We start from the raw sequence: 220,000 nt of genomic DNA, 5'->3' as shown, positions 1-220,000 counted from the left end.
GGGCACCATCAGTCGGTATCAGGCGGGCCGGCCGCGGCACCAGCCAGCATCAGGCAGCTCACCTGTCAGATCCGGCAGACCTGACCGGGTGGGCGCGGTATCGGACGGTGCCGCGGCCGGCCCGCCTGATGCCGACTGATGGTGCCGCGGCATGTGCGGGTCAATACGGTAGTCTAGAAAACTGGAGATTTTTTTTTTTTTTTTCTCGTGCGCCCCCAAGTAGATTGCACCCTGGGCAGTTGCACTGCCCATAGCAGAAACCGTCCCTGCTGCCGAGTCTGCCAGCACAGCGGGATACTGCTGCAACTCTCTCTCACTTGTTTGCGTTGCGCTCGCACAGCTGGTTGTCTGTCTGTCACTGAAAGTTTAGCCTCCAAATCCAATCCAGTCTCTCACTCTCTCCACCAGTCACATAAAAATGAAACGTCATAATCAATAACAGAACACATAATTCTATTTTTTTATTTAAAAAAAAAAAAAAAATCCCGCACAGAACCCGAAGCCCGACCCGACCCGCCCAATTCACGTAAATTTTAGGCCCAACCCGACCCGAAAATGTCGGGTCGGGTTGGGTTCGGGCAGAATATGAGAACTCTAGTCTAAAATAATTCAAATTCAGTGCTAAATACGGTAGACGTGAAACAGCCATAGGTCCGTCCATAAATAACAAATGAATGGCTCAGTGAAAAGTCCTCAGATGCCTTCAGTCTACCATCTTCTCAGAGTAAAACTGCAGAACAAGAGCTTCTGCATCACATGACACCAGCACCCAGTCTCTTGACCAATCAGGGCCAAAGTTATTAGCATTTCAAAAGACTAACCAGACAACAGTATTTTCCAGTGTCGGTCTAAAAATACTCTTTATGTAACAAAGAAATGGGAGAAGGAGGCTAATTTTCAAATTTGGGCCGAGAGTTGGCAGAGAATATGTGAAGTGCAGTGGGACTCAACCAGTTGGACTGCATGGCCAGAGCTCTGCTGCAAAAATATTGCACCATTTTTTAGGACTCCCTTGCAAAAAAGGCCTTTTGGAGATAGTGGGAGTTGCTGGAGATAAATGACGCCAATCACTTCCATATCTTCTGGAACTGCCAGGTTCCTGTCCCTTATTGTCAAGAAATACATAAGCATCTAAATAATGTATTTGGAAGTACCATTCCTTTTAGATGTGATGCTATCTACATGGGTGACATCCCATTTGAAAGATGGAGCAAAAAGGACAAGAAACTGGCTCAAATACTTTTGGCGGCAAGTAAAAAGGCGGTCACAAGGAGATGGCTAAAACCAGACCCACCAGTCACTGATGAATGGATAGAAATAGTACATGAAATATAGATTATGGAACGGCTGCCCTTTTCCCTCAGGATCCAAAAAGAAAAATTCTAGCTGATATGGACCAAGTGGACTGAATACATTAAACAAATAAGATCAGATTTTAATTGATTCCACAGTGTGTTTGTACGGACAAATGAATGTTGGATGTATATTTGTGTATCTATGTACAGGTGTATACATGTACTGTATGTATGTATGTATGTATGTATGTAGGTGTATATATGTGTATTGATGTGTTTTGGTTTTCCCATCCATCCATCCATCCATCTATCCATCTTCTGCCGCTTATCCAGAGCCGGGTCGCGGGGGCAGCAGTCTAAGCAGAGACACCCAGACTTCCCTCTCCCCAGACACTTCCGCCAGCTCCTCAGGAGGAACACCAAGGCGTCCCCAGGCCAGCCAAGAGACATAGTCCCAATCACCCCACTCCAGGTGTCGCTGTCGCTGCCCACGTGGGCGTTGAATTCCCCCAGTAGAACAATGAAGTCCCCAGTCAGAGCACTATCCAGTACCCTTCCCAGGGACTCCAAGAAAGCCGGGTACTCTACACTGCTATTTGGCCCGTAGGCACAAACAACAGAGAGAGCCCTCTCCCTAACCCGAAGGCGTTGGGCGGAACCTGAGCTTGTGCAGGAGGTTGAGAGGTACTGGCTAGAAATAGTCGGGCTCACCTCCACGCACAGCTTGGACTCTGGAACCCAGCTCCTCGAGAGGGGCTGGACCCTCCACTACTCTGGAGTTTTGGTTTTCCCTTTTTTATTTATTTATGTAGTTATTGATTTATTTTTCTGTCCCCTACAACTCTCTTCAAACTAGGAGTGGAAAGCTTCCAGGTTCAAATGTAAATAGTTTGTTGGGCCATAAAAGGAAATGTCTGGAAAAGCAAGACTTGAAAAGTTACGACTTGAAAAATTCTGAGCTGATGTTGTGTGAGCCGAATATTAGAGTGCTTAATACCAGGTGAGACAATGTATAAGGAATGCTTTTCCACAATAAAAATAACATTTCAAATATAAATGAATAAATAAAAAGACTGACCAGGTGATGGCAGTAGAGGTGGGCCCATCAATATATTGATATAATTATGGATACTGTGATATGAGATCAGATATCATGTGGATTTGGGATATGGTTATATCTTATGGCATCAGTGTTCTCTCCTGCTTTTAAAGGCTGCATTACAGTGAAGGGATGAAGTTTTCTCAACTTATTAGACGCTCCTCTCTGCTCTGTTATTGGCCTCAGCCTGCTCGCTCATCATATCCATATTACTGATGACTGTTTAGCACTAATTTACACTTTCATGAAAGCACCAACCAGTCATCCTGTCAATATCCTCACAATATGGATATCATGGTATTCAGTCAAACACATGGTGACAGTCGACTGTGTTCATATGGCTCAGTCTGAGGGACTATACACAGAAAATATCCTGAAATATACAAAATGTGGTGGTCGTCTGTCAGCCTGCAGAGTTTAAACAAAGTTTTGCATAGGAAGTAGGTGAGCTGTGGAAAAGTGTGTGAAGATGATCAAAATAATAATCAATGAAAAACAAGAGGTCCTAAAGGTTTAGTTGAGGTTCAGAACAGTTACAAGACAACAGTTACCATGAGGGAATGTGATCAGGATTGTAAAAGTTGGACATATCAACTCCATCCCATCATGCCTAATCTGTGAAAGATACCAGAATGCACTGATATGCCCACATGGGATTTTTGTCCCTGATGATTCATCGAAGAAAATGTTGGAATCCTTTGTGAATCCATAGTTGAACCAAGACGTCGATGGTGGTGTCAAACTCCTGTTCAACTAACAGAATATTACATGTTCACACATCATTAAAAAGTGCAGTCTGACCTGAGAGTCTTCAGTCTGCAGTTTGGACTCTCCAGTCCTGCAGACAGCAGCTCCACTCCTGAATCCTGCAGCTTGTGGTTCTCACTCAGGTCCAGCTCTGTCAGATGGGGGTTGGACTTCAGAGCCGAGGCCAGAGAAGCACAGCAGCTCCCTAACAACCAGCAGCTCCTCAATCTAAATGAAGAATAAAATATGGAGCTATAATTTCCAGTGTTTTGGATATTTATCAGACAGATTTTTCAAAATATTAAAAAAGGCAGGACAAACCAACGAAATATTTATTATAACAATTATATTAATAATAAGACTGATAATACTAATTCATATTTATTTTACACCTTTATAGCAAAGTTCCAAAGTGCTTTACAAAACCATCAGAGTAAATGAAAAGATAAAGATAACACCTGAAATGAAAAGACATCAAAATATTAAAAACACAAATAAACAGACAATGAAACTGTAATGAAGACAACGGGGTTACTGGTGACTGACGGCTTAGCCTTGTACATATCGCACAACGTGGTTTGTATAAATTGCACTCTAAACAGACAGCTTAACTATGCACTTTAATCATGGCACTTTGCACTTTAGTTGTGATATTTGCACTTCATTGTTTGCATAGAATATTTGCACATTGCATATCTGCACATTATACAGACTGTTTATTGTGTCTATTTATTAAATAGTTCATAGCATGTGTATTTAACAGTGTGAAGCCGTGAGCCATGTGTGTCTTCGGGCTGGGCTTGTAGTCAGCGCTTGGCTCCACCTGAGAGAAGTGAGACTGAATCAGTCGCTGACGTCACACTTGTGGGGGACGTTTGGTTCATAATTTGTTCATAAGTAAGTTAGCAAGTAAGATCACAAAAGAAATGTGCAGGTGCATTACTGAGCAAAAACATTGTGTTAGTTGTCTGTTACCTGTCCTAACCTGTCCTGTTCTGTGTCTGCTCCAGGGTGTTCAGCCACAAGGATCCCGGGTGGTACAAGCACCCAAATAAATGTTTTGGGAGGGACCAAGTAGCAGGATAGGAAAGGGGGGAGTCGGTAGTTGGTGTGCTAAATATTTGTTGTAATTATGTTTCAGTTATTTTCTGGAAGGTAACTGTAGTATGTAAATAGTTGTAACTAATAGCTGTAAAATTATATTCTATATTATTTATCTATGAGACCTTATTACATAATAATTTTATTTTTTAATAAAGTATACCCGTTTGTGGAAGCATCCAGGTGAGTCTACCAGGGACACAGTATATAAGGTGCCAGTGTTCATGTGTCTGTGCTGCTGCGAGGTCTCACTGCCTGTGCTGCTGCCATGTTTGTGTTGTATTGCTTTTGTTTGTTTTGGTGAATAAACGCCATTGGTTTTGGTGCACCGCACCAAACGCTTCAGCATCTTTTACTGCATCATCCAGACACCTCTGGTCATTCTAACAGAAACCAAGAAATGATAAAAGGTCCAAAATAATTAAAATACAGCAGACGTGCTAAATACGGTAGACGTGAAAACAGCCATAGGTACTTCCATAAATAATAAATGAATGGCTCAGTGAAAAGTCCTCAGATGCCTTCAGTCTACCATCTTCTCAGATTAAAACTGCAGAACAAGAGCTTCTGCATCACATGACACCAGCACCTAGTCTCTTGACCAATCAGGGCCAAAGTTATGAGCATTTCAAAAGATTGACCAGGTGGTGGCAGCAGAGGTGGGCCCATGAATATATTGATATAATCTGGATACTGTGATATGAGATCAGACATCATGTGGGATTTGGGATATGGTAATATGTTATGGCATCATTGTTGTCCTCTCCTGCTTTTAAAGGCTACATTACAGTAAAGGGATGCTGTTTTCTCAACTTATTAGACGCTCCTCGCTGCTCTGTTATTGGCCTCAGCCTGCTCGCTCATCATATCCATAGTACTAATGACTGTTTATCAGGTCGGTTGGTTATCAGTCACAGGTGTGTTAACTGAAGACAGGAGCTCACACAGGTGTATTAAGTCTCCTGAGCTCCTTCACTCCCGGCTCTTCAGGTGAGGAGGATCTCTTTGTTCTTTGTTCCTGAGTGCGTCTGAGTGAGTAGTTCATTCCAGAATATTTGTTACAAGTCGTGCTGATTTTTCCATTGTTGCCTGAGCAGTAACATCATTGTTCACTAGATCAGACTGGTAGTCAGACTACCATTACATTTCTCCGGAAATGTAATGTCAGGAAACGGGAAAAAATGCTTTGCACCTCTATTCTAATATTTACGGTAACGACATGCATTTTGCGAGCAGCAGCTGCTCAGTACTGTAGTTACGGTAATACAGGCTCACTGATACGATACAAGTCTAGCACCTAACCTGCCAGAGGATGCCAGCGCCAGCAGCTCGCTTTGTTTGGGAATATTTTTGCAGAGTGGACAATGAAACTGCTGAGTGCAGGTTGTGTGAGAGGGTGATGAGGCGTTCAGGGGGATCAACCAGTGGTTTGAGGAGACATTTAGAGTCTCAGCACCCCGCGAGGATGTCCAAGCGTCCAAGGACAGCAAAATTAGTAGAGACTATATTTGGGTGTGAGCTTCCAGTTTCAGAAACACTGAACTAGAGGGTGCTGAACACTTGAAGCAGTGTGAGAAAGTCCAGCCCCTGGCACTGTGCCAGCTCTGTCTCATCAGCATGGTGATGAGACAGCGCTGCTGAGGAGACTCAGCACTGATGAGGGACATTGTTAGCTTGCTCACATTACAGCCACAGGAAGGAAGCTAGCTTCTTAGCAAGAGAAATGTCTGTTCTACAACAATAATAATAAATGTGAATCTTGAGTGATAATTTGCGTTTCCTGACGCACACAGTCACACAGCCTCGGCCTATTGAATGGTCTCTAGAAATGGTCTGATGATGAATTTCGTTAGTTTATTATATAATCAGGCTATATAAAATATTTGTTGTGTAAAAGTTTCTAATGTGTAGAAGCTGCTTCCCTAGAAGAGTCACATAGCCTCAATAATTCACGTGCCACTTGTCTAGCGGTTCCGACAGCCTTCACGGCACGCAGATGCATGTAACAGCCAGCTTTAATGTCTGGAATGGATGTCATAATTCTTTTATTTTAACGATCATAAAAATAATATAGCCTACTATATTTCGCCTACAAAAAGGTTAGACTGGCATATGTAAACAGATATTTGCCTAGATTAATGTCTGACAATGACCTGGGCTTGGCTTCATGGTTGGCTATAGGCCTTATTGATAATTGATATAGCAATAAAAAAATAAAAAAAAAAAAAAAAAAAAAAAAACCCACAAATTTACAGGAAATCCCGGGAATTTTTTTCCTCTTTTCCTGGGATTTTAAATAACTCATTTTCGGGAAAAATGTTAAACCCTAGTAGAAACGTGATGCTCAAGTTCAATTACACAGCAAAAAGTTGCTTCTGATTTTGAAGTATTGTAGGGGTGAGCTGCTGTGGGCATCACCATCATGTTGCCTCCTTTTACCCTGGACTGCCTGAAGTCTAGTTTTTCCTCACAGAATCAATCCTTTATCCTGAATATTTAGAGAACTACATATCTTTATCGTATTTCTGATGGTGTCAGGTATGGAAGCAGCTCTACCGTGTTTGTATAATGTTGATTTGACATCAGGACTAACCGAGCCTTCCTGCAGTTCCTCACAGCTGGGACCAGTCTCCGTTGTCCCTCCTGTGATGTGTTGTACGCCTTCAGGTCCAACACATCCAGAACCTCCTCTGACATCTGCAGCATGTAGGCCAGAGCTGAGCAGTGGATCTCAGAGAGTTCCTTCTCTGATTTGTTCTCTGACTTGAGGAACTCTTGGATGTCCTGATGTACTGAGAGGTCGTTCATCTCCATCAAACAGTGGAAGATGTTGATGCTTCTGTCAGGTGAGACAGTGAAGGTGTTCATCTCCTTCAGGTTGTTGATGACTCTCTGGATGTCTTCTGGTCTACTCTCTGTCTGACCCAGCAGGCCTCCTAAGAGCCACTGGTTGGACTCCAGTGAGAGGCCATGAAGGAAACGGACAAAGAGGTCCAGGTGGCCATTTTTGCTCTCCAGGGCTTCAGACATGACTGTCTTCAGGAAGATATCCAGCGATGGCTCATTGCCACCAAACTGATTCTTGCGTGTTCTCATGACTCTGTCCAGTACCTCTGTGTTCCTGTTGGTGTAGCAGTGGAAGATGTAGACTGCAGCCAGAAACTCCTGAATGCTCAGATGAACAAAGCAGTAGACTTTTCTCTGGAACAGCACACACTCTGTTTTGAAGATCTCTGTGCACACTCCTGAGTACACCGAGGCCTCTCTGACATCAAGACCACACTCCTCCAGGTCTTCTTGGTAGAACATCAGGTTGCCTTTCTCCAGATGTTCAAACGCCAGCCTGCCCAGCTTCAGAAGAACTTCCCTGTCAGTCTCCATCAGCTCCTGCTGACTCCTGTCATGTCTCTCATCGTACTTGTGCTTCTTCCTCTGTGTCTGAACCAGCAGGAGGTGTGAGTACATGTCAGTCAGGCTCTTGGGCACCTCTCCTCTCTGGTCTGTAGTCAACATGTGCTCCAGAACTGTAGCAGTGATCCAGCAGAAGACTGGGATGTGGCACATGATGTGGAGGCTCCTGGACGCCTTGATGTGTGAGATGATTCTCCTGCACAGCTCCTCATCACTGGATCTCCTCCTGAAGTACTCCTCCTTCTGGAGGTCAGTGAACCCTCGCACTTCTGTTACCCTGTCGACACATGTAGGAGGGATCTGATTGGCTGCCGCAGGTCTGGAAGTTATCCAGAGGAGAGCCAAGGGAAGCAGATTCCCCTTGATGAGGTTTGTCAACAGCATCTCTACTGATGATGTCTGTGTGACATCAGACACGACCTCATTGTTCTGGAAATCCAATAAAAACCTGCTTTCATCCAGGCCATCAAAGATGAACACGACTTTACAGACAGCGAGCTTCTCTGCTGTGACCGTCTGTAATGTTGGATGGAAAACACGGAGCAGCTGGAGAAGACTGTAGCGCTCATCTTTGATCAAGTTCAGCTCCCGGAACGAAAGCAGAACCACAAGACTGACATGTTGGTTTTCCAAGCCCTCTGCCCAGTCCAGAGTGAACTTCTGCACTGAGAAGGTTTTTCCAATCCCAGCAACGCCCTGCGTCATAACTACTCTGATGTGTGTGTCTTGGCCAGGTAAGGGTTTAAAGATGTCCTGGCACTTAATTGGAGTGTCATGGAAGGTCGCCATCTTGGATGTTGTCTCCAGCTGCCACACCTCATGTTGGGTATTAACCCCTTCCCTCCGTCCCTGTGTGATGTAGAGCTCAGTGTAGATCCTGTTGAGGGGGGTTCCACTTCTTGCTGCAGCAGTTCCTTCTGTCACAAATTCACATCTCCTCCTCAGACTGATCTTATGCTCGTCTAAAACCTCCTGCAGACCGCCGTCCACTGGGCTGGTTTGACTGGGTGTCTGCAGTCCAGGTCTTGTTCTGGATCTTTCTCCACACTGGGGACAGGCAGGATCTCCTGACGGATCAGACTGGTCCCAGTATGAGGTGATGCACTGTCTGCAGAACCAGTGTCCACAGCTGGTGGAGACTGGATCCCTCAGGAGCTCCTGACACAAAGCACAGCAGGACAGCTGCTCCTCCACATCACCTCGAGTCCTCTTCCTGTCCCTGTGGAGATGAAAGCACTTTGTTTATGTTTAGACAACATTATGTTTTAAATGAAATCTTTAAAGAAAAATGTCATAAGCGTTCTCCTATGTCACTTTCAATGACTACATTTACATGGATTGCAATATTCTAATATTAATGCAATTAAGATATTATTTAAAAGAAGAAATGTCCATGTAAACAGCATGACATCCACTTTGAGTTTCTGCAGCAGATTATGACAAATACAGCAATCCAAGAGCTTGACAGCTCATGTTTTTTAATGTGATTTTTTATTGTCTATTCGTAAAAGAAAAGTTGACCAACAACAAAAGCAAAAAATCTCCACAATACAGGGTGAGGAGGAAACTCGCTGCAACAAGCTTTCAACAAGCTAAAGAGGACGACATCCCCTTGACTTAACCCTGAGATTAGTCACCATGGTTACGACTCCAGTGAAGACCCCATAACAAATGTCTGAATCCCCTCCACATCCAGGTGGGTCTTCATGCTGGGTTCCAGTGCTCCTGTCTGGTTCCAGGACCAGAAGTCAGGTATTACAACACTCAGGCTGGGACAATATGCTTATCTCCTGATCGATACTATCATGACACCTGGGAGCCGATCAATACATATTGTGATTCTTAAGTATCCTCTTATCCTCGTTGTGTTAATGTGTCAGAAACTGGCCCTCACTGTCAGTCCAGCTGGAGAAGCAGAGCTCCTCTGAACGGCCTCGCTCTCTAGTTTGTGTGTGTAAAGTCTGATGAGGCTGTGATTCTCCTAGAGGTCACTAGAGGTCATTTTCTCCAGCGACGTCCAGTGTGACAAAAGTCTCTGCCTGCAGTGAAATGGCTGCTATGGGGACCAACATCATCACACAGGAATCAAATGTGGCTCATTGAATCCACAAGAGTCTCAGCTTTCCAGTCAAAGCAACTGATGCAGCTCCAAGACTGTTTAGGCCCCAGTCTGCACACACACACCATTTTACAACAGGCCACAAGAACACATGTGGACTGCAGGCTTTGGGGCCCAAACTGCATGGGATTAGCAGAAGGTGGGCGTGTCTGCAAAAGGGAGAGAACCCATTTTCATTCACACAGCTGGAGGTCAGAGGTTAAAAAAAAAAAAAGTTAACATTTAGCCCATGTTAGAAACAATATTTTTTTCAGAGTTCTCAAGTTCTGTAAATGCATTGTGAAAATAATACAGCAATGTGTTGAACCTTGTGTTTTTTTTACCTTGAACCTTGATGTTGAAATGAAAATATACTTTTGAATAATTAAGTATTTTTAAAAGAGATTACTTTAACTCAAGTAAAACATTTGACTGAGCAGCTTCCACTGGCAGTGCAGTAAAATTTGACCAGGAGGATCTACACTTTAGCTCAAATCATGGGCATCACTGCTCACGGTGAAGCACTTCCATGCTGACGTGTGTGTGTGTGTGTGTGTGTGTGATGTGAGCCATTGTGCATCACATACACCATTGTCTGAGCAGCACAGGATCAGATTTATCTGTCAGTCAGTGTGAATCTAAACTTCAGACTCAGGTGTGTGAAGAACTTGTGAGTGCAGGTGGACGTGGAAATGTTCTCAGGTGTTTTGGTGCAAAACATCAAACAGCATCACAGTTTGTGGAAAACAGCACAGACCCAGATGTGTTTTGGTTGAACAGCTGGATTGCAGAGCAGGGAGCAGTCATTTCTCTCTTTGCAGTCTCTTTTCTTGATCTCCTCACTACTTGCTCTGCTCTATAATCTCATGACATCATATTCCATCAGGCTCACAGTCTGACAGCTGTCTTACTTTGTGTCTGAAGCTCCAGGTTCATCACTGAAGTTTGGAGTTCGTCCTTTAGACCAGTCACTCTTCATGGACAGACAGCTGGACACTGCAGACTCTGCTCTGTGGCAGGAACCTCTGGAAACATAAATGTTTGAAACATGTTGTTAGTTCTTGTAAATCAGGGCTCCAGACTAACTTTTCCACTGGCAGCACTGGTGCTCCCAGCTTTCCCAGTTGCTCCCAGCAGCTCATGATTTGGTCACAGCCTTTTTTTGTGAGGGGGGGTCCAGCTAAAAGAGTGGATGCGGCTCATGATCTGAAGCATCAGTTTCAGTGTCACGTCTACTTTCTCCATGCGCCACAAACAGATTTCACAAGAAAACAGTGAACACACACTGCTCTCTAACAGCTGTCTTACTTTGTGTCTGAAGGTCCAGGTTCACCACTGAAGTCTGGAGTTCGTCCTTTAGACCAGTCGCTCTTCATGGACAGACAGCTGGACACTGTAGACTCTGCTCTGCCCTCCTCTTCCACCACACAGTCACTCATCTTCTGATTTAAGTCAGTCTAAGAGGTGCAAACACACACACACACACACACACACACACACCAAAGGGATGATATATGGGTTGATGTTCTACTTTCATAATGGACAACAGGCATTAACTGTATTAAATGGAGTCAGTGCAGCTGCACATGAATAATGTGTGTTTCAACATATTTTTTGTGGAAAAGTCAGTTATTTTGTTGCTATTTTATATTAAATCTATATTTATAATATTTTTTTTGTTGTTTTTTCTTCTTCAATTCTAACAATGTTACTTTGCAAATGTATGATTTATTTTTTAAAATTTTATTATTATTACTTACTTACTAATTATTTGTTGTATTTTTTCCGCTGATTTGCTCATGATTTTGTTTCCCATGTCTCAGAAAATAATAAAGTGAATTTACACAGGTGACAGAGGGTTAATAATAGACACACTGAAACACACACACACACACACAGTTGTCCCTGTCTTCATAGATCACATGTTGCTCTTCACTCCTCTTTACTCACTTAGCTGACTTGTGAATGTCGTCTTTTTTACTGAATATATTTTACATTCACAGAAAAATACAGACATCAAAAAATTATCTAAAATGTCAGTGTCAGAATATTTTCCCAGAGCAACAGCAGTCATCCCTACATTAAACATATTGAGGTATTTGGTCAAAATATTTCATGATATTTGATTTAGTCTCTATCACCTTACAGTGAAATTTGACATTTTAATTTGAATTCGTCATGGCGACCAGTTTCATGCATGCAGCGTTTGGTCTTTGTAAAGGAGCCGGGAGCCGCTGATGATCTGCACAAATAAATGCAGATTCACAAATAATTTGTGAAGCACAGATTCCCTTTAGGAATGCCCAAATGACAGAGTGTGAATGCAGCAAAGCTCATGGACATGTTTCCCTGTTTCTGTCCAATCCAGAGGCTGCGTTCCAGACGCTGCGCTCACCAGCAAATCCTGGTGACGTCATGAAACCTGCAAATCTTTCTTTCAGTAGTTTTGGTGGCGCACCGTGTTCCCTTCATGTCTTTTTCTTGTTGTTGTTCTCAGAGAACAGAGCCTCTGCAGAAAAACACAAACTCCTTTCCATCAAATCCTCAAAGCAGATGATGCTTTCTTGTTAAGGAGCCACAGGTTTGGCCCTTATTCTCTTTTCTGTGTTGAGGGACCAGAGGCCTGTTCTCACCCTGACAAACAGGAAACACTTTGCTTTCTGTTCAGGCTGGAAAAAGAAAAGGCCACAGGCCTGTTCAGGGCCCTGGGAGCACAGGGAGCCCTGACCAGTTTTTTTTTTTTTTTTTAATGAATTAAGTTATTCATTTGTTCATTTTCCAATGGCGAGTTTCATACACACAGATCAGTCTGTATTTCCTGTGGAATAAACGGAATTAAACGGCTTTAAAAACGTGATGTCTGACGTATAGAACTGGCTAACATTTGTTTTTACAGCCTTGTCAGATTTTTTTTTTCATTACCATAAATCATCACTGATTTACTTTTTAAATTTATTTCTACCAAATGAACTCAACAGTGAAAAATGCAGCTTGAAAATGACGTCAGACAAAAGTAGAGACTCACGGCAGAAGCAGAGGTTGGTCTCATGATGACCAGTTTCCCTCCTTCTTTATTCCTTTGTTTCTTTCTTCTTGGACTTGAAGTCAAAGATGAAACAGAAATCCTCTCCTGACGTCTGAACGTGTGCAGCTCTTCTACATCATGACAGTGAGACAGTCCAACATTAATGATGACGATGAGCCTGCTGGTCGCGACTCGTCCAAACCTTCAACCAAACTTTCACTTTCACTTGTGCTGCGTTCACGTCCTCATCGGGCTCATGGGATAATTCAGCAGCTCCCACCTGCATCCCTGCGCTTTGGGACTCTGGACGTCATGAGATTATAATCTGATGCCGTGAAGGCTTTGGCCAGTCAGCTCACACTGCTCACTGTTTCATTTAACCCCCCACAGAGGAAAACAAAGCATCTGCGGACAAAATCTCCTCAGACGTGACTTTTACTTTGAAATGTTCTGCTGTGGCCCACTGAGGTTTTAACAGAGCAGATTTGTTTTCGTTCACAGAAAACTCTGTGCCGTGAGATGACATTTTGAAACGTCACTTCGGGTTAAATCCCGACTTTGTTGGACAATTTGGCGAGGCGTTCACGTGCACTTCCTGCCGGGAAGCTGAACTGTCTGATAATCCCGACACCACCCGAAGGCGGCACGACTCATCTGACGTCACATGCTCACCTCTGACTCTGTGTGTGTGTGTGTGTGTGTGTGTGTGTGTGTGTGTGTGTGTGTGTGTGTGTGTGTGTGTGTTCAGATGTTTGTTTGTTTGTCTGTTTGTTTGTTTGTTTGTTTGTTTTCCTCTCCGTCCTCATAAACACACAGTGAGGTGATTCTCAGTTGGTTCTTGTTTTGCTGAAAAGGCTCTGAGCCGCTCCTCTGTCATCAGTGGTGCTTTGTCTCCATCCAGTGGTGAGAACACGGAACGACACATTGACTCCCTCCTGCTTGTGGCGCTCTCTCTCTCTCTCTCTCTCTCTCTCTCTCTCTCTCTCTCTCTCTCTCTCTCTCTCTCTCTCTGTGTGTGTGTGTGTGTGTGTGTGTAGAACTGTTTTTGGGACTTGTTTCTGTTGCCCCAAATAATAAAAAGCACTAGAGACAAAATGGAAACTCAGACATGTTTTCTCTTCAGGCGTCAGGAGGAAATAGATCACACACAAAGTTTGAGCTGATTTGGTTCAGTTTGCTAATGAAATTAAAACTAAAATAAAACAAAACATATATAAAAAAAAAAAAAAAAAAAACAAATAAATCAAATTCCATTTATGTTCCAGAGGGCTGACTAACAGCCTTGGACTTTGGTACTTTATGATACGATTCTATTTTTTCTTGTTTTTCACCTGGTATTAACACCCGTCCAGAGAAATCCGAACAGCAGTGGACAGCTGTCAGTCCATCCTTACACACCTGGCATTAACGTGTGTCTCCAGCTGCTTCTAACCTGTCCACGTGTTCAGATCTCACCTTCCCGCTCTACATATATGCAAATTAACATTTAACTCACCACTAGATGTCTCCATCTAGTGGTTAGAACACGCCCGGTTAGAACACGGGCTCGTTACTTTTCTTTTTACCCATTTTTTTTTCCTACGCACAAATTTTATGTTTTGTTTTGTCATAGAGAGACTTCCACCCCCAGACCCAGCTCAGCTTCCTTTAGGCAAAATGTGTTACTCCACTTATAGAGGCTCCAGCTCTAAAATTATATCTCTGTTTCAAGCCAACCTGTTGTTGGCAGTGCAAATTATGTAACCAAACTTTTCATAATACTGGGCAAATTCTTCTACAATCTGGGCCTTATCTGTAATTATTTCAGATTGGTCTTATATTAATTTTGTTATGTATGATTTCTTAATTTGTTTCTTGAGTTTTTAGGCTAATATTCTGAAAGACTTTGGCCCTCCATCATAATCCTCTTCTTGTGTGAACCGCAGTAGTTTTTCAATCTCAACTGTACGTACCTTTTCCAATCTTGTCCGTTTCTCCTTCAGTTCTGATTTATCTGTATCATTATTTAATTTACTATGTCTATCTCTCTCTCTCCACATGATCTATTCGTTCTTTTTTAATCTTTTCTACAAAGTTTGTATCCTGTAAAAATGAATTATTTAGTTTCCATAGGGATTTGCTCTTGTTAGCGTGCAGAGGTATTATCGGGGATATCGCTGCATGATCATTTTAACTGAGTTAATTTTACATCTTTTCACCAAAGTTACATCATTCTTCTACATGAAGAAGTAATCCAGTCTGTTATAAATTGAGTGCCTTCCAGAGTAGCAGGTATATTCTTTTTTGTGAGGGTGGAGCTCTCTCCACACATCTACAAGTCCTATTTCTGAACAGGCTTTCCTCAGTAAGCTGGCATTTGTCTCTGCTCTGTGTAGCTTGCTGCTTGAAGAATCTAATTTTGAGTTCATTAGCAAGTTGAGATCCCCTGCCATTATTAGAACCCCCTTAGCCTTTGTAGCCACTACATTCATCATTGTAACTATTGATTCAGCACCCATGTCAGGTAGATAGGAAATATTAAGCAACTTCCATTCCTCCTATTTTGCCTACTACTAGAACATACTGTCCTGTGAAAAAATCTGTGAAACAATTTTCTAAATCAAAATTCACGTTTCATTAGGATTGCTGCTCCTCTTCGTTTCGAATTGTATGAGCTGTAATACACCTGTCTGTTTGTTACGTTCTTTAACTTCTCGTGTTCCTGCTTTTCCAAATGTGTCTCTTGCAGGTAAATTATATCTGCTTTGTCTTTTTCCATCTCTAACAAGATCCTTTTCCTCTTCATGACATTATCTAGACCATTCACATTGAGTGATATTATCTTGAAGTCACCTATGAAACAACTGAGAGGTTTGGATACTGACTATAAATGAGTAGTGAGAGTCTGAGCATGTACATTGCTTTAATCCTGCAAAGTGTAGATAGATTTTGCTCTGAGTGCATGTTTGTGTGTAAGTGGGTATGTGTGTGTGTAGGAGCATGAGTGGAGTATGTGTCAGTGTGATAGCCTCAGAGCCATTTTGGACATAATAATAATAAAGGGGACATTGAAACAAAACATACAAAGGACCATATACAGAAAAGGCCTGGGTTCCATCTGTACCACCTCCATATTAGGTGGTATCTCGTGGTGACTGATGCTGTAAATATCTGTATGATCCGGGATTCAGCCCACAATGTAAGCATGTGCATACCCTATTGTGTCAGCGCGTTTTATATACCCTTCCCCCCTTCAAATGTATGCGTCTTTTAACTTGATACATAATTACTGCCCAAAAAACAACAACAATAACAACAAAAACATTCTATTCAGGGCTTAGTTCCTCTTTATTCTTTTTCATTAACTATGAAAGAAATTAAAGTACATATATCCGCTAGTGACAAACCAAAAGAGAAAAAAGGTCATAAACATCCAATTCTTTGCACAGATTTCCAAAGCATATTCCCCACTAACTTAGAGTTTTCCTTGTTCTTTCCCGCTAATTCTTTTCTATTTTCTCTCCTTTTAAGTAGGAATGGATAAGTGTTTACATCAACAGCAATCAATTATTTGTTTAGACAATAGCAATCACATATATTTCTACATATACATATACATACATATAAACATTTTTTGCCCCGCCCTCCCTTCCCCATCCCCTCATGAGAGATAAAGAGAGAGAGAGAGGTCATAATTGAGAAAAATCCGCTCGCCTTGAAAAGTCATTTCTTTCATCTCTTTCTCTTTTTAAAACATCTTTCTTACTCCAAGCAGCTTGCAAAACTCTCTTTTTAGTGTCAAAATTGAGAAAGGCAGCAATGACGGGTCATGAGTTTTGTCTCTCTGTTGCAGCTCGGTGAGCGCACACGATATTGAGATCTTCTGTCACTCCGAGAGCGTCTCTAATCAGCTGTTTGAGAAAGCATCAATATCAGGATCAATACTGAAGCGAGAGGTGACATGATGTTCTCTACGTCTGAGGATGATGCCAGATAATCTGTAAATAGGGCTCGAGCTCCACAAAGAGCAAACTTGTCAATCAGTGGAGGAGGAGGTTTAAATGACACTTCTGCACAACATTAAGATTTGAATATGCCGAAATTATACTGACTCATTATTTTTACAAACCTGTCCAATCAATAAATTAACAATTATCCACCAAGATGCCTGATACAATAAAAAAAACAAAAAAAAAAACATCAACTTTAAACCACAGATCAGCCAAACATGTTCTAAACACTTTCAGGTCAGAGTTTGTTTCTAAGAAACTGGCAGCTCAACCTCACTAGAAGAATGAGAATGCCACAAAGCAAACCCAGGGAGAAGAGGCTCAGTGAAAGTGGAGCTGAAGGTGTGCAGGAGTCTCAGTCTGTCAGAAGAGACTCTGTAGAAGGACAGAGTCCCAGCAGAGCAGTCCAGATACACTGCTACTCTGTCAGATCCACTGGGACGGACAGAGATGCTGGTGTCCTCACTGTTGTGTCTGACACTGTAGCTGTGATCAGAGCACTCCAGACTCCAGGACTGTTTATTGTCTCCAAGCCGAGAGTCATAACCACTTCTTGTGATTCCTCTGTAAGTCACTGCTATATGAACCCGTCCACTCCACTGGACCTCCCAGTAACATCGCCCAGTCAGACCTTCTCTACACAGAACCTGAGGCCTTGGGTCAAATCTGTCTGGGTGATCAGGATACAGCAGCTCCTCGCTCACCATCGTCACCTTCCTGTTGTCCCAGGACAGACTGAGGTTTCTGTTCGCTGTGTTTGGATCCAGTGTGAGATCACAGGCATCTGATGGGGAGAAGACACACAACACACCTCAGAAAGCATCATTCACTCACACTCTCTTGGCTCTTAGAAGGTTATTATAGTTTGGCATTTTTCATTGGTTTTTATTTTTAATGTCATTTTACACTTTGTGTTTTCAGTTTGAGTTTGGTTTTAATTCATTTTTAAAGAGGATTTGCTTGTTTAGTTTATTGTTTTTAATGCTCATTTTTTGTTGAGTTTGTAACGCAGATTTCATATCCACCTGAAATACCAGAGAAAAAAAAATACATATCGACAATTAAACAAATGAGACCTTTTTTCCTCCTTTTTCTCCTCCAGTTTTTTTCCTCTTATATCTCCCTCTTTTTCTCTACCCCTCTCTGTCCTTGCCTGCCCCCTACCCTCATCATACACCCACCCTTACACACACACACACACACACACACCAAAAGTAAACTACAGTTGATTTGCTTTCTTAATTCTTTTTTTGTTTTTCTTCTTCGTATTTTCTGTTGTTTTGTTTTGTTTGTTTCCTGTCTGCTTCTTTCTTTCTCTCCACATCTGTTCAGTCCTGTCTTCTCCTTTTCTAATATGTTTTCTAATGTTATCACTATCTGCACTCAACTTGTTCACCTTTCTTTCACTAATAAAGGAAAAAAAATATCAGGCTTATGTATGAGATAAATCAATACAGAAGAAAACTTATTTTTCTCTGTAATTTTAAAGTTGTTATTTTTTTGTCCTTGTAGCTTTGATTGGACTCAGCAGAAAGAGACAGGAAAGGCCGGGGAGAGAGAGGGGCCGCCCTGCAGCAAAGGACCTGAGGTGGGATTCAAACCCACGACTCAGCCTGGACAAGCTGGAGCTCTGCAGCACGTGAGCTCCCAGGACACCCAGCTTTCTCTGTCATGTCAGCTGATTTTAGCTGCTTTTGTAAATACACACACATTTAGTTTCAGCTCGCTTACATTCTCTGTAAAGCTTCGTGTGTGTGTGTGTGTGTGTGTGTGTGTGTGTGTGTGTGTGTGTGTGTGTGTGTGTATGCTTGCTCATACTGTCTCAGTACTCACATCCTTTAAGGCTGCCAGCTGGAATCCAGTCTTTTACATATTCCAGCCTGTAGGGATGAACACAAAACCATCATCCTCTTCATCATCAACATCATCATCATCATCATCACCTGCAGGTCACATGACCCCAACACACTGTGGCTGCTCTAATTGGCTGATCTCTCTCTTTCTGTCTGTCCAGTCCTGAGGCCACTGAGCACTTTGGACATTTCCCAGGAAATGCTGCCTGCACTGACTGTGTCCAGCACAAGAACCAAGCAACCAAGCTGCTCCGCCTGGACTGACTCCACCCCTCTAGGACTGACTCCACCCCTCTACTGACCTGAGAGGACTGACTCCACCCCTCTACTGACCTCACAGGACTGACTCCACCCCTCTAGGACTGACTCCACCCCTCTACTGACCTCAGAGGACTGACTCCACCCCTCTGCTGACCTGACAGGACTGACTCCACCCCTCTACTGACCTCAGAGGACTCCACCCCTCTACTGACCTCAGAGGACTGACTCCACCCCTCCACTGACCTGAGAGGACTGACTCCACCCCTCTACTGACCTGAGAGGACTGACTCCACCCCTCTACTGACCTCAGAGGACTGACTCCACCCATCTACTGACCTGAGAGTCTTCAGGCTGCAGTTTGGACTCTCCACCAGAGCAGACAGCAGCTCCACTCCTGAATCCTCCAGACAGTTCTCACTCAGGTCCAGCTCTGTCAGATGGGGGTTGGACTTCAGAGCCGAGGCCAGAGAAGCACAGCAGCTCCTTGACAAGCTGCAGCCACTCAATCTGAATGAAGAATAAAAAATACAACTATAAGACCAGAAGAGTGCAGATCTGTGGCAGGCCTCACTCTCAGAGCTGCGTCTGATTGGCTGCTGGTCTCTGAAGAGCAGCAGCCTGACAGGTGAAGCTCAAACCACTTCCTGTCTTTTAGGAATGGAATGAGTCTTGTGCTGTATCTTCATGCAAGCATGGGCTCAACATTTTCCTCCAATCAGGGCGCTGCATAACAGAGTCAACACCGGTTAAAGGGCATTCAAACGTCCTGTCAGTCATTCCATTTCCATAATTCCAGATTTGAAGCGTCACTCCTCAGTGAACTGGCTCCTTGTGCTCTGAGAGCTTTTTCTACTTCAGTATCTAGTTATTATTATGGATTTGCCATGTTTTCTAGCAGCCTGCTCACACTGATACAGGTATTCATTTTGTAAGAAAGTGAAAATATTAAACAGTAATAGGCTAATTATTCCTAAATAAATGAATATGTTGTTATTGTAAAGTCTGGTCCTCACAGTGTCTGCCTAAAAAAATTCTGGTCTTTGGACAAATGGAGTTGATGAGCCCTGATGTGTTTGATTTTCTTCCACACATCACAGCAGAGATCTGGAACCAACGGCTCACCAGCTCTTTTTGATAGAAGTCAAGTCCTGTCTGTCTGTCTGTCTGTCTGTCTCTCTCTCTCCTGACACATGAGACGGTTGTTAGTTACTTGTCAAACCCCACAAAGCACGCATGATCCATGATACAGAACCTGACCAACCATCCTCACAAAAACTAAAATAACCAGCAGCCCCGACTTTAAAAAAGCACAACATATACTTCACAGCAATATCAGCCTTACAGACATTTAGTGCTACTATATGATTCAAACAACATCCATATATTTATGTCATCATTAAAAAGTGCAGTCTGACCTGAGAGTCTCCAGTCTGCAGTTTGGACTCTCCAGTCCAGCAGACAGCAGCTTCACTCCTGAATCCTGCAGCTGGTTCTCACTCAGGTCCAGCTCTGTCAGATGGGGGTTGGACTTCAGAGCCGAGGCCAGAGAAGCACAGCTGCTCTCTGTCAACCTGCAGTCATTCAATCTGAAGAAAGAATAAATTATGTAGCTATAATTTACAGTGTTTTGGATATTTATCAGTCAGAGATTTTTCAAAATACAAATGAGTTGGATGTATATTTGTGTATCTATGTACAGGTGTACACATGTCATGTATGTATGTATGTAGGTGTGTATATGTGTACTGATATACACATGTTTTGTTTTTCTCTTTTTTATTCATTCATGTAGTTACTGATTTGTTTTTCTGTCCTCTACAACTCTCTTCAAACTAGGAGTGGAAAGCTTCCAGGTTCAAATGTAAATAGTTTGTTGGGCCATAAAAGGAAATGTCTGGAAAAGCAAGACTTGAAAAGTTACAACTTGAAAAATTCTGAGCTGATGTTGTGTGAGCCGAATATTAGAGTGTTTAATACCAGGTGAGACAATGTATAAGGAGTGCTTTTCCACAATAAAAATAACATGTAAAAAGTAAATGAATAAATAAAGACTGACCAGGTGATGGCAGTAGAGGTGGGCCCATCAATATATTGATATATTATGGATACTGTGATAGGAGATCAGATATCATGTGGGATTTGGGATATGGTAATATCTTATGGCATCAGTGTTGTCCTCTCCTGCTTTTAAAGGCTGCATTACAGTCAAGGGATGCAGTTTTCTCAACTTATTAGACGCTCCTCTCTGCTCTGTTATTGGCCTCAGCCTGCTTGCTCATCATATCCATATTACTAATGAGTCAATATCAATATAGGGTACCATTTGGTGTCCCGGGCAGAAATCACTCACTTTTCATGAAAAATTTGCAAAATAACAAAATTCTGAGGGTTTATTATAAATGGCCAAACATTTAAACACACATTGGTACAGAGATACATCTTTAAAAGGGTGTTTTTCATATTTTAAAAAAATGTTCTATGATTAGATGCATGTAGTTTTGCCATGTCCCAAACTCCTCTCTACTAACTTCACTGAGTGTAATAAGTAGATAAATGATATACAATGTACAAACCTTTTAACTGCTCTTGTTGCTCTCATCAAGTACTTGAATAAAATGAGTCAATTGGATCATTTATGGTCTAATTTCATAATAATAATAAACGTTTTGCATGTGTCCCTGGATTTTATGTCCACCCCGTCATTAGGTGGTTACTGCCACTATAAGAAAGCACCTGCTGTAATCAGTGACATCACTACCACTGCTTTGTCTTTTACAAATGAAGTGAAGAATAGCTCCTGCAGAGAGAGTACATATCAATATTTATATTTTGACATTTTCATCATTTTATGATTGAACTTGATTGTGTTCAATCTTAATGTGTCCACCCTGTCATTGCAAAATATGAATCTATATAAATGCTGTTCAGAAATTCAAAATATGTTTGTTAAAGTATACACAGTCACCTTCCTAACTGACACATGTTGCTAGCTAATGGCCCAACATGTGCTCATTAAATGCTAACTTCAGCCAGAAACGTCCTCCCTGTCATTGTCCACCCCGTCATCAAGTCTAGTTTTATAACAGTTTTATAAGTTTTTCAGTGTTCCAGAAGTCAAGGGGAGGACAAAACATATGCAGAGAAAGAAACCATTTGAAAGGATACCTATGTTAATACTTTTTGTGGTAGGCCTACATTTAGGGACCAACATGTTTTTGTTTTGTTTATATCAATCTTGTTTGTTCCTCTAGTTGAAGGTTTTATTTATTTATTTTTGCTGTTGTTGAGTGTCATTTCCAAATGTAGCCTACCTGTGCACAATTCAAAATACAGTGGGTGAAAAAAGTCATGTTTTGACAAAAAACATTTGTTGACAAAACCATAACATTGTTTCCTTTAAATATATATGAGGCACTTCACTATTGTCCACCCTGTCATGCCAAGGTCCACCCCGTCATGTCATTGTCCACCCCGTCATGTTCATGTTTTATGTGAATAAATAATTATTTTCACAAGTTATCAAAACCTTTTGTGTGATTTTGCTCTGAAGAGATTAGGGCCAAACAGTATTATTTCAAAGTTTGACCAGATACCTTTATTTATAGAGTTTATTCAGAAAAGAAAGTACAACTTTCACAGATTTTACATATACAAACATATTTTTCCATAATTTCTGTATTTTTGAGAGATGTTTCCCAGAAACTAAAATATATTCCTGAACGAGGGACCAAATACCTTTCTGAAAATGTACATTTTGTAATCAATATATGATTAGAATATATTTACTCTATTTAGAAACTGTCCCATGACAGGGTGGACACATTTTGCAATTCGCTTGTACTTTCTATGCTGCAGTCAATTTATAAAAGGTGCAGGAGCTTGACCAACATGCATTTCTAACAGCTTAAGGTCTACTTTATACAATGGATATGGAGTTCAGTGGAAAATCTCATCTTTTTTTGTGTGACATTGGGAAGTCTCAATGGCACTCTATACTGATATTGACTCTAATGACTGTTTAGCACTAATTTACACTTTCATGAAAGCACCAACCAGTCATCCTAACAATATCCTCACAATATGGATATCACGGTATTCAGTCAAAAACATGGTGACAGTCGACTGTGTTCATTAATTACCACAATAAATATCAGACTCCCACAGACGGAGGCCATTTGGACCCCTGCATGTTGAAATAATGTAGAGTATCATCACTGAAGTTCACAGTTTTTCACTTCAACACACAAGGATTGTGTCAAAACACAGTTTGACAACAATTTGAGATGGAAGCCTGTAAAACTACTGTTCAACTAACAGAATATTACATGTTCACACATCATTAAAAAGTGCAGTCTGACCTGAGAGTCTCCAGTCTGCAGTTTGGACTCTCCAGTCCAGCAGACAGCAGCTCCACTCCTGAATCCTGCAGCTGGTTCTCACTCAGGTCCAGCTCTGTCAGATGGGGGTTGGACTTCAGAGCCGAGGCCAGAGAAGCACAGCAGCTCTCTGTCAAGCTGCAGTCACTCAGTCTGAATAAAGAATAAAATATCTAGCTATAATTTCCAGTGTTTTGGATATTTATCAGTCAAAGATTTTTCAAAATATTCAAAAAGGAAGGACAAACTAATGAAATAATTATTAGAACAATTAAATGAATAATATTACTAATAATACTAATTTATATGTTACATCTTTAAAGGAAAGTTCCAAAGTGCTTTGCAAAACCATCAGAGTAAATGAAAAGATAAAGATAACACCTGAAATGAAAAGACATCAAAATATTAAAAACACAAATAAACAGACGATGAAACTTTAAGGAAGACAATGTCGTTACTAGTGACTGACGGTAGTGATGTGCGGATCGATACTGAAATATCGATATCTCCGATACCAAATCTTTATGCTCTAAAATCGATTCTCAAGTCAAAATATCGATACTTTTGATACTTCAGTCATTTGAGTTAATGTATATCATTAACAGGAACACAGTGGAAAGTAACTAAACTTCTGAGATCTTGTCTAAATGACATGCAGTTGGTGGGAGCTACTTTTCCTTCCGCCTGGGTAAGTGCGTAATGCGTAAGCGCTGCCCAGTCAGTCAGTCACTCTCTCAGTCTGTGAAGGAGGAGTCACGTGTGGAGCTATTTCAGCTCCACAAACAGCCAAGACGCGGTTTGTGATGTTTGTGGAAAAACAGTAGGGAGTTGTGGCAACACAACAAACCTTGTGAAACACCTCAGGTTAAACCACAACACAGAATACAAGGCATTTATGATGAGGCGGACAGAAGAGGAGAGCACAGTGTCAGGTGCTGCTGCCAGGGCGAGACAGACTAAGCACTTTTGCTGTTGGAGTTGTTCAAATTAATAAATATGGTTATGAAATAAGTAATGAAATAAATACATGCTTCAACAAACAGCTGCATGAGTTCAGCTTGGAGTAATAATGTGTCACATAGGCAAAAAATCCTAGATTTATTCAGGTAAGGTTTCCAAAAGAACTGATCATTTAAAGTGGATTACATATACTAGGTGTCATTAAATTATACAGAGCAATTGCGATAAAACAGCCATGTTGAACTTACATATAAAAATATATACTAGAAAAGATGGATAAAAAATAACATTTTATCTATAAAATATATCTATTATATTTACAGTATATTTACAGGAGAGACTGGGGACAGTTGCAACAGGGGACGGTTGCAACAAGCCTTATTTCTCCAATCAGAAACATGCTAGAGTGATGACACTCACACTGCACATGCTCAGTTAGACCCTCTGCCCACCAAGAAGAGAGAGGCCATATTGAGCATCTGCTCCTGCTTCTATCAAGACAAGTTGTTTTGGAGGTATGGAAGTAGCTTTTTTCAGGAGCTGTATTTTTGTCATACCGTCCTGGTCTTTTGTATGAATTAATCCAAACCTACCTAGTTTGAATCACTGTTCTGTTGACTATTCAGTGACACTGTTTACATGTGTCAGTGTCATTGTGGCTAGTTAGCACATGGTGTTTTGTCATGACTGATACCACAGGGACAGTTGCAACAGTTGCAACTGTCCCCGTGCTAATATCAAAACAGACCACACAACAGTATTTTTGAAGATTTTTAGCTCAAAATAGGCACAATTAATATATTTCATTGCTCATGATGAAAAGCACAGAGAGAAAACTAATGCTAATGATAAACAAAATAATTCCCCAAATAACTTGTTGAGCAAAAATGAGCAATTAGTTATTGCTGTATATTGTTGTATGTGTTGTGCTATGGGACAAACTAAATTTTCCTGTGAAAACAATCATATAAACTTGTCATATAGTGAATAAATAAATAAATTAATTAATAAATAAATTTAGAATTTGCAACAAATGCAGATTTGTTGGGGAGAGGCGAGTGTTGCTCTCTTATTTTTTTAAACATTTGTGTGCCTTTAACAAAACTTAAAAATCAAAGTTTATATTCACTGGTTTTAAAACAATGTGAATTTTGTTCAATAAAACTGTTCACTGTTTGTTCACATGTTTAATAAATGTTTTTTGTACTGCAAATTATTCCATTCTTTTTGTCCCAAACTGAAATATTGAGTTTTTATAGCTTTGGTAACATCTGCACATTGACTCAAGTTAGGCCTATGTTTTATACAAAACAAAATTTATTAAATACTTTGATATTGTATACTGTGCTTATTTAGACAAAAAGCAGAAGATAATTGGTGAAATTTAATGATTTTTTAATATGTTGCAACCGTCCCTGATCCGTGTTGCAACTGTCCCCAGGTTTGGGGTCAGTTGCAACGTCTGAATTCCTTTATTCAAATAAATATTGTGATTGATATGTTATATGTAGCCATCTTTAAATGGTATGGGTATATAGCAGACAGATGTAGGCTGAATATGTAAAGACTTGGTGTGCCTAGTCCAAATAGTCTCTGAGTAACTGAGAGTAATGTAAAAAGTGTTGCAACTGTCCCCAGTCTCCCCTATTTTAAAATGTAGGTATTGACAAACTTGTGCAATTACTGTGGCATTTATTTATTTAATTAAATATTTTACTGGCAATTTCAATTTGAGTCACCCAGTATTGTAAGTGGCAATGAGTTTAAAATAAATAAATAAATTATAGCTGCTGCGCAGCGATGGGTCGGGTCCGGGCATTTTTAGGCAACAAGCAGAGGAATATGAACTTAAATACAAACTGAACTGATTGACACACCTGGTAAGAAAGGGGCAGGACACAGGCCTGGAGGGGACAGATGATTGGCCGAAACACAACAAAGACATGCAACATGGGGGCGGGGCTAATGAGGCAATGCAGGGCAGGTGTGTGGACAAACAAGCTGACAAGACAATGGATGAACAATTGGGACAAAGTGAACACAGCAGACTAAAATACAATAAACATTATAGCTGCTGCGCAGCAATGGTCAGGGCCAGGCAAGTTTAGGCAATTCTGAGCAACAAGTGGAGAACAGGAAGATGAAAAGAAAGGTGGCATTCTAATGTGCATTTTGCATCAGTTGAGGCTTGAGCTCACAGTTTCTGGCATGAAGGACAGTGCTCTATCTCACTGAGATAATTGGCAAGTGTCATTTCATGTGAGGCTTCACAAATTGACTAAGCCAGTCACATGACAGCAGCTGCCTATGCATGGAAAGGCAGATTTCAAACCACTGTAAAAAAAAAAAAAAAAGAAAAAAAGAAAAAAAAAAAAGAAAAATCAGTCATCAAGACAAAAATCTGACAATGATGATCTGGCATGGGACTGGACCTTTGTGCAAAGTTTGGTGAGTTTTCGCACGTAGGAATGTTGCACAAGATGAGGCTTGAACTCGCAATCTTTGACACCGAGGCCTGGCCTCTATCTCACTGAGCTAAAACTTCACATGCAGCTTCACAAACTGACTGAGCCAATCACTGACATGCAGGACAGCAGCCAGCCATGCATGGAAAGGCAGATTTTAAACAGCCGTCAAAAATTCAGTTACTAAGACAAAAATCTGAAAATACACATATTGCATCTAGACAGCATGGAGATGTTGATGATTTGTTTTTAACAATGATTGATTTACTCCAGAAGTGAAAAAATGATGTTTAAAAATGCCATTCTTGCATTGACTCCAACTGTTCACATGAGAGCAAAATTCAAAATGCTGTCAAAAATTCAGTTTTTGAGATACACATTTGAAATTCGCCACACATCATCTACCATGACTCTAGAATTTTGTCCATTTTTTTTCATGAACATTGAAGATTTATTTAGCAAGAATTTGCAGGTATATGTTTACAGTACCATTTACAGTCAAACATTTTGATGCTTAGTAGGCTCAATTTTTGATAAATTAAAAATCTGAGAAACAACCTTTGTGTAGGACAGTCTGAAGATTCTCTGTAGCAAGTTTGGTGTCAATTGAGCAAAAATTGTGCGAGGAGATAGGTTTAAGTTTCACAGTTTTTGAAAAAAAAACAGAGTGATGGACTTCAGAATTTGCAATAGGTTTAAATGTACAAAGGTTTCTTCAGTATTGGGGCTACAGTTTGATGAAAGTTGTGAAGTTGTAGCACATATGGTTGATTTGTTATGAATTTTCAAAGTTTTGAACTTTAGAGGCTTGCTATAGCGCCACCATCAGGACTATTGGCTTGAGTTTGCAGCTGAGGTAATCTGGCATGGGACTGGACCTTTGTGCAAAGTTTGGTGAGTTTTCACCCATGGGAAGTATGATTTCCTTGGAAGAAGAAAGAAAGAAAGAAAGAAAGAAAGAGAAAGAAAGAAAGAAAGAACACCTGGGAATACAATAGTGTCCTGGCAGCATAGGCTGCCCGGACCCTAATTACTCTGATGTCTTATATTCTTTATGAAGCTATGATTTGAAATATGCTAATTTTTTCTAGATTTACCAGCACATTAAGTGTATTTGCACAAAGTATCGGTATCGGATAGGTATCGCCGATACCAGCCTGAATTTTACTCCGTATCGGATCGGAAAGGAAATCGGTGGTATCGAACATCATTAACTGACGGCTTAGCCTTGTACATATCACACAACTTGGTTTGTATAAATTGCAGTGTAAACAAACAACTTAACTATGCACTTTAATGATGGCACTTTGCACTTTAGTTGTGATATTTGAACTTTACTGTTTGCACAGAATATTTGCACATTGCATATTTGCACGTTATATAGACTGTTTATTGTGTCTATTTATTAAATAATTCATAGCATGTGTATTTAACAGTGTGAAGTCGTGAGTGATGTGTGTCTTCTGGCTGGGCTTGTAGTCAGGAAACACCCTGGACAGGTTGCCAGTCCATCGCAGGGCAGGTGTGCTAAATATTTGTTGTAATTATGTTTCATTTGGTTATTTTGTGGCAGGAAACTGTAGCATGTAAATAGTTGTAAATAATAGCTATAAAATTATATTCAGCCTACCAGGAACACAGTATATAAGGCGCCAGTGCACATGTGTCTGTGTCCTCTCCTGCTTTTAAAGGGTGCATTACAGTAAAGAAATGCAGTTTTCTCAACTTATTAGACGGTCCTCACTGCTCTGTTATTGGCCTCAGGTCGGTTGTTTCTCAGTCACAGGTGTGTTAATTGAAGACAGGAGCTCACACAGGTCTATTAAGTCTCCAGAGCTCCTTCACTCTCTGCTCTTCAGGTGCGGAGGATCTCTTTGTTCTTTGTTCCTGAGTGCGTCTGAGTGAGCAGTTCATTCCAGATTATTTGTTACAAGTCATGTTTATTTTTCCATTGTTGCCTGAGCAGTGATTGGATGATGATTGGATTTATGATAACAGGATTTCTGCTGTTTGGTGCTGGCGGATTCCTGATTTATCGCAAAGTTCAGGAGAGGGGTCTAGCTGCAGACCTCCAGCGTGAGGCGTCTTCCGGTGCAGGCTCCCGTCTCAGGCCAACCTCCAGCATGAGACTACAAATAACCGGAAATAACAAACTTTTTTCACACCTGCTGAGGGACTCCGGCATTTTGGCCAACCACCGAGATGAAGAAGATTTTCAACACCGTGCACGACCGACAGTTGTGACAGTAAGTGAAAGTCCAAAAAATGACGATAGTCGAGTTATGTTTGCAGTTGTACTAGCGGTCATCTGCACTCAAACTACCCAATACATTACATATAGTTTATTGCATGTTTACAATTAAATATGTTAACTGTGTTAACTTAGGGTCGGAAGTTGGGCGGTAGCGACAATTTGTTTGAAATAATTTATTTGAGACATAGCCTAACGTTGATCAAAACACGACTTTTATTGACTTGAAGGCTAAATTGCATTTAGCATCTACAAGTCCCGGGTCAGTTCTCTGCTGTTTTGCGGACCCCCCTCCTGGTCGTACATTATATCTAGCCATTGATAAATCAAATAGTGGGTCGATGGATTATCCTGTAAGTGTTACGATGTTTGTATTTGTGTAGTGTTATCTGTCCAAACGAGGTAATGGCCTATGTTTTACGAGGCGTGTTTGTGCTGCGGTGTTACTGAGACTACACTTTTCGCCCTCCAAAGTTAACATCACATGCAGTATCTAACATCACAATCAGTCCAAAAGCTGTTTAACCCTCTGTCGTGTTCACCTCTTGCCCCTTACTTTAGTGTTCCCGGTCAAATTCAACCGGTCCGTTAAACTGCTCTTAAAATTAACACAAAAACCATTAATCACCCCCCAAGTTTTTATTTAACACTTTTTTTCTCTGTCTTTTTCATAGGACGAAGTGGGGGCCAGGGTACTTCATCACTGCAAAAAGGCCGCAGAGTGGGTCGAAACAAACCAACACTTGTTTTCAGCCAAGGTGGAGTTTCCCTGTGTCCTCACTGTGGGAGAGGAAGAACTGGAAGAGGCTGTGAGGCAGTACAGAAGGCTTTGGGATGAAAAAGAACGTTGCCATCTCGATGACCAGGAGACAGAAGCAATCCTTGACCATTTCAAATTTAAATTCGAAAAAAGTGAAGATATGGGTCTTTTGTGAGGAGATTGCTGACAACATGACCTACACTGAATGTGAAATGAAGGAGTAGGCTAATAAGGATGGGTTGTGATATTGGATTTAAGGCTAACAATGTTTAATAAAAGGCTGAATAGAAGCGAGTGATTTGGTGTCCTTTTATCCTGTTTTCCGTATTGCTTAATTGTATTATATTTTCATTTTGTATATAGAAATATGTAGTTATGAGATATTAATTTATTTACTTAAATTATACCATGAAGGTCACAGGTGACTTAGTGCATTTCAAGAAAATGACTGCAATTTTATCTTTCCCTCTCCCTAAATGCTGACAATTTTATATTTAAGCATAATTGAAAATCTGATTGGCGCCAATATTCTTAAGATCTTCAGGTGTACAGTGTATCATTGAAGACATTTAATACAATAGAAATTTGAAAAATAAGGCGCTTAAATAAATGTTACACATGAGCTGTTAAGTCTCTGAACAAATGTGCATAGATTGATGTTTTCATGTAACTAGTCTTCAGAGGGACTCCAGGTTGACAGTATGTGGTATCTATTATGCCTTTATCCTATGGCATCTGATTACATGTCTTTCTTAGATTAAAGGTTAGGTTTTTCTTAGGATAAAGGCATTTAGAGTCTCAGCACCCCGTGAAGATGTCCAAGTGTCCAAGGACAGCAAAAATTAGTAGAGACTATATGTGGGTGTCAGCTTCCAGTTTTGGAAACACTGTACTAGTGGGTGCTAAACACTTCAAGCAGTGTGAGAAAGTCCAGCCCCTGGCACTGTGCCAGCTCTGTCTCATCAGCATGGTGATGAGACAGAGCTGCTGAGGAGACTCAGCACTGATGAAGGACATTGTTAGCTTACTCACATTACAGCCACAGGAAGGAAGCTTCTTAACAAGAGAAATGTCTGTTCTACAACAATAATAATAAAAAAAATGTGAATCTCGAGTGATCATCCGCGTTTCCTGCCTATAGCCAAGGCCTATAGGCCTATTGAATGGTCTCTATATATGGTCTAATGATGAATTTTGTTAGTTTATTATACAATCAAGCTTTATAAAATACTGGCTGTGTAAAAGTTGCTTCCATAGAAAAGTCACATAGCCTCAATAATTCACGTGCCACTTGTCTAGTGGTTCTGACAGCCTGCACGGCACACAGATGCATGTAACGGCCAGCTTTAATGTCTGGAATGGATGTCATAATTCTTTTATTCTAACGATCATAAAAAATAATATAGCCTACTATATTTAGCCTACAAAAAGGTCAGGCTGGCATATGTAAACAGATATTTGCCTAGATTAATGTCTGACAATGACCTGGACTTGGCTTCATGGTCAGCTATAGGCCTTATCGATAAAAGATATGATGAAAAAAAAAAAAACCCACTTATTTCCCCGGCATCCCGGGAAATTTTTCTTCTTTTCCCGGGATTTAAAATAACTAATTTTCTGGAAAAATGTTAAACCCTAGTAGAAACCTGATGCTCAAGTTCAGTTACACAGCAAAAAGTTGCTTCTGATTTTGAAGTATTGTAGGGGTGAGCTGCTGTGGGCATGACCATCATGTTGCCTCCTTTTTACCCTGGACTGTTATGTATAATTTTTCTCTCAGAATCAATCCTTTATCCTGAATATTTAGGGAACTACATATCTTTATCGTATTTCTGACGGTGTCGGGTATGGAAGCAGCTCTACACTGTTTGTATAATGTTGATTTCACATAAGAACTCACCGAGCCTTCCTGCAGTTCCTCACAGCTGGGATCAGTCTCCGTCGTCCCTCATCTGATGTGTTGTACGCCTTCAGGTTCAATACATCCAGAACCTCCTCTGACATCTGCAGCATGTAGGCCAGAGCTGAGCAATGGATCTCAGAGAGTTTCTTCTCTGATCTGTTCTTTGACTTGAGGAACTTTTGGATATCCTGATTTACTGAGTGGTCGTTCATCTCCATCAAACAGTGGAAGATGTTGATGCTTCTGTCAGGTGAGACAGTGTAGGTGTGCATCTCCTTCAGGTTTCTGATAGCTGTCTGGATGTCTTCTGGTCTGCTCTTTGTCCGACCCAGCAGGCCTCCTAAGAGCCTCTGGTTGGACTTCAGTGAGAGGCCATGAAGGAAACGGACAAAGAGGTCCAGGTGACCATTTTTGCTCCGCAGGGCTTCAGACATGACTGTCTTCAGGAAGATAAGCAGCGATGGCTTTTTGTCATCACATTCTCTCCTCATGACTCTGGCCAGTACCTCTGTGTTGCTGTTGGTGAAGCAGTGGAAGATGTAGACTGCAGCGAGAAACTCCTGAATGCTCAGATGAACAAAGCAGTAGACTTTTCTCTTGAAGAGCACACACTCTGTTTTGAAGATCTCTGTGCACACTCCTGAGTACACCGAGGCCTCTCTGACATCAAGACCACACTCCTCCAGGTCTTCTTGGTAGAACATCAGGTTGCCTTTCACCAGATGTTCAAACGCCAGCCTGCCCAGCTTCAGAAGAACTTCCCTGTCAGTCTCCCTCAGCTCCTGCTGACTCCTGTCACGACTCTTACCGTACTTGTGCTTCTTCCTCTGTGTCTGAACCAGCAGGAAGTGTGAGTACATGTCAGTCAGGCTCTTGGGCAGCTCTCCTCTCTGGTCTGTAGTCAACATGTGCTCCAGAACTGTAGCAGTGATCCAGCAGAAGACTGGGATGTGGCACATGATGTGGAGGCTCCTGGACGCCTTGATGTGTGAGATGATTCTGCTGCACAGCTCCTCATCACTGGATCTCCTCCTGAAGTACTCCTCCTTCTGGAGGTCAGTGAACCCTCGGACCTCTGTTACCCTGTCGACACATGTAGGAGGGATCTGATTGGCCGCCGCAGGTCTGGAAGTTATCCAGAGGAGAGCCAAGGGAAGCAGATTCCCCTTGATGAGGTTTGTCAACAGCACGTCTACTGAAGATGTCTGTGTGACATCAGACACGACCTTATTGTTCTGGAAATCCAATAAAAACCTGCTTTCATCCAGGCCGTCAAAGATGAACACGACTTTACAGACGGCGAGCTTCTCTGCTGTGACCGTCTGTAATGTTGGATGGAAAACACGGAGCAGCTGGAGAAGACTGTAGCGCTCATCTTTGATCAAGTTCAGCTCCCGGAACGAAAGCAGAACCACAAGACTGACATGTTGGTTTTCCAAGCCCTCTGCCCAGTCCAGAGTGAACTTCTGCACTGAGAAGGTTTTTCCAATGCCAGCAACGCCCTGCGTCACAACTACTCTGATGTGTGTGTCTTGGCCAGGTAAGGGTTTAAAGATGTCGTGGCACTTGATTGGAGTGTCACTGAGGGTCTCCATCTTGGATGTTGTCTCCAGCTGCCACACCTCATGTTGGGTATTAACCTCTTCCCTCCGTCCCTGTGTGATGTAGAGCTCAGTGTAGATCCTGTTGAGGGGGGTTCCACTTCCTGCTGCAGCTGTTCCTTCTGTCACAAATTCACATCTCCTCCTCAGACTGATCTTATGCTCGTCTAAAACCTCCTGCAGACCGCCGTCCACTGTGCTGGTTTGACTGGGTGTCTGCAGTCCAGGTCTTATTCTGGATCTTTTTCCACATTGGGGACAGGCAGAGTCTCCTGATGGATCAGACTGGTCCCAGTATGAGGTGATGCACCATCTGCAGAACCAGTGTCCACAGCTGGTGGAGACTGGATCCCTCAGGACCTCTTGACACAAAGCACAGCAGGACAGCTGCTCCTTCACATCACCTCGACTCCTCTTCCTGTCCCTGTGGAGATGAAAGCAGTTTGTTTATGTTTAGACAACATTACGTTTTAACAGAAAACTTAAAAAAAAAGTCATAAGCAGTCTCTTGTGTCACTTTCAGCGACTACATTTACATGGATTGCAATATTGTAATTGTTGGGTGTTGACCCTGAATAATGGCTGGAGAAATCATTGGCCGCAGCAGGGCTCCTATCAGAGAGCAATGAGTCATCAGAAGCTGAGTTTGACTGTTTTAATGAGTTTGACTGTTTTGGAATACTACAGGCGGTTACAATGGTGACTGAGGTAGAAGTTTCTGAAATAAAACACAAAGGAGGTATAACATGAATATAACAGCTCTTAAAATACCACATAATTAATAAATCAACTATTAATCACAAATAATTCAATAAATGAATTACTGAAATTAAATGCAATCTAAATGTACATTATAAATGTCCCACACTGTGTAAACATAAGCACTCTCTCCAGCTTAATTAGCAGATGTTCCCACAATAACACTACACACAGTAGTCATCAACAGCAGTCAACACAAACAGCATGACAGCAGCTTAGCATATAGCTAACATTAGCCTAGCTGGCTATACAGAACAGCAACAATATCCATCTATGCCAAATTAACACAGGTGACACAGTAAAACATACAGCTCTTATCTTTACAGACACACAACCACTGAAGACATTCATAAGAGACTTCAATAACAACTTAAAACACAGAGTCGAAACTTACATCGTCTCTGACTTCTGCACAGGCAACTGCCGTAATAAACTAAATTACATAATAAACCAACCCAGTCTCACTGTGCCGTCTCCCGGAGGTCTTACGTAACTGGAGTAAATGATGTACGTTATCTACGTAGCTTAACTATACACAGAGCAAACTGCTCAGTCTCTGCATGAACGTGAGGAATTCACAACACTAATATTAATGCAATTAAGATAGTATTTAGAAGAAGAAATGTCCATGTTAACAGCATGACATCCACTTTGAGTTTTTGCAGCAGATTATGACAAATACAGCAATCAAAGAGCTTGACAGCTCATGTTTTTCTTTGTTGTGATTTTTATTGTGAATCCGTAAAAGAAAAGTTGACCAACAACAAAAGCAAAAAATCTCCACAATATAGGGTGAGGAGGAAACTCACTGCAACAAGCTTTCAACAAGCAAAAGAGGATGACACCCCCTTGACTTAACCCTGAGATTAGTCACCATGGTTACGACTCCAGTGAAGACCCCATAACAAATGTCTGAATCCCCTCCACATCCAAGTGGGTTTTCATGCTGGGCTCCAGTGCTCCTGTCTGGTTCCAGGACCAGAAGTCAGGGATTACAACACTCAGGCCGGGACAATATGCTGATCTCCTGATCGATACTATCATGACACCTGGGAGCCGATCAATACATATTGTGATTCTTAAGTATCCTCTTATCCTCGTTGTGGAAATGTGTCAGAAACTGGCCCTCACTGTCAGTCCAGCAGGAGAAGCAGAGCTCCTCTGAACGGCCTCGCTCTCTAGTTTGTGTCTGTAAAGTCTGATGAGGCTGTGATTCTCCTAGAGGTCACTAGAGATCATTTTCTCCAGCGACGTCCAGTTTGACAAAAGTCTCTGCCTGCAGTGAAATGGCTGCTATGGGGGCCAACATCATCACACAGGAATCAAATGTGGCTCATTGAATCCACAAGAGTCTCAGCTTTCCAGTCAAAGCCATCTGATGCAGCTCCAAGACTGTTTAGGCCCCAGTCTGCACACACACACCATTTTACAACAGGCCACAAGAACACATGTGGACTGCAGGCTTTGGGGCCCAAACTGGCCCAAAGGGGAGAGCCGTGGCTGCCCAGAGAACCCATTTTCATTCACACAGCTGGAGGTCAGAGGTGAAAAATTAAAAAAAGCTAAAATTTAGTCCACGTTAGAAACAGTATTTTTTCAGAGAGCTCTCAGGTTCTGTAAATGCATTGTGAAAATAATACAGCAATGTGTTGAACCTTGAACCTTGATGTTGAAATGAAAATGTACTTTTGAATAATGAAGTATTTTTTAAAGGAGATTACTTTAACTCAAGTAAAACATTTGACTGAGCAGCTTCCACTGGCAGTGCAGTAATATCTGACCAGGAGGATCTACACTTTAACTCAAGTCATGGGCTTGTGGACTTTGGCCACCACTGATCATGGTGAAGCACTTCCATGCTGACGTGCGTGTGTGTGTGTGTGTGTGTGTGTGCGTGCGTGCGTGCGTGCGTGTGTGTCTGTTGCTGCTGTGTGTGTGTGACGTGAGCCATGGTGCATCACATACACATCAGTCTGAGCAGCACAGGATCAGATTTATCTGTCAGTCAATGTGAATCTAAACTTCAGACACAGGTGTGTGAAGAACTTGTGAGTGCAGGTGCACGTGGAAATGTTCTCAGGTGTTTTGGTGCAAAAGATCAAACAGCATCACAGTTTGTGGAAAACAGCACAGAGCCAGATGTGTTCTGGTTGAACAGCTGGATTGCAGAGCAGGGAGCAGTCATTTCTCTCTTTGCAGTCTCTTCTCTTCTCCTCACTACTTGCTCTGCTATATAATCTCATGTCATCATATTCCATCAGGCTCATAGTCTAACAGCTGTCTTACTTTGTGTCTGAAGCTCCAGGTTCAGCACTGAACTGTTCAGGTAGATCTTTAGACCAGTCACTCTTCATGGACAGACAGCTGGACACTGCAGACTCTGCTCTGTGGCAGGAACCTCTGGAAACACAAATGTTTGAAACATGTTATTAGTTCTTGTAAATCGGGGCTCCAGACTAACTTTTCCACTGGCAGCACTGGTGCTCCCAGCTTTCCCAGTCGCTCCCAGCAGCTCATGATTTGGTCGCACCCTTTTTTTGTATATGAGACCTTGGCTTTTAAAACATAGCCTGCGTGACTGCTCATGTGACACCATGTATGTTTTATGTACCTATGTGTCATTTGTTTGTATGTGACACCTTGTATGTTTTATGTTCTTATGTGGTATTTGTTCGTTTTGTGTTATTTGTTTGTTTGGTTTTTTGTCTTTTAACTTGTACAGCACTTTGGTTCAACTTTGTTGTTTTTAAACGTGCTATATAAATAAAGTGGTATGGTATGGTATGGTATGGTGCAGTTTGGAGCCCTGAGTGACGAACTGCATTCTCACAGTCTGACAGCTGTCTTACTTTGTGTCTGAAGCTCCAGGTCCATCACTGAACTCTGGAGGGTTATCTTTAGACCAGTCACTCTTCATAGACAGACAGCTGGACACTGCAGACTCTGCTCTGTGGTAGGAACCTCTGGAAACACAAATGTTTGAAACATGTTATTAGTTCTTGTAAATCAGGGTTCCAGACTAACGTTTCCATTGGCATCACAGCCATAGACGTTGGAACTAGAGGTGCGGAGGGTGCGGCCGCACCCCCTCCCATCCGCCCCCTATCCCCCTCTCCCCCTGCATGCCGTGCCAACAAAACCATGGCGCCCCTGTGGCAATGCGTCCCTGTGTGGTTGCCTCATCATCCTCATGTGCGCACATTCCCTTGCAGGACCCAAGGAGAGGAAAACAATGGAGAGGTCACTGAATCACTGAATTGGGCTTTGGCGCCAGTTGTATTGGAGTCAATAGAGGGCGTATGAAGAAACTCATTACAATTCAACACATCTCAGTCGTCTGACACCGGATGAATAAATGCCTCCATAAAATAAAACAACACACTTCAGTGAGTTATAAATAACTCCAAACTGGAGGCATGTCTTCATCTGATGTCAAACGATAGAGATATGTTGAGTTTTAGTGATTTTTCTCCATGTGTCCTTATCCTTAACCTGGCGGTGCCCAACCCCCGGTCTGCGGCCCGGTAAAGAAAACAGTGAACACACACTGCACTCTAACAGCAGTCTTACTTTGTGTCTGAAGGTCCAGGTTCAGCACTGAAGTCTGGAGGATAATCTTTAGACCAGTCACTCTTCATGGACAGAGAGCTGGACACTGCAGACTCTGCTCTGCCCTCCTCTTCCTCCACACAGTCACTCATCTTCTGCTTTAAGTCAGTCTGAGAGGTGCGCACACACACACACACACACACACACACACACCAAAGGGATGATATATGGGTTAATGTTCTAGTTTCCCATTGGACAACAGGCATTAACTGTATTAAATGGAGTCATAAATAATGTGTGTTTCAACATATTTTTGTGAAAACATCACAGTTTTTTCGCTATTTTATATTAAGTGTATATTTATAATAAGTTTTTTGGTGTTTTTTTCTTCTTCAATTCCAACAATGTTATTTTGCAAATGTATGATTTTTTTTTTCTTGATACTGATCTCATTTATGTGAGTGTAATTTTTTTTTTAATTAAAGTCTTGCTAATTATTTGTTGTTATTTTTTCCCCATGTCTCAGAAAGTAATAAAGTGAATTTACGCAGGTGATAAAGGGTTAATAATACACACACTGAAATACATACACACACACACACACTCTCTGAAACACACACACACACACACACACACACACACACACACACACACACACATGTTGTCATGAAACCTGCAAATCTTTCTTTCAGTAGTTTTGGAGGCGCACCATGTTCCCTTCATGACTTTTTCTTGTTGTTGTTCTCAGAGAACAGAGCCTCAGCACAAAAACACAAACTCCTTTCCATCAAATCTTCAAAGCAGATGATGCTTTCTTGTTAAGGAGCCACAGGTTTGGCCCTTATTCTCTTTTCTGTGTTGAGGGACCACAGGCCTGTTCTCACCCTGACAAACAGGAAACACTTTGCTTTCTGTTCAGGCGGGAAAAAGAAAAAGCCACAGGCCTGTTCAGGGCCCTGGGAACACAGGAGCCCTGCTCACTTTGCAAACTATTTAGAGATTTGCATTTTTATCAATTAATTTATTAATTTCTTCATTTTCCAGTGGCGGGTTTCATACACACAGATCAGTCTGTATTTCCTGTTAAATAAACGGAATTAAACGGCTTTAAAAAAAACGTGCTGTCTGACGTATAGAACTGCGTAACATTTGTTTTTACCGCCTGATGATTTTTTTTTTCATCACCACAAAGAAAATGATCACTGCTTTACTTTTTAAATTTATTTCTAACAGATGAACTCAACAGTGAGAAAATACAGCTTTAAAATGGCGTCAGACAAAAGTAGCGACTCACAGCAGAAGCGGAAATTTCTCTCTCTCTCTCTCTTTCTTTCTTTCTTTCTTTCTTTCTTTCTTCTTGGACTTGAAGTCAAAGATAAACAGAAACCTTCTCCTGCCGTCCGAACGTGTGCAGCTCTTCTACATCATGACAGTGAAACAGTCCAACATTAATGATGATGATGAGCCTCCTGGTCGCGGCTCGTCCAAACCGTCAACCAAAGTTTCGCTTTCACTTGTGCTGCGTTCACGTCATCATCGGACTCATGGGATAATTCAGCAGCTCCCACCTGCATCCCTGTGCTTTGGGACTCTGGACGTCACGAGATTATAATCTGATGCCGTGAAGGCTTTGGCCAGTAAACTCACACTGCTCCCTGTTTCATTTAAACCCCCGCAGAGGAAAACAAAGCATCTGGGGACAAAATCTCCTCAGACGTGACTTTTACTTTGAAATGTTCCGCTGTGGCCCGCTGAGGTTTTAACAGAGCAGATTGGTTTTCATTCACAGAAATCTCCGTGCCGTGAGCTGACACTTTGAAACGTCACTTCGGGTTAAATCCCGACTTTGCTGGACAATTTGGCAAGGCGTTCACGTGCACTTCCTGCCGGGAAGCTGAACTGTCTGATAATCCCGACACCACCCGAAGGCGGCACGACTCATCTGACGTCACATGCTCACCTCTGACTGTGTGTGTGTGTGTGTGTGTGTGTGTGTGTGTGTGTGTGTGTGTGTGTGTGTGTGTGTGTGTTCAGATGTTTGTTTGTTTGTCTGTTTGTTTGTTTGTTTGTTTGTTTGTTTGTTTGTTTGTTTTCCTCTCCGTCCTCATAAACACACAGTGAGGTGATTCTCAGTTGGTTCTTGTTTTGGTTCTTGCTCTGAGCCGCTCCTCTGTCATCAGTGGCGCTTTGTCTGCATCTAGTGGTGAGAACACGGAACGACACGTTGACTCCCTCCTGCTTGTGGCGCTCTCTCTCTCTCTCTCTCTCTCTCTCTCTCTCTCTCTCTCTCTCTCTCTCTCTCTCTGTGTGTGTGTGTGTGTGTGTGTGTGTGTGTGTGTGTGTGTAGAACTGTTTTTGGGACTTGTTTCTGTTGCCCCAAATAATAAAAAGCACTAGAGACAAAATGGAAACTCATACATGTTTTCTCTTCAGGCGTCAGGAGGAAATAGATCACACACACTGGCGCGAGTTGGACGTGTCGCAGGAAAACAACAACAACAACAAGGTATTTGTTTCAAGTCAGTGTTCTGAAATTTCTGAATGTCTTCATTTAGCTACATAGCCTAAATCAGGGGCACATATTGTTAAGACAATGTATTTTATTTTATTTTATTCTATTTATGATTTTTAAGTTGTCCGGTGGGGCAAGTAAATTTCTCTTCCACTTGTCTTTCCAAAAAAATATAAGTGTCCTGGACAAGCGGACAATCGTTAATGTCGAGCCCTGACTGTCACCATTCCAGAGCGCAGGCGACAAAGTAGACTGTGTCATATTAACATGCTGAGGCCGTACCTGGAGAGGGCCGCTTGTTTACCCTCTACTGTCAGAGCAGAGGTCAAGGCTGCCGGGGCGCTGTCCAGTGCTGAAACCACTGATCAGGGCCGCTCCGTCGGGGCGCTGTCCAGTGCTGAAACTACTGATCAGGGCGGCTCCGTCGGGGCGCTGTCCAGTGCTGAAACCACTGATCAGGGTGGCTCCGTCGGGGCGCTGTCCAGTGCTGAAACCACTGATCAGGACGGCTCCGTCATGGCGCTGTCCAGTGCTGAAACCACGGATCAGGGCGGCTCCGTCAGGGCGCTGTCCAGTGCTGAAACCACTGATCAGGGCTGCGCGGTCGTGGCGCTGTCCAGTCCTGAAACCACTGATAAGGGCGGCGCGGTTGCGGCTCTGTCCAGTGCTGATTCTTGTAAGCCACCGGTTGCGGTAGCGTTTTGTGGGTTTGCGGAAGATGTTGTTGCTCCATCCAGTGCTGTTGTATACAGACTCTAAAATGCTCTTGGAGTTCACCGTGCCTTTAAGCTAATAAATCTGATGGCTCAGACCACTTTTGCACAGATTTTAGGAAAGTGAATGGGGCCACCAAACCAGATTGTTATCCTCTTCCTTGCGTGGAGGATTTTGTTGATAATGTTGGCAGTGCAAATTATGTAACCAAACTTTTCATAATACTGGGCAAATTCTTCTACAATCTGGGCCTTATCAGTAATTATTTCAGATTGGTCTGATATTAATTTTGTTATGTACGATTTCTTAATTTGTTTATTGAGTTTTTAGGCTAATATTTTGAAAGACTTTGGCCCTCCGTCATAATCTTCTTGTTTGAACTGCAGTAGTTTTTCAATCTCAACTGTACATATCTTTTCCAATCTTGTACGTTTCTCCTTCAGTTCTGATTTATCTGTATCATTATTTGATTTACTATGTCTATCTCTCTCTTTCCACATGATCTATTAGTTCTTTTTTAATCTTTTCTACAAAGTTTGTATCCTTTAAAGGTGAATTATTTAGTTTCCATAGGGATTTGCTCTTGTTAGCGTGCAGTTAAGTTATTATCAGGGATATTGCTGCATGATCTGACATGTTAACTGAGTTAATTTTACATCTTTTCACCAAAGCTACATGATTCTTATACATGAAGAAGTAACCCAGTCTGCTATAAATTGAGTACATTCCAGAGTAGCAGGTATATTCTTTTTTGTCAGGGTGGAGCTCTCTCCACACATCTACAAGTCCTATTTCTGAACAGGCTTTCCTCACTAACCTGGCATTTGTCTCTGCTCTGTGTAGCTTGCTGCTTGAAGAATCTAATTTTGAGTTCATTAGGAAGTTGAGATCCCCTGCCATAATTAGAACTCCCTTAGGCTGTGTAGCCACTATATCTATCATTGTGACCATCGATTCAGGAGCCATGTCAGATGGATAGTAAACATTAAGCAAAGAAAGTTCCATTCCTCCTGTTTATTATTATTTTTTTTTATTATTTTATTGCATGAGCTGTATACCTGACTGTTTGTTACATTCTTTAACTTTTTGTGTTCCTGCTTTTCCAAATGTGTCTCTTACAGGTGTATAATATCTGCTTTGTCTTTTTCCATCTCTAACAAGATCTTTTTCCTCTTCATGACATTATTTAGACCATTTACATTGAGTGATATTATCTTCAAGTCACATACAAAAAAAAAAAAAAAAAAAACACCAAAAACATTCTATTCAGGGCTTAGTTCCTCTTTATTCTTTTTCATTAACTATGAAAGAAATTAAAGTACATACAGTTGTGTTCAAAATAATAGCAGTCCTACATCACTAGCAAGATAAATCACAGTTTTTGTTAGAATTTCAACTTCTACACTGCAAGTAAGTTTCTAGAAGGTTTAGTAAAGGTATAGAAAACCTACAGACCCAACAGGCATGACATGCATGCTGCTGATTCTGTGAAACTGAGTCATTAACTGAAAGGGACGTGTTCAAAAAAATAGCAGTGCTCAGTTCAATTAGTGAGGTCATTGATTATGTGAAAAAACTAGGTGGCCCTTATTTAAGGATCAAGGCAATTGACACTGCATGTGCTGGCTGTGCATTTGTCCTTGAAAAACAGAGTAAAATGGGTCGTTCAAGACATTGTTCAGAAGAAGAGCATTCTTTGATTAAGAAGTTAGTAAAAGAGGGGAAAACCTATAAAGAAGTGCAGAAAATGATAGGCTGTTCAGCTAAAATGATATCAAATGCTTTAAAATGGCAGCCAAAACCAGAAAGACGAGGAAGAAAAAGAAAAACAACTGTTCGAATGGATCGGAGAATAACCAAAATGGCAAAGGCTCAGCCAATGATCAGCTCCAGGAGGATCAAAGAAGATCTAAGGTTGCCTGTGAGTACTGTAACAATCAGACGACGTCTATGTGAAGCCAAGCTACCAGCAAGAAGCCCCCGCAAAGTCCCATTGTTAAAAAAAAAAGACATGTGCTGAAGCGGTTACAATTTGCCAAAGAACACATTGACTGGCCTAAAAAGAAATGGCGCAATAATTTGTGGACTGATGAGAGTAAGATTGTTCTTTTTGGGTCTAAGGGCCACAGACAGTTTGTCAGACGACCTGCAAACACTGAATTCAAGCCACAGTACACAGTGAAGATGGTGAAGCATGGTGGTGCAAGCATCATGATATGGGGATGTTTCTCGTATTATGGTGTTGGTCCTATTTATTGCATACCAGGGATCATGGATCAGTTTGAGTACATCAGGATACTGGAAGAAGTCATGTTGCCGTATGCTGAGGAGAAAATGCCCTTGAAATGGATGTTTCAACAAGACAATGACCCCAAACACACCAGCAAGCGAGCAAAATCATGGTTCCAGACAAACAAAATTTAAGTAATGGAGTGGCCAGCACAATCCCCAGACCTTAATCCCATAGAAAACTTGTGGGCTGACATAAAAAATGCTGTTCATGAGGCAAAACCAAGAAATGCTGAGGAATTGTGGAACGTAGTACAATTGTCCTGGGCTGCAATACCTGTTGACCGGTGCCAGAAGTTGGTAGACTCCATGCAGCACAGATGTGCTGCGCTGAAATTAATTTGAAGAATTTTGAGGTTTACTCACCTTTTTAAACACACTGCTATTATTATTAACATAACTGTATATCCGCTAGTGACAAACCAAAAGAAAAGGTCATAAACATCCAATTCTTCGCACAGATTTCCAAAACATATTCCCCCCTTAACTTAGAGCCCCCCCCCCCATCCCCTCATGAGAGAGGGAGAGCGAGAAGTCATAATTGAGAAAAATCCGCTCGCCTTGAAACGTCATCTCTTTCATCTCTTTCTCTTTTTAAAACATCTTTCTTACTCCAAGCAGCTTGCAAAACTCTCTTTCTAGTATCAAAATTGAGAAAGGCAGCAATGACGGGCCGTGAGTTTTGTCTCTGTTGCAGCTCGGTGAGCCCGCACAATATTGAGATCTTCTGTCACTCCGAGAGAGTCTCTAATCAGCTGTTTAAGAAAGCATCAATATCACGATCAATACTGAAGCGAGAGGTGACATGATGTTCTCTACGTCTGAGGATGATGCCAGATAATCTTTAAATAGGGCTCGAGCTCCAGAAAGGGCAAACTTGTCCTGCCATTCAACATCGATTCACACAAAGCAACCATCCAGCTGCTGTGTTCAAATCAGATTTCTTCCCTCTTCAAGTCATCTTCAGTTTTAGGAAACCTGTGGAACACCTGGCCAGGGGCTGCAGGTGAGAAAAACCTTTGACACATTTCCAGTCATGTGTTTATTAATGTGCACTGTCCAAAATGAAATACAAATGTGTTGACAGTAAAACATCAGATATAGAGCGTTAAACATGTTAATGTGACTTGGAGATCAACAGGTGAAGGGAGGGGCCCAAAAGGGGAGGGGCTCCAGTCACAGCTCTCCAGCGTGCAATGTGCTGTCATTCTCACATCTGTGTTCAGTGACGAGAGATACAAAAAAAAAAAAAAAAAAAAAATCTGTGGAGGAGGAGGTTTAAATGACATGTTTGAACAACATTAAGATTTGAATATACAAACATTATAATAACTCATTATTTTTACAAGAGTGCCCAATCAATCAATTAACAATTATCCACCAAGATGCCTAATACAATAAAAAAAAAAAATAAATAAATAAATCAACTATAAACCACAAATCAGCTGAACATGTTCTAAACACTTTCAGGTCAGTGTTTGTTTCTGACAAACTGGCAGCTCAACCACAGTAGAAGAACCAGATGACCACAAAGTAAATGCAGGGTGGAGCGGCTCAGTGAAGGTGGAGCTGAAGGTGTGCAGGAGTCTCAGTCTGTCAGAAGAGACTCTGTAGAAGGACAGAGTTCCAGAAGAGCAGTCCAGATACACTGCTACTCTGTGAGATCCACGGGGACGGAGAGAAATGCTGGTGGACTTCCTGTTGTGTCTGGCAGTGTAGCTGTTCTCATCATCAGAGCACCACAGACTCCACGACTGTTCATTGTTTCCAAGCCCAGAGTCAAAACCTCTTCTGATTCCTCTGTAAGTCACTGCTATATAAACGTGTCCTCTCCACTTGACCTCCCAGTAACATCGCCCAGTCAGACCTTCTCTACACAGAACCTGAGACTGTTTAAATCTGTCTGGGTGACGAGGATACGACTGCTGCTCGCTCTCCCTCGTCACCTTCCTGTTGTCCTCAGACAGACGGAGGTCTCTGCTCGCTGTGTTTGGATCCAGTGTGAGATCACAGGCATCTGATGGGGAGAAGACACACAACACACTTCAGAAAGCATCATTCACACACTCTCTTGGCTCTTATGAGGTTATTATAGTTTGGCATTTTTCATTAGTTTTTATTTTTAAGGTCATTTTACACTTTGTGTTTTCAATTTGAGTTTGGTTTTAATTCATTTCTAAAGAGGATTTGCTCGTTTAGTTTATTGTTTTTAATGCTTATTTTTTGTTTAGTTTGTAAGGCAGATTTCATATCCACCCAGAATACCAGAGAAAAACAAATACATATCAACAATTACACAAATGAGACTCTTTTTTCTCCTCCCCCACTCCCCCACCCCTCCCACCCCTTACACACACAGACACACACAGACACACACACACCAAAAGTAAACTACAACTGATTTGCTTTTTTATATTTTTTCTTCTTATTTTCTGTGTTGTTTTGTTTGAGTTCCTTTCTGGTTCTTTCTTTCTCTCCACATCTGTTCAGTCCTGTCTTCTCCTTTTCTAATATGTTTTCTAATGTTGTCACTCTCTGCACTCCACTTGTTCACCTTTCTTTCACTAATAAAGAAAAAAAATACCAGGCTTATGTATGAGATAAATCGACAGAGGAAAACTCATTTTTCTCTGTAATTTTAAAGTAGTTTTTGTCCTTGTAGCTTTGACTGGACTCAGCAGAGAGAGACAGGAAAGGCCGGGGAGAGAGAGGGGCCGCCCTGCAGCAAAGGGCCTGAGGTGGGATTCAAACCCACGACTCAGCCTGGACAAGCTGGAGCTCTGCAGCACGTGAGCTCCCAGGATGCCCAGCTTTCTCTGTCCTGTCAGCTGATTTGAGCTGCTTTTGGAAACACACACACATTTAGTTTCAGCTCGCTCACATTCTCTGTAAAGCATTGTTTGGATTTGTACTTAGTGTGTGTGTGTGTGTGTGTGTGTGTGTGTGTGTGTGTGTGTGTAATTTTACTATAAACATAATTTTATGAAATATATATTTTCTAAATTCCTTTTCTAAATCCCCTTTCTGTGTGTGTGTGTGTGTGTGTGTGTGTGTGTGTGTGTGTGTGCCTGTGTGTATGTGTGTGTGTTAACACTGTTTAGTCAGTTGTTTTCTTTTTCTGTTGTTTACATTCTGTTCTTATTGCACTCATTATTATTTACACTGGTTATTCAGTTGTTTACGCTGCTCAGTCCGTTGTTTACATTCTGTTTTTATCTAGTTATTCTCAATTGCACTCATTATTATTTATACTGGTTATTCAGTTGTTTACACTGTTTAGTCTGTTGTTGTACATTCTGTTTTATCTAGCTATTCTAAATTGCACTCATTACTATTTAGCTCCTGTTTTTTAGCACTAGTTATATAGACCATATCATACCAGTTATATAGACTATATTTATGTATAATATTTATATTTATATATACCTAAACGGTCCCACAATTCCATCTCTGCTGTAATCCGGAAGCCAAGCAACGACATTTCGTTGCCAAAATCTCACTGCTGTGTTTTTTTGTGCAATGACAATAAAAGAAGTCTAAGTCTAAGTCTAAGTCTAAGTGTGCTCATACTGTCTCAGTACTCACATCCTCTCAGGCTGTCAGCTGGAATCCAGTCATCCACATGTTCCAGCCTGTAGGGATGAACACAAAACCATCATCCTCTTCATCATCATCATCATCATCATCATCACCTGCAGGTCACATGACCCCAACACACTGTGGCTGCTCTGATTGGCTGATCTCTCTCTGTCTGTCTGTCCAGTCCTGAGGCCACTGAGCATTTTGGACATTTCCCAGGAAATGCTGCCTGCACTGACTGTGTCCAGCACAAGAACCAAGCAACCAAGCTGCTCCACCTGGACTGACTCCACCCCTCTCGGGCTGACTCCACCCCTCTAGGACTGACTCCACCCCTCTACTGACCTCAGAGGACTGACTCCACCCCTCTACTGACTCCACCCGTCTGCTGACCTCAGAGGACTGACTCCACCCCTCTACTGACCTAAGAGGACTGACTCCACCCCTCTACTGACCTGAGAGGACTGACTCCACCCCTCTGCTGACCTGAGAGGACTGACTCCACCCCTCTACTGACCTGAGAGTCTTCAGGCTGCAGTTTGGACTCTCCACCAGAGCAGACAGCAGCTCCACTCCTGAATCCTGCAGCTGGTTCCCACTCAGGTCCAGCTCTGTCAGATGGGGGTTGGACGTCAGAGCCAAAGCCAGAGAACCACAACTGCTCCTTGTCAAGCTGCAGCCACTCAGTCTGAATGAAGAATAAAAAATAAACTATAAGACCAGGAAGAGTGCAGATCTCTGTCAGGCCTCACTCTCAGAGCTGCATCTGATTGGCTGCTTGTCTCTGAAGAGCAGCAGCCTGACAGGTGAAGCTCAAACCACTTCCTGTCTTTTAGGAATGGAATGAGTCTTGTGCTGCTCAACATTTTCCTCCAATCAGGGCGCTGCATAACAGAGTCAACACCAGTTAAAGGGGATTCAAACGTCCTGTCAGTCATTCCATTTCCATAATTCCAGATTTGAAGCATCACTCCTCAGTGAACTGGCTCCTTGTGCTCTGAGAGCTTTTTCTACTTCAGTATCTAGTTATTATTATGGATTTGCCATATTTTCTAGCAGCCTGCTCACACTGATACAGGTATTCATTTTATAAGACAGAGAAAATACTAAACAATAATAGGCTAATTATTCCTAAATCAATGAATATGTTGTTATTTGAAAGTCTGGTCCCCACAGTGTCTGCCTAAAAACATTCTGGCCTTTGGCCAAATGGAGGTGATGAGCCCTCTCTCTCTCTCTCTCTCTCTCTCTCTCTCTCTCTCTCTCTCTCTCTCTCTCTCTCTCTCTCTCTCTCTCTCTCTCTCTCTCCTGACACATGAGACGGTTGTTAGTTACTTGTCAAACCTCACAAAGCACGCATGCATCAATGATATAGAACATGACCAACAATCCTCACAAAAACTAAAATAACCAGCAGCCCCGACTTTAAAAAAGCACAACATATACTTCACAGCAACATCAGCCTTATAGACATTTAGTGCTACTATATGATTCAAACAATATCCATATATTTATATCATCATTAAAAAGTGCAGTCTGACCTGAGAGTCTTCAGTCTGCAGTTTGGACTCTCCAGTCCAGCAGACAGCAGCTCCACTCCTGAATCCTGCAGGTGGTTCTTACTCAGGTCCAGCTCTGTCAGATGGGGGTTGGACTTCAGAGCCGAGGCCAGAGAAGCACAGCTGCTCTCTGTCAACCTGCAGTGACTCAGTCTGAATAAGGAATAAAATATGTAGCTATAATTTCCAGTGTTTTTGATATTTATCAGTCAGAGATTTTTCAAAATATTCAAAACGGCAGGACAAACCAATGAAATAATTACTATGCAATTAGATACTAATTTATATTTATATTACATCTTTAAATAAAAAGTTCCAAAGTGCTTTACAAAACCATCAGAGTAAATGAAAAGATAAAGATAAGGCCTGAAATGAAAATACATCAAAATATTAAAAACACAAATAAACAGACAATGAAAGCAAAAAATGATAAAAGGTCCAAAATAATTCAAATTCAGTGCTAAATACGGTATGTCAGCCATAGGTCCGTCCATAAATAACAAATGAATGGCTCAGTGAAAAGTCCTCAGATGCCTTCAGTCTACCATCTTCTCAGAGTAAAACTGGAGAACAAGAGCTTCTGCATCACAGGACACCAGCACCCAGTCTCTGGACCAATCAGGGCCAAAGTTATTAGCATTTCAAAAGACTGACCAGGTGATGGCAGTAGAGGTGGGCCCATCAATATATTGATATGATATGGATACTGTGATATGAGATCAGATATCATGTGGGATTTGGGATATGGTAATATCTTATGGCATCAGTGTTGTCCTCTCCTGCTTTTAAAGGCTGCATTACAGTAAAGGGATGCAGTTTTCTCAACTTATTAGACGCTCCTCTCTGCTCTGTTATTGGCCTCAGCCTGCTCGCTCATCATATCCATATCACTAATGACTGTTTAGCACTAATTTACACTTTCATGAAAGCACCAACCAGTCATCCTAACAATATCCTCACAATATGGATATCACAGTATTCAGTCAAAAACATGGTGACAGTCGACTGTGTTCATATGGCTCAGGGACTAGAGACAGAAAATATCCTGAAATATACAAAATGTTCATTTGGCGTGGTCGTCTGTCAGCCTGCAGAGTTTAAACAAAGTTTTGCATGGGAAGTAGGTGAGCTGTGAAAAAGTGTGTGAAGATGATCAAAATAATAATCAATGAAAAACAAGAGGTCCTAAAGGTTCAGTTGAGGTTCAGAACAGTTACAAGACAACAGTTACCATGAGGGAATGTGATCAGGATGGGAAAAGTTGGACATATCAACTCCATCCCATCATGCCTAATCTGTAAAAGATACCAGAATGCACTGATATGCCCACATGGGATTTTTGTCACTGATGATTCATCAAAGAAAATATTGGAATCCTTTGTGAATCCATAGTTGGACCAAGACCTCCATGATAGTGTCCTCTATACGTTCTGTGGAATCACCACAATAAATATCAGATTCCCACAGATGGAGGCCATTTGGACCCCTGCATGTTGAAATAATGTACAATATCATCACTCAAGTTCATTTCAACTAAACACACAAGGATTGTGTGAAAATACAGTTTAACAACAATTTGAGATGTAAGCCTGTAAAACTCCTGTTCAGCTAACAGAATATTACATGTTCACACATCATTAAAAGTGCAGTCTGACCTGAGAGTCTTCAGTCTGCAGTTTGGACTCTCCAGTCCAGCAGACAGCAGCTCCACTCCTGAATCCTGCAGCTGGTTCTCACTCAGGTCCAGCTCTGTCAGATGGGGGCTGGACTTCAGAGCCGAGGCCAGAGAAGCACAGCTGCTCTCTGACAACCTGCAGTCCCTCAATCTGAATGAAGAATAAAAAATACAACTATAAGACAAGAAGAGTGCAGATCTCTGTCAGGCCTCACTCTCAGAGCTGCGTCTGATTGGCTGCTTGTCTCTGAAGAGCAGCAGCCTGACAGGTGAAGCTCAAACCACTTCCTGTCTTTTAGGAATGGAATGAGTCTTGTGCTGCTCAACATTTTCCTCCAATCAGGGCGCTGCATAACAGAGTCAACACCAGTTAAAGGGGATTCAAACGTCCTGTCAGTCATTCCATTTCCATAATTCCAGATTTGAAGTGTCCCTCCTCAGTGAACTGGCTTCTCTCTCTCTCTCTCTCTCTCTCTCTCTGAGTGAATGGCGGAGTGAGTGGAGTGTGGAGTGGTAGCGTGGCTTCAGCGTGAGTGAGTTTTCGCTCTTTTTGCTGTTCTATACGTGTATTTTCTTTATTTCTCTGTATTTGGGTTACTGACAGGTGTGTGTAGGTGCAGGTGTAGTTTGGTTTGGTAGCGGGGCTGCCGGCTCAGTTGGGCAGTATGCCCGTGGTGGAGGCCGGTGCGGAGTTTGAGAGGCTGACTCGCCGTCATGCCGTCAAACTGGTGCCGGCAGTGAACTGCTCGGTGGAGGAGGCCGGCCTGGCGGTGGGAGAGGTGGTGGGTTACGGCAGCGTGAAGTCTGCCTCCCGCATGAACGGGCCATTGTCATTTTTTTGGACAGTACGGACAAAGTCAGTGATGTGGTTGAATCAGGTGTTGTCATTCAGGACACTTTCACTCCTGTTCTCCCGCTTGTTAATCCGGCCCGTAAAGTAACAATCTCTAATGCTCCCCCGTTCCTTAAAAATGAAGTGCTGGCCAAAGAACTGTCCCGGTTCGGACAGCTCGTCTCCCCGATAAAAATGGTTTCTCTGGGCTGCAAATCCCCTTTGCTCAAACATGTGTTGTGTCACTGCAGGCAGGTTTTCATGGTCCTGAAAGACAGCATGGACGAACTCAATCTGTCATTTAACTTTAAAATTGGGTTTAATTACATGGTTTTTGCTTAGTCAGACACAATGAAATATTTTGGATGTGGTGTGGAGGGGCACTTGATTCGCTCCTGTCTGGAGAGAAGGGGGGAGCAGCGGCCGGAGGCCACTCCGGGGGACGGGGTGCCGGCCCCGGCGCCGGGCTCGGCTCCCGGTGAGGAGCTGCAGCGGGTGGTGTGGCCGCTGACAGCAGTGCTCCCACGGGCAGCGCTCTCCTGGAGAATGATAGTAGAGCAATCCCAGAGAAAGGCAAGGATCAGAGACAGAAAACAGACAACAAACGAACTGATGAAGCAAATGAGAAAGAGTCAAAAAACAACAACGTCGAACAGAATAAACCTGCAGGAAGCATAACTACTGTGACTGAAACTCATGAAAAGGTAGAAACAAATGATCATTTGTCAGGGGGTGAGGATTTTTTGGAAGACGAAGATATGTCTGATGATGATTGGTTTACAATGTCACAGAAGAGGAAAAGTTCAGAGCCGGTGCAAAGCGGTGCAAAGGCCTTTAAAGTCACTAAAGTGACAAAAGCAGGAGAGGTGCAGGCAGAGTGTGAGAATGATCTGTCTCTGAGCCAGGAAGACCAGCAGAACCTGTACCCTCCTGCTGAAATCAAGAGGTTTCTGCAGGGAACTAAGGGAGCCAGGCTTGTGAAGGTAGAGGATTACTTCTCTGATTTAAAAAGGTTTGTTGATTCAGCAAGGTGCCTGACAAAAAGTTCAGTTAACTCTGGGGATGATGTCCTGACAGATAAAGAAATTTATCGTCTGAAGAAACTGATACCAAAAGTAAAAGCAGAAATAAGAGCTGATGGTGATGATGATGATAATGTGGAAAATCAAGTAGCTTGGGTTCCTTTTTCTTTCTGTTTCTTTGTTCTTGTCTTGCTGTCCTCTTGTTCTTGAGCTTCTCTCTCTCCATGCGTGACTTTAAAACAGGCACTTTGAACTTAAATGGGGCCAGAGATGAAAACAAAAGAGCTGCTTGTTTTTAAATGATGGAGCTGAAAAAAACTGATGCAATGTTGATACAGGAAACACACAGTAATGCAGAAAATGAAAGTGACTGGAGGAAGGGATTTAATGGTGATGTGATTTTGAGCCATAAGTCCAGTTGTAGTGGTGGAGTGGGCATTATACAACACGTAGATCCGACCGAGCAAACTAATTGGTCAATCAGACATTTAGAATGTGCTCAAATGAGCAATTGAGCACGGCTAGCCGTGCTCAATTTGTTAGCCTGCATAATGGACCATTTTGTTGCCAATTTTGATTTATTTGGTGACCTAAGTTTGGATAAATGGCTGAACGAGGAAGACAAGACAGAAGAGAAAAAGGAGAGATACAAGAGAGTGACGAGTGAAGAGCTGGATCAGCTGGAGAGTCAGGAAATGAAGCCGGTACGGCCCGGTCAACGTCTTGGGCCGTCAAATGTCTACAAGACTACCTGACAAACACCGGGCAAACAGCTGATTTCTCACTTGTAAGGAAAGAAGAGCTAAACAAGATCCTCCGTGAATTTTATGGAGCTTTAATTTCTACAATAGAGAATGAAATGCAGAGTCAGCACCACGGGCAGTAGCTGTAAGATTTTCCACGGAGATGTGCGGCTGTAGCTTTTTTCTTGTTATTAATGTGTTAATGTTATCAGTTATTAATTAGCCTATTAATCGTTATTAATTTGTTTAGTCTTTATGAGTTGCCTAGGCCATTGATTGAATTAATTTGTCACTTTGTTTGCATCTGTACATTGAAATGAACATTTAATAAATCAACACATCTGTGAAAACTGTGGTCTTTATTTCAGAGGTAAATTGATAACAGCCTGAAAAGGTGATTCTATAACTCTGTTCAGCCTTAATGTGACTGCTTACTGTTACTTTTGCTGCTTAGCCACATTAATCGGAGCTGACGTTAAATTGGAGTGACTCACCCCCAGCTGAAATGAAACATCTGCCGGTGAGTTTATGAAAAGACAGATGTTTGTTCTGGTGCTGACACTGGAAAGCAGTAGCCTGTATTTAAATATAGCCTAACTGTTCATATTAGATGGTTGTAGATAGACTAAAGATCAGCTATGCTGCTGAGTCGCTGTCACGGCACCTGTTAGATTAAAAATGACTGAGAAGTCGGCAGAAGTATAACTATCAGTCCATGAAAAAAATATTTTTTTCCAGCGGATATTCTAGTAACAACATGATTGAGCTATCAGAGCAGTTTTGTTGCTATCGATCTGTGGTATTTATTCAGTTTTGGGAAATCACGATGTCTAGAAAACATGGTAAGTCCAAGTTGGCTGGCTGACAGGGACTAGTTACCATCAGATCTCTCAGATTTCCACTGAAACCGAGAGAATAGGCCTACTAGCAAACAAAAACTTTTACATTTTGGCGGCGAAATGCCCACAGTATGAATACATTTTGATTATGCATTTTATTTTGTTGGTAATAGTTGTATAATCGCATTATTACACTCGAGGGTGTGCTTGACCGTTATTATTGTCATGACAGTGATGCGGCCAGGAACGAGGCGCTTGCATGTAATTGTGTTCTCCAGGAGTTTCTTGCCTGTTTCCTATGAGGTAGAGGAAACAATTAAAGGCTGTTTATTGAAGGTTAGAGCTAAGTATGAAAATGTTAATGTAGTTTTTCTTAATGTTTATGCTCCCACCAATGGGGTGGTTAGAATGCTAGTGCTAAATGTTTTATGTGACACCATCAGGAACTGCAGCAGTATTTGTTGTTAGGAGGTGATTTTAACTGTACTGAAAACCCACTGTTGGACAGAAACCACCAAGAGCCTCATCCTGCTTCATCACACAGGTTCAGACAGTTGACTGAAGCACATGAGCTGGTAGATGTATGGAGAAGTCTACACACACATCACAAACAATACACCTGGAGTCACTGTAAAGACAATATGTTATCTTTGGCTAGGCTGGACCGTATGTACACCTTTAAACATTATGTGAACATTTTTAAGAGCTGTCACATTACTCCAGTGGGCTTTTCTGATCATTGTCTTGTTTCTTGTTCTGTTTTTATTAGAAATGTCCGTTTACAGAGTGCATATTGGCATTTTAACACTGCTCTGCTCTCAGACAAAAATGTTTGAATGAATGAATGTTTTTGGCTGGCCCATAGACAGTATAAACCTAATTTTGCCTGTATCCAACAGTGGTGGGATTTTGGTAAATCGCAAACAAAACAATTGTGTCAGCAGTTCACTTGCAATGTCACTAGAGACATAACTCGATCTATGAGGGACCTAGAGATTCGGGTGGTAGAGCTGCAGGGTTTAGCAGAATCTACAGGAGATCGAGGGCTTTTAGACTCCCTCAAAGCTAAAAAGTCGGCTTTAGCCAACCTGCTGGGCGTTACAGCACAGGGAGCTCTGGTCAGGTCTCGTTTTATTGACATCACGCAGATGGATGCCCCTTCTCAGTTCTTCTTTGGTCTGGAGAGGAAAAATGGTCAGAGGAAAATTGTTCACTATCTGCAGTCTACCAGCGGCTCGACAATCTCAGATTCCTCTGAGATTAGGAAACTTGCAGTGTGTTTCTACAGTGAACTGTTTAAAAATGAGTGGACAGAAATCCCAGATGTGAGCAGCAGCTTTCTCACTGGTCTTCCTCAGGTGGATGCTGAGGCCAATGCACAGCTGGAGGCTCAGTTATCCCTCAATGAACTGCACACCGCTCTGATGAGCTTACAGAGCGTAAGAGCTCCTGGCATAGATGGTCTGCATGTTGACTTTTATAAGTCCTTCTGGTCTGTGTTGGGTGGGGACCTGTTGGAGGTCATCTCAGACAGCTTGGATACAGGTCGGCTTCCTCTGAGCTGCAGGAGGGCCGTCATCACTCTGCTGCCCAAGAAAGGAGACCTGCAGGAACTGAAGAACTGGAGGCCAGTTTCTCTGCTCTGCACGGACTATAAGATCCTGTCCAAGGTCCTGGCCACCAGACTCAGAGAGGTGATGGAGTCTGTCATCCACACTGACCAGACTTACTGTGTGCCCAGCAGGCTGATAAGTGACAATGTCACTCTGATTTGGGATGTTTTGGAAGTCTCTAGCTCATTGGCTGTTTACACTGGTCTGATTTCTATAGACCAGGAAAAGGCTTTCGACCGGGTCTGAGTGCTCCTTTCAGTGTTCAGAGGGGTGTCAGACAGGGCTGCCCCCTCTCCGGCATGCTCTACTCTCTGGCCATCAAGCCTCTACTCCATAAATTAAGAACTGATCTGAGTGGTGTTTGTTTTCCTGGCAGTGATGTCCATTTTAAACTGTCGGCGTATGCTGATAATGTCATTGTCCTTGTAAATACACAGAGAGATATTGATGTTCTAGTAAAAACTGTAAATTTGTTTGGTTGTATATCCTCTGCAAGAGTGAACTGGGGGAAGAGTGAGGCTGTAATGGTGGGAGACAGACTGGAAGATCAGCTCAAATTACCTGGAGGTTTGGTCGAGAAAAAAAAAAAAAAAATAAAAAATAAATATTTGGGAGTTTTTCTTGGAAATGAAATGTTTGTTCAGAAAAACTGGGATGGCATATTGGATAAAGTTAAAGGTAGGCTAATGAAGTGGAAATGGCTTTTACCTAAAATGTCTTACAGAAGCCGTGTCCTTGGTATTAATAATTTGGTGTCATCTGCTCTGTGGCACCGGTTGGCCTGTGTTGATCCCCCAACTTCTCTTCTGTCTCAGATCCAAAGGGTTTTAATTGATTTCTTTTGGGACAGGTTGCATTGGGTTCCGTTGTTTCTTCCAAAGGAGGAGGGCGGACAGGGTCTGGTCCATCTGGCCAGTAGGGGCGCCACGTTCCGCCTTCAGTTTGTGCAGAGACTGCTCTCTGGGCCCAGAGACCTTGTGTGGAGAACTTTATCTTGCAGCATCCTGCAGCGGCTTGGTGGTCTGGGACTGGACATGTCTTTGTTTTTAATGGACTCTAAGAAGTTGAGCACCTCATCTCTGCCAGAGTTTTACAGGAGTGTGTTTTCTGTGTGGACTTTGCTGAGGAAGCAGAGGCAGGAGCAGACTGACTCTCTGCACTGGCTCCTCCAGGAGCCCGTGCTCTTTGGAGGCCGTTTGGACTGGCCCAGCTGGGCTGGATCAAGTCTGTCTGGACGATTTCACACTGCAGGAGTATCTACTCTCGGCCAGGTGGTAGAGCTGGCTGGAGCTGGCTGGACCTCGGCTGGATGATCCTGTCAAACTGGCTGCTCGGTTGGGAGTAAGATCCACCCGAGTCATAAACCAGCTGCTCAAACACTGGAGACACAAGCTGTCAGGACATGAATGTTCACTTTTAATTGACTATTGTGATGGTGCACTGCTGCCAGTCTGTTCGGACCTGTGTCCGACCATCAGCCTGTTTCCTGATTTTAAAAACTGTTGTGGTCCTTTGTTGCAGCCTGCCAGCCCTGCAGGTGTTTCTCTGGAGGGAGCCTCAGGGAAAACCCTGTACAAACTAATGGTAAAGACTCTGAATCAGAGCAAACTGAACAGATGCAGTGACACCCCATGGAGGACATATCTGAACTGGAACACTGATGTCAAACCAGCGTGGAGGTCTTTGTACAAACCTCCTTTAACAAAGAAACATGCAGACCTGCAGTGGAGAATCCTGCATGGTATTGTAGCTGTGAACTCTTTTGTTTCTGTTATTAACTCTGCTGTGGAGGATAAATGTCCCTTTTGTGGACAGAGAGAGACTGTATTTCACTGTTTTTCAGAGCGCACCTGTCTCACTGCTCTATTTGTTGTATTGAAAATTATTTTCAGCAAATGTGGACAGGTTTTTTCCAAAGAGGTTTTTATTTGTGGCTTTAAATACACTCGCCAGCAGAGGCACAAATGCCAGTTGCTAAACTTTGTTTTTGGTCAGGCAAAGATGGCAGTGTATGTGAGCAGGAGGAGAAAGGTGGAGGAGGAAGTGAACGTTGATGTGGTTCCTGTTTTTGTGAAAATGGTGAAGTCCAGACTGCTGGTGGAGTTCAGCTTCTACAGAGCTGCTGGTGATGTGGGCAGCTTCCAGCAGATGTGGGGTTATGGGGAGGCGCTCTGTTCTGTTCTGTAGCACAGGGGCAGTTAAGCCCAACACACACCGCCCCCATTATTTTCTATGTGTGTCCGCACACCGGCGGCAGCTAGACGCGCATTGACGCGCCGCGCCGCTACCTTTTGTGCCACTGTCCTATTTCCAACGTCGACGCGCCTGAAAAAGCGTATTTTTTTCCCTTGCGGATGTCCATCCCAGCTTCCGTAGCTGTTCTTCTTCTCTACTTCTTCTCTACTTCTTTCCTGTATTTTAATAAAACTGTCAGTCAAACAGATGTAGTTAACATTACAAATAAGCGCTCTGCTGGTTTGAAGGATATATTGCGGTAAACATGTCCGTTATATGCACCATATTTTCCTGGTTTTCCAATTTTAAACATAACTGAAACTACCGCACTACTTGATCAATAAGCTACTGCCCATCACTGGATATTACGTTATGGTAGCCTGCTGGTTGATCTGGTTGATTTGTCTTTTTTCCGTGGTATGTAGTTTTTTTCCCAGTTAACGCCGATTGACGTTCTACAGCGCGACGCTTCCAGTTTGTGTTGGGCGCGTCACGTGACGCGCGTCACCTAACGCACCGCGACGCTACGCTGCCGGTGTGTGTTGGGCTTTAGTCTTTGCACATGTGCTGATGTAATGTTTGGAAATTGTTTTGTGCATGTAAACATATTGTGAAAAATGTCTCTCTCTCCCTCTCTCTCTCCGTCTCTCTCTCTCTAAGTTCACAGTTTTTCATTTCAACTAAACACACAAGGATTGTGTGAAAATACAGTTTGACAACAATTTGAGATGTAAGCCTGTAAAACTCCTGTTCAGCTAACAGAATATTACATGCTCACACATCATTAAAAAGTGCAGTCTGACCTGAGAGTCTTCAGTCTGCAGTTTGGACTCTCCAGTCCAGCAGACAGCAGCTCCACTCCTGAATCCTGCAGCTGGTTCTCACTCAGGTCCAGCTCTGTCAGATGGGGGTTGGACTTCAGAGCCGAGGCCAGAGAAGCACAGCAGCTCCTTGTCAACCTGCAGTCCCTCAATCTGAATGAAGAATAAAAAATAAACTATAAGACAAGAAGAGTGCAGATCTGTGTCAGGCCTCACTCTCAGAGCTGCATCTGATTGGCTGCTTGTCTCTGAAGAGCAGCAGCCTGACAGGTGAAGCTCAAACCACTTCCTGTCTTTTAGGAATGGAATGAGTCTTGTGCTGTATCTTCATGCAAGCATGGGCTCAACATTTTCCTCCAATCAGGGCGCTGCATAACAGAGTCAACACCAGTTAAAGGGGATTCAAACGTCCTGTCAGTCATTCCATTTCCATAATTCCAGATTTGAAGCTTCACTCCTCAGTGAACTGGCTTCTCTCTCTCTCTCTCTCTCTCTCTCTCTCTCTCTTTCTACGAGACGGTTGTTAGTTACTTTTCAAACCTCACAAAGTGCAGTCTGACCTGAGAGTCTTCAGGCTGCAGTTTGGACTCTCCACCAGAGCAGACAGCAGCTTCACTCCTGAATCCAGCAGCAGGTTCTTACTCAGGTCCAGCTCTGTCAGATGGGGGTTGGACTTCAAAGCCGAGGCCAGAGAAGCACAGCTGCTCTCTGACAAGCTGCAGTGACTCAGTCTGAATAAAGAATAAAATATGTAGCTATAATTTCCAGTGTTCTGGATGTTTACCAGTCATAGATTTTTCAGTATATTCAAAAACGAAGAACAAACCAATTAAATAATTTGTTGTTGGACTTCTTGCAAAAAGTACGCTATCATACTTTTTAAAACTGCACTGACAAGCAATGAGAAATATGTCATTTCATAAAGAAAGATTAAAAGAAAAAGGAATAAGGCCTAAATTAAATTAACTAAGTGAAAACACCTGACATACTATTTCATCGAGGTGTTTTTGTTAACTTTCTTGATCATGGGTCCTTAACTTAAGCAACTTGAGAACATTTTACATTTTGGTGCTTTGACAGCTATAGTTTGACTCATTTCAAGCAATTCAGGCTTTTTTGGTTTATATCTTGAAATAAAATGTTAATCTGGATTTGTCAGGTGAATATGACTTTTAATGAGTGTAAAGACATCAATACACCTGCATCTGAAATAAGATACACTTTTTTAGTTTTTGCACGGGTCTTATAAAAGACACAGCGGTTTCTGTGAGTTGTGCACTGCAGAATTTGCACACTGCGGAGTGTTTTCGCTTGCATGTTGTTTTGCAGATAAATTACAGACAGAAAATATTCTGAAATATACAAAATGTTCATTTGGCGTGGTCGTCTGTCAGCCTGCAGAGTTTAAACAAAGTTTTGCATAGGAAGTAGGTGAGCTGTGAAAAAGTGTGTGAAGATGATTAAAATAATAATCAACGAAAAACAAGAGGTCCTAAAGGTTTAGTTGAGGTTCAGAACAGTTCCAAGACAACAGTTACCATGAGGGAATGTGATCAGGATGGGAAAAGTTGGACATATCAACTCCATCCCATCATGCCTAATCTGTGAAAGATACCAGAATGCACTGATAAGCCCACATGGGATGTTTGTGCCTGATGATTCATCAAAGAAAATATTGGAATCCTTTGTGAATCCATATCATATCTATCCAACCGGATGCAGTTTGTCACCATCAGTAGCTCTTCTTCCCCCCCTGGCCCCAGTCAATCATGGTACCTGGATGACATCCCACCTACTCAAACTAAACAGTAAAAAGACAGAGCTCCTGGTTGTGGCCCCCAAGGCACTGCTCGGGAAGGTTGGAGATCTCCTCCTCCATGTTGATGGCTGCTCCATCTCTCCATCTCCCGAGGTCCGTAACCTGGAAGTCATCTTCGACTCCACCCTCTCATTCCAAGCCAACATCAAATCCGTCACCAAGTCCGATTTCTTCCACCTCAAAAACATCTCCCGTCTCCGGCCCTCACTCTCTCACTCCGCGGCCGAGACCCTCATACACGCCTTCATCACCTCCAGTCTGGATTATTGCAATGGAGTCCTGTTCAGGGCTTCCAGCACGGCCCTGGACAGACTCCAGTACATTCAAAATTCAGCTGCCAGAGTTTTGACTCATACCAAGCCCTGGCAGCCCCCACCCTCATCCGTCTCCCCTGCCTCCCGGTCAAGTCCCGCATTTGTTACAAACTTCTCCTTCTGACATACAAATCCCTCCACTCCCTTGCCTCCCGATACCTGTCTGACCTCCTTCACCAATACAATCCATCCAGGAACCTGCGGTCGTCTGACCTAGGCCTCCTCTCCACCCCCCATACCAAGTTACTGACCTTTGGTGACAGGGCCTTTAGTGTGGCTGCCCCCACCCTCTGGAACTCTCTCCCCCTTGAGATCCGAAACGCTCCGACCCTGGACATTTTCAAATCAGCCCTTAAGACACACCTTTTCACCCTAGCATTCCCCCAGTAACCAGCTCAGTTCACCCCCTTTTTTTCCTTTCTTTTCTTTTTCTCTCCCCTCCCCCTTCCACCCGACCTTGTGAAGCGACCTTGGGTTTTAGAAGGCACTATATAAAACTCAGCTATTATTATTATTATTATTATTATTATTATTATTATCATCATTATTATTATTATAGTTGGACCAAGACCTTGATGATGGTGTCCTCTATACGTTCTGTGGAATTACCACAATAAATATCAGATTCTCACAGACGGGGGCCATTTGGACCCCTGCATGTTGAAATAATGTACAATATCAATATCACATCATTAAAAAGTGCAGTCTGACCTGAGAGTCTTCAGTCTGCAGTTTGGACTCTCCAGTCCAGCAGACAGCAGCTCCACTCCTGAATCCCACAGCTGGTTCTCACTCAGGTCCAGCTCTGTCAGATGGGGGTTGGACTTCAGAGCCGAGGCCAGAGAAGCCCAGCTGCTCCCTGTCAAGCTGGAGCCACTCAGTCTGAATAAGGAATAAAATATGTAGCTATAATTTCCAGTGTTTTGGATATTTATCAGAGATTTTTCAAAATATTCAAAAAGGAAGGACAAACCAATGAAATAGTTCTTATAAATTTTATATTAATAATAACACCGATAATACTAATTTATATTTATATTACACCTTTATAGCAAAGTTCCAAAGTGCTTTAAAAAAACATCAGAGTAAATGAAAAGATAAAGATAACACCTGAAAAGAAAATACATCAAAATATTAAAAACACAAATAAACAGATAATGAAACTGTAAAGAAGACAAAGTTATTACTAGAGACCAACGGCTTAGCCTTGTACATATCGCACAACTTGGTTTGTATGAATTGCACTGTAAACAGACAACTTAACTATGCACTTTAATGATGGCACTTTCCACTTTAGTTGTGATATTTGCACTTTATTGTTTACACAGAATATTTGCACATTGCATATTTGCACGTTACACAGACTGTTTATTTTGTCTATTTATTGAATAATTCATAGCATGTGTATTTAACAGTGTGAAGCCGTGAGCGATGTGTGTCTTCTGGCTGGGCTTGTAGTCAGCGCTTGGCTCCACCTGAAAGAAGAGAGATTGAGTTAGTCGCTGACGCCACACTTGTGGAGGACGTTTGGTTCATAATTTGTTCATAAGTAAGTTAGCAAGTGTTCCACTGTGTGCAGAAACGGAGGTGCGGTAAGATCACAAAAGAAATGTGCAAGTGCATTACTGAGCAAAAACATTGTGTTAGTTGTCTGTTACCTGTCCTCACCTGTCCTGTTCTGTGTCCGCTCCAGGGTGTTCAGCCAGAAGAATCCCAGGTGGTACAAGCACCCAAATAAACGTTCTGGGAGGGACCAAGTAGCAGGATAGGAAAGGGAGGAGTGGGTAGGAGGTAGGTGGTAGGGGTGTACAGCCATTGCACTATTTGTATTCGGATTCGTTATTCGGATTCGGGAAGAAACCGGAAGTGGGCGCATTAGAGACTTCCGCCAAGGTAGCCGGCTAACTTCCGGTTTAGCTCTCGGCTAACTAGAACGGGAATAAAATACCGTATTCATCCAAATATAAGATGATATTTTTTCCATTGAAAATACCCTGAAAAAACGCCCTCGTCTAATATTGGGGGTCTAAGCAAACACACCTGTATTGTACTTGCATATGTAAACCAGTACATAGGCTCTCCTGATGCCGCGATTACCAGCGAATGGCCGCATTGCTCAGTCAATAATCAACCATATTGTCTGTGTCATTGTCCGTTGTGCTGCTGCAGCCGCCTATGAACAACAGCTGATTTATAATGAAAGGTGTATATATATATATGGCAGTCTGTGTGCGCCGCTCACCTGTCAGGTCCGGCAGACCTGACCGGGTGGGCGTGGTGCCGGTGTAGCGGCCGGCCCGATGCCAGCTGGTGCCGCGGCTGGCATCGGGCGCAGTCGTTTCGCGGGGGTTGTGACACTCAAAAAATGTATCCACCATTTTATAGCTGCTTCTTTTCCCGTTATTGTCTCTGACAAAATGCTTGTTGTGTTGCTGCAGTGCTGCCTGCTCGTGTTCTGTGCTGCTGGTCCTCTGTGATGACGGACGGGACTGAACACCAAAACCAAATGTGGCAGTGTCTCAGATGGATGTGACTGACTGAAAACATGCACCAACATGTTTTTTGTTACGTTTTGTTTTAATCTCTTGTAATTGGCTCAAAATCATGCTCAAAAAACGTATCCAAACTTTTTTTTTTTTTTCTTTAGAAAAAAGCTTCCAAATAATGAGGAGGAACTTTGGACAGAAAAACTATTCGGAATCATAGCATTATTTGTGTAGGGGAGACTGGGGACAGTTGCAACACTTTTTACATTACCCTCAGTTACTCAGAGACTATTTGGACTAGGCACACCAAATTTTTACATATTAAACCTACATCTGTCTGCTATATACCCATACCATTTAAAGATGGCTACATATAACATATCAATCACAATATTTATTTGAATAAAGGAATTCAAACGTTGCAACTGACCCCAAACCTGGGGACAGTTGCAACACGGATCAGGGACGGTTGCAACATATTAAAAAATCATTAAATTTCACCAATTATCTTCTGATTTTTGTCTGAATAAGCACAGTATACAGTATTAAAGTATTTACTAAGTTTTGTTTTGTGTAAAACATAGGCCTACCCTGAGTTAATGTGTAGATGTTACTGAAGCAATGTGTAGATGTTACTGAAGCTATAGAAACTCAATATGACTGTTTTCACAGGAAAATTTATTTAGTTTGTCCCATAGCACAGCACATACAACAATATACAACAATAACTAATTGCTCATTTTTGCTCAACAAGTTATTTGGGGAATTATTTTGTTTATCATTAGCATTAGTTTCTCATTATGATTGCCTGTTCTGTTCATCATGAGCAATGAAATATATTAATTGTGCCTATTTTGAGCTAAAAATCTTCAAAAATACTGTTGTGTGGTCTGTTTTGATATTAGCATAGGGACAGTTGCAACTGTTGCAACCGTCCCTGTGGTATCAGTCATGACAAAACACCATGTGCTAACTAGCCACAGTGACATTGACACATGTAAACGGTGTCACTGAATAGTCAACAAAACAGTGATTCAAGCTAGGTAGGTTTGGATTAAATCATACAAAAGACCAGGACAGTATGACAAAAATACAGCTCATGAAAAAATCTACTTTCATACCTCCAAAACAGTTTTGCCTTGATAAAAGCTGGACCAGATGATCAATATGGCCACTCTCTTGTTTGTGGGTAGAGGGTCTAACTGAGCATGTGCAGTGTGAGTGTCATCACTCTAGCATGTTTCTGATTGGAGAAATAAGGCTTGTTGCAACCGTCCCTTGTTGCAACTGTCCCCAGTCTCCCCTACTTCCGAATATCGTATTCGGGTTCGGGTACATCCCTAGTAGGTGGTGTGCTAAATATTTGTTGTAATTATGTTTCATTTGGTTATTTTGTGGAAGGTAATTGTAGTATGTAAATAGTTGTAAATAATAGCTATAAAATTATATTCTGTATTATTTATCAATGAGACGTTATTATATAATAATTTATGAACTATACCCGTTAGTGGAAGCATCCAGGTGAGTCTACCAGGGACACAGTATATAAGGTGCCAGTGTACATGTGTCTGTGCTGCTGCGACGTCTCACTGCCTGTGCTGCTGCCATGTTTGTGTTGTACTGCTTTGGTTTGTTTTGGTGAACAAACACCAATGGTTTTGGTGCACCTCACCAAACGCTTCGGCATCTTTACTGCATCACCCAGACACCTCTGGTCATTCTAACAGAATCCAAGAAATGATCAAAGGTCCAAAATAATTCAAATTCAGTGCTTAATACGATAGACGTGAAAACAGCCACAGGTCCGTCCATAAATAACAAATGAATGGCTCAGTGAAAAGTCCTCAGATGCCTTCAGTCTACCATCTTCTCAGAGTAAAACTGGAGAACAAGAGCTTCTGCATCACATGACACCAGCACCCAGTCTCTGGACCAATCAGGGCCAAAGTTATGAGCATTTCAAAAGATTGACAAGGTGATGGCAGTAGAGGTGGGCCTGTCAATATATTGATATAATATGGATAGTGTGATATGAGATCAGAGGCCTGTACCATAAAGCTGGATTTGGGCTTAGCGAGCTAACTTCAGGCTTAACCCTGGCTTTTCTGTACCATAAAGGTGGCTTACTTTTTATCGGGCTACGTTGCCGTGGTAACGTATGCTGAACACCTAACCTGCTCCGGAGCAGGTTAAGTTCAGGATAAAAACTCAGCAGGTAGAAAAGCCCCACCTACTGACCAATCAGCTTTCTTGGAAAATGGCCTGCCCATTTTCCCTTTCTTCTTCTTTTATAAAATTAAAATTAATACATTTTACAATTCTTCTTGTATTTTTTTTTTTTTTTTGTTACTCATGACTGCACTGTCCAACCAAAAATTGATCTTGTAGACAGATGTAGCCAAATGATTTTTTTTTTTTTTTTTTTTTTTTTTTTTTTATGTTTATGAAAATAAATTAGGGGAATTTAATTCAGAGGGTTAAATAAAAGTTCGATAAAATACACGCCAGCCTCTGGGCTCCTTTAGGTTTCCATTAGTTTGCTCATATTTAGTATTTAGGGAGTCTGCCCTGAAAAGTCCACATGGGAGTTGATGCTAAATGTTTTACAGTCTTTAAGTGACAGTGAAATAATATTTTAACCAGCAGAATAAACATGAGGCATCAGATGCTTTATGAAATGAAATATCAAAACCAGTTGAATCAAAGTGACGATTCTGACGAAACTCAAACTGAAGGCAGCGGTCCAGCGAGGGTCGACCCTCACTGTGAGAGAGGGCCAGTTCCTCTGCAGGAGTGTATGGCTGAGTGGGAGACACATTCATTTACTGAACACACACGTAACGTTACTGTAGTCAGTTCTACTCGTGCCGTCATGGTGGGGAAGTAATATTATAATCCCACTAATTTACGCATTGACACAGTCGGCGTTTTTTTGCCACCATTCCTTGTGGCTTTTGGCAGCTGCAACTGTGTTGCTTTTTGCCTGGATTATTGATTTATATTCCTCGTATTTATTAATGATTATTGTCTACTCCTCGGTTGTGACGTATGCAGCTCGGGTAGATTTTTCCTTATCTGCGATTGGTCGCATGCAGCAAACTCCGCCCTTTTTATGTGAGCGCGCACAGATCTAGATTGGAAAAGCCTGGGTTGAATTAGTGAGTTGATAGCCGGCTTTATGGTACCAAAAATCCTGAGTGCTGATGTCTCGTTAAGTGAAGCCAGATAAGTAAGAGAAAGCCTGACTATGTTAATCCAGCTTTATGGTACAGGCCTCAGATATCATGTGGGATTTGGTAATGAACTGGTAATACCTTCTGGCATCAGTGTTGTCCTCTCCTGCTTTTGAAGGCTGCATTACAGTAAAGGGATGCAGTTTTCTCAACTTATTAGACGCTCCTCGCTGCTCTGTTATTGGCCTCAGCCTGCTCGCTCATCAGATCCATATTACTAATGACTGTTTATCAGCTCGGTTGTTTATCAGTCACAGGTGTGTTAACTGAAGACAGGAGCTCACACAGGTGTCTTAAGTCTCCTGAGCTCCTTCACTCTCTGCTCTTCAGGTGAGGAGGATCTCTTTGTTCTTTGTTCCTGAGTGTGTCTGAGTGAGTAGTTAATTCCAGATTATTTGTTACAAGTCATGTTTATTTTACCATTGTTGCCTGAGCAGCAACATCATTGTTCACTAGACCAGACTGGTAGTCAGACTACCATTACATAGCTCAGGAAATGTAATGACAGGAAACAGGAAAAAATGTTTTGCACCTCTATTCTAATATTTACGGTAATGACGCACATTTTGCAAGCAGCAGCTACCTCAGTACTGTAGTTATGGTAATACAGGCTCACTGATACGATAAAAGCCTAGCACCTAGCCTGCTAGAGGATGCCGGCGCCAGCAGCTTGCTTTGTTTGGGAATATTTTCACAGAGTAGACAATGAAACTGCAGAGTGCAGGTTGTGTGAGATGGTGATGAGGTGTTCAGGGGGATCAACCAGTGGTTTGAGGGGACATTTGGAGTCTCAGCACCGCGTGAAGATGTCCAAGCGTCCAAGGACAGCAAAAATTAGTAGAGACCATGGGTGACACCGACACAGACACTTTATTATTATTATTATTATTATTATTATTATTTAAATAGCTGACTGGCCCATACAACCAGTAGGCCCGATTGACACTGGGCTGGGCCCAATCACATTAAACACACGCTAAACAACCCCTTTTGCGTAGTTTGGTCCCGCCTGCATAATGATTTCAGCAAATAAAGTCATTGCAAGAGTTTATTTACTAAGCACCGGGCCAGCCCTTGAGACACGCTGCTCTGCGGCCCATTGGTTATTTTCTTCACTGACACGGGGCTGGCCCAATCAGATCACGAGCCTGTGGCTCGGTGCGCCGGTGTGCAGCGCAACGCGGGTCGAACATTATCTCATAGGATCTACTGAGATGGAGAGAAAATGCAAAAGTGGCAGAGAGAAACTGCGAGAAAAAAAAGCGGCTGTCAATTTTCAAACTGGTCGGACTTTTTTGCTGTCGGAGTTTCTTGTAATTTATCAACATGAATGAAGAATGAGCCCAAACAATATAAACGTAATCCCCGATGGCAGAGCGGATAGTACCTCCGTCTGCAATATTGGAGATGAGGGGTTCAATTCCCCACCCAGACGAGTGCGTTTTTACTTGGTTGTTAACCTTGACAATGAAGTGATTCTTATTATTCTGCCTGTCATTGCCAGACACACACAGTGGCATTTAGGGTTTCTGTAATTTTCATTTCTGTACTCTTTTTGTGAATTTGTAACCCAGGTGCTAAATTATTATTATTATTATTATTATTATTATTATTATTATTATTATTGCCTTTTTTGGCCTTTTTTAATGCCTTGTTCTAACTTTATGGGGAGATATATATAGCAATCAGATTCAGATTTAAACAAGGATTTGTGTATACTTACCTATGTGCAGTTTGGGCTCATTTTCCATTCATGTTGATAGGCACCTGCACTTACTAATCTGAAGTAGATGCCCAAAAGGCATTGGCCAGTTGTGGCCTGTTAAATAGAATAAAAAAGTTCCAATTCATCTATTGTATTTTATTGTTCCACTATAGTACTATAGGCCAGTATGACTGGGGCAGCCAAGTAATTTGACATATTTGAACAATTTTTTAAAAAAGTAACGTAATAGTTACTTTTCCTGGTAATTAATTACTTTTTAGTAGAAGTAACTAGTAAATATAATTAATTATTTTTTCAAAGTAACATGCCCAACACTGCTGATGGCAGCTAACTAAATGCATGGCATTATGGTTTTAAAGAGTTGCACAGTTGTTATACACATTTAAGAGAGCAAAAAGACCGGAAAGGTGTGCGTTATTGAATGTGGTGGGCCTGTCTGGTCCAAAATGCCCGGGCCGATTTTTTTTCCCAGTCCGCCCCTGGTAGAGACTATGGGCCCTATCTTGCGCCAGACTCCCTAAACCCGCTATTTGCGGATTTAGGATTTAGGAAGAGGCGTTCCCCGTAAAAGTTGCTATCTTGTCCACCTCCCGCTATCCGCAAAACACCTCCGCTACCCGCTATATTATGTATAGGCGTGTTTTGGGTGTTACGCCAGTTAAACCAATCAGTGTGCCAGGTGCCACTGCCTTTAAGGGCAGGCTGCGCTATCCTAAATCCGGGCCACACCACACACACACAAGAGGCAGAGGTGGAACTATGTGTAAACTAATTTATTGACAAGGTAGATTGGGCAAATAAAATATTAAAAATAAAAACATAGCACAGCTGCTGGCTTATGATAAAACAATAAAACGTGCTGGCGTAAGTGTCCAATTAAAACAGTCTTTCCTCTAAACAGTCTATATGAGTAATATACTCAGTCCATTCCGGCGGCGTCCCGGTATCAGTCCGACCGTGTGCATGGTGAGGCTCCGTCGGGGCGCGCATTGAAGCCACCTGGGCGCGCTCTCCTAACAGCCCAAACTAAAGTGTGTGCGCAAGATAGCAACTTTAGGGATAGCGCATGAAACACGCCCACGGACACACCTCCAGGCGCAAATGATGCAGTCGGCATAACGGATAGCGGGTAGCGGGTGGCGCAAGATACCGTTTAGGGATAGCGGAAGTTCCTAAATCCGCAATTTGCGGGTAGCGGATAGTGGCAGCGGATAGCGGGTGGCACAAGATAGGGCCCTATATGTTGGTGTGAGCTTCCAGTGTTGGAAACACTTGAAGCAGTGTGAGTACGTCCAGCCCAGATGAGACAGCGCTGCTGAGGAGACTCAGCACTGATGAGGGACATTGTTAGCTTACTCACATTACAGCCACAGGAAGGAAGCTAGCTTCTTAGCAAGAGAAATGTCTGTTCTACAACAATAATAATAAAAAAAATGTGAATCTTGACTGATCATTGACGTTTGCTGCCACACGCAGTCACATAGCTCAGGCCTGTAGGCCTATTGAATGGTCTCTAGAAATGGTCTGATAATGAATTTCGTTAGTTTATTATATAATCAGGCTATATAAAATATTTGTTGTGTAAAAGTTTCTAATGTGTAGAAGCTGCTTCCCTAGAAGAGTCACATAGCCTCAATAATTCACGTGCCACTTGTCTAGCGGTTCCAACAGCCTTCACGGCACACAGATGCATGTAACGGCCAGCTTTAATGTCTGGAATGGATGTCATAATTCTTTTATTGTAACGATCATGAAAATAATATAGCCTACTATATTTAGCCTACAAAAAGGTTAGGCTGGCATATGTAAACAGATATTTGCCGAGATTAATGTCTGACAATGACCTGGGCTTAGCTTCATGGTCGGCTATAAGCCTTATCATTAAAAGTATGGCAATAAAAAAAAAAAAAAAACACTTATTTCCCGGCAATCCCGTGAAATTTTTCTTCTTTTCCCGGGATTTAAAATAACTCATTTTCGGGAAAAATGTTAAACCCTAGTAGAAACCTGATGCTCAAGTTCAATTACACAGCAAAAAGTTGCTTCTGATTTTGAAGTATTGTAGGGGTGAGCTGCTGTGGGCATTACCATCATGTTGCCTCCTTTTACCCTGGACAGCCTGAAGTCTAGTTTTTCCTCACAGAATCAATCCTTTATCCTGAATATTTAGAGAACTACATATCTTTATTGTATTTCTGACGGTGTCAGGTATAGAAGCAGCTCTACAGTGTTTGTATAATGTTGATTTGACATCAGGACTAACCGAGCCTTCCTGCAGTTCCTCACAGCTGGGATCAGTCTTCGTCGTCCCTCCGCTGATGTGTTGTACGCCTTCAGGTCCAACTCATCCAGAACCTCTGACATCTGCAGCATGGAGGCCAGAGCTGAGCACTGGATCTCAGAGAGTTCCTTCTTTGATCTGTTCTCTGACTTCAGGAACTCTTGAATGTCCTGGTGTACTGAGAGGTCCTTCATCTCCATCAAACAGTGGAAGATGTTGATGCTTCTGTCAGGAGAGACACTGTAGGTGTTCATCTCCTTCAGGTTTCTGATGGCTGTCTGGATGTCTTTTGGTCTGCTCTCTGTCCGACCCAGCAGGGCTCCTAAGCGCCTCTGGTTGGACTTCAGTGAGAGGCCATGAAGGAAACGGACAAAGAGGTCCAGGTGACCATTTTTGCTCTGCAGGGCTTCAGACATGACTGTCTTCAGGAAGATATCCAACGATAGCTTTTTGTCAACACATTTATTCTTGCGTGTTCTCATGAGTCTGGCCAGTACCTCTGTGTTCCTGTTGGTGTAGCAGTGGAAGATGTAGGCTGCAGCGAGAAACTCCTGAATGATCTCTGTGCACACTCCTGAGTACACCGAGGCCTCTCTGACATCAAGACCACACTCCTCCAGGTCTTCTTGGTAGAACATCAGGTTGCCTTTCTCCAGATGTTCAAATGCCAGCCTGCCCAGCTTCAGAAGAACTTCCCTGTCAGTCTCCATCAGTTCCTGCTGGCTCATGTCTCTCATCGTACTTGTGCTTCTTCCTCTGTGTCTGAACCAGCAGGAAGTGTGAGTACATGTCAGTCAGGCTCTTGGGCAGCTCTCCTCTCTGGTCTGTAGTCAACATGTGCTCCAGAACTGTAGCAGTGATCCAGCAGAAGACTGGGATGTGGCACATGATGTGGAGGCTCCTGGACGCCTTGATGTGTGAAATGATTCTGCTGGACAGCTCCTCATCACTGGATCTCCTCCTGAAGTACTCCTCCTTCTGGAGGTCAGTGAACCCTCGCACTTCTGTTACCCTGTCAACACATGTAGGAGGGATCTGATTGGCTGCCGCAGGTCTGGAAGTTATCCAGAGGAGAGCCGAGGGAAGCAGATTCCCCTTGATGAGGTTTGTCAACAGCACGTCTACTGATGATGTCTGTGTGACATCAGACACAACCTCATTGTTCTGGAAATCTAATAAAAACCTGCTTTCATCCAGGCCATCAAAGATGAACACGACTTCACAGACGGCGAGCTTCTCTGCTGTGACCGTCTGTAATGTTGGATGGAAAACACCGAGCAGCTGGAGAAGACTGTAGCGCTCATCTTTGATCAAGTTCAGCTCCCGGAACGAAAGCAGAACCACAAGACTGACATGTTGGTTTTCCAAGCCCTCTGCCCAGTCCAGAGTGAACTTCTGCACTGAAAGGTTTTTCCAATCCCGGCAACGCCCTGTGTCACAACTACTCTGATGTGTGTGTCTTGGCCAGGTAAGGGTTTAAAGATGTCCTGGCACTTGATTGGAGTGTCACTGAGGGTCTCCATCTTGGATGTTGTCTCCAGCTGCCACACCTCATGTTGGGTATTAACCTCTTCCCTCCGTCCCTGTGTGATGTAGAGCTCAGTGTAGATCCTGTTGAGGGGGGTTCCACTTCCTGCTGCAGCAGTTCCTTCTGTCACAAATTCACATCTCCTCCTCAGACTGATCTTATGCTCGTCTAAAACCTCCTGCAGACCGCCGTCCACTGTGCTGGTTTGACTGGGTGTCTGCAGTCCAGGTCTTATTCTGGATCTTTCTCCACACTGGGGACAGGCAGGATCTCCTGATGGATCAGACTGGTCCCAGTATGAGGTGATGCACCGTCTGCAGAACCAGTGTCCACAGCTGGTGGAGACTGGATCCCTCAGGAGCTCCTGACACAAAGCACAGCAGGACAGCTGCTCCTTCACATCACCTCGAGTCCTCTTCCTGTACCTGTGGAGATGAAAGCAGATTGTTTATGTTTAGACAACATTACATTTTAACTGAAATCTCAAAGTCTTTTTTAAAGAAAAATGTCATAAGCGTTCTCTTATGTCACTTTCAATGACTACATTTACATGGATTGCAGTATTCTAATATTAATGCAATTAAGATAGTATTTAAAAGAAGAAATGTCCATGTAAGCAGCATGACATCCACTTTGAGTTTTTGCAGCAGATTATGACAAATACAGCAATCAAAGAGCTTGACAGCTCATGTTTTTTTAATGTGATTTTTATTGTCGATTTGTAAAAGAAAAGTTGACCAACAACAAAAGCAAAAAATCTCCACAATACAGCGTGAGGAGGAAACTCGCTGCAACAAGCTTTCAACAAGCAAAAGAGGATGACACCCCCTTGACTTAACCCTGAGATTAGTCACCATGGTTACGACTCCAGTGAAGACCCCATAACAAATGTCTGAATCCCCTCCACATCCAGGTGGGTCTTCATGCTGGGTTCCAGTGCTCCTGTCTGGTTCCAGGGCCAGAAGTCAGGGATTACAACACTCAGGCTGGGACAATATGCTTATTTCCTGATCCGATACTATCATGACACCTGGGAGCCGATCAATACATATTGTGATTCTTAAGTATCCTCTTATCCTTGTTGTGGAAACGTGTCAGAAACTGGCCCTCGCTGTCAGTCCAGCTGGAGAAGCAGAGCTCCTCTGAACGGCCTCGCTCTCTAGTTTGTGTCTGTAAAGTTTGAGGCTGTGATTCTCCTAGAGGTCACTAGAGGTCATTTTCTCCAGCGACGTCCAGTTTGACAAAAGTCTCTGCCTGCAGTGAAATGGCTGCTATGGGGGCCAACATCATCACACAGGAATCAAATGTGGCTCATTGAATCCACAAGAGTCTCAGCTTTCCAGTCAAAGCCAACTGATGCAGCTCCAAGACTGTTTAGGCCCCAGTCTGCACACACACACCATTTTACAACAGGCCACAAGAACACATGTGGACTGCAGGCTTTGGGGCCCAAACTGCATGGGATTAGCAGAAGGTGGGCGTGTCTGCAAAGGGGAGAGAACCCATTTTCATTCACACAGCTGGAGGTCAGAGGTTTTAAAAAAAACAACAACTAAAATTTAGTCCAAGTTAGAAACAATATTTTTTTCAGAGTTCTCAGGTTCTGTAAATGCATTGTGAAAATAATACAGCAATGTGTTGAACCTTGTGTTTTTTTTACCTTGAACTTTGATGTTGAAATGAAAATATACTTTTGAATAATTAAGTATTTTTAAAAGAGATTACTTTAACTCAAGTAAAACATTTGACTGAGCAGCTTCCACTGGCAGTGCAGTAATATTTAACCAGGAGGATCTACACTTTAACTCAAGTCATGGGCTTGTGGACTTTGGCCACCACTGCTCACAGTGAAGCACTTCCATGCTGACGTGTGTGTGTGTGTGTGTGTGTGTGTGTGTGTGTGATGTGAGCCATGGTGCATCACAGGCACATCAGTCTGAGCAGCACAGGATCAGATTTATCTGTCAGTCAATGTGAATCTAAACTTCAGACACAGGTGTGTGAAGAACTTGTGAGTGCAGGTGCAAGTGGAAATGTTCTCAGGTGTTTTGGTGCAAAACATCAAACAGCATCACAGTTTGTGGAAAGCACCACAGACCCAGATGTGTTTTGGTTGAACAGCTGGATTGCAGAGCAGGGAGCAGTCATTTCTCTCTTTACAGGCTCTTTTCTTGATCTCCTCTCTACTTGCTCTGCTATATAATCTCATGTCATCATATTCGATCAGGTTCACAGTCTAACAGCTGTCTTACTTTGTGTCTGGAGGTCCAGGTCCACCACTGAACTCTGGAGGGTTATCTTTAGACCAGTCACTCTTCATGGACAGACAGCTGGACACTGTAGACTCTGCTCTGTGGCAGGAACCTCTGGAAACACAAATGTTTGAAACATGTTATTAGTTCTTGTAAATCAGGGCTCCAGACTAACTTTTCCACTGGCAGCACTGGTGCTCCCAGCTCTCCCAGTCGCTCCCAGCAGCTCATGATTTGGTCTCAGCCTTTTTTGTGAGGGGGGGTCCAGCTAAAAGAGCGGATGTGGCTCATGATCTGAAGCATCAGTTTTGGGGTCACGTCTACTTTCTCCATGCGCCACAAACAGATTTCACAAGAAAACAGTGAACACACGCTGCACTCTGACAGCTGTCTTACTTTGTGTCTGGAGGTCCAGGTCCACCACTGAACTCTGGAGGGTTATCTTTAGACCAGTCACTCTTCATGGACAGACAGCTGGACACTGCAGACTCTGCTCTGCCCTCCTCTTCCTCCACACAGTCACTCATCTTCTGATTTAAGTCAGTCTAAGAGGTGCACACACACACACACACACACACACACACACACACACACAACAAAGGGATGATATATGGGTTGATGTTCTAGTTTCCTATTGGACAACAGGCATTAACTGTATTAAATGGAGTCAGTGCAGCTGCACATAAATAATGTGTGTTTCAACATTTTTGTGGAAACAACAGTTATTTTGTTGCTATTTTTTATTAAGTTTATATCTATAATATTTTTTTGTTGTTGTTTTTTCTTCTTCAATTTCAAAAGGGTTATTTAGGAAACGTATGATTAATTAATTAATTTATTTTTTGGTCATTCTTGATACTGATCTTCATTCATTCATTCATCTTCTAAACCGCTTATCCTCACTAGGGTCGCGGGGGGGTGCTGGAGCCTATCCCAGCGCTCATAGGGCGAAGGCAGTGAAACACCCTGGACAGGTCGCCAGTCCATCGCAGGGCTTGATACTGATCTCATTTATGTAATTTTTTTTTATTAACGTCTTTCTAATTATTTGTTGTATTTTTTTTTTTTGCTGATTTGCTCATGATTTTCTTTCCCATGTCTCAGAAAGTAATAAAGTGAATTCTCACAGGTGACAGAGGGCTAATAATACACACACTGAAACACACACACACACACACACACACACATAGTTGTGCCAGTCTTCATAGATGACATGCATGTTGCTCTTCACTAGTTCACTCCTCCTTACTCACTTTGCTGAGATGTGAATGTCGTCTTTTTTACCGAATATATTTTACAGTCACAGAAAAATAAAGATATAAAAAAATTATTTAAAATCTCAGTGTCTGAATATTTTCCCAGAGCAACAGCAGTCATCCCTACATTAACCATATTGAGGTATTTGGTCAGAATATTTCTCGATATTTGATTTTGTCTCTATCACCCAGCCCAAACCTTACAGTGAAATTTGACATTTTAATTTGAATTTGTCATGGCGACCAGTTTCATGCATGTAGGTTTTGGTCTTTGTAAAGGAGCCGGGAGCCACTGATGATCTGCACAAATAAATGCAGATTCACAAATAATTTGTGAAGCACAAATTCCCTTTAGGAATGCACAAATGAAAGAGTGTGAATGCAGCAAAGCTCATGGACATGTTTCCCTGTTTCTGTCCAATCCAGAGGCTGCGTTCCAGACGCTGCGCTCACCAGCAAATCCTGGTGTCGTCATGAAACCTGCAAATCTTTCAAAACAGTAGTTTTGGTGGCGCACCGTGTTCCCTTCATGTCTTTTTCTTGTTGTTGTTCTCAGAGAACAGAGCCTCAGCAGAAAAACACAAACTGCTTTCCATCAAAGCTTCAAAGCAGATGACGCTTTCTTGTTAAGGGGCCACAGGTTTGGCCCTTATTCTCTTTTCTGTGTTGAGGGCCCAGAGGCCTGTTCTCACCCTGACAAACAGGAAACACTTTGCTTCCTGTTCAGGCTGGAAAAAGAAAAAGCCACAGGCCTGTTCAGGGCCCTGGGAACACAGGGGGCCCTGCTCACTTTGAAAACTATTAATAGATTTGCATTTTTTATGAATTATTTTATTCATTTGTTCATTTTCCAGTGGAGGGTTTCACACATACAGATCAGTCTGTATTTCCTGTGGAATAAACGGAATTAAACGGCTTTAAAAACGTGCTGTCTGACGGATAGAACTGGCTAACATTTGTTTTTACCGCCTGATGAGATTTTTTTCCATCACCACAAAGAAAATGATCACTGCTTTTATTTACTTTTTAAAATGTATTTCTAACAGATGAACTCAACAGTGAGAAACGCAGCTACAAAATGGCGTCAGACAAAAGTAGCGACTCACGGCAGAAGCAGAAGTTGGTCTCATGATGTCGATTTGTTTCTTCCTTTGTTTCTTTCTTTCTTTCTTTCTTTCTTTCTTCTTGGACTTGAACTCAAACATAAAAAAAAAAATCCTCGAACGTCTGCAGCTCTTCTAGATCATGACAGTGTGACAGAAGTCCAACATTAATGACGATGATGAGCCTCCTGGTCGCGACTCGTCCAAACCTTCAGCCAAACTTTCACTTTCACTTGTGCTGCGTTCACGTCCTCATCGGGCTCATGGGAGAATTCAGCAGCTCCCACCTGCATCCCTGTGCTTTGGGACTCTGGACGTCATGAGAATATAATCTGATGCCGTGAAAGCTTTGGCCAGTAAGCTCACACTGCTCCCTGTTTCATTTAAACCCCCGCAGAGGAAAACAAAGCATCTGGGGACAAAATCTCCTCAGACGGGACTTTTACTTTGAAATGTTCCGCTGTGGCCCACTGAGGTTTTAACAGAGCAGATTGGTTTTCGTTCACAGAAAACTCCGTGCGACTTTTAAACGTCACTTCGTGTTAAATCCAGACTTTACTGGAAGGTATGGTGAGGCGTTCACGTGCACTTCCTGCCGGGAAGGTGAAGTGTGTGATAATCCCGACAGCACCCAAATGTGGCATGACTCAGCTGACGTTACATACTGTACGTCTGACTGTGTGTGTGTGTGTGTGTGTGTGTGTGTGTGTGTGTGTGTGTGTGTGTGTGTGTGTGTGTGTTGTTGTGTGTGCGTGCGTGCGTGCGTGCGTGCGTGCGTGTGTGTGTTCAGATGTTTGTTTGTTTGTTTAAAAGCAGAGTGTGTATTTAACATGACACAAACATTTAACATTACATTTTACAAACAGCATTATACAAAAAAAAAAAAAAAAAAAAAAGTGGCGCTTTGTCTCCATCTAGTGGCGAGAACACGAAACGACACGCTGACTCTCTGCCTGTGGCTGTGTGTGTGTGTGTGTGTGTGTGTGTGTGTGTGTGTGTGTGTGTGTGTGTGTGTGTGTGTGTTTAGAACTGTTTTTGGACTTGTTTCTGTTGCCCCAAATAATAAAAACCACCAGAGACAAAATGGAAGCTCAGGAGGAAATAGATCACACACAAAGTTTGAGATTGATGATTTGATTCAGTTTGCCAATGAAATTAAAACTAAAATAAAGCAAAACATATTTAAAAAAAAAAAAAAAAATCAAATAAACCAATAAATCAAATTCCATTTATGTTCCAGAGGGTTGACTAACAGCTTTGGACTTTGGTACTTTATGATACGATTCTATTTCTTCTTGTTTTTCACCTGGTATTAACACCCGTCCGGAGAAATCCGAACACCAGTGGACAGCTGTCTGTCCATCCGTACACACCTGGCATTAACGTGCGTCTCCAGCTGCGTCTAACCTGTCCACGTGTTCAGATCTCACTTTTATATATATGCAAATTAACATTTAACTCCCAACTAGATGTCTCCATCTAGTGGTTAGAACACGCCCGGTTACAACACGGGCTCGTTACTTTTCTTTTTACCCATTGTTTTTCCCTACGCACAAATTTTATGTTTTATTTTGTCAGAGAGAGACTTCCACTAACCACCCAACTCAGCTTCCTTTAGGCAAAATGTGTTTCTCCACTTATAAAGACTTCAACTCTAAAATTAGATCTCTGTTTCAAGCCAACCTGGTCTCTACCGCCACTGCAACTTTTTACTGGACTAACTTTGTCCCTAGCATAGATTGGCAAAAGGTCTGGTCTCAACTGGCGCGAGTTGGACGCGTTGCTGGAAAAAAACAACAACAACAAGGCATTTGTTTCAAATCAGTGTTCTGAAATTTCTGAATGTCTTCATTTAGCTATATAGCCTAAATCAGGGGCACATATTGTTAAAACACTGTATTTTCTTTTCTTTTCTTTTATTTATTATTTTTAAGTTGTCCGGTGGGGCAAGTTAATTTCTCTTCCACTTGTCCTTCAAAAAAATCTACTTGTCCTGGACAAGCGGACAAGCCTTAATGTCGAGCCCTGACTGTCACCATTCCAGAGCATAGGCGACAAAGTAGACTGTGTCATCTTAACATGCTGAGGCCGTACCTGGAGAGGGCCGCTTGTTTTCCCTCTACTGTCAGAGCAGAGGTCAAGGCTGCCGGGGCGCTGTCCAGTGCTGAAACCACTGATCAGGGCGGCTCCGTCATGGCGCTGTCCAGTGCTGAAACCACTGATCAGGGCCGCTCAGTCGGGTCGCTGTCCAGTGCTGAAACCACTGATCAGGGTTGCGCGGTCGTGGCGCTGTCCAGTGCTGAAACCACGGATCAGGGTTGCGCGGTCGTGGCGCTGTCCAGTGCTGATTCTAATAGGCAGCCGGTTGCATCAGCGTTGTCTGGATTTGCTGAAGATTTTGCACCGTCCAGTGCTGTTGTACACGGATGGCTAAAAAAAATGTGCAATATTGTTGAAAGTTGACATTTGTTTTCCACATTTGACTGCGTCTCAACGTGAGGATGTGGTGGCACATATGTCACATGTGCCACCAGGGGCAACAGAACAATCGACCTCTGCTATGGGAACATAAGGAACGCATATAAAGCATATAAAAAACCACCTCTTAGTAGTGCAGATCATAATGTTGTTCACCTGGTTCCAGCCTATCGCACTAAACTGCAGACAGAGGGCGTGGCCAAAAAAAAAAAAAAAAAGTGGGATGATGATGTGGTCCAGACACTGCAAGGCTGCTTTGACTGCACAAACTGGGAGGTGTTGATGGAGGAGAGCAGCCTTGAGGAAGCCACCGATGTGGTTTCTCACTATATCACATTCTGTGAGGAAATGATTGTCCCCCAAAAAACTGTAAAGGTATTTTCAAACAACAAACCATGGATTACTAAAGCTCTGAAAACAACTTTGAATGAAAAGAAAATTGCATTTAACTTAGGAAACAAAATTGAGTCTAAACTCATTCAAAACAGACTGAACAAGGAAATAAAATCAGCAAAAAGAATGTACAAAGAGAAAGTAGAAAAACTCTTTCGAGAAGGTAAAGCCAGGGATGCCTGGCGAGGCGTTAAAACACTGGCTGGCCTCTCCAATAACACCTCACCATCCCCAAATTATGGGGCATCTGACCCTGCCAGCATGGCAGGTTCGATCACTTTGACTACTCTCGGGACAGAGAGAAGCTCATAGTTGAGCTCTCTCCTAGGTTACCTACCCAAGCGAACCTGGAGTTGCAGCAAGGGGAGGTTGAACTTATGCTGAAGAGGATGAGACCAAATAAGGCACCTGGACCCGACCAGATCTGTGGCCGACTGTTAAAGGCCTGCAGCAGCCAGCTGGCTGGTGTTTTCTGCCATCTTTTTAATTGCTCCCTGTCAGAACATTCGATTCCCCCACTCTGGAAATCCTCCACCATCTGCCCTATAGCCAAAAAGAGTAATCCCACCTGCAACAATGACTACCGGCCTGTGGCGTTGACATCCCTGGTAATGAAAGGCTTTGAAAGGCTTATTCTTTCCCAGCTTCAGGAGGAAGTCAGTATGCGTGCTGATCCCTTGCAGTTCGCATACAAACGGCGCAGAGGTGTGGATGATGCTGTATTAACATTGCTGCATGGAGCCTACACTCATCTTGAGAAGCCAAAATCACTCATAAGGCTAGTATTTGTGGACTTCTCCAGTGCCTTTAATACAGTACAACCCCACCTGTTGGGACGAAAACTGCTCCAGATGGACGTCAACCCACACCTGATTTTTTGGATCCTCTCATTCCTCACAGACAGACGTCAGAGGGTCCGGGTCAATGGTCACCTCAGTTCATCTATAACTGTCTCTACAGGAGCCCCACAAGGCTCGGTAATCTCTCCGGTACTGTACACATTATACACAAATGATTGCAGAAGCACTAACCCTGGTATTACATACATCAAATATTCAGATGACACTGTGATTATGGACTCCACCAACTCACCCACCCAGCTACAGTCTGAGATGGACTCCTTCGAAGATTGGTGTAGGCAGAACTGCCTTGACCTCAATACTTCCAAAACCAAGGAATTGGTCATTGCCTTCCGTAAAGACCCCCCCATCATTCCCACTCTGTCAGTAGACAACCAGCCAATAGGAAGGGTCGAGTCATACAGATACCTCGGTACAATAATAGACAATAAACTCACCTTTCAACCAAACAGTGAAAGCATCTTCTCCAAATGTCAGCAGCGCCTCTTTTTCTTAAGGAAACTCAGCAGACTCCAGGTTCATCAGTCAGTTCTCATAGCCTTCTATAGATGCTTCATTGAATCAATAATAACTTTCAACATGACAGCCTGGTTTGGGTCTCTATCCAGTATCCATCGCAACCCACTAAACAAAATCATTACAATGAGCAGCAAAATAATTGGAAAGGACATGGACCCACTCACCAGCATCTGCAACAGAAGGACTAAACTGAAAGGAATACAGATAGCCTCTGACATCTCCCACACACTGCACAGTCATTACAGTCTCTTACCCTCAGGTCAGAGGTACAGGTCACTCACATTCAGAACCAAGAGGGCTATGTCCAGTTTTGTGCCTACATCCATCAGACTGATGAATGGCTGATCTATTGACCTATTTATTTATTTATTTATTTGTATGTTTTATACAATTTTATAATCCCTTTTAACTAGTCCCTACTCTTTCACTGCTGTGTATTTTTAACTCACTCACCTGCCTGTGGGACGCATTGTGTTATGCTGTCGTTTTGTATTGTGCTGTGTTGTCTTGTATGTATCTGTGATGTCAAGTGTATGCACTGATGCTCTGCACAACTGAAGTTCCTAATGGAATAATAAAGTTCTTTGAATTTGAATTTGAATTTGAAATTTATTGAATCACACTTGCCTCTGTTTCCAGATGTGCCGACTGGGATGCAAGTGATAAAGCTTTACATCGATGTGGGGGATTCTCTGCCAATTAAACAACATGCATACAGAGTAAATCTTGATGAACGTCTCTGGTTGCAAAAGCAGGTGAGCTACATGCTGGAAAACGGCATTGCAGGGCCCAGCTTTTGCTCTTGGAGTTCACCGTGCCTTTTAGCTAATAAATCTGATCGCACAGACTGGTTTTGCACAGATTTTAGGAAAGTGAATGGGGTCACCAAACCAGACTGTTATCCTCTTCCTCGCATGGAGGATTGTGTTGATAATGTTGGCAGTGCAAATTATGTAACCAAACTTTTCATAATAGCTACTAGGCAAATTCTTCTACAATCTGGTCCTTATCAGTAATTATTTCAGATTGGTCTGATATTAATTTTGTTATGTATGATTTCTTAATTTGTTTCTTGAGTTTTTAGGCTAATATTTTGAAAGACTTTGGCCCTCCATCATAATCTTCTTCTTGTGTGAACTGCAGTAGTTTTTCAATCTCAACTGTACATATCTTTTCTAATCTTGTCCGTTTCTTCTTCAGTTCTGATTTATCTGTATCATTATTTGATTTACTATGTCTATCTCTCTCTTTCCACATAATCTATTAGTTCTTTTTAATCTTTTCTACAAAGTTTGTATCCTGTAAAAGTGAATTATTTAGTTTCCATAGGGATTTGCTCTTGTTAGCGTGCAGTTAAGTTATTATCAGGGATATTGCTGCATGATCTGACATGTTAACTGAGCTAATTTTACATCTTTTCACCAAAGTTACATTAGTCTTCTACATGAAGAAGTAACCCAGTCTGCTATAAATTGAGTACATTCCAGAGTAGCAGGTATATTCTTTTTTGTCAGGGTGGAGCTCTCTCCACACAGGTACCGCGCCCACCCGTCAGGTCTGCCGGATCTGACAGGTGAGCTGCCTCATGCTGGCCGGTGCCGCGGCCGGCTCGCCTGATACCGACTGATGGTGCCCCGGTGCCGCGGCCGACCGGCTCTGCTAAATAATGGCGAATTTGGCGATTTTTTTTTTTCGGGCTTTATCGGGCTGTCGGGCCTAAAGTTCGGCTAATTAGTCGGGTCGGGTCGGGCCTCGGGCTGGCCCAGTCAGGCCCGGGTCGGGTCGGGTCTTAATTTTCAGGCCCGATGAGAACTCTAAACTCCACATGTATTCATTCATAGTTTTGATTCCTTCAGTTAGAATCTACAATGTAAATAGTCATGAAAATAAAGAAAATGCATTGAATGAGAAGGTGTGTCCAAACTTTTGGCCTGTACTGTATCTATCTAACTATCTATCTATCTATCTATCTATCTATCTGTACATACCCTATTGTGTCAGCGCATTTTATGTGCCCCAACCCCCCACCCCCAAAATGTATGCGTCTTTTTACTTGATATATAATTACCGACCAAAAATAAAACAAAAACACATTCTATTTAGGGCTTAGTTCCTCTTTATTCTTTTTCATTAACTATGAAAGAAATTGAAGTACCTATATCCGCTAGTGACAAACAAAAAGAGAAAGTAGGTCATAAGTTTTCTCATAAAATCAAACAAACAAACTAACAATTCTTTGCACAAATTTCCAAAACATATTTTCCCCCTTAACTTACAGTTTTCCTTGTTTTTTCCCCCTAATTCTTTTCTACTTTCTCTCCTTTTAAGTAGGAATGGATAAGTGTTTACATCAACAGCAATTCATTAGTTGTTCAGACAATAGCAATCACATATATTTTTACATATACATATACATACATATAAACATTTTTGCTGAGTTTTGTCTCTCTGTTGCAGTTTGGCGATACTGAGATCTTCTGTCACTCCGAGAGCATCTCTAATCAGCTGTTTAAGAAAGCATCAATATCAGGATCAATACTGAGGCGAGAGGTGACATGATGTTCTCTACATCTGAGGATGATGCCAGATAATCTGGAAATAGGGCTCGAGCTCCAGAAAGAGCAATCCTGTCCTGCCATTCAACATCGATTCACACAAAGCAACCATCCAGCTGCTGGGTTCAAATCAGATTTCTTCCCTCTTCAAGTCGTCTTCAGTTTTAGGAAACCTGTGGAACACCTGGCCAGGGGCTGCAGGTGAGAAAAGCCTCTGACACATTTACAGTCATGTGTTTATTAATGTGCACTGTTCAAAATGAAATACAAATGTGTTGACAGTTAAACATCAGGTATAGAGCATTAAACATCTTAATGTGACTTGGAGATCAACAGGTGAAGGGAGGGGCACAAAAGGAGAGGGGCTCAAGTCACAGCTCTGCAGTGTGCAATGTGCTGTCATTCTCACGTCTGTGTTTATTGACTAGAAATACAAAAAAAAAAAAAAAATCAATCAGTGGAGGAGGAGGTTTAAATAACACTTTTGCACAACATTAAGATTTGAATATACAAACATTATAATAACTTACTATATTTACAAGCCTGTCCAATCAATCACTTAACACTTACCCACCAAGATGCCTGATACAGTAATAAAAAAAAAAAAAAAAAAAAAAAAAAAAAAATCAACTATAAACTACAAATCTGCCAAACATGTCCTAAACACTTTCAGGTCAGTGTTTGTTTCTGACAAACTGGCAGCTCAACCACACTAGAAGAATGAGAATGCCACAAATAAAACGCAGGGAGGAGCGGCCCAGTGAAGGTGGAGCTGAAGGTGTGCAGGAGTCTCAGTCTGTCAGAAGAGACTCTGTAGAAGGACACAGTTCCAGCAGACCAGTCCAGATACACTGCTACTCTGTCAGATCCACCAGGATGGACAGAGATGCTGGTGGACTTCCTGTTGTGTCTGACACTGTAGCTGTGATCACGGCACTCCAGACTCCAGGACTGATTATTGTTTCCAAGCAGAGAGTCATCACCACTTCTTCTGATTCCTCTGTAAGTCACTGCTATATGAGCCCATCCACTCCACTGGACCTCCCAGTAACATTGCCCAGTCAGACCTTCTCTACACAGAACCTGAGGCCACTGCTCAAATCTGTCTGGGTGATCAGGATACGGCTGCTGCTTGCTCACCAATGTCACCTTCCTGTTGTCCTCAGACAGATGGAGGTATCTGCCCGCTGTGTTTGGATCCAGTGTGAGATCACAGGCATCTGATGGGGAGAAGACACACAACACACCTCAGAAAGCATCATTCACTCAGACTCTCTTGGCTCTCTTATAAGGTTATTATAGTTTTGCAGTTTTCATTAGTTTTTTATTTTTAATGTCATTTTACACTTTGTGTTTTCAATTTGAGTTTGGTTTTAATTCATTTTTAAAGAGGATTTGCTTGTTTAATTTATTGTTTTTAATGCTTATTTTTGGTTCAGTTTGTGAGGCAGATTCCATATCCACCCAAAATACCAGGCTATGTATGAGATAAATTGACAGAGGAAAACTCATTTTTCTCTGTAATTTTAAAGTTTTTGTTGTCCTTGTAGCTTTGATTGGAAACAGTAGAGAGAGACAGGAAAGACCATGTGTGTGTGTGTGTGTGTGTGTGTGTGTGTGTGTGTGTGTGTAATTTTATTATACAGTGGTCCCTCGTTTATCGCAGGAGTTACGTTCTAAAAATAACCCGCAATAGGCGAAATCCGCAGAGTAGTCAGCTTTATTTTTTACAATTATTATTAGATGTTTTAAGGCTGTAAAACCCCTCACTCAGGGGCACCACCAGGGATTTTGGGCCCCATGAAAAGAAATCTGATTGGGTCCTTGTATAGGACCCAATCAGTGCTGTTTTATATAAAACTATGCATTTTAATGATATTTTTGACTATCATTCCCATATTTGTGAAAAGAGCATGACAGTTACTTACTGCTCACTGTCTCCCTTGTAGTCCCGCATGCAGGTCTAATTTATCTCCAAAACTGTAGACTCACAGGTGGTGGCATTGGATTTGGGGTGAAAATATACATATATGAGGCTATATGGTTGTTGCAATTTAGTCTTCTGATTTCCAGAAAATATAAACATTTCTCTGATTGCATTGAGTGCAGTCACTCAGTCTCCATACATGAGAAATTTTCTCCTCTGTTCCTACTGCAAAGCGGGGGGTGGTGGGGGTGGGTGGGGGGGAGTCCCAAACTACAACATTGTATTTCAGTGAGTCTATTTCACTGAATTTGAACTATATTATATATACAAATACATATACATATGTATAGAAAATATACCACACAAATCCTTGTTTAAATCTGAATCTGAATCAATTGGTATATATATATATATATATATATATATATATATATATATATATATACAGTAGAGGCCAAAACTTTGGACACACCTTCTCATTCAATACGTTTTCTTTATTTTCATGACTATTTACATTGTAGATTCTAACTGAAGGAATCAAAACTATGAATGAATACATGTGGAGTTATGTACTTAACAAAAAAAGTTGAAATAACTGAAAACATGTTTTATATTCTAGATTCTTCAAAATAGCCACCCTGTGCTCTGATTACTGCTTTGCACACTCTTGGCATTCTCTCGATGAGGATTGAGTGTAGTTGGGTGGATTCTCCATTCATGTTGATAATTTAGGAAAAACAGCCAAGTCCGATCAGTTTGAAGAGCTAGCACGGCTGCAGGACCAAACCATTTCATGCAGATAGGGGGGGGATGTTTACTTTGTGGTCAATGGGGATTTTAAACTTTTACCGCCAAAAACAAGTAAAAACAAAGAGATCATAATGATAGTATTATTTCTGAAATATATATAGATATATTTACTAGATGATGGTTTAATAATTTTATATTAGTTTTTACCTGTTTTTTGGGGCCCCTGTCAGGCAAGGGCCCTTGGAATTGTCTTAATTTTTCCCCCATATATGGCGCCCCTGCCCTCACTACATACTTTATACACTTTTCTCAGACAGGCATTAACATTTTCTCACTTTTCTCTCTTGTTTAAACACTCTCAAAGTTCAAAACTTCGTAGAAAAATAAGTCCAGTATTATAGAAAGAACGCATTCTGTACTGTACAGGAGACACGGCACGGAGGAGACTGATTGACAATGGTCTACAGTCCCTTAGCCAATCAGGACGCAGAACACAATGCGCGGGCTCTCCCTTAGCCAATCAGATTGGATGCAGAACACAATGCGCTGTAAAAAAAAAAAAAAAAAAAAAAAAAAAACAAGCAAAATTGCACTAAAAAAAAAGGTGAACCGCGTTATAGTGAGGGACCATTGTATACATAATTTATTAAATATATATTTTCTAAATTCCCTTTCTTGTGTGTGTGTGTGTGTGTGTGTGTGTGTGTGTGCTCATACTGTCTCAGTACTCACATCCTCTCAGACTGCCAGCTGGAGTCCAATCTCCATATTCCACCCTGTACAGATGAACACAAAACCATCATCCTCTTCATAATCATCATCATCATCACCTGCAGCTCAACTCGAGCACATGATCCCAACACACTGTGGCTGCTCTGATTGGCTGATCTCTCTCTGTCTTTCTGTCCAGTCCTGAGGCCACTGAGCACTTTGGACATTTCCAAGGAAATGCTGCCTGCACTGACTGTGTCCAGCACAAGAACCAAGCAACCAAGCTGCTCCGCCTGGACTGACTCCACCCCTCTAGGACTGACTCTACCCCTCTAGGACTGACTCCACCCCTCTACTGACCTGAGAGGACTGACTCCACCCCTCTACTGACATCAGAGGACTGACTCCACCCCTCTGATGACCTGAGAGGACTGACTCCACCCCTCTACTGACCTGAGAGGACTGACTCCACCCCTCTACTGACCTCAGAGGACTGACTCCACCCCTCTGCTGACCTCACAGGACTGACTCCACCCCTCTACTGACCTCAGAGGACTGACTCCACCCCTCTACTGACCTGAGAGTCTTCAGGCTGCAGTTTGGACTCTTCACCAGAGCAGATAGCAGCTCCACTCCTGAATCCTGCAGCTTGTTCTCCCTCAGGTCCAGCTCTGTCAGATGGGGGTTGGACTTCAGAGCCGAGGCCAGAGAAGCACAGCAGCTCCCTGACAATCCGCAGTACTTCAGTCTGAATGAAGAATAAAAAATACAACTATAAGACCAGAAGAGAGCAGATCTCTGTCAGGCCTCAGTCACAGAGCTGCGTCTGACTGGCTGCTTGTCACTGAAGAGCAGCAGCCTGACAGGTGAAGCTCAAACCACTTCCTGTCTTTTAGGAATGGAATGAGTCTTGTGCTGTATCTTCATGCAAGCATGGGCTCAACATTTTCCTCCAATCAGGGCGCTGCATAACAGAGTCAACACTGGTTAAAGGCGATTCAAATTTCCTGTCAGTCCTTCCATTTCCATAATTCCAGATTTGAAGCTTCACTCCTCAGTGAGCTGGCTCCTTGCGCTCTGAGAGCTTTTTCTACTTCACTATCTAGTTATTATTATGGATTTGCCATGTTTCCTAGCAGCCTGCTCACACTGATACAGGTATTAATTTTGTAAGAAAGAGAAAATACTAAACAACAATAGGCTAATTATTCCTAAATAAATGAATATGTTGTTATTTGAAAGTCTGGTCCCCACAGTGTCTGCCTAAAAAAATTCTGGCCTTTGGCCAAATGGAGTTGATGAGCCCTGATGTGTTTGGTTTTCTTCCTCACATCACAGCAGAGATCTGGAACCGATGGCTCACCAGCTCTTTTTGATAGAAGTCATGTGGCTCCTGACAGAGACCGTGTTTCAAACACACAAAAACACTCAAATCTATATCAAGAATAAGGTCTCTCTCTCTCTCTCTCTCTCTCTCTCTCTCTCTCCTGACACATGAGATGGTTGTTAGCTACTTGTCAAACCTCACAAAGCACGCATGTATCCATGATACAGAACCTGACCAGCCATCCTCACAAAAAGTAAAATAACCAACAGCCCCAACTTTAAAAAAAGCACAACATATACTTCACAGCAATATCAGCCTTATAGACATTCAGTGCTACTATATGATTCAAACAATATCCATATATTTATGTCCTCATTAAAAAGTGCAGTCTGACCTGAGAGTCTTCAGGCTGCAGTTTGGACTCTCCAGTCCAGCAGACAGCAGCTCCACTCCTGAATCCTTCAGCTGGTTCTCACTCAGGTCCAGCTCTGTCAGATAGGGGTTGGACTTCAGAGCCGTGGCCAGAGAAGCACAGCAGCTCTTTGTCAACATGCAGTCACTCAATCTGAATAAAGAACAAAATATGAAGCTATAATTTCCTGTCAGGAACAGCCATAGGTACGTCCATAAATAACAAATGAATGGCTCAGTGAAAAGTCCTCAGATGCTGTCAGTTGACCATCTTCTCAGATTAAAACTGGAGAACAAGAGCTTCTGCATCACATGACACCAGGACCCAGTCTCTGGACCAATCAGGGCCAAAGTTATGAGCATTTAAAAGATTGACCAGACAACGGTATTCTTCAGTGTCACTCTGAAAATACACTTTATGTAACAAAGAAATGGGAGAAGGAGGCTCATTTTCAAAACTGGGACGAGAGTTGGCAGAGAATATGTGAAGTGCAGTGAAATTCAACCAGTTGGACTGCATGGCCAGAGCTCTGCTGCAAAAATATTGCACCATTTCTTAGGACTCTCTTGCAAAAAAGGCATTTTGGAGATGGTGGTAGTTGTTGGAGGAGATAAATGACACCAATCACTTCCATATCTTTTGGAACTGCCAGGTTCCTGTCCCTTATTGGCAAGAAATACATCAGCATCTAAATAATGTATTTGGAAGTACCATTCCTTTTAGATCAGGGGTCGGCAACCTCAGGCACGCGTGCCACGGTTGGCACGCCGCAGCATAATCATTGGCACACTGGCAAAGGCCCTCTCAGTAGGCCTATCATTTAAAATCACCCGTCAAGGATGGTACCAGCTCATGAGTGGCAGCGTGAGTTTGAGTGACAGCCCAAACTCCCGCCCACACACCGCATTTGGCAGGTGCAGCAGCTGCCCTGCTGCCTCGCTGCCCCGCCCACATTCACCACAGAGGCCGATGCTTCAGGTGTAGCTTGCTGTTGTGTGCCGAACGTCAAGTGTTAAGCGACATTTTGAGACAAAGCACCAGACGGCTTTCACAGACCAAGCAGATTAAGTTGATTAAACGCACTGTGTCATTGCATTGCCAAGCATGGAAAGCCGCTGTCTGAAGCGTAGTGCGGTGAGAACAAAGTTACAGCAGCGCACTGACATAGATTGTGTAACAGAGCGAAGAGTTGCCACTCCGCTCTATTTTCGCTGGCTAAAAGCAGCACACTGGCTTAGCTTGTCTATTCAGAGAAGGGGTATCACTTTGGCTTATTTTTCAATCTATGTTATCACATGCATACTACTGCTCATTCATTGGTAGCTGAATTGTTACGTCTGTTTGATAAGTAATTTACATATTTAAAATGATAAAATAATAATATAACATTGTTAAATTTAAAAAAAGCCAACATGATGCAGGTCAGAGACTATTGACTAAAACTAGACTAAAATACTTTGTAATTTAGTCGACTAAAACTAGACTAAAATACTTTGGATTTTCTTTTATTAAAACTAGACTAAACTAAAACGTGACTAAACAAAAAAGAATTCAAGTTGACTAAAAATGACTAAAACTAATAAGGGCATTTAACACAAGACTAAAACTAAAACTACATTGAAAAATAGCTGACAAAATTAACACTGTGGCACACTCATTGACAAGAGAATTTCAAACTGGCACTCCATGTCAAAAAGGTTGCTGACCCCTGTTTTAGATCATCACAATATGAATTTCTATTTTGCATTTATTTTACTTTTATGGGGTTAAAAGTATTACCCTTGATAATTATGAAAGGAACTGGCACTTGACTTAGGCCAACATAGGCTTAGGCTCTAAATACATTTTTTGTCTACTTTGGTCTGTTTTTAGCCACCCTAATGTTTTCTCTCTGAAGCAGGCCTAGCTCAGAAGGGATATCTCTCACTGGTTTACACACCAAAAAACCTAGGCATGGAGACCTGGGTTAATAGGCTACTCTTTTTTTGTCTACTGCTGTGTCGTATTGTTCTTGTGTGTGTCTATCTGTTATGTATTGTGATGTTTTTTGTGTGTCTAATTCTAATGTCTATTTATCTTTTAATTTTGAGTCCTACAAATTACTTAGTTTGACCTTTTCAGCCCTCCTATGTCTGATCAGTGGAGTTACTTAAACTTTAAATATCATTATGGACGGTGATAAAGGTCTGAAAATTATTCACCTAAATATAAGAAGTCTTTTACCCAAAATTGATTTGCTTTGAGCATGGGTTCAACAGTATAAACCTGCTGTTGTTACTTTATCTGAAACTTGGCTTACAAACAAAATATCTAATAAGGAAAGTGAACTTGCTGGTTATGTTTTATATAGGGCTGATAGAGGCTCAAGAGGAGGTGGTGTATTTACATATGTGTCTTCTACCTTGGTCTCAGAGCTAATAACTCCAGATATTGAACCCCTGAATTTTGAGTGCATTTTTGTAAAAATAACTCTGCATGCTAATAAGTATATAACTATTGGAAATTTATATCGACCTTCATCTGCACCTTCTGAATCTATAAATCATATGATCTCTACCATTAATTCCATTAAATTCAAAAATGAAATTATACTTTCAGGAGACTTTAATAAAAATTGGTTGGATAAATCTGCAAATAAGGATAAAAATAGTTTTGGAAATTTAAATCTAACCCAGTTAATCAGTGAACCTACTTGTATTACATCATCATGTCAGTCTCTACTTGATTGGATATTAGTCTCTCATCCTGACAGATTTCTAAAGTCAGGAATTATGTCTGATTGCTTTAGCGACCATGCAATTGTGTATTGTATATGGAAAATCAAGCTGCTTAAATTACCTCCCAAGTTAATCTCAATAAGACAATATAAAAAACTAAATATAGATCAATTTATTAATGATATAATTTCAATTAACTGGGAAAGGTATCAATTAATACCTTATGTACATGGGATTTTTTATATTCTGAACTGAGTACAATTATTGATAAACATGCTCCTCTGAAAACTACCAAGGTAAAAGGCAGACACCTTCCCTGGATAAGTGCTGACTTGATTAGTCTTTTCAGGCAGAGAGATAGTGCATGGGCTACATTTCGTAAATCTAAGAACCCTGCTGATTGGGAAGAATACAGGGGGCTACAAAATCTAAGTAAAACTATGACAAGAAATGCCAAATCAAATTACTACAAAGAATCTCTTTCTGAGAACTTCAAAAATTCGAAACAATTCTGGTCTAAGATCAAAACAATAACTAATGCATCTAACAAATCTATACCTAAACAAATCAAAGTTAGTAATAAAATATGACATGAACCACTTTCAATGGCTCAAGCCTTCAATGAGCATTTTTTATCAGTTCCATCCATAGTGCCTGAATCATCTACCTGCATTAACTCATATCATATTATCACATCGCTCCACAAACAGTCAGTTTTCTTTTAGGACGATTACACCGGTTGCGGTACAGAATACTATAAATGACCTTAGAATGAGCAGTGGTCCTGGGTTGGATGGCATTGAGGCCAGATTTTTAAAAATAGCAGCTCATGTACTTATGTATCCTCTATGTGATCTATTCAATATGTCACTGTCCACCTACGAATTACCCAGAATCTGGAAATGTTCATGCATCACTCCCTTACATAAAGGAGGCAGTATGCTAGATCTAAACAACTACAGACCAATCTCCATTATCTGCTCAGTCGCTGAAGTGTTTGAAAAATTAATTTATAACCAATTGTCATGTTATTTAAATGAAAATAATATTCTGTCACCCTCTCAGTCTGGCTTTCGCTCAAATCATTCTACAACTACTGCACTGCTAAAACTTACCAATGATATTCTCACTGCCTCAAATACCTCTAAACTAACTGGTGCAATTTTTATTGACTTAACAAAGGCATTTGATTTGGTTGATCATTACATACTACTTGATAAATTCTATGCTATTGGCCTCTCACACACTGCATTACTTTGGTTCAACTAATACCTTCACAATAGGAAACAATGTGTTGTTATTAATGGAGTTAAATCTGATATTTTAACGCAGGAGTTTGGTGTGCCTCAGGGATCGACGCTTGGTCCACTTCTCTTTTCTATTTTTATTAATGATCTTCCCCTTATTTGTAAATGTTCTGTTCAGCTTTATGCTGATGATACAGTTATATATACATCACATACAAATATATTACAGATTGAATCAGATCTGCAGAATGACTTTAATAATTTGCAACACTGGCTAGAAGCTAATAAGCTACTCCTCAACAAAAATGTATCACATACTATGATTTTTGGCACACGACAGAATATGAAATCCAAATGCAAAACACATTCGTGTCGTATTTCATGTCAGGATGGCACTACTCTGCAGAAAGTTGACCATATCAAATACCTTGGCCTATATCTATGGTGTAAGATAGCTGTCAAAAAGATGTGTCCGTAATTCAACAATTCGTATTCATAGGGCTCTAGTTTCACAGACCAGGCGAGGCGGGGGCGTAGCGCAGATGCACTTCGCCAACTGGGTGTGGCCAGGCGGATTTTCCAAGTTTGGCACGCCGTTCTCGGTGGCGCAAGTACTCCGCCGTCCCTCCTACTGGCGGAGGGGAGGAGAGAAGGCGTGGAGTGGGTTTGACACAGCCAATTCACATTTAACCAATCAAATGAGCCCCTGTCCTCGCCTTTAAAATGCGCTGCGTGAAGGCATAATGAAAGTTTACACAGCTATTGCCGCAGGCGGAGCGGAGCTCAGGAGACAGGCGCGGAGTGGAGACCGGCGAGCAGTGCGGACACGTCACCAAAACCTCAAAGGCAGGCTTCCGGAATGTCAGACACATGAACAATACAATAAATACCGAAAAAAACACTATTCAATGTTACGATCACAATCAGCACATACATATATCTCCATATCAACTGTCCCGTCACAACTGATGTCAGATCAAAGGAGATTGGCACCGTTTGTGCTGATTGTGAGGTTTTGGTGATGTGCGCCAGGCAGCCAAACTTCAACTGCGCCGGTCCCGCTCCGCCTTGCGCTGAAAGTAGACGTGGTTTCAGATGGCGAGCTTTTGGCGCACCTCGGCGAAGCCTTTTGGCACGAAACTGTCACTGCGCCAAGCCGAATCTGTCGGCACCTCCCTCCGCTGCGCCGCCACTCCCATCTCGGCGAACCTCCGCCTGCGAAACTTGGAAACCGTCCACCTCTGCCGTTTCGCCAGTCGAAACTAGCTCTGCGCGGGGTTCGCCTCACTGCGCCACCCTGCGCTGCGCCGGGAAACTAGAGCCCATAATGTTAACAATTCATGTGTAAAAAAAATTGTTGCACACAAATTTCTGCTGTCATATCCGTGAGTCTGTGAAATTGGGTTCAGGTTAGGATTGTTTTTAGGAATATGAATCTAAAAGCTGTGAGTGCAAAGTCTTGTGAATACGAATCAAATTTCTACGAGTACAGAGTCTTCACTGTGAATACGACTTCAAGTTTACGAATACGAGTAGAACGGTGCTGAAATGACGTCACTCAGGTCGCAGGGGAAAATAATCGATCCGAGATTCTTCCAACCACGCATGCGCATGCAGCCCCAGAGGCAGACAGACATGTTGGGCAACAGCCGACAGGGTGGCGCTGCTAGCTCCGAAGGAACATCACAGGTAAAGTCAATAAACGTCTATGTCCATTATTTATTTAATGAAGTAGTTATTTCATGAAATATTTCTATTTTAAATAATATGCAATTACTATTTACAGACTTTAGCTTGGAGGCTAAGCTAACGATGTTTACATGCTGATGACGCTAATTTAGTGCGGACTGAGTTTTAAACTGACTGTAGGCAAATAAATAAACGTTAATGTAGAGTGTGAGATTTTTATGGAGAATTAAACCCGGCAGGACTTCTTATTATTTAATATTTGGTGAGTTTGGTAATTATTATTGTTTTTGCGCCCGCTTGTGCTTTGATTTGAAGCAGCAAAGCTAGACTTATATGGAGGACTAAAAGGGACAAAATGAAATAAATAAATACATCTTTAAATAAATACTTAAAAGTGTCATTAATTAATTAAAATGGGAATTAAATAAATAAATGTGTCATTAAATAAATAAATATGTTATTAAATGTGTCATTAATTCATTAAAATACCAGTTCATTTAATGTAAAAACATATATATAATTATTTCATTATTTATTTAATTATTTCATGGACCGGTGTTGCAGTGCTTCATGAATTAATTTTATCTGTCAAACTCACCCATCAAAGTCAGTGGGCGGATCCTAACCCCTGATTGGTTACCCGGCACAGCAAGCCAAGACAGATCGACTTCAGATAATCGATTGATGCAGAGCAAGTAAACATATTCTAGAGTGAAAGTTTTTAACTGTTTTGCTTAACCCAGACGCTCAGGTTGCATAACCTACAGCCGAGAGACTTTACTAAACATCAGGTAAAGCACGCTGCAAGAACTGAGGCTCTCTGCTTTGATGTGGACACACTACGCCAGCACCGGATTTTACCTGCGTCTACACCGGCTGTCACCAGGGAGAGGAGGGAGCGCAAGCGGTGCAAACGTAAACAAATGAGGGGGAAGAGAGCCGGGATCCACGCTAGGCTAGAGGCTACAGGCTACAGGCTAAAGGCTAAAGGCTAACCCCCCCAGACCAGCAGGACCGTGGCTCTTGCTCTCTAATGTTCGCTCCCTCAACAACAAGCTGGATGAGCTACGCTTGCTAAGAGACACCTGCAGGAGAGAGACTGCTGTGTGCTTGCTTTTGCGGAGACATGGCTCCATGGAAACATCCCATCCCTGCAGGAGTAGAGCACTGAACATTGCCAGAGACCCCTCTCACCCGCTTCACAAATACTTTGAGCTGCTGCCATCAGGCAAACGGTGAAAAGCAAAACCGCCAGAATGAGCAACAGCTTCCTCCAGAAAGCTGTTAGTCTTTTAAACTGCTGACTTTACCATCACTCGGGGATCCCAAGTGAATAACTCTATCTCATTTTGTGTGCACTACTGCTGTATGTGTGGCTTAATGACAATAAAGCTTGATTTGATTTGATTTGATTTGATTTGATATTCTGACACACTTGGTGGCGCAACCTTTACTCGGTTCAAGCAAATGGGGGATTTGCAGGAGCAAATGTTACTGCGGTGCGTGATGTGTGCTAGATAGGTGCAGCCACAAAATGTCGAGAAGTTGCCCAGAACTACTCAGAGAAGCAGTAACTTTAACTGGAGAGGCTCTCAGCAGAACTCCTCCGGCTCCGGCAGACTTCCAGGCTTCAGACCTAAGCAATCGATTGGGCTAGATTCACGTTAGTCCCGCCCACTGACTTTGATGGGTGACTTTGACAGATAAAATTAATTCATGAAGCACTGCAACACCGGTCCATGAAATAATTAAATAAATAATGAAATAATTATATATATGTTTTTACATTAAATGAACTGGTATTTTAATGAATTAATGACACATTTAATGACACATTTATTTATTTAATTCCCATTTTAATTAATTAATGACACTTTTAAGTATTTATTTAAAGATGTATTTATTTATTTCATTCTGTCCCTTTTAGTCCTCCATAGACTTAGACTTAGACTTAGACTTCCCTTATTGTCATTGTACAAGAAAAAAAAAAAAAAAAACACAGCAGTGAGTTTTTTGCAACGAAATGTCGTTGCTTGGTTTCCAGATTACAACAGACTAACGTCAGGACGTCATCTGTTAAAACCCTCCCGTTGTCAGACACCTCCAGTTAGCTTAAAATATGTTCCAATTTTAGAGAATGTAATTAATATTTTCTTCAGTAATGATGTATTATTTCATCCATAACCCATCTGATATTAAACATGTTATTTTTTATGATCTGACTGGCCTGATCCACCATGGTTAGAACTTCACTAATGAAACGATAAAAGATATTGTGCAGCAACAACACTCACTGATATATTTCTATTACCAGGTTACACTTGATTCTGCGGAGGAGCCCATGGTACTGAAGTGTATGTCATGCTCCTGTGCAGCAGGTAAGGCACTGTGTAACCACCAGTGGTGTAAAGTACTTGAGTACAAGTACTTAGTTACTGCACTTAAGTAGTTTTTTGAGGATTTATACTTTACTTGAGTATTTATATTTATCAGTACTTTTATTCTTACTCCACTACATTTACAAGAAAAAAATGTATTTTTACTCCACTGCTTAGAAATTGGATGAAGTAGAAGTATTTTCAAAACATGCAGGTTGACTTAAAATGACTGGCACTTTGCACAGTGCTTTGTTATGTGTGGCTTACCTGGTAGAGTGTGTACCACTAAGGCAGATTTGTTACTGCAGTGGCTTGGGTTCCAATCTGGACCGCAACAGTAAAGAGTATCCTCTTTTGGAAATCAACACAACATGCAGTACTTGTACTTTTGAAGTACATTTTACCACCAGATACTTTTGATACATAAGTACATTTAATGCGAGCTGCTTTAATACTTTTACTCAAGTAATTTTCTTTGGGTGACTTTTACTTTTACTTGAGTAACTTTCAAGTAAGTTATCTGTACTTTTACTCAAGTATGGTTTTGAAATACTTTTTACAACACTGGTAACCACATAGTGGCTCTGTTGTTTCAGACTGCACACTTCAGTACCCTGAGCTTCAAGACTGTGCCGCTGCCACTCCCATGTACCAGCACATTGCAGACTGAGCACCTGCTGAGGACACAGGTCAGGTATTAATATTTGCTAGTTGCTACATGATGGACTAGCAGTTTGCATTGCCTTTTGTCATTTAATTGTTCATTATTTATATTATAGGGAACTGCAGCAGAGGCCACAAATGATATGACAGTGCAGAAGCCACACAAAACAGTGCACACCAGGACTGGTGCAAAATGCACACTGTACCAAACATATATGCTTATATAACATATATTATATTTATTTATAAGATATCTTTATCAGGGTGTGGAACACTTTTACTGGAAGAGTATTTTGGACAGTTTGCATCACAAATATGCACAGGCAGGTGCATGTTTGGGTGTCTGCTATATTGTAAAAGCTGTGTGACATTTGGTGTAAATTCAATTAAACTTAGTATATGTCACTCTTTTTGTCAGGGCTTCTTCTGGATCCTCACATCATGGCCAGCGGGGAAAAACTGAAACACATTCATCCACAACCGGGGATATGCAAATTGCTGCATGGGCTTGATGACCTTCATTGGTGGACTCTAATTTTGGCCCTGTAAAACTGCATTGAGAATTGTTGGTAAAAATCTATAACTCTGTATAGTTAGATTTAGGAAAGATGCATATTATGCCATATACTGAAATTCAATGCAGATATGTCTTAGGAGGCCTGCACAGCTTGAAGGGCATTCCATATCTGTAAGTATGTTTATACCCTTTTTTGTTTGTCATTGCTCCTTGTGTTTAGTACCATGGCACTAATGAAGCTATATGAAATGTATAGTTGTGAGCAACTGCTTCCACCCTTTAAGTTATTAATTTAATGCTTATAGGCAATATGGAAGATTTATACTAGTCCCCACCACCCATCCCCACATATGTTTTATTGCCAAATGTGTAAATAAAAATATGCCAGTTCAAAAAACCATACCTTTAATGTGAAAGTTGTGCATATACATTGTACTAAGAACAATTTGAGTATATAAAAAAAAAAAAAAAAGTTGACTGCAAAAAGCAAAGCAAACGCGTTGACTGCAGATTCGGGCCTTCATCACGTCTGATCGCCCTCACCCTGTGGGCCACTGCTTCATGGATGAACTGCTGTTGAGAGATGGACACAGGCAAGGAAGAGCAAAATGATTAATCACATTAGCATACCATTTAGTCTTGAGAGGGAGAATATGTAAAGGAACCCTACACAACATTATTGGAATAGGTGAGTGAGTATACATTAATATAAAAAAATAAACGTTAAGGATAAGGTGCAAGTGGTGTAACATCAGTGGTGTTTGGGTTGGTAGATAAACTGATCAATATGGGTATAAAGTGGGTATATGTTACTCATTTCAGTAGTCTGTACTGTAAACTGACAGAAAAGGGGGTGGTATAATCGTATACGCTCAACCACTGGCAGGCAGCAATGCATCATATTTTCTCTACAGCTTAGCTTAGCCTCCAAGCTAACGTCTGTAAATAATAATTGCATATTACCGTATTTCACCAATTCATCGCCCGGCTGCAAATAGCCGCCGGGTTCTTATAAACACCTGGGGTCTGCATCCATTTTGTGAATTAAACGCCCACCCGAATAACCGCCGGGGCAATTATTTGCATTACATTGAGGTAAACCCAAAATAAGGCTATTCACCTTATTTTTGCAGCAGTAAACAGTTAGCCGCACAATAACTGTGCGGCACTTCCGTTTTCTGTCAAAATAAGAGCGCTAGCTAATGTTAGAAGAAAAAGCGTGTACCGTAATCTTAAATTGCTCGACTGTAAATATGTTGGATGGTAACTGTCATCACGATAATGGCCTGGTGCAGGTCTGTGTAAAAATAAATAAAGGCCTGCAGCGAATAGCCGCCTGGTTCTTTTAAAGGCCCGGGGTCCAAGTTGATTTTGCATATTAAACGCACGGGCGATTAATTGGTGAAATACGGTATTTAAAATAGAAATATTTCATGAAATAACTACTTCATTAAATAAATAATGGACATAGACGTTTATTGACTTTACCTGTGATGTTCCTTCGGAGCTAGCAGCGCCACCCTGTCGGCTGTTGCCCAACATGTCTGTCTGCCTCTGGGGCTGCATGCGCATGCGCGGTTGGAAGAATCTTGGATCGATTATTTTCCCCTGCGACCTGAGTGACGTCATTTCAGCACCGTTCTACTCATATTCGTAAACTTGAAGTCGTATTCACAGTGAAGACTCTGTACTCGTAGAAATTTGATTCGTATTCACAAGACTTTGCACTCACAGCTTTTAGATTCATATTCATAAAAACAATCCTAACCTGAACCCAATTTCACAGACTCACGGATATGACAGCAGAAATTTGTGTGCAACAATTTTTTTTACACATGAATTGTTAACATTATGAATACGAATTGTTGAATTACGGACACATCTTTTTGACAGCTATCTTACACCATATATATCTCGACTCTGAGCTCTCATTCAACTGCCATATTAATCATGTAGTCCAAAAAGACGAACTTTAGTCTTGGTCTCCTTTTTCGTTCCAGAAACTGTTTTTCAGATAAGGTCAGGAAAAAGATTGCACTTCAACTTATATTGCCTATAATGGATTATGCTGATTCTGTTTATTGTATTGCCTCCAATACCTCTCTTGCTCCTCTTACCATAGTTTATAACAGATTGTGTAGCTTTATTCTTAATTGTTAACTCACAATTCATCATTGCACAATGTATGCACTTCTTGACCTGCCCTCACCTTTGATAAGAAGACAGATGCACTGGTTGCAATTTATTTTTAAATGTGTTAATTTCAATTATCCTATTTATCTAAAACAGTTATTGGTTCATTTTTCCTCCATTCATCACCTGAGACATACTGTACAGTGTTTCTTTTCTGTACCTAATGTTTCATTGTCCACATCAAAAAAAGCTTTTATGTTCAAAGCACCTTCTGATTGGAATAATCTGCCCACAAACATCCGCTCTATTTCATCCTTCAGACTGTTTAAACATGCCCTGACAAGTCATCTGCACACCAATTGTATATGTAGACTTTAACAGCCATCCATTTGTACTTCATATTTCTTCTCTTTCACTGACATTTTACTTTTATATTATTACAATAATGCCGAGAGATCTCTAGAATGATTACTATTCTGTTGTTTAATATGTTGTAATTGTAGGCTCTGAGTCTTGTTTTGCTTTTTTTTTTTCTTTCTCTCCTTCTTTTGTGTGTGTGTGTGTGTGTGTGTGTGTGTGTTTGGTTTGGGTTGTTGCTCGTATTGTGTTAATTGTGCTTGGTTCTTTTTACGTTTATGTCATGATGTATTTATGGCTATGTTTGTCAAATTTGTTTGAGTATAATGTCCTTTTCTTTGTCCTGTGTTTAGGACGCCCTCGAAAGCGAGATGGTTCATCTCAAGGGGCTATCCTAATAAAAGAACTTAATTATAGATGTGATGCTATCTACATGGGTGATATCCCATTTGAAAGATGGAGCAAAAAGGACAAGAAACTGGCTCAAATACTTTTGGTAGCAAGTAAAAAGGCGGTTACAAGGAGATGGCTAAAACCAGACCTACCAGTCACTGATGAATGGATAGAAATAGTGCATGAAATATAGATTATGGAATGGCTGTCATTTTCCCTCTGGATCCAAAAAGAAAAATTCTAGATGATATGGACCAAGTGGACTGAATACATTAAACCAATAAGATCAGATTTTAATTGATTCCACAGTGTGTTTGTACGGACAAATGAGTGTTGGATGTATATTTGTGTATCTACGCTACTCACAAAAACTTAGGGATATTCGGCTTTCGGGTGAAATTTCAGGATGAACCTAAAATGCATTATAACCTTTACAGGTGAACTTAATGTGACCTTCTGTAAACTTTTGAATGCACATGTCCAACTGTTCAATGTTTCAGTACTTTTTGCACAAGTTGCTGTTCTCTAACAAGGAGTTTAACGGCAAAATTCACATCAGGTGTTTGATGCTCCAGCTCATCGAGGTCGTATCATTAGGGAACGGCTGCTGGAGACTGGGGTACCTCAAATGGAGTGGCCTGCACTTTCTCAGACCTGAATCCCATAGAAAACCTATGGGATCAGCTGAGTCGCCGTGTAGAGGCTCGGAGCTCTGTACCCCAGAACCTCAATGTCCTGAGGGCCGCCCTTCAAGAAGAGTGGGATGCCATGCCTCAGCAGACAATAAGTCGACTTGTGAACAGCATGAGACATCGTTGTCAAGCTGTAATTGATGCTCAAGGGCACATGACAAGTTATTGACACTGACATTTTTTGTTGTGGTATATCCACCACTGTTGTTGGCTTTTGTTTCAAGAAATTGTTTGAGATGAAGAAATCACCAGTGCATGCTTCTACTTAAATGCCCTACTTTCATGATATGATATCACTGTAGCGTGAACTTTTTATATTTTCCATAAATTTCACCCAAAAGCCAAATATCCCTAACTTTTTGTGAATAGTGTATGTTCACATGTCATGTATGTATGTGTGTATGTAGGTGCATATGTATACTGATATACATATGTTTTGTTTTCCCGTTTTTTAAATTTATTTATTTAGTTATTGATTTATTTTTATGTCCCCTACCACTCTCTTCAAACTAGGAGTGGAAAGCTTCCAGGTTCAAATGTAAATAGTTTGTTGGGCCATGAAAGGAAATGTCTGAAAAAGCAAGACTTGAAAAGTTATGAGTTGAAAAATTCTGAGCTCATGTTGTGTGAGCTGAACATTAGAGGGTTTAATACCAGCTGAGACAATGTATAAGGAATGCTTTTCCACAATAAAAATAACATTTAAAAAATAAATGAATAAATAAAAAGACTGACCAGGTGATGGCAGTACAGGTGGGCCCATCAATGTATTGATATAATATGGATAGTGGACAGTGGACAGTGTTGTCCTCTCCTGCTTTTAAAGGCTGCATTACAGTAAAGGGATGCAGTTTTCTCAACTTATTAGGTGCTCCTCGCTGCTCTGTGATTGGCCTCAGCCTGCTCACTCATCATATCCATATTACTAATGACTGTTTAGCACTAATTTACACTTTCATGAAAGCACCAACCAGTCATCCTAACAATATCCTCACAATATGGATATCACGGTATTCAGTCAAAAACACGGTGACAGTCCACTGTGTTCATTAATTACCACAATAAATATCAGATTCCCACAGATGGAGGCCATTTGGACCCCTGCATGTTGAAATAATGTACAATATCATCACTCATGTTCACAGTTTTTCATTTCAACACACAAGGACTGTGTGAAAATACAGTTTGACAACAATTTGAGATGTAAGCCTGTAAAACTCCTGTTCAACTAACAGAATATTACATGTTCACACATCATTAAAAAGTGCAGTCTGACCTGAGAGTCTTCAGTCTGCAGTTTGAACTCTCCAGTCCAGCAGACAGCAGCTTCACTCCTGAATCCTGCAGCTGGTTCTCACTCAGGTCCAGCTCTGTCAGATGGGGATTGGACTTCAGAGCCGAGGCCAGAGAAGCACAGCTGCTCTCTGACAAGCTGCAGCACCTCAATCTGAATGAAGAATAAAATATGAAGCCATAACTTTGAGTGTTTTGGATATTTATCAGTCAGAGATTTTTCAAAATATTCAAAAAGGCAGGTCAAACAAATGAAATAATTATTAGAACAATTATATTATTAATAATAATGATAATACTGATTAATAGTGGGGCGGCATAGCTAAACTATCGTTCATTTTGTGATAAAAGCACCAAATTTGGTAGATGTGTTGGTGGATATATTTCAAACAAATCTGGATATTGGGCCATCACAAAAGCGCCCCCTAGTGGCCATAGCAGGCATTTGATTTGTTAAAATGAATAAAAATATAAAAATGATTCATTAAAATGTTTTAAAAATGTAAATATACATTAAATTAAGAAAAAATACAATTATACACACTCAGTTTCTCAAACACTTTCTGCCCCCACCACCACAACCACCACTGCAAGCCAGCTAGCCATCGAGCTGGCTAGCATATATTCAGGACCGAAAATTGAAAAAAGCCCTTTAGAAAACAACATGGTAGGCATTTTTGAGGAAAAGCACTTTAGCTGTTGTTTCTGTATGATTATTTAATGCTGAATCCATTTCTGCTGTATGCCAAGCTGTAAAAGTTACAATTAGGTCATAATTATTGATTAATTAGCATAATTATTGATTAGTCGCCCAAAGTCAGAAATGGCTATCAGTTTCCTATTTGTCAATATTCTATATATGATGTTTGGTATCATTGTAAAGGGGACCTTCTCAGCTTTCATTTAAGCCCATGGGTGTCTCTTTCTGACAAACACAGAGGTCACATGACCTCCTTAAACCATAAATTACACACATTTTCCCACATTTTTCGCCTAAACTATATAGTTTCTTTTATCCCTGTGGGATCAAGGGATATCAAGGACCCAAAACACAACATCCACAATACCTAATGGACTTTGAGGATTCAAGAAATGTATGATATACCCATACTATTTCTTTGTGAGAGGTTATTGTGAGCCTTAAAATAGCAGTAATCGACTCAGGCCCATTCACCTCCATTCATTCTCCAGCATTACATAAAAACGACCTCACCAATTGTTTACTGTAGATATAATGATATTATTACTAATACAAATGTAATAATAATCAAAGGCCAGGTAGACATTTTTCATCAATTTAATTAATTAGTAAAAATTAACTGAACGTGGCCACTAATTATTACAAATATGGATAATAATGATTGGAACAAAACAGCAGTGCATTACAATTTTTTTGTGATCACATTTTTTTTTCTTCTTCAGTGCATTACATATTCATGCAAAGGTCACTTGACTTTCGGCACTGACAAGATGCAGTGCATGGGTTTGGCATCCAGTTGTGCAGCCACAGGTCACTAGCTCCTCACAGGCATCTGGAACTGCAGGCAGTGACATGAGTTCAGGAACAAGCGCATTGTCCTCCATCTTCCATCCCATATTTTCAGGGGGTGGGAGCACCGGGTACTGCAAGTGGGCCTGCCACCACACCAAAGTCTGGAAGTGAACACGCTGGATGTGAAAGTTCAGAGCATCTCTGGTGGGTGGCAGTCTCTCTATGGTCATGCTCTTGACAAACATGCCCAAACGGACTTCACTGATGTTGTTTGTGTTGACTGCACCATATAATTTGCTGAAGAACACTTCTGCATCCATGATGGTGGAGTCACTCACCTCCGGACCTTCACCAAGCCTGTTGAGTAGATCACTGGGCTGCCTAAACACATTCCAGCAGGTCTTGTCAGTGCCGAAAGTCAAGTGACCTTTGCATGAATATGTAATGCACTGAAGAAGAAAAAATGTGATCACAAAAAAATTGTAATGCACTACCATTTTGATCCAATCATTATCATCCATATTTGTAATAATTAGTGGCCACATTCAGTTAATTTTTACTAATTAATTAAATTGATGAAAAATGTCTACCTGGCCTTTGATTATTATTACATTTGTATTAGTAATAATATCATTATATCTACAGTAAACAATTGGTGAGGTCGTTTTTACAAAATGCTGGAGAATGAATGGAGGTGAATGGGCCTGAGTCAGTTACTGCTATTTTAAGGCTCACAATAACCTCTCACAAAGAAATAGTATGGGTATATCATACATTTCCTGAATCCTCAAAGTCCATTAGGTATTGTGGATGTTGTGTTTTGGGTCCTTGATATCCCTTGATCCCACAGGGATAAAAGAAACTATATAGTTTATAACAAGATGGCGCGGACGAGTCCAGACGCCGTCGTGACTGCTCCGCGTAGACTGTGCTTTTTGTTTGTTACTTTCTTAGCTTTCTTTAGTTCTTTGACCTCTCTTTCTACTGGCTTAATTACCTACGACCACAGCACACTATTGAACATTGCTACCAGGTTTAATTACCTTTTTTCTGAAGTTTTACACGAGAGCCCCACCTGGCCGAAGGAGATCCTGCGGGACGCGGAGTGTAACCAGGGGAAAAGGCCTCCGAGGAGAAGCAGGAAAAAACACCGAGGGAAACGTGCCGGGGTCAGAAACAGGCTGCGAGCACGAGCACACCATCCTCCTCTTCCCAGTATCCTGCTGGCTAACGTCCAATCCATTGATAATAAGCTGGACGACATCAGGGCCCGGGTCCGGTTCCAGCGGGACATGAGGGACTGCAACATCCTTTGTTTCACGGAGACATGGCTCACGCCGGAGGTGCCGGACCACGCCGTTCGCCCAGCAGAAACATTCACAGTGTTTCGCATGGACAGAACGAAGGACTCCGGTAAATCTAAAGGTGGTGGAGTGTGTTTCCTAACCAACAACAACTGGTGTGATCCAAGGAATGTTTCTGTTCTGTCGCGCTCTTGCTCACCGGACCTCGAACATCTGGCAATCCTCTGTCGCCCTTTCTATCTGCCCAGGGAGTTCTCTGCGGTCATCGTCTTTGCCGTTTATATTCCACCACAGGCGGACACGGACACTGCTCTCAATACTCTGCATGACACCATCAACAAACATTATGCTAAACACCCGGACGCAGCCCTCATCGTGACCGGTGACTTCAACAAGGCGAACCTCATACAGGTTATGCCCAACTTTTTCCAACACGTCACATGTCCCACGAGAGGTGACAACATTTTGGATCACTGTTATACCCCATTCAAGAACGGATACAAAGCCATATCACTGCCGGCTTTTGGTAAGGCTGACCACGACGCCATTTTCCTCTTACCAAAATATAAACAAAGGCTAAAACAGGAAGCCCCGGTATCGCGAGAGGTCAGACGCTGGTCCGCCCAATCAGAGGCCACACTACAGGACGCGCTGAGTGACGTAGACTGGGACATGTTTCGGGCGAGCTCGGATGACGTTAATGAGTTTACGGAAGTGGCTACATGCTTTATATCCAAGCTGTTAGATGATGCCATTCCTATGGTGACTGTGAAGGTTTTCCCTAATCAGAAACCGTGGGTGGATAAGTCTATCCGCGAGGCTCTGAAAGCACGTACCGCTGCCTATAACGAGGGACTCATCACCGGAGACATGTCACTGTACAAAGCGGCAGCCTACACGCTCAGGAAAGCGGTGAAAGCGGCTAAGAGGCGATACAGGGATACGGTGGAGGAACAACTGTGCGACCGCGACAGCAGACGCATGTGGCAAGGACTGCGGACGATTACGGACTATACAGGACGAGTGAACACCTCGGCTGTGGTGGACTCCTCACTGGCAGAAGAGCTTAATACCTTCTTCGCTCGCTTTGAGGCTGGCGGCGCTCGCGCTAGCGCTGTGGCTAACGCGATCGAGGCAGGCGGCCTGACCGGTGAGGAGGACCGCCCACTCTCGCTCTCGGAGCACAATGTAAGGAGAGCTCTGAGGCAAGTGAACAGCAGGAAGGCTGCCGGCCCAGACGGCATCCCCGGGCGGCTGCTAAAATCCTGCGCTAACCAGCTAGCTCCGGTGTTCACCACCATCTTCAATCTGTCCCTGGCCCACTCTGTCGTCCCCACCTGCCTAAAAAAGTCCACCATCATCCCTGTGCCTAAAAAGACCAACCCAGCCGGTCTAAATGACTTCCGCCCTGTAGCTCTGACCTCCGTGGTGATGAAGTGCTTTGAGAGACTCATCAAAGACTTCATCTGCTCATCACTGCCGGACTCCCTGGACCCCCTTCAGTTCGCCTATCGCCCCAATAGGAGTACTGACGATGCCATCACCCATGTCCTCCACTCCACCCTCTCCCACCTGGACACCGGTAAGGGGAATTATGTGCGTCTGCTGTTTATTGATTACAGCTCAGCATTTAACACCATAGTTCCCCACAGACTGGTCACCAAGCTCAGGGACCTGGGGCTGAGTTCCTCACTCTGCTCCTGGGTTCAGAGCTTCCTGACTGGCAGACCACAGGTGGTGAAGGTTGGAGCCCACACCTCCAGCTCCCGTACCCTCAACACTGGTGCCCCCCAAGGCTGCGTACTGAGCCCTCTGCTATACTCCCTGTACACCTATGACTGCACAGCTACACACCAATCCAACATCATTGTGAAATTCGCGGATGACACAGTGGTGGTAGGCCTGATCTCCAACAACAACGAGACGGCCTATCTGGAGGAGGTGGAGCTGCTGTCTTCTTGGTGTAAGGACAACAACCTTGACCTGAATGTTGACAAGACCAAGGAGGTGGTGGTCGACTTCAGGCGAGAGAAGCAGAGGATCCACTATGCACCGCTCAGGATCTATGGGACCCCGGTGGAGAGAGTAAGCAATTACAGGTACCTTGGGGTTCAAATCTCTGAGGATCTGACATGGACTACACACACCACCACCCTGGTGAAGAAGGCTCGGCAGCGGTTGTACCACCTCAGGCGGCTGAGGAAATTTAAGATCTCCACCACGCTGCTGAAAACCTTCTACGCCGCCACAGTAGGGTCTGTGCTTTCTGTGAGCATCACTGCCTGGTACGGCAGCTGCAGCTCCCAGGACAGGAAGGCCCTGCACAGAGTGATCCGATGTGCTGAGCGCATCACCCACACAGCACTGCCCTGCCTCCAGGACATCTACACCCGGCGGTGCAGGTCCAGGGCAAGTCGGATTTTAAAAGACACTCATCATCCCAACCACAGACTGTTCGAGTGGCTGCCCTCAGGCAAGCGGCTTCGCTCCATCAAAGCCCGGACTGAGAGGCTGAGAAGGAGCTTCTTTCCCCAGGCCACTCGGATTCTGAACACATAACACAAACTCTGTATATCAGTCCACAACACCCCCCACCCCCCTCCCACCACCACCTACAACTACACTACACCCTACATTACTGGCAGATTGCAACACGTAAAGACTGGAGGGGAAGGGGTGACTCCACAAGGCTGGATCAAGTCTGACAGCTCCTGTAACCCAGTACCGGGCATCAGGTTTATGTCACTTGGTCTCACGGTTTCACACTAACCCTGAACCTCCGGTGGAACGTGTTGTTCTTCAGGGTTTTGCAACTCAGTTCTTCTACTCATTTGTACTTACCCTCTACTTATTTGTACTTTTTGTACTTTTTGTACCTTTTGTATATTGTTGCAGATTGTATATAGTCGTTCATTGTATATAGGAATGTCATATATTCTTTCTATTTTATCTTTATTTCTATCTTATTTTCTTTTATTTTTTTATTATTATTACCGTTATTATTATTATTTGTATTTTTATTTTTATTTTATTTTATTTTTTACTTGCACAGTGCCGGAGTTGTTGCAATTACATTTCACTGCTGCTGTACCTGTACATTCATGCATGTGACAAATAAACCTTGAATCTTGAATCTAGTTTAGGCGAAAAATGTGGGAAAATGTGTGTAATTTATGGTTTAAGGAGGTCATGTGACCTCTGTGTTTGTCAGAAAGAGACACCCATGGGCTTAAATGAAAGCTGAGAAGGTCCCCTTTACAATGATACCAAACATCATATATAGAATATTGACAAATAGGAAACTGATAGCCATTTCTGACTTTGGGCGACTAATCAATAATTATGCTAATTAATCAATAATTATGACCTAATTGTAACCTTTACAGCTTGGCATATGGCAGAAATGCATTCAGCATTAAATAATCATACAGAAACAACAGCTAAAGTGCTTTTCCTCAAAAATGCCTACCATGTTGTTTTCTAAGGGGCTTTTTTCAATTTTCGGTCCTGAATATATGCTAGCCAGCTCGATGGCTAGCTGGCTTGCAGTGGTGGTTGTGGTGGTGGGGGCAGAAAGTGTTTGAGAAACTGAGTGTGTATAACTGTATTTTTTCTTAATTTAATGTGTATTTACATTTTTAAAATATTTTAATGAATCTTTTTTATATTTTTTATTCATTTTAACAAATCAAATGCCTGCTATGGCCACTAGGGGGCGCTTTTGTGATGGCCCAATATCCAGATTTGTTTGAAATATATCCACCAACACATCTACCAAATTTTATGCTTTTATCACAAAATGAACGATTGTTGTGATATATTGAGCTAAGCCGCCCCACTATAATATTCATGTTACACCTTTAAAGTTCCAAAGTGCCAAAGTGCTTTACAAAACCATCAGAGTAAATGAAAAGATAAAGATAACACCTGAAATGAAAAGACATCAAAATATTAAAAACACAAATAAACAGACAATGAAAGCAAGAAATGATAAAAGGTCCAAAATAATTCAAATTCAGTGCTAAATACAGTAGATGTGAAAACAGCCATAGGTACGTCCATAAATAACAAATGAATGGCTCAGTGAAAAGTCCTCAGATACTGTCAGTTGACCATCTTCTCAGATTAAAACTGGAGAACAAGAGCTTCTGCATCACATGACACCAGCACCCAGTCTCTGGACCAATCAGGACCTAAGTTATGAGCATTTAAAAGATTGACCAGAAAACGGTATTTTCCAGTGTCGCTCTGAAAATATGCTTTATGTAACAAAGAAATGGGAGAAGGAGGCTGATTTCCAAATTTGGGACAAGAGTAGGCAGAGAATATGTGAAGTGCAGTGGAATTCAACCAGTTGGACTGCATGGCCAGAGCTCTGCTGCAAAAATATTGCACCATTTTTTAGGACTCCCTTGCAAAAAAGGCATTTTGGAGATGGTGGTAGTTTCTGGAGGAGAGAAATGATGCCAATCACTTCCATGTCTTCTGGAACTGCCAGGTTCCTGTCCCTTACTGGCAAGAAATACATCAGCATCTAAATAATGTGTTTGGAAGGTCCATTCCTTTTAGATGTGATGCTATCTACATGGGTGATATCCCATTTGAAAGATGGAGCAACAATGACAGGAAACTGGCTCAAATACTTTTGGTGCCAAGTAAAAAGGTGATGATAAGGAGATGGCTAAAACCAGACTCACCAGTCACTGGTGAATGGATAGAAATAGTACATGAAATATAGATTATGGAACGGCTGTCCTTTTCCCTCAGGATCCAAAAAGAAAAATTCTAGCTGACATGGACCGTGGACTGAATACATTAAACCAATAATGTCACATTAGAAAAAATGGCGCTGTAATGGCGACAGGTGGAGAGTGTCTCACTGTGCGTTTAGTTTTTGTTTGCCTGTTTGGAGAGTGTTCCTGGCCACAGGCGAGTGTATGAGTGACACCTAGGCCTTTATAAAGTTAGGCCTGCTTGACTATACCGCTATAAGGAGAGGAGACCGTGCGGAATCGAACCGCAACCATGGACGGAAAGCTCCTCCGAGAAAGCGTGGAAGGAGAGGAGGAGTGAGGCAGCGACTGAAGCGCTCACCAGCACTCAGAAATGTCCGCCGCTCCCCTCTATTATACTTGCCAATGTTCGCTCCCTGCGCAACACACTGGATGAATTACAGGCAAACATCTCATACCGTTGGGCATACAAGGAGGCTAGCCTGATCTGCCTCACGGAAACCTGGCTAGATGACACTATCATGGATTCAGAGCTCTCGCTGGACGGATTCGGCACTCCGCTCCGACAAGACCGGGACACCGTGAGTAGCCTAAAGAAATACGGGGGCGGGCTGTGTGTGTATTTTAACAAGAGCTGGAGCAGAACTGCTGAAGTTAAAGACTCATACTGTACACCTGATCTAGAGCTACTTGCAGTCTCATTCATACCCAAGTATCTCCCCAGAGAGTTTGGTCAGCTGGCCCTAGTGATTGTTTACATCCCTCCCTCTGGCAACGTCACACGTGTGTCAGAGGCCATAGCCGCGTCTGTCCATCAGATCGAATGCGCGTCCCCAGACTCTCCTGTTCTCATTCTTGGTGACTTCAATGCCTGCAGGCTAAACAAATCTCTCCCTACATATCAACAATATGTCACATGTGCCACCAGGGGAGACAGAACAATCGACCTCTGCTATGGGAACATAAGGAACGCACATAAAGCATATAAAAAAACACCTTTTAGTAGTGCAGATCATAATGTTGTTCACCTGGTTCCAGCCTATCGCACTAAACTGCAGACAGAGGGCGTGGCCAAGAAAGTGGTGAAAAAGTGGGATGCTGATGTGGTCCAGACACTGCAAGGCTGCTTTGACTGCACAAACTGGGAGGTGTTGATGGAGGAGAGCAGCCTTGAGGAAGCCACCGATGTGGTTTCTCACTATATCGCATTCTGTGAGGAAATGATTGTCCCCCAAAAAACTGTAAAGGTATTTTCAAACAACAAACCATGGATTACTAAAGCTCTGAAAACAACTTTGAATGAAAAGAAAATTGCATTTAACTTAGGAAACAAAATTGAGTCTAAACTCATTCAAAACAGACTGAACAAGGAAATAAAATCAGCAAAAAGAATGTACAAAGAGAAAGTAGAAAAACTCTTTCGAGAAGGTAAAGCCAGGGATGCCTGGCGAGGTGTTAAAACACTGGCTGGCCTCTCCAATAACACCTCACCATCCCCAAATTATGGGGCATCTGACCCTGCCAGCATGACTGAGAGCCTTAATCATTTCTACTCCAGGTTCGATCACTTTGACTATTCTCGGGACAGAGAGAAGCTCATAGTTGAGCTCTCTCCTAGGTTACCTACCCAAGCGAACCTGGAGTTGCAGCAAGGGGAGGTTGAACTTATGCTGAAGAGGATGAGACCAAATAAGTCACCTGGACCCGACCAGATCTGTGGCCGACTGTTAAAGGCCTGCAGCAGCCAGCTGGCTGGTGTTTTCTGCCGTCTCTTTAATTGCTCCCTGTCAGAACATTCGATTCCCCCACTCTGGAAATCCTCCACCATCTGCCCTGTAGCCAAAAAGAGTAATCCCACCTGCAACAACGACTACTGGCCTGTGGCGTTGACATCCCTGGTAATGAAAGGCTTTGAAAGGCTTATTCTTTCCCAGCTTCAGGAGGAAGTCAGTATGCATGCTGATCCCTTGCAGTTCGCATACAAACGGCGCAGAGGTGTGGATGATGCTGTATTAACATTGCTGCATGGAGCCTACACTCATCTTGAGAAGCCAAAATCACTCATAAGGCTAGTATTTGTGGACTTCTCCAGTGCCTTTAATACAGTACAACCCCACCTGTTGGGACGAAAACTGCTCCAGATGGACGTCCACCCACACCTGATTTTTTGGATCCTCTCATTCCTCACAGACAGACGTCAGAGGGTCCGAGTCAATGGTCACCTCAGTTCATCTATAACTGTCTCCACAGGAGCCCCACAAGGGTCTGTAATCTCTCCGGTACTGTACACACTATACACAAATGATTGCAGAAGCACTAACCCTGGTATCACATACATCAAATATTCAGATGACACTGTGATTATGGACTCCACCAACTCACCCACCCAGCTACAGTCTGAGATGGACTCCTTTGCAGATTGGTGTAGGCGGAACTGCCTTTACCTCAATACTTCCAAAACCAAGGAACTGGTCATTGACTTTCGTAAAGACCCCCCCATCATTCCCACTCTGTCCGTAGACAACCAGCCAATAGGAAGGGTCAAGTCATACAGATACCTCGGTACAATAATAGACAATAAACTCACCTTTCAACCAAACAGTGAAAGCATCTTCTCCAAATGTCAGCAGCGCCTCTTTTTCTTAAGGAAACTCAGCAGACTCCAGGTTCATCAGTCAGTTCTCATAGCCTTCTATAGATGCTTCATTGAATCAATAATAACTTTCAACATGACAGCCTGGTTTGGGTCTCTATCCAGTATCCATCGCAAGCCACTAAACAAAATCATTACAATGAGCAGCAAAATAATTGGAAAGGACATGGACCCACTCTACAGCATCTACAACAGAAGGACTAAACTGAAAGGAATACAGATAGCCTCTGAAACCTCCCACACACTGCACAGTCATTACAGTCTCTTACCCTCAGGTCAGAGGTACAGGTCACTCACATTCAGAACCAAGAGGGCTATGTTCAGTTTTGTGCCTCCATCCATCAGACTGATGAATGGCTGATCTATTGACCTATTTATTTATTTATTTATTTGTATGTTTTATACAGGTTTTATAATCCCTTTTAACTAGTCCCTACTCTTTCACTGCTGTGTATTTTTAACTCACTCACCTGCCTGTGGGATGCATTGTGTTATGCTGTCGTTTTGTATTGTGCTGTGTTGTCTAGTATGTGTCTGTGATGTCAAGTTTACGCACTGATGCTCTGCACAACTGAAGTTCCTAACAGAATAATAAAGTTCTTTGAATTGAATAAAATCAGATTTTAATTGATTCCATTGTGAGTTTGTACAGACAAATGAGTGTTAGATGTATGTATGTACAGGTGTACATATGTCAAGTATGTACATATGTATGTATGTATGTAGGTGTATAAATGTGTATTGATATACATACGCTTTGTTTTTCTCTTTTTTATTCATTTATGTAGTTATTGATTTATTGTTCTGTCCCCCACAACTCTCTTCAATCTAGGAGTGGAAAATGAAATAAAATGAAAATCATAAAAGGAAATAAAAGGAAATGTCTGGAAAAGCAAGACTTGAAAAGTTAGGACTTGAAAAATTCTGAGCTCATGTTGTGTGAGCCGAATATTAGAGTGTTTAATACCAGGTGAGACAATGTATAAGGAATGCTTTTCCAAAATAAAAATAACATTTAAAAAATAAATGAATAAATAAAAAGACTGACCAGGTGGTGGCAGTAGAGGTGGGCCCATCAATGTATTGATATAATATGGATAGTGTGATATGAGATCAGATATCATGTGGGATTTGGGATATGGTAATATCTTATGGCATCAGTGTTGTCCTCTCCTGCTTTTAAAGGCTGCATTACAGTAAAGGGATGCAGTTTTCTCAACTTATTAGACGCTCCTCGCTGCTCTGTTATTGGCCTCAGCCTGCTCGCTTATCCATTTTACTAATGACTGCTCAGCACTAATTTACACTTTCAGGAAAGCACCAACCAGTCATCCTAACAATATCCTCACAATATGGATATCACGGTATTCAGTCAAAAACACGGTGACAGTCGACTGTGTTCATATGGCTCAGTCTGAGGGACTAGAGACAGAAATTATAGCTGCTGTGCAGCGATGGGTCCGGGCATTTTTAAGCAATTCTAAGCAACAAGCAGAAGAATATGAACTTAAATACAAACTGAACTGATTGACAAACCTGGTAAGAAAGGGGCAGGACACAGGCCTGGAGGGGACAGATGATTGGCTAAAACACAACAAAGACATGCAACATGGGGGCGGGGCTAATGAGACAATGCAGGGCAGGTGTGAGGACAAACAAGCTGACAAGACTATGGAGGAACAATAGGGACAAAATGAACACAGCAGACTAAAATATAATGAACATTATAGCTGCTGTGCAGCAATGGTCAGGGCCAGGCAAGTTTAGGCACTTCTGAGCAACAAGTAGTGAATAGGAAGACGAAAAGAAACGTGGCATTCTTATGTGCATTTCACATTAGCTGAGGCTTGAACTCACAGTTTCTGGCATAAAGGACAACACTCTATCTCACTGAGCTAATTGGCAAGTGTCAGGTCATGTGAGGCTTCACAAACTGACTAAGCCAGTCACATGACAGCAGCCGCCTATGCATGGAAAGACAGATTTCAAACCACTGTAAAATAAATAAATAAATAAGTCATCAAGACAAAATTTGGACAATGATGATCTGGCATGGGACTGGACCTTTGTGCAAAGTTTGGTGAATTTTCGCACGTGGGAATGTTGCACAAGCTGAGGCTTGAACTCACAGTCTTTAACACCGAGGCATGGCCTCTACCTCACTGAGCTAAAACCTCACATAGAGCTTCACAAACTGACTGAGCCAATCACTGACCTGCAGGACAGCAGTCAGCCATGCATGGAAAGGCAGATTTTAAACAGCTGTCAAAAATTCAGTTACTAAGACAAAAATCTGAAAATGCACATATTGCATCTAGACAGCATGGAGATGTTGATCATTTGTTTTTAACAATGATTGATTTGCTCCAGAAGTGAAAAACTGATGTTTAAAAATGCCATTCTTGCATTGACTCCAATTGTTCACATGAGAGCAAAATTCAAAATGCTGTCAAAAATTCAGTTTTTGAGATAAAATTTTGAAATTTGCCACACATCATCTACCATGACTTTAAAATTTTGCCCATTTTTTTTCATGAACATTGAAGATTTATTTAGCGAGAATTTGCAGGTATATGTTTACAGTACCGTTTACAGTCAAACATTTTGATGCACTGTAGGCTCAATTTTTGATAAATCAAAAATCTGAGAAACAACCTTTGTGTAGGACAGTCTGAAGATGCTCTGTAGCAAGTTTGGTGTCAATTGAGCAAAAATTGTGGGAGGAGATAGGTTTAATAAGTTTTACAGTTTTTGAAAAAAACAGAGTGATGGACTTCATAATTTGCAATAGGTTTGAGTGGACAAAAGTTTCTTCAGTATTGGGGCTACAGTTTGATGAAAGTTGCAAAGCTGTGTCACATATGGTTGATTTGTTATGACTTGTCAAAGTTTTGAACTTTAGAGGCTTGCTATAGAGCCACCATCAAGACTACTGGCTTGAGTTTGCAGCTGAGGTAATCTGGCATGGGACTGGACCTTTGTGCAAAGTTTGGTGATTTTTCACCCATGGGAAGTATGATTTCCTCAGAACAAGAAGAAAGAAAGAAGAATTAAAGCTTCAAGCAGCGTTGGGCGGGCCCTCGCCCCCCCGCGCATGTCGGGGACAGTGCGCGCGTCGAAGTGCAGACAATTCGTCCGTTTGTGCCATTTTTAAGGGTATTTTTCGGTGCTTTTATTTTGAAAGCGTAGGGAGCTTTTATTTTGAAAGGCCGAGGATATCCAAGTGTGTGACTGACGTGAGTAGTGGCAGCTGTGTCATAATCAGAGCAAAATGCAGCCAGACAGTGAAATCCTCATTCAATCCAATGGAGAAATGGAGAAAACCCACCCCTGTTTGAGGTGTCACAGCTCGGTCACCGTTTGAGTGAAAGACTTAAAATTAAAGCTGCAAGCAGCGTTGGACGGGCCCTCGCGCCCGTGCCCCGCGTCCCCCTCATGCCCGTTGGGGACGGTCCATTCACGGTGCCACTCACTCACATACACACACACACACGCACGTGCAGGCACACACACGCACACACACACACACACACACACACACACACACACACACACACACACACACACACACACACACAGTTCTGGCCCTGTTGCTAGCGGCACTCCTCCAGCAGATGGCGCCCTTAGATTAAGTTTGAGTTTGAGAGTTGTTTCTGCTCCCTGTCACTCTTGACCATGGGGCTGTGTGGGGGGAGGGGCAGTCAGCTAGTGTGTGTGTCAATAGAGAGTGAGCACGTTTACATGCACACCTTATTCCTGTATTAACCGGAATATTCGCAATATTTCGGTTGCGCACGTGTCATGTAAACACACACCGAACCCGATTAAGGTCATATTCCGGTTGGAGAGAATTCCGAATAAGCCCCCTGGAATATTCCTGTTCCAACCGGAATATTGGGGCATGTAAACACCTTAGTCGGAAAACTCCCTGAACCGGAATATTCAGTCACGACTGCGCATGCTCGACTCACAAGGAATTCTGTGGCGTCTTTGCTGTGGTTACCTGCAAGCGGGGAAAATGGCATGGCGAACAGCAGCAAGAGCCAGGAGACTGCAGTCTGCCTTCAGCTAATGAAAGACTTAAATATCACGGAGTATATCGATGGGAGAAAACATAGAAATAGCGACAGAAGAAGAAGAAAAAGAAGAAGAAGACGAGGAAGAAGACTTCTTCGTCTGTTTTTCCGGCAGACCAGACGCCTATACGCGTACTGCTGCCCCCCACGGCTGAGTGTCGCATTACGTCAGAGAGTGGAATACGCCGAAACACGGGAACATGCCAAGTGACATGTAAACGGAATATTCCAGTTGCCACGGCGCAGTTACCTTAGCCGGAATATTGAGCCGAACTGGAATATGGTGTGCATGTAAACGTACTCAAAAGAGCAGAGCAGAGCAGAGTAGAGACACCAGAGTCCAAACCTGCATGGGAAAAAGTGGAGGCTTTGGTTGTGGACACTCTTTGAGGGCTTATAAAAACGGTTTGAATTAATAATAATTCCTTCAGAACTTTTGTTCAGCACTATGTCCTCTGTCATGTATTAAATTTTCAAGCCGATTCCATCAACGCCCTGGGAGGAGATAGATTTCATGCAAAGTGAAAATTTGGGCGAAAACGTGACTTTCAAACGCAAATTGCGAACTTCCTGTTGGTTTTAGGTGGGGGGCACGAGCACGAAAAATGTCAGGCTTGATGAGATCTACGTTTCGGCACTGGTTTGGTCTTTTTATGACATTCCTGTGGGCCGCAGCGGCTGCCTTTGCGTCCAAGGTGGCGCTAGTGAGTTCATTTTTGCACCGGGGGGTACCGATTTTTGATTTTATCGAATTTTTCGCCAGACCTGGTGTGCGTGCCGAATTTGGTGAGTTTTTGAGCATGTTTAGGGGGTCAAATTAAGCCTCAAAGAGACGTAATAATAATAGCGAAGAAAAAAAAAAACACTACAAATACAATAGGGCTTCGCACTGGGACAGTGCTCGGGCCCTAATTAAAGCTGCAAGCAGCGTTGGACGGGCCCTCGCACCCGTGCCCCGTGTCCCCTTCGTGCCCGTCGGGGACGGTCCATTCACGGTGCCACTCATTCACTCACTCACTCACTCACTCACACACACACACACACACACACACACACACACACACACACAAACACACACACACGCGCACACTCACACACACACTCACACACACACACACACACACACACACACACACGCACACACACACACACATACGCTTGGGCAGGCACCGACACACACACACACACACACACACGCACGCACAGGCGCACACACACACACACACACACACACACATGTGCATGCACACGCGCACACACACACACACACACACACACACACACACACACACACACACACACACACACACACTCATTCACTCACTCACACACACACACACACACACACACACAGTTCTGGCCCAGCTGCTAGCGGTGCTCCTCCAGCAGATGTCGCCCTAAGCTTGCGTTTGAGTCTGAGAGCTGTTTCTGATGCCTGTCAGTCTTGACCAAGGGGCTGAGTGGGGGAGGGGCAGTGGAAGCAGAGAGAAGAGCAGAGTCCCACCTGTTAAACTAGTCTTCACCGCGGTCAAAATCTTTTTCCAATCCACAGCAAGACCTCCTATTTTTGTAGGAAAATTCGTCCTCTTTCCATCTGCATAGATTTGGAAGCTGTCAGACTTTTACTTTGGACACCTGGGGCCTAATTGTCAGGGCAAGTGCCTGTTTATTCACAGCAGGCACACCAGGGTCCATGGGAAAAAGTGGAGGCGCTGGTTGTGGACACTCTGACTTTGAGGCCTTCTGAAATCCAAACGGTTCAAAATTATACGGAACCTTGAAGAACTTTTGTTCAGCACTGTGTCCTCTGTCACCTATTTGGTTTTCAAGTCAATTCGATTAACGCCCTGGGAGTTTATAGCTTCTCTACAAAGCGCAAATTTGGGCGAAAACGTGACTTTCAAATGCAAATTGTGGACTTCCTGTTGGTTTTAGGTGGGGGGCACGAGCACGAAAAATGTCGGGCTTGATGAGATCTACGTTTCGGCGCTGGTTTGGTCTTTCTATCACATTCCTGTGGGCCGCAGGGGCTGCCTTTGCGTCCCTAGGTGGCGCTACCGAGCCCATTTTTGCTCGGTAGCGCAGCCTGTGCTGCCTAAATATCCTGAAATATACAAAATGTTCATTTGGCGTGGTTGTCTGTCAGCCTGCAGAGTTTAAACAAAAATTTGCATGGGAAGAAGGTGAGCTGTGAAAAAATGTTTGAAGATGATCAAAATAATAATAAGTGCGCATGTGCGACCGTACATGCAGCCTGTTGCAAGCTCCTGCTCGTTTTCTAACTTTTTCCTATTTTTTAACTATCTTTTTAACTTACTTACTCGAGTACTTTGTTCCTACTACCTACTAAGCCGTTCCCTCTCCGAACATGCTGGTGGAGAGAGCTTTAGTCTTTTCACTGGCAGTGTGTATACTTTTTACACTCTGCCTCTCACTCTCGTAAACAACAAGTGGTGCAATCCTATGCACATCACTATTAAAGAGCACATTTGTAGCCCGGACATCGAACTTCTTGCTGTTGGTCTCTGTCCATATTATCTGCCGCGGGAGTTTTCTCATGTTGTTATGGTGACTGTGTACATTCCTCCGTCCGCCAACCCGACCACGGCGTGTGACGTCATCCACTCCGCCATAGCCCGGTTACAGACTCAACACCCGAGTGCATTCATTGCCATCTCGGGTGACTTCAACCATGTCACCATGGACAAAACAATACCCAGCTTCACACAGTTTGTGAACTGCCACACCAGGGAGGAGAAGACACTGGACCTGCTGTATGCCAACGTGAAGGATGCATACAGCTCCTCTCCCCTTCTCCCGCTGGGTAGGTCAGACCACAATCTAGTGCACCTCAGACCCTCTTATGTGCCTCTGGTGAAGAGCCAGCCTGCGACCACAAGGACAGTGAGGAGATGGTCGGAGGAGGCTTATGAGACACTGCAGGGGTGTTTTGAGGTCACAGACTGGCAGGCACTCTTACCCCTTTTCCACCAGGGCTGGTTCGGAGCCGGTGCCTGACTTAGCACCAGTTTTTTGGTTTTCCACCGCCCAAGCTGGGGCCAAACTGGTGCCAAACTGGTGCTAGGCAAGCACCGACTCCGAGCAGGGGCTAAACAGGAGCCAGAGAAAGAACCGATGACGCGGCCCACCGCGTCATTGGTGGGCGGGGTTACAAAACAAAACAGGAACTGCGAACGCTATAAACATAAACAATAATCCCCGAGAAGCCGTGGGTTATACTGATTTTACAGCGGCATGGAACACAGCTCAGCCAATTACATTTAAGGATGAGAAGCACCCGTTTTATAACTAAACATCGCTGTCATTCGTTCCGATCACGAATCCGACAGGTAGCCGGCAATAATTGTGTTTTTCGCCTCTGTATTGAAATGTAGGCTTGTAAAGACACAAGCAGTATTTGCATCGCTAATAAATCCAGATCCTGCTCCACCCGGGGCCAGAAACTGTATCGGGAAAGCAGCGTTATATACTTGACTGAGACGCGGCTCATGAACATCATCCCCGACTCACTGATCAGTTTCACCGGCTTCAGGACAGGACGGGCGGACAGAGACAGAGACGCTGCAGCCACTGTATAGTATGAGTGTGCAGTTTTATGTGTGTTGAAGTGATGAAGCTGCCGTGACAATGTCATTTCCTGCAAAGGATTAATAAAGTATCATTCATTCATTCATTCATGATGGTTATTGTGATTCTGAGCCGGCGTCTCGCGCACCCGTCATTACGTTTTCCGAAGACGTCATGACGTGGCTCTGAATTGGCTCCACTTTGCTCTTGACCGGTGGAAAAGCAAACCGGTTCTTCGTTGGCACCAGTTAAGCACCGGCTCTAGCACCAGCTCCGAACTAGCACCAGGTTTTTTCTGGTGGAAAAGGGGCATCTGTGAGCCGAACGGAGAGGACATAGACGGGCTCACAGAGTGCATCACAGACTACATCAACTTTTGTGTTGACTCCATTGTTCCAGCAGAGACGATAAACTGTTACCCCAACAACAAGCCCTGGGTAACAAAGGACATCAAAGCCATCCTGAACGACAAGAAGAGGGCGTTCAGGGCTGGCAACAAAGAGGAGGTGAGAGACATCCAGAGACACTTGAAATACAAAATCAGAGAGGCTACGGAGGAGTACAGGAGGAAGGTGGAGTGGAAACTCCAGCAGAATAACACCAGAGAGGTCTGTAGAGGGATGAGAACAATCACCGGCTTCAGGCCGGCCGGAAATAAAGATACTGAAGGCAGCGTGGAATAGGCCAACGAACTCAATCTGTTCTTTAACAGATTTGATACAGCGGTCCCTGCACCCCCCACAGACTCCACCATCAACACCTCCACCAGCACCTCTATTGTTTGGCCCCTGACGACAGCTACTCCTCTCTCTCCCCCTCCCCCTCCTGACTGCCTCTCATCTTCCTGTGAATGCCCTTCTCTCACCTCCACCCCCACCCATCCACCCCCATCTACAGTGTTCATCACAGCAGAGGATGTTAGAAGACAGCTGGGGAAACTTCACTCTGGCAAGGCTGCGGGCCCTGACGGTATCAGTCCCCGGGTGCTCAGAGCCTGCGCTCCCCAGCTCTGTGGAGTTCTCCAGCATATCTTCAACACGAGCCTGAGTCTACAGAGGGTCCCCGTGATGTGGAAGACGTCCTGCGTCGTTCCCGTGCCGAAGACGCCGCGCCCCGGCAGCTCCAAAGACTACAGACAGGTGGTGCTGACCTCCCACATTATGAAGACCATGGAGAGACTCATCCTACAGCAGCTCCGGCCTGTGGTCACACCACATCTGGACCCCCTCCAGTTCGCCTACCAGCCCTGACTAGGAGCTGAGGATGCCATCCTCTACCTGCTCGACCGCGTCTACACACACCTGGACAAGACGGGGGCACTGTGAGAGTCATGTTTTTTGACTTCTCCAGTGCCTTCAACACCATCCGTCCGGCCCTACTGAGTGAGAAGATGACGGCGATGCAGGTGGACTCCTCCCTTGTGTCCTGGATCTGACAGGCAGACCACAGTATGTGCGCCTGCAGCACTGTGTGTCAGACAGAGTGGTCAGCAGCACCGGGGCACCGCAGGGGACCGTCCTCTCTCCCTTCCTCTTCACCCTGTACACCAGCGACTTCAAATACCGCATAGAGACCTGTCACCTCCAGAAGTTCTCAGATGACTCAGCAGTAGTTGGATGCATCAGCAAGGGTGATGAGGTGGAGTACAGGACTACTGTGAGCAACTTTGTCACATGGTGTGCGCAGAACCATCTACAGCTCAATGTGACAAAGACCAAGGAACTGGTGGTGGACCTGAGGAGGACCAAGGTGCCGGTGACCCCTGTTTCCATCCAGGGGGTCAATGTGGACATTGTTGAGGACTACAAGTACCTGGGGGTTCACACTAATAATAAACTGGACTGGAGAAAGAACACTGATGCCCTGTACAAGAAGGGCCAGAGCCGCCTCTTTTTTCTGAGGCGGCTGAGGTCCTTCAACATCTGCAGGACTATGCTCAGGATGTTTTATGAGTCTGTGGTAGCCAGTGCTATCCTCTATGCTGTGGTGTGCTGGGGCAGCAAGCTGAGGGTAGCGGACGCTAACAGACTCAACAGACTGATCCGCAAGGCCAGCGACGTTGTGGGAGTGAAGATGGACTCTCTGACGGTGGTGTTAGAGAGGAGAATGCTTCACAAGGTGAAAGCCATCCTGGACAATGTGTCCAACCCGCTCCGTGACGTGTTGGTCAGACACAGGAGTTCTTTCAGCACCAGACTGATTGCACCACGATGCACCACAGAGCGACACAGGAAATCATTCCTGCCTGTGGCCATCAAACTGTACAACTCCTCACTCTGAGTGTCAGACACTCTAAGTCAGTGGGCTGGCCCCATAAACTAACTCTTGTGCAAATTCCCTCTGTGCAATAATCCATATTCAATACCATACTTATGTGCAATAACCTGTGCAATAATCCATATTCAATACCATACTTATGTGCAATAACCTATAGTGCAATAACTCCTGTCCATGTTTGCACTTGTACATATATATTTTTTCCTTTCTTTTTATTCTATATATATATTCTAATCTAATCTAAATCTAATCTAAAAAACAAGAGGTCCTAAAGGTTTAGTTGAGGTTCAGAACAGTTACAAGACAACAGTTACCATGAGAGAATGTGATCAGGATGGTAAAAGTTGGACATATCAACTCCATACCATCATGCCTAATCTGTGAAAGATACCAGAATGCACTGATATGCCCACATGGGATTTTTGTCCCTGATGATTCATCAGAGAAAATATTGGAATCCTTTGTGAATCCATAGTTCGACCAAGACCTCCATGATGGTGCCCTCTATGCGTTGTGTGGAATTACCACAATAAACATCAGATTCCCACAGATGGAGGCCATTTGGACCCCTGCATGTTGAAATAATGTACAATATCATCACTGAAGTTCACAGTTTTTCATTTCAGCACACAAGGATCATGTGAAAATACAGTTTGACAACAATTTGAGATTTAAGCCTGTAAATGTCCTGTTCAACTCACACAATATCACATGTTCACACATCATTAAAAAGTGCAGTCTGACCTGAGAGTCTCCAGTCTGCAGTTTGGACTCTCCAGTCCAGCAGACAGCAGCTTCACTCCTGAATCCTGCAGCTGGTTCTCACTCAGGTCCAGCTCTGTCAGATGGGACTTCAGAGCCGAGGCCACGATTTCCCAGTGAGTCTTTGAGAGTCCACAGCCAGAAAGTCTGTAATTACAGATTTAATGTTAAGTCTGTGAATTTCTTGTGTTTATATAGTGTTAAATTATAGTAATATTAAATTGTATTACAGGATACAATTTTTTTGAAAGGTGCTTCATGTATAATATCAGAAGAAACCAAGCTGTAAAAACCTGATGCTGAAGTTCAATTTCACAGCAAAAACTTGCTTCTGATTTTGAAGTATTGTAGGGGTGAGCTGCTATGGGCATCACCATCATGTTGCCTCCATTTTACCCTGGACTGCCTTAAGTATATATTTTTTTCTCAGAATCAATCCTTTATCCTGAATATTTAGAGAACAACATATTTTTATCGTACTTCTGATGGTGTCAGGTATGGAAGCGGCTCTACACTGTTTGTATAATGTTGATTTGACATCAGGACTAACCGAGCCTTCCTGCAGTTCCTCAAAGCTGGGATCAGTCTCCTTCGTCCCTCATTTGATGTGTTGTACGCCTTCAGGTCCAACACATCCAGAACCTCCCCTGACATCTGCAGCATGTAGGCCAGAGCTGAGCACTGGATCTCAGAGAGTTCCTTCTTTGATCTGTTCTCTGACTTGAGGAACTTTTGGATGTCCTGATGTACTGAGAGGTCGTTCATCTCCATCAAACAGTAAAAGATGTTGATGCTTCTGTCAGGTGAGACACTGTCGATGCTCATCTTTTTCAGCTTTCTGATGACTCTCTGGATGTCGATGAATCTCAGCATCTCTCCTAGTTTGCTCTCTGTCCAACCCAACAGGCCTCCTAAGAGCCTCTGGTTGGATTTCAGTGAGAGGCCATGGAGGAAACGGACAAAGAGGTCCAGGTGACCATTTTTGCTCTGCAGGGCTTCAGACATGACTGTCTTCAGGAAGATAAGCAGCGATGGCTTTTTGTCATCACATTCTCTCCTCATGACTCTGGCCAGTACCTCTGTGTTCCTGTTGGTGTAGCAGTGGAAGATGTAGACTGCAGCGAGAAACTCCTGGATGCTCAGATGAACAAAGCAGTAGACTTTTCTCTGGAAGAGCACACACTCGGTTTTGAAGATCTCTGTGCACACTCCTGAGTACACCGAGGCCTCTGTGACATCAAGACCACACTCCTCCAGGTCTTCTTGGTAGAACATCAGGTTGCCTTTCTCCAGATGTTCAAACGCCAGCCTGCCCAGCTTCAGAAGAACTTCCCTGTCAGTCTCCCTCAGCTCCTGTTGACTCCTATCACGACTCTCACCATACTTGTGCTTCTTCCTCTGTGTCTGAACCAACAGGAAGTGTGAGTACATCTCAGTCAGGCTCTTGGGCAGCTCTCCTCTCTGGTCTGTAGTCAACATGTGCTCCAGAACTGTAGCAGTGATCCAGCAGAAGACTGGGATGTGGCACATGATGTGGAGGCTCCTGGACGCCTTGATGTGTGAGATGATTCTGCTGCAAAGCTTCTCATCACCGGATCTCCTCCTGAAGTACTCCTCCTTCTGGAGGTCAGTGAACCCTCGGACTTCTGTTACCCTGTGGACACATGAAGGAGGGATCTGATTGGCTGCCGCAGGTCTGGAAGTTATCCAGAGGAGAGCCGAGGGAAGCAGATTCCCCTTGATGAGGTTTGTCAACAGCACGTCTACTGATGATGTCTGTGTGACATCAGACACGACCTCATTGTTCTGGAAATCCAATAAAAACCTGCTTTCATCCAGGCCATCAAAGATGAACACGACTTCACAGACGGCGAGCTTCTCTGCTGTGACCGTCTGTAATGTTGGATGGAAAACACGGAGAAGCTGGAGAAGACTGTAGCACTCGTCTTTGATCAAGTTCAGCTCCCGGAACGAAAGCAGAACCACAAGACTGACATGTTGGTTTTCCAAGCCCTCTGCCCAGTCCAGAGTGAACTTCTGCACTGAGAAGGTTTTTCCAATCCCGGCAACGCCCTGCGTCACAACTACTCTGAGGTGTGTGTCTTGGCCAGGCAAGGGTTTAAAGATGTCCTGGCACTTGATTGGAGTGTCATGGAGGGTTGCCATCTTGGATGTTGTCTCCAGCTGCCACACCTCATGTTGGGTATTAACCCCTTCACTCCTTCCCTGTGTGATGTAGAGCTCAGTGTAGATCCTGTTGAGGGGGGTTCCAGTTCCTGCTGCAGCAGTTCCTTCTGTCACAAATTCACATCTCCTCCTCAGACTGATCTTATGCTCGTCTAAAACCTCCTGCAGACCGCTGTCCACTGGGCTGGTTTGACTGGGTGTCTGCAGTCCAGGTCTTGTTCTGGATCTTTCTCCACACTGGGGACAGGCAGGATCTCCTGATGGATCAGACTGGTCCCAGTATGAGGTGATGCACCTTTTGCAGAACCAGTGTCCACAGCTGGTGGAGACCGGATCCCTCAGGAGCTCCTGACACAAAGCACAGCAGAACAGCTGCTCCTTCACATCACCTCTACTCCTCTTCCTGTCCCTGTGGAGATGAAAGCACTTTGTTTATGTTTAGACAACATTACGTTTTAAATGAAATCTTAAAAGCTTCTCTTATGTCTCTTTCAGTGACTACATTTACATGGATTGCAATATTCTAATACTAAGGCAATTAAGATAATATTTACAAGACGAAATGTCCATGTTAACAGCATGACATTCGCTTTGAGTTTTTGCAGCAGATTATGACAAATACAGCAATCCAAGAGCTTGACAGCTCATGTTTTTTTTAGTGATTTTTTTTTTTTTTATCGTGAATCCGTAAAAGAAAAGTTGACCAACAACTAAAGCAAAACGTCTACATAATTAACATTGTCCTGTAAAAATAAGTAATAGGAAACTAAAATATATATAGATAATCCCTGGATCACAAAGGGTTTACAAAATGCCTGTAAAAAGAAAAACACACTATACAAAGAATTTATAAGACACAGAACTATAGAGTCAGAAAAAATATAAGAACAAATTTACTAATATTATAAGATCTGCCAGGAAAGAACACTACAATAAAATATTAGATGATAATAAAAATAATACTAAAAAAATATGGAATATAATGACCACTGTAATAAAAAATGGCTCTAAACAATTCAATTACCTTAAGTATTTTACTATTAATAACACTGAGAAGCATGATATGAATGAAGTGGTTAACAGCTTTAATCAATTCTTTGTAAGTGTTGGACCTGATCTGGCAGAACAAATCCCAGATCCAGTAACATCTGAGGAGCAGTGTGACAGTTTGATAGACCGAAATCTGAGTTCAATGTTCCTCACAGCAGTGAATGAGAGAGAAATTATAAATATTGTTTCCAAATGTACAAATTAGACATCTAAAGACTGTGATGACATTGATATGACTGTTGTGAAGAGAGTGATTGAGGGGATCGCAAAACCATTAACGTACCCCTGTAACCTATCATTTCAAACTGTAGCTACATTTCCAGACAAAATGAAAATATCAAAAGTCATACCTCTGTATAAAACTGGGAACAAACACCAATTCACAAACTACAGACCTGTATCATTACTATCTCAATTCTCTAAAATCCTAGAAAAACTCTTCAATAACCGACTGGATAAATTCATAGATAAACACAAATTATTCAATGAAAGTCAATACGGATTTAGAACTATCACAGCCACAGCACTGGCACTAATCGATTCAGTTGAGGAAATTAATAATTCAATAGACTTAAAACAGTATACAGTAGGGATATTCATAGACCTAAAAAAGGCATTTGACACAATAAATAATGATATATTATTCAAGAAACTAGATCGGTATGGCATCAGCGGGAAAGCATTGGAGTGGCTCAAGAGCTATTTAACAAATCGGAAGCAGTTTGTGAAATTGGGTGATGTTTCTTCAGCATGTTTGGACATTACCTGTGGCGTCCCTCAGGGGTCAGTGTTGGACCCTAAACTTTTTATACTTTCTATCAATGATATATGCAAGGTATCAAAAGCTTTGAAGATGGTTTTGTTTGTGGATGACACCAATATTTCATGTTCTGGCAGTGATTTAAACAATTTAACAAAAGTAATTAAGAATGAATTGAATAAACTAAAAGCATGGTTGGACAAAAATAAAATATCATTAAACTTAAGCAAAACAAGAATAATGCTTCTTGGCAATCACAGAACTAATATGAAATTAGAGATACAGTTGGATGGGGTTAATATTGAAAGAGTAAATGAGATCAAATTTTTAGGGGTGATGATAGATGATAAGATTAGTTGGAAACCACAAATTAAACATGTACAAACTAAAATCTCAAGATGCATCGCAATATTAACCCTCCTATTATGTTTGGGGTCAATTTGACCCCATTCAGTTTTTAACGTCTCTAAATACATACTTGACATCATTTTTTTTGCTTCATATTTTATGACTTTTCCTAATTTAGTGGATACTACCGGGTAAACATGAAATTCACATGATGATATGATTTCAGTGACCTGCACGCATTTTGTACGCATCGGTGGTGTTTGGGGTCAATTTGACCCCAGGCTGTTTTAGCTGTATAAAACACCGTTTTACACAATTTTTTTTGGTTGTTTTGGATGAAAATGAGGTCACTGTAACATGCAATTTGATAATCTTCAAAAAACTTCCCTCTGCTTTAGGGCCTTAACCTAACATAACCATACCTGAAGTAGTACGGGAACCACTGACATGGGTGGATATGGGGGGAGATATCGGGGAGGGGAAAACATAATACCTACAAGAACTTTGATATTTCCCGCGCTGTGAGGGTGGGGAAATATGGTTCCCACAAGGACATTGATAGTTCCCACCACATGGGGGGGGGGGCAAACATATAGAAGCTTGCACAGCAGCCTTCTAAATCATTTCTCTTGTTGCTCTGTGTACTCTCACTTTATGCTCTCTCTCAGTTGAATATGAACGCAAAGCAAAGGTTTTCTGCCAGTGAGGTTTTGTCAAAGCTCTTTGACAGTGAAGTGACACAGAGGAGAATGTGTCTGAGACAGAGGATCATGTTGAGGAGGACTCTGGTTATGAGGCATCCTCTGATGAGAATGAAACCCTCAGTTCTGACCCTCCTGTTGTCTTTCAACCACCAGCAGACACGTTACCTTCCAAAAATGGAGAGGTATCATGGTCTCTCTCCCCACATGAACAACAGGGTAGACTCAGTGCTGCTAATGTCATCAAAATGGTTCCAGGCCCCAGCAGATACGCTGTCAGCCATGTCCAAGACATAAAATCAGCATTTGAGCTCTTTGTAACACCATCAGTCAGAAAGGATATACTTGTAATGACAAACTTAGAGGGGAGGTGTGTGTGTGGGACAGCTGGAAAGACTTGGATGTGACCCATTTGCAGGCCTACATTGGGTTACTCACTCAGAAGTTGTGTTTCTTTTTCCTGGGGTCAAATTGACCCCGAACATAAGACATGTTACTATCCTTGATAATAGAAATTGATTTTCTTTCCAAATGTTATAAATAACAAAAATCTGTTCTTAGAAATAATATACAGCCATTAAAACACCAAAAAGATATTTCTTTCCAATTTTAGGTCAATCAGTGAGATTTTATGGTGATTTGCATATTTTTCCATAGTCGCGTAATAGGAATACTGGATGTATAAGTGGGGGTGGGGGGGAGTTATGTTTTATTTAAAGGACTATTTAGGTAGTCAACAAAGAAACATAAAGTACCTGACACATAAACTTTGGTAACAATTTTAATTATAATAATTTTGTTGAGGTTTAAACTGCTGGGGTCAAATTGACCCCAAACATAAGGGATGTTAGTAAAATTTGAACATAACAGGAGGGTTAAATAAATAAAGCAAAACAGACACTGGATCATAAATCACTCGGTATTCTATACAATACATTAGTCTTTCCATATCTCATTTACTGTGCAGAAGTCTGGGGTAATAATTACACAAGCACAACACATCCACTTCTAATTTTACAAAAGAAAGCAATACGGATCATTCATGGGGCAGGATACACGGATCACACAAACTCATTATTCTTACGGTCAAAACTAATCAAACTGAAAGATATTGTGGAATTTCGGACAGCACAAATACTTTACAAAGCAAAAAATAATCTGCTGCTGCCAGCTAACATTCAGAATCTGTTCACTGGAAAGGAAGGGGGTTATAACTTAAGGGGAAAATTTAAGTTCAAAAAAATGAAGGCACGCACAACAAAAAAAACCTTTTTGTTTATCAATCTGTGGGGTTAAGCTAAGGAACAGTTTGGAGGCGACGCTAAGGGAATGGCCAGGCATGTATCCGTTTAAAAAAAGATTTAAGGAAATGATCTTCACAAGGTACAGAATTGAGGAGGGTGTTTGAATATTAGTGGGTGTTTAGTATTTATTTATTTTTCATTTCTTTTTGTTTGTTTTTGTTTGTCTGCTTGTTTGATGTTTTTTAGTTTATCATTCAGGTATCTTTGTGTTGTATTCAATGTATGTATGCTATATGTCTGTGTGTGAGATGCATATATGTACATGTGTTTATTGTGTGTATGCGTTTATTGTTCTGCGATATCAACAGGTGGGATATAATATAGTGTTTTTTTGGATGGATTATTAAGAGGGGGTGGGATCAGATAAGTTTTACTTCCTCCCACTCCTTTTCAGACATGTGACTGGGATCTATGTTGTTTGGTTAGGTCTGCCTTGTAATTTAATTATTTTATTTTATTTATTATTATTATATTATTATTATTATTATTATTATTATTATTCTATTTATTTTTTTTGTCCTTTCATTAATGCATAGTAATCTTATTTTTTTTTCACATGTCTGAAATAAACAAACTAAACTAAACTAAACTAAAAAATCTCCACAATACGGGGTGAGAAGGAAACTCGCTGCAACAAGCTTTCAACAAGCAAAAGAGCACAACGCCCCCTTGACTTAACCCTGAGATTAGTCACCATGGTTACGACTCCAGTGAAGACCCCATAACAAATGTCTGAATATCCTCCACATCCAGGTGGGTCTTCATGCTGGGCTCCAGTGCTCCTGTCTGGTTCCAGGACCAGAAGTCAGGGATTACAACACTCAGGCTGGGACAATATGCTTATCTCCTGATCCGATACTATCATGACACCTGGGAGCCGAACAATATCTATTGCGATTCTTAAGTATGCTCTTATCCTCGTTGTGGAAATGTGTCAGAAACTGTCCCTCACTGTCAGTCCAGCTGGAGAAGCAGAGCTCCTCTGAACGGCCTCGCTCTCTAGTCTGTGTGTGTAAAGTTTGATGAGGCTGTGATTCTCCTAGAGGTCACTAGAGGTCATTTTCTCCAGCGACGTCCAGTGTGACAAAAGTCTCTGCCTGCAGTGAAATGGCTGCTATGGGGGCCAACATCATCATACAGGAATCAAATGTGGCTCATTGAATCCACAAGAGTCTCAGCTTTCCAGTCAAAGCCAACTGATGCAGCTCCAAGACTGTTTAGGCCCCAGTCTGCACACACACACCATTTTACAACAGGCCACAAGAACAAATGTGGACTGCAGGCTTTGGGGCCCAAACTGCATGGGATTAGCAGAAGGTGGGCGTGTCTGCAAAGGGGAGAGAACCCATTTTCTTTCACACAGCTGGAGGTCAGAGGTTAAAAAAAAAAAAAAAGTTAACATTTAGCCCATGTTAGAAACAATATTTTTTTCAGAGTTCTCAAGTTCTGTAAATGCATTGTGAAAATAATACAGCAATGTGTTGAACCTTGTGTTTTTTTTTTTACCTTGAACCTTGATGTTGAAATGAAAATATACTTTTGAATAATTAAGTATTTTTAAAAGAGATTACTTTAACTCAAGTAAAACATTTGACTGAGCAGCTTCCACTGGCAGTGCAGTAAAATTTGACCAGGAGGATCTACACTTTAACTCAAGTCATGGGCATCACTGCTCACGGTGAAGCACTTCCATGCTGACGTGTGTGTGTGTGTGTGTGTGTGTGTGTGTGTGTGATGTGAGCCATGGTGCATCACATACACCATTGTCTGAGCAGCACAGGATCAGATTTATCTGTCAGTCAATGTGAATCTAAACTTCAGACACAGGTGTGTGAAGAACTTGTGAGTGCAGGTGGACGTGGAAATGTTCTCAGGTGTTTTGGTGCAAAACATCAAACAGCATCACAGTTTGTGGAAAACAGCACAGACTCAGATGTGTTTTGGTTGAACAGCTGTATTGCAGAGCAGGGAGCAGTCATTTCTCTCTTTGCAGTCTCTTTTCTTGATCTCCTTACTACTTGCTCTGCTATATAACCTCATGTCATCATATTCCATCAGGCTCACAGTCTGACAGCTGTCTTACTTTGTGTCTGAAGCTCCAGGTTCATCACTGAAGTTTGGAGTTCGTCCTTTAGACCGGTCACTCTTCATGGACAGACAGCTGGACACTGCAGACTCTGCTCTGTGGTAGGAACCTCTGGAAACACAAATGTTTGAAACATGTTATTAGTTCTTGTAAATCAGGGTTCCAGACTAACTTTTCCACTAGCAGCACTGGTGCTCCCAGCTTTCCCAGTTGCTCCCAGCAGCTCATGGTTTGGTCACAGCCTTTTTTTGTGAGGGGGGGTCCAGCTAAAAGAGTGGATGTGGCTCATGATCTGAAGCATCAGTTTCAGTGTCACGTCTACTTTCTCCATGCTCCACAAACAGATTTCACAAGAAAACAGTGAACACAGACTGCACTCTAACAGCTGTCTTACTTTGTGTTTGAAGGTCCAGGTTCAGCACTGAAGTTTGGAGTTCGTCCTTTAGACCGGTCACTCTTCATGGACAGACAGCTGGACACTGCAGACTCTGCTCTGCCCTCCTCTTCCTCCATACAGTCACTCATCTTCTGATTTAAGTCAGTCTAAGAGGTGCAAACACACACACACACACACACACACACACACACACACACACACCAAAGGGATGATATATGGGTTGATGTTCTACTTTCATAATGGACAACAGGCATTAACTGTATTAAATGGAGTCAGTGCAGCTGCACATGAATAATGTGTGTTTCAACATATTTTTTGTGGAAAAGTCAGTTATTTTGTTGCTATTTTATATTAAATCTATATTTATAATATTTTTTTTGTTGTTTTTTCTTCTTCAATTCTAACAATGTTACTTTGCAAATGTATGATTTATTTTTTAAAATTTTATTATTATTACTTACTTACTAATTATTTGTTGTATTTTTTCCGCTGATTTGCTCATGATTTTGTTTCCCATGTCTCAGAAAATAATAAAGTGAATTTACAGAGGTGACAGAGGGTTAATAATAGACACACTGAAACACACACACACACACACACACACACACACAGTTGTCCCTGTCTTCATAGATCACATGTTGCTCTTCACTCCTCTTTACTCACTTTGCTGAGATGTGAATGTCGTCTTTTTTACTGAATATATTTTACAGTCACAGAAAAATACAGACATCAAAAAATTATCTAAAATGTCAGTGTCAGAATATTTTCCCAGAGCAACAGCAGTCATCCCTACATTAAACACATTGAGGTATTTGGTCAAAATATTTCATGATATTTGATTTAGTCTCTATCACCTTACAGTGAAATTTGACATTTTAATTTGAATTCGTCATGGCAACCAGTTTCATGCATGCAGCGTTTGGTCTTTGTAAAGGAGCCGGGAGCCGCTGATGATCTGCACAAATAAATGCAGATTCACAAATAATTTGTGAAGCACAGATTCCCTTTAGGAATGCACAAATGAAAGAGTGTGAATGCAGCAGAACTCATGGACATGTTTCCCTGTTTCTGTCCAATCCAGAGGCTGCGTTCCAGACGCTGCGCTCACCAGCAAATCCTGGTGACGTCATGAAACCTGCAAATCTTTCTTTCAGTAGTTTTGGTGGCGCACCGTGTTCCCTTCATGTCTTTTTCTTGTTGTTGTTCTCAGAGAACTGAGCCTCAGCAGAAAAACACAAACTCCTTTCCATCAAATCTTCAAAGCAGATGATGCTTTCTTGTTAAGGAGCCACAGGTTTGGTCCTTATTCTCTTTTCTGTGTTGAGGGACCAGAGGCCTGTTCTCACCCTGACAAACAGGAAACACTTTGCTTCCTGTTCAGGCTGGAAAAAGAAAAAGCCACAGGCCTGTTCAGGGCCCTGGGAACACAGGAGCCCTGCTCAGTTTGAAAACTATGTGGAGATTTGTATTTTTTTTTTTTTTAATGAATTAAGTTATTCATTTGTTCATTTTCCAATGGCGAGTTTCATACACACAGATCAGTCTGTATTTCCTGTGGAATAAACGGAATTAAACGGCTTTAAAAACGTGATGTCTGACGTATAGAACTGGCTAACATTTGTTTTTACCGCCTTGTCAGATTTTTTTTTCATCACCATAAAGAAAATCATCACTGATTTACTTTTTAAATTTATTTCTACCAGATGAACTCAACAGTGAAAAATGCAGCTTGAAAATTACGTCAGACAAAAGTAGAGACTCACGGCAGAAGCAGAGGTTGGTCTCATGATGACCAGTTTCCCTCCTTCTTTATTCCTTTGTTTCTTTCTTCTTGGACTTGAACTCAAAGATGAAACAGAAATCCTCTCCTGACGTCCGAACGTGAGCAGCTCTTCTACATCATGACAGTGAGACAGTCCAACATTAATGATGACGATGAGCCTGCTGGTCGCGGCTCGTCCAAATCTTCAACCAAACTTTTACTTTCACTTGTGCTGCGTTTACGTCCTCATCGGACTCATGGGAGAATTCAGCAGCTCCCACCTGCATCCCTGTGCTTTAGGACTCTGGACGTCATGAGGTTATAATCTGATGCCGTGAAGGCTTTGGCCAGTAAACTCACACTGCTCCCTGTTTCATTTAAACCCCCGCAGAGGAAAACAAAGCATGTGGGGACAAAATCTCCTCAGACGGGACTTTTACTTAGAAATGTTCCGCTGTGGCCCGCTGAGGTTTTAACAGAGCAGGTTGGTTTTCGTTCACAGAAAACTCCGTGCCGCGAGCTGACATTTTGAAACGTCAATTCGTCTTTGTTGGACGATTTGGTGAGGCGTTCACGTGCACTTCCTGCCGGGAAGGTGAAGTGTCTGATGATCCCGACACCACCCGAACGCGGCACGACTCACCTGACGTTACATGCTCACCTCTGACTGTGTGTGTGTGTATGTATGTGTGTGTGTGTGTGTGTGTGTGTGTGTGTGTGTGTGTGTGTGTGTGTGTGTGTGTGTGTGTGTGTGTGTGTGTGTGTGTGTGTTCAGATGTTTGTTTGTTTGTTTGTTTGAAAAGCAGAGTGTGTGTTTTCTTCTCCGTCCTCATAAACACACAGTGAGGTGATTCTCAGTTGGTTCTTGTTTTGCTGAAAAGGCTCTGAGCCGCTCCTCTGTCATCAGTGGCGCTTTGCCTCCATCTAGTGGTGGGAACACGGAATGACATGCTGCCTACCTCCTGCCTGTGGCTCCGTGTGTGTGTGTGTGTGTGTGTGTGTGTGTGTGTGTGTGTGTGTGTGTGTGTGTGTGTGTGTGTGTGTGTGTTTAGAACTGGGACTTGTTTCTGTTGCCCCAAATAATAAGACTAAATGGAAACTAAGATTATCAGATTATTATTAATATTAGTAGTAGTAGTAGTAGTAGTAGTAGTAGTAGTAGTAGTAGTAGTATTATAGTTGTTTTTTAAATCATTTTTTTCGTAATTATACATCATTATCACTAGTAATATCTTAATGACACAGTGCTGAACTAAATTACACTAAATAACATTTTTATACTTTAACATATTTTACGGGCAAATACTAAGCCACCTATATCAAACAATGAGCTTGACCTACAAAGTTAATTACAGTTATCTACAAAATCAGAGGTGGGTAGTAACGCGTTACATTTCCTCCGTTACATTTACTCGAGTAACTTTTTGGATCAATTGTACTTCTAAGAGTAGTTTCAAATCACCATACCTTTCACTTTTACTTGAGTAGATTCGTGAAGAAGAAATATTACTCTTACTCCGCCACACTGGGCTCCTTACTTTTCTTTTTACCCATCTTTTTTCCTACGCACAAATTTTATGTTTTATTTTGTCAGAGAGAGACTTAGATTGGCAAAAAGTCTGGTCCCAACTGGCGCGCGTTGGACGTGTCACAGGAAACAACAACAACAACAACAACAACAACAACAACAACGTATTTGTTTCAAATCAGTGTTCTGAAATTTCTGAAATGTCTTCATTTAGGTACATAGCCTAAATCAGGGGCACATAATGTTAAGACAATGTATTTTATTTTATTTTATTTTATTTATGAATTTTAAGTTGTCCGGTGGGGCAAGTAAATTTCTCTTCCACTTGTCCTACAAAAAAAATCTACTTGTCCTGGACAAGCGTTAATGTCGAGCCCAGACTGTCACCATTCCAGAACGCAGGCGACAAAGTAGACTGTGTCATATTAACATGCTGAAGCCGTACCTGGAGAGGGCCGCTTGCTTTCCCTCTACTGTCAGAGCAGAGGTCAAGGCTGCCGGGGCGCTGTCCAGTGCTGAAACCACCGGTCAGGGCGGCTCCGTCGTGGTGCTGTCCAGTGCTGAAACCACTGATCAGGGCCGCCATAGACATAGAAAGAGGCTAGATTGGCCACTCCCCCTTTTTTCACGGCAGAGTTGGCGGCTATCTTGAAGCGGTCGACCGCCCAAACACAGAGTGGGACTCGGTCACAATAATAAAGCTTGTCGATGGAAAATGCCTCAACATTGTGCAGCCTGTGATTGTAAAAACCGACGTACTGAACAATCCAGAATCACCTTCCACATGTAAGACACATGTTTAGTTTAATTTGGTCTTTATAACTTACCCATTATTACTTACCAGGGACCACCTGAGCCCCCCCAAAAGCTAGGGAAAACCCTGTACTCAGTGTGCATTTTAAACAAATTCCCTCAAGCCATTCCCACAGCATAGACTGTTTAATGTATATTTTGGGTCTAATGTTAATGCTTGACTTTCTACTGAGCCATTGCAATCATTATTATTTAGCTCTTGTTTTTTTACGGACTAGTTATATAGATTATATTTTAATTATTTGAACTGCCCCACAATTCCATCTCTTTTGTAATCCGGAAGCCAAGCAACTACATTTCGTTGCAAAAAACTCACTGCTGTTTTTTTTTTTTTTGTTTGCTTGTTTTTTGTTTGTTTTTTTTTTTGTTTGTTTGTTTGTTTGTTTGTTTGTTTTGTGCAATGACAATAAAGAGAGTCTAAGTCTATTTGAATACTAATGTGTGTGTTAATCTTGGTGGTCTGGCAGAGTGTTCACAGGTACAATAACGACATGAGAACCTCAGATGAAGAACCATATTTTTTCACATTTTAGATCACATTTCACAGTAATGTGTATATATTTACCTTGAATTTGATTATATCAGAAAGAAAATGATCAAATGAGGCCCTCTGACAAAGAACCATATACGCATGTTTTCACATTTTAGATAATCACCAACATTACACTATTTAGACTAATATGCCTATCACATTAATGTGCATATATTTAACTTGAAAATTGATCATCTGTCCTTATTCTACTGACAAAATATATTTCTTCCATAGGCCTAATCTTTTAATATATGGCCATGAGAAACCGAAATTGATAACAAATGGACTGACAGGCATCTTAAAATTCGCCATGCCTAATGATAAAGTGCTTTCTCATGGGCATCTGAGGGGAAAAAACATGCTTCTAGCGAGAATTTAACCCGAGTCTATAAATAATAAGTCTTGTGTGATAACAACTATACCACTACAACTTCAAAATATTCAAGGGGAATAGATATTTATTTCCGAAAGCTTGTATTGGTAATGTACAGTGAATGTACATTACCAATACATGAATGTGCGGCGGGGTTGACCGCAGCAAGATGGCGCCGCCGTCGGACGTCAGTCTACTGGGATTCCAGCGTGAGGCGTCCAGTCTACCTATATCTGTCTGTGCACGAGCCTGCGCAAACCTCAGCCGCGCGCACGTTGCTGCACGAGCGAGGTGCCGTCTGCAGAAGCCGCTGGCCAGGGGCGCGCTCGGTTTGTGTCCGCGGGGCGCATGACGGGGCGGAGCTTGAACCTTAAAAAAGGACTGTTCAAAACCAGCAAAACCCTGTAAGAGGAGTTCATCATTGCTTTATTTATTTTTTTTATCTAATTTATTTTAATGTATTTTTTTTTTTAAGTTGTGGTTGTGGTCGTAGTACTAGTAGAAGTTACGGAAGTAGAAATATTAGTTTTAGAAATACTTTCTTTTACTCATCTGTTTCCCTTCATTAGTATGTAAACAGTTTGACAACTGTCTTTCACAAACGGTAAAGAAATTATTTTGCAGTAACAGATAATTCAGAATAAAGCAAGATAAACTGTCATAGCTCAGCCAGTATATCAAAATAATTACAATAAATATTTGAAAAAACAAAAATTCAGGCTTTATTCACAGAGCAAGTCAGCATATGCACATATAGATATACATCTATGTACACACACACACACACGCACACACACACACACACACACACACACACACACACTACAACTACTACTACTACTACTACTGTTACTGCCGCTACTACTACTACTACTACTACTACTACTACTACTATAATAATAATTTTCTTCTTCTTGTTATTATTATTATATGACAATAGTACTGTTGAGATGGCTGTTACAGAATAACAGATGCTGTAGCTGTAGCCTATATGTGTGGCTACAGATTCTGTAGCCTATATGTGTGTGTATCTATCTATCTATCTATCTATCTATCTATCTATCTATCTATCTATCTATCTATATTAATCACTTAATTAGCCAAACTCATTCTGTCTATCTGTCTTCCTAATAGACAGACAGGCAGATAGATTTTTTTTAGTCGTCACATGAGAGCCTGTGGTTCGTGGTGGGAGTTGAGAGGTTTGTGGGAGAGGAGCTCCGCCCGCTCGGCGCACTCAGGCGGACAAACGGAGGCAGCCTGTGTTTGGAGCAGCCCTGGTCTCGGGGTTTCTGGGCGTGCGGCGGCGGCGGCGGCGGCGGCGGCTCGGCGGAGCTCGGTCAGCAGGTTCACCTCTTACATAAGCTGTGTTTTCATCCGCAGGGTGACACTTTGGCGTCCAACCGAGCCAAGCAGCCCGGCCGAGGGCCATGCAGTGAGGCAGAGCAGCGCCGGACGAGCCCGAGGAAGAGGAGGATGAAGATGGAGGAGCGGAGCCTGACTGACAGCCAGTCGCGGATTATCTAATTCATCAATGGACCCGCACTGAAAAAAAAAAAAAAAAAAAAAAAACACACTATAAAATTCCTATAATATTCCTATAGGGACTTATAGTGTGCTCAGCGGTGAGTTACTGGAGGCCTGGCAGTGTTTTCACAGCGGCTGTAATATTCCTGTGGTTTTCAGGAGTGTATTATAGGCTGCTTTTATTATAGGCTGCTTTTACTATAGGCTGCTTCGGGCTCCCCAGTTTATTTGCCTTTATTGTGCTTTAATGATGCGCGCTCACATCCTATTTATTCCTATAATATTTCCAAAATGTTCCTACGGTAGCAGTGTGGCTCTCTGCCTTTGTTGTGGCTCATGATCTTTTTATTTATGGAATCACTATGATATTCCTGTAATATTTCTGTGGGAAGCTATGAGTGTGGCCTGTGGTCTTCTATAGTGAATTTGCAGTATTGTGTTTACCTCCCTTGGTATCACAATTTAATATTATTCCTTATAATGTTGCAAAAGGAATCACAATACATCTATTTGTGGTAGTCAGTGGTGAATTTATGGTGACTGTATGACATTTATTTTAATATTTCACATGGTATTAAAATATTTCCTATAATATCCATAAGAGTGGTGTAGTTTACGATTCTACTTCTATCTAGTAACGGTGAAATAAGATCTCCATAAAATACCTATAATATATTTAATCAGTTCGAGATTTCTCTCTGAAATTTGGTGTAGGAGTGTCTGTTACTTTGCCTATTATTTCCCCCCCCAATCTCAAACAAAATAGTACCACAATAATATAGCAAATAGGGGTGTAATGGGAGGTAGTTAATCCGTGATCTGTGCAGGTCAGCTCCCATGGTTCAATACACACATGGACCGAGGATTAGCTTGCAAAATTTAACTATCTTGGTGAAATAAAATTTTACAACGACTATTACTGTTTAAGTATTAATTCCAAAAATCTCAATGCAGAGCTGCATTGAAAAGAGAGGTAAAAGAAATGCGAGCTGTTTTTTTTTTTTTTTTTTTTTTTTTTTTTTTTTTTTTTTTTTTTTTTTGCACATGAAGAAAGCATGCTGTTGTTCACATTGCAATCAGAAAGCAAAATAATTTTTGTCTCCTTTTTTCCCCCCAAAAAACGTGATAACATTTGAATTCAACTGTCAAATTAGCAACAGAACACAACAAACAAACTCTTCAGACAGGCCTTTCTGAAAAGCTGCACCTGCACCTGCATTTCTAGTCTCGGTGACGTTCCATCCCTAAACGTTCCTGTTGGTGTGTTTAGTGTGTCTGTGTTCAGTATTTTTCCCTCTCTGTGTTTTGCTTGTGATCCTGCTCTAGTGTCTGACGTTCTCCTGTCTCCCTGCAGGGGGCGACGTCGAGGCGCCGGCCTGCATGGCCTCGGTGGCCGCCGGGCTCTGGGCTTCGTCCGGCTGCTGCTCGCACTCCAGACTGTCCGCCAACGGCACTCTGAAACCCGCGGGGCGCTCGCCGGCCACCATGTCGTCCAGCCGCAGGTGTTCGGGCGTGTCGGGGCTGGCGGGCGGAGCCGTGTCCCCGGGGCCCGTGCTGGCGGAGGTGGTGGAACCCGGCGGTGGCGGTGGCGGGACCTTTGCGGCGGCGGCGGGGGCGGGCGGCGGGGCGGAGGCTCACCGGGAGCTGTTTGAGGCCTGTCGCAACGGAGACCTGGAGCGAGTCCGCAAGCTGGTGACGCCCGAGAACGTGAACAGCCGAGACACGGCCGGCAGGAAGTCCACGCCGCTGCACTTTGCCGCAGGTGAGCGGGAACACGAGCAGATAATATCATGTTTTTTTTTCAGCAAAATATTTAACACACTTCAGATTCACAGGTTTTTTTTTAATGAAATGACCTCACGTGACCTCTACTTCCTGTAACACAGTGACATCATCCTGCTCCAGTGGCTGTAAAGTAAAATTTCAACCAATAAAACCTTCATAAACCGTTAAACATCCCCTCTCATCCACCTGTCCCTTCAAAATAAAAGTGTGTTTGTCTCCCAGACTGAGATCCTGTTAGTTTGCACTTGTGACTGATCCTTCCCTGCACCGCGTCCCACCCAAACTTCCTGTTTCAACAGGAAATACATCAAATCAACATGAAGAGTCCAGTTCACGGGGTCTTTAGAGTTCATCAGGGCGTTTTATTTTGTAATTGAGGTTGACAAAATTCCTTGGTATTCCATGACTTTTACCAAGAGTTTATTAAATTTCCTGACTTTCCCAGTCTGGAATAGACCTTTTAAAGTCCATGACTTTCCAGAAAATCTCAGGACTCATGGGAACCCTGGATATAGACGTACACACACACACACACACACACATACACACACACACATACAGAGTACCCCACATAAATTCCATACTCACAAGCACACACGCTGTAGACAAAAGCATTCACATACACACATAATGCTGATGAACACCTACACACACATTGCGGTTACACCCATACATAAACACACATTCATGAAGAAAGTGCAGAGATACACACACACACACACACACATACACACATGCTGCATCATTTCTTTGCTCATCCAAGTGCTGTGAGCCAAATGTCAGACAGATCTGATCCGAGTTTGATAAAGCTCTGAGAAACGATGTGTCGATGCGGTCGCTGTCACTTCGTTTCGTTGCTGTCAGCAAAAAATAAATAAATCAAATAAAAGTAGAAAAACGGTGAAAATCCTAAAGCTGCAAACCGAAAAACACAATCTGAGTCCGCTTGAGAAGAGGGAGATTGACCTCTGCTTTTTTTAAACCTCTTCAGCTCCTTGTCCTTGTGCAGCCGAGCTTTTTTCAAACATGCAGAACTTTATTTTGAAACTCTAGTGGCGATCCTGAGGTTTCCACAGATGCCGAACACGAGCTGCTGCCTTCCAGGGAAATGAGTCTAAAATGATGCACGAGACATCTTTTCTATCTGATGTGATTCTGCAGTCAAGTTCTTCCACCCCAAACTGTCCATCAGACTGCCACGTGGTGCTGCCCCCTGGTGGCTGAGTCGCTGTGGTTCCTAAACGCTGTGTGTCCCAGTACTTCTGTCCATATAGGGTCTGTCTCAATCGAAGGGCTAGATGACTTCTAGGTCTCAGCCCACGGTGCCCACGTAGGAGGCGTCTGACGTAGGTGCCGATATCAAGTTTACCGGAACTAAAAGTTTAGTGAATTGGGACGGTGTAGCCTGCGGAGGATTCCTACGTCATTATTATCGAGGCTTCCCGAAGCGCATTCGAGTGAAGCAGTGTAAAATGCTGAAGTAGGTTTGGGAGGTGTGTCGGTGAACACCTGTGCATGAAACCAAACGATAAGCAGCTTCAACGCTCTCAAGATGGACAACATGGATTCTGTAGTTTTATGTATTTTATTTTATTTTGTCTTCGTGGAGATGCAGAAAATTAAGATAATTGTTACACCTCACAAATTGCAACAGACTATGCTAATAAAGTAACTGTACACATGGCTACATTGTAACGTAACTGATGCGCTGATGGTTGCTATGGAAACATCATGCAAAATGCCTATCTAACTCATCTAACTAAACTTGCATTTACAGGCGAATCTATGGTGGTGATTATAGGCATGAAAACTTATCAAAACATCATGATATAAACATTAAGACGGTCTAAAACAGGCTTCATAATTCCAGCAATGGTGGCTGATCCAGAAATTCAACTGGACCTAAAGGTACCCTGGGAAGTAGGCTGTGATGTCGGCCGCGAAGCATCGTGGAGGTGTTTCCTGCAAATGAGTCAAAAACAGGCTGGATCGGTCGGCTGCATTTGCAGGACCCCGCGTGGTAAAACTGAACTGGGACAGCACTTGTTGCGCCGCCGTGACGTAAGCAGCCTACAAATACGACCTGGGCAGCTACAGCCTTTGAATTGGGACAGAGCCCCTGTGTAGGTTTTAGAGATACACTAATCGAGTAAACAATCGTGCTCAACAGATGTGAGACTTGAGATGTGAAGCGGACGTCCTGGAGGCTCTTGAGTGCTTCTCTGTGTGAAGTCTCCACTGAGCTGAGGGTTTGTCCGGGCGCTCCAGCAGCCACGGCGGCGCTCGGCCTTACTGTAAACTCCCTGAATAATTCATGTTTACTGTACGGGACGAGACACAAAGACGTCTGGAGCTGCAGACGTCATGAATTATGAACCAGATGGATTATGAATGATCTGTGATGGAAAAGGGGTTCACGGTCCCTCTGTGTGTGTGTGTGTCCCGGTCTCTGCAGGTTTTGGTCGCAGGGACGTGGTCGACTTCCTGCTGCAGAGCGGAGCCAACGTTCACGCCCGGGACGACGGAGGGCTGATCTCCCTGCACAACGCCTGCTCCTTCGGCCACGCAGAGGTACGAGGACGGGCTTCAGGGGCTCTGGCTTTGTTTTCCTGTTTTTCTGAAGGCAGTCTGTTTTGCATTTACACTCTCTGACAAAAATGCCTGGAGGCTGACAAAGTGCTGAGTTGTTTTTACGGAATCAAAGGTCGAGTGTTATTTTGTGTGTGTGTGTGTGTGTGTGTGTGTGTGTGTGTGTGTGTGTGTGTTTTTTCCTTGTTATGGTCGCCAAGAGTAGAAAAATGTTCATCTTTTGATAAAATGCTGCACGTGACCCTTTTTATCAAACTGTCTAATCACAGTGGGGAAGGGGCCGGACAAATACCACAAGGACTAACGGTCATATCCTATTTATATTTGCTGATAAAATTAGAGCAAATGAGCCATTACCTCTAGGGTTTGGTACCAGTACTGGCTCTGGTACGTGGATTTTGGTGCTGGCCCCAAAAGTGCCTGTTTTTTTCGGTACTTTACTCCCTCTGTAATAACACAAAATGTGGTTTCAGTCGTGCCTGATGTCAGGACTGAACTGTCAACTGTAAATACGTAAGTAGGCAATGCTATTTTTTGTTTTGTTTTTTTTTTGGCTAAAAATGGAAAGTAACCAAGAAATTAGACAGAAACAGTGAGCTGTGGTGGACAAAAATATTAAAAGTCACATTTCAAATGGCCTGAAAGTGAGTTTTGTAAGAACTCAATGACTGATCGATACTGATCAACAACACCATCACACCTCCTGCAGATCTATTAATATGATCATTTATCCCTTTTTGGCTTTTTGAAATTATACTAACTGCACCTTTAAGTCACTGTTAAATTTTTGTCTCTCCACCTCAAAGGGATTTGAACTCACCAGAAGGTGTGAGCTTCAACCTTCAGCCCAATCTGTATTCAACAATAATTCTTGCACTTTTCTTTCCTATTTCTTTTCTATTCTGTTTTATTTCTATTCTATTCTGTTCTATTTCTATTCTGTTTGGTTCTATTTGGTTCTGTTTGGTTCTGTTTTGCTGCAGGTGGTGAACTTGCTGCTTCATCACGGCGCCGATGCAAACTCAAGAGACAACTGGAACTACACCCCGCTGCACGAGGCTGCCATCAAGGGCAAGATAGACGTCTGCATCGGTACACACACACACACACACACACACACACACACACACACACTAACACTCACACTAACGTGCACACATATACACACACTCACTGATCCGGGTGAAAGCCTCAAAGAAATAAAGACAAATATGAGAATGTATGTGAGCTGTCTGTGAGCTTATTTGTGTGTGTGTGTGTGTGTGTGTGTGTGAGCAGTGCTGCTGCAGCACGGCGCCGAGCCGACCATCCGGAACACAGACGGCCGAACAGCTCTGGACCTGGCAGAACCGTCCACCAAGGCAGTGCTGACAGGTGAGGGACACACACACACCCATACACACACACACACACACACACCCATACACACACACACACACACACACACATACACACACACAGCCCACTTCTTTCCGCTAGAAAAATCTCACATCGGTGGAATCGGTTTCGTTTGGCCGTGTTAGAGCTTCACTGTTTGGTCTCAGTGATAAATCTCAAGCTCAGAAAAGTAAAAAATAAAATGCATAGATTATTTTCAGAAATGAATGTCTAAGATCTCACCGGGACGAAATAAAATGTTGCAATTGCAATTTAAAAGTAGATTAAGTAGATTAATAATTGTCAAGAATTTTCAGGTCATTGTGTATACCATGAGCCACAGCCCCCAGTTTCCCTGTTTTGCTGTTTGGTGTTCTCCAGGCTCATACTGTCTCAGAAGTTGTTTTTTTCTTCTTTGATTTAAAATGACTTCTCAGTCGGTTGTTCAACAAGTAATTCATCCTTCCGGGTTTGGCTTTAATTGAGGGATTTCACGCTCTGCTGGGTCAGAAAAATCTGTTTCTGAACTTTTTTTATGGAGCCTTTTCAAAAACCAGTCGCAGCAATTAAAAGCACATCAGCTGTCAGGATAAAACAAACAGAGACACCGAGCGGCTGTCTTTGTTCCTGAAGAGCTGACACTTTGGAGATACAGCAGCTTTTCTGCTCAACAACAGCAATATGAAAATACTGAGTCTGGATTGTATCTGTTTTTTTGTTTTTTGTTTTTTATCCTCACAGGTGAATACAGGAAAGATGAGCTGCTGGAGAGCGCGAGGTACGGCGCTCTTTCGTTCTTGATCCTTGTGTTTATGTCAGTGATTTTTATGTAGTTGTTTTTAACATTTTATAGCTGTAGCACATTTTTTTTATTGCTGTTGATTGTTTTTTATTTATTTTTTTAATTTTACTTGTTAAAATTAAAAAGCCTCGCCTGCTAACGCCCTGCCAGAGACGACGTAAAACACCGCTGAGCAGATCCTCCCTGCCTTCACTGTAGTGACTCGCTTTAATTTGGTTCAGTAACTCAGAGAATTTCATAGTGTTTTTGAATCCAGAAAGACTTTTCTCCACACCGGCTGTGCTCTCATGGTTTAAAAAGAGGTTTAGCGCCACATGTTAGCGTTCGTTCTGTCACACTCTTGTGCCAGATTTCTTCCAGCTGTTAAAAGAGTGAACAGATGTTTCTCACTTTTGCTGTTTTTAAGGAAAAATATTCACAAATCTAGCCGGGTGACCTCGATCTGCTACATCACAAATCCAGCAGCCAATCCTGTCAGCTGTTTTGACGGGACTTCAACTGATTTGTTTAAAAAAAAAAAAAAAAAAAAACATAAATAAAACCACAAGACCAAGTGGAACTGGCTGTTTCAGATGAACAATATGAATGTAACTAAGAGATTCACAGAAAGAAATGTTTTTTTTTTTTTTTTTTTTATGGTTAGATTATGAAATAAGCCAACCATAACCAGGGTTTATTTGCATATTCATAGCTCTGTGCAGTTTTAATGAAGGCAAGATTTAGATGACTGAGTTACTAAGTTATAGTAACTTTTAAATATGTCATTTTGATGAAGAAAGATTATTGTAGGTCCAGACCAGGAGAGTTTGCTCGGTGGTGTTTTACGTCGTCGCAGAGCCACACAGCAGCAGCCCGCTGGTTTTCTGTTCAGACACAATCAGAATCAGAATCAGAAAGATCTTTATTGCCAAGTTTTCACAAACAAGGAATTTGACTTGGGGTTAAGGTGCTTCACATAAATAAATAACACACAATAAAAGGAGCTGCCTTCGGCTGTGGGACTGATGTGTTTTGGTGCTGATGTCGCCAACAGGAGCGGGAACGAGGAGAAGCTGATGGCTCTGCTGACGCCGCTCAACGTCAACTGCCACGCCAGCGACGGACGCAAGGTCAGCAGCCGCTTCGGTGTCGCTCGCGCCTCAGACAGCAGAGTGTCGCTCTGAATCCAAGAAACAAACGCCATGACGCCATGATGGTGTGTCAGGGCCATCACAGGGGGAAGATTGACGGAGCCGGGGGATGGAGGGGGACCAGGGTCGATATTCTGAGAAAGAAACTCAGAATTTCAGAGATTAGAGAGAGATTGGAGAAAAATTCTCTGAGATTAAAGTGACAAATGTACGAGAAAAAACTCACAAATTTATGAGGAAAAAAGCCACAAAATTATGAAATTATAAAATCACAAATTTGCGTGAAAAGACCCAGACAGTCTCTGAGATTAAAGTTGTGAAGTTTATGAGAAAAAACATACAAGTTTATGAGAAAAAAGCTAAAAAACATATTAAATTATAAAGTCACAAATTTGCATGGAAAGACAGACAGTCTCTGAGATTAAAGTTATAAAGTTTATGAGAAAAAACGTACATGTTTATGAGAAAAAAGCCAAAAAAAAAAAAAAATTTAAATTATAAAGTAAAAAATTTGAAAGAAAAAAAAGAAAAGAATTAGAATTCTCTGAGATTAAAGTTGTAAATGTCTGAGAAAAAAACTGATAAATTTACGCAAAAAAAAAAAAAAAGCAGAAATTTTGAGATTACAAAGCCAAAATTGGCAAGAAAAAAACTTGGAAAATTGTTTTACTTTTTAAAATTTTATAACCTCAAAAATTGTTGTTGTTTTTTTTGTTTGTTTGTTTTATTTTTCTCATAAATTTGTGAGATTTTCCTCATAAATTTTAGACTAGATTATAAAGTCAAATATTAACGAGATTAAGGAAAAAAACTCACAAATTTATGAGAAAAAAACAAACAAACAATTTCTTCTGAACTGTCACTGCAGTGTCTCCTCAAAATCTAGATTATCTAGAATCTAGGAAGTGAAGGAAAAACTATCCTGAATTTTTCTTCTCGCAAATTTGTGACTTTATAATGCCAGAATTTTCCTTTTTTTTCTCATACGTTTTGGGATGTTTTTTCATAAATTTCTGACTTAAAATCTGAGTTTTTTTTTTCTCTGAATATTACTGCCCCTGCGCCGGTTTTGTCATTTTTTGGCCCGAACACACCGGCACATGTCAGCAGTCAGAAACTCGTCTTGTTTGAGCATCTTCCTCTGTCGTCTCTGGTGTCAAACTAAAAGAGCAGACAGTTAACACCAGAACCAGAGGGAGATCACACAGTGAGCAGTGAGTGTGTGTGTGTGTGTGTGTGTGTGTGTGTGTGTGTGTGTGTGTGTGTGTGTGTGTGTGTTTTCACGCTGCCCTGTCTTGTTGTTCCAGTCGACTCCGTTGCACCTCGCTGCAGGATACAACCGAGTCAAAACTGTGCAGCTCTTACTGCAGCACGGAGCCGACGTGCACGCCAAGGACAAGGGGTAAGACCGTGCACGTGTGTGTGTGTGTGTGTGTGTGTGTGTAGCGTGTTGCCTGAGCCAGGTCGTTTATGTGTTCAGTGACTTTTATGACCTTATGAACACGCGATTCAAAGGTCATAACATTCTCTATAATTTTAGTTTATTTTAAGTAACTTTATAGCATGCAGTATAGTTTCAGTTAATTTTTTTTTTTTTTTTTGTAAAGCCTCATTTTAATTTTAATTTCAGTTAATGAAAATGTTTTTCACACCCAGTTACTCCAAGTCTCACAATCTCCTTGGTCTTTTTCTGCTGTGCCTGCAAAAGTGCCCCGTCACCAAGATAATCCCCATTATGCTAGAAGATAAATTATGAATTATGGTTGTAATTTATCTATAAAATCTGCAAGTCATATGTTTTAAAGCCAAGTGATAAGAGATAAGAGATAATTAGTCTTAAAATAAATGCTTGTTTAAGAGCAGCTATTTTGTGTCACATTGGTTATGGCTGAATTGTATTTTACCGGATGCAAAAAAGCAAAAAAAAAAAAAAAAAAAAAAAAACATGATATCTGCATTATAACAGCTGCCTCATATGATGAGCTGTGTGTGTTGCAGTGATCTGGTGCCACTTCATAACGCCTGTTCATACGGACACTACGAAGTCACCGAGCTGCTGGTCAAGGTGAGCTGAGCTGTGTGTGTGTGTGTGTGTGTGTGTGTGTGTGTTTGGGGGGGGGTTAGTTTTTCACTACCTTTCAAAGACACAGAGACTTAAGACCCGTCATTGGGGACAAAAGCCGTATTATCCCTGTTTGGAAAAAGGTGCTTTTTGGAGTTAGTGGTTAAGTTTAGGGTTAGGTTAAGGTTGAAGTTAGGTTAAGGTTAGGATTGGTTTAAGATTAGGATTAGGTTAAGGTTAGGATCAGGTTAAGGTTAAGATTAGGTTAAGGTTCGGATTAGGTATGTAGTCATTAGGATTGGGGTTAGAGGAAGTCTCCAGGAAACGAATGTATGTCTAAGTAATGTCCCCCAGAATGACCTAAGTAAACGTGTGTGTGTGTGTGTGTGTGTGTGTGTGTGTGTGTGTGTGTGTGTGTGTGTGTGTGTGTGTGTCTCCCTCTCTGCGCAGCATGGAGCCTGTGTGAATGCGATGGACCTGTGGCAGTTCACTCCTCTGCATGAAGCTGCGTCCAAGAACCGGGTCGAGGTATGACGCCGCCGCCTTTTTCTTCCCCAAAGACAGAAACTGAAAATATAAAGTATCCTCTGTGTGTCAGAAACCAACAAGTTGAAATCTTTGCATGACCTCTGAAATCTCTTTGTTTTTTTTGTTTTTTTTTGTTTGTTTGTTTCCCCCCTGCAGGTGTGCTCTCTACTGCTGAGTTACGGAGCCGACCCCACCTTCCTCAACTGCCACAACAAGAGCTCCATCGACCTGGCGCCCACCTCGCAGCTCAAAGAGCGGCTCGCCTGTACGTCGCCCAGCTCAGCTCATTTGATAAGGCGGGAGTGGTGTGTGTGTGTGTGTGGTCGGGGGGGGGGGTCTCTAACAGAAAGAGTTGTTGTACTGGACTGCGTTTTACTGAGAGCTGTTTCCACTATTCTGTCCCCCCTCATTGTATATATATAGGGAGGACAAAAAATTGGAAACACCTCTCAATATAATGTAGTCCAGGACAAGACTTCTGCAAACTACAACCTCAGTAATGAACACAGAATTAAATTTACATGTTCTCAACACAAACCGAACATTATAAACTTTGTTAAAAGGTAGAATTGATGGCAGAGCCGCTGAGCTGAACTGCATCAGACTGGACAGCTGGAGCTGAGGAAGGGGACGCTGTTTGGATAGATTTTGGATCAGATTTTGGAAGACCTTTTTTTCTTTTTTAACATTTTTTTTTTTAAACAAGAAGATACAGAAACATAGAATAAAGAGAGGGAATAGCAACACACACGGCTCATCAGGCTACAGGATAAATACATATTTAAAAAAAATCTAAAATGTAATTCATATCAACAAGCCATGTTTCTCAAAAATTCAATAATACCTCATTACCTTCCTGTTTTTCAGTATGAGGAAGTATGAGGAAGTGTGGGAACTTTTCATTTCTTTTTATTAATTTTTTTTTTTAATGCAATTCCTCCAGTCAAGCTTATATGAAGTACAAAAAAAAAAAAAAAAGGAAATTCAACTGTTTACTTCTGCATTCCAAAATAAGGCGGATAAATGAACAGGAAAGTGCATCCTGTGTGTGACGGTCACGCTGGACAGTGTCGTTCACGGTGTGTATGTGTGTGTGTGTGTGTGTGTGACGCTCTGAGACCTGCCATAGCGCACGGCAGCGCTCGCACCTGTGTGTCGTGCTGACGCCTGTGACCTTTGACCCTGGCAGATGAGTTCCGAGGTCACGCTCTGCTGCAGGCGGCCAGGGAGGCCGACGTGGCGCGAGTCAAGAAGCACCTGACCCTGGAGACCATCAGCTTCAAACACCCACACACTCATGAGACCGCACTGGTATGTGTGTGTGTGTGTGTGTGTTTATATAATAAGATGAGAGATAGCAAAAAAAAAAAACTCACTCTGTGTCCTTTTTTTGCATTGCTATAAAAAAATCAAAGTACAGTTTAATGATTGTAAGAGCTGTATTTGTATCGCAGTTTTCTAAAAAACTACAAACTAACTATGAACTAACACCACACAAAATGAACTACCTAAAAAAACCTACAAAAACTACAAAAAAAAAAAACCATCATTAAAAGGTGCATTTTCAGTTCTTAGAGCTCAGTTCTGGTGTTTTTTGATCTGACTGTTCACATTCATTCTTTAACAGAACCCAAAAGCACTCAGCTAAACTAAGCGTGTGTGTGTGTGTGTGTGTGTGTGTGTGTGTGTGTGTGTGTGTGTGTGTGTGTTCATTTGTCAGCACTGTGCGTCCACCTCCCCATACCCAAAGAGGAAGCAAGTGTGTGAACTCCTGCTGAGGAAGGGCGCCAACGTCAACGAGAAAACGAAAGAGTGAGTGAAGTCCACTTTGATTTCGTATTCGCCGCAATTTAAGTTCCTGTTGTGGCGCGGTGAAACACCGCGGTGTTTTAAGTCTGCTGTGATTGTGGGTTCCACGTGAGCGTTCTAAGTAGACGTCGGCTGTGTTCCACCTGTGAGTTCTGATCAGATCGTGACGTCACTGGGTTCTGTCCGAGCTGCACAAGACGCGTCTGTGTTCCATGTGAGTCTTTGAGAGCGTCTTATTGTCGTTGCGACTTCGCCGGGTTCCGTCAGAACGTTTCTCAACGGATCCGGGTCGGTCTGGAGAGCGCCGACCATGTTGCGACGTCTCTGTGTTCTGAAACGACTATGACTTCGCCAGGTTCTGTCCCAGCGTTCTGAGTGGGTTGTGATATTGCCAGGTTCTGCGTGTCAGTGTTCTAAGTGGATTACAATGTGACCAGGTTAGTCTGAGCGTTCTAAGTGAGTTGTGACATCACTGGGTTCTTTGTCTGAATTTCTCGGCTGAGCGTTCTAAGTTGGTTGTGACGTGAACGGTCCAGACTGCATGCTTTAAGTGGGTTGTGATGGCACCGGGTTCTCTGTCTGAATGTTCTAGTCTGAATTTTATAAGTGTATTGTGAGCTCAACGGGTTCTCTGTCCAAACGTTCTAGACCGAACATTCTAGGTTCTCTGTCTGAATGTTCTAAGTGGGCTGCGACTCCAACCGGTTCTCTAAATGGATTGTGATGTCACCAAATTCTACCTTAATGTTCTAAGTAGGCTGTGATGTCTTTGTGTTCTGTGCCTCTGGTCGCAACCATGTTGTGACGTCTCTGTGTTCTAAAACGACTGTGACGTTGCCAGGTTCTGTCCGAGCGTTCCGAGTGGATTGCGATGTCGCCAGGTTCTGTGTCTGAATGTTCTAAGTAGTGTGTGTTGTCATTGTGTTCTGTGTCTGAACGTTCTGAGTGGGTTGTGATGTCGCCAGGTTCTGCGTCTTAATGTTCTAAGTGGGTTACAATGTGACCAGGTTAGTCTGAGCGTTCTAAGTGGGTTGTGACGTGAACGGTCCAGACTGCATGTTTTAAATGGGTTGTGATGTCGCCATGTTCTCTGTCTGAACGTTCTAGTGTGAACGTTCTAAGTGGGTTGTGATGGCACCGGGTTCTGCGTCCAAATGTTCTAGTCTGGATGTTCTAAGTGGGTCGTGACGTCACCGGATCCTCTGTCTGAACGTTCTAGACTGAACGTTCCAAGTGGGTTGAAACGTCACCAGGTTCTCTTGTGACGCCACCCGGTTCTCTAAATCGATTGCGAGGTCACCAGGTTCTGTGTTCTAAGTGGGTTCAATGTCACCAAGATCTATCTGAATGTTCTAAGTAGGCTGTGATGTCTTCATGTTCTGTGTCTGTGTTCCCTCTGGTCGTTCTCAGTATGATCTCACCGTGTTCCCTCTGGTCGTTCTCAGTATGATCTCACCGTGTTCCTTCTGGTCGTTCTCAGTATGATCTCTCTGTGTTCCTTCTGGTCGTTCTCAGTATGATCTCATCGTGTTCCTTCTGGTCGTTCTCAGTATGATCTCTCTGTGTTTCTTCTGGTCGTTCTCAGTATGATCTCTCTGTGTTTCTTCTGGTCGTTCTCAGTATGATCTCTCTGTGTTCCCTCTGGTCGTTCTCAGTATGATCTCACTGTGTTCCCTCTGGTCGTTCTCAGTATGATCTCTCTGTGTTCCCTCTGGTCGTTCTCAGTATGATCTCTCTGTGTTCCTTCTGGTCGTTCTCAGTATGATCTCACCATGTTCCCTCTGGTCGTTCTCAGTATGATCTCTCTGTGTTTCTTCTGGTCGTTCTCAGTATGATCTCTCTGTGTTCCCTCTGGTCGTTCTCAGTATGATCTCACCGTGTTCCCTCTGGTCGTTCTCAGTATGATCTCATCATGTTCCTCCTGGTCGTTCTCAGTATGCTCTCATCATGTTCCCTCTGGTCGTTCTCAGTATGATCTCTCTGTGTTCCCCCAGCCTGCTGACCCCTCTCCACCTGGCGTCGGAGAAATCCCACAACGACGTCATCGAAGTTCTGGTGAAGCACGACGCCAAGGTCAGCGGCTGAGAACGTGTTTGGAACGCTTTTGTCTTTTGTTTCTGTTTTTTTGTTTTAAGTTTTTTTTTTTTTTTTTTTAACCTTCAGCACCTGGGAGCACTTTGGTAATAAATCCCTAAAAAATGCTTACAATGGCAAGGAACAAGCGGGGAACATGAAACTTTGGGTCTTTTTCGTTCAAAACAAACAGAAAAACAAGTTTACCAGGGAATCCTCCACGTGCTTTTGTGATTTTGTCTTTATTTCATAAGGGAAAAGTTGCATCATCGCATGTTCCTCATAGCGCTGAAAACGTTTCATGATTTTAGCTCTCGGAGCGGCGGCCGCTAAAAATATGTTCGCTTTTATCTTGAGGGCGAAACTCTTGAAACAGGTTTTAATCGCCGCGGCGTGAGCGAGCCGGGTCAAACACTTCACACAGATGATCCACGAAGCTCCACAAACTGGTTAAATATTAATAACATTCCCTCTAAATGTGTGGAGGGGATTGTGGGGGCTGTGAAAATTAACAGGTTACATTTGAATCTTCACAGGCCGTCGTACAATTTTAGAACAATACACCTGTGATGTAGTTTGACTGTAGCAGGGTTTCTGCACGACCTTAAAAAGTGTATTAAACTGAATTAGTGTTAGGCTGTAGAGGTAATTAAATCATCTTAAATGTGAATCTATTAGGTCTGAATTTCAGCATAAACATGTCAAAGAACTGTAGTTATCCATCTGTTTCTGTTGGCTGAAATCAGGCCGGTTCTTTTTCACCTGAGATGATGTTTGTGCTCTGACGCTCTCAGCCTGCTGAAGCTAATCCTGCCTTGATACCGACCTGCTGCACCTACCTGCTGGGACTCACTTTCCTCTCACCTTTCATGCTGACCTGCAGAAAGAAACCCAACAAAACCCTGGTTAGATTTATTCAAGCAGCAGCTTACTGTCTAACCTGAAGCAAGCTCTGGGAAAAACAGTCGATGCAGTCTTACAGATAATAACCCTTCACCTTCCTACCTGAAACTGAGGCGCTCCCCAACCAGATGGTTCTGGGGACTTTTTTGTTGGGAACTACCCACCACGGAAGTTCCCCGAGAGCTACTGACCCTCGAGGGCTTTTAATATCAGCGCTGGCACCACCAGGAACGCTGAACGAAGCCTCTGGTTTGCATCCAACTTCATTTCTTCACGCGACACAACAACAGCAACAACGAGGGGGAGGACACACGTTTTCCATGTTTTGTTCCATTTTTAAAGACTGATGAGGTCATGGCTATTTTTTTTTTTTAACACGGTCTTGTGAAGAAAAAAAAAAAGGCAGCTTCCACTGATGCATTGGCTCGTGTTCGACCAGTCAACGTACACTTAGATTACTCATGGTTCCTCTTCTGCTCAGAAAGTACAGAGGAAAAAGTTCCCCTAGGAACGTGCCCTGAAGTAGAAGTTAAAAAAACGTAGTTCTACAAACTGTGATAGTTCCCAGTTCCTTCAGTGCGGACAAACAAAAAGTTGGTAGTTCCTCCAGCAGTTTCTAAAGCTGTGAAGACGTTCTTCCAGTTGGAAAAGGGCCTGTTGACCAGATATCCAGGACTTACCTTCGTGCTCACCTGCAAAGCTGATTTAAAGGCAGAATGAGCAGGATGTGTCGGTTTGTAAACACAGCGTTCAAAGTTGGCTCCTCCCTGGCTAAGCTAACCGCTGGCAGCTGATTTTCACTTCCTAGGATGGCAACGGAATGAGATGACCGTTCAAAGTGTAAAATATTCCGTCGCTGTCCTAGGAAGTCTATTTGTCACACCGGCACCTCCCTGTCCAACAGAGAACAGGCCAGCGTGGCGTCGCTCGTGATCCTTTTTTCCGCGTCCGTGATTTTCGTAGCTTCCTATTGGATGTGGTGCCGTCGATACAGGCAGAGGGCACCAACACACACTGCTAGTGGGTAACAAGTCATGATGGAGAGGAGTAGGTTTTTATTTTTTAGAAAAATCCCACTCATTCTGCTGACTTTTCCAGAAATAAGTCATAAAATGTGTTGAAATTAGCCTTTAACCCTTTTGCGTATAGCGGTCACTACAGTGGACAGCTGTTTAAAAGTCATTTTCTCCTAAATGTAATGGTTTCTATGTTGGAATTGCATATCAGCTGTTAGAACGCTCTCTGCTACTCCCCCCATTGAGGTTTATGCAGAGACTGTCAATTCTTGTTGCTGAAAACATGTTAATACTAGTATCATGACATGGTAATACCAGTCCTGCATCCTTAAAGAAGTATGGAGACTCACAAAAGTGTTCATGTCCTAAGAAGAGTGAAAACACATAAGAAAAAAATCTTGACTCAGGCTTTCATAATTCATGCATCAGAGGGTTAAAAGGTCTTTGACATTTAACTGTAAGTGAATTTCCTCATGAAGACGACGGAGCTGTGAAGCAGATGGTTGATTGGTCTCTCTGGTCCGTGTCCCAGGTGAACGCCGTGGATAACCTGGGTCAGACGGCCCTGCACCGCGCCGCTCACTGCGGTCACCTGCAGACCTGCCGGCTGCTGCTGAACGCCGGCTGCGACCCGCTGCTCACCTCGCTGCAGGGCTTCTCCCCGTCCCAGCTGGGCAACGAGAGCGTGCAGGAGATTCTGCAAGGTGAGGTCGATGTGGCCATGTCAGGCGGGCCACTGAAAAAAAAAAAAAAAATATCCCAAAAAACACCAAAAACATTTCCTGTTACTTGTTCCAGAAGTACAGGTCTGTCTATACCTGTCGCTTCTGAAACTGCTGGTTACAGTTTGTCAAAATGATCGGGAGGTTCAGGAAAACTCATTAGGGAACAAAATTTCTGTTTCTGTTCCTTGCTTCATATCTTTGGATTCAGCCTGGATTTTAATTTGCTGATATGATGTGGAACAAGTTTTAATGTGCAGTGACAGTGGAAAAAAAAATCACAAAAACCCCTGGATTCCAGCAGCTGACATTGATGAGAACATCTCAGGATGTGTTTCTGGTCCCAGTCTGAGTTCATGAAATGGATCCACCCTGTGTTTTTTTTTTTTTTTTTTTTTTTTCTAATGTCTCAGTTTAACATAATTAAACTTTTCAGCTCTGCAGCTCCCCTGTCGGTGGATTCATCATCGTTGGGCGGCTGAACTTTTTTCAGAGCCACATACACACTTTACTGTAAATTTTAAGTTGTATAATGGCCTCAGTCAATCAGATGTTGGGAAAATGTGTCTGAAATGATGCACAGGACATGTAGATCTTCTCTGTTTGATGTGATTCTGCAGCCGTGAAGCTTCAGCAGAGACACGACATGGAGGAGACTCTGTCCTAATGTATGAAGACTTTTTCCAACTTTTAAGCTACTTAAGGGGAAATTTAGGGGAGGCGAATACGGGGTTTAAGGGGTTAAAGGGCAAAATAATCCGGCAAACGGGAACAGATCGCATCCATTTTCATCATACACAAAAAAATAAAGTAACCGGATCAGAGATGGCACCTCCTTTTTACCGAAAACATCAGGATGAGTCACTTCCATTTCCAGAGAGTTTCTCATCTGGACCGAGAAGACAGCAGATAATGTTGCCTGAAATAAATTAGGGATCAGAGACTAGATATAGATTTTGGATATCTCAGCCTCTAGTTAACAGTTTATTGTTTTGAAAGGTAATGTTAGACAAGTTAGTGCTGAAAAGCTGAAAATGTATTTGTTAAACCGTGATAATTCATCTTTTTTCAAGCTGTGCTTCAGGAGTCTCGGTGTGCCAGAGTTATTATAGTTTTTTTTTCATCAGTTTTTATTCTTATTTTGTTTTTAATTTTGGTTTTCAGGTCAGCGGGAAGCTGAACTGAGAGCGTTTTTCCTGTTTGAAAATGTTTAGTTTGAGTTGAGTTTTTTCTTAGTGTCAGTGTTAGTTGGAGTTATTTATTTATTTATTTATTTTTTTATGATTCTTGTTTGTCAGGTATTTCAGTCCAAAGCCGACACTTTGTGAAGGCAGTCAGTCAAGTTTTTATCTCTTCTTCAGTTTAACTAAAATGATCTTTTTCACTCCTAGTTGTAGTTTTTAGTTTGGTTTTAGTGGACCAGACTGACCGTGGTGTGTGTGCTGTCCCGTGTGTGACGCGGTGTGTGTGTGTGTGTGTGTGTGTGTGTGTGTGTGTGTGTGTGTGTGTGTGTCTCTGCAGAGGGAGTGCTGATCGGGAACTCGGACATCGACAGGCAGCTGCTGGAAGCCTCCAAGACCGGAGACCTGGACACCGTCAAGGTAACACATTTTCATGACTCAGCGTCCTGCGGCTCCACTGTGACCGAGAACAGATCATGACTCAGCAGAAGTCACTTTCTCCGCTGTTACTGACCGAGGCCGCGTCCACACTGTCATTATAGGTTATGATAGCTTTGCATTTTTTATTAGTATTATTATTTTTATTTGCTTTTACCTTTTTGTTTCCAATTTCAGTTTAGTTTAATTCATTTTTAAAGTGGGTTTGCTACCTTCGTGTAGTTTTTATTGTTTGAAAATTCTCAGCTTTAGTTTAGTTTTTATTATTTTCAGTGTGAAGTTTAGTGTTTTTTTGGTAATATTGGGTATTTTTGTGAGGGGCGAGATTCAAAATAGTCAGAAAAAGTTTTTATTGTGTGATGAAACCTCAACAAAACATCAGAGCATTAAAAAAATGTCTTCACTGAGGACAGAAGAACAACCAAATAAACCGACAGAAACGAAAACTAAAGATATTTTCTGTGTAATTTTAGTTTATGAGTCATTTTTTTTGTAAAGCCTCATTTTTTTTTACACTGGGTAAGTTTTTGTTAACTATTACATCCATTTAGAGGTGAAAGTGGTAGAAGTGAAATTAATTGTATTAATAAACTGGAGAGGGGTGCAGCCTTTATAACTTCATTTTCAGATACTTGATGCCAAATGTTGAGTTTGAATGAGTATTTCATTCCAGTTTATGAATATTACCAGCACTAAAGTCTTGGTGGAAGAAGAAGACAGTACACAGGAATAATAAAATGATAAAAAAAAAAAAAAAAAATAATAATAATAATAATAAAAAAGGCACATTTTTTTAAGCTGGGTGTCAGCCTCTTTACAATATATGTTTTTTTCCTATGTTCCTGTGTTTTCCCTTTTTTCCATCGTTCTCTCTGGCTTATCCTCCTTTCTCCTCTCTCTCTCTCTCTCTCTCTCTCTCCCACTGTGTCTCTCTGTCTCTCGCCCCCTGTAGAAGCTCTGCACGGCGCAGAACGTGAACTGCAGGGACGTGGAGGGTCGACAGTCGACGCCGCTGCACTTCGCCGCCGGCTACAACCGGCTGGCCGTCGTCCAGTTCCTCCTGCAGCACGGAGCCGACGTGCACGCCAAGGACAAGGGGTGAGGAGCAGGAGGAGGAGGAAGAGGAGGAGGAGGAGGAGGAGCAGGGTGAAAAGGAGAGAGATAGGGGAGAGAGCTGTAAGGCCTGCTGGCAGTTTTCAGCTTTTTGAAGGAACAAACAAACCCTAGCTCTACAGATTGTCTTGTTTATTTGCTGCAGCATCCGATGCAAGACTGAAACTTCACAGAACAATAAAACCTGCACTAAAAAAAAAAATCTCCATCTTAACAAGACATTTCATCTCATATTCAGCCTTCAAATCTCAATATTATTATATATTTTATGAATATAATAAATCAGATTTTAACACTGAAGATGAGAAGAAATGACTTGGATGGAGATTTTTTTTTTTGCAGCATATAGCCACTTATTTTATTTAATATTCAGAAAATCCAAGAGAGGTTTGAAATTTGTTGCCTGAAAAAATCATTTTGGCTCATTGTTCCTGTGATGCTGGTAAAGGAAAATTCCACCTAATCTGGTGTCTGTGCTCCTTTGGTCAATCACACGCGAGGTGACGTCCAGATGAGGTCCAGATGTTTCCAGCAGCTCCAGTGTGACATGAGAAAATGTTTCAGGAGGTAAAACATCAGGAGGTAAACGTCAGGATGTGTTGTGACTCTCTCTCTCTCTCTCTCTCTCTCTTTCTCCCCCTCCCTCTCTCTCTCAGCGGTCTGGTTCCCCTCCATAACGCCTGCTCTTACGGTCACTACGAGGTGGCCGAGCTGCTCGTTCTGCACGGCGCCGTCGTCAACGTGGCCGACCTGTGGAAGTTCACGCCGCTGCACGAGGCCGCCGCCAAGGGCAAATATGACATCTGCAAACTGCTGCTGCAGGTCCGCACACACACACACACACACACACACACACACATGCACACACATACTAGGGTGCGGATACCCAGTGGGCCCAGTTCAGGTTCGGACAAAAATGTAGAGAATATACTTGGGTTCGGGTCGGGTTCGGTCACGTCGGCATTAATTTAGTGAAATATGCTGGAGCTACTGTCTGCTCTGGCCAATTCCTGTACAGTGCTGGAGTTTACGTGACGACGCTGAAGGCAACACGTAGGCTGTATCAGACGGTAAATGTAACCTCACAATGGAGGAAAAGCAAAATCTGGGGCTCGGTTCAGGTTCAGACACCAAAAACACAATCCCTGGTGGGTTCGGGTCGGGCTCGGTTAATGTGCTCGCATCTCGGGTTGGCTTTGGACAAAAATAACACACACACACACACACACACACACACACACACACACACACACACACAGTTCCTATCCATGGATCTGCAGGGACCACACTTTGATTGAATTTCTATTTCTATTTATATAAAAGAACAGGAACATGACAAGCCGAGCGCGTTCCTGCTCACGCCCGACATGTTTCTCATGACGTCATAATTTCAGAGCCGCGGTGCTTATTAAGCTTATTAAGCGTTTTATATTATTATTTTTTTTATTTCAAGGACTTTTATTATCGCTGCACGGTTAAAATCTCCATCTTAACAAAGACATTTGATCTCATATTCAGCCTTCAAATCTCAATATTATTATATATTATGTGAACATAATATATAAGATTTTAACACTGAAGATGAGAAGGAATGATTTTTTTTGCAGCATGTAGCCACTTATTTTAATATTCAGAAACTCCAAGAGAGGACTTTTATTATCACTGCACGGTTACAAAGACATGACGGCAATGAAATTAAATTTGGAAATTTTTAGATAGATAGAGATAGATAGATACTTTATTCATCCCGATGGAAATTCGCAGTTTTTCAGCAGTATCCACAGATTACAGGTTAAATAAATAAAAAATAAAGAATAAGTACAGCACACTAGAGATCTCGGTACAACAGTGTGCAAAAAACAATGTGCAAAACAGCGTGTGTGCATAGGTGTATAAAATGTGCACAGATGTAGGTCAATGTGCAAATTTAGAAGAAATATACAGTACATACAGATGATAAATAGCAGTAAGCAATATAAACACTATAAACAAGGGATATAAAAAAAAATAGAAATATGAACATTTTAGACAGAAGTATGAACAATTTAAACAGGAGAGGAAAATAAATGGAATTCATGCTTACGGTTTATGGTTTATGGAATTCATGAGTTTTCGGAAACATTTATGGACAATTGAAGCATTTCAGTTGATAAGAAAGGCTGGTATCAGTGTCAGCACTTGTTTGATAAGCAAAAGAAATGATTCACCGAAATAGTTTGTGAGAAATATGGTTTTTTTTTTTTTTTTTGACCCGCTGTAAGGATGAGTATGTGGGTGTTGGGGTGGGAAAGAGCAGAGAGACCCCCTGCAGGAAGCTCCAGGAGGAGCCGCAGGGACGTTGATGCAGGAACATGAGCTGACCTTCAGGCTCGCACGTTCCTCGCTCCTCTGAGAGAGGAACTCGACTCAGGTTTCCGTCCAGGACTCCTGTGAAGGCCCATTCATACCCTACGTAAAAGACGGAAACGGAGACGGACGGAGCATTTCATCCGTCCTGTCCGATCATTTCGTCCGTCATCTTGCACGGAGCGGGGGAGCTTACGATGACGGACGAAACGGAGCAATACCAACGGAATTCGCGGGGGGCAGTGTTGAGTTTATAGTTCACATTGTCATCAAATCACCAGAGTCACGAAGAAGATCTGCAAAGGCGTTTAAAAATGGAGCGCGGTGTTGCAACTTGTCAAAAGTTTTTTTTTTGTTTGTTTGTTTTTTTTTTTAACTTGTCGAAAGTTGGGGCGGACATCCTGAAATACTGGAAATGCTGCTCATCATCCATTTCCCACATTGGCAGCACCAAAACACCAAAACTCCCCATAGAAGGGGCAGCTGAGGTTTTAGTGGCCTCACGTTTGCGGGGCAAATACAATAAAAGAACTTCTTCCACAGTCGCCGTGTTTTATTAAGGCCGTTTTATTGGCGCTCGGCACTGCCATCTAGAGGAAGTGTTGAGCTAACGCACACGCCAACACAAAAGACGTACGGAGGTATGAAGGGTATACACGTAGAGGACGGACGGACGGACGGACGGACGGGCGAAAAAAGGGTATGAATGGGCCTTTAGTGCTCACGCTGCGCCCCCCCTCCTCCCCCGCAGCACGGCGCCGACCCCACCAGGAAGAACCGCGACGGCAACACGCCCCTGGACCTGGTGAAGGACGCCGACACCGACATCCAGGACCTGCTGAGGGGCGACGCCGCCCTGCTGGACGCCGCCAAGAAGGGCTGCCTCGCCCGCGTCAAGAAGCTCTGCAGCCCCGACAACGTCAACTGCAGAGACACGCAGGGGAGGCACTCCACCCCGCTGCACCTGGCCGGTACCACACACACACACACACACACACACACACACACACACACACACATATGTATACTTAAACGCTTAAATAGAGCTGCTCTAGCTGTCAGACCTTGACTTCCCCTCTCCTCCTCCTCCTCTTTACCCTGTGCGTGTGTGTGTATGTGTGTGTGTGTGTGTGTGTGTGTGTGTCAGCGGGCTACAACAACCTGGAGGTGGCGGAGTATCTGCTGCAGCACGGAGCCGAAGTCAACTCGCAGGACAAAGGCGGCCTGATTCCCCTGCACAACGCCGCCTCCTACGGGGTGAGGAGGGAAACACACACACACACACACACACACACCACACACACACACACACACACACACACACACACACCTGCATGGACAGCTGAAAGACTGATTAAACAGTCTTGATTGATTTTAAACTTTTAGAAGTCACCCACAAATTGCACACACACACACACACACAGAAGTACATTTACACGTATACATGCTTAAATACACACACAAAGACACACACACACATACACATGCATTTAGTATTACATGCATGCATTGACACACACACACACACACACACACACTTAGAGGGTCTGTTCCTCCAAGTGATGAGCTTCTGATTGAAGAGACAGCAAGAGTGGACACACACACACATACACACACACACACAGCAGTGTGTCTCTGTGTGTGTGTGTGTGTGTGTGTGTGTGTGTGTGTGTGTGTGTGTGTGTGTGTGTCCAGACTGGTTGATTGGAACACAGGCTAAAGAGAAGCTGCCATCATTATCTAGTCATCCATCTCTCTCTCTCTCTCTCTCCCCCCTCTCTCTCTCTCTCCCTCTCTCTCTCTCTTTCTCTCTCTCCATCGTTTTATAATTTTCTTGTTTTTCATTCTCTCTCATTTCTTTCATTCGTTTCTCCCTGAAGGACCCTCTTCTTTGTTCTTTTTTTCCTTTTGATGTCCTCTCTTTCTCTCTCTCTCTCCTAATATTTGTTTCAAACTCAATTTCACATTTTATACATCATCACGGTAAAATAAAAAATAGATAGAGCTCAAAACAGCAAAATAAAAGCAGTGATAAGATGAGTGTGATAAATAACACGAGCTCTCACATTCAGTTGATTAGACTAATTTTTAATCGTTAATCATTTTAGATCTTTTCAGTGCTGATCTGTGTGTTTTTCTGTCTTTTTGCTTGCAGCATGTGGACGTGGCGGCTCTGCTCATCAAGTACGACGCCTGCGTCAACGCCACGGACAAGTGGGCGTTCACGCCGCTGCACGAGGCGGCGCAGAAGGGCCGCACGCAGCTCTGCGCCCTCCTGTTGGCTCACGGCGCCGACCCCGCCCTCCGCAACCAGGAGGGCCAGTCGCCACTGGACCTGGTCACGGTGAGTCGTCCAATCACAGCCTGTTGTTTTTACTTCATGACTTTCTTTATTTCTCCTGAACAGCAAATCTGCTCATTTTGGACTGGTTAAAGGAAAAATCCACTGAAAAACACTAAAACCCAAAGTTGTTGTATTTCTGTGTCCATTTTGCTGTTTGTTTTAATTTGATTATTATTTTTTGATTCTATTGTTATTTCTTTTATTATTTATTATATTTTTTATTTCAGTTTTATTCATTATTATTTTAATTTAAATTGTATATTTTAATTAATATATTTTTAATTTTATTAATTATTATATTAATTGATTTTTAAAATTTTAAATTAAAATGTTTAATGTTTAATTTTTATTTTATTTCAATTGTAATTTTTAATTTTTCTTACCCTCTCTCCTCCTCCTCCTCCTCCTGCAGGCTGATGATGTCAGAGCCCTCTTGACGGCGGCGATGCCTCCCTCAGCTCTTCCTGGTTGTTACAAGCCTCAGGTCATCAGCGTGGCGGCTCCGGCTCCCGGAGGCCCACCCGTCGCCGTGGTCCCGCCCCTCCTCTCCTCCTCTCCATCCTCCTCCTCTCCCACCTCCTCCAGCCCTGCCCCTCCCCTCCTTCTCCTTCCCTCTTCTTCCTCCTCCTCCTCCACCATTCCGGATGCCTCTGCCGCGGCTTCGACCGGAAGCAGCAGCACTGCCGCCACTGCTGCTACGGCTTCAAACCCTTCATCGTCATCGCCGCCGCCGTCATCATCGTCATCATCGGCGTTTCCTGAAATGTCAGCGCTGCTGTCGGCGGCTGAGAGCTCGCTGACAGAGAAGAAGGAGGAAGGTAAGCAGTGAGGATTAACCCTACAGTGCTGGGAACGGATATAAGCTGACCCGCCTTCCCTCTCTTTTCAAAGCCTGAAACAGAACAGCAGCAAAAACTTTCCTGTCATTAACGTGCAAAAAAATTGGAATGAACTCCAGTCAATCGATCGACAAAATGATCAGTGAATTCAGACGTCTTTAGTCTTCAGTGTTGCCCAAAATATTTTGTTCTTAGTGCGATAAATTTGGAATGAACTGCAGTCAATGAGTGGAATTGCTTTAAACACTGAGGAGGTTTATTTTGAAAGAGCAGTGGCCAATGGGGAAACACCAATAGTAGTAGTAATGTAACAGGTCACAGATTACTAGTGACCCTGTGAAAAATGTAATAAATGTAACTATTTTAATTCATTAAGGTAAGGTAACTTATTTCATTTTATTACTTTTTGATTACCCTTCTAATAAATGTTTTAGACTTTGCAATAAAGCTGAAAAGTCCTAAAAATAGAAGTTTGTGTAAACCTCACAACAAACTCAACACTGACTGTCAAACTTTAATTAAAAGTTCTTCAGTGGAACTTGAAGCGGCGGTGCAGCCATGCAAAAGGTGTCAGTCAGACAGCAATTAATTTGACATGGATGGAGATTAAACATAAATATACAGCCTACAGGGCAGGTGCCAGTATATGCAGTATGACTTGAACACACAGAAGTGACATGGTGGGGAGGGAGGTACTCTGTATTTTATGTGACATCAAGCCTTTCGCTGATGACGGCATTTCCTCTGTTGGTGAACAAGCTTCACACCATGTGGTGATGCCAGAGCTGGTTCTGATTTCAGAGGGAAAGTTTAGTTGAATTTCCAGAGATTGAAGGGCATTGTCGTCCTGTGACATGGCAGCCCACCTCGACGTGGTCGGCTGGTCTCAGGCAACAAGAGAACCGATCAAAAACAGCATTGATATGTATTCTACATATCAACTTTTTACCGAGAAGAATATCTTCAGATGTAATGCCTGTGAAATCACCAACATTTGAATTAGAAACTGTAGTTACCTTGTTTCTCAGTGTCGGTAAGGCATTACAGCTACATTTATTTTGTAATTTAATCACAATAACGCCATTAAATACAACTAGTTAAACTGTGTACATTTCCATTGCATCTGTTGGTGTTGGCTCCGCTGTTGCAGTCCTAAATAAGACACACAGCTCGTTAGTTTCCTCTGTCATCTGTCAGTACGTCGTGGACAGATACAACATTAGTAAACGTGCCGTAGAAAGTTGGACGGCAGCGTCTTCATCTGCACGTCTGCCATCGAGGAAAAGACACGGAAAGCTGCAGCGGATAATGAGACGCGTCCGATCACACAGATTTTATTTTTTCCCATCTGCTGCCACAAACTCTCCAGAGCTTCACTGAGTTTTTGACGTTCTGTGGTTCACCCAATTTCCTCTTATCAGGTTTTAATCTAAAGAACAGCTTACAGGAAGCCACTGCAGCCAGAGCTTTTATTTTTTATCTCTACTTATTTATTTATTTTTAAGATAAGACAGGTATTCCAGGCAGGTCTGACTTGAGTTTCATGTTTTAGGAAGCTCATCAACTGCCCACCGAAAAATAAAGGTGCTAACTGGAGCCAGAAACGGTTCCTCGGAGTGATACTATAGAAGAGCCATTTTTGGTTCCACAAAGAACCAAGCAAGAGGCTCTTTAAAGAACCATTGATGTAGATCGTTCTTTGGAGAACCCCGAAAGGGCCCTCAAAGAACCATCAAAAAATGTTGCCTTTAGCAGCTGTGCACAGGTCAGCCGCTCTAGCGGTCAGCCACCCACACAATCTAATCTAATCCAATCCAATCCAATCCAGCTGCTGTGCCTTAAAGTTTCCTTTCCTGCTGCCTATAATGCTCAGTTGTTGGCCGGTTCTCCACGTTCCTTGTTCCTTCATTGGGTTCCAGACGAGCTATTAAAAATGTCAGCTGTGACACTGTGGCATTTCTCCCTGTTCTCATTAATCCATTCACTGAGGAAATAATCTGCACATTAATCCACAATGAAAACTATTAGCTGCTGCCGCCACCAAATAACTCCAATAAAATTTTTTCTGACCTTTTTTGAATCTCGCCCCTGACTAATATTACAAAAAATGAACTAAAATAAAAACTAAACTAAAATTAAGCATTTTCAAAAAAAAAAAAAAAAAAACTTACAAAGCCTGCGGTAAAATCTATTTCAAAGTAGCTTGAAACTGAAAACAAAAACTAAAACCCAAATAAAAAATAAACATTAATGGAAAATGCAAAACTATAATAACCTTGGTAGCACAGTGACATTGAACACAACACAAAAACATGTTTCTATACTACAGGGTCACAGGTTCAGATCAAGATTCAGATTGAAGAAAAACACTAAAGGGTCCCTAAAGGAAGTTGTGATTTAGTTGTGATTTGGTGATCAATACAGATTCCACCAATCGATCGCTGCAGGGTTTGTTAGGGTTTGTAGTTTCTGTAAAACGAGACACAGAATCAGCAGAGAGCTCGTCGTTTTGGCCGGTCGTCATCATTTTTTGCACAAGAAATGGTTCAATTAAACTTCAACTCTCTCTCTTTGTGTGTGTGTGTGTGTGTGTGTGTGTGTGTGTGTGTGTGTGTGTGTGTGCAGTTCCCGGCGTGGAGCTCAGTATCTGTCAGTTCCTCAACAACCTGGGACTGGAACATCTGCTGGAGATCTTCGACAGGGAGCAGGTGAGCTGATCCGATCGATCGTCAATACACAACAGATCACCCTCGTAAAAATTAATCAATAATAATTCAATAACTTACAATGATGTTTTTCTACCTGGTCCCTGCTCATGGATAAAGCACGTGTAGTTTTGCAATGTAAAACTTTGTTCCAGTTTCAAAACCTTTAATCCAGTTCATATCGGCTTCACAATGTCACAAAGCATTATGGGAAATGTAGTCTTATCAGTCAGCTCTAATTTTTTATTAATCACCACCACTTCCTGTTTTTTGTGTATGCATTAAACTGCATACTATGTATTTATTCATATATACAGTGTATTTTAAATTTATTAACCCAATCTTATAAACATAGTGCTGTTTTATTTATTCCATGAAGTCCATAAACAATGGTATTTACACGTCTAAATAATAATAATATTATCTGTATTCATATAGCGCCTTTTAAAACAAAATTACAAAGTGATTCACAGTCAAGAGACGTTAAAGAATTAAGAAGAGATCAATAAATCCAAAAGATCAATGAGGTAAAAATGTGAATAAATAAACATCTGTACGTAGAATTATTTAACGGGACATTTAGCTTCTGAAATATGTATTTATTCAGGTCATGTCTCAGAGTCATCAGCCAATCAGAGCTGAGTGCTGAGCCGTGTGTGTGTGTGTGCGTGCGTGTGTGTGTGTGTGTGTGTGTGTGTGTGTGAGCAGATCACTCTGGACGTGCTGGTGGAGATGGGTCACAGAGAGCTGAAGGAGATCGGCATCAACGCCTACGGACACCGACACAAGATCATCAAAGGAGTGGAGAGGCTCATCAGCGGGCCGCAGAGTGAGCGCGCACACACACACACACACACACACACACACACACACACACACACACACTAATCACGCCTTCACATACTGTGTAGCCGTTTCACATTATCATAAGGAAACGATTTGTGTGGCAGTGGTTTGTGTAATCACTCTGGATCTGTGTGTGTGTGTGTGTGTGTGTGTGTGTGTGTCAGGTCTGAACCCCTACCTGACGTTGAACACAGCGAACAGCGGGACGATCCTGATCGACCTGGCGGCCGACGACAAGGAGTTCCAGTCTGTGGAGGAGGAGGTGAAATATATTAATAATAACAATAATAATGGTAATGATAATAATAATAATAATAATAAAATGATAATATTGATAACACAATAATAATAAAAAAATATTGATGATAACGGCTTAATTTGAATACATTTTAGCCAGATATTAAATATCCGTAAAATCAAAATTAAATTAGTAGATTTTTTAATATTAAATTAAGGCAGAATCAACTATTATTAGTAGCAGGATTGGTATTATTATTAGTATTATTAGTATTATTATTGAATTGATCCGGCAGTGTTGTAGTTCACTGCAGATGGAAGTTTCTAGATGTTTCACAGACTCAGGCTCAGTTTGCTTGGTGTCGATCAGATGCAGAGCACGATCAGAGAGCACAGAGACGGCGGCCATGCTGGAGGAGTCTTCAACAGATACAACCTGCTCAAGGTAACACACACCACACACACACACACACACACACACACACACACACACTTTGGGCTCTGTTTTATCGCCTCCTGCTGCAGATCCTTCAAGTTCTGCTGTTTTAGCGGTGGACAGAAGTCTGCCTGCTCCAGGCTCCAGGCTCTAAAGGCTCGTCCTGAGTCTCCTCTTTCGTCCTGGCTGTGTTTTGGCTGTGTGACATGCAGGGAACCAATCAGAGCACCGTCTCCTGTCCCCTTTAAAAAGGTTTTATTTGAACTGCTGATCTCCCTGCATGATGTATTTGTGGTTTTGAGTCCCTGTGGTCTACTAAATATAGTTTCACAGCTCCTCTCTCTCGCCTTTCTCCCGGAGCTCTGGCAGCACGGTTCGTTTAGCCAATCAGAGGATAGAATCAGCCCCTCTCCACTGATTGGCTGACTGTTTTCTGAGTGGCATATGGTCGGGCCAATCACAGGCAAGTAACTGAAACCTACGCTGCTCAGCGGTAAACAGGAATTATCATCTTATATAGATCTATATTATGTTTGATTGAGCCACAGACGGCAGGAGACGCCGATCCACCTCAAATCCGCCGGGGAGCGGAGGCGGGCCGGCTAGTTTAAGTGGGCGGAGTCGCCTTATGTGTGACATCACAGAAAGGAGGAAGTGCTGTCCGCTCGTCTGAAAGAGAGAGTTTCAAAAAACGGGCTGTGTGCATTTCTCCGTTTATCACAGATTTAATGCATGGGACAGTATTTATGTGGCCCAGAGACTTTCCCTATCACAAAAAACAACTAAAATTGTATTTTTCATGGGGCCTTTAAAAGCCAGGTGTCCTTGTCCAGGGAAGGAGGAAGGCTCCTCCAACCACTGACCTTAGCCCCATTTTTTTATTCTTGTCCAAAATTACAGAACCTCTGAGGTTTCATTTCTAAAACTTTATCAGATGTACCTAAAATGGATTTGCCTGTTTGTTGCTGTGGGCTACCTGCGGAAATGCCACGTTTACGTTCCAAACGTGCAGATGTAATTTCATTTTCGTCTCTCCTGGCACCGAGGAGGATTTCACTGCCTTGGAAATCTTATCCTAACTTTAGAAACTCAGGTTTACACTTAGACGTTCAGTTGATCTATTTAATGACCGGTGGCAGCCATTTATATCATATTGTTAACAAACTAAAAGGCCCTAATCCTAACCCCTAGCCATTGTAATATTCCAAGGATTACTCTGAATTTCATGTGTTAGCTATTATCGTTGTTGCTGTTATGTGCTTGTGGTCAGTATTTTATTTTACCTGCTTGGTGTTCCTTCTTATATTCTTTGTCCTGTTGTTTATGTTCAGTATAATTCTTTAAAAAAAAAAAAAAAATCCTCTTTTTGTCATATTTTATATATCAGGTCATATGAGGTCCATGTACGTGCTTGAATTTCTTTTTTTTTAATTTGATTTTTTGTGTTAGTGTCGGAGTAGATTCTAGGCATGTTTGGGCTGGGTGGGATCGATGTGTTGTTCTTTATGTTTTTTTTCTTTAAAATCAATAAAACTGCACTGGAAAAAAATTAAAAAAAAAAAAAAAAAAAGAAGGAAGGCTTCTGTGTGGTTCTCGGTGGCCAGCGTGGACAGATGTGGTCGTCGGTGTGATTTCTCCATCTGAACAAACTTTCTAACTTCTCACTACTTCACTTGCACAGGCCTGGATTTAGTTCGGATGCCCTTTTCTTCTTTAATGTCCGTTTAATGACCTCTGTGTGACCTCTGTGTGACCTCTGTGTGACCTCTGTGTGACCTCTGACCTGTGTGTGTTTCAGATCCAGAAGGTCTGCAACAAGAAGCTGTGGGAGCGATACACACACCGCAGGAAGGAAGTGTCCGAGGAAAACCACAACCACTCCAACGAACGCATGCTCTTCCACGGTGAGAGCACCATCATCACCACCATCATCATCATCATCATCATCATCACCATCATCACCACCATCACCATCATCATCACCATCATCACCACCATCATCATCATCATCATCATCATCACCATCAGTAGCAGTATTAGCAGCACTAAATAGCCGTGGTTGTTTTTGCCATATTTTGATTACAGTTACTATGTTGGCTCCTCTGTACTGTCCTCTAATGACATTATTATTTTGTTTTAACGATGTTTCATAGTATGTTTTTTGTATTTATCAAATTGCTGACACAGCATTTTAATGTAGCAGCAACTGTAATATTGCTGTTTTTTGGTACATTTTTATAACAGTAGTTGTGGTTATATTAATACGACCAGAAAGAGCAAAAATCAACCAAAACTTCACTACAAGCTTCCCCTCAGGCGGCATCCAGGACCGAAGCTTCCTCAGCCCAGTCGCCAGAATAAAATGTCTCCATTTTACGTTTTCTGCAAACCATCAAATACGTTGGAATGTCGACGTCTCAAAACCAAAAATACAGCCAGTGTGGTTGAGCCTGTACTAATGTCATGTGACTAGCTAACGTTAACTCAGTAGCTACTATAGCCACGTGCTTTTGCTTCGTTAGCTGCCAAAACTACATGGTTAAGGTCAGGAAAAAGTCACGGTTAGTGTTATGAACCATTAGCTAATGTTCGCTAATATTTGCTAAAAATGAAAAATAGTGCAAACTCCTGTTGATTGCGCCACGTACCACCTAATGAAGCATTTTTCATTCTTTTTATAGGTCGATTTCAGCATACAGGATCCTTGATTTGCAGAAATGTTTTTTTCCAACCTGCTGGTTTCCTCTAAGCGGCTCGTTTGCCGACCGCCGCCTCATAAATTACAGTAAAAATCATCAGATGTTTACCTCTCTCTCTCTCTCTCTCTCTCTCTCTCCACCTCCCAGGCTCCCCGTTCGTCAACGCCATCATCCACAAGGGCTTCGACGAGCGCCACGCCTACATCGGCGGGATGTTCGGAGCCGGGATCTACTTCGCCGAGAACTCGTCCAAAAGTAACCAGTACGTCTACGGCATCGGAGGAGGAACCGGCTGCCCGCTGCACAAAGACCGCTCCTGCTACGTCTGCCAGAGGTGAACTCCCCAGACGCCTCCACCGTTACATCTGTCAGATACTAATCGTTGTACACAGATACACACGTTTTCCCAAAGCGCAGTGTATCTATTTAGCACCTTTTTTAATCTACAATACAGAAAATACACCTAAGAACATATGATTTACACATACAAACACTGCAGTTTGTAGAAAACCATTATTAAAAATACAGCAGTGAGCAAACACCCAGGATATTACAATTTATGAGATTACCAATCTGACAAACTGGGGAAACTGTGGCACAAATGTGTGTGTCAGGTTTGTTTTTGCTGCGTAATTTAAAAATGTCAGATTTGTGCATCTTGGCTGTCACCTTGATTTGTGTGTGTCGGACAAACAGCGGCAACTGTGGAGCGGCCATGACGGGTGGAGACCGAGGTCGGTTTCACGCCTCATGGTCCAAATTTATATTGATTTATTGTGATGCTTTTTTTCTCTGGGTTCAATTGGCTTTCGAGTGATATGTTCACTTATCATTGGTCAGAGAAGAGCCATGAAAGTTAAAGACATCGTTGTGATTCCACACCCAGAACGAGAGCTTCATCAGGAGTGTGCTGCTCCAAAATAAATGAAGTTGATACAGATGGGGTAAAAAAAACACGATTTTGAGAGATGACACAAAGCTGGGAAATTGTTTAGAAGCATGAAAAGCAACACACATTTGTTTTGGTTTCACTTTCAAAGCTCTTTCCAGCTTTTGTCCAAATGAGGATTAACCAAACAGAGCATGAGCGCCTGATACAATTTTTTTCAAAAAAAAGAAAAAGGTGTTATTGCAGTGTCGGCCTGACGGTGGCGCTGTGGAGCTGAACCACATGTGGGGTTGGATGCACTTTTTAGAACCAGTTACGTGAAGGCTTGTTGCTAAAAAATGAGTAAGGAGTCAAGGAGGCCAAATGTGGTTATGGGTTAGATTTCCTGCAGATTCAAACAACTCTGAGAGAGAAATAGCGAAAAACTGACTACAAACTTAAAAATGGTGGAATAAAACGATGACGGCAGCAAACAGGAAACAGGAAAGCAGCGCCGGGGAAACCCACAGACCCGACAGCTGACCGGACTCGACTTTATTGATCGTGCAGAAACCCAGACAGCCAATTAGAGCAGCACGTCTCTCCTTTATATCTCCTCTGCCAAGCGTCCACTCAGTCAGACAGGGCAGGCTGAGTGCACACAGACACATGGATTATTATTACTTTTTATTTTTATTTAACCAGGGAGTCACTTGAGATTCAGCTTAAGAGATTTCTGGCCAAGAGAGCAGCGAACAAAGAGAAACACACAAAAGACGAAACAAATACTGTTACGAATCAAGTACTGTTCCTCTGCTGGTATGTGACTGCAGTAGAAGTAGAAGTACTGTTCCTCTGCTGGTATGTGACTGCAGTAGAAGTAGAAGTACTGTTCCTCTGCTGGTATGTGACTGCAGTAGAAGTAGAAGTACTGTTCCTCTGCTGGTATGTGACTGCAGTAGAAGTAGAAGTACTGTTCCTGTGCTGGTATGTGACTGCAGTAGAAGTAGAAGTAGTGCAGTAAAAATGTCCTGCAGTAAAAGTCCAAAGTGTCTCATGTCAAATGTCCTGGCAGTAAAAGTGACTGAGCTCCTTTTTCCAAACAGTAACTGTGTGAGCTGGGATCTTTTCCATGCAGTTAGAAAAGGAGGAGAGAACACGCCGCACACTACAGGCTTTTAAAGGGGCATTACGCAAAAAACTGAAGTGAGGACCCTGTAGACTCAACTGACAAAGGTGGAATAAGCAGATAATTCTGCACACATATTCCCCATTTTTCGCGAGTTAAGTCTAAATGAAGTCACCACACAGCTTTTATTGTGAAATTTGGAAAATGACAAAAAGCACAACCAACAATAGTAGAAGCAGGTTCTTCTTCTCATCTTTTCTGACTGAGCTTTTATTGTGAAAGGCTCCACAGTCTGTCTCTAATCATCTGTTCTCTGTAATGGATCTGATTTAAAATGTAGTGAAGGACAAAACTCAAACAGAAACTGACTGAAAGAAAAGTCAAATGCTCAAAAATGTACAAGTCACTTGATTACAGTAATGTGAGTAAATGTACTCAGTTACTTCCCCCTCTGCAAATATCATATATCACATAAACAGAAGCAGCTGCTACTACAAATGTGATTTTTTTTTGTGATTGTTTGTTGTGCTGTGTGTCCCCTGCAGGCACCTGTTGTTCTGCAGGGTGACTCTGGGGAAATCCTTCCTGCAGTTCAGTGCCATGAAGATGGCTCACTCGCCGCCGGGTCATCACTCCGTCACCGGCCGGCCGAGCGTCAACGGCCTGGCGCTCGCCGAGTACGTCATCTACCGAGGAGAGCAGGTACGCCCGGGGCTCCGCTTAGGAAAAACTAAATCAATAAAATCATGTATTTAACTGTTTTATTATTATTACTACTTTCATTATTAGTGTCATTTTGTCTTATTTTTTGTATATTGTAATTATGTTTGTTTGTATGTTTATTTATCTACCCGTTTATTTGCTTTATTTATATTTATTTTTTCTTTGTTTTTATTTTAATTTTAATTTTAATGTTGTTTATTTTTAAGCATTTTTATTTTCATGTATTTAATATTTATTTTTTATAATTATTTGAATAACAATTACTTAGTTATTTATTTTTTATTGTTTATGTTGTAAATATTTTTAGTATTTTAATTATGTATTTATTTAGCATTGGCTTGGTACTGTTTTAAGATTTTTTTTTTTTAATTTCTCAGTTTGTTCATGAATTTTTATTATCATTTGTGCATCCCTCCATTCACGCGTGTGCTATCCTTCAGTTCCTTCATTTCCTCTGTGATGATAATAACAATAGCATTAATAATAATAACAATGATAATAATAATAATAATGATAAGTCTCTCTAGTTGCGGCTCAGTGATGAAACGTCCTCGCCTCTGAATCGCTTCCTCCTCTCTTCGCTGTAATTGCTCTGTAAAAATTGCCTCTGTCATTTCTCCTTCCCTTTTTTTCTTCTCCTTCTTCTTCTTCTTTTGTTCTCTGAGTGTTAATCGTGCGGCTCGCTGCGGCTCCGCCCCCTGACCTTTGCCCTCCTTCACGCTGCAGCATTTCTCCTGCGGCTCAGACTGAAACGTCTCCGGCCGGCGGAGAGCTTCTGTGTGTGTGTGTGTGTGTGTGTGTGTGTGTGTGTGGACTTGTAATCCATTTTGCTAAAACCACTGGCTGCACACAAGTGGCTCTTCACAGTCCGGTGTGAATAGATGTCCACTCAGGCAATCAGCGGTGTCATTAGTGTGTGAAATTACATGCGGTGGCGTGGAGCTGGAGAGCAAAACACATTTCAGCAGGAAGAGCCCGACTCACATCCAACTCACATCCAACTCACATCCAACTCACATCCAACTGAGATTCATCTCTTATCCGACTGAGAAGCCAGAAGGAAGTTTGATTCCACCTGTTGCTTTTGTTTGTTTGTTTGTGAGCAAAAACAAATAACAATAATCCACAAAAAGTCAGAGATTGTTACAGACGAAAATCTGCTGGTCAGATTCAGATCTCATCTTGTCCAAATGCACCTACACTCAGAAACATAAAGGTGCTAACTGGAACCAAAACTGGTTCTTGGGAGTGATGCCATGGAAGAACTATTTTTGGTTCCACAAAGAACCTTTAGTATTTGGTAAGGTCCATTAGTATTGGGACAGTGACAGAGTATTTATAATTTTGCCCTTGTTCACCACCACAGTGGATTTTATACTGTTTTGTACACTGTCACTGTCCAAATACTTATGGACCTCACCATACTTCTGTAGATGGTTCTTTAAAGAACCACTAAAGGTGCCTCAAAGAACAAAAAATGGCCCCTTTATGGTTCTTCGTGTAAAGTCCCCATAAAATGAGCTCACATGACCTCTACTTCCTGTCAATCAGAGCATCTTAAACAGTGACATCATCCTGCTCTAGTGGCTGTAAATTAAAATGTCACCCAATAAAACCTTCACAAATTCTCTCTCATCCACCTCAACCCTTCAAAATAAAAGTGTGTTTCTCTCCCAAACTGAGCACTTGTGAATGACGAGGTGTTAAAAATGTCAGCTGACATTAATCCATTCACTGAGGAAATAATCTGCACATTAATCCACAAGGAAAAGAATTGGTAGCTGCTGCCGCCACCAAATAACTCCAATAAGCATGAAGAACCTTTAGCACTTTAAAGAACCACAGACAGTCTGTGAGGAACCAGCCCAGTGAAGATGAGGCTGGCGCAGTGTTGAGGATAGTTGTGTTTTCCTGAGTGTCCCTGAACGCCTCTGTGTTCCCATCAGGCCTATCCGGAGTATCTGATTACGTACCAGATCGTGAAGCCTGATGCATCTGCGGAGGGATGAGGAGGAAGAGGAAGAGGAGGAGGATGGAGGAAGAGGAGGAGGCGGAAGTGAAGTGTAGAAGAAGAAGAAGAAGAAGAGCGTTCATCTCAGCCTATCAGTTGAGCCTTGGCTTTACTAACTGCATGCACAGATAAACTTTATTTATACAATGTATAAAACATTTGGGTTTCTATCAGATGCCTGTTTTTTGGTTTGTTTGTTTGTTTGTTTTTTGTTTTTTCTATCGTTTGTCACTTTGGTTGATGCACTTTATTAACCCTGGGTTTGATCACGGTGTGATGTGGCTGTCCGTTTGTCTTTTTGTTACTGACGCGGCGTCGCCCGGCTCGTCAGGACAGCTCTCTGAGAAAGGATGTGTCGCGTTCAGGTGCAGCTGTGGACCGTCCTGTAGCCGAACGTCCACCCGTCTGTTCCCCTTCAAAATAAAAGGCTCGTTCTAACCTCAGCGGGGTGAAGCGGCGCTCACACTCCCACTACAAACTGTAGTTAGTCCCATTTAAAATCCTGCAAGCGATGAAAAATGTCTTCATTTCCGGTGGCAAAGCGATTAATTCTGTGCCGAGTTCATCTTCTAGTCTAAAATTTGCCGTGACATCACTGTGTTCAGCCAATAGGAGCTCTGCTGGGCGGAGTCAACCAATCAAACATGGAGGTGAAACCTGTCCCCCCACCCACCCCGTCCATCCATCTGCTGGCAGGATAACTCACAAAGTCCCAGAGGGATTTGAGCCAAACTTGGTAAGAAGTTTGGTCATTGGCCAGCGAATAAATGACAAACATCACAGACCAATCGGCCTTAAGGGGGCGTGGCAATGGGCGGAGCCTATAGCAGACCAGGCTGTGGTTTCCAAACATGTAAACCTGATGTGTTAAGTGTTTGGTCATCGGAAGCCTGAAGGCGGACGAACCTGTGAGCCATGACCACTGTTACCCAAAGGGGGCGGGGCTTAGCCTGAACAGGGCTGCGTCCCAGGTGGCGGTCTGCGCTCCGAGTGCCTTCCCGTTCCAGTTTTACTGGCCTGAGCGCCGTCCGACTACAAAAACCAACAGAGGAGAGAAGCTGCACATCGGCAGCTCACCTCCAGACGGGCAAAGATGATTCATCACCTTAGAAAGTAACGTTATCTTTAACGTTAATGTCACACTTCAGACCCCGTATGAGCTCACAGACCGCTCACTGTTGGTTAAAAATAGATCTGACCTCACACAGTGTTTTTTTTCTCAGCTGCCATTTTCTGAAATTACACAGAAACCCATCACAATCATCTGTTAGACTCTCAGAACGTGAGCACCTCAAAGCCTGGAGGTGATTGTGGTTGTTTTATTTGTCCTGAACGTGTTTTTTAAAAAATGAGATTGCAGACCGGAGCCCAGAGGAAGACCACATTCATCTCTCAGTGCGCTATTTAAAAAGTGCAGCTGTTAGCATTTCTCTCTGTTGAAACTAATTCAGCTTTTCCACTTTTTCATCAGCTGACCAATCACAGCAAGAAAATCAGATACAGAACAGTGTTGTTATGGTTACAGTTTGTCAAGAACAACGCTGGATATACATATTTTGGGGGGGTTTTGGACACTGAAAAATGCCTTGTCTGCTTTTTTTCCTCTCTGAAAAACATGGTGGCAGCTGAGCTAGAGTTTGTCTAGTTTTCCCAAATCGTTTCACTCGATCAGCCGTGGAAATTTTTCCCAACTCATACAGGAGCACCAAGTCATTAAGTGCCAAAATTACAGTTAAAATAATAATAATAATAATAACAGTAATAAGCCGCTATCGACATGCATCGCTGTGATAAAACCGCCGGGTAACGGGACGGATCCTCTCTCAGAGCGAGCGTTTGCCGGGTCGGTGCTACCTGGCAGCGCTCGGGGCGAATCCTAACGAGGTGAAGTACTTATTTTACGAAGATGTTGTGTATATATATTTTTTTGTACTAGCATGTTAATTTATTGACATTTGTAATGATGATACAAAAAAAAAAAAAAAAGAGTTCTATGCCTGAGTTTGGAGGCAACCTGAGGAATTTAATTTCCTCCTGCGGGGCTTCATGTTTACTCCGTCAGCCTCGACGAGAAACACCTTTTGATTGGACAGTGTCGCAACGATCAGCCAATTACAGCGTGCGTAAGCCTAAATATACTTATCATCAGTTTATAAGCCCACTTTATACCCACACACACACACACACACACACACATACATTTTTCCACTGCAGAAGCCTACCATGCTGCTAAATTTTCCCGTGATTGAAAATCGCATATATCCTCGCATTTATTTGCACTCCGTTCTAATTCTGGTGCAGATCCAGAAACTAGGAAGCTACTGGGAAATAGCAGCGACCAGAATTTTGAAAAAAGGATAAGAAAGCTGTGGTGAAAAGGCGACAATGGCGGTGTTTTGACGCGGTTTTATTACATCTCACCAAAAAGAAGAAGAAACAGAAGGTGACGCGTTTGTTCACCAAGCGGCCCGTGCTTCTCATTTGCCTTCTGAGTTTAATTTTCCCAGAATAAAGCAACGGAAACAAATTCGAAAGAGAGATGAAGCCGAGCCGCATCAAAAAAACAAAACAAAACAAAAAAAACAGAATGCACTTCAGTGTTTCGTCCACTGGGGGCAGTGCTGTGCACCTGAAACAGAGTAGTGAATGGGGCTTAAAGCTATAAACTAGTTATAATGCAGACAGAATTATAAGCTGAAGTTTCTGTGGCTCTCTTACACAGGAAGTCCAGTCTAATTTTTTTTGATGATTTCTAACCTGGTTCACAGACTTTCTCCTCCATGCAGAGCAGAAATGTGGAAGAAGGTCCCTGATTATGGGGAACCTGGGGAAAAGGTGAATTTGAAGAGCAGCTTTCTCACACAAGTCCAAATTTCCGGCACAAATTAGAAAGCGTCGGTCAAAACTGTCTTCTCCACGCTGCCCCCTTCAGTCCAGTCCGGGAGCAGCATGGTGCCTGTGCAGTGGGAAAAAAAAAACAAAAACGACATAATCAACCCGATTCCAATGTTTCTGTGGTTCTACTGTGTGCGATAACACACACACACACACACACACACACACACACACACACACTCCCGTCTCGAAACTCCGGAAGAAGAAACCCTAAAGGAATGTAATGTATGTACATTTAGCCTGACTGTCTTCAGATCGTTCTGCCGTCGTGAACTCTTCTTCTCTGGTGTGTAATGTGAAGTTAACGGGCGCCGGCGGGGCGGGGCGTGGCGTGGCGTGGCGTGGCGCCGCCCGCCCGGCCGGGCCCGCTGCATGGTGCTCTGGGTGTCTGTCTGGTCAGCAGTGTGTGTCGTAGTTTTCTGCCGTTCTGTTTTGCCTGTGTTAGCGCCGACCGGGAGGAGAGCAGCAGCCGAGCGAGCGACCAATAACCTTCAGGCGCCGTTCCAGGGCGACTTTTCACTTCTTGCCTTCGTTCATGTTCCACTTCACTCTGGATCAGTGGTTCTCAAAGTGAGGTCCGGGGACACTTAGGGGGTCCTCGAATAGTTAAATTTCACTGTAATTTAACATTTAAACACAAGAAATCTGTCCTCGAACCACCAACAGTGATCTGACGTTGAACTGCATCGTTTTAATAATTGAAATGTAGTTTTTTAAATGTAGTTTTCTTTCTTTCGGGCAGTTTTCTCATGATGTGCTGTATTTTTGTTGTTGTTGTTTTTTTTTTTTATCACTAATGTTCTGGAAGGGTTAGGGGTTTTGGAAGAGATTTTTTTGATAATTTGTTAACCACCTTTTTCCCCCTGACATTTTTAGAAGAAATCGAGTGAGTTTTCTCAAGTTTCAAAGGGTTAATTTCACTATTAATGAAGTCACTGGAGACATTTGTTGCGTTCAAAAACTGAGCAGTTATTTTAATACGGTGCTATAATCTCTCCTCTTTTAATCTTTGTCAGCATTCAAGATTGGCATCTAAACAAGCACAAAAAAAATCTCTCTCTCTATATATATCTCTTCTTATCAGGGCCCCCAAGGCAGAAAATCATTTTGGCAGAAACTCTCGTCTAAACACGACGAGCTCCTCTCAGTAAAGACGAGAGCAGAGGCTTTCATTCACAGAACTGCAGAGAACATCAGATTCTGTGTAAACGTTTTATTTTGCAAAAGAAAACATGGGAATCAGACCCTTAGTGTCCCTGAACGCAGCACATCAGTATGAAACCGAGAACTGAGCTTCTTCTAAAAAGTAAAAGTCGTCGCTCTGTCTTTAGCAGCCGGGTCTCCGGCTGTGTTTGGAAACTGGGAGTGAATGAGCCTGAGAAATTTGCCAAAAGTGATTTTAAAATGTCTTTAATCCTGGTTTATGCACATAGAAACTGTCTGAAACAGCATGAAATGGATTGGAAATGGAAGAAAACAAAGCTAAGAGTCAAATCACACTGGAACTGTCCTCATGATGTCAGGATTTTATTATTTTTCTCCCCCGAGTGGGGCGTGTACTGTAGCATTTCAGGGGGAAAAAACAGTTTCACACATTTGAAAGGATGATTTAGAAGTGTGTTTGATTTAACTGATGGTAAGACGGTCGGACTACACTTTGTTTAACTACAAATGTTAAAAAATATATATATGAAAAAGTCTCTCGGCTTTTTGAAAAGTTGTTTTCGGTGGCAGTGAAAATCAAACGCACCCGGGCCGGTCGAGGCGTGTGAAGCGTTCCCGGCGGGTTGGCTTGTTCTCCGTCCCGGTCGGCTCCAGTGCTTCTTCAGTGTCTGTAGTCTTTATCGCAGGCTGAGGCTGCTGGGGGAGGGGGGCGGAGCTACAGCGGCAGCCATGTTGGCAGAAATAAAACGACTTCTTTGTGAACCCGCCTGTCGTCTGCGTCTTTTTTCATCATCTGACTCTGAAACCGAGTGCGTTTGTTTGAACCTCACACCTCAGGAGGGACAAAGAGAAGTGATGGACATTTTGAATCGGAGATGTTTACAGTGTGAGTTGGTACGTTTTTATTTTTATTTTTATTTTATTTTATCTACCCTTTAAGGAAAATATGAGTCAGTGTCCAGAAAACAAAGTGAATCATCAAATTTAATCTCGTCTTTATTTTCCTATTCAAGGTTTTTTGTTCCACTCCAGAAGCAAAGAAGACCTTCAGCTTTTAGTTGTTAACAAAAAAAGAGAGAATTTCATCAAAATATGCAGTTTAAATTAGATGTAAAGTAAAATAAAACCAACACAAACTGATTTCTTCCATTTAACCAGATAAGTTTAATTATTACAGCAAAGATTTGTCATTTAGACAGAAGAGAATGACACATATTTTGAATGCATTTGCATAATAGCACAAATTATTATCATTATCCTTTCAAATAAATTCATTTATTCATTCATATTCAGTGATTGATCACTGGATTAAACAATGAGCTGAACGCTGAAAAAGTTTGAATCGATTATAGTTTTGCTTATTTATCTCCGTTGATATGGTCTTTTTCTTGGCTGCTGGTCGGACTTCATACGGACAAAAAAAATCAATCGATTATCTGAAAAAAACATCAGAAGATGCAGCAGATGCACGAAAATGATCAGAAAGTTATTGCCAACCTATCAGAAATACTTTATTGATTCATGTATTGACCCTCGAGGGGAAAGTGGATCAGCTGCTCGAGAGAAAAAAATAGATATATAGGCATAAGCGAGAGCATAAGAAAAAGAAATGGAAAATAATAAATATAAAAATGTGTGCGTTAGAAATATGTGAAATCCAGTGTGGTTTTACTTGGTATCAGCTGTAGCTCTAGTGGAGAGTTTTAGTGGCATAAATAAAAAATGTTTCAGGGATTTTTCCACTGAATACTTTATGTTAAATGTAAAAATACTGAACTCAGATTATTGGTATCAGCCTTCACATCTCCATATTGGTGCAGCCCTGAGAGAGACGTGATGTCGTGGCTCGGATTTTATTAGTATTCCTGACACCTTCCTCTTTTGTTTGGGCTGTTTTTGTCTCGTTTTTTTTGGGCTGAACCCCTCGGCTCTGAGACGAGGCTCAGCGAGAGCGAGGGTCCTGCTGGGAGTCCCGAGCTGCCACATGATGGATCGGCACGAACGGCCTGACAGCCCGTCGCCGCTGACGCCTGTCAGGGCGGCCGAGCTCCTCATTCACTTTGCTAAACGCACCTCGCTGTAAAACTAAAACGCCTAAAGGACAAAGCTGCTCAGTCTCTGATTCATCACTTTGAGGGAAAGATGCTCATCTAGACAAACACAGAATCACAATGTATAAAAATGTGTTTATATAAAGATACTCTGTGGACAAAAGCCTTGTTTCCACCTGCAGGAGCTTTTCTGAGCTCCCATCCTAAAGATAAGATAAGATAAGATATTCCTTTATTAGTCCCACAGTGGGGGAATTTCAAGCATTACAGCAGCAAAGTGGATAGCAAAATATGAAGCATAATTTACATTATAAACAGTATAAACATAATAAATAGCAAAAAGCAATATAAACATTATAAACAAGGAATATTGAAAAAAAAATAGAAATATGAACAATTTAAACAACAGAAGAAAATAACGTGTCTATGGATATTCTCATTTATCCAGGTCATCGTTCTCTTTGGGCAAAAATGAATCGTAGGCAACTGTCCAGTTGCCTACGATTCATTTTTGTGCCCAAAGAGAAGAAAATAACCTAAACCTGAGGAACAACCCGCTCCGACGGAGGTTCAGAGTTTCTGTGAAACCATGAGACCAAGTGACAGAACCCGACGCCCGGGAAATCCAGAGGCATTAATATGGAGTTGGTCCTTTGCAGCAGAACAGCGAGAGAGTTTCTGCCAGATGTTGGAGTGTCTGTGGGAGTTTCTGCCAGATGTTGGAGTGTCTGTGGGAGTTTCTACCAGATGTTGGAGTGTGTCTGTGGGAGTTTCTGCCAGATGTTGGAGTGTGTCTGTGGGAGTTTCTACCAGATGTTGGAGTGTCTGTGGGAGTTTGTGCCAGATGTTGGAGTGTGTCTGTGGGAGTTTCTACCAGATGTTGGAGTGTCTGTGGGAGTTTGTGCCAGATGTTGGAGTGTGTCTGTGGGAGTTTCTACCAGATGTTGGAGTGTCTGTGGGAGTTTCTGCCAGATGTTGGAGTGTCTGTGGGAGTTTTGAGCCTTTGTGAGCTCAGACTCTGATGTTGGACCAGAGGGCCCGGCTCACAGTCTGCGTTCTAGTTGATCCCAAAGGTGTTGGATGGGGTTGAGGTCGGGGCTCTGTGCGGGCCGCTCAACTTCTTCCACACCAAACTCAGCCGGCCACGCCTTTATGGAGCTGCTCTGTGCACTGGGGCTCAGTCATGCTGGGACAGGAAAGGGCCTTCCTTCCCCAAACTGGTCCCACAGAGCTGGAAGCAGAGAATTGTCCAAAATGTGTCGGTGAGCTGAAGCGTTCAGATTTCCCTTCAGTGGAGCTGAGGGGCCGAGGCCGAGCCCAGAAACACCAGCCCACAGCGTGACCCCTCCTCCAGCAAACTGCACAGTCGGCACAGTGCGCTCAGGCAGGGAACGTTCTCCTGGAGGCGGAGAACGTTCTCCTGGAGGCGGGGAACGTTCTCCTGGCGTTCCCTAAACCCAGACTCGTGCATCAGACCGCCACGTGGTGCCGCCCCCTGGTGGCCGAGTCGCTGTGGTTCTTAAACGCTTCCACTTTGCAATAATCCCACTTCCAGCTGATGGTGGAATATCTAGGAGGGAAGAAACTTCAGCAGCTGCTTATTATCTGTACATATTCACGCTGTGTCTTTTGGACTTCCAGTGTGTTCAGAGCAATAACAAGCACATAATAACACACACACACACAGAGAGACACACACACACACACTGGATAATAAAAGGCACCAGTCTGCATTGTGTAAAGTGTGTTTTGCAGTATAATTGAATCTCTGTCCTGTCAGAGGTATTCACGGTTTAAAGTGGGATCTTCTCAGCCCGTCCCGTCCACTTCAACATTCGAGACGCCATCATTTGACTCCGGTGTGCCGTCTCCATGACAACATGTCCCGTCCTTGTTTTGGACGTTCCCCGTGTGCAGCGGGACATGGAAGAGGATCTTTTATTTATAAGAAGCCGTCAGCAGTTACAGCTGTGAGGACACTCGATGCAGCACATTTGTTTCTGCTGTTTCTTTTTTCATATGATGAAAAAAAATTCTGTCATTTTTGGGGAAATTTCATATCCTGGGAATCAAAGTTTTATCATCAACACTCCCCCGGCAAACCCTGCCACCATGGAAATATATTACTTCACTCTGTGTGTGTGTGTGTGTGTGTGTGTGTGTGTGTGTGTGTGTGTGTGTGTGTGTGATCTCCCTGCAGAGTAGAGCTGTCAGTCAGACACATTTCATTATTGCAGCTTCAGTTTTTCTCTCCTTCATCCCTCCTTTCTCCTCCCTGTCTCTCCTCTTTTCATCTTCTCCTTTTCTCCTCTTTCATCTTTTCTCTTCCTCCTTTTCTCCTCCTTTTCTCGTTTTTCTTTTTCTCCTCCTTTTCTTCTCTTCCCTTTTTCTCACCCCTTTCTCCTCTTCTTTTTTCTTTTCTCCTCCTCTTCTCTCTTCTTTCCTCTTTTTTATTTTCTCCTCCTCCCTTTCTCCCTTTTTTCCTCCTATCCTTTTCCTCCTCCTTCTCTCCCTCCAGTCTAATCCCCTCCTCTCTGCTCCTCCCTTCCCTCTTGAAAACGTACAGATGCAGCAAAAACCTTTAACCTTGGTGGCATTTTTCCAGCCCATAATAATTCTCCCTGTGCTGTCATTAACTTTCATTGTTGACGGTCAGGAGTCAGTCCAGAAGTTAATTATCACCAAACTTCATTGTGTTGCTCAGAGGCTCCTCAGGAGGATTCAGACCAGAGAAAGAGTTTATCAACTTTTCTGGGTGGACACTTTAAAAAAAATTGACCTAAAAAAAAAAAACAATTAAACACCTACAGTGACAATATGTTGGCTAGAATATAATTTAACCCTATAAAGCCATTCATATCATATATGATACACATTTTCAATTCCGTTTTTCGTTTTCCGTTTAATCAATACTTGACCAAAATACTGTTGTATACCTTTGAACACTTCCCCTGTTCACCCTGGACCATATCACTGGCACTTCAAGTACATATCATATATCATACACCAGAAAGGTTGTGTAATAACAGAATTTTTTGAATTTTTATATATATATATATATATATATATATATATATATATTTTTTTTTTTTTTTTTTTTTTTTTTTTTGTTTTGTTTTTTTTTTTTTTTTTTTTGTTATAGGACTAAATAAAGGGTTCAGTTTCAAAAAACTGGAATTTTCTGCCAATTCTTTCATAGTTCAGGCTTTATAGGGTTAACCCTTTTTGAGAGACAGTCCATATCTTAAAGGAATAAGCTAATTGACTTATTTCTCCCCTTTAACATCAGATGGATATCAATTTATTTAATTTATTATTTTAACACCTGATTTTGATTTTTTTTTTCTCTCTTTTTAGTCTTGGCTTTTATGGTTTACTCTTTCAGTCTGTACATTTGTGCTTTAAACCCCGATTGTAAAGCCCTTTGGATCAAGTGGTTTTTAATGTGCTATGTTAATAAAAGTGACTTGACTTGATTTGACGTGTGTTTTTGCTTTGCAAACGCTCTGACAAATTCATGATTTGGCCGTTGTTCTGGTGGAAAAGGGGTAAAAGGGGATTTTTACGTCAAACTTTGACCTAAAATTCTCACTTGATGCAGCTTTAAGTCTTCGGAAAACAAAACTCTTGACACTTTTACAGCCTGGATCCTCCTCTCTCTCTCTCTCTCTCTCTCTCTCTCTCTCTCTCTCGCTCTCCGCTGGGGATGCTGGTGAATTCCCTTTAACGTGAGACAAACATTTCCAGGTGGAAGAATAATAATAAATAATTTTCAAAGCCCTTAAATTCCCCCACCGAGACATTTTGAATTTTTTATCCCGGAGTGCTTTTATGTTCGGGCCGACAAAACAAGTTGAAGGTGATTCGGGGCTTCCTGTTTGATCTGCATTTTGATGAGATGCTGCAGATTCTCCTCTGGGACCTGCCGGGCTGCAAAAGGAGCGCTCCCCCCTCCCCGCCCGCCGCATCTCAAGTGTCTCAGGTCTAATATCCTGCAGTGTGTCGGCAAACCTGCTGCCTGAAGCTCATCCGTCGATACCGCAAAACCTCTCAGTTCAGATTCCACGATTTAAAAAAAAGACACAAGAAAAGAGTTTAAAACTAATTTAATAAAACAGCCATCCATCACACGTGGCAATTTAGAAGAGCAGCTGTCAGATTTTATTTTTTCCAGATGGTGGACATTTCAATTTGGACTTGAGCTCAGCAGTGAATTAGGCCCAAATATTCCAATTAATTACCCCAATAGCCAAATACAGGTTTTGCAGAATACATATTATATTAATGCTCAGTTTACAGCTGTGGTCAGAATATAATCAAACAATTAAACCTCAATCTCAAATGACAAAAAAACAAAACAAAAGTTGGTGTCTGTCACCATAAAATGAAACTTGTAAAAAGCCTCTGTAATCTGGCTGGTGTAATCTCTCTCTCCCCACACCTGCAGACACTTTCATAATTTAGTCAAATATCCAGTTACAAATCAATCGGTTCCCACATTTTCATTATCGCCGTTTGAAATCCTAAAAAAAGTTCATCACAAAAACCAATTAAAGACTTAAATCCTTTGCACTTTCCCTTATCAAGCGAGCGTGTTGCTCGCTCACGACTCGCACGTCGCTGGGTCGTAATGAAAGGATTTTTTTTTTTTTTTTTTTTTTTTTTTACATTTTTCAGGATTAACATGGTCACGGTGTTTCCTTAGACATTAATGAAGGACAGACAGAGAGAGAGAGAGAGAGAGAGAGAGAGAGAGAGAGAGAGAGAGAGAGAGAGAGAGAGAGAGAGAGACTGCAGGTTTCTCACTCGGTCAAACTTTGCTGCCGGTGCAATAAAGTCTAGACGGTCATAAATCAATAAATCATGGAAAACTTTGACAGATGGAGGTTTTATTCTTCATGTGAAAAGTTTAGACGAGCCTTGAAAGATGCAGATGTGATCGATTCATAGACTGAAGTGAAATAGCCTACATGAAATCCACATGTTTGTGTCTCTGTGGTGCCTCAAATGATAACATGACTGGCAACATATATATATGCTGTCTAAATATATATATATAGACTGTGTGAGGAGCAAGTGCATATTTATCCAGAGATAAATGACAAAGTGACACCATTTGAAACATTTATTTTTGATATTTCTGACAAATCATCAGTGGTAAACACATGGAGGAAAATGCACCATTTAGCACCAATGCGACACAGAGCACTGTTCTGTGTCCTTATTTGTAATATTCTGCATGATAAACTAATAAATGTTGTGTGATTTTTCCTAAAAATAATGCCTTGGTGAAGACAGGTCTCACACACTTCTCTTTTAGACTTTCCCAGGTAGCAGATCCCAGAAATTCAAGTTACTTCATCCTGCATATAACAAATGCTTTAAATTAATCTGTGGTCAGCATTTAAAAATATGTCAAAACAAGAGGTTTCCAGTGAGTTTCAGCTCAACTGAGGCTCTTTCTTGTTTATTTTTTAGGCCACAAATGAAGCTCTGATGATGCAGTGATTCACCTTTCCTCTCTGACAGACAGTGGGCCTGCTGGCTTTGATCAGCCTTACCTGTGCAGGTGCGCTGGCACTAATTGAAAGCCAGGTGTCCTCGGCTGGTTTAATGAGAGCAGGGAGAGCTGCAGGCCGGTATAAAGCAGGCAGATCTGACCAGGTGAATACACGAGGCTTCAGTCTGCAGCCGAGGGACGGACATGGAGTTTGGGTTCACTTTCAGGTACGTGGCATTGATTTAACTCATCGCTGGTTTATGTTAAGGTGTTGAGGCATCAGGGTCTTGCAAATGAGGAGCAAAACTCTTAAAAAGTCTTGTACTTCAACAGCATAGGGCTTAATCTGTTAAATTATCACTTTGTTGAGGTACCATTTGTCTTTTTTTAAGACGGTGTCATCTTAAACAAAAAGACTTAATAATTGTCTTGGACTTTTTTTTCACAGGAATTTCTGGATTTGTTTCCTGCTGTTTGGCAGTGGTGCTTGTTACCCTGCAACAAAAGGCGGTATGTTTCCCTCAAAATTAAAAAAACAACAAAAAAAACTTAATCATATTTGAGCACTAAATCTGGCTCAACACTGCAGAACTCATAGCCTTGTATGAGCAGGAGAACAACTTATCACCCAAAACCATCGTAGCTCCTCTAATCCAGACCTGTGTTGGGACGTGACTTTTAGTTTTCATCTTTAAAATGTGCCTCAACGCATTACTTTTCTAAATTAACATGTAAGCCAATTTATGGCTAGGGATTGAACATATGTTGGATACAGTTGGATTTGATTTCAACTTACTTTTGCCTCAATGTAGTTAAGTTCTTGACGTTATTGTTTCCTAGGGTATGTATATCCTTACAGACCTAGCCAGGGTTATGGTGAAGGCTCGGTTACTTCTGGAAACTCCAACTCTCTTGCATCATCCGGCCATCAACCTACAGGCAGCTCATCCTCCAGTTTTGTGTCGCTGCAGCATGAGCCAGCAGCTGAGGCCCATCACACCAGCTCTCCAGTCACCCCAGGAGCTCCCAGCATGTCCTCGGGCTCTTCTGGCCATGCTGGACCCTCCTCAAGCTATGAGCCCCACAACTTTCTTGTAGGACTTTATTCCAGCCTGTCAAAACCAAGCTCTCATAAACCCTACAGCCCTGAACCCCAAAAGCCTTCTGTCTCTCAGGAAGTGGAAAGGGGTGATGCTTTGCAGAGTCCCAGCTCTTCAGGCCATGTTCCAGGTGGCGTGCCTTACTCCAGCCTGCAGGATGCCTATGGACCTAATGCTGGCAGTGCTGTATCCACTTATACCGGCTCAACCTACAGCGGAGGGACCTCTCAAAGTGGAGGTAGCACTGCTGGGTATGTTAGCCCTCCTGTTGTCCCACCTTCACCCACGGGTTCTGGACAAAATTCTCCTAGCTTTTCTCCTCAGCCTGAACCAGCCACCAGCGCCCCTGAAGCCGGATGGTACAACTCTGGTTCCAGTTACCAGAGTTCACATGCAGATGTGCAACAAGGTGACGTATCTGGTCCCATCTCTGAGGTTTCACAGTTCCCATCCCAGACTGCCACTGATACAGAGGGCTTCCAATACCCTGCGGCCTCTGAGAATACCGGTGCTGACTTTTCATACCCAAGTTACGGAGGTGCCTCCACTTATGAGTTTGCCCCCAGTGAGCCAGGATCATCATCATTTAGCTACCCAGAAGAACCATCCTCCTCCAGTGTGTCTGAGTGGGAAGAGCAGCCTGAAGTCTATGCTCCTGCAGCAGGAAGTTATGACCCAGCTCCTAGCACCTCTGAGAATGAAGAGATGTACCCCAGTTCGGCTGAGGCAGTCTATGAACCAAGTTATGGAATGGACACTGTTCCTCTTCCAGACCCAGGCTTCATCACCCAGCAGTTTGAGGAGACACCTCAGTTCGTGAGTGAGCCTTATCCAACCAGCTACATCATCCAGTCCCATAGCGGCTACCAGCGAGGCAGAGTGTCCTTCACCAACACAAAGTACTCCCTGGACACTCCTCAACCACCAGTTCCTCGCTTCAAGCCTGTCATGCCACATCGGCCTGTTTCTAGACCAGTTTCTGCCCCAAAAGGGATGGGAAAAGCCTAAAAGGTAACGTGCAAACCTTACTGGTGTTGATCCCAATTTCTCATCAATGACTAATCTCCTTTTTTATCCAATCCTTAGGGAACCTTGGTGAATGACAGAGCTTCAACATCCCTGCAATCATCTTTAACGGTCTTGATTCAATTTGTAATGGGGAAATAAAATTTTTGAATTTATACTTGGTGTTGTCTTAAATTCAAAACTGAGCTCTGAAGATGGTGCACTTGAAAGAACCCTTTGTACCTGTTTTAACAGTGACATTCCTCTTATAGGACAGGAAAAACATGCATGCCGTTTCCACACTAGTGCTTCTCAGTTTTTGAAAAGTTGGGTCATAAGATGCTGGAAAACATTAGTTTCCTTAACAGACATGTGCAGAAGATTGCTTGTATCACTTGGCCTGCCAGATTTGTTTCCAGCACATCACAATCATACATGCCATAGGTAGTGTTCATTTTTTGCTGGCTCTTCTACACTGAATTTTGAAGTGGCTAGTTTCTGATAAGGCTGGCTTTCAGTGGACAAACACTTCCAGATGAAGGACAAGGTGGGAAAAGACTTGGAGATTGTATTGTCTGTCACAAACAAATCAGCAGCAGTAAAAGGAAACATCCAGATAAAGCAACATAATGAAATACGGGGCACCATAAATTACTCAGTCTTACTTTGGGAGGAGGGGGGCCCGCACACTTGATTGCCTGTGGATAGAAGCTATTTCTTAGTCTGTTTGTGGTTTTTATTGTCCTGAACCTGCTTCTCGAGGGAAGAGAGGTAAACAGTCTGTCTAGTCTGGTTCCAGTCACCCCCTCTGCCATCCTCACCCTCTGCTGTGCAGCCAGCTAACCACACAGTGCAGCAGGTCAGGAGGCTCTCGTTGGTGGTAGAAACCAACAGGTGTTGAAGAACGTGAGCCTGCTTCAGCTTCTGGAGAGCGTCTGCTGGGCCTTCCCCACCTAATCGGAGATGTTCCTAGACCAGGTATTAGATGCGTCTCTACCTCCTCTCCACAGACGCAGAGAGCTCTGCCTGCCTTGATCTCCTAAAAGTCTATTATGTTGTTGGTCTTTATGTGTTCCAGGTTATTATGGGAACAAAACTGTGCCAGTTGTTGGATCTCCTCCCTGTGGTCTGCAGTCTGTCCCCTCTTGTAGTAGGAAAAAGATGCTCTCTGATAAGTGGAGTAGATCTGCAAGGATAAAAGAACCATCACCAAACTCCACAGGGGTTTAAGTTAAGATGTTGTTTTTAAGCCAGTTTTGCTTTTGGTGTTGACCACTGAAGAGCTTATTTCAGCTCAACACAAGCTTCAGACTTTAACTTTCAAAGCTTGGTTTTATTTGGCAAGCAGCTTGTTTACTGCATTTTCTTTTTCCTGCTTTCTAAGTTATTTTATTTGAATTGCTTTATATCCTCCGTATGCTGTGCTTCATGCTGCTAATGACCCCAATTTCCCCAGCAGTAGCTTTAAAACTGTTTCTCCCAGCATCTCGAGCCGAGCCTGAAGTGGGTTCAGAGAGTGAATGAAAGGCACAGAGCTGGAGGGAGATTACACTCCACAACAATCGCAGGCTGTTTTTCCCTCCGTGAGATGAAAGTGGAGTGTGTGTGTGTTCGAAAACATCTCTCCGGGTCGGTTGTGTTTGTTTTTTTGCCGTCTGACCTCTGACCTCCCGGTCGTGATGTCACGTGGTGCCTCTGCAAGCGGAACAAAAGCTTCAAACGGCGACGGACAGCCGGTGTGTGCTACAGGCTTCAAAATACACAATAAGTCAACAACACGTTTTTTTTTTTTTGTTTGTTTGTTTGTTGTTGTTGTTTTTTTCTCCTGTGTCTCCTCTTGCTGCGGCTCAGGAACAGCCTCCAGTTCAGCTGGATCTCCGTCTCTTGTGTCTTCCTCTTTCAGATTCTGTTTGCAGTCCGTGGTTATGTGTGGATGAATATATATTTGAGGGCCTGGTGCTAACACTGCCGAGGAGAGCTTCAATCAGCTGGGAAATTTTGTCCCAACTGGATGATTTCTCTGAACAATGAGGCCTGAAATTGTCTGAGCCTCAAGAGCACATGCATTGTCTGGGCCTGTATGATGTTATGAGCTTTTATTATGATGTTTTGGTTAATTTTCCTCATCTCTGCCTGTATAACCTATTATTTTATTATACTTTTAAGAAGCCTTTTAACGTCTGGCCAAGGACAGCAGACGAAAACTAGCCTTTCTGGTTAACTTTTTTACTTTTAATGTGCACTAACCCTGACAAATAAATCAATTTTTTTTTTTAAAAATAAAGACTGATTCATATTTGAGTCCCCGCAAAATGAAGTGACATGGTTTCTTTTATCTTCAGATCTTTGTTGGTGGGGCGAAGTGGGTGAAATTAAAAAGTTCAACCAATAAAACCACAAAATTTTGACCATTCTCACTCCTCCGCCCGTCCCTTCAAACCAAACGGTTTCTGTAACTGAAGCCCTGTTGGTTCACACTCGCTGTGCTTGTTCATTAAATCAGGGAGAGACTGGAAGGTAAAGCGAGGCGGTTCATTTACGAGCTACTTCTGTTGGCATTTCTGGGAAAAAAAATGAGGCCAGAAATGAATCCTCAGTGGCAAAACTTACCCGGGTTGGATGAATTTTTTCTTTGATCAATAAAAGTCCATGAGTCTTATTTGTAACATAGTTTGAAATCCGTATTTGAAATCTGATTTTTATCGTCTTCTGGGTGACACGATCACGCCATCCTGTGGTCTTCAAACGTCCGAGTCAGTGAAGGTTTTCCTCTGTCGTGTGACGAGATGGACTTTATTGTCTGAATAACAATAACAGAATATTGTATTGAACATTTAGACTCATTGTGTTTAGATAAAGTGACAGGATGAGGAGCTAACATGAGCCCTGCAGCTTGTTGAGGACGTCTGAGCAGTCAGCCGGACCTGAACTACACCTCCTCCCTCCCTCTCTCCTCTTCGATGACTCAACCAACCGCAGAAACCAAACCAAAACACAAGTCATTATGGGTTGGAGGAGACAGATGATATTGTTGCAGTTTCTTCATGTTTTCAGAGGAGAAGAGACAGAAGTTCATCAAGAAACAGAATCAAACGTACACCTTTCTTTCTTCCTGTCTTTTCATTTTTCTTTTATTCCTCTTCTTTCTGTATTCCTCTCTTTTCCCTTGTTTGTTTGCTTGTTTCTTTGTTTCTTTCTTTGTCTTTCTTTGTCTTTGTATCTTTCTTTGTCATTTTTTGTTAGATTTTCATCTTTCTTTCTTTTTTCTTTCTTTCTTTCTGTCTTTCTGTCTTAGGTTGTATCGTATCGTATCGTTTCTATTTCTTCCTTGTTTTCTTTTTCCTTCCTTTCTTTGCTCTCCCTCTCTATCCCCTCTTTCTCTCATGTTAATCAGCTCCTCTGACCTCTCTTCTCTCCTCCATCTGGACCGAGTCTCACTTTGTTTTTCTACCTGTGGTTTCACCTTCAGCTGTTTTGATCCAGCTCTATCAGTGTGTGCGTGTGTGTGTGTGTGTGTGTGTGTGTGTGTGGCAGAGCTCCTCTCTGCAGCTCAAGTGAATCAAAGTGACACCAAAAAAAAAAAAAAAAAAAAAAAAAAAAAATCCGGTCATTGAGCCTCATAATCAGAGCTGACATCTTATTTTACATAAATTGTGATACAGTCACGGCAGATATGGCCATAATGTGTGAGTGTGCTGAAACGAGAAACACACACACACACACACACACACCTCTACGTCACGTCCAAATTCCAGATGGCTGTATTGTTGTATTGCTGCTGACTCTGCATGGCCCGCGCTTCAGTTTTAATGAATGAACCTTTACTGCAAAAGAAAAAATTCAACCAATATTTCCACATCAGCCTATATTCAACTTACATTGCACTAAGAAAAAAAAAGCGCTGTCAGAAAATGAAAATGTATAAATATAAATATGTGAGCATCACTACAACAAAAAAGCGAGGATAAATCAAATAAATCTCATATCAGCTCCCAGTGTAAAGAAGAGCAGGATTTAAGTTATTTAATTTATACCGAACCTATACTCTGTTGAGGTTTTATTGTTTCTAAAATCAAAGTGAAAGTTATGAGATGACTAAAAGAGAGTGAGGAATCTGAAGTGTGTAGAGTTGACTACTTGCTATGTTCACATGACTGCAGCCTCGCGTCATAGGGAAGGTCAAAGGGGTGGAAAGAAATGCAAATATAAAGACCGTCATTGGCGTGTGTTTTTTGGGTTTTGCTACAGAGATCTTCCATTTACACTACTCACAAAAAGTTAGGGATATTTGGCTTTTGGGTGAAAACAATTTCTTGAAACAAAAGCCAACAACAGTGGTGGATATACCACAACAAAAAATGTCAGTGTCAATAACTTGTCATGTGCCCTTGAGCATCAATTACAGCTTGACAGCGACGTCTCATGCTGTTCACAAGTCGACTTATTGTCTGCTGAGGCATGGCATCCCACTCTTCTTGAAGGGTGGCCCTCAGGACATTGAGGTTCTGGGGTACAGAGCTCTGAGCCTCTACACGGCGACTCAGCTGATCCCATAGGTTTTCTATGGGATTCAGGTCTGAGAAAGTGCAGGCCACTCCATTTGAGGTACCCCAGTCTCCAGCAGCCGTTCCCTAATGATACGACCTCGATGAGCTGGAGTATCAAACACCTGATGTGAATTTTGCCGTTAAACTCCTTGTTAGAGAACAGCAACTTGTGCAAAAAGTACTGAAACACTGAACAGTTGGACATGTGCATTCAAAAGTTTACAGAAGGTCACATTAAGTTCACCTGTAAAGGTTAGAATGCATTTTAGGTTCAACCTGAAATTTCACCTGAAAGCCGAATATCTCTAACTTTTTGTGAGTAGTGTATGTACATGGTACCCTCGCAACACATTATGGTGTTGCAATAAAAATAAAAAAAGTGAGGGAAAAATCAAAACAAAACAGAACAGAGCAGAAGATATTGTCATCAGGATAGGGGACAATTCTTACATGCAGCTTTCAGTAACGTGGACGGCACCTGAGCAGGCGAAAAACCATTTTGTCTCCCAAAATCCACAAAAACCAAGTAGAAAACTGGATAATAACACCTGGATAGCACTGGTGTAATATAACATATGTGCTGATTGTCAAATACCTTTCAAAACAAAGCACAAGGTAGACGTCAGAGCGCACAAGCGCGAGCTGTTTTGACCCTGACGTCATTACCTTCTGACCATTTTAATGTCTAACATGTCTGTGTTTTTTTGGGAAAATGTGGGGGCAAAGACACACATAAGAGCTTGTAGATCAAGACGTTTCTGTTGGGATCTGCAAGCAAAATCTGTGTTTGATCATGACGTCACTAGCTGTGGCGTAAAAAGTTGAGGTCAGATTAGTTTGACCCTGGTATCACTGGATTAATCAGAAAATGCTGAATATTTTTGCTGTACAATATGTGAATGTTTGGTTCAAATTGTGGGTGTTAATAGTGAAAAACCGGGACAATTTGGTTGTTCATGTTGGGACCCAGGACTCCGGACACCCAAGTTGAAACCGGGACATTCCCAGGCAAACCGGGACGTCTGGTCACCGTAGCTTGGAATAAATTCAGACGTTCACAGATGTTGTTGCCTGTAGGCGTTGTGGACCTCCAACATGGCCTCGGTGGTTTCCTAGCAACAGCTGGAGCGGCATCCTGCTCTTCTTCAGCCCATCATCTGTTCGGCTCCGCTGGCCAATGAGCCGCCACCGGAGATCAAACCTGTGTGAAGAACCCTTGAGCCGCTCAGCCAGAGCCTGTCTGGGATCATTCAGCCTGACCGGGCTCAGCCTTAAGTGCGGGTTATTTTAACTGATCGCCTGGTTTTCAGCGACACACACTTTGTGCCTTTTCACACACACACACACACACACACACACGACACACTTCAGGTCTAAAGCAGGCCTGTTGTTCAGCTTGTAGATTTCATTTCCCAACACTTGTACATCTTCTACAGCTCCTCTCCTGTGTCTCTGTCTGTCAGCGAGCGGGCGGGAGAATCACAATCTGCCCACAATTAACCTGCGCAGCAATTAAACACCGCAATCAAAAATGTGATTAGCATTAATTAATGTCCTCGTCTCGTCTCCGTGTCCCAGCCTGCACCGTATCAGAGCAGGTTCAGAGCTGCAGGACCGTGACGGGGTGACCCTGCACACACACACGCACACACACACATACACCACACACTCTTTAAAATGACATTACTGGCCTATTTCCAGCTGATGTGTGTGTGTGTGCATGTGTGTGTGTGTGTGTGTGTGTGGGACAAAGACAAATGTGCGTAGTTTTTCCAGCTCCTTTGACTCACGTCCTTCACTACATTTTTAAATCAGATCCATTACAGAGAACAAATGATCAGTGACAGGCTGTGGAACCTTTCACAATAAAAGCTCAGCCGGCAAAGATGAGAAGAGGGACCTGCTTCTGCTTTGTTGCTTCTACTTTCTGTCATTTTCCAAATTTCACAATAAAAGCTGCATGATTTCATCTTTCTGCTTGGTTTGGTCACTTAAGTGTTAAGTGCAAGAACAAACATGGATTTTGTCAATGGCGAGTAAAATTGTGGGAAAACCCCTAAAGCCACTTAGCCATCTTTATAGTGAAAGAACGAGGAGAAAAGCTGGGAGAATTGTGGCAGATAGCTCTCATCCTCTCTCTAGTCACTTTGAACCCTTGAAGTCTGGGAGGCGCTACAGAGTTCCTCTGGCCAAAGGCGTCTTCAAAAAATCTTTTGTACTAAATGCCATCAGCATTCTTAATTCAACAAAGTGACCAATCCACAGATACTGATATGAACTGCTACATGTCTATTTTTATTTTCACTTGTTTATTTCACCAAGTGTGTTTATGCAATCTTTGTATGTTGTTGTTGTGTTTTATAGAGCTGTCTGTCTTACATGTTGGTGAGCCAAAGACAATTTTCCACCTTGGTGGACAATAAAGATTTATTCTATTCTATTCTATTCTATGACGGAAAACTGCAGCGAGGACCATTGAGACTCAACTGGTGAAGATGTGGAATAATTGTGACGGTGAGAACCATGTAGACTCAATCATCGCATCATGTGTTTATTAAACATGTGTCAGTTGAGTCTACAGTACTTCTACTGCAGTCAGATACCAGCAGAGGAACAGTACTTCTACTGCAGTCAGATACCAGCAGAGGAACAGTACTTCTACTGCAGTCAGATACCAGCAGAGGAACAGTACTTCTACTTGTACTGCAGTCACATACCAGCAGAGGAACAGTACTTCTACTTCTACTGCAGTCACATACCAGCAGAGGAACAGGACTTCTACTTCTACTGCAGTCACATACCAGCAGAGGAACAGTACTTCTACTTCTACTGCAGTCAGATACCAGCAGAGAAACAGTACTTCTACTGCAGTCACATACCAGCAGAGGAGCAGTACTTCTACTTCTACTGCAGTCACATACCAGCAGAGGAACAGTACTTCTACTTCTACTGCAGTCAGATACCAGCAGAGGAACAGTACTTCTACTGCAGTCAGATACCAGCAGAGGAACAGTACTTCTACTTCTACTGCAGTCAGATACCAGCAGAGGAACATTACTTTTACTTCTACTGCAGTCACATACCAGCAGAGGAACAGTACTTCTACTTCTACTGCAGTCACATACCAGCAGAGGAACAGGACTTCTACTTCTACTGCAGTCACATACCAGCAGAGAAACAGTACTTCTACTGCAGTCAGATACCAGCAGAGGAGCAGTACTTCTACTTCTACTGCAGTCACATACCAGCAGAGGAACAGTACTTCTACTTCTACTGCAGTCAGATACCAGCAGAGAAACAGTACTTCTACTGCAGTCAGATACCAGCAGAGGAGCAGTACTTCTACTTCTACTGCAGTCAGATACCAGCAGAGGAACAGTACTTCTACTGCAGTCAGATACCAGCAGAGGAACAGTACTTCTACTTCTACTGCAGCCACATACCAGCAGAGGAACAGTACTTCTACTGCAGTCAGATACCAGCAGAGGAACAGTACTTCTACTTGTACTGCAGTCACATACCAGCAGAGGAACAGTACTTCTACTTCTACTGCAGTCAGATACCAGCAGAGGAACAGTACTTCTACTTCTACTTCTACTGCAGTCAGATACCAGCAGAGGAGCAGTACTTCTACTTCTACTGGAGGTCTTTGTTGTAGTTCTACTCATGAACGACATCGGCGAGGTAAAGTGTGGCAACCAAATAAATTCATATCTTATCCTTTTCTACTGGAGCAGGACACGAACTGTTTCAATCAATCAATCAGTCAATAAAATCATCATGTTTTTAAAATTCATTTTTATTATAAAAGTATTTTATTGTCACACATCAGATCAGCCAGCTTTGGGATGTTGAATATATAGAAAAAAGAAAATATCAACCTTTTCAGGTGGGCTTAGCATAGCGCCCTCTACTGACCAGCTGCACTTTAAGTTAAAAAAAAAAAAAAAAAAAAAAAGCAAAGAAAAGTTTTGAAATAATGAACTAAAGGTGCATGAAATGATGTATTAACCGTAGCAACTGAATTTCAGTGTTCCTCCATTCAGTTTCTATGGTGTTAACAAGTGAACTGAGCATCTTATCAACAAACATTAAATGGCACAAATCACTCAACCTGCTGTCAGTCTACACTGATAAAATATATTTGAATAACGTATTTAGCACATAATATTTACAATACAGACTAAATCAAATTATGCTTTTTAACAGAAATAATATTTGATCTGTAACTCTCTGATACACACAGAACTTTATGTTGTGCAGACATACATTTTCAGGACATATACAGTAGAAAAGGTCTACATAACCATGAAACCAGCCTACATGAGAGTCTTTTTGGGAAAGGAAAGCATAAATTAGCATTTTCTGAATTGTGTTTCAGCCTAACATCGGTGGTTGCTTGTCAAAATTAACCCTGCTTTTTATTTGCCATCACATCTATGCAAAGTCTAGAGTGATACAGTGTTAAATATTAATGATAATATAAATATTTTTCTGAAAATAGAATTGATTTAGTTTGTAGGTAGCTGGTGGTTGCTCCCTCAGATCACCCACCTGCTCTCTGTCCGCTGCTTCACTGCAGCTCCTGGACTTGTCCCGGGATAACGAAGCAGTCTGCGGCTCCCGGGGAGCTGAAAGGCATCATGTCTAAAGAAATCTCCGCCTCGCACTCGCATTGCAGGATGGCGGGCAGCAGCAAGTTCCTCTGGTTCCGAGACGCGTCTGAGATCACGGAAACTTTGTCGAAGTGCTGCTCCAGGTCCTCCCCGGTGTGCGGCGGCATGCAGGGCAGCCGCTGCGCCCCGGGCCCGGCCACGGTGGCCTCCTTCTGCAGCGTGGTGTCATGGTGATACGACACCAACTCGTTGCTGAAATCCACCGCCTCCACCGTGGAGGTCGAGCAGTATTTATTGCAGCCCAGGATGGTGGAGAAAGCCTTCCTGAAATCGGCGTTGAAAGCGTAGATGACCGGGTTGAGGGAGGAGTTGGCCCAGCCGAACCACACGAAGATGCTGAAGGTGGTGTCGCTGACGCACGGCGGCTCCCCGAGTTTGTCCAGGTCGCAGAAGGGAACCACGCAGTTCAGCACGAAGAACGGCAGCCAGCAGAACACAAACACCCCCATGATGATGGACAGGGTCTTCAAAACTTTCGTCTCCTTCTTGAAGGACGTTTTCAGCGAGCTCTCGTCGTGGTTGGACGCGCGGTGGCGGTGCTCCTGCGCGCGGTGCCCCGCCGCCCTCTCCAAAGACGAGATCCGTCTGATTTGGGTTTGCGCGATGCGGAAAATGCGCGTGTACGTCCCCACCATGATGACCACCGGGATGTAGAAGCTGATGAGCGAGGAGGAGATGGCGTAAGTCCGGTTCAGGCTGGCGTTGCAGTCCTCCGGGTTGTCCGACGTCGAGTTGTCCGCGTCCGCCCGGTGCCAGTTGAGCTGGACGGGGATGAAGGAGATGAGGATGGAGAGCGTCCAGGCCACCCCGATCATCAGGAAGGCGAACCTGCGCGTCATTTTGCGCTCGTAGCGGAACGGGCTGGAGATGGCCCAGTAGCGGTCCATGCTGATGATGCACAGGTTGAGGATGGAGGCGGTGGAGCACATGATGTCGAAGGCGACCCAGGTGTCGCAGAAGCGGCCGAACAGCCACGTCCCGGCCACCTCAGACACCGCCCGCCAGGGCATCACCAGCACGGCCACGAACAGGTCGGACACGGCCAGGGAGATGACAAAGGAGTTGGTGACCTTGGAGCGCAGGTGGCGGAACTTGATGACGGCGGCGCAGACCAGCGTGTTGCCCAGCAGGGTGGACACGATCAGGACGCACAGGACGCAGCCGGTCAGGGCTCGGAGACTCACTCCTCCCCCCGAGCCGGGGCTGTCCGCCCCCGCCGTGACGACCTGGTGCCGCTCCCGGTTGTCCTGCTGGTGGCTCCGGCTCTCATTGTAGAAACTCTCCATTGATGTCAAGTTACGCACTCGGCTCCATTCCGCTCAAGTTCTCACGACAGCTCCCGTTCCTCTCCTCACCATCACCTGTCTGAACTACAGCTCCCCGCTGCGTTCTTATTTCATTTTCATTTTGTTTTATGTTTTCAACACACAAACACACACACAAAGAGAAGGTCTTCCGCAGTTCATAAAAACGCCATATATATTAATTCCGCAGAAAACGCGTTTGACACATCCAGCGAGTTTCCGTCCTGCTGCCCCCCTCAACTCAGTCTGTGTGACTGAAGCCGCTCAGAGGAGGCATGGCGACCCTCAGCGCACAGAATGGGCTATAAATTTTGTAAAATTTATCCATACATACCCCCCCTCTAATCTGCTCTGTTTATCCAGATGTAAGGAACCGCTCCAACTTTTCTATAAATCAATCCAGCCACTGGTTCGACTCTGTGTCTCTTTATCAGTTCTTATTTCTTACGGCACCAGATTTATAAATCCTATAGTAAATGTTTGGAGGGCACTCCAAAAAATGACACCATATATGTAGATTACACCAAGAGGAAAATGTATGATAAGTACTAGGCTATAATTTCAAAACTGAGCGCCACAGACAGACTGTAAACTGATTATATAACATAGGAATAACACAGTGATTTTGTTTTAAATCTCAATGGTTTGATATGTTACAACAGCAAATCCACAAAAAAGAAAGAAAAAGAAGCAAAACAAGGGAAAACAAGAGAAATGATGTGACTGTAAACTTCATACAGATCACAAATATTCCATGGATGGATCAATAATAAATATGATTTTGGTGACTGACAGGAAACTGATCACTAATAGTTAATCAGTTAACTTCATTAACTTTGTAAAACTGGGTAGGCCTATGTTTTGTTTGAGTGTATGCAACACACACACACACACACACACACACACACACACACAAACACCCTCAATAAAAATATTATAAAATATTGATTATTAACTTTAAAAGACACTGAGACAGCGGGTCAGCTTGTGTGGCTGACACTGTTTTTCGAAGGATAAGGATACGGATATGGATACGGATATATATATATGGATACACATATCTTTTTTGTTTTTGGTGTAAATACATAATAGTAAATACATTCTAAACTGTGTGAAACAGCAGTTAATGTCATGCCTAACCTGCAGTGACACCTGATAACACGGTTTTAATTCCTTTGAGCCTTTTGCTCCCTCAAGAAAGAAAACCCTCTTGTTGTCTTCTGTCTGTTCTGTTTTTTTCTTTCTTTTCTCTCTGTAGCTGAGGTGTCTGCCTGCCTGTTTCTGATTAAGACTCCAATTTTGTTTCTGTCACCCCCTGCGGCCTCCTGCTCTATTCTGATCACCACCCATGGCTTCAGAAATGCTAATTCTTATTTGTTTGTTTGTTTGTAGCTCTTTAGTGTTTCTAACCATTTCTTTGCAGATAAATTAAGTGGGAATCATAATTAGCCCCTTAAAATGCATGCTTTCTTTTTGGATAAGGGTTACTTGGCTCACCGTGCCAACCAGACACATAAACACTTCAGCTAAATTTGTAGCCTTAACCACCTTTAACTTTTTTCTTTTTTATTTACACCAAACTGTTTTTTTCTCTTACCCAACATGAAACAAAATGAAGAATGAACTCAGACGTGTAAAAAATCAGCCTCACCTCAAGGTTTTATGTCTAACCAAGCAGTGAAATAAGCACAAGGAGAGAATCAGTGCAGCTTTTTGGCTTTATATTATAACACAGCGCCCCCTAGTGGGCCTGTTATAACCAGTCTGCCAACCGTCCTCCTCTGTTTCTACACTGCAGCAGGGTTTGACTCAGATGGGTTTTTACTGGCAGTGATACCAGTTTTATTTTTAGACTGAGGTGTGTGAATGTTTTACACACATATCCATCATCATCTTGATCATTTTTCATGTCAACAAATGTGTTCAATGGCTTCCACAGACTATTATTTTCTTGTCAGAGTGGAAAAAGCCTCTGAAAAAGCATTTTGTCATAACTAAAACAGACTGATAAAACCTCCAGGCCCTCAGCACTGAGCAATGATGTCAACAAATACTAAAGCAGCCCGATCAAATCAAATCAAATGTCAGCTTTTGCAGACTGTTTTTATTTATCGTGTTCAGGCAGGAGTCCTCAGCCTGCGTCGTACCTGCCATTAAAGACTAACAAACAAACAAACAAACAAACAAACAAACAAACACACAAACATGTACACTTTACAGCGGTTCAACAAATATGGCTTTTATTTTGAAAGGTACAACAGGAAAGCAAATATTTGCTTAGTACCGAGTGTTGTCAAAAAGATTTTTTTTTTTTTTTTTTTTTTTAATATTTTGAAAGTGATAGCCGGAAACCACATGTTCATCAACAAGGCTGTTATTTTGAAAGTCATACATGGACACGTATCTGTTCATGCGACCGGAAATAACATACAGTCATGTAGATTGCTGCCAGAGACACTTTCGTTTTATTTTGAAAGCCCAAACCGGAAGCAATGTAAATATTAATTTGACAATGATGAGACTGGAAGCTGGAAACGACCGGAAGTGCAATTTCATGGCCCTGCAGGCTCGGGACCCGTCAGTCTCACCCTCAGGAACAGCAGATTATCCTGTTCATGTATTTTATAATGTGTTACATAAACATCATTTACATTAAACAGATTAACTTCCTGTCTCATCACAGTGATGCAGTGATGTGAGAGTGAAACCAGGTGAACTCTGCCCTCTAGTGGGCGGTTCACTACAAGGCGTCAAAACCAGCAGCCGTTTACATCAATTCAATGATCAGAAAATAATCACAATTATTAAATTATACAACATAAAGACAAAAGAAACTACATGTCAGCAAACAAGACCACCCTTATAACAATCAACCATGGCTTTACTATTCTGAACAAACTATGGTAACCATGGTAACTAAAATCAATAATTTATTTAACTAATTAATTAATTTAATCATAATCCATTCTTTGATTTATTTATTTTTACTTCTTCTTTTTTTCTTTTTTTATTTTTAGTTAGCTCAGCTATAATGGTTTAACCACTTTTCCTACAATGTTCCTGCCAATTAATTATAAGTAATATAAAATTCCTTAAAATAAAACAAAGGGGAAAAAAGCTGACATACTAATATGACACACTGACATAATATTTGATGATGTTAAACTGAACGTTTGTACAAATTTAATTTTTAGTTTAAGTTAAAAATTAAAGATTAAAGCATTTTTTAGTTAACTTTTGTTAATAAATATTAGAGAAATAATTAGTGTAAATGGATTCCTGGGGGCCCATTTGCATTTGGTGAGAAGTGGTTAAATTTTCATGATGATTTGCATTTTATACCACAGTCACATGTTAAACTACATGAAAAAAATGCTCACATTAACATTTTCTTTACATTTCACACAGCCTACTGTTTGTATTACACACATAGGCCTATTTGCATTTTTTACTGGTTAGGAAAAGGCGTATCATTTACCTTTTTTTTTTTTTTTTTTTTTTTTACCATTTTTCCCCTGCTCATTGACATAAAATGAGATCACATCAATAAGTTGCAGGCTGGTGTTTATTTCTGATATGTTGCACATGGAAACCGGAGAGGAAAGGGTTATGTTTACAGTGGAGGGTGACGTCAGTGTCAGCTGTGCCTCGGGCAAGCGCTGTGTGTGTGTGTGTGTGTGTGTGTGTGTGTGTGTGTGTGTGTGTGTGTGTGTGTGTGTGTGTGGATGATTCAGCACAGCGCAGCGGCCGGCAGACAGTCACAGCGACGCGCGTCTTGAACATGTGGACGCGACGCGGATTTCAGGCGCAGAAGCGACACGATTCCGCCTTTCTCCACGACCGGATCTGAACAGCCGAACGGATCCCGGCTGAATCTGCGCCACAGAGCGTGGAGGAGCCGCTGTGTTTGGGCTTTGACGCTGAAACGAAGCTGCTGCGGACGCCAGGGCTGCAAGGTGTCGCCTTCCCCAGCTCTCCTCCCGGCTCCCTGCCGCACAATTAGAGCCGCTGCTGGATTTTTAATGACATTTTAAAATCAGAAACCATCACTGGACTGTGAAAAAAGACAAAAAAGACAAAATCAAAACAAAACCCCCGCCGGATACAGATCCCCGCTCTCCAACCCAAATGAGAATCAAGTGATATCTCACATCTCACCCTCCCAACTTTCACATTTCCGGATTTTGACGTTTTTTTCTTTCTTTCTTTCTTTCTTTTTCTTTTTCTTTTTTTTTAATCTTTCGTCTGATGCTCCTGTGCGCCGGCAGGTAAGCTTAATTCATCTTATGCAACATTTCCTGACAGAAACCGGATACCGAGCATGTGTGTGTGTGTGTGTGTGTGTGTGTGTGTGTGTGTGTGTGTTACCGGAGCTCAACAGCGGCTGACACGTTACATAAAATGTTCATTTCTCAGGACTGTCAGACAGATGCGGTGTATCCTTACATTCAGCAGGCGCTTCTTACATGTTTGACATATTAGATTTCCTAACAGACACCGCGTGCTTTTTCAATCAATGGAATAAAAACGGTAGCTTATTAAAAATAAAATTTAATTCAGTATAAAAGTGCAGGCTGTTTGAACAAGACAAGGCAATGTGTGTGTGTGTGTGTGTGTGTGGTGATAATGTTGGATTTAATGATGCGCTGTTGATCTGTGCTATCGCTATAATATTTCAATAGGGATTTGGCGTTGCTATGGTAATCCTAAAATATTATAGCACTCGTATATTTTATTTTATTTTGTTTTGTTTTTATTGTTCTCCATAAAGGATGTGGTTTATGTGAAACTGTTTGGAAACCGTGCTGTCAGTAAACAAAATTGTGAGTAAACAGTGTTTGTGTGTAAACACCGGGGCCACGGTGGCGGTGGCACGCGGGTTCTCGTGTCGTCAGGAGTCACTGTGAGGAATGTTCCCACAGCCTGAGGACTCCCTGTGTTCCTTTACGTTCCACCGAGGAACAGCAGCATTCCTGTGGCATTCCTCACCCCTGTGGCCCCTGTCATGAAGATCTACGGCCTCTTGTTTATTAGCTCCACGGGTTCCACTCTGAGGTTCTTGAATTGCGTTGGTTCCATTATTTAGTATGATTCTATTACTTATTTAGTGCTGCAGTGGCGTATTTCCACTGTTCTTTAGCTCCATTCTGTGCTTCTTCAATTCCATTGGTTCCGTTGTTTAGTTTGATGTATATTTTCACTGGTTCTGTTCTTTGATTCTGTAGTTCAGCCAGCTCTGTTCTTTGCAAAGGCAGTGTTCTTTAGGTACCAGTTCCATTGGTTCCATTCCCTTAGTTCTTGAATTCCACTGGTTCCATTATTCAGTTCTTGGACTTTGCTGGTTCCATTATTTTATGTGATTGGCTTTCTTCTTTAGTTCTACAGTTGAAACAATGCTCCCGTTCTTTATATTTCCATTGGTTCTGCTCTTGAGTTCTTCAGTCTCACCAGCTCCGTAGAACGACAGTGTTCTTTGGTTCCACTGGTTACCACGCTTTTGCTCTTAAGGTCCCATTCCGTGTTACTACAGTTCCGTTGGTTCTGTTATTTAATTCCATGGGTTCCATTCTGCGGTTCTGGAATTGCATTGGTTCCGTTATTTAGTTTGATTCGTTTACTCATTTAGTGATGCAGTCACAGGGCTTCTGTTCTTTGTGTTTCCGCTGGTTAGGTTCTTTAGTTCTGCAGTCACACTGGTGTGGTTCTTTAGAAAGGCAGTGTTGTTTACGTTCCATTCCTTTAATTCCATTGGTTCCTTACTATACTTTTGGATTCCATCGGTTCCGTTATTAAGTTTGATTGGTTTAACTCCTTTAGTTTTTTGGCCGTAATGCTTCAGTTTTTTTTTTTTTTTTTTTTATATTTCTGTTGGTTCCATTCTTTAGTTCTTTAGTTCCTACCAGCACTTTTATTAAGAAAGGGTGTGTTCTTTAGCTCCATTGATCACCATTCTTTTGCCCTTCACTTAATTCTTTAGTTCCATTGTTTCTATTATTTAGTTGTCAAGGTCCATTGGTTCCGTACTGTAGTTCTTGAATTCAATTGGTTCCATTGTTTAGATCCACTGGTTTCTTTCTATAGTTCTTCAGTCCCATTGGTTTCATTATTCAGTTGTTGAATTTCATTGGCTTACCTCCTTTAGGTTTCATAGTTGCAGTGCCTCTCTGTTCTTTATATCTCCGTTGGTTCCGTTCTGTTGTTCTGTAGTTCCCACCAGACCAGCTCCATTCTTTAGAGAGTCTGTGTTCTTCAGTTTAATTGGTTCCCACTCTCTTGCTCTTTAATTCGCTGGTTCCATCCCTCGGTTCTTTAGTTCCACTGGTTCTGTCCTTCAGAGACATTGTTTACCTCTGTAGTTCTAGAGTTACATTGGTTCCTCTCTTTAATTTTTTAGTTTTGTTGGTGCCAATCTTTAGTTCTGTGGTTCCAGTTCCTCTGGTCTTTAGTTACATACTTACGTTCTTCAGTTCTAGGGTACCATTGGTCCCAGTTGCTGTCTCTTTAGTTCCATTTTTTCTGATCTCATTTGTTTCATCATTTCATCTTTTCATTCTTGGGTTCCATCAGAAGAAGGGATGGGAGAGAAATTCAATCCAGTTACAAATCATGATTTTTTTTTCATTGATGATTTTTGAGCAAACAAAACAACAACAACTACAACAACAACAAAAAAACACAACACACATTAGAGGTTTATGTGTTGGAATTAACATTAAAAAAATCAAACTTAACTTGATGGAGTTGCTTATGATTATCAGTTAAAGTGTGACTCAGCATCTTGTTGTCCCATGTTTAAAAAAATAATGTGAAATCATAATTTCAAATCTCAGTACATAGAGAATTGCAATAATTACAGAATGAGAATACATATCAAATCGACACTCAAGTATCTTAAACCAAATTTTCCCTGCCCTTTCCCCTCTCTAACTAGAAGTGTATTCAGGTTTACTGACCACAGAAGACTGTGTGTGTGTGTGTGTGTGTGTGTGTGTGTGTGTGTGTGTGTGTGTGTGTGTGTGTGTGTGTGGCCACCACAGAGGGGAGGGGCTGGCGGTCAGGTCGTCTGTCTCTTGGCTGTCGTCTTCACACTCTAAGTGACACTCTGCCGTCTGCTTGGTAAAAAATTAATTCCAGCGAAGCGGGTCAGCCGCGCCGAGAGCGATGACCTCCTGTCTCGAGGGTGAGGCGTCACGGCAGCCTGAAAAAATGCAGACAATGTTAGGAAGTCGGACGTAAAGAGTAAAGTCAAATTTTCAGTGTCACCAGCTCCATTTGGTTTGTGGAGCGTGTTGTATTGTTTTCTCTCTTCAGCCTGTCTGCACTCATCCGTCTCCTCCTCCTCCTCCTCCTCCTCCTCCTTGCCCTTGAAGTGAAACCCATTATCAGCTGGTAGCCAGATAAAGATCCAGGCCTACTTTCCTGCGGAGCTGTGCATTGTGGCCCGGTGTATACACTGAACACACAGCCCCGAGGCGAAGTGGACGGCCAGCAGGAGCGTCCCTCCCTGCAGATGCACGATGACAATGCAGAGAGAAGGCCTCAGGGGAGGAGGGATGGAGGGAGGGAGGGAGGGAGAGAGAGAGAGAGAGAGAGTTTCCAAAAGGTCCCTAAATGAATACTCCAGTGCTTTGGGCAAAATCTCCTTTTCCTGACTTCCCCAGACTGAGACCAGATGGTGGACACCATTTTCTCTCCTCTGAACGTCCGGTGGTTCAGCTCATATGGGTAGCTTTCCTGTTAGCTTAGCATAAACACTTGAAGTCTATGGGAGTCGTTAGCCTGGCTCTGTCAAAGTGAAAAAAATCAACCTTACAGCAGCTCCAAAGCTCTCTTATTTACGCAGTGATCCGTGTTTTGCTTCCAGGCTTTAGCCAGTGGACGTCAGAAGAAACGTGTCCAAGACGTTTGCCGATATTTCATAATTAATGAATTACGCCTCTCCTGTCATATCTTGCAATGGTATCAAGCAGTAATGTTAGCTAGAAGGTGGTTGAATGCTACTTTTAGCTGATGTCAGTAGCCAAGGGGTGATCACATTCATTATTATACCTTGAAATATGCTCCTCCATATTTTCACTATCCGTTGTTTTCTCAGTTTCTTATCAAGAGACGAGCCGATGACGTGGGTTCCTTTATTTTTAGTTTGACTGGTTCCGTTCTGTAGTTTCCACCAGCTCCATTCTTTAGACAGGCTGTGTTTCCTCAGTTCATTTGATTCCTACTGTTTTGCACTTTAGCTCACTTGGTTCCATCCCATGGTTCCTCAGATCCACTGGTTCCATTCTGTCGCTCTTGAATTTCATGGGTTCCGTTATTTACGTCTTTAACTCCACCGGTTCCGTTCTTGAGTTCTGTGGTTCCCACCAGCTCTGTCCTGTAGAGAGGCCATTGGTTCCCACTTTTTTGTTCTTTGGTTCAATGTTACCTTGAGATTTGGCTCCATGTCCCTCTTGGTTTTCATCCTCCACTGTTTTTACAGTTGCAGATCAATCGGGAAGTGATGGAGCGAGGCCTTTTTTTGTCTTTGATTGCCTAGAACACAGCAGTACGATATTATTACAGCGTTCATGCTTCCCACTCTGAGCCTGACGCCAGAGGAAAATGGCCATCATGTGAATATAGACTATATTTGAGAAAAGGAAACCATGGAAGACACAAAACGCTTGAAGGGAAGGACCATGTGACTTCCATCAATCGATATCGGCAATCGGTGTGCTTGCACGGTTGATCCGCCCCTGATTCCTGTGCATGAAAGCAAAACTAATTTACTGTAATCCAAACTTACTGTGGTTTTTGCTCATTGTAGAAGTGGAAGGTGTTCTGCTCAGTTCAGGCGCCCTGGTCTGGTGTCAGGGCGTGCGTCATGACTCAGAAAACACAGGAACATGTCTGCTGCCTGTGAGTCACAAAGTTTAAGTTTAGACACCGAGGTCGAGATCGTGACGGCGCTTCTGCTGTCGCCGCCACGGCTCGGCTGTCTGTCACTTATTTAGGTGTCTTACATCTCTGCAAATGTCAGGGAAATGTATTGATCATATTGCAAAATGCATGATGCTTTTATGATGATGCTCTTGGTTAGATGTACTTCACTGATCAGTTACCTGAACATGAGCGTAAACCTGGTTGTTGTGTTAGTCTTGGGATGTAGGCCAGCAAATTTGGCACTTTTTAGCCCCCAGACTACACCGGCATCATGAAGGATGAGGTAGAAACAGGCCTGAGGGAGCTGAAGATACCCGGATCTAGATAGAAACCACATGTGGGACTATTTCTGCTACGTTTTTATGAAGATAAATCTTTTGAAGATAAATAATTGATTACTTTATCGTCTCAAATACATTCAAGTGTCATAAATGTAAGAAAATCATAGAAAGAAGCTCTGGTCTTTACATTTTTATGCCTCTTTGAACCCCCAGAGTGTTAAACTTGATTATGTTCCAATAACAGCCTCTGTAGAAACAAATGTGGATGACACTGGACCATGTGCAAAGCTAAAGCCTCCATTCATTCCAGCAATTATGAAATGATGTGGATGAAACATCATTGAAGCCAGTGTGACTGATGTTTAGCGGCGTTTTGACCAGAGGACGCTTCAACTTGCCACTGAAACGGAGAACACTGGTGACATTTCCTGGGACGCGGCGGGGGCACAGAAACCAGGCGACACCAAAACGCCCCATTAAAACCAGCATCAACGACATATAAATCTTTGAAATCTCTAATTGAACTAATTGTCCCTGTGATGTTAAACCTCTCCTTTGAGTTAATGAACTGGAGAGCAGGTGACACGATCGCTTCCCATTGAAACAAATGCCAGTGAACAGCCTCAAGAGCACGTATGACACAAATATGAACATTAATGAGTCAAAGTTGGGACGCGTGAGCTAAAACTCTCCGTTGGAGGTGAAGCCGGTGCCGCAGACGCTGGGGGCGAGCGGCGTGTTGTGTCGCGGCGCTGACCCTCGCCGTGCCCTCAGGCGGCGGCGGCGGGTTGTTAGCGCTGAGCTCTGCCGACGGAAACGAGTCAGAGCAGCATCAGCAGGAAGCTCCCGGCTAATGATTCACCCAGCAAGCAAGCAAGGCCAAGCTCCATCCCTCCCTCTCCCTCTCTCTCTCTCTCTCTCTCTGTCTCTCTCTCTCTCTCTGTTCACTGAGCTGCTGCATGATGAACTGATTTCACTGATTTATCTGATTATCAGATTTCACATCATTCAGGGATAAAAATCCGCTGAAGGCAAAGCTGATGCTGAGCCATCATCAGGACGGCTCCCTTTCTCTTACTGTGCTTTGCTTTCCTCTCCTTTCCTAATGCCCCTTCATTTCCTTTCCTTTCATCATGCCCTTTCCTCTTGTCATGCTCTTTCCTTTCCTTTCCTTTCCTTTCCTTTTCTCATGGTCTTTCATTTCCTTTCCTCGTACCCTTTCCTCTCCTCATGCTCTTTCCTTTCCTTTCCTCATGCCCTTTCCTCTTGTCATACACTTTCCTTTCCTTTCCTTTCCTCATGCTCTTTCCTTTCCTTTCCTCATGCCCTTTCCTCTTGTCATACTCTTTCCTTTCCTTTCCTCATGCTCTTTCCTTTCCTTTCCTTTCCTTCTTTTCTCTTCTCATTTGCTTATTTCCGTTTTCCTCTGCTGTCATCTTCCCTCTCCCTGCTCATTTATTCTTTTCTGTTCTCCCTCGTCTCTTTTCCTTCCCTCTACCCTTCCTCCTCCTCCTCCTCTTCCTCCCTGCTCCTCTCTCTCTCTCTCTCTCTCTAAGTTTATCTGGGATCTGATAGATAATTGATGTCCTTGGCTTCTGGACCTGGGCTGGGCTCTCTCTCTCTCTCTCTGTTTCTCTCTCTCTCTCTCTCTGCAGACAGCATGCTGCTGTACATTTTTACAGGAAATGTTTGGTGAATCTCTCCATCTCTCTCTCTCTCTCTCTTTCCGTTGTCTTTCCTCTGCCGACTGATCCGGCTGGGCGGTGTCGCTCCGTTTCCTCGCTCTGATTAAAAAAAGAAACTTAAACCTCCCAGCTTCTTTTACGCGGCCCGAGGGAAAGTCATGTGGAAAAAAAAAAAAAAAAACATCTCTAATAAACAGAAATCCTGGTGAACAGTGGACGACTGTTGAGTTGTTTAGTTGTTTAGTTGTTTATGTCGAGGCTTTGCAGATTCACTCAGTCACTGCTGCTGCCAGCCTGGTGGAGCTCCTGATGGCACTGAGGAGTTTGAGGAGTTAGAAATTTATCTCTGATGAAAAATGTTGGAATCTCAATGAAATGAATTAAAGAAGTCAACAGGCACACACACACACACACACACACACACACACACACACACACCTGTTTTAAGAAGTCCAGATTAGGTGGATTAATTAGTTTTAGATTAAAATAGACGGGGTTTTAGCGTATTTATACCCTTACTTATGATTGAGATCTGACTGTGGAGTATAGTTTTTTTTTTTTTTTTTTTTTTTGGCCTTTCCCCATCTTGCTTTTAGGAAAACTAATGTGGAAACAGGAAGATCGTTTTTCTTTTTTTTTTTTTTTTATGTACGGATTTTCGGCTAAACATGCAGAATCACTGGGATGGACTTTTAATTTGGTGTATTTCCTGTTGGAACGGGACGGGACATCATTTAGGTTTTATTTGGTGGGAGGGGCGGGACAGCTGTATTTTTTTTTTATTGGTTTTAGTTTTTTTTTTTTTTAACATTTGCTGGTTCAGAATGAGGTCGGCACGCTTTTAAAACGGGTTTAAAAGACCTTTCTTTCTTGAAGGAAGGCTTTCTCCTCTTTTATTGCCGTTTAAAACTTTTATTAACACGTTCAGTTTTTCTTGCTTTGCTTTTGAATCCTTGCGGTGCTTTTTTTTTTTTTTTTTTTTCCAGACCTTGTGGCACTTTGACGCTCTGCGGTCGGGTTGGCGCACGTCGGGCTTTGCAGATGCACACGGCGTCGGGGGAAAGTCACTAACCAGGTGGAAAAGTCTTTTTGTTTTTTTTTTTGTTTTTTTTTTTGCTGATTTCCCGGGACGAGAGCGTGTTGACGCCTGAAGCGCTCGCCGGCGAAACAGATGGCCGCCGCCGACGTGAGAGACGAAAGCATAAATAGACCCAAACACACACACACACACACACACCTCTGCAGCTGATAGCACAGGAATGTACAGACTGGATAAGATGATAACATGATAAAGATGATGATGATGATGATGATGATGACGAAGGTCGTCTCATCTGACTGGCAAAAGGCATGAAGTCATCTCCTTTCTTTCTTTCTTTCTTTCTTTCTTTCTTTGTCTCCCACATGGTGACTCCCTCTCTGCCTTTATTTACTTTTGGATTATCTCCTTTTACGCCTCACACACACACACACACACACACACACACACACACACACACACACACTTGCCCTCTCTCTGTTGTTTTCTCTCTTTTCTCCTCCCAGACAGTCGACTCTTGATGTCGACGTCCCCTTTGTTTCCTCTCTCTCTCTCTCTCACACACACACACACACACACACACACACACACACACACACACACACAGTCGCACACATGCCAGATAGTCAAGGTTATCATCGTTAACAACTAACAAAAACTTAAAAACTAATGAAATAATGAAAACGAGGTGTGAAAAAACGTTTGTCGACTGTAATAAAAATGAAAACTAGGCTTTATAATAAACAAATGATAACTACCTGAAATAAAACAAATTAAAATAAACTAAAATTATACAGAAAGTGACTTTTTGTCAGCTCATTTTGCTGTTCATCTGTCCTCAGTGAAGACGTTTGTTAAATACTCTATATTACAACACATAGAAGTAAATACAACTAGCACTGAAACTAATGAAAGCCAAACTAAAACTAAGCATTTTCAGAAGATAAAAATGAATTCAAGCTGAAAATGAATAAAAAATCAACATGAAATTAAAAAAACAAAACAAAAACTAATGATAAATGCAAGACTCTAATGACCCTGCAGATGAGCTGTGGTTTGTGCTGTGGTGTGTGTGTGTGTGTGTGTGTGTGTGTGTGTGTGTGTGGCTTTTCTGTACCTTTATGGTACAGAAAAGCCGGGGTTAAGCCTGAAGTTAGCTCGCTAAGCCCAAATCCAGCTTTATGGTACAGGCCTCAGGACTAGAGTGCAAATTGGGCTTTATATTTGTGTCTGAACCCGACCCGATCTCCAGATTTAGCTCGTCCTCCATCTCCAGGTTACATTTACCGCCTGAAACAGCCTACGTGTTGCCTTCAGTGTCATCATGTAAACTCCAGCACTGCACAGGGAGTCAGTAGTCATTTTTCAGTAAAACAACACCGATGAGACCGAACCCGAACATCATTTCTAAATATTTGTCCCGATCCCGGGCCCGGCCTGTCGGGTCCCGGCGGCCCCCGGTGGCCTCGGGTCGGGTATCCACTCTCAGAGGTGTTTTCTTCAGCGGTGCGTCCGTCCTGTAAGTGTCTCGCCCGAGGGAAACATTTTATTTCACTGTATTGTTGTACTTATCCTTTATTGTTGCAGCTAAATCCCATCAGGATTAACCTTCATTCACATTAAAACGGCCGGCGTGTACAGAAGCAGGGAAGGGAGCGCGTTCTCTCTCCAGACCAGCAGCTGGAGCCCGACACGTGCAATAAAATAAATATAATAATAAGATATAAATCCCTTTAACATTAAAATAGTTTTGTATTTGTCTGCTCTGTATGCAGATCCGCTGCTTGTTAGTCCAGCAGGAGTTTTCCTCAAGTGCTGAGGATTAGCTGAGAGAAAGAGCTGCTTTGTGTCCCCGATTAGTGTTGGTGGAGGGGCACACATACACACACACACACACACACACACACACACACACACAGAGTGGGTCCTGAGCCCCCAGTACAATTGGGATTTTGTCCACGGCGAGTTGCTGTGAAACCAGCAGCAAGAGTGAGTTACTGGCACGGCAGGGAACACACACACACACACACACACACACACACACACACCTTATGTTAGCCTATGTGTTTATATTAACTAACGTTCCACAGCGTTTTTAACCTTTACCCAGATATTTTTCTCTCATTCTTGCTTCACACTCCTCAGTACCCAGCACACACACACACACACACACACACACACACACACTGTACACACTACACACACACACTACACACCACACACCGTATTACACACTCCACACAGGCCTGCTGTATGCCAGTGGTTTTGAGGGGGTCTTTGAGGGCCCTCCAGGAGGTTCGCTCCCCCCTCACGGCCCCTCAGAGTCCCTTCAGTTTAACTCACAACAAACTGGGATCTCATTAACATTCATAAACACGTTTTAACTCTTTGAGGCCTGGATGGACGTCAGGAATGACTGGGAGGTGACGAGATTATTACAAGATTATTCATTATTGCACAATTAAATTATTAGAAAATGATCAAAAAAAAAAAAATAAGAAAAATAAAAACATGGAAAAACGTCCAAAAAATCATAGTTGTTTTTTCTTGCTAATTTTCACGTCATTTTTCAAATTTCTGGATGTATTTTTGGTTGCTTATTTTCAGATCTTTTTCTTGTTTGCTTTTGTTTGTCCAAAAAAAAAAAAAAATAAAATAAATAAATAAAAAATTGGCTGACGTTTGCTGTTTTAGGATTTAAACTGATTTTATTTATTTATTTATTTTTTTTTTTTTTAGAAATTTCTTGCTCATTTTCATTTGTTTTTCTTGCACAGTTGCTCGTTGCCTCTCCCCCCATGTTTTTGAAAGCACTTTCAAAGTCATTCTGCTCAGCTTTTAGAGGGTTAACGTCTGATCAAAGACAAGAAAAGACTGTCCCTCCAGGTTTCAAGGGGTTAAAGAGTGTAAATGATGTTCTCCAAAACTGTGATTTCCTAATTTTACACATATTGAACACTCAACAGGCTGAAAACAAAAAGTATAATTTAATTAAGTGTAATTTAATTTTTTTTTTTTTTTTTTAAATCTCTGCACTTTGAGTCTATCTCAATATTTTAACACAGACCTCAGACTGAAACATATTTTAATTTCAGGGTCTGTGAAGTCAAAGTCACCTCTGATTGGCGTCTGCAGCTTTAATTAAAGTCACGATAACGTTTGAAAAGCTCTGACACACACTGACACACACCGTCCAGTCCTCCCAGTCCTCCCAGTCTGCCCTGCTGTCTGCCACCCAGCCCAGCCAGGCATGCTGCTCTGTGCATTCAGCCATGCTCTGTGTGTGTGTGTGTGTGTGTGTGTGTGTGTGTGTTGGTTTCATGCCCTACAAGGCAGGGCATTCATGCAGCATGTGTCATATGTTGCCTCAGAATGTGTGTGTGTGTGTGTGTTCCTTGTTGGTGTGTTTGTGAATCTGTGTGTTGGGTGTTGAAAGGCCGATACAGAGGCAAACATCTTCATCATCATCTTAACATTTATAGTAACCAATAACCGAAGTTTGGGCTGCTTATTCAATCTCATTTTTATTTTTATTTTCAACTTTTCGTGCCAAAAATCCCCAAGAATTTGGTGTTTTCAAGTCAGCGAGGTTTTTTTTCTTCTTTTGACGGTGGAAAAGCCTCTGAGAGAATTTAGTTGCCATATATATTGCGATTCCAAAAGTGCTGCAATTTGATGTTATGATTGTTTTTTTGAATCCTCCTCTAGTTTGTGTCTGTAAAGTCTGATGAGGCTGTGATTCTCCTAGAGGTCACTAGAGGTCATTTTCTCCAGCGACATCCAGTTGGACAAAAGTCTCTGCCTGCAGTGAAATGGCTGCTATGGGGGCCAACATCATCACACAGGAATCAAATGTGGCTCATTGAATCCACAAGAGTCTCAGCTTTCCAGTCAAAGCCAACTGATGCAGCTCCAAGACTGTTTAGGCCCCAGTCTGCACACACACACCATTTTACAACAGGCCACAAGAACACATGTGGACTGCAGGCTTTGGGGCCCAAACTGCATGGGATTAGCAGAAGGTGGGCGTGTCTGCAAAGGGGAGAGAACCCATTTTCATTCACACAGCTGGAGGTCAGAGGTCAAGGGACCCCCTTTTTGAAAGTTTTTCACTCGCCAAGATGTAGCCTAACTTTGGAGCGATATTTAACCCGCTTGCCGACATCCTAGCGTGACATATTTGGCATTAATCAGTTCCGTATGTTGTCTAGTTTCAAATGAGACCAATATTTTAACTTTAAATTAATTCGATAATTTAAAAAATCCTCATGAAAAAGAAAAGTGATGTTTAAGTGAATCCACCGGCTCCCCACATTATGATTCAGTGTCTGATTCCAGTCACAAAAAATGCCTGCTTTTCCAGATTTCCTGACGTATTTCTGGTATTATCTCTGAATTTAAAAAAGAAGCCGTCAGCAGAAGTCGCAGTAATCATGTCGCATGATTTGGACGTTGAACAAAATGCAGCCGAAACCGCCACTAAGCATTTTTCTAACGCGATATGTTGGGATTGACTGGATCATAATAATCTAATGTAACCTGGTCAGGACGTTGCATCAGGATCTGTCTGTCTGTCTGTCTGTCTGTCTGTCTGTCTGTCTGTCTGTCTGTCTGTCCCGGGGCAGGAAACAGCAGCGCTTCCTTTTCCGTCTGGCTGAATATTTAGGCTAACGTCCCGCCGCAGACGTCGTGCACCCCCGTCATAAACGTCCCCGTTGTTATTATTCAGTTAATTATCGTCACTGATATGGAGCCTGACGGAGGCGGCGAGCCGACGCCGTGCTCAGACTTCCAGACGTCTCCCGTATCCAAGTGTGGCGGGAAGTGAAAATAGAGCGGCTAAATGCGGGGTTTCTATTTTAATGGGGAGCATTTTGTTTTCGGGATGGAGGCTGGTGCCACCGCCGGGACTCAAGAAAATAAAAAGTGACGTTGCTGACTGTTTGCAAAACGTTGTCAGCTGTACTTTTCGCCGTTTTTAGGATTTCAAATGATTTGTTCCGTCGCAGCCTCCCTCCTGCTCGGGAAACCTGTTGTTGTTGATTTAGAAGCAGAAGGGATGAGGTTGCGAGCCTCTTCCCGAGGAGGGGAGCGATGACGATGATGATGATGACGATGAGGGCGACAGGGGAAAACGGAGACGCTCTGGAGGAGAGTCAGAGATGGAGGTCGTGTTACTCTGCCCTCGGCTAAGAATAACTCCGTCATCTGCTGATCTGAGAGAGAGAGAGAGAGAGAGAGAGAGAGAGAGAGAGAAACCATACACGGTGCAGAGGAGGGGAACAAGGGCAGGATGGAGGGATGACAGAGAGGAGGAGGAGGAGGAGGCACTGGAGGAGAAGAGAGAGAAAGAGAGAGAAAGTGAAGGTCACTGCAGACAGGATGGGCGATGGATGATGAAGAGGCAACATGTGGAAGAAGTGTGTGTGTGTGTGTGTGTGTGTGTGTCTGTGTGTGTGTGTGTGTTGTGCTTAAACGATACGTCGATCAATCAACAGAAAATGATCTGATAAATGATGAATATCGCTGATTGTCATTTATCAGATCGAGCTGATTCCAGCTTCACCAGGATGCTGAGACTCTCTTCCTTTCCTCTTTTCTCTGACTTGATTTTTCACACTTTACACATGAAATGACTCCTCAGTTAAAGGAAAACTGCAACACTTTGGGCAAAACCTCCTTTTTCTTGACTTCCCCAGACTGACACCAGATGTTGGACACCATTCTCACCTCTGTAGGTCCAGTGGTTCAGTTCCTATGGGTAGCATTTCCTTTTAGCTAAGCATAAAGGCTTGAAGTCTATGGGAGTTGTTAGCCTGGCTCAATCAAAATGAAAAAAATAAACCTTACAGGAGCTCTGAAGCGTCTGATTTACACAGTACTCAGATTTGAAATACAGCTTCAGAGCTGCTGGAAGGTTTTCACTTTGACTGAGCTAGGCTAACGACTCCCATAGACTTCAAGTCTTTATGCTAAGCTAACAGCTGGGAGGCAGTGAAGCTCCTGCCAGCTGACACTGCAGCCAAAGTCTGACACGCTGATGGTGAGGTGTGTGTGTGTACAGTGACCTCACTTAGCACAACATATATGAGTGTGTGTGTGTGTGTGTGTGTGTGTGTGTGTGTGTTTCCTTGCAAGTCCAGTTATCACTGGTGCCCTTTGAACCCTCCACGGCACGTTATTGACAAGGAGTGAGAAAATGTACAGAACTGTCGTCCAGTGGGTGTGTGTGTGTGTGTGTGTGTGTGTGTGTGTGTGTGTGTGTGTTTGGACCCCAGCCAAACAGATGATGTCTTACATAACAGTCTGAGTTATGATTAATTCAGCAGCCAGTAAAACGTGGCTGTTTTGTCGGTAAACGTGATGATTCATATATTCGGGACTTTGCGGTAAACGAGCTTTTATTTTGAAAGAGCAGCTCTTGAGCAGCCTGTTCGTCAGAGTTTCCACGTGTCGCCCAAACACATGAAATATGACGAAGCTCCGCTCACACAGGCAGCTAAAAGTCTGATGTTTTTAAAATATATATTCATATATAACCAAAATGAAACGGCAAAAACAAAGAAAACAAAACAATATATAGAAAAACATGCTCGTTAAATAGTTTCATAGTTGCTGCATTTTTAATAGTTTCATAGCTAACAAAAATAAACAACAAACAAAACATTAAAAAACTAAAAAAAAAAAAAAAAAAGTTTCATAGCTCAAGGTGCCAAAAAAAAAAAAAAAAAAAAAAAAAATCCAAACTTTCACAGCAAATCACTTTAATAATTTCAAGGCTAAAAAATAAAGAATTTGTATTTTTTTCTGCTGTCTCACAGTTTAAAATCTGTTGTCATAGTAAAAAAAAAAATCAAATAAATACATAAATAATAATAAATATACTATATAATAAATAAATATTCAAAATAAATGTAAAAATAAATAAACATTAAAAAGGAAAAAAGTGACACTGTGACGCTGCTGAAAAGTGATGAGTCATTCTTTGGCCTCGGGGCTGTCGTTCATGGAAAATTCAAATTTTTGAGGTTTGAGTTCTGGTTTTAAAAAATAAATAAATAAATGAACAAACCGGTTGTGGCTGCTGCTGTGTGTGTGTGGTGTGTCAGCCGTGTGGTTGTGTTTGGAGCGCAGCGCCCCCCTCAGGCCGCTCGCAGGACTGCGTGTTTGTCCCGCAGGCCGATCAGGTTTCTGTTGATCGACATCAGGAACTCGATCCGGGACTGAGCAGGATTTCTTCTGATCCTGTTCCCTGCAGAGGACACAGGAACCAAACCTCAGCAAACTGCACGTGATCTGTGTGTGTGTGTGTGTGTGTCTGTGTGTGTGTGTGTGTGTGTCTGTGTGTGTCTGTGTGTGTGTGTACGTCCTCACCTTCTGCATGGAAAAAGATGGTGACCTGAGAAGCAGGGTGTCCAGTTTTCAACACATCGCCTTCACACTCACACACACACTCTCTCACACACTCACACACACACACACACACACACACACACACACTGGTCCATCTGTTGCAGTCTGGCTCCATCTGTGTGTTCGGCTGCAGCGTTTGTCCTTTTCTAAATGAGCTGTGCCCACAGAGCGACACCGAGCTGCTTCATCATAATAATTTATAAATTCAGCAAAATGAGACATTTGTTCCGTCGGGTTCAAGAGCTGCTCATCAAGTCAAAAATAAAATAAAAAACAACCAGGATGACGTGTTGTTTAGCAGTGCTGCAGTGTCTTTAAACTCTCACCGAAGGTTTTAATCATTTATGTTGAGGTTTTGTCCAAGGGGGCGGAGCCAAACTAAATCTGACACAGCATAATTAGCATCATCTTTTCCGTCTTTTCCCTCTGAACTCACTAAGAAACAGCCGAGTAAGAGTTGTCAGTCAACTAAATATGTCGGAAATATAATATATTGGTAATGCAATATACTAATAACATATGCAGCGTTTAAAAAATATTTTAAAATTCATATTATTTTTAAGTATTTATGTAGGTTAATGTGTTTATAGTAACAATAAATTAAAAAAAAGTATGATATTAAAATTAAAATATGAAATTGGAAATGAAATAACAGATCAAATAAAATAAAACACAATCTGAAATAAAATAATAATTTTAAAAAAGTGAGCCATATCTATAATTTCCCTGGCCTGGTGGAGCTAAACCAGTAGAAAAAAAAAAAAATAAATAAAAAAATAAAAGATAAAAATAATGAAAAAAAAAAAAAATTATTATAATGAAAAATAGAAATAAAAAAATTTAAAAAATAATGTAAAAGTTGCAATAAAATAAAATTAGAAATAAAATAAGATGAAAGATAAAACCCTGAATGAAAAAATCATTCACAAGTGAGGAGGAGGTGGAGCTGCCGGCTCTCTGCCGCTCTCAGCTCACTGAGCTGGGAAGTAGAGCATGAAGACATCGATAAGCTACTGCATCACTGAGTGAGGAGGAGGAGGAGGAGGAGGAGGAGGAGGAGGAGGAGGAAATATGGAGGAGAAGGACAGGAGACGATGGAGGAAGAGGAGGAGATCAGGAGGAGGAGGATCTTATCAGCGTCTGAAATGTTGGAGAAGCAGCTCGTCACCTCGCTGGCTGCTAGAACAGTAACCTCTTCAAAATAAAAGTCACCGGAACATGACGTGACGGCTGCTGCAGAGTCAGACCTCGTCATGAAACCTCTGATCGTCGACGGCAACGGCCACGGCGACACGAGTCTGAAGGTCACTCGTCAGCTCGTCTGTGTCACAGGAACCTGATGAGACGCTCCTGCAGCCGACAGAGCCGACGCCTTTAACCCTTTGAAAGCCGAGCAGATTCACTTGATTTCCCTCAGAACCACGGGCGCAAAGGCACTGAGCAACTTAACAAGACATGAATAAAAAATGAGCAAGAAATGAATAAAAAAAAATCACAAGAAAAATTACC

The 220,000-nt window shown here is 42.5% G+C and overlaps 6 protein-coding genes and 2 long non-coding RNA genes across 10 annotated transcripts in view; 5 read left to right on the top strand and 3 right to left on the bottom strand.

The window, feature by feature from the left end:
* LOC115377466 (protein NLRC3-like) overlaps nt 1–12,929 on the bottom strand; it is a 17,693-nt gene extending 4,764 nt beyond the window's left edge. Inside the window, exons 1-3 of one of the 2 annotated variants that reach the window (XM_030077216.1) lie at nt 12,777–12,929; nt 11,060–11,208; nt 6,836–8,872 (exon numbers count right to left, since the gene is read on the bottom strand). In XM_030077216.1, coding sequence (XP_029933076.1) covers nt 6,836–8,872; nt 11,060–11,208; nt 12,777–12,800 — 2,210 coding nt within the window. In that variant the 5' untranslated portion in view covers nt 12,801–12,929. Of the gene's footprint in view, nt 1–3,195; nt 3,232–6,835; nt 8,873–11,059; nt 11,209–12,776 lie in introns of those variants that run through there. The other variant, XR_003930049.1, reaches the window with a different exon arrangement.
* A 15,910-nt stretch (nt 12,930–28,839) lies between these two features.
* Nucleotides 28,840–29,985, top strand: LOC115377469 (uncharacterized). The gene is made up of 2 exons (XR_003930051.1): nt 28,840–28,926; nt 29,606–29,985. It is a non-coding gene; the product is annotated as an uncharacterized LOC115377469 (long non-coding RNA).
* Nucleotides 29,986–47,338: 17,353 nt separating this feature from the next.
* Nucleotides 47,339–135,539, bottom strand: LOC115378262 (NACHT, LRR and PYD domains-containing protein 3-like). The gene is made up of 8 exons (XM_030078451.1): nt 135,399–135,539; nt 123,381–125,392; nt 122,813–122,977; nt 101,929–102,099; nt 58,497–58,667; nt 49,812–49,982; nt 48,181–48,309; nt 47,339–47,381 (listed from the first exon to the last, which is right to left on the bottom strand). The coding sequence occupies exons 1-8, from the start codon at nt 135,537–135,539 to the stop codon at nt 47,339–47,341; spliced, it is 3,003 nt and encodes a 1,000-aa protein (XP_029934311.1).
* Nucleotides 93,346–97,086, top strand: LOC115377773 (uncharacterized). 2 transcript variants are annotated; one of them, XR_003930067.1, is made up of 4 exons: nt 93,346–93,519; nt 95,834–95,897; nt 96,494–96,586; nt 96,979–97,086. It is a non-coding gene; the product is annotated as an uncharacterized LOC115377773 (long non-coding RNA). The 2 variants fall into 2 exon arrangements; XR_003930068.1 differs by having other exon boundaries at nt 96,494–96,591; nt 96,979–97,075.
* A 2,420-nt stretch (nt 135,540–137,959) lies between the features above and the next one.
* Nucleotides 137,960–177,549, top strand: LOC115377768 (poly [ADP-ribose] polymerase tankyrase-2). The gene is made up of 30 exons (XM_030077774.1): nt 137,960–138,296; nt 139,553–139,960; nt 142,439–142,554; nt 143,556–143,664; nt 143,851–143,946; nt 144,691–144,727; nt 145,785–145,860; nt 147,189–147,283; nt 147,880–147,946; nt 148,394–148,471; nt 148,628–148,736; nt 149,661–149,782; nt 150,192–150,283; nt 152,275–152,353; nt 154,805–154,976; nt 156,516–156,595; nt 157,566–157,711; nt 158,383–158,548; nt 160,824–161,043; nt 161,220–161,329; nt 162,228–162,416; nt 162,829–163,234; nt 165,881–165,963; nt 166,669–166,789; nt 166,971–167,068; nt 167,414–167,488; nt 169,278–169,383; nt 170,326–170,512; nt 172,721–172,877; nt 174,845–177,549. The coding sequence occupies exons 2-30, from the start codon at nt 139,579–139,581 to the stop codon at nt 174,905–174,907; spliced, it is 3,837 nt and encodes a 1,278-aa protein (XP_029933634.1). The 5' UTR covers nt 137,960–138,296; nt 139,553–139,578; the 3' UTR covers nt 174,908–177,549.
* A 9,099-nt stretch (nt 177,550–186,648) lies between these two features.
* On the top strand, nt 186,649–188,802 carry LOC115377772 (leucine-rich repeat extensin-like protein 5). The gene is made up of 4 exons (XM_030077780.1): nt 186,649–186,746; nt 186,968–187,029; nt 187,360–188,630; nt 188,706–188,802. The coding sequence occupies exons 1-3, from the start codon at nt 186,724–186,726 to the stop codon at nt 188,625–188,627; spliced, it is 1,353 nt and encodes a 450-aa protein (XP_029933640.1). The 5' UTR covers nt 186,649–186,723; the 3' UTR covers nt 188,628–188,630; nt 188,706–188,802.
* Nucleotides 188,803–197,744: 8,942 nt separating this feature from the next.
* On the bottom strand, nt 197,745–199,133 carry LOC115378261 (D(5)-like dopamine receptor). The gene has a single exon (XM_030078450.1). It carries the CDS (start codon nt 199,131–199,133, stop codon nt 197,745–197,747), a length of 1,389 nt encoding a protein of 462 aa, XP_029934310.1.
* Nucleotides 199,134–214,350: 15,217 nt separating this feature from the next.
* The window catches only part of LOC115378259 (serine-rich coiled-coil domain-containing protein 2-like), a 22,112-nt gene continuing 16,462 nt past the window's right edge, over nt 214,351–220,000 (top strand). The window contains exons 1-2 of the mRNA XM_030078449.1: nt 214,351–214,361; nt 218,257–218,265. The gene's annotated coding sequence lies outside the window, so the exon portion shown is untranslated. The remainder of the gene's footprint in view (nt 214,362–218,256; nt 218,266–220,000) is intronic.

This window comes from Myripristis murdjan, chromosome 19 (genome assembly GCF_902150065.1).
Source record: "Myripristis murdjan chromosome 19, fMyrMur1.1, whole genome shotgun sequence".
Lineage (NCBI taxonomy): Eukaryota > Metazoa > Chordata > Actinopteri > Holocentriformes > Holocentridae > Myripristis > Myripristis murdjan.
The sequence above is the reverse complement of the archived record's forward strand: the minus strand, read 5'-3'. Positions and strand labels throughout refer to the sequence as shown.

What these genes read in the sequence shown, in the direction of transcription:
- LOC115377768 (XM_030077774.1), top strand. Translation starts at nt 139,579, where the DNA reads ATGGCCTCGGTGGCCGCCGGGCTCTGGGCTTCGTCCGGCTGCTGCTCG. An exon ending in GTCAACGAGAAAACGAAAGA is followed by an intron (nt 150,284 to 152,274) that starts GTGAGTGAAGTC and finishes GTGTTCCCCCAG; the next exon opens with CCTGCTGACCCCTCTCCACC. An exon ending in TCTGCAAACTGCTGCTGCAG is followed by an intron (nt 158,549 to 160,823) that starts GTCCGCACACAC and finishes CCTCCCCCGCAG; the next exon opens with CACGGCGCCGACCCCACCAG.
- LOC115378262 (XM_030078451.1), bottom strand. Translation starts at nt 135,539, where the DNA reads ATGGCGGCCCTGATCAGTGGTTTCAGCACTGGACAGCACCACGACGGA. An exon ending in TGCAGCCTGAAGACTCTCAG is followed by an intron (nt 49,983 to 58,496) that starts GTCAGACTGCAC and finishes TTCTTCATTCAG; the next exon opens with ATTGAGGGACTGCAGGTTGT. An exon ending in TCAGGAGTGGAGCTGCTGTC is followed by an intron (nt 47,382 to 48,180) that starts TGCTGGACTGGA and finishes GCTGCTCTTCAG; the next exon opens with AGACAAGCAGCCAATCAGAT.
- LOC115378261 (XM_030078450.1), bottom strand. Translation starts at nt 199,133, where the DNA reads ATGGAGAGTTTCTACAATGAGAGCCGGAGCCACCAGCAGGACAACCGG.
- LOC115377772 (XM_030077780.1), top strand. Translation starts at nt 186,724, where the DNA reads ATGGAGTTTGGGTTCACTTTCAG. An exon ending in GAGTTTGGGTTCACTTTCAG is followed by an intron (nt 186,747 to 186,967) that starts GTACGTGGCATT and finishes TTTTTTTCACAG; the next exon opens with GAATTTCTGGATTTGTTTCC. An exon ending in TTACCCTGCAACAAAAGGCG is followed by an intron (nt 187,030 to 187,359) that starts GTATGTTTCCCT and finishes ATTGTTTCCTAG; the next exon opens with GGTATGTATATCCTTACAGA.